Source organism: Rhea pennata, chromosome 16 (genome assembly GCF_028389875.1).
Source record: "Rhea pennata isolate bPtePen1 chromosome 16, bPtePen1.pri, whole genome shotgun sequence".
Taxonomy (NCBI): domain Eukaryota; kingdom Metazoa; phylum Chordata; class Aves; order Rheiformes; family Rheidae; genus Rhea; species Rhea pennata.
This window is the reverse complement of record NC_084678.1, coordinates 5,563,583-5,851,940: the sequence shown is the minus strand read 5'-3', so window position 1 is coordinate 5,851,940 and position 288,358 is coordinate 5,563,583. Positions and strand designations below refer to the sequence as shown.

The following is a 288,358-nucleotide window of genomic DNA, read 5'->3' as shown; positions in this document are numbered from 1 at the left end:
CAGAAAGGGAGATTTTCCCCCTCAGAATACATTGATCCCCAGTTTTATATGAGTTTATACTACTAACAGAAATATTTTATTTTCCTATACTTACTAACAAACTATCTCTTCCAATCTGCTCCCACACGCTCTGCAAATACAAATGGGAGACAAAGCTGCTGCCAAAGGTATAAGTAAAGCTTGACCTGACCAATAATAGGCAGAGGACATTTAATTATCCTTAATACTTTGCAATTCACACAAAAAGTATTTACAAGAGCATCATCAAACCCGAGATTTATCAGATAAAATTCTGAGAGTCAAGGAAGACAGATGCTGGAGTGAGCAGTGTTTTTTTTTTTTTTTTTAGTTGACAAAAGCATTGATCAAGAATTTTCAATTGGAAGTTTTCCATCAGAAAACACTGAGTTGTGAAAGTAAACTGTACTTAGGAAAACAGTTGTTTTCAGAGTAGCCATATCATTAAATTTACATGTAAACAAAACCTCTGAGATGTCCTATCAGATCTTATCCATTCCCAAAAGTTAGCACTAAATTGAGGCAATAGATGAGGAATGGAAACTCCCCGGAAATTCGAAACAGGAAATAGAGTCACATGCAAACTCTCCGTACTGAGATATATTTCACCAAAAGTTGGTTAGGCACACCAGTAACCCCAGCACACTGAAAACATCTAATAAAAAAATAAAATAAAAACACCACACCCATGGTCCTGGTGCAAAGTTTAACCAATCAAGTAGGTGCCAAAATTAGTCTCCTGTGCAACTGTACATTGGTCATCCAGTGCAAGGTGTCATTGCAAAACAGGTCCAGGTGGTGACAGGGTGGCCTTTCACCTGCAGCAAGATGTCACTTCCCTTTCTTGCATTTTTGTTTGATGCAAAAGAATCGTATATAAAAATGCAAGCAGTTTTAATCAGGCAAGCCATGCAATTATTTAAGAGAAGAATTCAGTGGAGGGGCCTGATGGCCACTTTTGCTCTGAGCATGTTTTATATATCACCTCTCATAAATGCTAACAGCTTGCAAAACCAGAATGCTTCAGCAGATAGTGTTATTTTCCCAGCCTGCTCAAGTAAAGCGGGGAATTGGAGGAAAAAAAAAAAGAAAAGAAAAAAGAAAGAAAAACAACAATCCATGAATCCATGAAACAAAATACGGCAGAGATTAACGGTAGCAAAAACACAGACACAAAACACCAGCAGCGCCGCGTGCCTGCTGCCTCCGCAAAGCCGAAGCACATCCGCCACCCCTTTATTTGCATGAAACAATTTGTATGAAGCTTTGCGCATTGCTACGCCAGTTATAGCTACCAAGAACTTGGTTTTAATTTGGGTAGTTTTTCCACTTTCTTATGAAATCTAGCTCTTTTGGACTCCTCTGCAGCAAGTACTCAATAATGAGAAATCATTAGCCTCGCCACACAATTTGTACCAAAGGGAAGCGTGTGTGCTAACGTGAGGACCAACTTGTGTAACTAGAAGAAAAAAAAATCCAAATGTAGCCCTTTTTGCTGTCTACAGGTTACTCCTGACTACCTCCCTCCTTCCTCGGCTCTTATTTTACACAGATTCACAGAGTGTTTTTGGAGCAATCACTGGCAGGTCACTTCACGTTGGAGAACAGCTTTCTTGATCTGCTCCTTATGTTGCAAGTGATGTGTGGCTCGCATTCTCCCTGCACTGCCTAGAGGTTTTTCAGCACGAGAATTACAAAATGGTGTCTGATGAATGGAAAACATTCCCGTTGCTTCATGAATAGCCATTGCTGGCATGCAAAAACAAGCCTTTGTGCATATAAGAGCCACCATGCAGATTCTCAGGCACTAAGAATCTGCATCAACAAAATTCCATTTTAGCCTATTCAAGAACAGATACCATGGCATTAAAGTAAACAATATTGGATGTTTCCATTGCTGGGGGAGGTGGAGGGGTGTCAGCCTGAGATTTCCTGAAAAGTCTGATCATCAGATACCACCAGACACCTATAGTCTATCAAAAAAATTAAAAAGAAAAAGAAAGAAATCCCTACATGTGCAAAATCAGATGCCAAAAATCACTTCTCAGTTGACTATTTGGTCTCAATTTGGTTTCTGCGGTTGGATCGCTCTTCACATAACAATATCTTGGTCCTAATTAAAAGTTCTGGATGAATCCCTAAAACAAAATTAATTTCCAAAAAGTAAACAGAGGAGAGAGTCATGGTCCAACCGCACAGAGCCTGGGAGCCTGCAAGACTGTCTGCAGAATCCCTCTTGCAGACTCTCTCAGCCAGCCATAATCATTTACTTAAAGAGAGACTAACAGAAAAGTCTGTCCTAGAGGATAAGACCATACATTAATCCCAGCACAGATTCCTTGGGGGGGGGGGGGGGGGGGCGAATTCAGTGTTGCTGTAACTCAGACCTACTCTTTCCTTTTATTTCTTTAAACAACAGCTGAAGTGCACATAAACGACCTGCCTGCACAAACAATACTCCTCACCAAATTACAGTTTTGAGTTAAGTCAAAGTCAGCTGGACAGAGAACTGTCTATATGGGCCCCATCATTTGGTGCTGGTTACAGCAGCTCTGCCCTCCTGTCCCATCTAGATACCAATGGACCTGAAAAACAAGACTGCACCAAAGCATAAAATGGGTGAGAAAACCGTCCTTTACCAATCAGCAGTTGTTTTGGGAACTCTGGGAAGGGGGCAGGTGATCTGTCAAATCTAGGGAGAGCACATCTCTAAAGTGGCTGGCCAGATGCCTTGGTTTCTCTCATGGATGAGGATGGTGGGTCACCTGTCAGTGCACATGGTCTTTTGGTGAGGCAGACATCCAGGGTGGTGCAAACCCTGGATACGAAGGACATCTGGTAGTTCATGAAAAACTGAAGTCTGGTGGATTCCTAATGCAGCCCAGAAGTGAAGACCGAATAAAAAGAAATGCCATCCTTTCCTGCTAAAGAACCACCTCTACCCTGGAAATAAATTACTTCAAAAAAGATTTACTGAACGAGCAACTCAACATAAGCTCCCAGTGCAATGTTGTGACAGAAATGGCTAACGTTGGTCTTAGAGGTATAAACAAGAGGAGTAGCAAGCAGGATTGATGAAGTGATTATACTTTTATTTATGACATTGGCGAGACCAGTAAAGGCATATAAAGCTCAGTTTTAGTGTCTTAAGACACTAACTTTTTTAAGGATGTTGAGAAAAAACAAAGATCTGAGCAACCAGAGGGGAGGAAAAAAAAAAAAAAAAACACACTGATCTCAGTGAGAGCTCAAAGAGCTCAATCTATTTGGCCTATCAACAAAGATTGAGCGACAGCTTGATTAGTGCATGAGTACCTTCATGGCAAGAAAATAAAGGTTATTAAACAGCTCATTAATCTATCAGAGAGGCATATCAAATACCAATGGCTGGAAACTGAAGCCCAGACTGATTTAAATAGAAAAAAACACAGGCATAACTTTTTCAAATTGTTGTGTTTTCTACAGCTTTTGATACACTCATATCAAGAAATAGATGCTGTTTGGAATACCTGCTTTAGGCAGACAAGTTCCACTCTTGTTAAGCACAGGAGTTTTCGGGATCAATGCGGTGGTAACCAGGCAAAAATGTAAGAGCCTATGATGTGCTGTAAGCAAGACTGACGGTCCAGTGATCCCTCCTGGCCTTAAACTCCAGGGATCTATGAACTCTGGGGGAGAAACAAGCAAGCAAAAAAAACTAAACAACTTTTTAATCCTCCTAATAAATCCAACCATTCTGATTTTTCTACCCACATTCTACCAGTGCTGAAACTCCCAGGCATTACAACAGCATTGCAAGAAAGATTGGGGAAAAATTGGAAAACAACTTAAACTATGTTAAAGCATAACCAAGAGCTTTTTTTTTTTTTTTTTCGCTTCCCTTTTAAAAGTTTAAGACTTATGAGAAGTATTAGATTGATGACACTGGTAAATTGTACGGGGGGAAGAAAATAGGAAATTAAAATGGTGCAAAGACACTTAAGTGCCTCATCCCAACAAGGTGCCTGGAGGAACAGTCTGTAAATTGAAGGATGTAGTACTCTGTCCACACTCATTCCACTCCAACCTTGCAATTCAACTCGAGAAAAAGGTATTAATAAGAAATTGTGTATTTATCCAAATAAATTCATAGAACTCAAAGATCAATTATTCAAAGCTTTTCAAAAATATAATCAACACCACTGGGGAAAATAGGGTTGTGGAATAGATGACAACTTTCAACACTTTCTAGGTACTTTGTCTTTTCTTACGCAATATGTAAAACTCACTTGAGCTAAGATTTACAAGGTTAAGGTTATTAAAAAAAAGAACTATTTTGTCTCAGCACTTTATTCTTCTCTGGTGAGGGAACCAGCACCTGTGTAATCTCTCTGAAATTCGGCCACCACACTGCAAACTCAATCGCACCACTGTGGAACCGGGATCCTCCACGCAGGATGAAGGATTGCAATGCTGGAGAAGGCGAAACCAAGTGAAAGCTTCCCCCGTGTCAAACGAGAGGAGGACAACACGGACTGTCTGCAGAGCCCATCGCATAGCACCCCCGGCCGTACAAGCCACGCAGGTGCCCTGGCTCGGCATGGGGACACGAGCAGCCTTTCCCGGCCCCCATTCCTCCGGGGCCCCCGAAGCTTTTGCTTTGCAAGCAGCGGGATTAGTTTGCCCACAACGTCAGTGGCGACTCCAGTCCCCCCTTCCCGTACGCGTATGCCCTTGTGAATGAAAATCAGCATGAATGAAGCCAGCTTTGTCTGCACTTGCGCTGTAGATATGCACAAACTCCAGGAAGCCCAGGCTTAATTTGATCTGAAAACCCCCACAGCCAATGCATTTTAAAGACAGAACCACAAAGCCAATCAATAGGGACCATTCAGATACTTGCTGTCAGCGGCTAAAAGAAAATGGATACCGAGAAAGCCATAACTATGATAAATTCAGGCGCTGCTTCTCTCTGACTAATGTAGGCACTAAAACACTCCATGAATATCCTGCTTTGAAACGTGTCATATTTCTGAGAGGCCAATCAATCTCGGGTTCTCTGTGGACCACATTAAAATACATTTGTCACTGTAAGTTTATGAAATATTGATGGTGTTTTTTAGGGGGGTGTAAGGAGGTGGAGAGGTGGATCAAAGAAGGGGGAGGGAGAGCTACTTTAATGAATTATCTTTAGGCTAGAAGAAAAAGAAGAAACAAATGTAGGTGCTTATTGTGGGCGAGGGTGAAAAACAGCAAACAGAATTGCTTACTGAAGGAAGACATTTGTTCGATTAATAGAAAAGCTCATGTGGGTGAATGCATCACAGAGGCACTTCAGTATTTCAAGCTCAATTTGACCTAGATTTATGATTTTATTAAATCTTTAATTTACTAAATTTAATAAAAACATCATAACCACGTTAATTACCAATGACGTTCCCAGAGTAAAATCTGAAAGTGTATCTGCGTTTCAGCAGGGAGCAGGGTTCCTCTGCGCTGGGCACCGATCATACCTGCACCTGAACGGGGCAACGAGCCCATACGCGCTGCTAAGCCTCGCCAGCCACGAACACACTTCCCAGGGAAAGGAAGGGGAGGAGGTGCACTGGATACATACAGGATGTATTGGGATATGCAGGCACAGACCACACTTCACATGGGTTCATCTGATGCTTCAGGTATTGAGCATGTGTAGATACTGGTCATCAAGGAAAATCCGACTTAAAAAAAATTTTGAGGGTTCAAATAGCTATAAGACCAGAAACAAGCAAAAAGGAAATGGGACTGAAGTAGAGATAGCAAGCAACTTAAGGTGAACAAAGCCTGTTGCAAACCCAATAGGCAAATCCGTAGCCAGTCCAGCGTCTTCTACGCAAGACCGTTCTGGCTTTCCATAACCCGACCTGCTAAGCACATAACTACATACCAGGCTTCCTACATGAGTAGCTCCACTGAAGTCAATAAAGCTATTCACAAGTGTAAAGTTAAGCCTGAGCCTAAATACGGTGGTACTGTGATCTATGTTTGTAAGTGAAGTGTGGAACTAAAACTAGTTTGTGTAAATAATCCGAAATTGGGTCATTTTTCACCATTTCTGTCAATGCTAAAACCAGGGTTTTTTTCAGATAAGAACAAGAGCAGCATTCAGCCAAGGAACAAAAAGTAAAATCCTCGTAAGCGTTTTTAGCACACAGATGCCGAACTTTTTGGTAAAGACATTATGCCATGTTGGTAGGAAAAACACTCTTAGGCAATAAATAGCACATTTTGCATTAGTGATGAATAGCAACAAAAATAAATTGAGGCAGAAGCATAAAACTTTTCATTTTTCAGAAATCTGGAAAACACACAAACTTTTCTATTATTTTTGGCCGGTGGCCCAAACATCTTCCCGCAGCCCTCCAAACCAACTCCATTCTTCTCATTGAGATTATCCAAACAGATACATGTGTCAATTCTCTATTTCCTTTACCATAGTTTAGGTATTTGGCTGTAAAGAGCTTGGGAATCTCCCATTAAAAAGCAATTTTTCCACTCCCCCAAAAAAGAAGGAGAGAAAGCAGTTACCACCCAGTGGAAGGCTTCCGTGTGCATGGAGGGGAGGAAGGGGGAAGGAAGTGTTGTGTTTTGTGTCAGTTGGAGGCAAGTTTAGACATTTTAGTGTGTTCCAGTGAGGCAGAATAACTGCCTGGGAGGCAGCTCAGTGTTGAATCACCCTCCACAATGCTGCCACGCTTCCTGAGCGCTATAGTTCGGGTGTCCAGATCCCCCACTTTCCTCCCCAAAGGCTGCAGGCGTGGGGGAAACTCCTTTGCTCACCATGCAGTGGGGTTTCTCCTCCTGCCAGGAGGGGCAGTATGCTTGTACTTTGACATTAGCAAGCAGATCTCCCTCCATCCTGAATCTTCTCGTCTCGAGAAGTGGCAGCATAAGGTGTCTCCCCAGACCTTGGTACCACGTGAGGACCTAGCTCACAGCAACCACGTTTGGGCATTACATGAGTGCTGGGCAAGGACAAGTCAAGGTCCAGCACTTTACCTTCCCAACATTTCATACCTGGCTGGGCTCTGGAGTCAAACCCACATCCGTGTGCTCCTCTGGAGACAGGAGCTGGTTGCTGGCCCAGCCACATTTCCACCAATGCCATTTAGATCCATAACAAACATTACTAAGTACCACTATATTTTCAAACACGTAAGATACTCCAGCTTGGGTTTGCAAGTAAACCTCCATGCACCAGTGAGAGCTGTGGACACAGAAGCAGCCCCAGGTCCATCCCAACACCCACATCCCCTGGATGCAGGAGCTCACAGCATTTCCAGGGGCGTGCGCGACAGCTTGGGCATGAAGCTCTGTACACGGAGGGGAAAGGTGCCTGAACGGGGTGACCAACAACGACTCCTCAGAGGTGATGACAGCCCAGCAGCCCTCCCCTCCCCCAGGGCTGCCCCACAGCAAGACAAGCTGTGGACAAGCTGGCCCTTTGGGCCGACATTTTCTTCTTAGGCAAGAAATCTTTACCAGGGCCTCTAACCCAGATTGTTGTTTAAGACTATTTTTAAGGTAGTTTGCCAAGAAATTGCATCTTTTGAGCACATAACACTCACCAGAAACTTAGCCAACCAAAAGGAAGAAGGTGGGTGGGAAATAAAGTGTTTTGCAGGTTTACTAGCACACACAGTATCTCACTGTTGCAACCAGATTCACCCAGTGTTTCCAGCCTTCTCCTCTTCAGTTCCTCTTTCCCTTGCTGCACCTGCAACAGCAGGAGGCGAAGTCCGCTCCCTCCAGCGGCTTCATCCCTCTTCCATCTCCTCCAGCCCTCTGCTGACAGCTCCATAACTAGGACTGCTGAAGATGCTCAGATCACATGGTAAGGGAACACCTAAACACACTTTTTATCCCCCTGCACTGCAAGGAGAGAGCTGACCAAAACCAGCAGGGACTTGTTGTGCTGTTAGATGGCCATATCACCCATGAGACCACCAGAAGAAAAGTCACCTGCATCACTGGCTCTGGACTTGGGGCAAACAAGTTGCCTTGCTCCCTCTTCCAACAGGTGAGTACTAACTGCTCTTCCCTAACAGAGCTGATAATCATCCCTTCACTGTCCCACTTGTTAGAGAGTTACAGAGCCAACACCCCTTCTTCTTGACCCCCTGATCCAGTTAGAGGAGTCACCACAACCAGCAGACAGCTCTGTGATCCCACTGCCATCAAAACAGCTTGTAAGAAGGTTCATACACCACGATTGCTTCCCCCCATGTGACCACTGAACATTTTTCATTCCAAATAAGCTCATTCAGGGTGTTTTCCTACATCTACATCATGGTTCCTGCCAGCACACTCTATCCAGTCTACCTATAAATATCTCAAGCAATGGGGACTCCATTGCTTCCTCATGGAGGCTCTTCAGCTGGCTGGTAAGTCTCAGTGCCAAGAGCTTTTTCCTGATATTCAGGCTAAGTTTCCCCTTTCATTTTTTTTTAATAAAAAGATCTATTATTTTTGTGTTACCACCCTTTTGGTATCGCCCCGAATAAAATCTCTCGCCAAATTCATCACAAGCCAACAATAGCCAAAAGAGAAACTTAATAATAAAGTGTATAATAGTACTTGACATTTTCTATACTGGGACCAAGCCAGACCCTGATCCCTCTGAACAATATGGGGAAGGGTTGGGTGATCCTCTCCAAAAGGTTTCAAACCTCTCCATCTCTCCAAAAATGAAGCAAGTTGATGGCTTTTATATGGTCAGAGTTATACAGGAAGCAGATAACATAGTCTAATGACCTCTCTGGGCCTTAATGTCAGTGATGCCTTAGGGTATGTTTCCAGATAAAATCCATTCCCATGGAAAAAAAAAAATTCCTCACCTTCAAATCTTCCTGAGCTTACATGGCAGGCTGCAGGAGCCCAGATCTGCCATGATAGCTTGGGGCAACATTACTAGTTTCTTCCCACTTGCTGGTACATTTACAGATCTATCATATGATAAAACATATTTTAAAAGTAAAGCTGCTTGCTTAGATTCATTAAGCACCAAGATTCATGTCGTCTTTGATATGTTTTATACTCAGCATTTTCATATGCCCTCTATTTACATTTCTAAGCACTCTATAAATATCTGCTGTAAGTATACACAGGGCTGGCAGGCCAGCTTCCATCTGCAGGCCTCCTGCCCCTTCGGGAGTCATTTTCCCTGGAGGACAGCCTGACATTCAGGGCAACATGCAAGACGTTTTTTATTTGATGCATCATCACTTATGTTGGTTTTGGCTTTTAATTTGTCTTATGTTGTATTTTGGCTTGTAATAGCAGCAGCAATGTTTGCATGTTGCTTAATAAATCTTTCCAGAGGGCCTGCTGCCTTTTGTCAGCACAGAGTCCCATTGAAGTCGTGCCTACAAATCCCCCCCCCCCCCAGCAATCTCAGTTTTTGGAAGGACGCTTACCTTCATCTCTAAAAGGAGCATCAGCTTCAAGACACACTGACTGCCTCTCCTTTGAACATCAGTTGGTAGTCAGAAGTAGTCACCCTAAGTCAGCAGCTACTTAAAAAGATTTGGGCTGAAGAGAAGAATTAAGGTATACTTCCAGAGTCAATGCTACAGTTCAACCATAAGAAATCCAATTCTAAAAGTTGCAGTCAGAAAAAGGAAGTTTCCATTCAGTATAGTCAGTCATAGCCAAAGAGGGAGGCTGGGGAAGAAAGAGAGAGATAGCAGTCAGTCAACGGTGTTCCCCCTAAATTTAGTTTTCCTAACTGTTGTTGCACAGGCATGCTACCTCACACAGCTGATGTGACCGCCATCAAAAACCTAGATGAACACTAGCTATTGGTCAAGCCTCATCAAAAGCCATTGAGAAAATACATATTAAAAAGACCCATTTATTAAAACTGTCAAATACATGCAAAACTGTTGGCAGGGGCGAGGGGGAAAACAAAGTCTCAATAACCACTGAATTATTCAGCTCACAACCTAGCAACTCAGAAATTACAAACGTCTGAGGTCTTAAGCACTTGGAAACATAATTTCAGGGCCAGGAGAGAAAGGAAAGGTGGGGGGAAGAAAGTTTTTCAAATTCTACTCTTATTCCCTTTTTTTCCTTCCTTCCCTCTCTAAAAGCATTGTCTTTGAAAGATCAGAAACATGAGTGGAAAAATAATTGAAGAAAAGTTGTACACAGAATATTTTTTCTCCAGATGAGAAGTAAAATTGTGATACTTATTCAGATTTGCAAAAATTTTCATTTCAGTGAAATGTATAACACACAAACTTCTATTGTTATATTCTGAACAATAAAAGTTCAGAATGAGAAGTTCTAGATCCTCCAAACATGTATGCTATTTAAAATAGCTTGAGAGAAATTAATACAATAATCTCTCAATACGTTAGAAAATTTAACATGTTTCAGATAGCTAGTTTATTATACATCTTAAAATTACAGATATTATCTGATGATAGCAAAATCAGGTCTCTATCTGTGCACTACTTACAAGCCCTACAGATATAACCCATCTCTGTGTTTCCAAATAATCTGTAGTGCAATTGTATTCCAACATCTTAATTATTTTTCTTATTTTAGAAAGGCAAAAAGAACTTTTCTGTATATGGTGATGTGCCATAATTAATACTACACAAGAAAAAAAAATGCTTCAATAAATATACCTTGAGTGCTTCAGAAGCATTAATTCAAATTATTGTTTATATATTACCATTAATTCTCACTCTTAAAGCGCAAGTAAAGCTTGATTTTGATAAACAAGTTCTGTGCAGCTATTTATGTCTTCCTCATCCCAAATTTGTATTTGTTCTAAGCTTCTTCGCAAGTGAGGAAGTTGTCCCCCCCTCCATGTCTTCAAAATTTCTCTTGCATTTCATCAGATTCTGAAGACAGTAGTTTGTATTTCAAAAGACAAAGCAGAGATTTAAAAGTCTCGGACATTTCGACCTTCTCAAACTGTTCAGTCTCTCACGAGACCAAGGCTTTACTACAAAGTATTCTAAGCAGCTTATAGTGTAAGTACACATCTGTCATGGTTTAATACTAATATTGTTAGACAAAGTAAATCTCACCTTATCCATCAAAATACGTAGGCCTCATGCATACTATGGAGGCATCTAAAAGCCATATTTAAGCGACTTAATTTTCCAGATCACTGGGTTTAAAGGGTGCTCATACTCTCGCGTGGTTTCTGTCTCCTCCCACCACCACCACACACCACCAAGCCGTTAGAGCACCCAAGTCTGACAGCTCAGATCTTGCCTTGGTTTCCTTGTTTCTGAAAGGGTGTCCTGGCTCACCTCCTGCGCAGCACTGGTTTAGACTACATCAGCTCCCGTAAGGTTTCTGGGGCAGACCTCTGAACAAAACACATTCTGAAAGATGCTCCCCATTTCTTCTTACATTTCTTTGGAACATTTATCTCTGGCCAAGATACCCATATAAATGCACACAACATCTAAGTTGTGAGATAAGCCATACACTCAGCCTAGCCATAAAAGAGAACATGGAAGAAAACTAAAAATGTTGACAAACTTGCGACTATTTAAACATTTAAATACAATTCGTACTTCAGGCAGGAAGTGCCTGTCCAACGGAAACTCTCCAGTTCAGAATTGGTGTCATCTTGAATGCCAAAAAGGGAAGAAAAAGTAATTTATGAAACAATTAGAAACAGAGTTTCAGCCTTGGGGGTCTTCCTAAGGGCATAGTGAAACTAGGACACAGCAAAACTGAACAACATCCTGTTCTTCTTTAGCCTAAGGAAGGCCCCATGGCCAAAATGCCTTCTCTAATCTAATTTTGTAGTTTTGACAAACAGGTTGACCCTTCCCCCGCTAACTGCTGTTCTGCGGCCTGCAACATATTGCACCAAGTTTGTCCCTTCATTTTTAGAGGTCACAGACACAAAGAAATGCATTTATCCAAGCCATCTTAAATTCCTAAGCCTTCATCTATGTCTGCATCCATATAACTTTGAAAAGCTCACTGTGGGTGAAGAGCGAAGCTATATAACTTGGTTCTCCATTGCCTTTCACTTCTGCCGACATTAGTTCTCCTGGGAGGGAGGATGAAATGCTACTGTTCTGATCTGGTAGCAGCTTGCATAGCTGCATAGGACCAGCTAGAGAGCAAAGTAACAGAGAATAGGACCCAGCAATTTGAGGATGTCACCTGTAAAAAGAAAGAATGGTTTCTGTCACACAAGTTTATTGCAGCCCAGAAATGTCTACAGTAACTGTGGGCATATAATATGATGTGCAAGGCTTTTACGGATGGGACCCTTGTGGCTTCTTGTCAGAACTGAATCTGAAGTGATGACAGGAGATTTGTAAGAAGTCTTTCCTGGGATGCTGAAGGACTTCTATACGGAATCATCTTGAAGATTGGGCTCTCGAGGCTTTCAGTCAAGGGGTGTCCTTCCAAAAATCGTTGAAGGTTTTTGGTAAGGAGCACCACAGGTAGGTACCCCCTGAAATACTAGAAAAGCTGAATTGCTAGGTTTAAACTCCTTGCATATCTCAGGGTTACTAAAGAGGGGTGCACAGGGTAGGCGCTGGCCACTCTGCAGGCAGCAGAGAGCAGGAGGAACTCTTCATACTGTTGCTACTACTGATATCATCACAAAAAACATGACAAGATTTTTGTCTGCTGAAGCGTTGCCTGACTCACCAGCAGTCGGCATTTCCCCTCTGTGCATCTGATCTTTCAGGAGATCACAACCAGAAACTGGGGAGGCTGGGAGGGGCCTTCTTCCAATTAGGTAGTTGAATTTCCAAGGTAGAGCTTAAATCTTTTCAGTTCCTGTTCATATGTATATACATAGAAATAAAGAGTTTTTGATAAAGCAAATTTTGGTAGAGTCTTCAGCTGTGGTTGCACTACTCACTTCTAGGTAGTCCCTTTTCCCAACCCAAGGAAACAGCTACTGCGATCAACTTCCCAGTACTGAGCTCCTGGTGTTCACACAAAATTTTGGATGCAACTGATGAGTCTCTTACAAATGTTTTCGCTTGGACAGAGATATTAAACATCTTTATGCTTTTTATTTTGTCACTTTTAAACAATGATTTCAGAGGGAGTCCATCATTAGTTCCAATATTGCAGTATTTGATGGCCCACGCTGCCCTGGACAGCTGAGAAGCCTCTGTAAAGTGTTGCTACAGGAGCAACACTTGCAAAACATGACTCTGATATTCACTGAGGCCGCAAGAAGAAATCTGCGTTCCAGTTTGCCAAAGTATTGTCATAGTTAACAACACTGCCAAGGCAAGAAGCATGAAAAAGCATTTTCTCCTCATGAGAATCCACCTTGATGTGAGACTAGAACACAAAGATTGAACCCCTCCAAAAGAGGGGGTTTATTCTGGAAAGACTTCAGCTTGAGCTGCTTCAGGCCACATCAAACAGCTGCAGCCCCACCAATTACTGTTCCTGTCTCAGACTACTAATACCTCCAAGATGCACTCCTTGCAGGTTCTTTCGTCCAACTGAAATTTAAGAGACTGAAGAGGAGAGGATCCTGCTGGAAGCCACGCAGCCTTCTGTTTTCTTAAACAAGGGTTTATCATAAAAATAAGTAAAGGGCGATTGTGTAGGAAAGGCTGTGTTAAAGAAGAAATACAGAAAATGGCATTGGTTCCACTGAGAAAATCAGCATGAGCAGTCCCCTAACTCACATACTCTTTCTCCCTTCCTGCCCCACCCCCCCCCAAATAAATGCAAGGGTTTCAGATGTGAGCACCCTGTCAAAGGTACCGGCGGGAAGGCCACACAAGCCGGGCGTCCGTCAGACCCGCTCGGCTCGATTCAAACCCGACCTGGCTCTTCCGCTGCGCCAGGCACAGCTCTCGACGGGGACCCAAGCGGCAGAGCCCTCCCTAACCAGCCTCGCAGGGGAGGCAGCCGCACGACGACCGAGAACACATGCCTGATTTGACTTTAAATGCAAAACGCGCTCCCTTTCAATTGAAACTTTGTGCATGAAAAGTTTATTAAGGTAGACAGCGACGCCGCAGAGAAGCTGTGGTAGAAATTGCCCTCAGGCTGATCTTGCCTAGCCTGCCATTAGGTGCTGTTGTGCTTAATTGTTGGTGAAGGCAACTTAGTGCTTGATCACATTACCTTCACATTAAACCTTTCCTGTGACACAGGTTCTCTGTTAAAGGCAAATCCTTCAAACATACTTACACAGAAGTGTCTTAAAACCAATAGGAGCTTCGCAAGCAGAGGAAGTTCCTAATGTTAAAAGGGGTCTGCAATGCGCAGCAGACCACGGGATTAAAGCTGGGAGAACTCAAAGTCACTGATATAGCTACTGTATCTTATATTTCTTCAACACCTTTCAGATGAAGGTCTTTAAAAAGAACTTTTCTCTACACCTAAAATGCTTGTCAGCATAACTGACAGGGAACATCAAGTTTAACATGAAAACCAGGTTGTTCAGGGACATCCTAGTGGAAGCTGAAGAAGGCATAATTCCACAAACAATAATTAAGAAAAAGATAGATGGCGGTCAAAAGATATTCTGGCTTAAAAGAAGATGAAAGCAATATTAAAAAAGAAAAACCAAAGTAGTAAGATATGCCATAAAACATGAAAATAGAGCAATTAATACAAATGGCAAATTAAAAAAAAAAAGTTAAGAGGAAGCTAATGGAATAAATAGAGTATCAACAAACAATTACAAACAAGTGATGTATTAAGAAAACCCTACATACAAGCATATATCCATTGCTAAATACATATGGTAAAACCATGACATGGAAAAGGCAGAAATATTTTACAGATACTTCTGGTCAATATCTGAAGACGACGACATATATATATGTGTGTGTGTGTGTGTGTGTGTGTGTGTGTGTATTTCCTGTATGGGATAGCCAGATTAGAGCATTTAGCAAAGCTGTGAGACAGCTTGGCTTGATTGTATTACTTACGATCAAGCAACTAAGTTGCCCCCATTACTTTTGGCTGCCTGTCAAAGGTTAAAAAATAAAAAATAAATCTCAAATCAACAGATCAAGATAACATAGACCAAAAGTTTTAAAGGAACTGGTGGACTTTTTTTTTTTTTTTAAATCACATCATGGAAAATAGCCTCGTAAATGCCAAAATTTGCAGGACTGCCAATGTACTTTAAATTAAAAAAAAAAAAAGTTACAAATAACTCCGGAGCACTGTGGACCAACTAGCCTAGGCTTAATAATTGGCAAAATAATAAAAGACTTATTCATGAACTATCAGCAAAGAATTGCAGACTAGAACTGTAATTAGTGTTTCATGGAAAACTGTTTTAAACAAACCACACTTACCACAGCTGCCTCTATCAATCAGACCTGCAACCCTGCCAGAAAGAGATAATAAAGTGGACTTGAACTTCTCCAGTATTTCTGACTCAACTGTACCTAGATTCTTACTTAAAGCCTTGTTTAATCCATTCAGCATGCAGACTACAAGTGGTTCAGTGACCAACCTCAGACTGGAGCTGTTAACGAAGAGCTACTGGGGAGTAGAGCAATTGCACCAAGACTGGGTTTTGCTCCAAGCCTGTTCACTACTTTGTGAAAGATTTGGGGATGGGGGGGGGGTAACAATTTATTTCTTAATAAATTTGACAGATGACAAAGACTAGAGCAGTGGAAAAAGAGGAGGAAGTTACTGTTTTGGAGAAACACACTTAAACTCATTGTTTAATGGTCAAATTGTACTTTAGCATACGTAAAACAAAATAATACACTTCATAACAGAGAGCGCCAGTAATACCTAGAAGGTAAGAGGTATTTTCTTTGAAAGCTGGTGTGGAAAGAGACATTGTAAATCAATTAGAAGTTTTGATGGTAAGTAACAGCACTCCTCCTCCTCTACAGCCTTAAGATATGCTTTTCAATACAAGGTTTCCAGCTCCCAGTTTTCACAGAACAGAACCACGTGAAGACTGAAGCCTTTGGCTGTGGACACCCGAAGGCACTGTGACCCTCCAGCATGTCTGATTTGGTCCAGGACCTATGCTACTGCTTCTTGAAAGGCTGCTGTAAGTAATGACTATCTAGTTGTCATCAAAGCAAAGCAGGATTTATTCAGGGAAAAACTCTTTTGGAGAAAACTACTGCTCATACAGGTCTACCTCAACAGGCAAGCAGCTCAGCCTACATCCAGGTATTCTTGTAATTAAAGCATACACCTCTTGATCCTTGATTGAGAGCCTCTCTCCAGCCAGGTCACAACTGTTGGCACTTTACAGGACCACCTGGCCCTTTTCAGCATCACTCCCACTAAACAAGAACTAGACAAGTAGACTCAAGAGAGAAGAATCCCAGTAGAGTATCCCAAACTATGAATTACCCTGCTTTTGAGAATCATTGCTTTCATTGCTTGGTTATTTAATGTATGCTCATATACCTGGTGTCCCTCCCAGTATCTCTGAACACTACTGGTAATTAGCATGATGGAGGAACACAAAATAAGATCTATGGACAGTCTCTGAAGCTTTAACATTCGATTCAAATCCTCATCTTGTAAGTTGAATGAAGTGTCAGCAAGGTTAAAAGCAGCCTGCTCAGTAAGATGTAAACAGGTGACTTACAACTGCAACTGGGTTCAGATTCAAGTTCATTTTCTAGCTTTTTCCATAACACTTCTTCCCATGCAACCAAACGAGGCTGAGTAGCCTGAACCTCCACAAGAGGTGGGTTGTAGTCCAAGTGGTATGCCCTGCCAGGTCCTTCATTTAAACATTTTCCGATAAAGTTCAGACAAGAATTAAATACAGCTGGTTTTGGTGAATCTTAGACTTGTAAAAGCATGTTGAAATCATCTAATGGAGTAGCATACTGAAGCTATACCAGCATAGGTGTCCCCGAGGCTTTGTGTGGCAGCATGCAGACACTAGCTCCTGGAAGTGAGACAGCAAGTCAGCATGCTGACACTGCTGTTATACTCCTCCTCAAAAACAGCCTGAGATGCTATCGTAAACTGTAACCCAGATACACAAGATCAACTCTTCATTCAGAGGCACCAGGCACACAACTAGGACCCTTGTTTCCTTGACCTATTATAAAAACCTGATGTTAGACATTAGGCCACTGCAGCTTTTAGTATTCAGTTATGAATGAATATAACCAAGTATTTCCAAATCTCTCCCCTCAGTTATTTTCCCCTCTAAAAAGTAAAACAGTTGCTTCTCTTACACATCCTGTCACTACTGTTGCTACAACATCTGAAAGTGTCAGTGCTGTTCTATTGTTCTACAGACACTTTAAATTCACTAAACCTCCTCATTTTTTATTGCAAATAAAGACTACTGCTCTGCTAGCTTCTTAGACTGTATTCAGTTACAATATATAGCACTGCTGTAAACAGCACCACTATCAAAAGATATTTGTATTGCCACAGCAGAACAAAGCAACAGCCTCTGGACTGCCAGGAACTGCAGTCCCCAGTTACCAGCGCGTCCACTCTCAGCTGCAGGGCTCATGCTGGGTGTTGCCCTCACCCTATTTACAACAAATGGGCCATATCTCCTGCGTTGTATCACCAGGCTTGGACCACAGACATCCCTGCTGCTTCTTTTTCCTCAGGATAGAGCTCTTCTGGGTATCAGTCTCACCTCTAACTACAGGTGGGAAGTTGGAGGGCTGGCACTAGCAGATTTGCTATGCTTTGGGCCCACAAATCCAGGTTAGCCCTAAATGCTATGTGAAAAAAAGGAAAAGCTTGCAGAGTTAGGCTGAACTGCCGCCAGAGACCAGGCTTTGGTGATTTTTTCCAGTAGAAGTGGCTTGTGGATACAGGTTTAAAGGTGACATCATCTATCAACATAAGCTTGCTTTAAGATTTCAGATTCATGTGTGCTGATTTACCTTAAACAGAATGGCAATAAGAAGCAGGTAAACTCTTATTTGCCACATATGGAAGGCATTTATACTTTATATTGGCCAATTATTAGAAGCAGATAAAATCTGCTGAGTGGAACACTCCTCCCCATCTCTGAGAGCATATTACCTTTTGTCCAAAAACCTGTGCACACACAGCTGTGATAGCTTATCCTAAAGCCTATGCAGATAAGGCTGACATCTGCTGTAACTGAACACCCACTCTTCAAGCAAGCTATTTAGCTTGAGAACATGCTGCAAGGAGTTCCACCAGTGATTATATCACACCAGTATTTCCTTGCATTTAATACAAGGACAAAACCACAGAAGAGTTGGGTTGCAGATCCCCCAGCTCCTCTTGCAAAGCTTTAAATGGTACCATTTCAACCAAACATAATTCATCTTCCACAGCCTGCCCACCTCTGACTGAAGCAGCTTTGGACTTCCTGGAGCCTACAGCTTCATGAAGGAGAGGACAGGCAGGTAAGATGACTCCAAGGAGAAGGAAGCGCTGAAGCCGTCACTAAGGTCCCCATAAATATTCCCCATGGACCTCATTACACATTTGAGCAAACATTACCTTCACTCACACAGCTAAATTTCCTGTTTGCTTGGCTGATCAATTCCTCATCAAATTTTAATGTGGGGTTCAGGCCGTCTGTGGCGTTTTAATTAGGCCTGAGATTGCACAGCATTGTAGGCAAAGCTAAGAACCATCTACATCCCCTTTACCTATATATTAGAGGGAGGGGGAAGGGGAGAGAGGAGTAAATGAAGAGGCCAAGAACTAATTAGCTCTTGTTACTAGGTTAAGTCTGCTCTCTAGTGGTCACATCACACAGAGAATACAACATGGAAAAAGCAGATGGTTTCTTAAGCCACAGCTGAATTCCCCTCCAACGAGCATGAGAAGAATATGCAAGAGCCATGCATGCTTATCCTGCAACTTCGAGCTTTTCTTCCCCCTGAAGAGACTGTTTTCTTCCTCTACTCCAGATTTTTTTAGGCTTTTACCAGTGTACTTACTTTTGGCACCAGAGGAAAGTAGAGGGAACTGAGGGCTATTTCAATTCAAAAGCACTTCGCTCCAAACAGCGCAAATACCTGCGAGCAGTGGAGCAAAACACAATCTGCACCCATTGCTGTCCATGTAAGCAAGCAACAGAACACCCATTTTCTGCCCAAAGCACTGTCCTGGAGTATTTTGACCTGCAGCTGATTGCTGGCAAGTCTGAGTAGTTTAATGTATTTTGCTTGCATTACATTTAAAGGTTTTCATTTAGCAGATTTACAATCAACCTGCATCATTCTCTTCTGCAATGACAACAAAACCTTCATACATTTTGAAGTGCAACACAAGTAAGATAGACTACTCCAGCAAAATCCCCCCCACCCTCTTAATATGAGCAAGATATACCAAAATAACATTGAAACGTGAGCTTTACATTAGTCAGCTGTCTTTGAACGAAGTAGAGCTGCTGTGTCATTACTTCTTGAAAAGAGCCCTCACCATTTCTCAAAAAAGCACCTACGCCTTGCAGTGGGGTGGGCAAAAACAGATCCACTTTCCCCACAGAACAGCTAAGGATTCTATTGACAGCTGTTTCTACATGACAACAGCCTGCTTCGTCCACAAGCCTTGGACTGTGACACCTCCCGTCACCAGGTTTGAGCCGTTCAATACCGACAGAAGGCTCTAGTCAAACTCCTCCCAAATCCACCAGTCTGGAAAAGTTTAAGGTCTATGTAGATTTTAATAGATCTCTTGAAAGACAGTGGGCTGGAAAGAGCTGGGGATTTGGAGGGACAAGAAAAAAAATAATCAAATTAATTCTTTTTTTTCTTTTGCAAGTTGGGAGTGGTTATTTTAAAGTGGTGTTTTGCATACTGCAAAGGCAATGCATGTATTTAAAAGAGCTGCGTATTTCACTCCAACAGTAAACTAGACCCAACTCCAGCTTGCTTAATTCACACATTCTTTGAGATATAACACATAATATCCTGATCTGCAAGCGCATCCATTTGCCACAAACAGGGTATGATTATTTGGCATTGCTAGGTGCTGGTACAGTAAGCAATACCCAGTCAGGATCATTTGCAAAACAGACCCTTAAAGTGGCATGGAAAGTGTGTATTTGCAGGCACAAAATTGGAATTTCAGTTTAGTTGCTTCTGTCCCTTAATAAATAGCAAAGTGTTTGGCTATATTCTGACAGATTTGCATTGCTATGATGAAGGGAGCAGGATAAGTTGTTAACCTGACTCTAACCTCCCTACTTAAAACCTAGATGTATATTAGTTTAACAAGTACAAATTAATCAGTATTATTAAAATACCACTTAGCACCAAGTACAGGCAGACACAGTATTTAAATTTTAAAAAGGGCCACATTAGTTGCTCACAATAATCACTGTCACAACACCCAGACCAGCTAACACTCTTTACCTACACCAGAAACTACATAGAAGTTTGCTAAAAACACCTCTTTTTCCAGGTAATGCCAAAGTCTTAAAAATAATAATCAGAAGATGACCCTGTATTTTAAGAGGGAAACTTCATCAGTTTGGGAGAAAGAGGGGAAAAAAAAAAGAAAAAGAAAAACACATAGAATCAAAGGAGAAATATCTCCACCCAGTCTCCCAATAACATCTCATGGCATGCTACAAGCCAGACTACATCTCTGCAGCTTTCAACCCCTGACTTCGCAGGGAAAGGCATGCCCCCCACAAGCCTCAAAGAGCAGAATTTGGCCCCTCATTTGATGCTTCATGCAATACCTCAAATGCCATCACTGCCACAGGTGTCTGCAACAGCTGCTGCACACCAACACTCAGTTATAGTTTAAGACAAGAGAATTCAAGAGAATACCATCAACATGAGCTAGGTAGAACTGGGCGTTTTCTTCTTTTTTTTTTTTTTTTCTTTTTTCTTTTTTTTTTTTTTTTTTTTTTTTTTTTTTTTAAGAGTTTGGATATGGGATAACAGCCCTTCTCTTGTGAGTAAAATGATGGGTTGCTTAATGACTTTAACCTTATGTCTCTTGCAGTAGCTCTATGTTATACATAATCAGAATTTTAATAATAACAAGCATGATACAAACTGCGTTAACTACTGCTGTCCTCTGTCACTGCAAACACTCAATGTTCAACCCCAACTAGCTCCTTCCTTCAGCTCAGGCCGCAGGAGCGGGGCAGCCTCGCGGGACGACCTGGGCTCTCCCCTCTGCGGGCCCGTCCGAAGCTCAGCCCCACGCACCCAGAGCGGGTGTCCTTTCCCACAGGCAGCTTTTATTCCCCAAGGGTTTCCACTGCCCGGAGTTCTGCCCAAATCAATGCTATCAGTCCCACTTGTAATTTTTACAAACTTCAAAGGGTTAACACAGCAAGCGCATTTATTGACTGGTGCTTCTTGGTGGGATCAGTAAAGCATGACTGATTAGAGCCCAGTTCTAAAGAGCCCAGCTTTGTGAGGCTGGAATAAATAGGAGTCTGTCAATAACACGGATCCAGGCGTATTGACATAGTTTACAGCCTCAATAGGCAATTAACACTTTACAGTGGATATTACTCAGTGGCCTCCCCATGTTTTACTGCACATTTTCTGCCATCAGCTGCAATATCAAAAGTTTGGAATAAAAATGATGTTGGGGAGAGAGTACCTTTGTTCAGCTGCACAGAAATTTCTTTAGTGTCTAGGAGAGATCACAGATTCTTTCTTTTTTGTTCACTCTCACATCCCTTGTCTCACTTTCTCTGTCATTTGCACTTTCCAGCCTGCATTGGTGAAGCCAAGAAACTCTCTTAGCTAAGTAATTAAATCTGTTACATGCCAAAACTCTCCAGGGAAAGCCCTAAAGAGTGACAACCCCAGCCTTTTCTCCTACCACGGGAGAGGCTGAATAAGTTCATAAACAAATGCCTCTTTGGCAGACAAATTACGCTGGCAAGTTACCAAAATTCAGCCAGGAACACTTAAAGCAGAAATGGTTGAAACAAGTTACACTCAGCTCACAGCCATCTCTTGTAATTGTGTCCAAGCCCACCCAGAGCAAGACCAACCTGCAGCAGTGCTTCCTGCTGGTCCCACACTCGCAGGAAAAGGGGGGAGGAGGAAAATAAAAAGAAAGAACTCTACAGCCAGGTGCATTGTTGCCTTCCTCTCTTCCTGCTTTTCAAGGCATTTAGAGCTGGTGAAACATTCCTGCCTGGCATTTCAGCACTGCTGTCAGTTCTTCGTCTCAGTCTTTTTGCACTAGCAACACCAGAGGACAAAGCACCAGAAGGCAGCCGGGAGGCTCACCCCGAGCTCACGGGCACCGGCACGCGCAGAGGCATTTGGCCCAGCGTTAGATAGCTAGGGAGGCCAAACAGGAACTCAGCACCAAAGCAGAGGTCGCAAAGACGTTTTGCCCAACATACCCACACAGAGCACTTTCCCTTTTTTGATAACGAAGAAAATATTACTTACCCCAGGACAGAGTAACCAGGAGAGAGCCTAGCCAACACACACCGCTCCACCTACAAGCCAGGAGAGCAGAGCGGGGCAGGAAGCCGTCGTTTACAAAATGGTTTCAGCTGCTCCTCGTTGCCCAGTTCAGAGGCAGCTGCGGAACAGCAGATTGAGGAAAAGCCCTTAATAAAGGGCCCTGCTTAGCAGAGACTGGGTAAACGGCAAACATGGGGGCAAGGGGAAATCGTGGGATGGTTGCTTATGCTGTAGGAAAACAGTTGTAAACACCTGTGCTGAACCAGCTGAGGTTTGAAATTAGGCAACGCGAGCTGCGAGTCTCCGTGCTTTGTTGGGTGACGTTCAGGTGGAGAAGCAATACTATTCAATGCAAACTCTTCCTGCCAGAAAGATAAAAACGGCACCAAAGTTGCTTCTGTGGTCTGTGATGATTTGGGGTTTTTTTGTTCTTTTTTTTTCCTGCGCATACTGTCAGGTGGTTACTTTCCTTTTCCTAAACGTGCTTTTGAGGAGCCTGGGAAGAGAAAGCTTCCCAGTGAGACTGCAGCATTCTTTAAGGCTTAGGTATGAAGATGAAAGTGAAGAGGTTTTTATTCTTTAAGAATACGCAAAGTTACAGGTTCTCAATGAAAGATAAACCGCCTCATCGCTGATTCGTACAGAGGCTCGAGTGAAATTACGCGAAGATCGGCAGCATCATTAAACACAAGCCAGGGAATTCCCACAGGCACCATTTTCAGCAAGAAAAGGAAATCATTTTCTCTATCTATGTCTTGCAGAGGATTCTCCCTCATGCTTTCCTTTTTCTTTTAAGGGAGGAAAACTCTGTAGATCACAGATTACAAGACTGAGAGGGGTGATAGGGAATTGATCTTCATTTATCCATTGTCCGGTAGCAAAAGACACCAGTGGACTTTTTCCAAGAACAATCAAATACAAATCCCGTATCACTGATATTTCACTGACCTGGAAAATATGAAAGACTGGCAAACTGTTTTAAAATAAGTCCTGTCTTTTGCTCCTCACTTTTTTGACTAGTGAAATATTACATTCATTTTTAATTACTTTAGATGGACTAAAAAAGTATTTCTTGAACAAGAGGAATTGATATCCATGTTCTATATTTGCAGACATCGGATAGACTTGCAAATCCATTTGCCACCAGCAGCTCCCTTTTATGTTCAGATTAGAAAATCTGGAATTATGCTCTGCTTAATGGAAACCTCAGTCAAAAATATTTAAAGTTCAAGTCACCACTTTTAAGAGGATGAAGGGTACAAATTTTGAGGGCGCCTAAAGTGCCATGAAACTGTTAGTCCCATATCAGTTGGGTCCTGAACCAAAGGGAAAGCCAGCACCAGGCTGCTGCTGGGCTGGCGAGGATACGGCGTTACACACATGCACCTGCGCTCTTCCTGGGAGCCAAAACCTCTGAACGCCACTGATTTCTTTTGGGTGGGTCGTTCCTGCTCCCTCAGCAACAACACAGGGGTCTAAACAGGCTCATAAATACAGAAGTCACTTTCAGGGGAAAAAAAAGAAAAAGAAAAGGCTGAAGTTCCTGAGTCACTTAAGTGCTTTTAAAAATTTTACCCCAAGGGTTATTTTAATGGTTATTTTACTTCTTTCATCAGAGTAGTAATCCAGATCCATAGCACTGTGGTAGAAGGGATTTTTTTTTTTTTTTTTTTTTTTTTTTTTTTGGTTCCTGCATTAATTTCATGTATGTCTTGATCATAAACCCCATTTTAATGAAGGAAAATGGATAAAAGAACAGGAGGAGAATTCAGAGACCACAGCTGGAGATGTGTAATGGCTGACTTTTCCGTTTGTATTTTGTTTGGGGGATAGGAGTAGAAATAGCATAGCAGCTTTCCATCTTCTCCCTCCCCCTACAAGGTATGAGGACAGGAACAGGTTAGAAATGTAGTGTCAGAAATACAAATTAACATGGTGTCCTTCTTGCTGGGAGAAGTCAGTGGGAACTCTTTCCTCTAGCAAAAAAAAAAAAATAAAATCTTAAGTCAGCTTTCCAAAAGAAGGGAAAAATAAGTAAGCAGAGACCCAGAAATGAAACCAACTATTTCTGGCTGCCATTTGCATGAGCACAAAAGCAAAAACATCCCTGGCAGACTGCTTGGAGAGCTGCAGCTTCCAGCTCACTGGAGTAGGCAAAGTACAACCTGGGCCTGAGCTGCTACTTGAAGAAAGCAATCGCTGTATAAACCTTGTCTTTAGTAACTTCTACTGAATGAAATACGTAAGAACAACACGACCCATACACAAACAACACTTTTTTTCCCCAAGCAGGCAGAGTCCTGGAAGTCTGGATTCTGGACTTGAAATTGCAAAGTGCACCAGGAAGCAATGGGCTTGTCACGAAATAAGATCCTGCTCAGCCTAAGTAAAGACAGGTGGTGCCGGCCATAAAGAATGGCAGCAATTAGTGCATCTACTAACAAGAAAAAAAAACCTCCAAACAAAAATAACCTCCAAATCTTACGATGTGTCTGTACTAAACTCGTTTCCCCTGTTGACCCCTTTTCTGAAGACAGGTGATGTCCCCATGGCGGCCGGCAGCCTCCACCGTGACCCCAGCGTGGTGTTCTGCCTGGCAGATACATCTGGCAGCGCTTCTGATCTGAAGTCCTGTGGTTTCCTCTGTGATGTGGCAAAGCACATGGCCCCCAGTACATCTGTATAATTAATGTGAGGGGGAAAATGTGAGCAACAACAGAAAGAAGAGAAGAAATAAAAGGAACCCTCAAAGAAGAGGAGCCGTCCAGGGTCAATGGGAGGTCTGATGCACAAAGGTCTCTGCAGCACAGAGCTGCTGTAGGGTTTTGCCTCTATGCACTGGAGTAGCTGGGAGCTGAGAGAAGCAATGTAGCTGTGTCTGCTCAGGGTAGGCAGGAGATGACTGACATCCCTCATGTGCTGTAGAAGGATATAGCCCACTGTCCCCACTGCACCAGTTCTGGGCAGGAGAAGGGGTGAGATCAGCCCCATCGGTTCTGGATTAAGGAATGATCTGGAGGAAGCTCCTCAGCCTCTTCCTCCAAATGCTCGGGAAGTCCTGCCAGGGACACCACAGGCTGCAGCGGGAGGAAAGTCAAACTTCCCGGCCCTCCCATCAGAACGAGCCAGACTTTGGTCCAGGCTCAGCGTTGCGTTACACTGGCGGCTCACAGCAGATGCAGGGAGTCCGTCAGCTGCAAATCCGCATGGAGCACTGAGTCAACGGGAACAGCTTAGCCATGGGGTATGTCTCAACAGTAAAACGGGGAACAACCTGAGCCCATGTTGGCTTGTTCAGTGAAAAGGCAAAGGAAAAAGAAATGTGGGGGTTAAGTCAGGTTAGCAGCTAAAATTCAGTTTCTGGTTTCCTGTTGGTTTTAGTGAGAACACATTTCTCCCTACCTCAAGAGAAACAAACATGGCAATGAGTTGAAGTCAGAAATGAGGTCACAGCTCTGACTATGCTGTGTGCCACCAAACAAGTTTGTTCATCTCTGGGGACCTCTTTTTTTACCAGTACCTAATTGCAAGCTCTACAGGGCAGGGACTCTGCCTGTATTTACACGTACGATCATGGTCTCAGCTGGACCCCGCAGCACTATTACAGCAAGAATAAACTAGTCTGCTTATTGCGACCAGGAGGAGTTACCACATCTGCAAAACCTTTTTGATGCTATTTGCTGTATTTTGCTATACTTTTTTTTTGAACATTTCACTTGAGTGACCAGCAGGCTGGGATAATGGGGACACGTGCCATCCGTAAAGGACAGCAAAAGGGTCAGCTGCCCCAAGAGCTGCAGCCCTTGAAGAGCAGAGCCGGCAAGACGAGTTACTGGTGACAAGGAGCAGCACAAGCGAAACTCGATCCGTGCTGCGCCAGGAGCCCCCACGCCGGGCGAGGGTCCCCCAGGGGGCTTGGATGGCATCAAGGGGCAGGACCTCCCGAAGCGCAGGCGTCCTCTCTGAATCCCGTTCTGCTCCTGTCTTGGTCCCTGGCGATGACAGTATCTGAAAAAATAGGAGAAACAGAAGAAGCCTTTTACTGTTAAAGAAGAAATCCTGAAATCCAAAGGAAACCTTTGATGTGATTCAGCATATTTATAGAAAAGACGTTAAGCAGGGAAGGGGGTGTATTAATTTCCTTCCCTCCCTCACTGCAGGTCATAGGTAGAGGGTGAATTTCCGTGGTTTATGTTATGAACTCGCTCTGGTTCAGGCCTCCCTTGCATCACTCTTCTGCACAGGGATTTCATTCGTATTTGTAAAAGTTGGAGTGTCAGTCTATTGTATTAATGGATACTTAACATGCTAACAATTATTTTTTGGTAAGCCTTTATTTTACATTTGCCATCATTATGAATTCATTTTACGTTGGAAGTAATAGTCTCACTTCTAATGAATTCGTCTGGTATTAACACGGCTCTCACAAGTGTGTCTATAGGTGCTCGAGTGCTATTTAGCATTAGTTAAGTGAGAGTTAATGGACACTAAAAGTGCCACTTATTTTCCAAGTGATCCATTAAAAAAAAAAAAAAAAAAAAAAAGAAGAAGAAGAAAATGATGATGAGAGCCAGCAGATTCCTTCTGTAGGCTAACACCGAGGTCTGTTCTCCACACGTAAAATCTGTTTTGGTACCAAGGGTGCCTTTTACAGCACTGGCTGAGCAAAGGCAAATCTCAGGTGTCGCAAGTGCAAGAAGAGGATGCAAAAAAGGGGACACGAGAAGGAAAATGTGGACTGAAGACACAGGGGAAGGGAGGAACCTCCAGGACTGAAGGAAATGGTTATCTGATGCCAAACATAAAAAGATGATGTGACCACTCTTAAGCCAGCAGTTCTGAAGGAGCCCGAAACACCAGCAGCTTCACACAGCTCGTCTTAGAGAGGCCTTACCTGTGAAAAACTGGCTTTTACTCTACACACTGTTTATTTTGGGGTGATTGAGCAAACAATAAACAAACTACACCTATATCTATGTCTTGGTTTCCTCCTTCATTAAATTATCATTAGTAATTTGAAATGTCTCTGTATTAAATAAAAATAGTTTTAAGGGTATTAGTAAAAAAAAATAATTTAAACTGGGTGAGGATGAAGAAAGGCTACCTTTCCACAGTGTGAAAGTGAAAGGCCCTGCACCTGTAGATATGCCAGTTGGATAGGGTAGTTGTGAATCATTTTAATGAGAAACAAATCACTGAAACAAAATTAATCATGGGGCATAAACAGCTATTAGTAGGCTTCAGGGTTAACATCCCCTAGGAATGAGCAAATGCTGTTGTTTAATCTCTCAGGTAGACAGCACCTCATCACTTTATGTTCCATAACTTTTCTTCAAAAACAGGGATCTGAAAATTCAAATTCTGCAGCAAGGAAGCTCTAGTTGGTACAGAACTTGCTTTAGTGAGCACCACTATCAACTCAACCAAAATAATGCCCCAGCAAGTAGCATATACCACAAATTCGTGTAAAATAGACTGTCTACTTACTAATAAACATCTTACCAAAATTACTTCATTTGTGATTTTTTTTTCTGAAATTAGCTGCTGACCTTTGCTGCCCCTTCCCCCCTGCTCCTAATTGCAACTCTAAAATTCAAGTTTGGTTCAACCCTTGCAACCACAGAGCTCCTCTAAGTTCCCAGGCCAGCACCAGGGCTGCTTGACTCAAACCAGGGCACTTGCTAGAGCTGTGGGAATTGCGCTTGAGGAGATGCTAACGGAAGGCCAGGACCATTCGCGGAGCCCCTCTTCGGAGCCTCGCTCCCTTTGCCTGCGGGATGAGGAGCGCTGCAGGCCGATATTATTTCCAAGCAGGGCAGAAGTAAAAAAACAGGCCATAGCCGCGGCGAGCGGCTGGAGGGGAGGTGCAAAGACGGCAGAGAGCTGGGTGAACCCGAGCAAAGCAGGGGCAAGGTGGGCAACACAGCTTGCTGCCTGCGTGGTCCCTCCCTCCTTGGCGCTGGCCTCCAGCATCTCCAGCAGAGAGGCCCTGTTCCCATCACCGAGGCAGGTGAGCATGCAACTCGGTGGCGCACGCTAAAATAATTCCGCAAGCAACCTGAAAAGCCCTGCAAAGAACTAAAAGCGTGTTACTTTTTAAACATCCACTTTCATCAGTTTTAGGTAATTAGTTCTGGGAGATGATGACAGAGCGGGGAAAGTTGCTGTGAGCTGACAGCAGCGAAACTCCTGACGCAGCCACGGTACAGACCGCGCGGCCAAACGACTCGTCCTCTCTTTCAGAAATCACATTGTCAACAGCGTTTCTGGACCCTGAAATTAGCTGAAGTAATCGAGAGCTGTTGGCAGTGAGCAGCAGGCAGCTTCTTGCATGGCTTTGCTTTTTCACGGCTAGTGCAAGAATCTCCGGTGGTAGCTTAAAAAAGAAAAAAAAAAAGCCCACACCTGTAATAGTTTGTGGCATTCACTTCTGAGTACCAGATCTTCTAGTTCCTACACCTGTTTCACCTGCTCCAGTCTACCAGTTATCCCTTTATATGCAAGAAGTAGCATTTTAGGGAATTTCCCCTTCAGGGCTCAGTCCTGTGTGATTTGCACACACCCCAGCACACGTCATGTATCTAACATCTCATATCTGCACCATAACAAAATGACAAAACCTGATGGATACTGCTACAAACACTGAAAATTCGGTCACCTTTCATACATCTTACGTTTGCTTAAATCCAGAATCACTTGGAGTTTGTCCCAGTGGTGGGCTTAGCTACAAGGTGGTTGCAAAGGAAAAATGCATCCTTTCTGCTTTTTAACGCATTGCTTCCAGGAGGCAAACGATCCCCGCGGCAGGCACGTGCACCCGGCTCTGCCACTGCAGCGCCACGGGCAGCTCTTCTGGCATACCCGCACTGTTGGGCCACTTCCCTGAGGCTGGATTTTTGACCTTGTAAAGCGTTTCAGAGATGGGCTTTCAAAAGCACCGCCAAGCTTCCTGCATTTGGTTCCCATGCAGGAGCGATGCAGGACCAGCGCGCTGGGAGCACGGCCTCCATTCAAGACCAGGCTCTCCAGGATGCGAGAGGCCAAGCTGAGGGTTGCTGGTGCCCGCGAGTGGTGCAGGGAAGGCAGCCTGGCCCAGGGTGCTGGGAGCAAGAGCAGCTCCTGGGGAGCTGCTCCAAACTGTCACCCGCCTCCCAGAGCCACCAGTGCAGAATCGGCTTCTTCTGGTTTATCGGGAAGGTCGGGGTGTGCTGGGGGAACAGCAGGTTTCCTCCCCCTCTGGCTCAGCACCTTGTTTTCTCCATTTACCAATTATTAAATGAGGCATAGCGATAAATCATGATCACTCCAGAGGCAAATTCACCTACAAAGAGTAATTTCCTGGTCTAATGGAAGACTAGCATGTTCCAGAGTTAAATAAGCACAGGCTCTCACGAGGGAACACCTTGTTCTCTTCCCTTCTGTTTCCCACCAGTTTGGATGTTCTTGCCTGCTACGCAGGATCTTCAGATGACCACCGCTGAAGTAATTACTAGGTGTTTTACACTCCTTAAAGCCCTCGAGGAAATACCTAAACAGGATTTTTAGATTAACTCCAACGCGCTGTTCCCGAGCCTCACTTCTTCCTCTGCAGAAGTTAAAAATAGAAAAGACAGTTTAGCAAGGCAGACAGCCCAGGAGCAACTGAGCCACAGCACCAGGGTCACTAACTGGCATGACGTGAGTGTTGCAAACAGGTTTAGTCTCCACCTGAAGTTCAGGGACAATAATGAGGAATGCCCAAGAGAGAAGCGAATGCTGAATGCCATTTGTAAGTAATCCAACCATTTTATTTAATAGCAACGTTCAATATATCGTTGCCAGCATTATCCATTCCAGTTCCACATACAGTTGCCGAAAAACAGCCCTAGGTTTGGTTCTAGTAGGCAGGAAACAACTGAACTGCAATGGAAAGAGCACTGGTATGCCCCCAGGTAACGGTGGCCGAATGCAGCCTTTACCTTCTGCCCAGAGAAAACAAACCTCACTGCAGCTCGCTGACGCCTGCTCTAGTTGATCAACGCTGGGTACAACGTTAGGGTGATGGGTCTCTGCTTAACGCACACACGGTCCTTGTTTTGTGGAACGCAGTATAAGCTCAAGCCATCTAACACAGGGTAACGTCAACCTGTGTTCTCTGTGGTAGGAAAATCATGCTGAGTAGTCGGAAAGGCACTCAGACTCCGTACGGCATTGCTTAAAATGCCATTTACTGGAGCTAACACAAGAAGGAAAAAGAGGACAGGTAATTTTATGACCCTTCAGCTGCTGAGAGCCTTGAGCTGAGCAGCATTGGACAGGCCTCCAGACAAGGCACAGCACGTGGTACAGGTCCCGGCTGTGGAGACATTCACCGGCATTTTGGTCTGCAGAGCTCTTACGGGATTTCCGTAGAAGAGGACAGTTCTGTTCTCCAGCAGAAAGATGAGCACTTGAGCACTTGCTCCTTCTCTCCAAGACAAAGACAAGGACACGCAGGCAGCGCGGTTGCCGGTCCCTGTGGGAGCTGCCCGCTGCCTCCTCCGTTGCCGTAGGACAGCACGGGCCCCAGGGCCGGGCTCGGCGTGCAGCCCAGCGCGGGCAGCACACTAGCTCCTTGATACACAACAGTCTTCCAGTTAGGATCGCTACACAGTCTGACAAAATTCAGGAAATAGAACCAGTTTCAAAGGAAAGCTTGTTCTCCTAGGATTTCCCCCCTAGTTTGTGAGAAAAGGTAGGTGAGAAAAGAGGTGGAAAAAAATCAGCACCATAAGCCGCAAGTATTCAGAGACCATGAGGGATAAGGTCTCTGAATGAATTATTATTTATTTATTAATTATCATTATCTCATTAATGACCAAATTCATTGTTTCACAGGTTGCTTTTTGACTCTTTTGGAGTGCAGTGGATCATGTTTTCAATCTTCTCTTAGGGATTATAAAGGGGGGGAAGAAGCTTACTTCATTTTACCAGAAGCTAAATTTCTCATACAATTAGAAATGAAGATTTATGAGGAAAAAAGCCCATCACATACCAAGACTCATTAATAATAAAAAAAAAGGGAAAGGAAAATAAAGCACAAATGAATGATATTGGAATCACAGCCATCAGCCTAATATTTGGCAGCAAATTTGAAAGGAATCAGAACATACGAGAAGTGAGTTCATGAAGTCATTTATAACAGCACAGGCAGAGCACAGGAGAGTCCAACACGCAGGTGGCCATTGGGATCGCTGTCTGAGGATTACTGAGGAAAGCCAAATTTTCCAGAAAGACAGAAGGCCCAGAGGTGCAGTCCTGAACCTAAAACATAACACTTCTATCATACAGATACGGTGAATAAGTACTATTCTACATACCTACACAAACAGCCTCCTGGTTAAGCACAGTAATTTTATGTTAACATGTTGCATGCAGAAACCCAGCACTGTGTCTACTTTGGCAAGGTGTTCCCAACAAACTAGGAGTTCTTGCAGACACGTACAAAGAAGGAAGGAGTGTCCTGAGCCTCATGAGGAAACCTGCCTTGGCTGGTTTGGAAGTTCAGTGGTGCAATTGCTTTGAGTTTGGATGTTTGCTTTAGGCGGTGAAAACAAACAGCCATGCCACAAAGGCAGGGAAGAGAACATTGTCATCACAGGTAAACTAAGAGGCAAGCTAGCAACCAAAGCAAAGGGGATACATCTTCACTAAGAGAGGATAATTCAACAGAAATCTTATTGCCAAAGGCCATAACTACAACTGAGCAGTTTAATCTCACACCATGTTGTGATTTAGACTCCAGCTTTGGCCTTTTGTCTGCGCCCACATTTGCCTTGTGCACACATTCAGCAGATGCGGAGACGTCTCGTGTCCTTCTAAAGGTAACAGGAAAATATAGCAGAGCCTTCGGTTCTAAACTTCCTTCTTTATGGAGGTGAAAGAAGGGTTGACTGTAAGTTCGTCCTTTTGTCTTCATCTTCATATGCCTTGTTTGTGGGTCAATTATTACGATATTCTGCCTGGGGGTAGTGATGCTTTGGGAATCTGGTAACATTTAAAAATATAAAAATAATAAAAGGATCCTGGCTGCAAAGCAGAAAGCAATTAAGGAGCCTGGAACACAGAGAGGGCAATGAAGTTATTGAAGAGAGCTGGATTCATTAAGCAAGATAAAACACAGCATGGCATGCATTGCTGGGCCTGGCCACTGTGCCCTCCACCAATATCACCTGCTGCAGGGCTAACGCCGTACCGCTGCACGCCGCCCGGCTGAAGGCTGCGAGCCGGGAGAACGCAGCACTACTGAGCGGAAGGCCCAGACTGCAATATCTCACTGCTCTTTTTTAATTTAAACCCTTGTTTAAATTAAAAGTTCGGCACTGGCTGAGCTAAGGCTGAGCAAAAAATTCACAACAAAATTTCTTAGCTTAGATTTACTGCCCGGAATTATTCTATTGCAATATTTTACAGAAATGAATTCTCGGCTGATTGAAAAATGACCCTCGGCAAGTATTTGCTCCTCTGCATTAGAAACCTGCTAAATTCTGACTAGCTATCAATGTTGCTTCTGCTTCCCGAAGGAGTAACTGCACAAAAACTTTGACATTCAAAAACAGCGTGACAAAACAGAAATAAAACATACAACAGGCACCTCAGAACTATGCATTTACAAGTCAGTGTTTACAGGCGTGTACATGGAAATCATCCAGCTGTTTTCTTTAGGCAAGCTGCAGTTAAACAAACTATCCGTAAACTCGAGGAAACATTTCCCCTGCAGCGTGAGCTCTGGGCACGCCATATCCCACCTCAGAAGCTGCTGCATTTCACTGCTGATCGGGAAGGTCTCAGGTGCATGGTAAAAATCTTCAAAATCAGCCACTTGTATCCAGAATTATTTCTTAAGTAACTATGGCTTTCACTGTAATATCTAAATGTCTTGCACTCCTGTAACGTAGGGAATTGTTATTATTCTCACATTATAGAGACAAAGAAAACTGTCCTGGTCAACGTCGCACTGAAAGTGTGTGGCAGGAATGGGAAGTGAAGTCACATCTCCCAGCCCTAGTTATACTCTAATTCCTGATCTTTTTTCATCATGACCTAGGAAATTTGGGGATTTTTTTCCTTTGTTTCATTTTCTTCCTGTCTTCAAAATATACTTAGGTTTTTAAACTTTTCTATTCAGTCCTTAATGCTAGAAGCTTAATTTGAATCACCAATACACACGACTCCAGGAGCTAACGCTATCTGACAACTCCTCTGAAGACGTGCCAACTTGTTGCAGCACTGCGTTTGCATGCTGTAACTATCTAGAAAGCTTACATGACACGTAACATGCACAGGACCAAAGCCCTAGATTAAAAACCTTGATTAAAAAAACCCTCTCTAGATTAAAACTATTTAAACATTCGAGCAGTCCCACCAAGGCCAACTCAAATATGCTACACATGCAATATTATCAGCAAGCAATTATTTTCCACAAGAATGCATGCTGATTTCCTATTTCTCAAATACATATACTTTCACAGACCTAAGCAGAGCCCCTAGGAAGACATCTGCAGACGATAACTATTTTGCTGAGCCAACTACTCACACAACATCAAGGTGTCCTTTAGTGAGGACACAACAACCCCCTCCCCAGCGCTCTCAGTGGCTCCTTACTCCCAACGGGTGCCGGATGAGTCCCAAACCTCCCACCTCGCCCAGGCTCTGCCACCGTCTGCCACTCAGCCCGACGGCGCCGGTGGGGACACAGCTGACGAGTGGCACCTTCGCGCCACCAGCCTCGTCCTGATGGCCCCGGGTGCAGGGCATGCTGCTCAGGCACGGCTGGCTTGATTTACGCCTGTTTGCAGCCTGACCACTTGCATTTAGTTCTGTTGTACACTTGCAGATTCGGACAGTTCCTGATTTTTCTCCGTCTAGTTTCGATCACTTTTCCTTCTCTCTCCCAGCTGCAGATTGAGTCACACTGTGCAGCTCAAAACCTTGCAAGGTGCTTCCTGAATTTATAAACTTTATTTATTTCATTTATTTTTTGTGTGCACAAAAGGTTTCAGCTCCTTCTGCCAATGGCAGCCTTGGGTTAGGCCTTGGGCCAGCTCACCTGGGTGGGAAGTGGTATTTTCCATCCATAAGCAAGGCCTGCACAGTTAAAGGACCACTGTGAGTGTCATGACCAATGTGGTTTACCACACGGCAGGGAGATGGAAGTATGAAGGGAAAGAGAAAAAAATCCAGTGCTTGAGAGAGCAGCACCTTTGTCTGGCTATATAAATAAAGCAGGAGTTTATCATAATTTATTTATAAAAACTATTTCTAATCTAATTCTTTGCATATTATCTAGGGGCAGGAGAGACTAGACATAAAAATGGTTCTTAATCAGGAATTGCCACATGGAGTGGTTTTGATTAATATGCAAAACATAGATTATAAATAGATTTATAAATAAATGATCAACTACGGTTGCTGCTTTATTTATCTATGGACTTGCAGAAAATTTGAAGGCTGAATTCTGATTAAATGAGAATCGCCACTAATGGTGGACTGGATGGCTCAAAGGGACTGGTAAGGGAAAGTGAGAATATATTTGCATAGCACCTTTGATTCAGAAGAACCCCCAAGTGCTTTGCGGTATTAATATTATATTTTAGGGGTCACTTCATCCATTACTGAAATATAGCCTCTGAGGAGGAGGAGAGATAACTCTCTGCATCTATTTCACCTTTTGTCAAGGATCTCAAAGCACTTTGCACACTAATTAAGCCTCATATTGTATCTGTGCAATCCATTCCTCCTGCAAATTAGTAAATTGACGCAAACTGAAGTACAGGGAATAAAACTAGGGAAAATTCACCACCGATTCCTTGGTCCAACTTGATTTCACTTCCAGACCATCAGGTTGAAGTCAGCAGGTACCTCAGAAAGATGCCCTCAGCTGAACGGGCAGTGCAGATTCCAAGTCACTGTGTTCAGACAATTTTAGGAATTAGACCCACTGTGTCCAGTAACAGACCAACCCAAACTTCCCATCTGAGAGCACTGTAGTGCTTTTGGCTACCCCGCTGTAGCCAAGACCTCGGCCGAGAAGTCTGCAGCTCTGCCCTAGGAGTTTGCATTTCTTTTCCCTGATCCACGTCAGAGGGAGGCCGAAGCCCAACGTGGTGCTAAAGGACAACTCTCTAGACAGACAAGTTTGCAGCTGCAACGGTCTGCCCAGCCCCACTAGAAAGAAATCTCCTTGCCTCAGTCAGACTTGCCTGAGTGCAGGAGACGCGCAGATCTGCTGAACGTGCTGCGAGGCGACTCAGCCTCTTCCATTTACGCTACCTTTTAAAAATAAGAGCACCGAAGCATTTTTTTTCCCACACGGCGAAGCTGTCCCACCGAGTCACTTTTCACAGCTGAACACTTCCCAAGGTGCCAGTTCTGCAGTTCAGGGCCTGGATGCGATCCCCCGAGCGTGATGGATAGCGCTAAAATGAAGCACCGCGCGACGCACCAGCTGTCCAGGTACGCACCGGATCAGCACGGCTGAGCCCTCCTCCCGCCTCCCCCCGAGGAAGAACGGGGGCGCATCCTGTGCATGAGGACAGCCTCAGCGGCAGGGAGACGGGCGATCCCCATAGGCGTGAGCGGCACGAAGCCACGCGTCGGTTGCGCCTCACCCAGACGTGAGCCTGTTTTACACCGTGACCACCGTGATTTGCTGCAATAGGGGGGAGGGCGTTTAGGTGACTCCTTTTCTAGCCTTTTTTTTTGGGGGGGGGGGGTTGCCACCCCATTTCTGCCTTCTCCATTGCAGCAACCAGCAGCTGAAAGTAGAGACAGAAAAGACGTAAAATGAACTTTTCTCCAAAAACTTCAAGCCAGCCTCAGAGGTCACCTACCCCCCCCCCCCCCCCGCCAACACACTTCTCCCAGTTCCCATTGCAGGTTTTCAGACATCCATAGCAAGAAATTCCATCTCACACAACCCTGTTAATTGACCACTGCTGTTTTGAATCCAGATTACAGAGACTGTGTTTAAACCCTCCTGCGACAGCAGCCACAGCATATGCTCATGCTGCAGGAGGCCAGCAGGCAGCGGGAGCCAGCTCAGGCAAGGGGGTCCTCTGTAGTTCCTGGTATTTGAGGACTAGAGATCTGGGCAGAAATTCATCCATCTCATGCCAGAAGGGCACCAGCGTGGCTGCTTGCACGTCACACAGCCACAGCAGAGGAGCTCTTCACAGGAGATGCATTTCTACGCAGGTTTTCTCATCTCGGTGTGTTTTTGGGGGATGATGCAGGACGTGCTGCAAGCGTTTGAGGAGCAGCTGAGTCTATAAATGGCACAGTTCAAACTCCATTTGGTAGAAACCATATGCCAGTCCAGTCCTACTTCCTCTCTCCACCCAGCAAATTAGCAAAGTGGACAGTGTATCGACTAAACACAGCAAATTTTACCACAGCAATAACAGTCCATCCGGAGGAACATTACCACTCACTGCCCAATTAGAAGAACCTTGAATGCAAGGAAATGCCTTTCGAATAAACACTTGATAACCCTCAATAAAACTGTAAGAGCACGTTACTGCAGATTTACTACCTTTGAAAGGAAAGCTCTTCACGGCGCAGCCAAGAGCTTATTGCATCTTGTTTGATGCTGATAAACATGAGAGCTGCTCAGTCTCACAGCAACCTGGAATCAAAGCAGTTTAGCAGGGAAATAACCTGATGCTCTGCCCCATGCTGAAGGAGGGATACCCCGCTGCCACAGTGACGGCAGACTGCGTACTCTTGCTCTAGGCTGCGTTGCATTTGCTCAGGGGTTCCTCACTCCTGTGCTAAACCTGCACTGCCCCGAGTAGGAGCACCCATGTAGCTCCAGCACTGCGGGCTCACATCGCAGCTCACTTGGGCCTGCAGCTGCGAAGGCAGCTAGGTGGAATTGCTGCTCTTCAGTGTCTCCACGTTCCTCAGCTGTGCCACCAAAAGCACCGCCGCTGCAAACCCTGTGATCCGTGGCTGCAGCAGGGCTACCTCCCCTCTCCCTGCTGCCCCACGTGCATGCAAGAAGCAGCGTAAGCAGTGCCAAGTGATCAACCGACTGCCTCTGCCATGGTGTTTAGACAGTATATTTAGACAGTATTTGGATTTTCAGAAAAAGCGCGATTGGAGAGGAGGAAGGAATGGGCTGGCTCTATTTACACTGCTCCAGGTTTCCCATTAAGACCGCCCAGACCCCTCGGGCAGCAGCCCTTCCTGCACGAGCACAATGGGGATTTTACAACCCCAGGGAGGATATTGCAGCACTTTTGTTCCATTAATGAACATTGACACAAAGGTCTTGCCCTTGCCTGATGAGCATTGATGTGTTGCTTTCTGTATTCGCAGTTCTTCATGATAAGGAAGAATTTACAGGGGGATTTTTTCACCCTCCTTAAGAAGCCTGCTGGGGAACAGCCCAGTGCTCCAACAGTATACACCCAATAAAGAATCGTTACCAATTCCTTTATCATCTTATTGACTCAAGCATGCGTCCTCCCTAGTAACCCTTTAGCTGGTGCCCTATCTTCTTGGGAATGCTCAGGGAGCGAAGGGGACCAAAAAGTCCTATCAGCCAAAAAGCTGTGCCCATCGTTGAGCCATCTTCTCTGGAGACACTCATGTCTGTGGTTCCCATAGAGCTGCCTGGTGCCCACCACATCCCACAACACAGGCTCCCTGCACACAGGGTGGCTGGACATCGGCTGCCACATCCAAGGCTGTGATTGCATGCACTTGGAGACAGCGTGGCACTGGGCTGAAAGGTCCCACTCTCCTGGGCAAGAGAAAGGGTTTCATGAAGATCATACAGGAAACTGGATAATGAGCTAGAACAGAAGTAATTTCCCTGAATGAAGGGTACAGATTTAGGAAGCAGCTTTCAAATGTTTTGGTGGAAAGTGGTGGGAAAGAAGAGAAAGACAACTGCCCTAATCCAAAACCTTGCTTAAAGAAAAAAACAACACTCAGTAAGTAATGAGGACTCTGATGCTGGATTGTCCAAATTTCCTAAGTAGTCAGTGTTTATCCACGGACAGGAGCCTTCTCTATTCCCAAACTCCAAAAGATTGTTAGTAATCACTGATTTTTGCAATATGAGTGAACGGCACTAGAAGCGGCCGGGGATGCTGTGATCAGTAGGCAGTCTGCTGCTTAAGTTGGCCAAGCCTAACAAGAGCCCATGATCTGACAGTCTAATTTCTGGGTGTCTAACAGTCTAATGGGGATTTCCTTTCTGGATGATTTTCAGAAGATGCAACACGGAGTATGTTGCCCCAGGTGAGAAAGCCAGAGCACGCGGGGCCCCAGGGCTCCATCCCGACCCTCGACGTGGTGCTCCCACCATCGCAGGCTAATTGCTGCGACGGGCACCCGGCCGTCTCTCTGCACACCCCGCAGGGAGCCGGGGCATCGCTCTGCTCCCCTCCCGCTCACCTGCTGAGCTTAGGAAAGCCCCTGTATTTCCTCGTGGGTTTTTTTTCTCCTTCTGAAACAAAAGGGCTAAACTTGCTTCTTTTACAGAAATGCTAGAGATCTGCTGATCAGCATCAGCGCTAGTACGCCTCTAGGCCCTTAGCCATCTATTGGAAATGGTGTCAAAATATGGGTCCGGGTGTGTGTAAAAAAATAAAAATACGTACACGTAGCCTCTTGCATGCTCCTAGCAGGCTTCTGCAGTTGTTCACACTCATTTAGTAGGAAAAGAATACATAAATTAAATATCTAGCCAGTGTGTAATCAGCCTGTGCATGTGATTACAGCAACAGTATATTCTTTTAAAATATCTGCTCAATCAATGAATAAAAAACAGTAAAAGACTAGTCTCTCTCTGCTATCAGATAACTTGTCCGTCTTGGATTTGAAAATAGGAACTATCAAGATACAAAATTGACAGGAAAGTGAAGGATGTCAGAGGAAGATCTCCTGATACTGATATTTAAGCTGTAATCGGTTAAAGAAATAGGAGTAAAACATACAGAAGATATAAACCCAATATTTATACAAAAAAACTACTCTCCAAATTATTTTCTTTTCAATGATTTCAATTAATAAAGTTTCTGACACTCATTTTTAAAATTCTTTTTCTGAATATTGAATGTGTTTCATATATTTTCTTCCACTTCATCAAATGCAATGAAGTGAATGCTGTCCTGGCTATTACTTTTTTTCCTCCATGCAGACTGATATCCAAATGTTTCTTTTTTGTTTCTTTTTTTTTTTCTTTACTGCCCATTTCTTTTTATACCAAAACATTTGAAAAAGTTGAAGAAGTTTTGAAAATATATTGATGAAGGAACAGACTGGAAAAGAACAGAAGACAAATATGAAACAATACCTGCATAACTGTCTTGTGAAAATACTGAGAAAGTAAAAAGAATTTTTTAAAACATTTACAATAGTGACTTTTGTCACTTTGTAGACAAAAGTTTGTAGAGTTCTCCCAGTAGAAGTTAAAAAAAAAAAAAAAAAAAAGCAAAATTTTGGCTCGCTGAAGTGTGAACATTTTTACTGTAGCTGAAAAATTTCATAATTTAACATTTCAATGAACCCTCAAAATTTGTTGTACTTTGACTGAAGTAGCAAAAGTCACAGGACCCCTATCTGACCCTGCACGGCAACCCCTATCATTCTGCTATCTTTTTTCATCCCTCCTAAATCTATCACTCAAACGACACCAGATCTCCACCAGCATCAATAGTTTCTTCATTCCTCAGTGTTGCAAAAGGTGTAGTTTACATTAGAACAGGACTTTATTTCTCATCCTCTTTATTTCTATAGCAAAGACTTACCTTAAAAAATTGGCAGGAAACAGGCACACAAATGCAGGACCTGCACTCAGGGCAATATGGTTCTCTAGAGCTAAGGAAGCTTTCTTCTCCCCTTGAAAAGTTGCATTAAATGCTGCCAGATTTGGAAATACACAGGCATTTGCTGTCACTGCCACTCAGTAAACACTGCAGCCATTGGGGCCAGAGTTTTTCAAGTGTGGATGTTAAGTAAATGCATTACTCAAACCAAGGGCTATCTATGCCTGCCTGAAGCAAAGTGGCCTCCTCCCTTGGAAAAGGAGGGGAAGCCAGACTACAGGAAAGTCCTGCTGGCTGTCCCTGACCAGCTGATGCCCCGTGGCTGTTAGCTGCACCTCCTGCAAACCCACGCCAAGGGACCTGCTCAGACACGTGCCATCAGCTCACTAGAATAAAGGCATAACGCAACTCTCATCTGCAACCTGTCCTGTGAATTTTGACTCTGGTGACTCACGATTCAATCCATCGTCCTAAATGTTCATTCACATAGAATTTGTGATGCGTCTGAGCAAGATAAACCAAAACAAGATCTAGATTTTATAGTTCAAATCTGTCCCTTCTGGATGCTTCTTTATTGCTTGTATTACTATGAACATAGTGACAGAATCTCATTCAGTATTTCTATCAAACAAACCAAAACACATTACAAAGCCTCTCGAGGGATGCATCTTAAGTCCGGGAATGCAGCTTCCCCACCACAGCATGAAGTTACTGGAGCTGAGAGGGATCACAGAAATTGCAGGAACACTTTCTAGAAAGTAGATTCACACACACCATCTATCTGAGGAGTGCATATTAACCCCCGTGCTTACTGGACTTGCAGGTTTCTATAAGATCTTGGACCAAAGTCAGAGAGTTCCTCCTCTGCAGGACAGAGGATTTCAGCTGCCCAGAGAGAAAGAACAGGGGAAAAGCAGTAGCTACTCTCAATTTATAGGTGGGGGCAATAAGGAAGAGATTTAGCCTCGTGCCCAAGGTCATTCAGGAAGGGTATGGCAAAGCTGGTAATGGACCTCCAATTCACAAATTATAGTGCAAGTGTTAATTGCAAAAGTATCTTTTGCATGTACAGATTTAATTTGATGAGCCAACTTCTGACAGTTTGTTCTTCATTATTGTAGTACCTGCTCTAAATTACTGGGTCCAGTGATAGGTACAACCATGGAGCAAGTATTGTTTTAAGATCCCATTTCACTATTGAAAATGCTGCCTTATTGGTTCTAGGACTAGGATTAAAAAGGCAAAAAATAGGCAAAAAAAAAAAAAAAAAAAAAAAAAAAAAAAAAAAAAAACTTCCTTAGGAGTCATTTTGAGCTGACACAGTGCAGTAAGGTGGCTTTGTGGCTTTTTCCCTTCACAGCTTGTGTACAGCAGTTCAGCTCTTTCCTTTTTCCCTACCAGCTGCTCTACAAACACTACTTCTGTCAGCAGGATGTTACAAAAAAATGAATGAAGACTGATGATTAACGAAGAAAGAGGGTGAATATTAATCATGGAGTCAACATTTGATGGGAACACTGATGGAATAGCAGTCCCATTGGAAGTTGTTAGAAGTTGATTTTTATGCCCCAAGGCAGCAGTTTTAAACCACGAGCCATGATGGAAGAGGGGGAGCTCGTAATGCTTTAAACAGGCCACACTGAGAACGCACCACGGCCCAGCTCCCTTCTTCGTTGTGCTGGGACAAGGCTGTAACCCAGATCTGCTGTGCGAGGCTGAGACCGTAACCCCGGTCTACTGTTCGCACCATGTTCCCCCAAATCACCAGAAACTGAGGATCACAGACCTTTGAGAAATAGGCCAGAACACGATTTCCACAATCCCCTTTCCAAACCGCAAACGAGCTCTCACCTCCTGGCCACTCTGGCCACTCCGGTGAAGTCAGAGCATACAGAGGCGTTGCTAGATCTGAGCAGCTTCCAGCTCGCTCAGTGCTTCCCTGCTATACTGGAAGAATGAGGAGAGTCTGGGGCAAAGCACTTCCAGAATTGGAAATCCAGGCTTGATTTTCCGCTATTTACAATCTCATCACATCTACATTAGAGAGCTGTGAATCAAAGCCCTCCAAACATTGGCTGCAATTTTCAGTATTACACAATTTAAGAAGTGCAAAAGCGTACTTGCAACCAGAACTGTATATGAAGTGAACAATCGATGCTCTTTTTCTTTGATATTATACAAAAATCATTCGCTACATACCAGATCATTCGTCTTTTTCTGCTGAACGACCTTGCAGATGCTGCCTTCAAGCAAGCTTCATCCACATACCGGACACAACCACTGAAACTCTAAAAGTAAGAAGGAGAGATGAAATACTGTAAAGATACTACAGGTTTACTGCACAGACCAATTTTAATTGGATAGTTGTAGAAAGGACTTGAGAAGTCATTCAAATACGGCTGCAGTCTGACACCGAAGTTAATGTGCGCCGGATACCCACCAACATCCAGCTCTTCCAACAGTCCCAGCAAGCAAATAGGCTATTTCATATATTTTACAATTCCTATTGCAGTTGTTTTTTTGCGGGGAATGGGATGGCAAGAAAGGAAGGCTATATTTTAAGCTGGTATCAATTGTTGTAACTTGACTGAGGTCAAAAGACTTATGATGTTTCACAGTGACAAATCTTGGGTGCTCCCATGTTGCTCACTAGCAGTGCTCCAAAAGGATGCAGAGATCACGGCACATGGTCACTTCCATGAACCTCGCTCTACAAATTAATCCACACACTCTTCTCAGGAGAACATAGCATCTCCATTTGGCCAAACACTAGCATTTCTTAGTATTAGTAGGGGCACTTTTTCTCTCAGTGAAAGGACTGTGGGAAATTTTCTGCCCTGGACCACTTTTTCATCATCTTTCCCCCTGCTGCCCTGGTCTATCTCATCCTGTCACTGGGATTTTATAATTATTTCAATTTCATTCTTATTTTTCATCACCATAGGCCAGGTTGTTTTTCTAAATGAAGTTCTGGTTTTGAAAATACCAAAAGCTTTTATAATTTCAGCAGAAGGTTAGATAGATTAATGTACTGACATGATGGATTATGCATGTGTTTTTCCAGAGATTTAGCCTGCAGTCTCTTGCCATACAGAAGATTTCCCAGAAATGAAGTGTGGCTGCTCACAAGATGCAGCTTGGCTACCATTCCTCCTGCACACCCCACAATATGAAGGTAAATATCAAATCTGTTCCTATAGTTCCAGCCATAGAGAAGACTGAAGTGGGCTGCAGTGCATCTAGTTACAAAGAATCTGGAAGTCACTTAAGAGAAAGTCTCCCGAGAGCCCTGATACCAGAAGAACTTGAACAGCAGAAATCACTTAATCCTCAGTGCTGCATTTTATCCAGAACATTAGACCTTCAACAGCACAGAAACCCTCAGGTACATTTGCACAGTTAGTTAATGCTGTGCCATAGGTGGGTGATTTGCAGACATGCAGGACATTCGCGGTGTTGGGACTCTGCTCTTTTTTTGCCATTCAGTTCACGGAGCACCTCCCACTCCCCGAGGAATGCACAGGACTTCTCTGCATGTTCTCACAGCAGCTGCTCCCATGAAGCTGGCAGTACATGAAGCCGCAGCCAGGGAGTGGATGTCTCAGGCAGCCTTTATCCCTTGTCTTGCAAAACTAGGTGCTACCTTGCAAAGGGGACAACGCACTGCAGTTCCCCCAGATAAATAACCATTTAATGCACCTGTCATTTCAGATGTCAGACCAGAGACAAGGTCAAGCTTGGAGAGAAATCAGCCTGCTCCATCCTTGACCCATCATTCATCACTGCATTTGTCCACAGCCAAACAGCCCAGCTGCTTAACAGGGAAAAAACCTTATCTGAGCTCTAAAAGGGTCCCACTTCTGTTATGGAGAACTTTATTAATAATACTCTCCGGAAAGCAGTGGAAGCTCTGACGGACAGCTTTGTGGTCACATTTTTCAATAGGGAAGCTTAAAATCCTGTACCTACGCACCGGTCAGCAAGCTAGAAGAGATGAGAGGTTAATTTTGTAGAGGGCAAAAGGCAAACATTTGTAAGTTATTAGAGAGAGGAATATGCTTTCATGGTCATGGTATATACTAGCCTTGCCTTCATCTTTCCTCATGTATTACGCTGTATGACATCACAGTTATGTCACCACATCCAAACTTCATGCTCCTCAGATCTTTGGGCAATAATTAGCATTGCCAGCTCTTTCTAGCTGTTCTTACGTAGTGGTAAGAACTAACACAATACTTACCACTGTATTAGACACTGTATTAGCCATAGCACTTAAAAAGTATAGCTCCTGAATTCATGTTAATTCACAAGAATTTCAGATGGCCTTACAGAGAAAGCTTCCTCAGAGAAAAAAAATTAAAAGGGTGAAGCTTTGTCCTTGTGAATGAGAAGGAAATGGAAAAAAGGAGAAGGGAAAAGAAAAAAAAAAAAGATTTTTTTTTTTAGTACTTAAAGGAGGATTTGCTCCTGAACAAAAGCACAGAAACAGCAACAACAATAACACTAAGGAGGCAAAGCAGCCCCCATTTGGCACAGAAAACCGCAGTGCTTTCGGCGCTTTAACTCCGAAGTTCCCACACACCAAGGACAGCACTCAGTTACTGAGAGAATTGCATCTGGATCACAGAAGAGGAGACATTACTTTCTCTCTTGCAGATATTTTTTTTCTCGTGTCCATTAAAATTAAGTTAAAAGAAGAGCATCTCTTTTTTTTTTTTTTTTTTTTTTTCCCTAATGCAGAAATACAGTGACTCTTTTGGAAGTTCTGGCCTGCTGTGCTCACTGGTTGGGCAGTCACAGCCACTCCATGAGGCCTGCAGTGCGTTAGCTTACAAAACCTTGGGATATCAGTAAATGCAGGATGTGGGGCCCATACTCACTTGGTAAAGATCCAGGCAGAATTCTCAGTCTGACTCCTTTCTGCTGAGAGATCTGCACCTGCAATATTTTCAGAACAGATAATGTTGGGACCTGCAGACCGCAGGGAACAGTTTATGGGCTCAGGCACACACGCATGTTCCCACACTCTAAAAAGTTTCCAGATTTCAACTAAGCCACGGTAAATGTCCATGTACAAAATTTTAAAGCATGGCAATGCAAGAATTTTCAACTTAGTTCAGCTTTCCTTCACTGCAAGCTGAATTAAGTTGCGCTCCTGGCAGATGTACTCTGGGAGAGTACTGCAACACGCTATCTACCACTCACAGAGCAAAACGTCACGCTAGTATCTACCTTAACGCTTTCTATTAGCTCTAATACAATTTCTGAGGAAAAAGTAACATTTTAAAGCCATGTGTCTGAGGGTCAGAAGAGAGGAAAGGCAAACATTAAGATTATACATATCACATTATCTCTGACCTAGCTCCTGGGCATGGCAGGAGACTGCCATTACCTGGTATCTTTTTTGTCCTTCTGCATGTTGTGGTCAGCTGCTCTGTTTATGGACACTGTATTGCTGCACCACATGTGAAAGCTGACTTCGAGTTAGTCCTTTAGTTCATCATATTGTTTTCTCAGACATTTTACATTCATTTATGCATAGAAGTAAAGTCATATTTTCCCAGTATTTCAAGAGACACTGTATTTTGAGAGACACCATGGCCATGTATGACTATGTAAAACACTCGTATCATAGGACAAAGTTGTGAACATTGGCATCATGCACCTGCCTGCTGCTTTGCGTACTTAAAAAATGTCTCAGGCTAGCCAATGTAATGCAGTGACTTAAATTACAGCTGAGACTTTCAGAGGCATGCACTAGATCCCAAACTCCTTGCACATGATGTTGGACAAGGTGCACATGTGAGCTGGTCGCCTTTGAAATCCAAGGCTATGCAGAGTACTGCCCTGGTTTAAGCAATGAGTTTCTCCAGGCCTCCAGCATTTGTTACCCCAAATCTTTCAGCATTTCGTGGCTAAGAACACATCACCTCTCCCTGTGCCGACTCAGCGGCTCCATTAGCACTCATTTGTTTCCTCTAAAAAGCATTCCTCTGCTTTGTTTCGTTGGACCTAACATTTTTATTTTTTTGCCTCTTTCCTCCCTCCACAGGGTGACAGCTATTTTATCACCTACAACAAGAAATGCTGATCCTGTTGTGCAGGCAAAACATTTGCAAAGGGGCAGGGGGTACACAGAAAGCAGTAGGAAATTGATAAGGGCTGTAAAGTAGCTTTATAAAAATGCCGACAAGCCTGTTCAGGGCACAGAGCACCTGCACCTCTGCCCCCGGCAGCGCTTCCTTCAGATGCTCCTATTGTTTTCATTACTATTTGTGACTCGATCATTAATAAATTACTATTTTTTTTCTTGTTGGCTCCAGCCACCAAGGGAGCCAGCAGGTGCACCACTTTTACAATTAGCCCTTCGTAATGCATGGTTGGCAAGAAAAGTTGTCCACAAGCTGCAGAGTTTACCAACTGGATTTCTGCTTCATGGCCACAGCACTTGGAGCAATTAGAGGAGAATTTGCAGGGAGGCACCTTAATGAGTCTGCTCACATGGCCAAAAACTTTGGTGAAAAGGCTGAATCCCAAACTTGGAGAACTGCTCGTGGAAGTGGGTGATCAGCAGGCAGAGAGAGAGAACATGCACAGTAACCTGCAGAGCAATGAGAGCAAGCTATCTCATTTTAAAAACATCTACTGTGCAATCTTGCTTGGGTTAGCCTCTTTAGAGACAGCCAATATTACACATTTCAGATCAAATAAAAGCCTAACTCACATGGAACTAGAAGACTGATAAAGCTGGGAAGACTTTGGGGTTGAGAAGTGGTTTAGCATCAAGATCAGAAAGTTGCTCTCTCCATCTTTCAGTAGAATCAGGTCCACTCACAGATTTGTCTAGGGATCTGAGTTTCTCTGCACTGATATTGGTAAAATTATGGATATAATCAATTCCTTTTCTCATACATTATGAATTTCTCAAATACTGTTATAACCATGTTATCCTAGGGAAGGATGTGGGGTTCAAAGAGCAGTCATGCAGCCAGGCTGAGTGTTGTGCTCTGAAGAGCCCAGGGCAGGGCCCAGAAACATCTTGAGTGGAGCGTGCAAGATCTCTCATCCCCATTGCGTAACTTTACTCCGTGAGAAAAAAAGAAACCCACCAAAAATGCAAAGCAGAGAACATAAATGACTTGGGAATAACTATACAAGATGAGCAGAAAGTAAAAAATCCAAGGAAGGGCAGTTGATCAGAAGTTGCTAGTTAGCAAACCAGAGAAGCAGCGTACCTGTTTGCCTCCTAGACAGGCCTCCTTCTGTTCCTACACACTCTGGGGTTTCACACAGCTCTGGTGAAAAAGCACAGTGGCATCTCTATTAGTGAAACTCAGCTGAAACACAGAGGTCCTAGGGGAAGAAAAGTACTATTAAAAATGACATGTCCAACTGAAAACTATCAAAATCAGAGTTTGCTTTGATCAGACCTGGCTCTATTCACACCCCTATCCTGTCTTTGATAGCAGTTGATACAGGATGCTCTGGAGGAGGAGGAACAAGGTGGCCAGCGGGCAACCCTGTGATAATTTGCCCTCCCACCAGTACAGGAGAAGGTCAGGGACTGACTGAAGCTTGGATTCACAAGATTCAAAATCCTCTCCAAAATTTTTTTCCAAGAGAACCAAACGTTAGCGTTGTATTAATGGCTTCCACATAAGCATCCCAGATGCTTGTATCTTGTTAAGTTAAACAGGGCAAGAAAACATAATTTGAATGCATTAAAAAAAAATCAGAAAAAAAAACAAGTCCCCAGCATTTTCCTCACTTTACATGAGGACAAAACCAAAGACCATTCAGAAGAATGTCCTAAGAGATCTGCAAGTCACCATGAGTTCATCATAGCGCTCACCTGAGATGCAAAAGATTCCTCTCCCACTTGCAGCAGAGGTCCAATCTCCAGTAGTAATCCCACCTGCTACATTATAGGGTCATTCTTCGCAACCCAACAAGCATTTCTGTCTAAAAAGAGTAAAATAATTCTAGCAGGAGAGACTGCAGAGTTGTGTCAATAGCTTTCATAGTTAGTTTAATGAATGGAGACAACACAAGCGCTTTGGAAGAGGAATCCCATCTGTGCCTAATCAGAAAATCCATGTCACTCATTTCACATTTGGTTCAGCTTCTGTTACCTTCCCAAGAAAAAAGCACAAAGGCAAAACTTCACATCATCTAACAGACTTTCAAGAAAAAGAATACAAAGCAGGACTAGTTCAGAAAGCGTTGTGACAGCAGATCCAATAAATGCTTGACTTAAGAGTTACAGAACGGGGATCAAACTAACACTTTCTGCATGGCTGAGACGTACCCTCAGAGCACTACATGCATCATGGCCACGTTCTGCATGTGATGCGCTCCCAAGCTTCCTGCCCCCTGGGAATCCAGGGCAAATTGCAGATGAAGGACAAATTTTCTGTGTGCACATTTTTCTGTGGGACCACGGCAGGGGTGACCAACGACGTTAAGCCTCTTCTGCACACAGCCAGGCTCCCTCCACTGAGAAGATAACAATCTAAAATCATCTGCAAAATTCTTTGCCTCGAGAGGCAGCTTATTTTTAACAATATACAGCCTCACTGAAAATAAAATAAAGTATGAAAACTCACAACAAACTTGGCCAGATTTTCTTAATACGTAATCTAAGAGAAAATAAAATCTGAAAACATTTTTGAAGGCAGGGAGGGGAAATTACAGTATGGTTGGATACAATTAAATAAGTTAAATGAATATAGTGTACAATAGTAAAAAAACCAAAAATGTGAAAACTCAAAATTAAAGCGTAGTGGGATAGTAGCAGGAAAAGTGAGTGTTCGGAGCACAGCTTAATCTCAGCTTCAGAATCAAATCTTGTTTTAGGCAAAATAGGTTACCCAGCCCTGATCCTAGGAAATTTGATACCTACATATCTACATGGGTTCGCCGAAGTATGCTGAAAGAAAGAAAAGAAACTGAAGAAAATCCATCCCCACACTATTGCCTCTCCAATACATCATTTTTCCTGTTTAGGAAACACTGATGTCTTCCACTTTTTTTTGTTCGCCTTCAGAATTAACAAGGCTTCCTTTGTGTGTTTGCTTTGCCTCGCTGTGAGCATTAGCCTAGCCCCAGAAACGCATGGTTTGTTAAAGGTGATGCACCAGAAGCGAGGGGTGCGTCTCCTCGCTCTACCCCCTGCCCCAGCACAGCAGCGCACAGCTCACTAGCGGCAGCAACCGTAATACGTCTTGTTGAGGCCACATATTGTTAAGCCATTAGACTTTCTCTTGCAACCAACACACAGAGCCCCTTAGCTCCTTCCTTTTACTTGACCTGAACTATAGGTTCTGCTAGCAGTAAACTCAATCACTGTCCTTTCCAAGTCTGCTATTAAACCTTGGCTCTAACCAGCCAAGAAATTAATCTCCAGTGCCCGACCTCTCTCAGCCCCAGTGTGCTCTACAGCAGCTATACGCAACCTTTGATCCCCATCTGCATGGCTTCATCCATAAACAAAAGTACCTCGTGGAGTCCAGTGAATCCAGCTGGTCCCTCACTAACATCGTCTGGAAAAAACGGAGTACTAAGTCTTTCCGCTTGGAAGTTTCATATTCTCCTGCCAAAGCAGAACCTTAGGTTAAAAAACTAATAAAACCAAATCCTCTTCTCTGGTCTGTATTTTCTAGGGTCCACATCCATATGCACACTGTAATGGGTGAAAAACATTGCTTTCTCCAGTTGCCATATCCTGTATATTGAATGAGGCAATGCCATACACCCCCGTTTGCTGCATGCCTGGAACACTGTCACTCGGATGGTATTGCTTGTTCCTAGAGAAGGACTAAATCATTACCCGTTTGTTAATCCATCATTCAACCTGACACTCACCAGAGCATGTTAACAGCTGCAGGGAGACAACAGCCACCAAACCCGGGCGAGTTTTACATTCAGATTTTATCTAGAGCACCAACATTTCAGACAGGTTAGGTCTACCTCTGGTAGTTTCATTAGCTTTATAGTTATAAGGATTGCCACAAAATAAACCCTTCTATAGAGCGTCGAGAAATGAACCAGACCCCGCTGCACCACGCGCAGCATCAGACGGACAGCACCCACCTTGAAAGAGATGTTCGTATAAGTAAATGGGCAGCAAAGGTGGCATTTTCCCCATTTTACAGGTGAGGAATCAAGGTAAAAAGAAATAAATCAATTTTCTTGAGAGCATGCAAGATACCTACAGGCGAAACGAGAACTGAACCTCAAATCATAATCCATTGCCAGTCCCTTTCTGCTAAGGGAACTGACAGAGGTACCAACCCCTTTCCCTGCTGTATTGCAGATTAAAACTAGTTACACTTCTCTGAAAAAACCTTACATTCACATGGGCAGAAATTCACCTGCAATACGTACTAAACTTGAATGTAAATGCAGGTGCTATTTTAGCATAGCTAATCAGTCACTTTGGGATTGAAACAAGCTAATATTTACTGCTTCTGAAACTTTTTTTTTTGTTTCTGCAAACAATAGAAGGTCTTCCTCTGCTTTATAATACCCTTTTCTTCTCCATATAAGCTGTCCAGCAGTTACTAGTTTACAATTAACAATTTTAATAATGATCAGTTTATCTTTTATAATTTTTAAGAGTTCTCTGGAGACTTCTTTTCCTTCTCACCAGGTGTGAACACACAGACAGCTGATGACAGTGGCATTTGCCACAAGCAAGGAGACAAAACCCTCCATTATGGGGAGGGGGTAGAATAAAAAGGGAATCTTGTAAATCAGTGTCTCCTTGGAGAGTCCAATCCCAACCGCTTTCCTTCCTCTGCCACCAGATTTTCTACTTCCTCAGTTGTACTGGAGGCTGAATCAACTGCAAATATGGTTGTGCTCCGACTCAGAGAGCGGAGGGGTATAGAGCAAAACAACAACCAAGTTTTACTTCTTCTCAAAACAAACATCAGTTGTGCTTACAAGGCAAAATTAACAATCCTCCTGCTCTCTTTATACTCAAAAATACCAGAAGGAGAACTCACTGCCTTTCCTCATTACTCCTTCGCTGCATGGCAGTGCTTCTCGCAGTTGGGATGCAGGTCTCCAAAAAAGATTCGACTGCAGTAATGGGCTCCCAAGCTCAAGGCATCGCAAGCCCAGAAGAGAAACAGATACAAGATCACCAGCAAAACTATTTGGGAATCGCTCCTGTTTAGCCTTCCAAAGAGCAACCCTCAGTTAATTCCTTTTAGAGGTCGTTATTCAGCTGGTCTCCCTTCTGGCAGATCCCAGCCAGCAGCACTAGGAGGCATAATCTTTCCCACTGTATAGTGCTGTCTACAGCTATTCCAGCTCAGCAAGCTTTGTCACAGACTTGAGACTATTTTTAGAAGCTTTAAAAATATCCAAGGGGCACCTTTCCTTTTTATTCAGACACAGCATCTTTTTATGTTTAATAGAGAGATTAAAAAATATATATATTTCTGCTTAGCATCAACATGCCTTTCTGTTAAAAATAAAACAGCTGAGTTGGCAAGAAGATGTGGGCAAGAGGAAATTCTATTTATAGAAACTTTTACAACAGTTATCACAAGACGATAGGGATCACTCTGAACCGTAGGCTCCACTGAGGAGTAGCGTGGCAATGAACCAGTCATGGGAAGGAGGCAATACAGAAGGGACAAACTGCTTTGAGGGTCATGCACAGACTGGGACACCAATGCATTCCTGTAGGACAGGAGAGGACTAGCCCTGAAGGAACAAACTCAGGAGCACTCCATGCTCCAAAGACAGCATCCCCAGGATCTGCAAGAGGCAGCGTAAGCACCTGCTGTCCTGAGGCATGCCCCCTCTCTTCCACTTTTTAATCAACAACTAAACAGAAGAGTAACTGTGCCTTTTTGCTTGGTGGCCTGGCTGTGGTGGAAAAGCCAAAAAGGCATGAGAGGGACCCTTGTACTGCTGTGCACAAAAGCTGTTTTCTTGGGTCCATCCTGCGTTCCTGTCTATCTCACTGAGCATTCTCCATTCTGTTCCCCAAAAACAAAACAGAAAAAAACCACAATAAAACAGCACCGAGTTATCACAGTACAGTGAAACTGTGGGCAAAAAGACAGAGAGAGAGAGAGAAAAAAAATAAGACACTTTTATCTCTCCATTATACTAGCACCAGAAATTGCAGCCTCAGAGCTGCACACTCTAGGAAGGTAGGAGCAGATTCAGCTTGAAACAATGGAGCAAATGAGTCAAAGGTAATAGTAGGAGTGAAATAGTGACAAGGTGTCAGATAAGGGGTGAGTCAGACTAACCGGATTCTGCTCCAAGGCCTGCCACCAGCTTGCTATGTGACCTTGCACGGGTCACCTTATCTGCTTGTGCCGCAAACCTCTCATCTGCAAACCTATATTTACCTTCCTTGGAAAATGCTTGCATTTATAGATAGAAAATACTGAATAAGAGCCAAGTACTGCTGCCTTCTTGCTACCCTGAGTTCAATGCAAACATTTCTCTAGAGGAATAATTAAATATCTCTGATAGAGAACAATCAGAAACCCTTCTGGGAGAGACTGGATCCAATCCCGTCTGCACAGAAATCCTCTTGACTTCAATGGGAGTGCAATTTTATCCTTTGTATCCAAAAAAGGGGCATTTCCCTATCTTTCTGCAGTTAAAATAACATAGGTAGGAGCCTTCAGAGGATCAAGGTACACTTGGTGCACTAAACTGATCATCTCTGAAATTTCACCTCTACTCTCATTTGACTACGTATTTCTGAAGAACCTTCCATTACAAGCAAGGATGTTACAAAAAGTGGCTGGTTTAAGGCTTACCATTCTTATGTACACACACGTCTTCTCTGTATCAAAAAATTACAGGACAATAGGACATCTTAAAGGGGCTTATTTGGAAGTAAAGTTGACCAAAAACTGATGTACATTTTTGTTCAAATATTGAGAGATGGAAAAAGATGCAAAAAGGGTTAGCAAAGAGGAGAGTTAACCAGAGACAAATCTCCGAAATAAATTTTCAAAAGGTTTATTTTCTTACTCTTGGACTGCTTACAAAGCTACTCTTCTTTTGACACTACTGCTTGGTGGTTTCTCAGCAGTGATAGCCTAGGGCGCCTTTTAATGATGTAAATCTTTTCTCCTCAGGTTTTTGATCAAATCTGCATAGGAGATCCCAAGGGAGCTGCAGAATCCTCTCATGAAATTTGTTATCAGAACATCCTACCAACAACAGGATAAAGTGTTTGTACATGAGGTTTGATTTAAAGCTCATCTCCTTGGTGGGGAAGAGAGTGTTTTGATCACGTGGACTTCACACCGCTAGGAGGGATCCAGTTCTTGAAGGGCAGTAAAGTTAGTGTTACAGGAGACCAAAAAAAAAAAAAAATCTCAAATCTCCTTGCCTCCCACTTTATAAAATGCTAAGCCACTCTTCACCCACTGAGCTGACTGTTCAGACAGTGAGAAGTGACCTGTTTCTACCATCGCCCTCCAGCATGGTCTGCTCAGGAGGCTTCTGCACACTGCGATACTGCTCCCTACAGAGTTCTCACAACTGTCCTCCTATATTTCTCTGAAAAATGACCATTCCTGTAAAATATGGCACATCTTCTCCTGGTACATTGTGATGTAACTCAACAGCACTGGAGCCACAGCTCATATTTCCACAGGGTGCCACTGTCTCAGCACCAAAGCGCTGCTGGCGCCGGACTATCATTTGCACTGTAATTAAATTGAATCCACTCCTTGGCTTGGCTTTATCCCTGAACAATACCTCCGTTTGAGTAATACATTCTCAGGGCACTAATACATCACCCGGGCGAACTCTGTCCATGATGTATTGGCGCAATACATCAGAGTGCACTCCCGCTATAAGGATCTATGGGCATCATACATCATCAAGGTGAGACCAAGCGGTGATGTATTACTCCGAAGATGGTACCGTGCAGGAATGGACTAGGCCAGGACCAAGAGGATAAAGGTTGGCATCAATGTTATCTGATTTCCCCGTGCAATAATACTGGCACTGAATCAGCCTCACCGAACCAGTGTCTAACTTTAGCCCCTTATTTATTTATCCCAAAGCAGCGGATCACTGAAAGCGCCTCTCCTTGGATGCATCATTCTCACCAGGTCCCGGAGGACAGCTAGTACACAATTAGCAGGAGTATGTTCTCAGCTTGATGTGAAGGGTTTTAGCCCATTAACACTAATGGCAGCTGCAGAGCTTCAGCTCCGTATATCACAGGAGACACGTACACATACACACGCGAAGCTTTGCACACATTCCACCCAATAGGCACCTGCATATTGTTGGGAATAAAACATTCACAATCCACTGAAGCAAAGAGTAATTTCTTTCTTCTTTTCCCCTCCAATATCCACCCTCTTTAAAATCAAAACTTAAGCATGGCCAGTATTTGGAAAGGATAAGGCCAAATGTGACAAAGGCAGCAACCTAAAAGGATGAATCATGACGCCGTGTGTAGGAAAGCCACCCTTCCCTAGGGCAGCCCAAGCACCACGAGCTCTCTAGCTCCGCACCAGTGAGGGAGCCTTACTGCAAAATAGCAGTGCTGCCATTCTTAGGGGTATAATAAGTGCAGAGAATCAGGCTAATATAGTTTTGAACAACTGAGGCAAAAAGGAGGCAGAGAAGCATTCGCTGCCTGAGAACCCTTCCCCCCCTACCTTTTCCAAGTAACAAATTAAAATATATAGTAATACAAATCTCAGTGGACATACTTGAGACTATTTGCTCAGGAGGAAAATATCCAAGTCCAGCAACCCTAGAACAAGCCCCAAAACAGGTCTTTGGGAAGAGCTGAATCCTTGCTACATCCTCTCTGCACCCACCGCTGTGCTGTGCATCATCAGAGCCTGAGCCTCGGGCACGTTCTCCCTGTGTTTGGGACAGAAGTGTCCTGGGGAGCAAAGGTGGCTAAAACCAATCTCTGTGCTCCTTATAGGGTCTCAGGGTCTCCCATAAAGCAGACTTATTACTACCATGAAAGAAATAACAGGTATAATAAAATACATATATCCCAGCCGACACCTCTGCCCAGCCGGCCTTTATGGGCAGTGAGCAGCACCGAGGAGGACACCAGGCCAATTCCCATCTCGTCCTCTTTGGCTCCTGGGGGCAGGATCTGACCCACAACACGCAACCACTGCCTCTCACCACCGGCACAGCATGACTGCCTGCAAGCAAGGAGGAGCCTGGCACTGCCCATACTGCCACAATTTGGGAAAGGCCAACCAGCCCCTGCCCTGACACATGCCCCCCGATACCTTCCTGAGCTGTGGCATCCACTTCTATATTACAATAGGCAAGCCTGGCTGCTCCTTAAACATAAGGATAGTCGCATTTCACAGTTATTTCCCTCCAAAAGTATCTCTAAACCAAGCAACCAATGAAAAAAAAAAAAACAAAACAAAACCAAAAAAAGACCTAAAGCATTCACTGAAATAACTTCTCAGGCTTTCAATCTAGTCTTTGAAAACAACCTAGAAATGACATTCTCATTAATTACTTACCATGTATCTGGAAAACGACAGCACTATGGAGTCAATAGCAACAATAAAACAAAACAGCGTGGGCAGGTGGATACCAAAGCACACCATCATAAGGAAATGCTTCTCTCAACACAGGCAAGAATGATCAGAGCCCAGGGAGAAATGGGAGTAACATTGATGCTAAAAGATCATTTCTACAATAGAGCCATAGCAAATGGGCCATAAGCAACGGGTAAATGCACCCTCCTGTCACACCAGGGTGACACACACAGAGGACTTCTAGCAACGTTTCCCCTTTTAAAGCCAAGACAAGCTCAACCTGGACAAGTCATTTATCTTTGCTTACACGTGGAGCTTCCATCAGTGCGGGATGATTGATTACTGGAGCTGGGAGGCTTCCCAATCAAGACACAGCCTAAGAGGAAAGTCAGGGGTCCTCCCTTTGCTGACTCCTGTGCAGTCAATATAAATGTAAACCATAAGCACTGAAATAAGTGAGAAAAATGTTTGGTGCATGCTTTCACAGTGACAGAAGACTTTGCAAATCAATATAATGGAGAACATGGAGAGCAAATCCTCTTTAAAATTGGAAGGAAACTATGTAGTGCAAGTGCCTGAGTGGGAACAGCCTGGTAGCTAACATACTAATATAGGGCTTTGAAGACCTGAGTTTACAGGTCTGCGAGAGATCCATAAACTTCTACACCCCATCAGTGAAACAGGATAGCTGTGCTTAGTCCAAAACTCAGGAATCTTTTATAGGAACACTTTAGGAGTTAGACTGAATCTCAGTGAAACTGGAAAACGCGCTCACTTCATTGGAACTAGTTGCAGAAGGCAGGAAAACTTGCAGTCACCTGAAACAACCGCATGGGCAAACCAACTTGGAATATGAGACACCCAATAGAGAGATGAAGCTGGGCAGTGCTTGAGCACAAGGTACATTTACACATCTGCCCAAGAAGCAGGGGAATGAGAGCAGACAAGAGCAGGCAGCCAGCAGCAGCCTGGAAGAGCTGGTGCTCAGCTGATGGGCCTGGAGGTCACACCTTGTGGACTGCCAGCTGGAAGAGTCAGTATACTAAGACAGAGTTTTTCTGGTTGTTCAGTCCTCCTATGTACGAGAGAGCAAGACTCTCGCTCCCTTATTAACAGCAATAGAAGTTGCATTAAGAAAACAAAGCAACTTGAGAACAGTTTCTCCTGCTCACTGGAATAATTTACAAGCAATTTTTTTGTGCCTTTAAAACTGCTCAGAGCAATACCTGACTTAAACAGAGAACCATCTTGCCCTGAAATCAGGAAAAACGCTTGCAACCTTTAGGCTCCAAAGCCTCAACAGCACCTATTCCTGCAGAGAGGGCAGAGCAGGGCTCCCACCAGCAGAGCTGTGCCTGGTCCCGGCCACCAGGCCACCAACAGCAGCAACCTGCAGGAACCACCGGGCCCTGAAAAACAGTGCAGATAGTGTTTGGTGGCCACAGCTTGGCCACGACAGAGGCCATCCAGCCAGAAAGCATGGGAGCTGGGCTGGTCCCGCCAGCCCACACCAGCAGCCAACAGCACTCAGTGGCTCTGCTGATTTTTCTTGGCAGAGATCAGTTGATTTCTATCATGCAAGGGGAATACCTAGGTTCAGTTCAGGAGTTGTTTGGTTTAGGAATGTGTACCTTTGCAGGCTGGAGCAATGCGTGCAGACTGTTTTTGCTAGACAGCAAGCAAAAACAGCAAAGTTTCAGAAGGAAAGTTTATTTTTTAAGTATTTCCTGCAGTCTGGTCAGATTATACTTTTTAAAATGTTCTATTATCTTATGATAAACTTAACAGCCAAATTAGGAAACTAAACACAATTATTAAAGCATAAGAGAACAATTTCAGATTTGCTGCAAGTGCCAATCCAAATTTAACAAGCCCACAGTTCCTGAAGAATAACTCCAAAAAGACCATTCAGCTTCAATTCAAACTAGAAGAACAGATGAGTGCCTGGGATATGACTTACATTTATTCTCATGTTTTTAATCAAAACTTACACAGTTCTTTTAGCCGGCCAAAACCAGAACTAGGATTTTATAAAAATGTATCCAATTTCTCCACGGAATTGGGGAATTTGACCAACTCCATGCTCAGCTATTGAAGTGCTGCACAAAACATATCGCCCATGAGCAACACAAAGTCTAAAACCTTGGAAAAAACTTCCATGTACTCTGCTGTTTTGCAGAACAATTTATCCAGATGCTATCCCAACAGCTAGATTTATCTCCTCAAACACGACAGTACTGAAATATTTTTTTTAAAGAAAACCTCCCTTAAACTCACTTAACTTTGGCTAAGAGTTCAGAGCATGGAACTTGCATACACATCTACAGCACAGAATTAGCAGTCCACCCACGTGCTTGCACCATGTTTTGAATGCCTATCAAGTATTGTTTAGCTCCTAAATGATCACTACCGTAACTGATTTCTGACAATAACGACACATTCATCAGAAAAGGCCCATTCAAAGCTAAAATTACGAAGGGCGGAAACATCTCGATGCAACAACGCTGCTGGTGAAACTTCGCATCAGAGATGTTCCACCTTGTGGATGTAGATTAATTATCTGTTCCTATATGCAGTGTGGGCTCCTAGAAGTCACATGTCGGAGGCATTAATTATGAGCAGTGTAATTGCTGACCACTAGTCAAAAGAGACATTAATATCTTATATGGCAAGTTAGTTCACAAGCTTGGTCTATGGATTATTAATATCATTATAATTAAAGGGCAAAACCCCAGAAGGTGCGAGCCTAGCACCGTTGGCTTTGATAGCACTATTAGGATATACCTAAAACAGCAAAGCAGGCCTTGCGTATTTAAGCTGCCTGAATTTTAGGTTTGTGTGTCCCATATCCCAAAGAACAGAAAAATCTCCAAACTAGACAACTCTTCCCCAGCAAGTTACAGGAAAGAGGTATTTAGGGGAGAATGTGAATTCCAATTCCTCATGGAAAAACACACTCTTGCAGTGACTTTTGTTGTTTTATTTTTGTTTGGGGGCTAGAAAAGGTTTGATTTTGCAGTTTAGCATGTTGAGGCCTCTTAGCGCTCACTGTCGGAGGGTGCTGATTACCCAGCTTCATTCATCAAAGTGTCACTTTTCTGACAGCCATTAATAAATATACTGCCAGAGCCCCTCACACCTGGCAGCCATGGCACACTGCAACACACCGCTAACCTAATTTGCTAATTGCTGCTTTCCCCATTAATTTCAGTCCTGTCTTGTTTGGTATTGACATGGAGGGAAAAAGAAGCAAGAGTGGGGGAAAAAAAGGCAGAAAGGAAAATATGTGATGATTTTCTATTTTTTTGTTCATTAAATCTTCACCTCTATCACAGTTTACTTGGAGATATCAACTTCTGTTAACCTCCCATTTACTTTTGCCCCTTCTTGCAGAGGACTGTGAGCAATCATTTTGGCACTGGTATGTGAAGGGTTAATAATTTGCACACAAGAGTTTATCCAGACATAAGCCCAGCACATTTTTGTGCCTCGCTGTTCTGCCAGTCAGCTGGCCCCTCCCGGACCCCCGGCACCCTCTACCGACTCCAGCCCCCAAAGCCACCCACATCCCGGTGGCTGCCCCCCAGCTAGGCCACGGGTGCTCTAACTCCCCCGGCTTAGGTCTCAGCTTTGCCAGCACTGCATACCTGCCAAAATCCCTGCTCTGTTAATTCAATTCCTGGCCACTCTCGAACAGAGACCGTTCAGTTCCATTAATCATGTGATTTTCTGATAAATATCCTCTTTAAGCCCCAAGTACAGACCAAGTCCTTTGTGACTAAGCTGGACTTAAACGCAGGTCTCCAGCCGAGGTCAATTAAGACGAGGAGTACCAGACCCATCAAACCTTCAGGCAATGATGAATTGTTGTTGCAGTGCTAGTAAAAGTCTCCCTGCAGGACACTCACCAAGCTGTTGTACTTGGACCACACATTGGGGTCCATATGGTCCAAAGCTTTTCTTTGTTTGATCAGATCTAGCAACGTCTTTCTTCACCTCACAGCTGTAGTTTGGGTGATAGGCTCTGCCTCCCCTTTTCAGAAACGGGGCACTAAAGCCCAGGAGCACTAAGGTACTCTAGGCCCTCCTGGTAGCCACTTGGCCACAGATATCTGGCTATGGAATCAGATACACATGGATTCTGCAAAGGTCTCCAGACCATCCTTCTTTTTACTTAATGCAAGAAATAGACATATTTACTCCAAAATTAAGAGCTGCACGCATGTCGCTATCCCCTCATCCTGCCTACACATGAGCACTGATAATTCAAAACACTTTAATAAAACCCCAAAACCCAATTTTCTGCCTCCAGGTACTTGCCTTCTTGACAAAGTCATAAAAGGCCTCTTTCTAAATTCAAGCTGCCAGCATGAGATTCCCCCATCCCTTTTGGAAAGCAGAGCCTCCCTCTGCTGTGCCATGCAGATCCCAAAAAGACAACCCTCATGATACAAGAAAGAGTTTGCTCTCCGTCCAAGAGCGTTTCCTTTAAGCAGACAGCCAGAACGTCTTCCACGGTCAGCCTATGCCAAATGCAAGAATCTCTAACCTTTCATTAAAGCCTGGAAGAGAAGAACATGAATGCTAAAGGTAAATTCCACCTTTAATAGAGACTTGTAATTTGTCATGTATGCACTGAATATTCCAGGATTGCATAATTTGAATATAGTACATAAAGTTTAAAAACTGTTGCAGTGAATTGCTACTAGATCTCAGCAAGAAAAGTCTTGCCTCTTCAAATTTTTCTTTGAAAGAAAGTGAAGATAGACAAAAATTGGATCATCCCACTGGAAGGCTCAAAAGCAAAAATGGTTCAGTTTGTTTCAACGTGTTGAATATGTAGGAAAACTATTATTTGAACAAGCTGTAGTAATGACTACTACTCAGGGACCAGCACAAGTCTGGAAGCAGGAGTCAACAGAACTTGCCAATTCAGGTGAAAAGCTTTTGGGCGCTGGTTGCTTTCTGTTTATGTGTCCCTTCAGCTATTCTGTCACTTAAAATGTTACCAATATTAAATTTTGCAGCGGCACAGCCTTCCACCCAGCAGGAAGACGTTCAACCCACAACTCTCTTGAACCTTCTCATGAGAGCCTTTAGTATCTCACCCTTACCCAAATAAGCTGGACTGGTTCATATTCACCTTGAAAGGTCCACTGCAGCATCTGACTGCTGTTCTGTAAGACCCCAGCTCCCAAGGAGCTGAACGAGACCTGCCACAGGCAGGGCCTTCAACTTCCAAAGGCCTTAGAGGTAAAATATATTGTCTTGTTCCAAGTGAAGTTAAAAGGGTCCAGTAAAGAGTAACAGCATTTCAGCTTCTAGCCAAAAGCTTCAATTCACGGTCCTCTAAAGTTAAATTTACTGCCTCCATTTAGCAATGTCCCTGTAAAAATCCCTCTTGGCACAGAAAAACCAGTGTGCAATTCAGCATTGCGACGGCAAACAACACATTTCATCCCAGGGATCTAGCTATGCATCTATCTGCCTTTATTTAGGTCTTTGTGTCTTTTTATTCCCTTCGGTGCTCAACAGCTCTAAGCAATAAGGCCGCGTAGGTTATCACACTCTCTGCTCCTCAAGCACAGCATCTTCTACTGTTTGCTAAAGAGCAGATCACAAGGAGGAAAACCACCACTGTGTCATTTACCCCCAGGACTGGGAAGGATACAGCTTTACACAAGTCCACTGGTTGTTTCTGCTGTCTCAGACAGATGAAGAATAAGTAGACAGGGCAGAGAATGAGTGAAATGATCAATGTCCTACCTGCTACTATGATAACTCCTATTTTTCAGAAGTCAAGGTTAGCTCAGGGTTTTAACTGCTCTGTAGTAACACCCCTGCCCTCTGAAGATCAAATTCTTTTTCTCGCACAAGCCTCGACGGGCCCTGACCCCAGGCCACTGAGTATGCCAAGCATGTTTTCTGCACACAAGCAGACTTCCACACTGAAGCCAAGAAGCCTTTCCTGGGGAAAGTTTTGTCAGAGGTACATTTGCTCTAAAGAGCTTTGGTTTAGAGTATTCTCTGATAAAAAAGAAAATAAAGGAAAACATTTTGTTGAAAAATATCTTGTTGGTTGGAGAGTGAACTCTTTCATCTTCCATTCTCTGGGATGGTTTTATTACACTGTGAAGCCATTTTACTGAATTAGGATCATAATCATAGCAATACAAAGGGGTATCGAACACCACAGCACGAGCCAGATCCCTCAGCTGGTACAAACCAGCATGGCTCCATTAACTTCAGTGGAGCCAATTTATATCAGCTGAGGATCTGCCCTTTAGTTTTTACTACAAGAAAGCCAGACTAAAATGGGAGAAACCTATATTAAAAACAAATATCTTCAATCACAGCAGCAGGAATGCTGAAAAATATTGGCTGAGTCAACTTTTATAGCAATGTTTTTTTTCTCTCCTGCGTGCTCAATTCTGAACACTCCCCTATAAAATTTTCCAAGCCTGGAGCAACTTTCCTCCTTCATCCATTTAAGACTCACCTCACCTGACGGAGGCAGCAGGGCTCTGGAGATGCTGGAGTCCTTTCAAGAGCAAACCAGGCCCTGGCTGAGGGCAACGCGGCCGCTGTGGGCTGCCTGCTGCGGGGAGCTGGCAGCCTCCCTGAGTTGAATCAGCTCAAACCTGCAGCCAGCCAACAGGACAGTTGTGAAAATGAAGATCAGGCCACAAACATCTGCTCTTCCTTAGAAGCGTGACCCTTAACGCAAGGAATAGCTTGCCCCACCAGCTCCCTTCTGAAGGCCACTGGGTCCTCTGAATGAAAACACTCTGAAGAGTTCAAGGCCCCTCAACATCCTTGCAGTAAGCACCTTTTGTTCAAAGCCCAGAGCTGTTAATTAAAGACTGGTGATTAATGATTAAATTCCACGTGGTTCCTATCTCAGGCTTAAAAAGTCCTAGGGATGCTGACTTTGCTGAAGGCTTCAGTGTGAAGTTCTGCTATTTGAGTAGCTATTTATAGAGAAGTCCATCAGAGCTCTGAAAGGAAGTGTTCCTTCTACATAATTAGGAGGAAAAAAGAAAACATTTCCAAAAAATATAAAGGTCAACTATTCAGATTAGGTAAACAAGCTCTCTGACTGTCAGAGCTGCAGCCAGAAATGAGAGAATATTTCAGTGCACCTTTCCCAAATGGAGGAGTTCAGCTCTTAGAATCAGGTTTCTATAACAAATGTTCTCATTTAGGGAGTTCAGAATTTATTGTCCGTAAAGATCATGGATCCGCATACCATATTGCGTTCATGAATAATGAATGCAACGGGCTTCTCAATACAGGATCTGACTAACTGATCAGGGTAGTGTTTACTCAGTACCAAGGGTTGCTTTTAAAAGGCTTTCCAGTTGCATTTGTTGTGTAGCACACACTTAAGATATATGATATGCATCTTACCAGTTCAGGAAAGTTATACCACTTGGAGATGCACTGTAAGACTAAAACAGAAGAATCTTTTGGTAGTATGAAGCTGGTTTAAACAGCTCTGTAGTCCCTGAGGCTGGTGCAAGACGCTTGGTTTTCCTGAATTCTGGAAAATTCTCACTATTCTATGAGTTTCCTAGACATCCTGAAAAAGTTTAAAACAAAGCAAGGCCTGTTCTTTGCCATATTACCGAATTGGGAGACCATGTAGCCAACTGGATGCATCGATCCTTCCTGAATTACAGTGTAAAAGCTTCAGTGCAGGATTCGGGCCCCCCAGCTTCAAACTGTCGTATCGGACAATGCCAGGAAAATAGCGTACGGCTTCTCCCACCCACTGGGAACAAAAACACTGCAGAGCAGCGTATAGCCACATTTAGACAGGGCTCATTCGCTCAGCACGAAAGAAGAAAGGCTCCAAACCGAGCCTGTCTGAATGACACATACTAATAAAATCAAAATTGTGATCTTTTTCAAGGTTTGCACTATTACATGGGCATTTTACAGTTTCAAAAACTGTTTAAAGCTTTAGTTCTTGTGAGATGTCCCTAGTCTCTGCACATTACTGGCCCACAGAGGAGGCCAGGGTCCTTTCCTGACTGTAAACTCTATTTCTGATCAAATTAAAAAAGATTGATGAATGCTCCAAATGTTAGGGGGTACCCTATCTTGTTATAAAAATGTATATACTAGATCTTTCCAAAAGCGAATAGTTCCTTCCATTATTGAAAAGCTGAGCATTGTACCAAGTCGTACAAGTGTTTTGACAGGTCCTTGTTTTTGCTCCCTTTGCTGATCATCAGTCACCGCCCCGAGATTACAATGATTTTTCATAGATGATAGACAACAGCCTCCCAGTCACGTCCGTTAACTCTTTCAGCACCTCTGGATGGATTCAGTCTGACCTCATTAACTCAAATATATCCAGCTTCTCTAAGTAGTCTCTAAAAAGTTGTCACTCTACTGTTGGCTGCCCCTCTCCTTCCCAAATTGATTTTGACACGACCATCATGTACCTTTTCTTTGGTTTCACTACACTGCTGTAATACATATTCCTGCTGAAACACTGTGCTTTCAAAATCTAAACTGAAACAAATGAGCATCCTATTAGATAAACTTCGCCAAAGTCCGTGTCTAACTGCCACTGTTTCACATTTTCAGGTCTCCCTGTGGAACAGAAAATCTTAATTGTGGTTTTAGGGGGTTCCTCCCCACCTCAGCCTTCAGTCACGCTTATGGGATTTTGGTTAGACATGTTTATGTTGAAAACCTTGATAGGAGTTCTCAGACCTTAATTATTCCCTGTCATAGCATAATAAATCCTATATAGCTTGCACAGGCTTCAAAATTGCAGGTTATGATTACCCCCTTCTCACTTCAACAGCTAGCCAAAAGTTCAGACACTTGCAAGTTTCTTCTAGTTTAAAGGGAAAATAACTAAACACGGAATCACTGAACAGATCCTGTTTCTTTGCAAAGGACATAAAAGCTTAAATGCTTCTTTCCATGGCATAAATTGAGACAAAAGACTATTCTATGGAACTGCTCACAGTGCTATGGCCATTTGGACAAGCACTCAACCCCAAAAGCCCTCTCTAGGTTTTCTCAAGTGCCACGCTCCCAAATGATCTTTCACAGTACATTTCACACTGCTCTCTCCCTTAGGTTTCACGGTCTTTCTACAAATATATTTTACAGAGCACTCAAAACTTTTTGCATATATTCTATGTGTCTATTTTATACACAGACACATGTTTGGGTTTTGGCTGGTGGCTGCTATCATTTAAGCTATGTGGTTTCAAAAATGTCTTCTTACAACTATCCTAGCAAAGGAGTGGCCCTTCTCCTTAGCCCATAATGTTGCACGACTGGATTTCATTATACGGTTTTCTCTGCTTTGTTTTAGACTGTGAAAGAATGCATTTGCAACACAGTGCCCCAGGCAGTTCATCAGCAACAGGGCTCAAGCCCAGCATGACAGACATTACAGAATCATGGAATATTCAGAGATTATATTAAGGTTACAAACTTTATATGTACATCCTTATCCACCCTAGTGATAGTTCTCCTGGCTCCATGAGTAAGATATAAAGTGCTTCCTGCAAAAAATAAAGCCATTAGTGGGTAATTAATGCAAGCCTTGAATGCTAAAACAGTATGAGTAATATGTCTTTTGAAGTTTGGCCACATGAAGGAGGGGGCGGGGGGAACCCACATATCAATTTGACCTGACTCGAAGCTTTAACCAACAAAAGCTCTGAAATGACATAAAATAGAGATCCTAGCCCGGAGGATATGGTCACTCATTTACAATCTAAAATCTGGCAGGCACAAAACTAATAGAGGAGGATCCCTTCTCTCTTCCCAGTCCACAGGCAGACCACAGAGTCCTCGTGGTACTGTGGAAACAGGAGAAGGACAATGCAAATAAGCTGCATGTTTTTAAAGATACGTTTTCCTTGAAGTACTCTTATTCCCAACAAACAGCTCTCTGGTGTCTGACAACCTGGTGGTCAGGGTTCAACATTTTTTATGGACCTTGTGAAAACAGATCTTCAACATTTGGTCTACGAGAGGACAGCAAATTTCAGGAGCTTGTAGAAGACAACCTGTCTCTAGACTTAGGCTTCACCTAGACAGGGTGTTCTTGAGGAAGATCAAAAAGTGTCAAAATAAAGGTAAGCTTGGGCTGACAACCCAGGAGATCACAGCTTCTTAAAGAGGAAGTCTCTAGTACTTTCTGCCAGAAAACTATTTGCCATTGGTGTACAGCTGTGAGTAGATTCATAGCTCTGCATGGTCGACAAAGCCAGAGAAAGCAAGCATGGATTATACCACAGCTTTCAAAATGAATGGAAAAAAGGAAAAAACTTCAACAGACAATCTCATGGACTGTTATTCTGAAGTAAATCCAGCAGCTCTCTGGAAACCAGTGGGCTACTCTTGGTTTAACCAAAAGAGAAATTTTGCCTGATGCTCTTAACAGTCGCAGCAGAACACAAACATCTGGGTCCTATTCGCCACTGATCCTAGCCCTTAGTTACTGCAACTGCAAACTACTTATTTCAAAAGAAACTTAGAAAGCCAGTATGAAATGCCTTTTTGTGCTGACAAATGCCATTACAGTGAAGTATCACCTAGACTTGACTCCGGCCAAGTCCCTTTGTTTCCAATTTTCACACGCACCAAAGACCTATCCTCATTTAAGCAAAACAAGTCAGTAACGTGACAATAGAAGGTAAATGTAAAAATGCATGAACACCAGAGGAAAGGAGTTAGAACACGATCGCAAGTACAACGATAGGTCCATTCCAGAGTGGGAATAATTAGCCCTTTAATTAAACTTATCTCGCTGCTAGACAAGAGCAACGCTCAGCAACACCTGGCCTGGAACGCGCCCGTCTCTGCAGGCAGCAGATGGAGTGCACAGACACTATCCACCTCCCTCCTACCGGTTCCACAGTTGCCTGTGCCAGTAATTAAGGCCTGGGACAATGTCTGAATTATTGTGAACATTGCCAGATGTTTTCCTATCTTGAGCTCTCTCGGTAGGTAAAGCAGGATTTTTCTTTTTTTCTGAATTTTCCCTCTTTCTTCCCTCTTCCTGCATCCTTGTCCGAGGAAACACAGAAATAAACTCAGATTTTGCAGTAGCCTGTATGTAGGTATTTCTTAGGGCCTTCAGCAAAGCCCAACCTTAGAGAAACATCTTCACCCAGTCACTGCAGGCTTGGAATTGTTAGCCTCCAAGTTAATCGCTTTTTAACATCTTTTTGGTACCCTAAAGGGGAAGTCATTTAGATGTCAGGCCTTCAGAAGCTTTTTCACATCCTTCCTCTGCAGAGCTCTGAGCTGCAACCGTTAGAACGTAAGAATAACAGAAATGGGGCAGTCTAAAAGTCTAGCTGTGGTCCTCCTGTATCCTCCCTCCAACAGGAGCCAGTCTGGGGAAGAACAACTGCAGGAACAAGTCAAGCACACTTAGTAATACAAAAGATGTAATATTATATTTACTATCTAGAGATTATATTTTTCCATTAATTAGCCTAGGTAAATTTTTCACCTCCCGTTATCCCACGGCAATGAGCTCCATGCTACAACTATGCGTTGTAGGAAGAAGTACCTTCTCTCGTTTATTTTAAAGCTACCACCTGATAAATTATTTTGGTGTTCTCCATTTTTTTTGTGAGAAATAGAGTAATCAGTTATTCCCTACTTACTTACTTTCTGCTGGCAGCTCAGGGTTTTTTACGCCTCAATCACGGCAGAATTTCCTTTTCTGAGCTGAAAAATCTGAAGTTAGCATCTCTATACAGAGTGACTAATTAGTTCATACATTTAACCATCTTTGCTGCCTTTTGCTGTACCTTCTCTATTTCCACCATGCACTTTGAAATGAGAGGACAAAAACTTCACAGACTGTTCGAACTATGAGCACACCAAAGATTTATACTGGCAGTATTTTATTTGCTTTTGCTGACCACATCTGAGCACTGAACTGGTAAGGTAGATAGTTCTGTGAAAATGACTCCCAGATTTCTTTCCCAAGTAGTAATACCTTGTTCATAGCCCACTGCTGAGCACAGTTAGGACTGATTTTCCCCATGTGCTTTCCTTTGCATTTAACAACACAAAATTTTATCCACCACTTTATCACCCACTCAATATCAAGAGATCCCCTAATTCTTTGTCCAATGTAATGTAACAGTTAATCTCAATTCTTGCCATCTTAATCTCTGCATTGGACAAAAGCAGGACTAACCAGTGCCAGAATAGCTTTCACAAAACAAATGCTCACCTACTCAAAACCAGAAGGTCATATGTTAGTTTAAAACCTCATTCAGTGTTCTTAAATTAAGACATGTTGGCCTTATGTTCAGTACGGATGAAGCTCAGCAAGCTGCAGAGCATACTGAAGCATGGTAATACGTGACTCTGAACCTTAAGTCAATCCCTTCAGTTCTAGGCCATGGCTTCCAGGTGCCTTGAACAAGGTATAACCAGTTCATCTTCTGTCTCTTAAGACATGCAACTAGAAAAGGCTGCCTAGTTTGTTTACAGTGAAAATTTACATGAATTATCCTGCCAGTGATGTCTATTTTGATAAGTAATGTGCTTTGTCTAAACCATTTAGTCATGAGCACATTTGGGAGCCAAATCAGAGAGATGCATCCAACACTCGTAACCCTGGTATAACAGCTTTGCCTATCATATGTCCCCAGCACCCACCCCAGTGGGACTTAGCAAGAAGCAGATAAGCTTAAACGGCACATGCAAAGCAGTATCTGTGATTTCTAAAGTGCTGTAAGCACACCGAGCACTCAAAGTCCACAGTCCTGGAAACTTGGACTTGGAAAAATAGTGAAGAAAAATGAAGAAAATATCTTATAAGGATAGAGAAACTGGGAAATACAAGGCTTACACTAAGGCATTAGAGTTGGTTGAGTAGTAATAAAACTAGACTCATTAATATGTTCACAAATAAGCATGCCAGATTTCTGGGGTGACATTAATCATGGCTTGCAATTATTCACTTGAAAAATCAGCATGAGAGAATGAAGCATGATGTTTCATCCATTTTAGTACACATTCTTTGTGTGAAAATTCATATCAGAATTTAGTGATTATTATTCTCCTGTTAGGAAAGGTTCTCTCATCCCATCGAGCTACATTGATTTGGAGCCCATTAGCACTAACCAAAAGAGAAAAATAATTTTATAAGGTGAGCTGGTCCAATTCCCAGACAAAAACAACTGACAAAACAACTCTCAGAAAATGAGTGCATGTTAATAAATTACAATATTCATGACTAAACAGAAAAGTAAGGCTGAGTTTATAACTAATGCTTTACAAGGAATATTTGACTTGGGCTAACTCATATTTTTCATCTATGATAGTGTCATTGACCATAAACAAGAGCATAATGGCTGATGAAGTGATCAGGGAGTTAGGGAGTTCTGGCTGCAAATTTTTTATAATATCTGGCTGTGTTACAGCCATGCTTTAAAAAGGGGGAAAGGATAGATAACAAGGTAAAAGACGAGAGGGGCTCTGTTGAGATTATCACATTCATTTTTCAGCTGAAGCAGAAAGTGAGACTTTATAGTACATTGCATCTAAACAAGAATTCCAGATCCAAGGAAATGGAAGGGGATAACGAGGCAAGAAGCTAAGGGTGGTTACACAGAACTAAGTTCCTGGTACCCAACAATGAGTGGAAGAGCAGTAACACAGGAGGAGTCTACAACAGCCTTGAGCAGGAGTACGACTGGCATTTTGATCCAGATTGATCTGTTTGGATGAGTGAAGGAGAAACAGTTTTTTGCTTCTCTATAGAAATGCTGAAGAATCTGGACTTCTTTTAATTAAAAGAATAGGTTGCATTTAGTCAAAAGAAATACACAGACCAGCACTTACTGGGGAGTAGATTTAGGTTCAATAGTCTGGACACAAGAGGGACAGGGCAGATGTTCCTCCTTATCTGTTTTTTTTTTGTTTGTTTGTTTGTTTGTTTGTTTTAATAAACGAATGAACAAACTCTCTTCTCTCTTTTACAGACCAGTCCCTTTCCAGTTTGCACACAGAGCAAAATGATATGTAGGCAACTCAGAAGAGGGATGATGCACCCAAAATGGACAGCTGGAGGGACAACAGGACAACAGATCTTAGTTGCATCTGAAAGTGGAATCTGAGTTGATCCTTGCAAAAATCTGACTTGAGATTTACATTACATTCCATTATGATTTTAACCAGTCACCCTTAACAGCAACCTTTTAAAGATATCTGTCCAGAGGAGCATACTGAGTCATACTGTGTGTGTGTCTCCTAACGGTGTGGAAATGGCACTGGAGCATCTCGTGTTCTGTTGCAAAAGACTGAAACTATTTGTAATGTCCCATCTTCTTAGCTGCAGATTATTTTCCTGCTAAACTAAATCTACTGGTCTGTTACTGGGATAGAAATATTTTCATTGTAGATAACATTCGAGCACAAGCAATTGTTAATATTTGTACTCAAAAGCCTATGAGCCCCAGTGTTTTCAGTTCCCCAACAATCTTGGCATCTGCAAATGCAATATTGTTGAGGTCAGAAATTATTCTTTAAAGGGGAATTTTAAAAAAAAATGATTAGTCAAAGGCAAGTTTATTCACAAAAAATGGGTGAAAATGGAAAATGCAAACCCTTCTTCAGAATATTTTTGGAAATTTTATTGAACCATCACTCCTGGCCATGGTGCATGACCAGTGTTCCTCAGGACATAAAGGGAGAACTAGATGCATATCCTAACAGTACTGTGTCCAAAAACTAGCCATGGTTCTGGAAAGTCAAGAGAATAAAAGCTAAGGCTAATCACTCAACAGTAAGGACCCCGTGGAGCAGAGGTGAGAAGACGCTTCTCTAACAATAGGCCATGTCTAGCACAGAAAGCTTTCTCCAAATATCTTTGTAACTGTTACTCTTCAGGACTCCACATACTCCCCAAAAGATGTTGTGCAAGAAACAAAGGGAACACCTCAGGGTTCAAGCACAACTGCTCAAGAAGAGGCAAGGGCCATCAGCAGAAAGAAACATGCCCCAGATACAGAGAAGTTACGATGGACCCATTCCCATTTCACACTTCAACAGTCTCCAACCATAATCTCCTTGCAATGATTCACATCCACCACAAGAACATCTGTGCATAAAAGCACAACAGAGAAGGAGCAAAAGTGTACAGGCCAGACATGGAGCTGGTGTGAATAAGCATAACAGCTCTTACTTCAGCAGACGACACCAACGAAGGGTTTCCCCCTCTCTCTGAAGGTGCAATGCAGGAATGCACCTCTCTGTGCTACATCTGAGTACCTGCAACTTTGGACTTCAGCTGCAAGGGTTCTTTGTTTCCTGCAATTTTCAGCAGAACCCAGCAGCCCAAAGAGATATTCTGCCTATAGCATCCACAATCTGGGCACAATTAGAAATACAAATTGACCATTACATCCTTTATTAATCTCCTCCAATTTTTATGCCATGAAAACACCTAATTCCACTGCTTTGGCTACTGGCCCCTAACATAACAAGTTACATGGGACTTGTCTCATCAAAATATCATCATGTCTAAATAGAAGATCTGTCTGAACCACAGTGAAAATGAGTAATGATCACAATTATGGGCCATATAACAGTCCAATAAAATCTAATTAAAATGATCCACATCCCATCTGCCAACAGCACATAAGCAACACCAGCCGTGGCGGGGGTGCACAGGGGAAGAGAGTAAATAACGCTGTCTTAATTTTTTAAAATACAAAATATTTCATGGCAAAAAAAGCTATTTGCATATTATAACCAGCTCCAAACTGTGCTGGCAGTGAACTTCTGTGATGACTGGAGATTCCTCAGCCTTAACTAAGGAGCTGTTTTGGGGCTGCTCCTTGGGAGAATATCTTACTAGCACACCAGGAAGTTTTCTTAAAGTACACTTTTCAGAAGATCCTGTGTGATTTAGGTGCCTAGGCCTATTTTTGAAATGATTTTAGCACTGAGAGTTCCATGTTCCAGTGACTTTTTCAATGACAGAAGTACATTAAAATATATATATACTTTGGGCATCACTCCGTTGGTTGCTCCTTTCTCAGCTCAGTAGACAATTAAAAAATTCATCCTAGACTTAGGCCATGAGTTCTCCTCTTAAACTTGGACACTTTGCGTGCTTTCTATAGCCAGCAGCCAATACAGTTCAGGTTATACTTCATATCCTCTTCTCAGTGACCTGTTCTCATTTTTCATTACGTTAAGCTAAATCTTTGCTTTTTGATAATATTGAATATGATGTTATCAACAGGAAGAAGTTGCCAAGAGGCAAAATGGTGCCATCTCACTCTACATGAGAGCAGAAAACATTTGGAACGGCAACATGTTCCCCTCATCTCGCTGACTGTTTAAGGGAACCAAAAATCAAAGTGCAAGAGAGGAAAGTTTAGTTTGAAGAAAGAAAGGAGACACCTGAAGATGGAAACTAGGATATTGTTTTGAGCTCACCTGAAGGTGCCATGAACTGTACTGCAAAACTGTGAATGAAAAGAAACTACGATGAAATTAGAGAGAACAAGCTGGAGACCAAGAGTAGTAGACATTTCAGTGGACACGACACTGCAATATGACTGTTGAAAAATACATCCAGGTCAACACACAGGATCTGAATAGCTTTACCTATAATGAATAGAAGTGAAGGTAGAAATAGCCCATCCTAACTTAAGGCAGCAAAGCTCATAATGAGTTTCAGCATGTTTGTACCCCTGTAAATTGAGCTTTGTTACAAGAAGCCAGCTGCGATTTCAGAGTGAGAGTTCAGCTTTGAATCCAACTTCTGGAAGCCATCCAACAAAAGACCTAGGGAACAGCAGCAGAAGTGCACTACTTTAACAGAGGCATTCAGTGATACAAAGAGCTAGGCTTGTTCTTTTAATACTCGATTAAATTGCCTCTGAGTTCTGTAGCTGACAGGGCTATTATCCTCCTTCTGAGGTAGGTAATTCTTCATGGTTGGTTCTCCAGTGCTTTGGCCTTGCAGGAGAGTGGGTTCTTGGGTGTCTGAAATACATCCTTGACCTGTTCCTGGCACTGACTTTCATCCAAGCAAGGATAACTATCTGCAGCATTGCTCATCACCTGAAATGAAAATAGTCTGAGCAGTTCTGCACTTACTCGGTCTGATTCAAAGGAACAGACGTGATTCTTCCTCCCTGTCCAGAGGCTGTGGGACCATTTCCCACAGCTGAGTGGGAACTCCGCCTTCATCCCACCTCTAGTTTTTCTATTCAGAGAAGTGCTCTTCATTACAAGTAAAGTCGGTCTAAGCATACCTTGCTACCTCAGCCTGTTGTCACCTGATTCTTAAAGTACATCCCTGAAAACTTCCATTACTGTTCACTTCCCAGGCTGTATCTTTCTCTTAAGAGGCACATATGCCTTTCCCTATGTTGTTCTTCATTTTACGTCAATGAAAAGTGCAGTTTCGCTGCCAAGTCCAAAATATTGATTTTTAATCAAAGTTTAAAGTGTTACCTCTTGAAATTTTATCCAAGGATCAATTTTAATATAAACTTGTGAACATTTTGATGTTAAGGCACCAAAGCCATCCAAAATCTTAAGTTCCTATACAGGAAGAGATCCATGATAAAAAAAAAATTTGCATTTTCTTCTAGCAGAGTACCCATGAGATGCTGTCCATTTTGGCATTGTTGCAAAGTCTCTGTTCATTTGCAAGAAGATTTGTCAGAGTTTCAGTCTCAACTGCCCTGGTATTGCAAACTTTTAATGCCTTACCGTCTATTTGTGATACGATGATATGAGAATTTTGCAGTCCATTTTCATAATGCTGAGCAAAACTAAAGCAGGGCAATCTTGCCATTAAAGGATGAAGAAGGCTTCACAATGTAGCTTTTGCTGTGATTGCTCTAAATCACTCCAACCTCTGACTGAGGAAGAAGTTCATGGATGCAGAGACACAATAACAGTCTCCAGCATAAGTGATAAAATGAGAGGGAAAATACATATTATACACATCACCTCTAGGAAACTGCAATCACAAATGTTATTAAACATTCTGTCAAAGGCTCTGTAGACTCCTTTTCTCTCCTGCCCAGTTTTGTTAGTGATAAAGGCAGGTTGCTAATACTTGCCACTTTCAAATCCATAATTTACTACTCAAAAGGCAGCAAAAAAATACATTATATTTTCATAAAAGACTATGAAGTTGTCCAATTTTCCTGAGCTACAGGAGGACTGAAACCTTGTGCTATGGCACTGGTCCCTTCATGAATTACAGATAGGGTGATTTTACAAATCAGAGCAACGATTCTCACCTTTCCCATTGCCTGGCGTCATTGGATGATGCTTCTGGAGGTGCGGAGTCCTTCAAGGCTGACAAACACACATCCTTTGTGAAGGCAAAGGAACTACGGGAGCACGGTTGAGGCACAACAAGTGCTATGGCTGTATTTCGGGCAGGGATTTAGTCCTCTTGCTGAAGAGTCACCTCCAATAGTTCAAAGGCCTAAAAACCATACACAGGGATCCAGGTGTTCATTGCTACTTTTGAGTGAGTTGCCTACAAGAGAGGCAGGTAGATTTTAGAAACTCATTCACTATAAACCAACAGTAAGGACATGCAAGAGTTTGGCTACCTTGATTTCCATCACGACCGCACCCTATCTTCAAAGCAAGTTGTTTCAGGAGTTACCATATCCTACAGATTAGCACCACAGTTTTGGATTCCTCTACTATGTACAAGTTGTACTTGAGTTTTGGTAAGAATATTCCTATTGGCTTGCTCTTGTGGATTCTCTGGAGTCTAATAAGGAGTTGTACTCATAATAGTTCTTTCTGTAACTGGAATCCTTTATCACTATGTATCCTATTTTAATGAAACGTATAGAAACTTAATTTCCTTCAGCTTACACATAATATATGCCTAAAACAAACTAAAAAGGATTGCCAACTTGCCTGCCATCTGTAACTGAGCTTCAGTCTTTTCCAGTTCTCAATATGAAATCATGCCTCTGTATACTCTCTGAAGCCAGCCTTTGTCTGACATAGAAGAGCAGAAAACAGAAATTCATTTTTTCCAAGTTTAATATAGACATAAAGCACATTTTCTTGCTATACGGTTAACTCCTACTGGCTTCAGAAAGGCTTACTTAAATTCTTCTAGGGAAATTAGAGACCGCAGACACTAAGTTTGCATATCCATATACATGCCAAGAGATATGCCAAGTCTCATCTCATCCAGCAAAAGAACTCTCATTTGAAAATTAAAGACAGATTCCAAAAGCTTTCTCTACTTAAAGATTAGATTTTGCTATTTTGTTAATTCTGCAAGATACAAATTTTTTCTCTCTGCTTTATTTCCCTCCTCTTTCTGATTCATTTTAAATGCCCATTTACAACAAATTCTTTGATGGCCCCTTTCACTTTAAATTGAATCTTATTCGCCCTCTCTTTTCCCTCCCCCTTAAATATTCAGACTATCTCCAAAATTACAGTTTATACACTGGCGGACACAGAAATAGTTCCAGATTTTCAGTCTGCTCAAAGTAAATATTTCCTCATTACCAGGTTCACGCTAAGTAGGTTCACCTATAGAGAATAACCACAAGCAACGAGAATATGCATAGAAGGGGCTGCATGACATGCATTCCTAGAGGGAGAGAAAGAGGAAGGGGGCTGTGTGTGCAAGACAAGAATCTGCCTGTCCAGCGAAGGATGATGGTCTCCATATTGCTGTATTAAGAGGGCAATACATTATGCATCCCCTTCTGGCTGAAAATAGGGGAGAGCTACGACTGCCTGAAAAAGCCTGGAAAGACTGAGCAGGCAAGGGAATAGGAAGGTTTATTATTAAATCAAATGAGATTCAATATGAGCATAGCTCACTGCTATAGATCCTGAATCCAATACCCGACATGAGACAGATAATGATATAGTCAGTGGGAAGTCCTTCAAAGGAGGGAAAAGACTCTAGGGTGGTTTTTTATTATTATTTATTTATTCTTTTTTTTTGTCCCTTTTCCTTCTTGAACCTTTGGAGAGGGGAGGGGATGTTTGTCTTGTTTCTACTTTTTCCCTGCTTAGAAAAAAGAAAACCAATTTCACTGCATATGCACAGAAGAGACCAAAGCCAGAAAGTCACAGGAAAGTGGCATTCTATCAGCAGTTTCCAAATTCGGCTGGGTAGGGTAGGATAGGAAGCGTCTTGGGTTGTCGAGGCTTCTGAATTCATTCCCTGAAAAGGGCCAAGTTCCCAGCCTGTGTAAATCAAATCAAAATAACCAAAGTCAAGGTAACTCCGCTGATTTGTCCCTAAGCCACAGGTCCTGCTCATTCTCCACCAGCATTACTGACTACATTCACTCTGAGCACATGCCTTGAGGTAGGAATAACAAATTCCCACCTTGTAAGGATCCTGAGAGCAGAAAGATGATTTTCCTTGGTTTCTAATGAGCAGCGTTAAGATTAAACTGATTTTAACAGGCATTAAACTAGGGTCTCTCATAGACAACCCCCCAGGTGCAGCATCCAGACTTTCTTTTTATGCATAAAGCAAAGGACAGAAAGATTGCACATCATCAGTGTGAGCTTAGCAACAGAAAGACTCAGTCACCTTGCAGCAAGGATCCAGTAATACAGTAAACATCAACATACGGTATAAATCACACAGCTACTTCCTCGATTTACCCAAGCATGCTAAACACTGAACTGATACCAGAACAAAGCAGAAGATAGTATTGAAGTCCTAACGCTACTGATCTCAGATGTGTAACACAAAAGGACTATTGCAGATGTACAAAGCTCACAGAAGCCTGTAGAAATCTTCTGAACACCAAAAATATAGTAAACATGTATTTGGAGGAGAAGAAATTTAGCCATATAGATAATATTTGACCCTGCTATAAGAGGATCTTATATCCAGCAGATTGTCAGATACTCCAGCCAAAATGCAAGATTTATATACAATGGCCAAGTCACACTGTGAGTATCTGAAGGCAGGATGGTGATATTTAACTCAGAAGAAAGCAACTTTTCAAAGACATTTCACAGAAATATTCCAGGTGAAGACAGTAAAGATTTCTGCAAACTATACCAAATGTTTTTCACCACCTTGCAATCAAGGGGTAAATATTCTGAAAGTTATTTTTAGAGTTAGATTTTAGCTTTAGGCAGGCACAAGATCTCTGGCCAGCATAACTAATAGGAGCTCCTAAATCTTTTAAAGAGTAGGAGCACGTGCCAAAAGTGCCAGGTTACTTTTGCTGACTTTTACAGAGAAGTTTTTGCTTTTTGATCTGCCCTTCTTAATCTTTTCCCCAGTCCTGCAGAGATTCTCAAGCTACGGCTAGCTTTGGAGCCCCTGCTAACTTGCTGCGGTCCCCATGCTTTAAAACTACCGACAAACTCGCAAAATTTCTGCAACAACCAGAGGCGGAATAAACAGTCTGCCTTTGCTACGCGAGAACGTAACCAGGGTGATCATGTAAAGTGATTCTGTTGTGAGCTGACCAAACAAAATCATTTAACTTATTTAATGAGTCGTTTCTCTATACAGTCATCTCTGTAAATTAACTAAAACAGTGATTAAGTCGTTGGCAGGACATGTGCCATATATATATATGTATATCTATATGTGAATATTTATATATCAGGAGCTAACTTAGCTGTGTTCTTTTTACTAAGTAAAAATAGCAAGCTCTCATAGCTGAGTCTTACAGTACAATGAATTACTCATTTTTTTAAAAAAGCTCAGTAAGATAAACTATGTCATATTAAAGAAGAATGTCCATTTTACATGACCTGTAGCCAGATGCACGCCAACCCCCCCTCACATTGCATTACTGCAGGCTTGTTTTTAATATAACATACTCAATGTTTCTATTGAAGTTGTCTGTTTACATTTTGTATTCCCAAAAAGCTGTATTAGGATTGATATTGCTGTAGGTTATATCAGCACAAACATGTCTGTCCAATGTCACATCAATACTAATAGGACTTTTAATGCTGGCTGCTGTTTTATGGGAGTTTTCATATTGTGTATAAATATTTATGTATGACGTGTGTTTGTGAATACATGTAAGTACACAGGAACAGCCAGACCTAGTTAATCAGGCAGTTTGAAAACTTCATTGCTTTTAGATGAAAAAGAAAATTATATTAACATATCAATAGCATATACATGCTGAGAGAGTGATTACCCTTTACATCTTCAGGATATCCAAGCACCCTGGCAGGCCCAGCTACATTAACACCCTATCTTAAATATTCTGTCTTGGTATCTCTCATTTCTCTCCTACTCTTTCTTCAGACTTTCTTCTCTCTTATCTGCCTTTCCTCTTTACCCTCTTCCATCCATCTCATTTCTCTCTTCCTATTCCCCTTGTTCATCCATCTTTCTCCTCTCTTTCTTCATTCATCACTCCCCTTGTCCTTTTTCTCCCTTCCCCCTTTTCGTTTTTCCCTCTTCCCCTCCTTTTCTCCTTCTCCCACCCCCCGCTCCGTTCAGCCTGTTTTGCTTGAAGTTTCCACCTTGTGGTTGCGTACTGCTGACTTCACATTTGCTGTGGTGTGAACTTCACATCTGTGAATGGATGACAGGAAAGATTAATAACCCCGCGTTCCCCTTCTCCTTGACTGTGGGCCTATCTAATGAATAAATATATAAATAAATAACGGAGCTTAAAATCACCTAAATAGAGACCCAGAGCCTGGGAGAAAACAACATTCTGCTGAATCTAGTCTTTAAAAAAGAACAACAACAACAAAAAAACCCACAACCTCTAATGATCTCTAGTTTACATACTCGGCAATTTTTTTCCTAAATACTTTATAGGGAAAAAAGTTAGAGGCAAAGGAATGTGTCCTTTCTCCTGAGCCAATTAAAAGAAGAATGATTTAAAAGCAGTAATACAGAAGATATAAGAAACATGTGGAAAAGAAATTTAGAAACCTTACAAAAGGCAGAGCTGTCAGGCAACGGTATCAACGCCACAGCCCTCTCAGCAACAGCCGAACACACGGCTGTAGCTGCCTTCCCATTTCCAGTTAGAAATTACGCTGCAGAGCCCTAACGTTAAAAGCAGGAAGGCATTTCTGCCCAGTGCCAGCTCCTCCACGCAAGTTCAGATCTCCACTTGGCTCCTGATTACACCACCCACAGCAACTTAGCCAGATATTGCTTCCCATCATGATCTACAGCTTTAGATTCAACCCCTCTTTGACCAATTCCTCCCTTGCAGGTTGACCATTGGACTTAACTAAGGCCAGAACTAAGGTCAGAAATAGTCTGAGCAAGGAGCCAGGATTCTTTGTTCAGTTTTTTTTTTTTTTTTTTTTTAATCTAAGAGAAGAAAAAAATACAGCCAAAAATAAATCAAAAATATTATTTAACTATTATCCAATGTTCAAGTCTGCTTCTCATAAATTAATAAGAAAAAATATAGGAAGTGTTATTAGCATTTTTATTGAACATTTTTTGTTTAATGCTAGATAAGCTGTCTGAGAGCAAACCTCCTTGCCTGTCATCATCTACTGCTCCTCACCTCCAAAAGCATGCCAGGGAAATCCCCATATGGTCATCCAGGGACCACAGTTTATTCCAGAGTCATTTTCCGAGTGGCAAGGGGAAAGGAGAGGAGATACAGGAATCACTAAGTTGATAGACAGTCCCAAGAACCAAATTATCTTGCCGTAACACAAAAATCATTGCACACCTAGGTCAACTTTTAGGTACTTCTTCCAATTAATGCCAAATTCACTGCTTTAGAGGAAGAAGATCTCATGTCACATTTTCTTCAAGCTGGACAGAGATCTGCAGACTGCACAGGTGAGGTCGTTCTCCCGTAACACACGTGGTAGCGCATGACACGCAGCCCCCAGCTCGGCACAGCGAAACGAGGGGCTGTGCAAACCCAAACACAAGAGGACTACTGCAGCAGAGACCCTGAAATGTGACCCTTCTTTGCCCTCAAATGCCTGATTATTCTGCTGGGATCTGAGGACAGGAGCAGCAGCCTGGAATTCAGCATTCACAGCAGACCGCTTCCAGGCCCGCATAGTGGTAAAACACCCCTTGCACACCAAGGCGAAGATTAGCCGTCATTTGTGTCTGCATCATCTGCCACTACCAACTTACCTGCTCTTTTCTGAGCCTCAGCAGGGCCTCCCGGATCTCCATCAGCAGCACGTTTTACAAGACAGTTACACTTGCTCAGAGGAGCGTTTCCTTAGAGCTGCTCTCGTGTTACACTGCTGCAATGCTGCTTTTGCCCGTAGGCACCGAGCAAGAAGAAAAGAAAGCAGCAGCATTAACTTGCTCCCCAGCTGCCCTTCCAGCTCTTGCAGCCCCTGTCCCTTCACCGGTGTGGATCACTGATGGGGGAACGTCTAACCTGCAAGAGGGCAATGAAATATCAGGCAAATGCAGAAACACAATTTCTCCCGGCTCTCCCCAAAATCCTGACATTAATTGTAGCAGCAAGATCCTGGTCTCAGCAAACCTGTTCAGGAGGCTCGGTGCTTCCCAAGAGGAGAAAGCCTGCGTGACCCAAACTGCTCGCTATTTGTAAGGTCTTCCATGCATCTAGCTGGTTTATTGCAATGGAGAATATTTTTTAAGCTTTCTCTAAAAACATCTTTTTAAAAAATCCTCAGTCAAACAAACACAAGCCGCCCTAAATTGGTTTATAAGGTTAAGTAAGTCCACAGCTGCATATAACATCTGGGCTTTAAAAAAACGAAACAAAGGAATACGGACACAAAGCGTATTCCTACTAACACTTGTACATGTGAATAATTTTACTCATGTGCATTTACCAGATAAGACCCATAAAATCATGTGGGAAAACCCTTAGGAAAAAAGATAGATATCCTGTCATATTTTCATAAATATGTATGTGACTCACACACACGCACACTTTGTTTAAATGGTACTTTTTAAATAATTGCTTTCAATGAAGAAACATATTGGGCCCAATTCTGCAGCTTTTATTTGCAAAACAGCTATAAAGTACCGCAGGATCAGGCCCAGTGCATTCAATTTTATAATTCTTTTCTTACATTCCAATTTTAAAATAAAGCAATTTTTCTCTCTGGAAATTTTGCAATATCTATGAATATTAAACTACTCTAAAATTATAGTGACCTTCAGGTTTTAAATTTGAAAAGAATTCTAGATGGAAGAAATAAATGCAGTGTAAATAACCACTGGATAATTAAATTTATTTTTAAATAGCATCAAAGTTCAGAAGAAAGAGAATAACAAAGAATGTCTCATATAGACATGCACAAAGACTGTGTCTGTATAATTAGTTATCTAGCAGTAACCAAAGTCTTTTTTATATGGATTGATTATTTTTGAGATTGCATCTTGCAAATCTGAACTAGAAATGCTTTTTGTGCAGTGTTCAAACATGAAGATGCCTTTGGTAACACTGCAGGCTGAGGATCCCAAATAGATATTTAATTTAGATTGAACAGGACACTTATGCCATGGTAAATAAATCAGTTTATTAATGAAAGCCTTTTCATTGATGTTTAATGGCTATTCTTTCTATAGAATTGCTGCTAATCCAAAATAAATGTCTTTAATAATCAATTGATATTTGTTTATCATGCAATAATGGTCTTATTAAATCAGAATTAAATGCCTATTAGGAAATGTTAACTTAAAGCTTTAGTATGACTTATGAATAAGGGTACAATTAATAATTCTCTTACTTCTTGAGAACGAGTAACAAGTTAATTGTTAAAATATTGTAATGTGTGTTACGAAACCTCACAAATGAGAATTTTGAACTATTAAGTACAAAGAAGAGATAAATGTTTCTAAGAGGAGATTAAAATTTCTACATTATAATTATTACATTTAGTAGGATTTCTTATACTGGGTTTAAATAAATCCAAAGTCTTTTTGAAAAAAAAAAAAATGTTTGATGACTGGGAAGAAAAAGTGTGTATAGGGGGAATATTTTATCTTCCTTACAGCTACTTGCAGAATAGCTGATCTTTGTTCAATAGATTTTTTCTCCAAAAGCAATGCTGTACTATTAAATACTCCAAAGTTTTTCTTTTTGACTCTTTTCAAATGCATGTTTTCTTTTTTAAAAGACAAGGAAGAGGAAAAAAAAAAAGATTACAGTTAACTCATTTGCTTTAACTGCAAACATATCCCTTCCCATCAGTGTGGCACCTGATTAAAATTCCAGAAATAAATATATTAAGAATCAACCAGTTTCAAAGGAGCTGGTCGTTTTTAAAGAAGACAAGTTTTTTGCAAAATGTCTATTATTACCATTCTAAGGGCTGGGCTGAGTCTTGCCTGTTTTCCTCCGCTTTTCAGAGACTGAAGGATGATTTTTTCAGCGAGAGGAGCGCTGGCGTCAGCCCTACGAGCCGCAGATGCAACCGAGTCACCGACGACTCCAGCCCTGGCTGGTTCCCGCCACCTGCAGCAGCCGGGGAACATCTCGCCGGGGGAAAGCGGTTCCCGAAGGCACCACAGGGCCGCAGAAGAGAAAAGAGGGAATCTCCGGCCCTACGAGTAAAAGCTGAACGACAGACGTTTGTAGGGCTGATGCACGTGGAGGACCCCGGTGCAGGCTTGACGGTGCTCGGTGAAGGACCTTGTGCGTAATCGGGGTGCAAGACGCCCCGGGCAACGCGGGAACCGCTTGCGTTTCACTCGGGGTATTTAGCCACACTGAAGTTCCTTAAAGCAGGCTGCAGGGGAGGGAGAGGATGGTGTGAGAGCAGGTCATTTCTATCCAAAAAATAGCTGTGTTTTATAAAGGAGCTTAAAAGGTTTGATCAAAGCGACACCTCTTTTTCTCTTTTGGGCACCACGCAGAAAACTAGCCTCAAACGCTTCTAACACGTATCTCTATTAACCACCCCAAACACAATCCGACCTTACATTTGTTCTTTTATTTTTTAATGTTGCAAAAAGAAAAGAAAAGGAAAGAAAAAGGAAACTGGGGTCTACAAGTCCTTTCAAACAGCTAGCTGAATTACAAAAGAAATAATACCTGTAAGTAAGCAAAGTACCCCAATAAAACCAGTATTTCCTTGAATCAAAAACCAAAATGAACCCGAACAGAGCTCTTGGTGTCTGTGTTTGCTCATTTGTGACAACTCTTAGCATAGGAGTCTCTTGGCATGCATACCTATAAGAATTACCAGTTAGAGGAATTCTGAATTTAGAACACAAAAATTCAAGTTTCATCTGTGTTTTCAAGAAAGAAAAGCAGAAACTGGGAAACCTATGCCTCAGTCAGACTAAATGAGTAAGTCTAAAATTTGCAGAACAAGGATTAGTCACAAAGTATTCAGCAAGCAATGACCAGAGGAACATACACTCCCCCCCCCCCCAAAAAAAAAAAAAAAAAAAAAAAAAAAAGTTCAGACAGCTTGCAGATAGAAAGAGGATAAATTCTGTTAATGAATTATTCAATATGTGGTCAGCTCTACCTTGGTCCAAATTTATCTTCCACATGAGCAAATACAACTCCCCATAAAGTTCATGGCACTTTTAACAGAAGGTTTACTACAGTGCACACCAGCACGCTCTTACACTAGAGAATGATTTCTCTGGAAGCCTCTATCAAGTGGTTCAAATTTCTAATAAAAATGTTAACTTCCATAAATGCAGAAAGAACTTTTTCGGTAACCAATATTGCACATTCCAGCCCAGAAGTGTTTCATAAACCTTTCAGAAAATGTTTGCTTGTCCCAGTTAAAGTAATTAACAAGCGATATTCCAGACCATCAGCTCCTAGAATCTCGTTGTCCTCTCTGTATGTGAGCTATAGTGTATAAATATATATAAAAAGAATATTTTCTTGTCATTTGAAGCTGCGTGTGTGCAGAGCTATTACAACCAAGCTCCAGTGAGTCAAAAGAATCTCCTCGTCTCTGTAACACGGTCATAATTAAACATTCAAGCCCTGTCCTAACAGCAGTCCAAGCTGGAAAGATCTGACGTACTTAGCACCAGTTCACTCGGAAAAGCAAAGCTTTGCAGAAGCAAGTTTACTCCCTCCGAAGAAAAAGAAAGAAAGAGGGAAAGCAGAGGGGGAAAGGGAAAGCAGAGGGCGAAAGGGAAAGCAGAGGGCGAAGGGAAGGCTATTATTTTTCACAGCAGAATGTTGAATTCTTTCCTTTTATTACAGAGAAATAATTTAGGATCTAAAATGCCTTTGTTTTAATTGAAGAATCCACTTCCTCTAATTCACTGCGCTGGTTTAAATTTTACCAGCTAAGTGTTCATTGATTATGAGGAAAGAGGAGCACTTCAAAACATCATTTATTCTCTTACACATGCAGGAAGGCCAGCGCTTAATATTTGCAGATAGACCTGGTTAGGTTTGAGAGCTTCCTCAACATAGTCAGAGTGTCATATAGAAGAATTATTTGGTCTAACACTGTCTCTGGAATTCAGCCTCCCAGAAGATTTAAAAATGCTACTCTGTTACAATTGTAAATATAAAAATAAAAGTTCAGGTCTTAAAAAACAAAAGCAAATACCAAACAGCAACAATAAATTATGTTTTACAATTATAACGTCCAGAACGTTTACCATTTCAAAATGAATGTAAAAATTAAACTGAGTGAAAAATTAATAAAAAACATAATTTCAAGGTCTCCAAATGGCTTTTTACCCGTGAAGCACAAAAAGCTCCAGTGGAAAGCCCCAGAGCTCCATCTTGTGGCCTTTCTGTTTTTGAGAAGGGAAGCAAATTAAAAATAAAAATAATATTTTGTTATTAAATCACTCAAAAATGCAACTGCTTTTGCTCATATCACATGTAGAAGCAAGGCAGGGAAGAGAAAAAAAAAACTTTTTTCTCTGTTTTTCCTGTGCAATGTCATCTCCTTCTTGCTTAAGGAAACATTCTCTACTTTTTCCTAACCCACAGCCCATTGCAAAACCATTGCCGACAGTAGGATCGAAATTAAATAAATATGTGGTCTGAAAGAGAAAGTTAGTGGACTGCAGAAAGGCTTTTCATAGAGCCAGGAGGACACACAGTCCCCAGCTGAAACCAGTTGGTAGCTGTTAGTTGGGATTACTTCTTTCTCCCCCAACAGTTCCAAGCACCTTCCTTAATTCTGAAAGAAAATGAACATTTGGGCCAGAGCTACTGCATCCCAGGCTCTAAGGTTATTTTCTATTTTTTAAATTTACTATTTGACAATCTTTGCAGTACAACTCCTAAGAATTTCCAAATCAAACATTTCTTGCCTTGCACAGGATTAAAACGCTGCACCAAGTGCAAAGATGACTCCAGCTCCCCTTGCTTTTCTTCCTACAACTTGCTACTTTTGCAGGACTGGCAGTCATGCTCAGCAGTCAGTGGAAAGCTCAAGGCTTTGGCTTTTGGCTTTTCCTAAAAATAAATACCAAGGAAAAAGGCACAACTAGTTTATCTAAATTAGAGAAGAACTTCTAGCTCTGTCATGATAAAATTAGACTGTTTCATGACTGCAACATGCAGTTTTGCTGTATTTGAAGAGGCAAAAGTCTTCTTTGACTTTACTCAGACATTGGATAATGCAGGCAAGTCTACTCCTGTAGGCTTTTGCAATGTGATTTTTTTTTTTTTTTGGTTACCCTGAATCAGTAACAGATTGATTAATCCCAACTTAATTGTTGTTCGCCCACTCTGAAACAGGATCCTCCTTATCAGGCTATTCATCTGTTTCCCACAGCAAATCATGCCCCAAACCCAAATCTCTACTCTGTGCTCGGTACAATCAAGGGGCATCCCTGAAGATATTTTAGGAAGGTAGAGAAGTTCATAAATCTTTGAGTCTCATTAATTTAAGACCAAGCCATGAAAAAGAAATGCAAGTTCTTTTAGAAACATCTTCATTATGTGATAAAAAGGTCTGGCACCAGACCTACAATGCAACGTGCATCTTATCAAAATACCCCCGCGGTGAAGCAAATGGATCCATGAATTTGCAATGAAGTAAGAGGTCTTTTACCTCCAGGTGACTAGTTCGAAACTGCTCCAATCGTCACCTAGGGTCACTGTCATCAGGCAAGCTATTCTATGGCCCGTGCAAAATGAGTCCTGCCCAGACGTGACTGTGGCAGGCTTAGATAGACCAAGTGCTACTTTTAATCTAGTTAACTGGGGAACTAACCGCAGTGAAACTAAAGAAGCAAAGGTGGTACAGAACCTCAAGGACTCACTCATTGGAGACGCCTCTTCCTCTAATACTATTTTACCTGGACTGGTTATACTGAAATGAGAAAAGAGACCTTGAAAGTTAGCTAGATTTTATATACAAGTCTACTAAATGAAATAAAGGTGTTAGAAATAAGCCATAACTGCAAGGTTTGATGCAGAGTAGCAGGCACAGAAGAGACACATTTTCTCAGCCAGCAGGTGCAAAGGGAGCTTATTCCCTCCTCAGCTTCATCAGGATCCCACCATCACACAACCTCCAAGAGGGACCTGGGCTCTGGTGCCTTTCCAAGAGAGAGCAGAGCAGAAACAGCAGGATTCTCTGCTAGCCTTTGCACAGTTGAAGGTTGGCCTAGAAACAGCTGGCTCAACCACAGCTAAAAATAATCAGCATCCTCCTATATATGATAGGAATCTTAGGAAACACATTGTTAAGTTCAGGAAAGGTCTAGTGGCCATTTCCCCAAATCCATTCATCTTCTAGCACTAGGTCATGCAACCCTTACTCAATCTGGGACAGGGCTTTGCTCCTTCAATACTTCCACTGGGAATAACACCACTATCTCGGGCAACAAACATGTATGAAAAGGAGCAGGGGAGAAGCAGAAGGATGAAGTGCAGCTCCAGAGAAGAGAAAGGACCTCTGCAGAACTAGCCTAGGCCACATCACCTGCAACCTGAAGACCACAACCAAGCAGAGTAAAGCAAAGCAGAGGAAAGGGAGACTCAAGGAGACATCTAGAAGAGAAAGAAAGCAGCACTCAGAGTTTTTTTGTTTGTTTGTTTGTTTGTTTTTTAAGAGGAAACATTTCAAAGCTCCAAGGCAGAGGAGCTGAAGCAAGGGATGAGCAGGCAGCCACATGTCACCGGGATGACATTCATGAACATTTTGGAGGATTACACGAAGGGCTTGATCAGGAGGGGAGAGGAAGCCCACAGAGGGGTTCAAGATCAGAGCGGCAGAAGGAGCCATTAGTCAGCTAAGCACATTACATGCCACAGCAGGACAGCACGAGCAAGGCCCTGACTGCAGGTGGATTTTATAGTGCTTGTCTGATTTCTCAAGCCAAACTCACTCATTGCATATAAGGGACAAGTTCAGCTATAGGTATATTACTAAATAAATCAGAACTTTCTAACTATCTTTGTGGATTATGAAAAGAGAAGAAAGAATCATACATTGTACAGACGCGAATTTTTGGTAAAGAAGCAAACAGGATAACAAGGCGATGTATGTATTTGCATCTCTTTTTCACGGACTCATTTATACAACAAACTGCATTTATTTATATTTCAAAATTACTTTCCATCAAAAAAAGAAAAAAGCCCAGAGAAGATACAAGAGTTGACTGACATCTTATTTCTCTGTGTTTGCATTTTTTTGCCATGCAGGGCATAATCTGGTTCTTAGGGAGTTAATGCACCTGCCATTCCGGTGCTGACAAGCACTTTTTCAGAGGAACATGGAATTTTTTTATTTATTTATTTATCTAAGGAGCCTTGAAGATTGTACTCGGGAGACTTCTTGAGTAGTGCCAATAACTAGCAGGTACCAACACATGTACATTTTTGACTGCACTATGATTGATGGTGCTTATTTGTGGCTTGCTGCCTAAATCTCTCCTTTTCCTTTGCCTTGTGTCTGTCTTTCTCACTAGGGTTTGTTGTTGTTGTTGTTGTTGTTTTAAATAATAAAGACACTTTAGCCATTTGGACTGGTGGGGAGGGGGAAGGCACACAGAAGGAATGATTTATCTATTGCCTCTGTTTTCTTTAAGCTGCTCTATTCCACAGAGAACTTCAAAGTAGTCAGTGATCAGAGGAGGGAAATCAAGACCTACTGGTAGAGAGGACTTTTGTCTGAAGAACAGGGTTGGAAGGAAACCCACCTTCCAGCTTTGTTCCTCCCTCGCTTGCCTTCCCATACCTCCACCACATTGGAGGGGGTGTGCAGAGTCCCTCTCCCTTGTACTCCTGCCCCCTCAAGTCACAAGATCTCACAAATTCACATAGAAAAAAATCAGTCTCGGTTTCCCCACTCCTTCCTTCTCTTCCCCTCCTTGCAGTTGGGGATTAGGGGGGGAACAAGTCCACACAGAAGACACAAGGCTCTAGCAGTTAGGGACTGACAAAACAGCAGAAGGGTGTAAATCCAGCCATCACAAACACCTGACTGCCTGTCCGCCCTTCACAGGCATTCATCCAACGATGAAGATGGTTTTGGTATTTCAAAGGCTTACAGTGAATACAGACAAAGCTTTAAACTGGATTCTGTTTCTCCTCAAATTCCACAGATGACTAATTGCTTTTATTGCTTTTTTAAACCTTCCACACCTGCACGACACACTGGGGAGAAGCAGAGGAGCGCTTTCCGTTTCTCTCGCACGCAGGTTAACATGCTACTTTTCTTTCAAAGGAAGAAAATTGAGCTGCTGAAAGCTTAAGCATCAAGTGCCTGGCAACGAGACAGATAGAGCAGTAGATCTACTAGGAGATCACTTGGACTTTGCTGAATCCAAGCAGAAGTAACTGCTTTGCTCCGGGTCACCATACGGGAGGTGTTTGTGCCAGACCGGTCACTCAGTGCGAGCTGAGTCGCACGGCCCTTCGCTGCTTCTGCTCGGCACCCTGACAGCACCGCGCACGAACACCCGGCAGACGAGACAGGGCGCAGCGCTGAGCCGCAAACAAAGCCCCAGCCTCCAGCTTCGCAAAGTTCAAAGCTACCGACACTTCGTCCCAAAGGAAAGCCTGGAAGGAAATCAAAAGCCAAATGAGTTTCGGCCAGCTACAGGGGCACCTATTTCCGGTGCTTTTTACGAAGACATCTACACGTAGATGTGCACATGCAATACACATGTATTACACACCATTCAGGCAACACTTGCCGCAGCATTGTGGAAATCCAAGGCAAAACAGCTGTACTTGATGCTGCACTGCTGTTTGCAGCTGGTTTTGTTTTTCCCTGAGCAGCACATGCCAACCTGGCGGAGCTGAGCTCCCTGCTTGGAGTGAAGATGCACAAGTGTGTGTCAACTGAGATGAAAGCCGGTTGCCGGCCGGGGATGCCCACTGCACACGAGGAAGAGAGGAGACAAATACCTGCTTGTCTGATTACAGCCAAATTCAGCCTTGCGTAACTGCCCTCTCTATAGGGATTAAAGCAATATTACAGACCAGGTCCAACGGGAAAAGACAAAGGAGAGATGATTTCCCACTTCATTGATTTTAAAGGGACACTGTCACTTTAGGACTGAAATGTATATAGATGCAGAGAAAAGGGAAGACAGCACTGAGTATCTCCTGGCAATGAGCTGAACACCTGTAACTCTGGATAGCATCGTTCCCAAGGTAGAGGAAACTACACTGCTGAGGGCTGCATAATAATTAACACTCGCATTTAACGACGGTCAGTTAAGCATCGTTTCCACGCACGGTCGCTGCGACCCACGCGCAGCGGCAGGCAGAGGCCCGCAGAAAGCCCGTGCTGGAGAACAGCCCAGAAGCGCCCGAGAGCCGCTCCGGGCCGGGCCGCTCTCCGCGGCGGCCGCCGCTGCTGCGGCCCGGCCCGGCCCGGCCCGGCGCGGCCCGGCGCGGCGCGGCGCGCTGCCCCCGCCCCTGCAGCGCTCCCGGCTCCCGGCCGCGTTAGCTAACGCTGCAAAGCGGTCGAACACTACCACCTGCAGGGACGAGGAGAAGTTGCAACGAGTGCCCGGTGGCTGGAAAAGCTGCTCGCCCAGCTAGGGTGGGCCTGGTGCACCGGCTGAACCAGGTTTTGCTCCGCTGAGGGCTGGTTAATGAGGGCGCTGCTTTGAATACGAGCCCCAAAGCAACCTGCGAACAGCCCCAAACCGTCCCCAGCACGCGCAGCCCCGACCGCGCAAGGAGGCACCTGCGGCCGGAGACGCTCGAGCCGCGGCGGCCCGCGCGGCACCCCGGGTGCTCCGCGGAGACGACGGGCGCGCCGGTGAGGGCAACGCTGCACAGAGACCCCGCGAAACCAGCTCAGAGCCAGCAAGAATAACTGAGCACGAACGCAGGCTCGAGAGTCTAGTTTCCTGGCTAGCTTCAAGAGAGGGAAGATTTTAGAAATAAATCGGGGGGTAACACTCAGAGGAGCATTGTGACCAGTTCAGCTGGGCTACAGACGTGTAGCAAAGGAGCCCTCGATGTGGTGGCTACCTACGTATATATTTCTTGGTAAAAGATTTTTCTCTATAATGTGGGAAATGCAGTAGCAAGCTACTTCATCACCAAGGATGAGATTTATTCCATTCACAAAACACTTTCAGAACCACGACTGAAAGGCATTTATAAGATGCATATTTTAGGCCATTGCACTATCTCTTCAAACTGGAGTGTGGCAGGGTGCTCACAGGTCTCCCCCAGAAGACATATCCACTTCTCAACCAGTTTATTTTCTCTCACTAATACCTAAGCAGCAGCAGCAGCAAGCAAGCCCAACTAATCCTGTCTGCAATCTGCAATAATGTCAGCTCCCCTTCCTACTGAGATGCCTAACGAGACAAGATGAGACTCACCAAGAGTTGCCAGTAACTTCATGAGACCATCAGCAACCCTGAAATTGGAAAAAAGCAGACCAGGAAACAGTCCCACATCACAGCTTGTCTAGTCTTTTCACATTTCCATTCCCTATCAGAAAAATAAAACAAACCCTTATTTCCTTTTGCCCTGCTGATCTGAACCATACAGTTCGTCTAGTAGGGACACTGTCCCTCGCAGTCCTTAGTAACATTGAGACCTGATCTCAGGTGGGGTCTGTGGTGCAGGCTCTGGTAGTTAGATGGCAATCGGGGGCAGTAATCATAACTGCAGGAAGAGTTATATTTTCACCTTCTTTTCGCTAGAAAATATCATCAGGCTAACGGGAGACTCAGATCAACACTGCTGTTCTTCCTGGTAAACCCTGCAAAAGTGGAAAAGGACACACATACTTAATTTTAAAAGGTGGAAAAAAATAGCCACAGCTACTTTAGTGATAGCTTGCAGCAAGTGAAGTGTTGTTTAGGGACAGGACAGTTCCAGAAAAAGGGCCATGCTTCTTTAGCTGTTAATTTGTGGTGCTTCCCCTAAAACCGCCACCACACTGATCCTAAATAGCTGCAGCCACAGCATTTACTGCGCATTATGGCATCTGAGAAAGTGCTGACAGGGACAGCTGACAACCGCTCTGCAATGTAATTCACACCATAACATCATCTCCCAGGCGCTTGGGTTTCTCATTGAAAAATTATGCGATGCTTTTTTGGAAATCCAATGTCAATTTATTGGTACATAGCCTGCAATAAATAATGAGGCTTCCAGCAAATTAGCTTTAGCTTAATTCTTTTTCAAACTTTTTATTAAGTAAGGTCTGTCTCAACTCCTCCACTCTCCAAGTTAAAACTGAATGAATTCTTCAGGTTTAAGAAGTATGTTTATTTTATGATCTACCTCTGTCGTCTCCCGCATCGGAGTGACTCACTCACTATGTAACATTGCTCTGACACCAGTCTGCTCAATTCTGACACCCCAAAAAAATGTTTTTAGTTTCTTTCACAATATAAAATGCATCTGTAGGTCAGAACCTATCAGGAATTTACCTCTTTGTTGAATAGATTGACCTGAGACATTCCTTACATCAAATATTTTACTTTCTCTAGACTGTAGTTTCTTTGAGGACTGTTCAATAGCAGAATACAGCCCCGCTTCCTGGCTTAAGCTCCTAAGCACTGATTTACCAGTATCAAGCCCTATACAGTATTTGTCATGTTGAGTCAGAGTTTCGTCTCACTACATTTTAAATCCACTAGCAATGACATGATGCTGTAGACAAAGAAAAAAAAATCCTCAATGCACGTAGATAGCTTCAAGGAGGACTGCTAAGGTCTGCAACCAGCTAACCGAGACTAGATTAATGCCAGCTGCATCTGCCACCTAGCATCAAGGAGGCAGAGTGAACCCTGAGTGCTATAAAGCTCCCAACAGTGCAAAAACCCAGTGCTACAGGAGCCAGGGCCCTCCTCGTCCAACAGCAAATCCAGTCCTGGGATCAACCCTACTTCAGCACATCAAGCTGCAAACGTTGTGGTGGTTGTAAAGTTACCTAGCTTCATTTAAAAATAAATAAATGGAATTAATTACTGCATTTGAACCCCAAGGTACATTTCTCTACATATGTTGTTTGGATTAAGTGGCACAGGAAAGGAAGGAGCACTTGCCTAGACCACACATTGAGTTACAACATGCAATAAGCATCAGAAACTTTGAGGATGGATAGATCTTTGGTTGATGCTTTGGCCCTGCCATGGGTCCTCTTCTCCAGGGATTTCTCTTAAGTCTGTAAAATTAATAAGAACAACACAGAGATGTTATAGTCTAGCCTGGTGGGAAAGCAACTGTGGGGATGTGTTTGCATGGGATGGTACAAAATCAATCCAGTGGAGTCAGAGGCTCAGACTGAATAACACATGGAAACAAAGACCAGAAAAGGAAGGGGAAAAAAAAGGCTAATCCTGTGATTTAGTAAAATTTGTCCAAATACAAGCCAAAATGTCCAAATATAGACCCAATCTTAGTATTTTATCTATGCATTTACAAAAATACCAGGAAATCGAACAAGGGAATCCCTACTAGACCCAGACTTGTTCACGGTTCCTTTTACTGAACCTAATATAAACAGCAAAGGACATTCCTCAAGCAGCGCCTTGCCAGAGTCTATAAAGAGATCTCCCCTTTTATTTGTCACAGGAACCATCTCCCTGGGCCCTCTGGGAAATCATGCAACCAGAGGCAGGAAACAAAGAAAAAAGGATATTTAATTCATCCAGAGATTAAAAGACTTCTCCACCTTCTGCAGCTTTGCACAACGTCTTCAGTGTCAAACTGCTGGTAGAGTGTTCATGTAGTAAAGCTCAGTCATTCCTAGTAAACATACATTTTTAATATCCTAGGAAATGAGTTATCTTTAATATTAGACACTATACATTCAACTGAAGCTTCAGATTTTGTCCAAAATAAAGTTTTGCAAGAGTAGACGGATGCATAATTTGAAGCTGAAAATCAAATCTGAGTGTACTTTCTAGGAGTGCCTTTAAAAAAGTAAGTGGGAATTATCATGCTCACTTGAAGCAAACCATAAACCCATGTTCTATTGAAGAAGGCATCTCCATCCTCTTCTTGCCTCTGCACTCCCCTCACCTCCAGCCCTACAACAGTGAGTCAGATCAGCTTAAGGCAAGGAAAAACATCTCTTTTGTTTTGGTCAGGCCGGTTTCCAGCAGTATTCAAATCTCAGCAGAGTCGCTAGAGCTAGTGGGAATACACAGACAGTGGCAGGAGGAGCAGGCAGCACCACCTGGGACTTTCCTTACCCAATTATGGAGCCACACTTTTAGGAGGTTTTAGGTTTTAGAGGACAGAAAACTTGCCTGTGCTAACTTTAAAAAATGACATATTATACAACAACTTTGTAAAGCAGATGAAAATGCTGATTTAAAACAAAGATTGTTTTAATATTCTAGATAAGAAAGCTGAGGCACAAGTATTTCTTTACAAAAAAGCCAGAGCAGAATCTGTGCTCTGCAATCCATGCAGCATCCAGCAAAACATGCTACCGGGGAATCTGGTGTTCCTTCAAGCCCTTGCTCCCGAATTATCAAACTGTACACCAAGAAAGTCTCTGTAAGCACCAACATCTCTGCAGCCTGCAGCCCACCAAGAGCTGTTCTAAGGATGGAGCACATGCTCAGCTCTGGCTTTTGGGGGTTTTCTCCAATCCATCAATCCATTTCTACTATTTTGACACTTTTTTTTTTTTTTTTTTTTTTTTTTTTTGCTGCTGAACATGACAGCCTTGTACATTGACGTTGTATAATACATTTAGTGTAGTTTAGCGCAATTGCTGGTCCACAGCATTTAAAGCTACAGTGCTCGTTCAGTCTGTATCAGTTTAACATGCCAGCACCATATGGCATTCTATAATCAGCTGCAGCATTGTACTTCAAACCCAGTGCTGCATTTATAATATTATTGTATGCTGCACAAACACCAATATTTAGAAAGAAAAATGTCCTTTTTATTGGACTCCTGCTGATATCCCAGCTGTTAGCCAACACATGCAAAGAGTTTCTCTCTTTTTGCATTCAAAAAAAAGAGCCTGAAGCATTTTTAAAAAATCTTACATCTGAAAGGTACATTTTGTGCTGCCCCAGTAGGTCTGTATGACTGAGTTAAAATGCGTTTTTTTATTAGATGAATTGCATCATTAAATTGCATTATAAAAACTAAAAATGCACCATTAATTTTCAAAAACAATAGTAAATACATCTCATTTCTGATACATGATTCTGCATTTAATTTTTGCCCTGGGCCACATTTTTCTAACAGGCTCACTGTCTTCCATTATGCAGACTACACAAATGGAGCTAAATTGCTGAAGTTGGGGGGGATTGGTTTGTTGCGGGGAGGGAGGTACTGGCCAAACGTCTAATGTGAAAATAAATGAATTTCTAATCGGCTGTTGCAAAAAGAAAAATTACTTTTTGATCTCGGTTCAGCCAAGCAAGAATCTACCTAGCTCAAGTAATAAGATACAATGGCATTGTATAGGATGCAGAGAGAGACAAAAGGCGAGACAGAGAGACAGACAGACATGGCAGTAAATTAGGTTAGTGCATTCAGTTCTGTATGAGTAGCATTTCTTAATTAAATGGACAGAAGTTCCACTGAACTCGAGCCTCATTGCTGCAGGGTCTTCACCATTAATGTATCTTCAGTTCTGCGCATCCATAGATCACTATTGTTTGGAAGGGAAAGCGAGAATTAGATGCAGCATATCTTGCCTGTATGCCAGCAGCTGAACAAGGGATAGAAGAAGAAGACAAACAATAATCTTAAAACTTTTAAATGTGTCATGAACAGGGAAGTCAACCCTTGCAAAAAGTCTCAAAAACCTGGTAGAGGCTCAGGACATGCCTACGTGTCTGAGCACGTGCCTGTTTGCTGAGAGGCCTCCTGTCCAACTAGTGCTCGTGCTTTCCAAACCAGCCCACATCACAACACTGCAACTGTCTTCTGTTCAAAAATGTCCTTCAGACTCGAGGTCAGCTCCCCAAAATACTCCAAATCAGGATACGGGCAACTCCCAAAGTCAAGATTGGAACTGCATGTCTAACTGAAGCCACAATTTTTCTTTTTTCTTTTTTCTTTTTTTTTTGGGGGGGGGCAGGTCAAACTGCAGTGGTTTTTCTGCCTCGGTCTTGTCACTCTCCCACTGCCTCCTTTACCTCCCTGCAGCTCCCTGAAAATGTCCTCCGTACTCCATCATTCCCCCAGCTACTGTGCTCTGGGCCATGCCACAGGCTGGTCCAACTGCACGATCAGTTTTCACAACACCTCCTTCACCCCAGCTTCTGTGCTCCAGGTTCCACCTCCTTCTGGCCAGAAAGACTCTACTGCCTAACCCTGTGTAGATGAGGAGCCAGCACCTTCCTGCTCATCATCGCTAACGTAGGCTCTCCTCATGAGCCAAGGTGACCCTCACTGCATGGGAACCGGACAGCCCCATCGGGTCTTGGATCCAAATTTGGCAGAATGGTATCTCCCAGCCCAGAGGCTAAGTCTACGTTACCAGGTAAAGCAGATCAATACGAGAGGATCTGTAGAGCCAAACAGTTGTTATTGGGGACCTAATAACCACATTAGAAACAAGTTAGGGCTTTTTTGCTCCAGATCACTTCTAGCATGGTCCCATGGACTAAATGCTCCTTGATAGCTGCAGTCATTAGCCAGACTCTTAAAGTGCATTTTCCATTTCAGTCAGTTTTAAAGGAATTTAGTTCAGACACTCTGAGACGTGAAGTGAGCCAAAATGCAGTAAGTGGAGACAACCAAGAGATTTGCTTCAAAAGTGCTTTCCTGATCCAAACTAAATCCCAACTATAGATGCACCCAGAAAACCCCTGGCTGCCCACCTCTCTGAGTCAGCTAAACACAGAGGAGAGATTGGCAAGAGTACCAATAAATGAGAATTTAATGTTCTTCAGAGGACAAGAATGAAGAATCAAGCCCTAGGCTTGAAGTGCTTTACTAGTCATTTTCTTCTGCCATCACCCTATCAAAAATTATTCTTTTTTTTAAATGGAAGCAATGAAACCTACCTAGTAAAATTGACAGAAGCTCTGCTGTTCAGGACTATAACTGTAGAATAATGTAGCAATATTATGAGGTAGCTAAGGTTCAGTATCATTTTGCACATAAAGAGGTTGTATCCTGCTTTATGTAGGAAAAGCACAGACTAACTGTATAGAATTATAGCATCCTCTATTTAACACTATAGTAAATATCTTACAATTTAAATTACTCATCATCTTTATTTTGGGGCCAATGCACAATAAAGTCCTATACAGTGAAAGGTCCTTTTCACTCTCAAGAGACAGGTCAGACTGTGGGAGACAGGGAGAGGGCACACAAACCTCGCGCTCAGGCAGTCAGAGGTACGTCAAAAAGTTTGCGCTGCGTTTTGTTGAGGTTAGTAGAAATTTAAGGGAAAACCTCAGAAAGAGAGGGTGGGAAAAGGAAACAAACAGGAAAGGAAACAGAAAAGAAAAGAAAAGAGGCAATATGGAAGCAAATGGAAAATCTGAAGTGATCTGCTGTTTCTTTTGAACTGACTAGTTAGTTTTAATATAGACACACACACAACGCACACAAGTCAGGTGTTACTCCATCCCTGCCTGCTGAAGCAGCCAGATGACTGACGGTGCTTTACTGCTTATGTTAACGACCATGCTCCCACCCTCCGTCCCCGTTATATGCTGAGCGGTCTGAGGCATCTTTTTTACACTCCCCATGGACAAAAAATATTGACCACATTAGCCTCTGATAGCCTTGCCATACTTGCAAGGGAGCCACTCTGCTCTACGCATTCCCCATTTGAAAACTTCTGTGTCGGAATAATTAACACACAACAATTTTATGCTACAAGTCAACGATACGAGTAGAATCACATAGAAAAGTCTATGCTCACCCCGTGAAAGTATTCAAGATTAAAAGACGACAATCTTTTCTGCGCTGGGATGCGACATCTTAAAAAAAAACAAAAAACAAACAAACAAACAAAAAAAAACCAGCACTTCACAACTTTTAGTCTCAATAGACATGCCAGGCTTCAGAGAGGGAAGGACCTGTTGCTATTCTGTATGCACAGAGTCAGTTAAGACCCCTCTTTGGTTTGAGCCCTTCTCACTACTGCAATAAACAAGCTCAAGGTTTTAAATCATGAATACTCTCCATAAAATTCAGAGAGAAGTAAAAACCAATTCCATTGCCTCAGAATGGTAGGCAGCCTCAGATGGTAGGACACTGGATGCAGCCTTCCCGGATCCCACTTCAACATCTTCCATAATTAGACCTCCTGGCCTGAAGCAGATTATAAAGTGCCTCTCTGGATCAAAGCAGAAATCTAATTCAATACAATCTAAGAAACCTTCCAAATGAAGGTATTACTCAAATTGATACATTCTGGGGAGAAATTCATGTTTCAAATTATCAGCATTTTCCCCAAACTAGTTTTTACTAAAATATTTCTGACTAGCTCTGGATATGAGGGACACTGATGGACTGTCAAAGTTGGCAGTGAGCAATCAAACAGCAGCACCAATTGGGACAAATAAAAGAGAGAGATCCGTATGTGTCTTGGAAATTAGTGGCCAAGGTCTTGTCTTTCCACTGCCCTGACACTCCCATGCATTACAGCAGCAAGGCTGGGACCAAAGGTAAATTAATGCTTGTGCAAACCTAATTACTCAGCTCTCTGTAGATTGGTCCACATTAAACACAATATCTAAGTCAAATGCAGATGAAAAGCAAGTTCCCTGCTTTGGAGAGCGACTGTAAAGCAGCTCAACCACCCTGTGTGTACTAGCTGCTGCAGTCCCCAAAATACATGATTTAAAGTCAATGGCATGTATGCACAACTTATTAGTTACTAGCCCTCCTATTTAGCATGTGTAGAAGAATATTTTAAAGAAAAATAATTCCTAGACAGAAAAACCCTATCCTGGAATTCAGGCAAAACAAATATGACAAAGTTAATCATAAATTATTCTTAAAGGTAGAGGGATCATTCTTTTTCATAACACACCTCAATCCCATGCCCTGCCAGCCCCGATCTGATGATGTGTTGCATATCTCTGATGAAGCAAAAATTAACAAAGACATCAGACAAAAGTCCTTGTGAGCTCCTCCCTCCAGTCACTAAATAAATCATTCTTTCAGGCAGCAGCAGATTCTTGCAAATCTTGTGGGCACTTGTGAAATGAGAGATTTTGCCCAGATAAAAACCTTCATAGCTGGTCTGAGCACCTCACTCAAGCAGAGGGTGCTTCTGGACACAGCTTTGTAAACTGAGAGGAAACCAGGAGCTAAGAGCTGGGTATGAGAGAACTTGGCAGGGAGCACTGCAACCATCCATGGTATTACAAACCTCTTCCTAGTCCCACAGCCTGAGCCATGGCTGGCTTCAAGATTATGCTGCACATACAGACAACTCACATGGACAGGGTGCAATAAGCACAGCTTCTCTAACAGGACATGTTCAACTTGGTAAGCTATTCAGCCCCTTTCTCAGAAGCTCTGTCAAACGGAAAAGTTAGAAGTTGCCTTAGATAACAGGTAGGACTTTAAACAGTGACCTCGTAATGCTCTACTGCCCAAGGCCCCATGATCAAGAAAAGCACCATAAGCAGATGTGACTGGTTGCAGCACTGTAACGAACTTGCAAGCTGTGGGGCAGCTGGGCTTTGCTAAAATCCCTCCCATCATTCTACTAGGAATAATTCTGCGGTAATAATGAAACACTCTCCTCCAAAATGTCAAGTCTAATATTCACTAGATCATTTACGTTGTTTTACTAGCTTATAGCAAACAAACTGGGTAGCAGCAGAACAAAATTGGGTAGTAAAAGCACTGGCAAAAAGTTATAATCTGCACATTCAAGCTAAACAATCATGAAGAAATGACTTAAAGTAGATTTCAGTATGCAACAGCAATGTGAAAGATAGCAGAAGTGTGAGCTGAATTTTTGGGAGGGCTAGTGCTTTAGGACCTAGAGCATACAAGAATCTCTCTTTCCTTTCAAGAGATCTTTTTCTATTCAGTGATCAGTTCCAGCTGCCTCTGTACAGAGGAACATGGGTGTCTGCACTCTCCCACAGCTTACTCTTGCTGTTCACTATGGAAGGGGAGTGACTTATTCCTCATGTTGAGCCTCGAGAAAAGCGTGTGGGTAGCCATTGGCTTTAATGAGATCTGTGGCTTGCTTTGAACAAAAAGAAACATCTTTAGGTATAGAAATATTAATGTTGTTTGTGTAAATTATCAAAGTTTCTCCATGCCAAAATGATCTTCTAAATCAAAAATCGAAAGAGAAAAAAAAAAAAAGACGACTCACCATCGAAAGGCAAAATATCCTGCTGATACGTTTCTTAACAACACAGTACGTTCAGTCAAGGAATCTGTTCTTATCTCTTCAGAACCGCAACATTTAGAAAACAACAGGAAAGAAGGGCAAGGAGGTAATTTGGATACACTGGGAAGACATACAACAGCCCAGTCTGAGTCCTACCAAAAAGGGTCCACAAAGCATCTACTCCACTCTCCACTGGCCACAAAATTCTCACCCGCACCCTCTAATGATCTTAAAGAGCTCTCACACAAATCTCAAAAGCCACAAAATAGCATACCGCAAAAGAAAGAAGGCTGATCAGCAGCCTCTAGATCACTGAATGGATTTTTTTTTTAAGCAGGCACTCTATTTTTAGAATGCATATTAATTACCCTTAAGCAGGTACAAAATCAACCTGTTTACTTCTTTGAATCCTTAATGGTAGTTGCAAGCAAATAAATCCAGTTAATGCAATAAAAGGATTTATTGTCACCCAAATTTACACCAACAGTTTAATCATAACACCTTTTCATCTGACAGACTTTCTCGAGAACAATTTGCCCCACAATTTGTCAGCAAGAAAATGGCCTTATATAAATGCTGGGAGAAAATAAATGCTAATACGTGGAACAGTCTTTCATTCTTCTAATTGCCCAGGGAGCTGAAGGGAGACAGACTTATTTACTCACAGTAGGAAGTGCGCTGTAATAAATTATCACCATTATGGGCCTAAATAAGTCCCTGACAGTGACAGAACCGAAGGTGGACGGGAAGCGAGGGAAGGCAATGGTGTCCTGAAAATTTACATGCCAGTAAGTGGGTGTGTGAGGACGTGTATATCCACGTTAGCAATAACAGCACCAAGGTATTAATATTCAGTATCCATATGGGAGCCCTGTAAGACATTGCCTGCATTTTAAAGAGCCTCCCAGCATTAAGTCTTTTCTGAAGGGATAAATGGCAGAGGCTATAATACGAGCATCCCTCTCGCTGCATTGCATGCTTGCTGGAGGAGTGTCTAACGCTGGGTGACCGTGCTGTCCACCAGCCCACGCTGGCTGCTCTCACCACCTCCTCATTCAGCTGCAGTCATCCCAGCCCTGTGCAAAACCCCAGCTCAGACCTGCTCTTCCCTTTCAGACCCAAGATGATCATCCCCTTCTATCCAAGACAGCTTGCATCCATCCTCTGTTCATAACATCTTTTGCCAACTGGTGGTAGCTGGGATGGACGGGAGGAAGCCTTGGAGGCAGGAGCAAGCAGGCTGGGATGCACTAACTTGGCAATGGTGGGGCCCAAAAGGAGCCACTCATGCCAAAGGCAGATCCTCCATGCTCGACTCCAGCCCCTGGCTGTCACAGGCCTTTAAAGATGAGCAGGCTTGTGTTGGGAATCCAGGTGCACATAGAGACTTCTCAAATATCCAGTTTAAATGACTGGAAAACTTTCTCTGCCTCCCAGTATTCCAGATACACATTCGTTAACTCTTTCAAAAAATATCTAGCTACAATAAGTAACTGGAGGTGCTACTGGCCGGTCAGCAGCCAGATGAGCGAAGCAGAAGAAAGGAGCAAACACAAACTCAGTATTCCCAGCCCCAGACACACCCTCCTCCCTCAACTCCACCTTCTGGGGACCCTCATTTTTTGTAAAGCTCAGATACGAGCCAAGGATCCCGAAGTCTGTCCTTAAAAGGTGATTTTGCCTACTGCCATAACAGCTGGCTAGTGTTGCTGCAATGAAGACAAGTGTTGGGTATTTTTGTCCCCCTATTATTACTATTTCTTTATTTTCTTTCTTTCTTTTTTGTTTTCTTCTTTCCCTTGTGTCCCTCTCCACAAAAAAAAAAAAAAAAAAAAAAAAAAAAGTCCCTCATTTCTCTGAAACAAATTGCCCACAGCTTGCTTTCCCATACATCACAGAGTGAGGACCAGGCCTTATCAACGTTGCTCTGCTTTTCCCATCTATTACCCGGTTTGTTTGCACTTTTATCCCATCGTCCTTGCACAAGGGAGAAAACATCCATCATCTGTACATCTGCCCGCTGTCACAGGGCTGTCAGCACTGTGACAGCCAACATGACAAAACTGTTGTAACACTGCACCAGCTCTGGGGCTCTAAGTTGAGATTAAACAGCACGGGAAAAAAGAAAAAAAAAAAAGGAGAAGCAGATTTAGCTATGGACAGTAAAAATAAAAAAATTAAGAACAGCACTGTGTGCAAAGAGAAGAGGGGAGGAAGGGGAAAGTGGAAAACAGCAAATAATCAAGTGAGGGGACAGGAGTATGAGCTTTATTTTCAAATGGGAGGTGTCAGAGAGCTGAGAGAAACTGCGATGTGAATTTGTTATCCATCTCGGCTGAACATCACCGAAGCAAACAGGGTGCCACGGAGATTTACCCGTATGTCACCAGCAGCCACTGGATCTCCCAAAGGAGAATGGCATCTTTCAGCAGCAGCACAACCTGACCCATACTGACGACCAGACACGCACTGGCTGGGTCACAGCACCTCTGGTTATGCCAGCTACAGTAAAGGATTTGGTTTTCTTTCCTGCTTCTTCCTTTTCTCTCCAAAGCACTGCCACAAGCCGTTCTTTCGTGACCCCTTCTTCCTTCAAAATCCTTCCTTACAGTCCACTTGCTAGTGTTCGGTCCAATGCACAGCCCTTCTCAAGAGGTCAGAAACCTAGACTGCAGACAGGCTACACGTCAAGCCCCACAACCGCTTTTCAGCAAAGTGTTTGATGCCACAAGCATGGCTACAACTCTAGTGACATGAAGTTACTTTAAACGGCTAGAGTTAACTCTCTTTCCTTTAAAAGGCAAGTCATCCTGATGTACAGCCCTTAGTCCCCGACCAGCAGCATCCCAAATGTCACAACTGCTTTTCAGCCAAATCCTAAACAAGCTCCCTTGAAGGTGCGAGACACGCTGAACGAGACAGTCATTCACTTCCTCATACCTTGTCCTCCTGCCTGCACTTGTTCATAACCATTTAAACTAATATGAGCTTTGTGCCTCTCTTATCCATTTGGTCACTATTAGCATAGAAACCTATTATAAATCCTCAGGATACAAGATGCTGCCAGGGCCAAGTCAGGAGAAAAATCACCATCCAATCCTCCGGTGGGTTTTGATGCTCAAGTTATTAAACATATCCTCCTCCGAGGCACCCAAACATTAGTAAGTGGCAGAGACGAGGCAGCAACATCACCCCATGCTAAATTGGCAAAATGCCCAGTGTCTCTTAAAACTAGGGCTACAAATATCAGAAGTCAAGTAGAGAGGCAGGCATTCAGAGCTAATTTGCTTTCAAAACTATACGCTTTTCCATTCGGATAATGTAAAACCAGGGCTTGAAAGTGAGCGCTATGTCTATTTACTGAGCCATCTATTCAGAATTCATATACACAGCACGGAGGTTTTAATCTGGTAGTATGAACTTAATAAATAGAGATTTTAGACTGTATTCATCAGAAAGCTGCATTTTGCAACCAAAAGAGCATTAACTCAGAAAAGTATCTTTACAGGTTTCATTTCTTTAGGACTTCTAAGAGGAAGGGGTTGAATAGCTAGTTCAAGACACAGGCCTCAGCCCAGTCTTGATTTTTAGCCAACATACCAGAGTTACTGTTACTGCCTCCCAAACCCACAGCACGTAAATCAAAGCCCGCTTTGGGAGCAGCACCCACATCCCCTCAGGAAGTAATTTATCCAAAAATTACAAACAGAACAGGACTTCTCAAAGGAAGGATAGGGTAGAAATCTTTAAGATCACGGGCATCCCAGAGAAGGTAAATGGGTGGTGACTGTTCACAGTCTCTCGCAGTGTAAAAGGTAAGGCATCAAGTAAAAGCCAGCAAGGTAGTAAGTCTAAAAGAAGAAAAACAGAGGCATTTTTTCCATCACACAACACGTGAAACAGTGGAAGTCATTCCCACGTTATACTGTGCAAGTCATGAGCATACGTGTGTTCAACTCAATAAATTCACAGAGGAAAAATCCATCAAGGGCCATTAACAAATGTGCTCCCTTTGGCTCATAAGTTTCTACATAATGGATTGCTGGAAGTATATACCAAGAGAAATATTATATGCATATACTCGTATACCGTTCTCCTTCTGGCCACAGTGGACCATAGGTCCGAAACAAAGCAGCCATTTTTACATTATTCTTAAGATTTCTTATTTCCATTTTCTTTTCTTAAAATTGCCTAAAAACAAAAGCAATTCAACCTGGTCTAAAAATAATATTTTATTCAATTCACAAAAAAAAAATTAAGTATGTTCAGAGAATTTAAAAATTCTAAGATGCTGTTAAAAATTAGAAAAAACAAAGAGTAGCAGCTTATTAAGGCTGCAAAATCCATGTCGGAATTAGGAATAGATTTTGTCCATCTACCCGTGTCTCAGTTACAATTAGGAAAGAATTCCTTAGATTTTTCTGCCTTAGCAAGATCTTATCTACTTCTACTTTCTTGTTTCGAGACACACCCAAAGTGCATCAATTATCCTTCTAGATCAAGGACTTTTTTTTAAATACAAAAAATAACCAGATTTTATCATATCATGATTCAGTTTTGATTTAAGCTTTGGAAATCAAATCAGAAAAGCTGAAGCCAGGTAGCTTCTTTTGTAAGGCCAGAAACGCCTAACAACGTGAGGTAGACTCGTTTTGGCAGTGGATGAATAGATGAGTATGGCAGGCTGCCTTGGTTTCTCCCTACGTTCCTAGGGCTGGGGGTTCAAAACTAAGCCAACTGCAAGCAGGGTAGATCTGCAGATCTCAGCTTCCTGTTTGCTGGTGCAAGTTTTGTGCAACTGGCAAATCCTTCTCAGAAAAAAGCCTGGAAGAATTAGCAATGAAAAGCATCAACAAAGGTTACAGGCAAGAGAGAAGCAGAACTTGGCTGATACCTGTCTGCCTTGCCCACATGCCACCAGTTCCTTGGTGTCTTGAGGACCAAACTCAGCCAGCTGTTGCTTGGCTTCAGATTAGAATTAGGGGTCTTTCCAACAGGTTTCCACCATTTGGGGATTACAACTAACGGAATTTAGCCAAAGTGGTGCCTGACACAGTGGCTCTGTAGGAAATAAGGATTGTTATGGTTAAGAAAGCACGGAAATGCTTGTGTGTTCCTTTCCCCAACTACTTTAGTGTTTCTGCTAAATAAAAATCTATTTTTATTCTTAAGGGAGCTGAGCAGAGAGATGTTGTTTTACGTCCCAGTTTTTGCCACTGATGATGTATGTGCCTTTTACAAACTTATCTCTGGGTTTTTGCTCAGTTTATAAGCTAGGAGCAATCTTTCTTTCCTAAAGCTTCCTTCTCTCACAGTCTGGAGGAACCTTGAGATTTCCTGCTGGTGATTTAAAGGGCTATAATACTCGCAGGCTAGATTTGTTTTAGTGTCCATAAAACTCAAAAATTTCATAAAACAATTGGTGAAAATAAAATTACCAAAAAATGATGTACTGCCAGCAGACTGTATAATAGTTACGGGGGAAATGGAGAATATGATTCACTGGGGTATAAAAATGACAATGTATTTATTGCAGCGCAGTGACAAGAAACTAATTTGTCCCTTTTACTTTTCAGACAGGGCTAGAATTCCGATTTTTCTCTTTTGCCTCCACTGTGACAAGGTAGCAAAAAGCACACTACAACCATTCAGCTGGAGGGGTAGCTGTGTCTGCACTGCAAGTTACTGTATCATTGCAAGACGACATACCAATAATATTTGCCACTCAGTAGAGTGTAAATGCTGTAGAAATATTAACTCCAAACAAATAACATTGCCTAAAGTAAGAAGGCATTCAAATATTACTCCAGAAATCAAAGCAGTTTATTCGGGTAGCTGAAAAAGAGTTCAGTTAATTCTCCTAAGCCCATTTTCCTTTCCTCTTGGAGTCAAACCCTATACTTCCATGACCCAGATGTTTTCCTTCTTTGGCTTCTCCAGATGCTCTCAGAAAGACAAAACAGCCTTCAAGGACACCAAATATCCAGAATACCCAGACAAGTGGTGAGTGAAGGAACTAGCTTGATGAGAAATGGTTTTCACTAGCCTTCAAGTGTGAAATACTCAGCACAGTCCCACCCTCCAGCCTTCGGACAAGCTAGCCCTCTGTTCTGACTGCACTCTAGGCAGGAGGAGCTGGAAACCAAAGTTAAAAGACGGACTGAAAATTAGATCTGGGAATTGGGTATGTATTTTTGGAGGAACACATTCACTGAGAAAGGTTATGATGTGTTTGAAACTATTGCAACTATAAAGCAACAAAAAGATCCATTTTGATATTTCCACATAAAATATTTTGATTTTTTTGAAATAGATACACGATAAAATTCAAATACTATTAAAAAAATCTCAACAGTGGAGAGCAGTGGTCTTTTGCATAATGAAGTCAACTGTACAGGGCACACCGAGTTGAAATTCCTTCTTTGGGAGTGTTTTTGGGTGCCTCTCTTGTTCAAGTTGTGCTATCAACGGTAAATAAGTTCAATGGCAGAGGCACTGGAAAACAGACAAGTGCCTTCATACATCGGACTGAACAGAAAGGTTCTCTATGGCCCACAATGAGCGTTATTTATGTCTAAATATCTGCTTCCTACTGAACATATAGGTAAATGCAATAGTTCTGTTTTGTGTCCCTTTGACACATTGAGTCCATGTCGTAAAAGGCTTTCCCTGGCAGCCTCTGCTCTGGAAAGCCCCAGAACAGAACAGGATTGATTCCAGGACTGTATAAACTGGGTTTTATGAGGCAAGTGAAGTGGCTAAACAGATTGCCCAGGTCATTGTCCTAAAAAGCAACCATAAAAGTGCTCTAAATTCTCTGTGTTTGGGGGATGGAATGAAAAGCTTACTTTTTTTCCAGCTTATACAGGTCTCTGAAGTTAATAAGTTTCTACAGATTATAAAACCTCAGACCTGGATTTCAGCACAATTTCAATTTGTTGTTTCATTTTGTGGTATTAAATATATTTACTTTTATGATCTGCCTCCCCCCCTTACTCTCCTGAGTCTCCAGAAATATAGGAGACACGCTGCTATTTGGTCCTAGCCCAAAATACTGTAACTCCTTCTGGGCCCCACCAAAATCTCCTAAGAGTTCCTATATAATTTAAGAGGTGGTGGACCAGCTATATGTGGGGTGACTTACAGGATGATGTTATGGAGGTAACTCTAAATGTGTGATCGTAATGAAGAACCATAACTGTCCTACAACAGCACTGCATTTGCAGAAAGCCCTGCACACCAGTCTATATACACATTATTCTTAAAGTTTAAGTAGAATTGAATGCGTTTTAATATTATTCCATTTCTCCATTTATAAATTTTGAGGACAGCTAAGGTGCTCCTTCTAGGATCAGAGCTCACTGCTGTATTCACTCACCACATTTTAAGCTATGTGGTTTTGGCTCGGATCAGTAATTTGAATGTTGCCATTGGCAGTACAGCGTTATAGCAAACTCCACTGAAGTCAGTCGAACTGCATTGCAGAGACAGATGGATCAGTTATATTGGCTTGAGAAAATACATTCTGTGAGGGTTTTTGACTTACATCAAGAACCTGGTGGTTGACATTACAGACCAGCTCTCTGCTTGCTCGGGCTCAGCGGTTAAAGCCTGCGCACATGCTTTCCTTCTCAGTATTTCTTCTTAAACGAGAGATGCCAGATTTTCCTGTTAGAAAACTGCTTAGCAACATACATAATCGGTTATTGTCCTTGAGATTCATTCATCTGCTAATTTTGATTACGTTTTGCACCACAGTCATATGGGAGAGAAACTTAATTCATGTTCCTTCATGTTCTCCTTCAGAGAACAATTCACATCTGACGTAGGTTGCTAATGCCAAACTTATAAACTGCGGGGAAAAGGCCAACAGTATTACTGGAACTATACATACATTGCGTATTATCTACCACATATATTGACAATTTACACTTGACCTAAAATCTTGGCAGGAAAAGACCCATATTTTTAAATTAGTTAGTTTAGCTACAAAACGCAGAAGCCAGGAGTCAAGGTGCAAATGTGTCCAGGTGAAGCTAACATCCTCTCAGACACTGTGCAAACACTCTACAGAAATCACTAAAAGCATCTGTTCTGTCTTTAATAAATTGAGCTTCTAGTACTTCTAGATTTTCAGTACCATTGAGGCAATATCCTTATGCAGGATATCCTGCATAACATATCCTAACAGATGTGTGAACAATTTTAGGACTACTCCTTGGAAAAGGAGATCTTTGCATAAATTGCTTTGCTTTTTCCTAAAATGTTGTTGAGATGGTTTTGATTTTGAATTGAGATGTTTATTATTTTTTACAGGTACTAAATTACAGCTGTACCACAATAAATCTCCTTGTAGAGGAGCATTAAGCATTCAAACAATAAACATTTTCCTCAGAGAATCTGAATTTCTGTCATTTAAAAGGTAAATTCACTATTTTTAACCACTAAAAATAATTGGTCCAAACACTGGTACCCATGCTAGCAGTGCATGCAGTTCTCTCTCTGGCACTGTCTTAACTAAAGTCTAAAGACATTTTCACAAATCTCAGCAAACTCAGGAGAGCTGGCTTCAAACCTACAGTTAAAGCGATAAGCTGCAAAGGACCACTGGGAGCTTTCTCAGAGGAGGTGGTTTTGGTTGCTGTTGCTTCGTTCGATGTTCCCTGCTGAGCCCACTCACAATTCTGTCCACTCCTCTGCCATTTCAGGCAGATGTGTTATGCGGCACTTAGAGGACGAAAGACCTTAAAAAGCCTGCTTCCAAACTCCGTTCCAAGATGAAGGCTGGTGGAGAGTCACAAATTATCCGACCGGTATACCAGGCAGACACATGCTACTCCTACACCTAACAGAGGAGCCGATAAACAGTAACGCAGCAAGGAAAAGGAGCCGCACTGCCAAAAATCACAAGCAGACCCTGACACAGTGACAACAAAGCAACCTGCTGGCCACATTCATGACGATGACTACGGAGGCAGATCTGAGCACTGTCGGTATTACAGCCACCTAACTCCATTAGGGCTGACATCTCAGGCAAGGTCAGGCTTAGGATCTACAAAGGAAGGAATATGTTTTATGCCTTGAATATTCCTCAGTCTTCCAGAGCCCTTTTTATTCCAAGGAAAAGTCAGTGATCGAAAGACTTGAATGCATCATACTGCCCTTTGCTAGTTACATTCATTCAGTTAGGCAACATCATGGGATAGCAGGCATACAATGCAGTAACATGCAATGAATGTACACCGCTTACAAGCGACCCACAGCAGCTGAAGCTTCCTTATGGTCATAAAAGTACAGAGAAAGGAGAGTGGAAGAGCAGGGCAGGGATCAACGGTTTGTGAACTCACCCGTGAGGTCCAGAATACCTCAGGTTTACAGCTATTCTGAGGCGGTCAGCATTTCTCTACGCAGATTTTTAGAGAAATATTTTTCTACTGCAATGGGATTTGGGATCTGTTCCCACAACCTAAAGCAATCAAGTACCCCAGCTATACAATTTTCTAATTAGGAAGTGAGCCATGCTGTCTGAACACATGTGTACAGGTAGCTCATCTCAACTGCAAAGTAAATCACGATAGTGAGACATACACAGGTGGAATAACCAAGTGCATACATCCACATATGGTCACTGAGGCTCATCTGACAGGGAGCAATCACTAAGCCCTGGTAATTTGATAGCTCTGACTGATGTGACCAGACAAACAGGTTCAGGCAGCTCCACTCCGGTAAAGTACCTATTCCTTATCTCCTAGCTAGTACACACTCTTCGCAGTGTTACTTCAAAGGGCTGACACAGAAAATACAAGCAGTGTTTTGCAAGTAGGTGGTGGATATGCTATCTGCACAGAGGGTTGTGATGATGTTCACCGCTGTTCTCTCACACTTGGCTGGCTCTTTGTTCCTCCTCCCTTTCCCCTCCAAAAATTTTCCTTTTTCAAATGTTACTGTATTTGCATCATTAATGCCACTGTCTGAATTCTTCAAATTCATTACAATAGCCCCTAGATCATGGATTTATTATCCAAATGCCAAGAGTCTCACTATCACTAATGAACTTTGGGAAGAAGGAAAACTCATCCATGATGGTCTGGCTTACTTACTTAGCAGGCATCTTTTAACTACTGTAAAATGTTACCACATTAAATCATGTAGCTCAGAGATACGGATCAGCCTAAAACCTGGTAACTCTTGCTGAAGAAAAATGTGGTGATCCTTTCTCAATGCAACTGATGATCTCCAAACATTAAATTGGATCCATTTCCTTATGCTTTGTCCAAAATTGCTTTAGTGTCCCAAAATTTCAGTTATCACAGTCTAAAGAAAGGAAATTTGTGAATTTTTAGGCTGGAGATGAACTATCTAAAAGACTAGATACCTGCATGTGGACTTCGAGATGAGAAAGCTGTCCATCCTCCTGTCAGTTACTTTTGCTCAAAAAAGAAACAATATGTTTTGCTGACCTAATAATTTATCATAGGCAAACTACTTCATTAATTCCACCTCTTTCCTGCAAGAAGTCTCTCTATTCAGCAAACACTAGTTCTATGACATATGAAGCAAGTTTGTGATTAAACAGATTAGCAACATGCTGATTGCATCAAGTAACGAACATTGATTTTGGTCAAAAAACTGTGAACTTAATACTTCTATTCACACCAGCAAACTATTAATTTGGGATATGGAATATTGGTGCACACAGCTTTAAACTTCATTAAAAAAAAACGCTTTCGTATCAGCAGGATTTTACAGTCCAAATTTTCATAGGAAGCACTTGACAAAAAGGTGTGAACACAGCTGAAAAATTCATTTAAGATATTATACACTTCCTTCAAATTCTACGTGTGTTTAAGAGTTCTGCTGGGCTAAAACCCAAGAAAAAAGTCACAGAGGTACTTGTTATGCACTCTTAAATTTTGTTTAGTACTTCTGCTCCATTCACACGCAGGCTGAGGTTTCTAACAGATCTGCAACAATAGAGCTAATGTTCATTGCTAAACTCTCATGTTCCACTTACATGGTCAAACAAGCCCAGCTGCTGTCAAACAAACATCTCAAGGGTAGTGTGAAGTATCCCATTTCAACAGTACCTTGTGGATTAAGCCTATGACTCTTTAGAAATCAAAAGCTATTTTCAACATACAGTTTTGAAGACAGGACTCAAATGGGCAGACTGTTCATTTTTCTGACCACTTTTTAGTCCAATAGCAAAGGTGAAAGTCACCAGCTAAAAAGCAGGAGAACAAACACTACAGCTTTCTCACTGAGTGAAAAGGACACAGTCATCAAGTGACATTTCTGTGACCAGCTAACTATACCTATCCCCTTTTCCTTCACCAGCACATATACTCCAGAGGCTACTCTGCCACCCAATAAATCTTCGTATAGACAGTCAGAGCTAGTTCAAGTGTAACGTGTTGGCTTGACTTCCCCTCCCCCCCCCCAAAAAAAAAATTTTTAATGGCATTTTCATGCTTTTTTTTAAAAAAAAAAAAATTCTCGGTCAGGACTGTTCAGGTAACAATAGTCATTTCCCCTTCTTTATTTGACCAGCGGCCTTTGGAATTGGGATACTGATAAATAAATACCTTCATCTAAACCACATGTGTCACATCAACAGTTGTCTGTCCTGAATTCTAACTGCAGAAGTCCCTACAGCCACTTCCAGATTTTCAAAGGGGAAATAAATTCACTATGAAATGCTGTTTCTGCTATTTTGGCTTGCACTGGATTTGCAGCAGGTGGAGCAACACAAGAGGTGGAGAGTAGAGTTTCTGCTGCTGTAGCTGATAGCACCTGTTGGTCACTTCATTACTTAGCCCTGAGCATCCAAATGGTAAAAAAATACAAATGAACATCTCCAGATAGCTAGATAGATATATAGGCATTTATCATGAGTCCAACTTCACCCTCAAAACCACAAGTAGCTCAAAAAAAAACTTAAAGTTTTTTTCTAAACTTAAGCTTTTATTTGCCTTGCAGTTCCTGAGTCTTTACAGTGGAGCCAGATCACATTTTAAAGCTACTCTCACAAACCACAATTACTAGAAACACTTTAAAACAAAAGCCCAAATTCTCATGCAGTCATTTGCCTCCAGGAGCTGGGGCTATAAAAACACGACCAAACATCTCAAGAATCAGCAAAAGCACAAAGCAGGCAACACTGTCTCCAGTCCAAAGCATTAAAAGGTAGTAAAATCTCTGGTCGTTAGCAGATATAAGCCAAATACTAAAGGATCTGTGACACGAGATCTTATTACACAAATTGATTTGTATAGTTCTAATTTTACAGATAAAGCTCAAAAAATAAATACGCCACGTAAAAGGTTATTGACCAGGTCTTTGAGGAAAGTAACCCTCGCGCTGATGGATGAAGGTGTAAGTAGTGCAAGAGCCTCGTGCCAACTCCAAACAGCTCCAGTGCTCGGCTTGGCTTTGGAGTTGCAAGACAGGCAGATCCTTTGCCTGATGTTAATGGCCAGCTTCAGCAGATCTGTCTATTTTTCCTGTAACTACTGAACTTCTGGAAAACAAAAAAAGAGGGGGAAGAGGGGAGGGAAGAGAAGAGAGAGGGAGATTTAGGGCAACGTGGGTATTTGAGAACGGTTTAAAAGCTTCAAGTTAAATAGAAGGGGAGTAGGCACACTCAGGTTTTATTGTCGATTTTACATTCACATAAAATTTTACAGCCGCAGATGACCCCGCACGCTTCGTGAGCCTCGCTGCGACTCGCGCTCCAGCGTGTTCACGGTGACCCACCGGCTGCCCTCGTTCTGCTCGTTCATCTCCTTGCCTCTCCCTTTAATTGATTATTTATCTAATGCAAGACTGAAATTAAATCCTCATGTCAGTTTACTGTAAGAGCAGAAAAAGGGGGTGGCGGAGACTGGAACATATCTAATGAAGGATGGATTTCCCCATTTGGCGCGTGCTATCAGCCTCATCAGTCACTTCAGGGTTCAGCGAGAGCGGCCCTGACGCGTCGCTCAGCGACTCGAGGCCGGCCAGCGGAGGCGGCTGCGGGCGCCAGCACTAAGGCCGCGCGCAGCGGGCCGGCCCGGCCCACAGCACCTCGGCACCTCTCGTTGCGTCCGATCGGCCCTTCAAAGCCCGAGAGGGGGTCACGAGAAAGCAGAGGCTTCTGAGGTGCTGCAGGCCACAGCACCCACCCAAGTCCTGTTTGCTAGCAGCAATTACCTCCTTGTGAAAGACAGCAACGCCGCATCAAGGGAGAAGGCCAAGAAGAGATGTTGCATGAGAGAACTGAGGGCAAAGCACTGGAGGAGTGCGCATACACAGAAACAACCAAACGAAAACTAATCAAAATATGTTTTTTTCTCTCTTTTTTTTCTTTTGTTAATAAACAGAGTCCAGTCAAGCAAAGCATTGCTTTCTCTTAATTGTCTCAATCAAAAATCATTCTAATAAATTCAGGAATGAAAAGCTTAGTTTCATCTCGATGCTTTCAGAATAAAATATTTTCAAGCCAAATGAGAAACTATTTTGAAGTTTACTTACTTACGGAATCTAAGCTGTAACTTCGTCATTCCTAGTTCTAAAGGAGAAATGGAAGCTGCAGACAAACAGTTCTTCCCAAAACATCATTAAGCTAAATTTGAGATGGAAAAGACTGAGTCATGTCGTTAACTGACTAGCTGCTGCATCTAACAGGGATGAGAGACATCACTTGTGTAGTGGCTGCCGTAAGCAGGCAAATTTGTCCACGTAACTGAGATAGGGCTATGGTTTCAAATCAACTAATTGTGGAAGTTTGGGAAATAGCTAATACCTCCAGTATACCAGTATTGCTATTCTGGCTAGTTGTGCTGAGAATTAGAGCGGAGTGAAGTCATTGTCTAGTAAAATCTTAATCGGCTTTTTTTTTTTTTTAATGCTGATGGTATACTCAGTAGAATTAATCACATCCTGATTAATGATTGACTTCAAAGCAGTACAAATACTTCACTAGAGGACCTCCAAAAGCTCTGCCACCATTAATGGATTTTACATGATTCTCAACTCCATTTTACAAAGGGCAAAGACAAGTTAGGGAGACGCTAGCACTGTAGCACAGTACAAGCCGAGAGGAAAACGTAAGAGCCCCGACTCCCAGACTCGTGCTGTACACCAAGATTTCTACAGCTCAGCTAAGGGGCAGTGGGAATAAAAAGCCAACCATCCAGCTCGGGTTACCCCTTGTATATAGTCAAAATGCTAAAAATAAATCTGCAAAATAAAAGCTCCCGCCTGGTGCACCAAAACACAATGGGCATCAAATTGCATTAGAATGTTTATATTGAGGAAAATTGCATCCTGCAAACTTAAATTATCTCTCTCCTCCCTCTCCCCTCCCACCTGCCACGGCCCATTTCCTATTATATTTTTCTAACAAACCAATAGATGCTTGAAATCACGGAAAGCCATAAAGAATTGGAATCAAATTAAGTCTACATTCTAACTGCATTAGGTGCTGTCAAGCATAGTTTACTCACTTTTCACAGTTCTATCTAGAGGCTAAACAATTTTGTACCCTTTCTCTACTAATCAAAACTGATTACTCTGATAATGGACCCCTGACGCTGAACACTTTATGAAGGTAAATTATGCCATATCGAACAGGAAGGGGAATGGAAAAATCACCCAGAGATAAATAGGCCTAAAGATGCATATATTGATCTCACACTCATTCTTTCTCTCTCTTTCAATGCCTGCAATGGCTAAAGATTCAATCGATACTTTCAGTGCTGTAATGCCATCTTTTATAATACCATCATAATTGGCCGTTACCACAGTTTGCCCTCTCATTGGCTTGTGCTGGGGGCCTTTTAGAGCTGAGGTCTTTTGTTTCTCCCCTTCTCAGGTCACGTAACTGAAGGGGTAGGTTAAACATGACCCTGGAGCTCTGAACGTCAGGCCCTCCCTGGGTACCCAGGCAAAGGGAGAACGAAGATGGTCGGCCACGGGCTGAAAGTGCTGGGAAATTCATACAAGCATATTCCAATTCACCTCCCAATAAACATTCAAGTACCAGCAGATCTTCAGGTCAAGTGTATTGATTTTTGATTGCAAGAGCCGGTACAGTTTTATTGTTCTGAAGCTTTAAAACCCTTCCCATCCCTGAAAGGATAGCTTCAGTTTACAAGACCTTTAGCAGTCAATGGAATAGACTGCACAAGGCAACAAAATCCTGATTAGGAAATTCAGCTAGGATGAATTTCAAGAATTCTGGATTATTCTGTCAAAGGACAAGTTAAAAGTAATAATAATAAAAAAAGCCTGCTTCCTTCCCCCATCTTTATCAAATCCAGTCTTAGGTTCCCAGCCTGGTGCTTCAGTGGCCTTCCCTAGTAAGGATCTGGGGTCCAGAGAGATCAGGGTGTTCCTGAGAATATGGTGCACACCTCCAAAAAAAGAGTAGGCAGGAAAAGGGGACAGGCCTGTAAGGAGCTTTGTAAAAACTATATTGGCTCTCTGATTTAGTTGCACATAATGTTAGGTTTTGATTATATTACTGTGTTGGTTCCAAAGATCCTCAAAGCATATGCACGAGTGTCATCAGTGCAAGCAGAAAGTTCATGAGATCTTTCTAGGTATCCATGTCAGGCAGGACACAGTATGCAGCTATTCTCCACCATCAGGTCATGGAGAGATCACTCAGCTCTTGCTTCAATATAGAAACAGAGTGAATGTTTGCATCCGAATGAGAGGGCACTAACTGCACAGCTTCATGAGAAAAATTCACTGATAACTGAATATTGATCAAAATTGCTTTGCATATGACCCAAAAGTTGGTATTTACATTAAACAATACAACACTGAATCCTAAATGAGCACCATTTTACATCTTTTTGTATCCTGCATGTGTGCATGTAGTTGCTCAGTGACAGATTCTGGAGCAATCAAGCCAAGTAATTTTCCAGAGGCCAAGACACTAAGACCTGCCTCAACTTTGTCAGGAAATCATGTGCAGTCCAGCATGGAGCTGGGAGGTATCCACATCCATGTCAGGGGTCTCCACAAATCTACATACATGCAGAGCAAAAGAAAGATCCTCTTTAACAATCTCTCTTCCATCTCTCCTATCCTAAATACTGCAAATCTGTTTTCTTATAGATTACAGCCAAAACATTGTTCTACAGAAATCCTCTTTTTCAGTCCAGGTCCAGTATCTTCCCTTTGATACAGTCTTTAGCTATGAAAAGGAGCTACTTGCTGCTTTTTCACAGAAACTGTGAGCATACCGAATGCTACCACATCAGCTGTTATTTCTATCCACTGTCCTCTATGGAACAGAGTAAGAAATGTGTGATTGTGTTTGCAAAGGCCTCACCTTACTAAACAAGGCTCTGCTGTAACAGTGGAAAACCTCTGCTATTAGAACAGTCCAAAGACTCATAAAGCCATAAAGAGCAATATAAACATTAAATTCTCTATAATCACAGGTTAGGGCATAAGATGAGCTTGTGTAGTTTTCAAGAACCCTCCTCTAGAGAATCAACTGGCAAAAAAATAGCAGCAAAACAAGCAAGCAAAAAAAAAAAAAAAAAAAAAAAAAAAAAAAAAAAAAAAGGGAGAGAGATCAAAGCCCTCCACATAACTGCATAAAAGCATATCCTACACGGAATAAGCTACAGTGACCCCTGATAAAATTTGTTTGTGGCATCTATAAATATTGCATGTTTAACTTCCACCTGTGAAATAACATGAGGTATACAATACACACTTGAGGGTTTTTTTTGTCAGCTTGGTTTTAAAGACACCTAAATATAGTTCAAAACAGAGGAGATCTGTTGCATCAAATACGAGTTCTACAGAAGATACAAGCTGTTCTTTGCTAAATGGATGTGGCCAGGGAAATTTAAATCACCATATCGATATGGTGATCTAGACTTCTTGTGCAAGTGTGCAGCATTCGGTGACACCACAGACGACTTGTGTGGAAGAGGAATATAAATGCTCAATTAACAAAAATGTAGTAGAGTTGGTATCAGACTGTAGCTTCTATTCTGACACATTCAAATTTCTCACTATGTATCACTTATGTAGTGGGAACTACTGCCCCTTCCTCAACTCTCATAAAACATTCAGGCCCCTCCCGCCATTAACCTCCAAGAGACCAAAATGCTTTGTAGTCCACTAAAACATAGTATCTAGTTCCAAACTAGACCTCAGGAAGCAGAGAAAGGATCCCCTCTCAGAGACTGGCCACACTATCCTGGGAACTTTTAGATGAAGGGAAAAAAGCAAGCAAGACAATCTGGAGGCAGGTAAGCACATAAAAACAAGACACATCAGTAGTCTGTTTCCCACCTATCACCACGCATGAGCCACACAAGGATAATCATAACGTCCTAACAAAACCGCTGTGCCCCAAGGAGCAACTGTGCTTTACTGTGATCTCCACCATGCTTGACTGAAGGAAGACTAGTTATAAGGCTACCTCTGCTGTCCCAATAAGGACAAGAATTTCTGCCCTGAATAATATAGTACTACCCTTGGCTCTAAGAACAGAAGATGGCTGTTTAATCTAGTTGAGTTAATTAAACCAGCTCTTATGGAAAGTGAGAAATTTTAGTTATCAAGCATGAGTGCAACAGTTTGGATCAAGATCTGAGAAGTCTTCAGAGTTTACAACTGTTTAGGTCTCATCAGGAGACAGCTTGCTTTCAAAACAACTAGCTTGTTAGTGAACATTTAAAAATCCAAACACAAAAGTGGCATTCATGGATCAAAAACAGCTTAAATAAAACAACAGTCCTCACCCAAGCACTGTCAGTCACCACAGGGCTGACACCTCCACAGACACCTGCGTACAAATGCACACATGCTGGTGATCCTGGACTGCCTGGCTTCTCGTGGAAGTTCAACAAGATAAATGTTCTCCTCTCAAAGATGAGATACCTATCCCACAAATCACTGCTCTCTTCCCCCTGCACCTTCCCTTCCCTCTAACCCTCTTCCATTACTCATCCACTGGAAGAAAATGCAAAAAGTAATAATAATTAGACAAGTACAAATAGCCAGACGGTGATATGGATGGCGCGTTCCACTAAATAAAGGGCCGTTACCATACCAACAGGCGGGCAGAGTGCTGATCTAACAGAGCTCAAAGGCGCTCCGGCAGTGGCACATCATCCTTTATCCGACAACTTGGTCTGGCCTCTCCAAGGCACGAGGAGCTGTCCAGGTCCTTGTGCCCCATCGGTTTAAGTCCGGAGGAACTACTTACTGTTCCTTATTAGGGAGCACTCTGTAAGCCTCCGTGTTAGCAGCAAATTAGGCAGAGGTTCAGCTTCGCTTTGGGAGGGAGGACAGGAACAGAATAAGTGGCTTGAGCTACTCCTAAATTATTCATGGTGAAAAACTCTTTTTAAATGGAAGACCAACACAGTGAAAGCTAGCCATGGTTCAGGCGTGAAATCAGGCTACACGGTAGGAGTGCTGAGCTCCACTATGAAAAGGGTCAGCACTTTTCATTTAACCACCTCTCCTTTCGCAACGGCTTGATGGGGCTTCATTGCGACAAACATGTCTGGACCATGGTAATGGCCTACAATCACAGTGAGCGATAGGGATTTATTAAAGAAAAAATCTTCAATAGAAACAAAGCCTTCAGAGAGGTCAGTCAGGCTGTTGCATCATGGGGAGGAAATGGACTTCAAATCTGAAGAGGCTTTCCAACATCCACACTCCCACCTACACTTCTCAGTACCTACATAAAAACTGGGAAATGGGAATCTTCAATATAAAAAGCCAGAAGTTAAAGGACATCAATGAACCAAAAGGGAGAAAGCAAGAGAGAGATCAGTGGCCTCGGTCCTTGCGACAGCAAGAAATCTGTGCAGTTACTCAGGCTTCAAGTGACGCAAGTCCAGCAAGGTGATCAGGCTGAAAAAACAAATGATTAGGTATGTTACAGGACATATATAAGAGAGATCAGTTAAAACTGACTAGGAAAGCTCTAGGCCTTATTATAACTTTCTAAATACAGTTTTCTGATGTGATAGTGCTTATAGTATCAACACAACTGCACAAAGATTCAGATTCTTTAAAGGAAAGGAACCCCCCTTTGATTTAAGGGTAGACATAAACTCTGTGTTCCTGCTAGCAAAGTTAACAACAAATCAAGTTTAGTCATTTTTGGAAAAGGCCTATTGCAAATGCGCTTTGAAGGTCAGCAGGAGGCTACCTTCCCACACACGTGCTGCTGCAGGGTGATCATGGTGGCTATTCAATCCCCCCCCTTCCCCTTCATAATTTTTCCTGTCTGCCCAAGCATCTCAGATCATGACTTCCTAAGAAGTAAGAGCATAAATGGGCCTCAAACAAGCTCTAAAAAAAAAAAAAAAAAAAAAAAAAAAAAAAAAAAAAGTGCACTCAGTAGCTGCACTTTCAAGATCACTGGTCTTCTAAAGACCTGGATCATTGCTTGTAGTTTAGGCAGGCGGACGTGGAAGAAACAACAGGCCTGGGATCCTCATCAAGAAGGCACAACTGGCCCTCTCTGAAGCATGCTTATCTCTGGGAACTGATCATAAAATACCCTATACACAGCCCTGCCCTTGATTTACCAGGAAAGGAAGTAGAAACTTGGTTATCTTTACTCCATCTCTCCTCTTCCACTCTGCAATATCTCATCACAAGAAAGGCCACAATCCACCCAAGTTATTCACTCAAGCTGTGTTTACTAGCCACTTTGCCTTGCTAGAGCACTGCACATCAGGAGATGTATGGCAATTAATCCGCCCTGTAATTTGCAGTGGATTTAATGGCTTAGTTATCTCAGATGGAGAGTAATTTTTTTTTTCATTTCATTACTTTAAATATACAGTAAACTTTCAAGACATGAAACTGGAATTCATTGGTCATAGATGAAAGGAAATGGATATTCCTTTCAGTGGAAGAGCTATAAAAGCCTGGCAAAATGCCGCACAGCACTGAGGCATATGGATAGAGAGAAGGCAAAGGCTTTGGTAAGGGATGCAGAGGGGTGAGAGGATGTGAGAGCATGTGAGGATGGTGAGGGGCAGGATGTGGCAGAGCCCAGCAACCACAGCTCTCCATTGACCAACAGCCATGCTTTGGTCACACATCTGCCCCAACAAACCTCACAGACCACAGTGCATGTAATGACAATTATAATCTTTAAAATATGCTATTGCATACACTCGCCCAAGAAACATCTCAAGTCTCCTGGTTCCTGCAGCAGTCCTGTGAATTTCTGTGTGAGAGGCAGGAGACCAGAGGAGAGACTGGCCCAGAGAGGAGGAGATGGAAGAGTCCAGTGGGTGGGGGAAGGTGGAGAGGGAAGTGCTGGGGACACAGAGGCAGTGGGAGATGGCAGGTCTCTATGGCCTGGCAGTGAGAAAGAACAACCTAGGCCAAGTGCAGCCTCAGCTCACCTCACCTCTGCAAATTGCACCCATCACGACTCAGGGATGGTCTTTAACATGCTTAGTCCAACTCAGGCTTTCTCTCATGTTTCCAAGGGACTGAAGTAGTTTTCAGTTCCTAGTCACTTAGTGTCCAAGAGCCACCCAGTTCTAATCCTCTGCCTCCAGAGTCCACAGGGTGCCCAACTAGTCTGGAAAAGGGAGTTTATAGCCTCGCTGGACAAAAGTACAGAGCAATCATCTCAGAGGTAGAGATGCCAACAGAAATTGAGGAAAAACACTTTGAGCAAAGCGAGGCTGTTGTCACTTAAATACATTTTGATAGCAGTCGAGGCTGCAGTGGAGGTGAAGCATCCCTCCTTTGCCACTAGTACCTTCAACTCTGGAAGAGCTAATAGCAAAAGAAAAACTTCCGAAATGCCGGACACCAATTCTTCTGTAATGCGAAATGGATGGGGAAACGAGGAGACTCAACTACCTTTTAAATTATTGCAAAAATATTTCATGAGCAAACAGCTGTTTCATCACGTATTTTGCAAGGGTAATCAATTTTTCTCCCAAAGTTTTTATATAAGATTTTATTATGAGGTGTAGTGATCACATATTGATTTAATTAAATTAATCTGTCTTTGCTCTTTGATCTGTCCCTGCTGTGTGTAAAATAGTCAATGTCCCAGGTGAAATCTGCAATACATATCCAATGGTAACCTTATCCATCACTATAAACACTGTCTTCTGGTTTTAGGGTCTTCAAACATTAAAGGTGCAGCCATTTCTAGTATCATATAGAAATCTGATGAAGACAGCAATTACTTTAACATCTCTTCTCTACTGCTAAATGATATGAATTCCCTTCTTTGTTAGCTTCCTTTTGGTTCTCTCCTTTTCCCCAACAGAATCTTCTCAAGAGGACCTGAGGTAGTTCTTGTGCTACAATTATTGATGGTACACACAGGCTTTTCCAATACCACTTCATTAATACAACAGGGATCTCATGCATACCTTAAATTAGTATTTTTTTCATCATCTTTTCCTTCTTTACTTCACAAAAGAGTTGGGCAAAAGCTCCAGGAAAAGCAGGCTGCTGGTGCCAGTGGAAGCAATCTCCAACAAAAATCAACAGAAGGGTGAGGTTTTTTTTTCTCTCTGAGCAAAAAAACAAGTCCCATGCAACTATACTTTGTCCAGTATTCAGAATCTTGACCACCACAATAAAGGCAAGTAGAATAAAGTGCATAAAGACAACAACTTGTGTGAACAGTTAATGGTTTAAGTGCTACAATAACAATACAACAGCACAATAAAATAGCCTAAAGAGAATCTCTGTGCTATTTCTGGCTAGTTCTAGGAAACTCCTGTTCCTCAGTGCATTAAGAATAGGAATAAAAGGGCATTTTAGCAATAAAGAGGTCAAGTAGATCATTTAGTTCCTGCCTTACACAGTGACTTCTAAAGTATGTGAAATGACAAAGATTTTACTAGATGACATGAATCTAAGAACACAAGGAGTTATCCTAATTTGCTACTTTTTCCACAATACAAAAGGAAACCATCCAGGACCTATTCACTTAAAATCCAAATATCTGCCTGGAACTAGCTTGACTTGGATACCCAACCATTTCAGTCACTTGACTTGTATCCTGCATCCCCTCCTCGCCCCTTACTGTTTCCACTGTTTCAAGTTGAACAAAAGATTTCCCCCTAGCAATTTTTCCTTCCCTCCACATTCTGGAGCAAGTTCAGTACCAACCCACTTTAGATGCTACTGAAATTCAAGCTATTACTGAAATACAAGCAGTGAATGAACCTAATGCTCTAGCTGACTCTGCTTTGAGCAGAGGTGTTGGCCTAGATCTCTGGAGGTTGCATCCAACCTCAACCCTTCTGTGATGCTGTGACTGCAGAAATATACACACGTATGGGTGGTTACAAACGCAACACTCTCGCTCTGCTAAGGTGCAGGACACCGTGGCTCTAAGGTGCAGCTTATGACAGTGGAGAATCCAGACAGCCACCAGTTTGTGTAGTTTAAACACTCTTCAGTCCTGTAGGGAAGACACTGTGCTTTAGAGCATCCTGGATCATCAGAATTTAACTTTCCTGGTAGATTTTGCACTAGCATTTCTAAGAACTCTGCTCTGGAAGAACCTATAATTTCAAGTGAAGCTGCACTTAGGTCAAATATGCCATTATCTAGCATAGCTATTCCCAAATAATTGCTCCAAATTACTTCTTTACTTTCATGATTCTAGAAAGAAAAAATACAATCATGTGTCCCATTTTAAACTGGAACATAGGAGCAAATGCAGTGAATAAAAAACACTCCTAGGATATAGCAATTGCACAATACCTTGTTCTAAAATAACTAAGTTGATTTCTGATCTCAGACAAGGTCCTTTTTTTTTTTTTTTTTTTTTTTTTTAGCAACTACACATGTTGACAGACAGCAGTTTTTGGCATTTATTCAAATTGCAAATCCCTGACATCTTTCTGATGGAGGCATGCTGTGGTGTACCAATGCTCACCTTCCGCAACAAGCTTGTTACAACAATTTGCCTTTCCTTAGTTACCTTAATGGGTCATATAGCAACACTGGTGAAACTCCAGGAGTCTGCTGCCCACCGGCTAGAAATTAATCCTAGAAAGATATGATGGATTTTCCTTTTCAGTTGAGATTAGCCATTTATTAGTACACAACAATCATCCAGGGGATTCTCCCACAATGACAGAGGATATGAAAGCCTCTCCTGACTCAAATTCAAATAAAAGGAGTACTTCTATATGTATGTGTGTGTATGTATGTATATATTTTAAACACATATGCATCATCAAGGACCAGACATAAAGCCATTTAATTTTCTTCTATAGCCTATCATATAGTCATATTCCTCTCTTTACTTACGTCTTTTCCAGGCCATCCTCCAAGATGCTTTTACTTTCTTTGCAGTGATTTCCCTCTCTGTTTTCATACTGTTTCACAATTACAGGCATTTAAGGAAGAGAGAGCAGGGGAATAAATATATACTAACTGAATTATTGCTCCAATTTGAAATGTCTGTGTTCTGTGACAGACCAGCCATTACATGCATTCCTCAGCCATACACAATTTGAGGAAACTAAGAAATACAAAAAGCCACATCTTCCTTATGCAAACTGATTCAAGGCTTGATGTAAGGCTCCAGCTCTGCGGGGCACTGCCAGCTGAAGATGCGCAACGGTATCGCTGCAGGCGCCCAACAGAAAGGCTAAGGCAGGAGCGCCCGTTTCATTCGGCAGCCGACCTTCGGGATGCAACTCCAGGCTGAAATTTCCGAACAGAGCTAGGCAAGCTCGGCAGCTGTCCTGGTAGACATTTCGGAGGAAACCTGCAGAACTGCTGGCTCTCCCCAGCATTACCAGCTCCTCTTTTCTCTCCAGCACAAGATCCACTGAATTTTCAAAAGCTTTTGTTAACATAACAAACCTTCATGTGTTTCAGTTCCCTGGCTGTGCCTCTCTGCACTTTGTCGTCTTTGCACTTAACAAGACAAAGAAGATGGTTAACAAGAACTTTTGCAGATACATTTTATTTTTATTTTTAAGACCTTCGTAAGCCAACTCATCTGCTCTCACGGGCTTCTTGCTGAAATGTCTCACTTTATTAGTGTCTTTGGCCTTGAGTGTCTCAGCTGTTTGATCAATACTGCAGGGGGTCAGTGATATTTTCTCACTTTTAGTGTCTCACTGCCTTTAACTTTGTCACCTGATGAACAGCGCTACCCCTGGAACGCTTATCTCGTATCGATTTTCTCCAGGCTCCTACTGCATTTCCAGCTGTCCCACCATTTCCCCCCCTGTCACCACATGCTCATTTAATGTTAACTTATCCCCTTTCTCCTAGGCTCCTCATTCTTACTTTTTTCCCCCATCCCCTCCCAAACAGCAGATTGTCAAAAAAACAATTTCCTTTTTTTTCACCTGACTCATTGTTATTCTTCAGCCATTTACTGTTTGTCAGCCAGGCACCCGCTGGCCTCCGCTCCCGCAGCTCCGCGCTGGGACAGGCCAAACAAAGGTGCTAAGTTGAAGCAGACACTCAAAAGCTCCCTGCGCTCCCTCACCCAAACCTCCACTCGAGCCTCAGCTCCCTGGGCTGGTGCCCAGCCACCTCCTGTCTCCGAGCTCAGGCCAACGAACATCCTTCCCAGTCCCTTCTTTGAACGCTGTTATCGGCTCTGGAGGGTGCAAGTGCACTCGCTGTGCCCGCAAGCTCAGGATCCCCGAGCGGCAGCTGAGGCCAGCATCATCATCCCGCACCTTTCCAGCAGAGCACCATGACAACATTACGGCCAGCAACCTCTGCAGCAGTAAATGGGATGTTTGCTGCTGTTACGACACTACCTGGCATGAATATGCTCAGATCAGCTATGAATTTCAGCGTGGTAAGACCAGATAACAGTGACTCTTACCCCTCCACTGCCATGCCTTCAGCCCGACCTGGATTTGAAACAAGTGACAGCTGCCTGTTGTAAGCTCTGGAAAGCAGCTTTTCATATATTGTACCACCTTATACCTGATAGTAGAGAAATAACTAACAGCTACCAAAAGCTCTATCATGGAGTGATGCCTTTAATAATGCTAATTATAACTCTCTCATACCTGATACAGACACTTTTGCTAGTTCTGCAGTGAATAGAGGTACCAATCTCAGAAAATCTCATCCCTGGACTTAGGCTAAACTAGGGTGAACAGCAGAGAAGCATTTGCTGCAGGTTTTGAACTATTAAGAGAGACTATATATAGAAAAAAAAAGGTACCTTTCATGATTATTCCAGCAACTAAAACCTTTTCAAAAGGCCACTATGTGACAACCTAACATGCTCTGTCCTCTAACACCTGAGAATGGCATTTGTCCCCTAAAACTAAACACCTTCCCACTAGATGAGCAAAGAGGCTCACAAGCAGAAAGTCCATCTTCCTCACCACAAGCAAAACCCTCTCCCTCCCAGCTCAGTAGCTCAGCAAAACCTTAGGCAAAATGAAGTGCATTTCATGTGGCATAGAAAACTGAAGAGCCTTGTCAACGATTTCCAAATGCACGTCTGTCTGGCCATTTCTCTAATGATGTAGATTTAATGCCAAGTCCAAAGGGTTTCTTGGAGAACCCTGCATAGACCTCAAGGTACAGGGTGTTTAATCACACTATAAATTGCTTTGAAACAGCAAGAGTATGAAAAAGCCTTTCACATTCAGCTCTATCACTGGCAGTAGGTAGCTGGGTTTAAAAATAGCAAAGTGCTGCCCCAAAGAGAGTCAGCTCATTCCATGCTCAATATCTGAGAAACTTCCCCAGATACAGAAACAGCTGCTACTCCAACCAGTCTCATTTCCAGAGCTTTGGGATTTCTACTCTGTCCGCTTTACCCAGCAGCTGGTAACTCCCACTCACATCCTTAGCTCAAATCTGAACAGACACATCTGTGTACGAGAGTGCATATATACACGTCCTGTGATTAAGCAATTTTAAAAAGCCTTTGGAAACGGACCATTTGGGCCAATTATTTCCATTTTTTTTTTCAGTGCATTGCAAGTACCGTGAGATCAGTAGAACAGTATATCAGTATAATTCCTCTACTGTGCCCTGTCCTTCCCTGAGGATGGTCCTTGTGTGGCCAAGTCATGAACAAAGAGAGGGAAAAAAAATAATTAAAAAAAAAATCAGACTGGGAAAGGGGAGCAAATCCACCAGGCACAGATGCTGAGTCAGCACAGGAAAAAGAGGCAGAAACCAGTAGTTAGGGATTGCTTTAAGCCAGTGCTACCACCAAATACATTATAACCAAAGTCAGAGCTTGTAAATTCATTAAGCTAATTTTTCCAGAATGGTTTCAATTTCTACTGTTAAGCCATTTCCATTTCAGCATTTTAAATATACTACAGTAGTTTTCCCCTTTAGAACAATAGTTTCACTTGCAAGTATACCTCAGTTTAAAACTAGGAGCAAAACAAAATAATTAAAATAGAACAGTCCATAATAGGATTTCTGATTTTGCACTCCAAAAGGAAAATGCAAAATAAAAATATGTTTCACCTGATATTTAAATTTCAGCTCATGTAGCAAAACAACAAAAAATCCAAATTCAAAAGATCAATAATTTGCACAGTTCTATTTTCATTCCTGTTAGAGCCACACAGATGGGGGAAGTCCATTGATTTCAGTGGACCAAATCTAATAGGTTTCCATATTTCTTTCCTATGAATCTATTACAGACCCATGATTTTTAGCCTTTAAAAATCCTGAGCTCAGGGATGCAGAAAGCGTGAAAAGTGATTGCTTACCTTGTTGTACTTCTACTATAGGTTGTTGGCGTGAGATACTAAGTTGGGATTTCTCCATTTTTAGGCAAATAGTATGCTGAACTTCAGGGGAAACCACTGCACTATCTATATTAATATATGGGCATTCCTCTGCAAGACTTAAGCTTAACATTTTCTTGATTTTTGTCTTTCAATTTGTTTTCTCAATTAAAAAATAACTTTTCAGTGGTTGAATGTCTTCCTATGTAATCTAATACAGTAGTTTCACTCTTGCAACTACTTACTACAAGGTATGTGCTCTATCTAACAAGTACTACAGATCATTTGTAAACATTCAGAGATTGGTCCTTATGTCTAATAGATTAAACTGTAGAAAAAAAAAGATACACTTTCAGAAGAAAAAAACACCCACAATCTCCTTTTACCATGCCTCAAGTCCTGCTTGTTCTAAGAAATTCTTTCTACCTTGGGGTTCAGAATAGATTGATTCTTTTGGGTTGACTTCCTCATTGTATTTTTCTTTTGGTATCATAAGCACTAATGCCTTCATATAAGTGCTTATTTGGGAAAATACTGCTATATTGCTGTGTACAGTGAAGGGAATCAAAGCTTGTTCAAACACTGCAATAGGAAGATGGTGCACTGATCAGTGTCTGTGGCCAGATTACCTCCCATATCCAGGGGAAATCAGAGAGGAGGATTTATTTGCAGACTATCTAGCTGAACTCTCACCAAGGAGGTTGCAGAAGGGTGAAGGTGGTATTCATCACTCTGTACACAAAACAGCAGGACTTCCCCAGAATAGCAGATGTGGAAGAGGACCAGGAAACACTTTAGCAGCAAAGGGTTTCACAGATGCTTTGGTTTCCCACTGGGACTAGTAGGAAAGGAATCAAAGGCAAACACCACTTCCTCACTAGCAGTAAAGCGAGTCCCAGGAAGCTAGTCAGGGTGGGAAGACAAGTGTAACAGCAAGTGCTGCAGAGATGGCACCTCTCCCCAGTGCAAGGATGCTACGCAGGTCCTGGCCTCCCAACTTGCTTATACTGATGCTGCTCAGTCCAAATGAAGTTACAAACAGGTCTCACCCACCTCTTTGCTCCTATGAGAATACACATTTCTAGGGATGCTGGGGCAGCTTATTCCTCCCCTGTCTGTAAGGAGCTTTGAATCCCTCTAGGTCTTACTGCTTCCAAGCATTCCTGGAGGCTGCAGCACAAGGGTGAAGTGCCACCAGCCGCTCTCGCATCCTGCACATCTCTGATGAACGCTCGGCATGCAGCAGGAACGTTACAGCGCCTGCACTGTACAGCCCTCTCAGTCGCATGGCATTAGACTCTCTGATTTAATGTATATGTGCTCCTTTATTCATCTAACAAGTTTATTCCTTTGTCAGGTGTAGCCTCATATCAGAGGGCTATGCTGAGATGGGTATGTAGGGAATTTATTGCGATAACAGGTTTATTCTTACAACAGCTATTCATTTATGCACACTCCTCTTTATTTGGCATCTTTGTGCATAAGTGGACTGAGGCTGGCAGTCGCCTGCACAGCAACCTACAAAGCAAGCCTGCATTGCCCTCATGTGGCCAGCTGCTGGATCTGAGACCCTGTACATTAATCATAGCAGCAGGAGTGTAAAATTCAATTTTACCTCTCCATTCATTCTGAGATGAGTTGAAGGCCGGCCTTGTACATATAAACCACACTTTACTTCATCAGAGCCCTGGTAACAAATGGAGTGTCTTCTTCGGGGAGTTTAACCATCAAAAAACACTGCGCCATTTAATTCCACGCGTGCCTAGGGTCAGAGAAGGAGCTCTTGGCATCAGCAAATGCTTCAGCCCTCAGCTGCACAGTAAACTATGTTTTAGAGATTGTTCCTCAATACGAAATGATCAGTCCATTTATCTGCTAAAGCAGCCTGTCTCTTTGTTCAGTCTCCCAATATTTTTTCCGCTGACCTGATCTGGACAATAAACCAGAGTCATCTTAAGATATTCACCGTTCAATTTGTTACTTGAGTGCCTCCGAGCCAGGCTGTCCCTGATGTCAACGTTGCAGACTCCCCAGTTTTCACCATCAACCCGGCTGCCCGTGCCGGACTCCCCCAGACCGAGGGCTCGGAGCCAGTGCAACGACGTCCGCTGTGCCTGGCTCACAGGGAGAGGCTCCCCAGGGGCACTGACCATACAGCCACAGCTACTGTCGTGTCCCAAAACTCCCACGAGGCGTTCTTTTGTCCAATGTGCCTCTCGCACCAAATGGGCAAACAGTACCCTGTGCAAGGACCCAGGCCCCTCTGCTCCCTGCGTGGCAGACACACTCCTTCCTTCAGCCAATGCAATGTTGGTTAGCTTTTACAAGGAAACTGAGCTGTACTCAGAGGGTGCACCATGCCTCCATTTCATCCTCAAACGCTTTTCTGGAGGTGGGGATTTTTAACACCTTTAGCTGAAGGGGGCTTAGAAGCTCCACTGTAGCCTATTAAGTGAACGCATCAAATGCCAGGCCATCATACAGAGCAGTAATTTACCTTTAATCTATTTAATCCTATAGATAGGATGATGACTTCTGTACAGTCATGCATGGTGCTGAGGTTCCAAGAGCTAAAGCCAGTACATTTCCTAGGTCCTTGCAGCTCTCTGCACACTTACTAGCACAGGTCAAGAAACAGTATAACCATATTCATCTCTCTCAGAAGGACTTTATAAACTCAGCAGCGTAGCTGTATCACTGCTGGACATCACCATGCCCCTGATGTCTCTGTTCTGGGTTTCCAGTTTTGGAAACCCTTTTTTTTTTTCTCTCCAGTTCACATGTATCTACACCACCTTACAGAGAGGCTTTTAGAAACTCAGTTCGGGGAGAGATCTTGCAGCACCACAAAGATCTGATCTCCCAAATGGACTATCCTCTCAAACTCACTTCTTTCTGGCTATCTTACATGGATCGCCACTCAGCAACCTGGCTGTCATGAACTTAGTCCTTAGGCATCAACAGCCTCTTTACGTTGCATGGAAGATTAGACACCTGTACAAGGCTGTAGTGTCCACTCCAGGAGCCAGACATCCAGGAGATAGACCTTGCAGATCCCTGAATCATGCCCAGAGTTTTCTTGCCTTTAGTTGTACATAACTTCTGCAAAGAGGTCCAGATCAGGTTCACTGGCCTCCATCAGGGCAGACTTGATGATGTTTAAAATCCACACTGACAACAGCTGAATAGTCCAGTGGATCAGATACATGCATCTGCTCACGCTAATTGCCAGCAATGGCACAGCTGTTTTCAGATCCTAGCTGGTTGTACATTTCATAGAAAAGCCTTCAATCCCTAGGACTGATAGTAGTTGTAAAAAAGTTTTCCACTAGAAAACTTTTCATTAAAAAAGTTCTGATATTTTTTTCCAAGTATGATTCTAAAACCTCATCCATGTTTTGAGGCATCTCCATACTTCTACTCCCTCCCCCCAATAGAAAGGATAGCGGGGTAACACTCACAATTCTACATCTTTTCTATTGCAGGAAAACATGGGGAAGAAAGATACACAGCAAACTACTTTCTCCCACTTGACTATGTTAGGAGAAGGGAGCGATGGAAGACTTGCTTTCTCTCCTACTTTTCCTCCTGTGACTGCAAAGGAGGGATTAAATGGAGACAAGCGACATAAACCTCAAAATCTAGAGGTGAAATTGAAGTGAGGGAGAAAGTGCAACTCAAATCAAGCACAATGTTTAAAGATCAGTCAGCACTGAAAATTATCAGATGTCAGCAGTCTGCTTATTCCAATTTTAGAGTTTTCTCTCAGAACGTTTCAACTAGCTTTGGTTAGAAAACTCAAAACATGCTGCCTGTAATGCAAAAATATTTTTGGCAAGTCAGTTTGCATAGTGTTTGTGGGTGTCTGACAGACATTACAGTGTCATAATACCACAAGATACAATTGCACCCTCATTTACACTTCACTGAAATGAACCACAAATGGATTTACCCAGTGAGAGACAAACTAACACCAAAATTCAGATGTTCTATTTTTTCCCATCTCCAGCCAAAAATTCATTCCAGAATAAAATTCTAGAGAGAGGAGGCTGATACAAGACGTTCATCTGAATTAGGGCCTTTAATTTTTGTAAAAATACACATAATTGCCCATTCCAAAGCAGTCTGTCATACTGGACTCTTCAAATGTATTTTTTCCTTCAAAACTAGGTTTTGGAAAACTTGTGAGGATGAAAGGCGCTTGCACGTTGACTGGCTCCATGTGCTCCATCAAGTGCAACTGACTACATTTTGTCCTGGTCAAAGCTTGGTTATACTCACTTTAACGTTTCTTTTATTGCACCTGGCACACGAATCCTCACAAAAATCTAAAATAACCATCTTTCCCGAAATGATTGCTTTTTCAACACAAGGTCCGCTGACCTTGTGTGACAAGGTCAGCTTCCAAACCTGAACGGAAGCTACACTCAAGATGACTGAGCAGTTGACTCCCCTATATTTCAGCTTTCCTCATCCTGGGATCTCCTGCTACAATACACTTCCTCTCCATATACCACTCCTTATACTGACAAGGAGACCCCTAAAAGACTTATAAGGACATGATGACAAAGGGAAAGAAATCAGGAGTCATCTACAAAAGGCTTTCAGATGGAAAATAGGAGGAGGATATAGAGTAGATCCAGGACTTACCGCAGCAGAAACCATTTTTTCGAATAGAGTATCCCCCGTCCTCCTCTGACCATTGCTTCCTTCCTTGTTCAATTAATGATGCTTATTTTCCAAATAGACCTTCTCCCTCATCTTCACAGATCTTCCTTGCAGTACAGCACATTCTCAGGTCCCTAAATTGAAAGGTGCATATGCAAAGATGAACGCTAGTGGCAGATGTTCCTGTCCAAATGGTAACCTGCATGGTGTGCATAACAAATGCTCGTGTGCCACAAGCTTGGTTAAAAAACACCACTGGGAACATTTTGAACGGTAATAACTTCAGTCTTCCAGAGATACCTAACTGGTGCAATTCACCATTTCAAGAATTAAATGAAAAGTAGCTTTTCCATAGATATTTTTTTTTTTTTGACAGGATAGGAGTCTGAATGCAGTATGTGTCTGTATAGCCTGAAAATCATCCCCTAACTTATCTGTGCTCTTGAGGCTCAGAGATGTGAACGCCTTACCGCTTAGCCATGATCACATGGGCACCTTTAGCCAAATGCACAGGGAAGGACTGCCCCTTCACTCTCATCTCAGTGAACGTGATTTGCACTGCTGTAAATGAGAAGCACATCCACAAGCTGTAATTATAGGCTCAATTGCTCTACTGACTTCAGCGAGGCCCGTTACCTAGATTGTCTTCCCGAATCCTGAGTTGACTCCCTATCATGTAAATGCTCAGACTGACCACAAGCCTGCTATGAAGGTATATTTTGTGACAAGGCCAAAAATGACAATCTCTGGAGACGCTTCAGTGCTGCAGGCTTTAAGCACACAGCGGCAGCCCATGGAGGAATTGCCTTCCACTTCACCCACCATCCAAAGCAAGAGGGCCCCATGGTTTCTCTGACCTGTCCTTCACCACTGTAACCCATGCTTTCTCACCAGCTAATCCCTCTGGAGTGCAAAGGGTTAAAGCAGCATCAGATGCAACTTCCAAGAAACCAAAGGGATTTCAAGCAAGGCAGGGCCCTCCCGTGCACACTGCCTAGCTCTGTGTACTTGTGATGCAGCTCTGAAGCCCCCTAGATGCACCTTCTCGCCCAGCACCCTCCCTGGGGAGCCACAAAGAGCCTTTTTCTGGTATTCTGACCGGTCTGACAGCTCGTAATGGCCATCAGTATTTCATACTGTCCCAGCCTGTATTTACATGTCAGAGTGGCTGCTGTGATCAATGCCTCACACAAACACTAACCCCAGTCTGTGTCCACATGGTAACAGCAGAGAGACTTAATGTCTGCTCACTGCCTATCTCCCCTGCTAATGGCAATCTCCGAGATGTCAGCTAGCATCTAGTCTTTGGAAGAGGCAGGACATTTCCTTTGGAAAAAAAAGCACATTGGGGGCAGTTTAGCTCATTTTTTAATCCTTCTAGATAAAGCACATGGCTTACTTCTCTATTCTTCTAAATCCTCTATGCTCCCACTCCTGAAGACAAATGCAAAGATGCATCCTGTTGTAACATATCCTGAACACATGCACATACCCTCCCACACTTGGCAACAGCCTTCAGCCCTCCCAGAACTTTGGCTTTCTTTAAATAGATGAGACAAAGAACACGGAGGAGAGCTTAATTCCACCTTACAAAGGGATCATGTTATTAGCAGAACGTTAGCCCAGCTCCTTCTGGTCCTAACCCCAGGCCTTATATCTGAAATTGTTCATTCGTGGCTCTCTAAACTAAGCAAGGTTTTCGGACTAATCGCAGGTCTTTCAATAATTTCTGGTATCTTATTAGGTACTGAGGGGAGAAAGAGTAGGAGTTCCTTAACACTTGGCTCATAAAAGATATTTCCTGGCATCCAAACACTCCTTGTCTGATGGGATTTCTTTCTGTCAATAAGTTTTTACAATAAACAACCTGATTCTTGGCCTGCAGAGAGGCAAGCAGTTCTTGCAACTTTTTGTTCTCCTCCTTCCCTCTCCCGCACATTTCGACAATACCTTTCATCTCCACTGCCCAGCAAAGTGGTACAGGATGAAAAGTCCAGAGAGAATTTTTTGTACTTGGTACAAAATTCTTTGTACTGGATAAGACACTGTTGCTCTGAAAAGTGGACAATTTGGGAATGAGATAAAAGCCAAATGGGAAGGTAGACTGGGTTCACTCAACATCAGCAAAGCACATACATAAGGACAAGCATGACAGGTCATCCCAAGTAGTTCATCCTGCCTCCAAACAAAGCCAGCAGTGGATACTTATGAAAAAACATAAGGTGTTCCTACAGGGCTTCTACCCCATACATGCACACCTTCAAACTCTCTACTGAGATAGCAACATTTTGGACATAGACTGATACTTTCAAAATAAAAGGCCACAGATTCCGGCCTCATTATACTGCTCTGAACCTTGTTCACGTGTCCAGAGCTCAGAGCAAGCTTTCTGTAAGTAGAATTAGCACAGACACTTGGATGGCACCTTTCCAGAGACGTCGATTTTGCTAAAACAATATTCACCATGAGGAGGTACTTTGCTATTTTACTAGCATTTCATAGAGGAAAACCAATCAAGTTAACGCAAAGTCTTAACCAAGATAACTTAACTAATTTGATATTGGAAGAGCAATTCAACACACCTAACTTAGTTACAAAGGAAGATATGAAAAGAACAACAGCATGAGGAAAGAAAAAAAGGTCTAAGTAACACAAGATTTGCAGCCTTATGTTGAGACTTGAGTAAAATACTAGGGCATACCTTGTTAACAAGGTCCATCTGCTCCAGCCTTAGGCTTCAATTCTACAGGAGGACCTTTGCAGATGTGCAGAGCTTCTGTGCAAAAATTTTGAACTTGAGGGATTCTGTTAATTCTCAGCTTCCTTATTATAAAAATATTTCTACTAGCCAAGAAGGCTGCAAAATTTAGTTCATTGAAAATCAAAATGTTCCAGCTGGAAGTAGTTGCAGAAGAGTGAAGGTGCCTTTTAGTTTCAGCTGTGGTTGGTCACTTGGATAAGCCAAGTGTAAGAGCCACTAACAAATACTGTCAGTCTCCCTGAAGTATTAATACTCTTCCAGCCAGCATGCTCTTCCATACTCAGCCGTGGCTTACAGTAAAGGTGCCATTTTTACGATTTGAGGTGTGACCAAAAGAGCTGCTACAGAATTTACTGACTTACAGGTTGGTTGGGTTTTAAACCAGCAGGGCTCAGAGCACTCCACACTTTTCATTAATCTGTACATGTGAAATGCTGACTTTATCGCACACCCACCAAGCGCTTTTTTGCTTACGTCCTCCTCATTTCCATTTATCACTTAACTGATGTTCATGTTAAAACAAAAGAACACGAAAACAATCTAAAACCCAGCCAATTATTAGTCCCTTATGTACTACTGCTCAAAACTGATGCCTGCATTCTGCTGGCACTCTTCTGAAAGTTCAGTCAGGCTTAAGTGAAACTGCACATTTCTCTGAGAAAGCTTGGTAAAGTTGTTAACTGACAGAAAAAAAATGGACAAGCTGTCAAGGACAAAAGCTCTGCAAGTCTTAGAAGGGACTAAAAACTGGATACAAGGACAGGTTTCCCCATATGCCACTTACATGCTGCTTGCAACTTGCTTTTTTTTCTAAATCCCAGGAGGAGGTACTCATCTTAAATGTTGAGTCATATTGTTTTGTTTTCTTTGCCAATTTTTGCTAATACGGCCACCTTAAGAATTAAGACAAAATTATGAAATTACACTAATAAATACTGGTTCCAAGTTGCCATCATAGAGTTGCTCAAGTGATGATCTAGTCTAGTAAATGCTACTTGCTAGAATGATGGGACGAGAAAAGTTACAGATGCAAATTCATGCTCCTAGATGAGTGTGTTCTGAAGGGCTAACAGGAAAAAAGACAACCAACTCCAGTTTTTAAAGAAAGCAGTTAAAACATACGGAATGATTTCGATAACTACATTTCACCCTTCCAAATCCAAAGCTGGCGTATTGTTCAAGTGCTTTTCACCTCCAGCAATGTGATGTGAACGACTGAGCCCAGCTTCGCCCAATAATCACAGTGCTGAAGTTACCGTGTCTATGTTTGTCCGTCAGCAGCTGGCCTTCCTCTCAAACAAGTAGTCCAGTCCTCAGCTCCAAAACTGCTGGTCAATGATTCTTATTACCACAAGATCCAGAAACCACACAGAAAATGAGTGCAGTGAGACTGCTCAGCCGATTCATTCCCGAGCAGCTTCTGGAAGTCCAGTTTCTCACCAAACAGGCCAGCAGTTCAGCAGCAGTCAGAAGAGTAAACAAGCAAGGCACTTGTGTGAGTCACTATGTGACCTGATACTGAAGAAACTCCTGCACCTGTGTGCATCCGCCCTCCCTTCAGATCTCTCCCTGCTTCTCCGTTCTTTTTCTCCCTCCTCCTCTTCCATGACTTACTCTCCTGACAGAAGATGCTGGCCCAGCTCTCCCTTGTAATCAGAAGTGTCCTTCCAGAATGTGGCTGGAGTTACCTAAAGCAATTTTAGTGTGTTGTTACCCTGTCTTCTCCCATGCAGAAATGCTGCTCCATACTCTCCCGTTAGCATCTCTGTCCTGTTTTTCCACTTGTTGGACCAAGACATATGCAGTTTGCACTGGGCCACAAGCCAGAGCAGATCTGAACCACATGAATCTAGAATGAGTCACAGAGAAACACAGATAACTGATTATAACTGATTCTGATAAACTACTTTTTTGGTTTAAATGTAGTCTGACTTAACACTTTTTTTTCCAATGCCTGTCTCTAACGTGCTTATTTTAACACACATATAAATAAACTAGTGATAACAAAAAAAAATTACAGCACATTATCCTGAAGTTTAGGAAACACTGCTATATACATGGCTCAATTACATATCCTATTCAATCTTCAGGCATACGGATCACAAATAGGGTATTTTTAATCATAAGGCAAAAAGAAAATACAGCAGTTTCATCTCCCTAAACGCTTACTTTCTTCAGTTTTTTGAATTTCAATCTTTTAACTACTGGTCTCTTTCTTCATATTAACCACAGAAAGAACTGTGATTGCTTTTCCATCAGCTTATCACAATTATTTTTAATTAGATGAGAAATACATGTCAATTAATACTCTCTTTGTTGAATTTTCACTCCAATTTACTTTCAGCTTATTCTGCAACTGACCGTACTGACGGTCATGAACAGAAACACTGACAGCCGTTTCTGACAGGCTTCAGGTCTAGCGTTTCTCTTTTTTCCATAGTAATTAAACATCAATAGGTTATAGATTTATTTTTTTAAAAAATATAAATCTTCCTGCCAGTGGGGGCATAACTTCAATTTCTGTTTCAAATAGTATTTTAATGCAAGAGCCTAATGTTTTACTATCTTTCTCTGAAAACGAGATTTAAACTGCTTCATAATCTCCTTTACAACCATCTTCAGGTGGCTACAGCCTCCCCCGCAAAGGCACACAGCGCATACCCAGCAGAGAGCCAACAGCAAGGCAGAGTTTCCCATTTCCTTATTCAAAGTTATTTAAAGCACAGCGCAACACACAAACATAGCAGAGAGCATTAGACCAACGTTCAACAAAGTAAAGAGATTTTCAGACCTTCTAAGTTTTAGGGCTCTGGCTTCAAACACCTTCAAAGGGTTCGCAATGCTGAAGAAAGCAGCGCTCTCTCTCTAAAGCTGGCTTAATTTGTGTACTAGCAAAATCATTCTTAGCCCACACCTTCAGTCAAAAGGCTGCCTATACTAACTGTGTGCACACCTCTGGCAATACTTCAGTAGCCTGTAAAAACTAACTACCCTGCCACAATGACATGTCTCAGTTTCTTTTTGTTTACACTGACCTACTACATTCATACTGACACAGGAACAACTGCTTGCAGTGCATTACAAAGCTTTTATATCCCCAGGTTCTTAGCTTTGCAGGAGTTACAATCATTCAAAGAGAAAAGTTTGCTGATTCACAGTCAGGTAGCAACACATCTGGAGAACAGGATTCAAGCACAGCTGAAGTTCTCAGAAATAGCAAATTAAGTGGCTATCCACTGAAAGCACATCAAGATTCAGACACACACAACAACCACCCAGCGTTTGCTGGGAAATCACCTATTACTCAGCTGAAGTGATACATTCTCAAGCTTCCTTGGTTCAATAGTTTATTTTTTTAAAGAATATTTCTAGAAGACAGAAATACAGACATTTTACAAGTCTTTATATTCAGTTCTTCCTCTGATTCTTTAGGGAAAAAAAAAAAAAAAAAAGCATGCTGAATCTTTTTAGCAAGTGCCAATGATGCTCTTGGCTCTGGCTAGGAAACAATCCCTGCCCCAAAGAGCTTCCATTCTAAGAGAGTAGGAAAGAGAAGATGAAGCTCACAGGGAAAACAAAGGAGGTGACATGGTTTGTCATGCTGCTGGTGCCGTATATTGAGACTGGAACATCTTTCTGTGCTGGTAAGCAGTACATAGAGCATACATTGCATGTGACAGAACATGTTCTCTCTGCAGGTGTTTGAAAGGGAAAAGGTAAAGAAGATCGAGAATATTTTCAAAGGTAATCCAGAGAAAAGGAAGACATTCATTCTATGTAGAAATTTTCAATATTTACAAATTTTTAAAAAATGAAAATAAAATTGTGGTTAACATGCCAGAAATGCATCCACTAAGTCAACTGCCTTACAAAAATAAAACTTCCAGACAACATGTTTCTAAATTAAATATCAAAAAAGTAGGAAAAAATAAATAAATACATATATGCCAGCTACCTCATTTATACACAAAAAAGTTAAAAGTCCTTATGGAAAAGTAGCAACAGTTTGGAGCATCCTTCTCTTGCAGTAAAATGACAAGTCCCAAGCAGCAAAGAACAGATACTTAAAGAAAATATGTAAGACTGTGTTCCTTATTAGGAAAGTGCAGAACATTTTCATCTTTCCTGAATGACATATGCTAAAAACAATGTTCCATGATATACCTCCGCTGCAATTCTCTGGGATTTCCAGGTGGTGACAGGCTAACATCCTTTCTCTTATTAGAGGGGGGGAAAAAAATAAAGCCTCACCTGTGAACTTGAATAACTATGAACATATATATATTAGTCTCCAGATTGAGAAAAAGGTAAAGATCTTCTCAAAAAGGCTGAGCTATTCCTTCTCCCCAAGCAGCAAAATTCATGCATGGAAACCACATTTTTAAATACAGTGCTACTTACACAGAACGACTGTTTAGCATAGGCAACTGGGGGCAGCTCTGATACAAACAGGAGACTGTCACTGCTTGGAAGCACAAGTTGCAACCAGTTTGGGACAGTCAAACACGTGAAAGCAGTGTTTCCATGGCAGCTCTTTGCATTTCAAGGGCTAGTTCATTGCCCTGAGCAACCTCCTCTCAGGAGTCAATCTCAGTTTGGCCAGTAGTAGTCACAGTGCTCCAGGTAATAGAAGGCAGGGCACCCTACTCTCTGCTCTCCTAAGGCAATCTTACCACTCCAGGAACTCAGTTTCTCTCTTCAAGGTTTTAGTTCTTTGCAGTCCTGTGTGTTCTCAGGACTTTTTTTAAATCATCTGTCTTCTTATTTAAAAGGTGCAACATGCCCAGATTAACAATGGTGGTCAATCAGGCAAGGAACAGAGTATCCACAGTGCGAGCTCTGCACTGGTTTACAGGTTTACAATGTACTGGTCACGCATAAACCTCCATAGATCCTGACAGGCATTTAAACATTTAAGTCGATTTAAGGTCAAATTGCTACGTACTGACTGCTGAACAGACTGTAGCCGGCTTCGAATCAGGTAGATTCTGCATCTGATGTCACAAGACTGAAGTCATGTCAAATCAGTGATCATCTACTTTGACCCTTTTTGCTTTCAAGGAGAGATGCTGCAAGAAGAAAAGAAAAACGACTTAGCACATGGCACCACAATTTTAAAAAGGTCCATTAGAATGTACTCAATCTTTAACCCTGAATTAAATTAACCCTCATACAGACAGCAAAGATCACCTGTCCCAAGTCCTGCTTGTTTTTGATAAAGCTAAAATAAATCTATAAAGTCTAAAAACTATATATATATCCTAAAGTGATTTTTCAGGTTGGTATAAAATATCATCTTGTAATACTTTTGTAATAATTGCAAGTATATGCACAATTTCCGACTGGAAACAATTTATCCATGTGTAAAAATGCATAGAGACACCTCCTCCTAACAATACATCTGCACGTACAGAAACTAGGAAAATATACATGAAGTATAAAATTTCAACTAATATCCTAACATTGCAGCTGTAGTTTCACTGGACCTTTGAATCTCTATGCTGTTAAGAAAGTAAGTGTGCAAAAAAAACATGGAATGAAAACAAGAGAGAAATCCTTCCAAACCACTGCAAAAGTTGAAATGAAGTATAACTGGCTGAGACTGTGATCAAATTACAGAAGAAAATCTGTTAATATAGAGTATCATTCGGTTTTAATCCATTTTTAACTTGAAAAAGGAATAAAAATTGTATTTCAAGAATCTCTTCTTAGCACAAAGATATATCTTCCAGCATAAAAGGAGTATGAAGGACTATACAAAACACACAGATGCATATCAAATTAATTGTCTGCTTAATAAAAATGTGTGTATAATCCAAGTCTTCAAACAACAGGTGTATTTCTTATTTTTAAGCATTCTATAAATACACCTAAACTCTTTGGCTGATGAGGATAATAACTGGCCAAACTGAAACAGATGATTTCCATCAAAAGCAGCACTAGCCTCCATATCTTCTATTTATTTTAGGATGAAAATGATGCTTAGGGCCTGCTGCAGACTTAACAGTTTGTCTCTATCAAAAAGGGTGACAATGGTAAGAACGAGCTCCTGATGTAATTTTACAGAGTATCTACAATAGCAGCAGTACTGCCTTGAAAAAAGATGTTAGCTCAGTAATGTAGGTAATACAAATCAAGTCAACTCTTCTTCACTTACAGAAAGCAACTGGAAGTTTTACCTAAGCGAGTCATTGAATCACACTTCCCAACAAAGCCTATCTAAAGGAAAACCCCACTCCCAAGTTTCAGCCTGGGGAGAGGTCATATCATGAAGTATGTTATGCATGGGACGTTACAACATGCAAATATGTGAGTCAGAAGTATGAATTATTCCAGGAGTAAATTTGATAAAATTGAAATATTGGCTCATTTCCTTTTTTACACCATGCTTGCAGAATTTATGTCAAACAGCAGCTAAAGACTCAAGGGTCTTCCCTGTGGGGTCATTACTACCTTTGTCAAATGCATTATAGAATAAAAGGCAAATAATATTCAACTACTTAGAAAACTCATTTACGGATGGTAAGTGTCTGGGTAACTGAGATGAACTAGCCAAGCTGAACATAAAAAAAACCTCTCAAGTCAGTTACATGGACAGACGCCACAGCTGTTTTTGGCTGTAATCATACAGCTATGTCCTGAGTTGCTCTAGGCAGCACAGTGTCATTCTTTCTTCCCCCAAAAAACTCAGGAAATGAAAAGAAACAAGCATATGGGTCTCAAAAATGTCAAATTAAGTAGCAGATGTATAAACTAGAAACATCCACTTTTGCAACATAGCTGCTCATAGACATAAAATCTTCTATTTTGCATATGTTTGCTCTATCTGTGCATTTTTTCACTCAATATCCACATCGTACACAAGCTTGTTACTGCAACAATCTGCTTAGGGATAACCTTACAGAGAATTCAGAAAGTTTAGTAAGAAGAAAAGGAAGCAAGACGCAGAAGTCTGCAGTCTCACTTACTATGAGAATACAGAAACAGTATTTCATGTTTTGTTATTTGCTACGGGTTCACTTTTGCATATATTACACAATGCTGTTTAGAAATCCATGAGCAGCACAAGATTTTGCTGCCCTTCCAGTCACCTCTCTCCCTATGTCTCATGTAAGCACTTTTTAAAAGCTGGATGCTTCGGCTGCTCCTGTTCAGGACTAGCAGCAATGTTATCTCTGGTGAAGGTGGCAGATTATATGGACAACATCTTTCAAGGGGCTAAGACCACCATGTGCCATTCAGCTCGATAATATCAAAGCCTAATCTCCTTTCAAATCAGCCATTCAGCTAGAAATTGGTGACTGGGAGATAGAAGGGCAAAAGTAAAAATCAAATACTATATCTGTCTGAAAATACGTTGCTGGCAACTATCAGGAATACAAGTCAACGGATAGTTCTGCAAACACCATCACATTCAAGGTAGGGTTGAAATGAAGCATAATGCTTGTCAGGAGGTTCCAAATATAAGGGTTCTTTGATGTTGTTGTTTTAATAAATAATTTCAACCAAGGCTTGATTTTGAGTGCCACAGCCCTAACCAATGTCCAACCTGGCTTCCTCAAAAGCTTAGACAATTCAGACACATACGGTCTGGACACAAAGGCAATAAAAAGATTTGAGGCCCAAAACAATCAAGAATCTGGAACAGAAGTTTACAGTTATAGCAACCATTCTCTGCCATTTCAAGTTTTAAGCTATCAGTACTAATATTTTATGGTAAATATAATTAACGCTCAGAAAAAGAGCTTAGGATTTGCATTAACATTTGCAACTCATGTAAAGACTTCTCTAAAATCACCGTGCAAAATACAACTACTGACTAGTCGTAGTGCTGCTGCTGGAAGTGCCACCAAGTACCGATATTCAAGGATAAAATACTTCAAGGCTTCATTTACTTGAACGATACAGTAATTTGTGAAGGATAGAGTAATTTGTTACTTTAAGATCATGCTTGGTGGCAGGATAATAGGGCAAAAAATTTTCACATGCCAGTTTACTGCCCCCTTTCTTCACATCAAAACCACTATTAAGAACCAAATCCAAATTCAATTTTTATACCATTAAGCAGAAACACAAACACTTAAAAGTTTATATACAAGATCTGCTAATACAAATAGAACAGTTTGGGCTCTATGTCGACTCCGTACCGTTCCTTGCTGATAAAAATGAGGTGCCAATTCCAAGAGCCATGCAGACTCAATGGCAGTCACGTCTCTCATGTAGTATTTGGCTGTCTGTATCACTTCATTGTAGACTACCCTAGGAGAAAAAAAGACAAATGTGTTACAAAGCAATCAAGGAGATAGGTAACTAACAACATATTCAGACAGTTTCAGATAGCAAGTGCCAATGGTACTATTCACAGCATGAGAAGAGAGTCTGTAGCTTATAATATAGACTCTTTATCTAATTTCCTTTGTATGTCTGTACTCAACATTACATTGTCTGTACAATATCACATTGTGTGCTCAGCATTACACTGAAAGTACTCTACATTAAGACAACTTTTAAACTGCCATTAAAACATCTTCACACACTACCAGGAGGTATGGATACAAGATATGAAAAGAAAGACCATCTCTAATAATAGGGTCAAGAAGATTCATAACAACACTTCCAAAAAGAGAATGCGAGTAACTCTGTGACAGCACAAGAGGGATGTCAAAGGCAACACAACCTTAGACCCGTAACAAGTTAGGTACAAACCATAACGTGACTATCCCCAGTGCCCGTCTGCATACAACCAGCATAAAACTGATTTCTTCCTGTAATCTTTAACTAATGCTGGAATCTATGCTGGTTAGAGATTTAGAAACAGTCAGACACGTGGACTCGGTTCTGGCAGCCAGCATGAACAGAATAGGTAACCTATCTCTGAAGTCACCTTTCTGGAGGGAAAGCCGTCTTTAACAAGAAAGCACAAACCCACACTCTGAACATTAAACGCATCATTATCTGCCTTCTATATGCAAAATTGCAAATACACAAGTCTCTCATTAGTTATTATTTTGCTTCAAAAGCAACGAGGAAAGAGTGCAAAACTCTCTTCTCTGCCAAATCAGCCAGATACATACTAACGTTAGCAATATAACTAAAGAGAAACCTGAGGAAAACAAACAAGAATGAAAACGCTTTTTACATACACCTGTTGTAGGTGGAGAACTGAAACATACACCCTAGTGTAGGAGGGGCTCCCAAGCCATAGCAGTACTGAAGCTGGGGTTGCTGAGCAAGTCACTCATGGAAATGCCCAGATGCTCCAGAATGACTTATTTAGATCACAAAACAAGCAAAAGCAGTTCTAGCTCACCAGCGTGGAGGTTTCTCTGCATACAACACTGAAGTGGGATGAATATGAAGTTCATGGTCATCACGTATAGTCCTTGAAAGCAAGATACTATTTCAGACTATGTGCAGATTTATTATTCAACATTTGCTTCCTTTCATCCCCAGCCAGAATATTAATAAAAGGCAACAGCGATGGAGCTGGAGCAAAAGTATAAGTGCACAGATTTTAATGAACAGGCTTTCAGACAAAACCAGGCTGAAAACCTGGCCAAAGGAATGATTGAGAATTTAATATTCTAAAAGATCCGCACCTACATTAAATTAAAAAGTAGTGTTTCAGGCCTGTATTTAGTGCACTGGAAGCCTTACAGAAGAAACATAGTTCTTGCTTGTATTAACACAAGCTAATTACTATTGGTAACAGCTACTTAAAAACAAAAAAAACCCCACCATTGAAATAGTGCGAACAAAACTTCAAGGATTAACTAAGGCAATTGCCATGTATTTCTTGTTGCAAGTACCTGGAGAAGCATTCATTTGTTGATTACATTTAATCAAGCCAAAGGAGTGTGTTAAACTAAACAATCGTTCCAACGAAACTATATATTCTTACTTGTAAGCTCCAGTAGAGTGGAATTTAGCTGCGTTAGCAAAGAATCCAGAAACTATACACTTCAAAACTGGATCTGGATCACCTGAAAAGATTTTTTTTCTGTAAAATGAGTCAATACAATGGAAAAAAAAAAAAAGCCCTTAAATCCACTTAATCATCTCAAAGAAATTTCACACTGAATCAGGCTTTGACTTAAAGGCAGATAAACCTTGTAATTTTTTACTTCAATTTAACAGCAAATCAGAATTACTATGTAAAAGTCTACTGTTGCTACTGGTGCCTCCATGAAGATAGTTTTACAGTCCTTAAAGCAATCATGTGTGACAGTTAAGCACTGAAGACTGATTTTTCAGAGCAGTTAGAGTCAAGTGCTGAGAACTATTCATGATAACCATACACTCTCAACACAGCTGAAAATAGATCTTTTTGAAAAGGCAAAAAAAAAGAAACTGAGTGACTTACCTGACTCTTCCTAAAACTGACCATTAAATATATAATACATGGTGATAATCTCGTGGTAATCTCTATATAACTGTGCTGGAAATTTTAACTTTCCAAAAACTGGAATAAATGTTAATTGTCAAAATGATCTAAGTTGCTCTTTTACAGTCATCATTAGGGAAGAAAAAATGTTTTGATTTAATACTATTTTTAGGCCAGGCAAAAAAATATTTCAGAAGTTACACGAAAAGCAGGAAGCAGACTGAAAATCTGGAGACTACCTTCAATATATATTATGCAATACTTGTTTTTATTAAAAACAACCCCCCCCCCCCCCAAGTCTTCACCTTCACTGGACGAGTTTGGTACTTTAAAGCGGGCAAGAAGCTTTTTCAGTTGTTCTCTTACAACAGAAGCTCTAACAAGGCCTTTGTAGTTCAGGAAGTGTTCCTGACACCACTGAGAGCTCTTGCTGTGCTAAATAGTAAGAAAAGAAAAAGTTACAATCAAATACCACCAATAAAACAAACAAACAAAAAAATAATTTTCAGGTCACATTTTTATTCTTCTTATTCTGTTTTTTTTCTTTTTTTTTTGTATCCTATATTTACTGTCATTTTCCCTAAAAATTACCTATTTACAGAGCAACTAGCAAGACTGCATACTGCCAGTAACTGCAAAACGTATTTCAAATAACTTCTAAATAGGAGCAGAATAAATGTCATGGGATATTTTCTGAAAGTGTACCTCATTTCTTCATACACAGTGAAGGAAAATAGCATCAGTCATTCCATTCTCACACACAAATGCTTCATATCATATATTAGTCTCAGTTTTCAGTCTCAAATGTAAACAAGACTTTTCTGTACGCTGTTTTCACTTGTCTTCTCTACGCAAAGAGTTACTTCTCCAGAAGCCAATACTTATTCCAAGAGTCTCGGCATGCAGATATTTTAAGAGAATTATGCAGATTTAAAACTTTACAGGCAAAATTTCAATTAATACCTGATTGTTTGGGGTGAAAGGCTTTTTTTGTTGGGTTTCTGTTTAGTTTTAAAACTAAACTAAACTAAACAGTTTAAAACAGTTAGTTAAAAAAAAACAACACTAAAGTGGATATACCGATACAACTCAGTTTGCTGCAAAAACATAATCATAGAAGTGCTTTATACCAGCAAGGTACACTTAACCCAGATAAGTACATTGGTTCAAAGCTGTTAAGCAAAACCTCAGCTAACAGAGAAATATTAAGATTACTATTAAATATATATAAAGTGAATATACAAGGTTACTGGCAAGGACAGTATGATAATTGATGAGGCAATTAAAAAAAAAAAAAGGGCTACCAGATTTGGATACAGTTTATCAGATACATCCACAGAAAACAAATGAGAGCATGAATTTCAATTGGAATCTGAATACTTATTTTCCCAAAGCCCTTTCAAGTTCCCAGTCTCACTGAAAATATGTACGTCTAGAGATAGGACTTCTGTGCTGTACCCAAACCACAGAACTCTCTTCCCTTTTCAGAGGGACTACAGGAGGGTTTGTGGCATATTTATTTAGTAACAGTTATCTTTTAAAGCTGCAGTATCATTTTATAGCCTTGGTAAGTCCTCAGCATTGAGGATGCTGTTATCAAGAGCTTCCAGATTCAGAATTAGGGACTCTTGCCATTCCTGCAAATCCACATGCACTCAAACAGACTTACTTTGACAAAGGCTTCATAAACATTAAGCATAGTGAGATGATCACCTTCTTCCACAGCAAACTTTCTGTGCTGCCTGGCCTGGAGGAGGAGAAATATATTTTTATAAGCAGATTGATTTTTGCAACTATAATTTCCAGTACCTTCAGTTCCCATCAGCCTCAGTATTTCTTGGTGACTACCCTAACTCTTACCAAGAAGTACAGCACCTTTAGGCAATATCAATCTTTTACTAGCCAATATATACCTAGGAGGAGTCCCAAAATTGAAATTAGAAAAATGAACTGAAAATAGACCCCCAAAAATCCGTTGAGAGAGAGATGTGCATTAAAATCAGGCTCTTGCTGCCTGCTAAAGTATCCTAATGCCTTCTTTTTGTTCCTCTCAGAAGAATTTTTTTTCTGGTGGGTGAGGAGGCCTCTTTAACAAGTCCTGATTCTGACAAATACTCGTTTATAACCTTTCATGTTTCTGGTCCTCAGAAGGAGGCTTTGACACTAGCAAAGAACTGCAAGTCTCCTCCTGTTACTCAGCTTCTCGTTTTATCTATAACTGATAGTTAGAAACTACGTTTCATTTTGAAACAAATTTGCAAAGACTAACAGGTACTTGGCAGAAATTTAGATATACTGAATTAAACAAAAAAATGTGATATGACTGAACTTACAGCTTGCAATTTTTGATTTGGGGGAATCAAAAAGATGTTTTGAATCTGCATCATGGCAGCAATGGTCAAAATCTCCTGGGAGCAGCCAAAATTTCCTGCAGAGTTAAGTGGAAAAATTCAGTAATGGAAACCTTCTTTTCATCAATTTATCAGAATACAGGATAATACAGAGGAAAAGCAGAATATTTTTAACATATATAAAACTAAAAAACATTATGCTATTAGATTTTTTTAGTATAATAAAAATATTCCTTAATAAGAAGTTTCAAAGACAAACTGATTAGACTTTAGTTAACTTTATTAGAGAGGTCCATGATTTGAATCAAGTCTTTTTTTTTTTTCACTAAATATCACACCATACAGTTTGTTCCAAGTTTAGCAAATGTCCAATAGTACACTACACTTTCTAGAAGCAGTATCTTCTAGTCAGCACAAGACTGTGAAGAAAATCTGGGGGTTTTTGTCCTACCTGATTCCAGAAGCATCTTTGCAAACATAGGATTCAATGGAAATTCTGCTATTCTCATTCCAAGAGGCTCTGTTAAACGACAGTGTATATCCAGACCTGTAGTACATTAACAAATACAGCTGTAATACAGGCAAAAGTAGCACAGAAAGTCTTCTATAAGAATTTATTGCAGATAAAAGAGCAGAATTAGGTGCTAAAATACAGCAAATGCACCTAACAATTGCCGAGTTAGTATTAAACTAAGCTAAAGACTGTCCTTAATACCCATTTAATCTCATGAGTCCTTGGTATTTCTTTTTAAAAAACACATACTTAGACTATACAAGTTCCTTTGTTTCTGACAAACTTCTATTGCTCCTACAAATGATTCAGAAAACGTGCAGTCAAAGTCAATGCAGCAGGCTAAGTGCTTGACTCTTCAGTGAATCAGGAGGCACATGGATACTGTCTAGCCTAGAAAGTTAGGTGTTAGACCCATGCATCTCCTTTTCAAGTACTTCGCAGTATCTTTGTTCAGGGTGAAGGGAAGCAGGAGTCCTGACAAGGAAAATAAAAAAGGAGCATAATTATAGAAAGAGGCCTAATTGTAGAAATAGAAAGCAGTACTATAGGGTGACAGGGTGTCATTTTTCTGAGTCACATTTGATGAGGTCCCAGTGAAAAATGTTTTAACATCATCTAAGCTAAAGATGTACAGCAGATAAGGAAGACTCCTCTGCAGTTTATTCTGCTTCATGCATCATTAACTAAATTGTCAGCCACATTCCAGCTGTAGCCTTTCTATTGGAGGTGAGGTGGTACAAGAGAGAGGCATGACAGCTTGATTTTCAGTTCCCAATTATTAGCGAGTAATCCTGCTTGTTTACCATTTCAGATGAACAGCTTCCTATGATTAAACATCTGCAGTAAGTGTTACCCATGCGAGCCACTGGATGATATTTTAACTTAGCGCACTACGTTGAAATTTCAAGGAAGAATTAAAATGGCAAAGTGTTGCCCATGTAAGAGGACATGGTAAATAGACACAGGAAATAATCAGAAGAGCAACCAGAAGGCAGAACACAAGAGAAAAGCTACATAAGGAGGGACTAACAAGAGCACAGTAACAGGATTTTGAAGCACTTTAGACTGCATAAATAACCATAGCAGAGTATACTGAGGAAACAACTGTGGCCCACATGTTATATAAACATGCTATACATCCAACTGCTGTGGAAAAAAAACCACAGCTGTACTTTAGTCACGTTTCACAGAGAAAACCAAAAACCATAAATCAAGTCAAAGAATGAGATCTCCTATAACTCATGTCAGCATTTCTAAAGCTGCAACTACCACCATCAAGTGCTTACTTCCCTTTAGTATTTGAGATACTATAATGTTTTACGATAATGTAGCAAAACATTCACAACACCCTTACACTGTAAAACGAGACCCAATAGGCATTTCATATATTGCCAAAATACTTTTCTCAGAAACAGGTACAAAAAGCGGTTTATGTGAAATGATGAAGTGATATATGTAAACACAAAGTCAGAGAAACCTCAAAAATTAAGGTAAGATTAACTATCATTTGATCAGCACAACACAAGATGCTTAAGCGCTACCCACCATTAGTACCTCAGACTACTTAGTCTTTCATTTACAGAAATATAATTGGTTTCCTCAGTAGGAAAAAAGAGAAATTTAGATCTTTTTAAATTCCTACAGGTACATCAAGCCATAACCATCTGGCTTCTGCTGAAGCTACAAGTCTCAACACAATTTTGCAAGGGTATTGCTTTGTGCACAGATGTCTCTGTAGCAGTACACCGGAATACACACTAACTGCCTGCAATGGATACAAGTTGGGCATAGGCAAAAGTTTCCTTAGAAGCAACCACTATACCTAAGTATATATGAAATTAGAGCTCTTCAGCTCTTCCCTAAGCTCGGTTTAGGAAAAGGTCTTGAGAAGGTTTTACTGAGCACGCTCAGGAGAGATTGTTCTTTGCCATTAAGGAGTTTCAAGAAACAATCACAAGTATATGACAGGCTTACGGAAAAAGAAGCTTTAAACTTAACTGGAGTGGTTGTTTTTAAACAGGCCACAACTTAAGATAATATTGAAGATTTGTTTGTATCTGAAATAAAGCTAAAGCTAAAACTAAACTCATTTTTTATCTGCTTATCTCTATGCTCCTAAATCATGCCTAGAATAGTGAACTCTGACAACTGAGACTTTCAAAAGCACATCAAAGGAGAAAAGACACTCCTGGTGTAATCATTTATCAGCCCGAAAATAGCACTGTTTATTCAACAAAACTATCTCAACCACAAGAGTGTCTGCTCTGCACAGATTTCCCAGTCAGCACCGCTTGGCACGATAGGGTCCTGACTGTAAACTGCACATTTGCACATTATTACAATGCAAATGATAAAATACATGTGCATACTTGCGTAAGAAAAACTGAATCCTTACCACAGCTGCAAACTCTTGAGTAGCTTCACGTCTGCAACTTATATAAAAGCTCCTTAAGAAGCCACCTAAAAACTCTAAACTTGAACAAAAAATTGAGAATAAATCTGTACCTCACATATACTCCTTTCTGAGTTAAACACCACCACTCGCACTTCTCTGCTTGCTGCAAACACCGAGCAGCCAAAAGAGAACAGCTCTGTACTTGTGTGCGAATCTACCACGAGCGTAATACTTCTGCCAAAACATCAAAGAGCTAATCAAGGAGTTTATTGATCTTTCCTCTCCATTTCTCTAAGATGGTTTTGGCTGTGAATCCATCCTTGCAACACACTTCTGAGTCTGTGTGAAAGCTGTTGTTGCAAGCTTGAAACAGCTGCCAAGAACCAAGTGCCTTAAGCGAAACCCTCCTTTGCCAGATGGAATCAGCATGGAAAATAATCATGGTCAAGAGAGATACAGCTCCACAAGAAGTGTGTAGACTACCACAGGTTACAACACAGCATTTGTAAGTGATGTAAAAACAACCACAAAACTCTTGAAGCTTCCAAAACTTACAATCTCTTTCACACAACCTTTTTCCTCATGTTTATATTATGAAGCAAATATTGTTAGTTTTGAATTAATTACAACACTGAGTTAAAGTAGAGCAGAGCTTCGTTTCAATCACGTGTTCTCCTGTCTGGATTTTGTTTTGCTTTAAGTTTGGGTGGGGGGTATATATATGAAAATATATATAAATATAAAATTGTTCTTCCTATAAATGAAAGCATATATCATACATTACAGTAACCACAACAGAAAGGAACGGCATATTGTGTACAAAAATATTACTCAGTGTGATTTGAAGAATATAAACCAAATGAACTCATTTAATATCTACCGAATTTGAGACCTAGATGTGATTAGTAGTTCAGAGAAGATTATGAAAATATTGTTAAGTTTATAAATAGTAAAAAAAGCTACTTTGATATGCTCTCAGGGTCTTTTAGACTAGCTTTTTCTTTGACATTCATGCTTATCTATTTGTTTGTCCGTAACAAAAATCTTCAATTCTAGAACTAGAGCAAACTTACTTTGGGAGGTGCGTACACATACGCATCTAAGAGCATGAAAAGCCAGTATGCTGTGCAATGAAACACAGACACTGACTGTGGGAAATGCAGTTCCAATCCACCCAGGTGGAAATTTGCTACTTTGGGGAACAAATAGTGCATTTATAGCTTGCAGAATTAGGACAGTTTAACTGATTGTCCTGTAACAAGTCTTTAGTCTTCAGCAGGCAAACTTTGACATGTTCATAAAATCAGGTTCATTGAGTTGACATTCAAAATTCATGTCAGAATTCTGACCTAGTTGCAGGATCAATAACAACATTGACAAGAGTACTCCGTGTAAGATGCAGCCTTTCGGCCATGGTACTTTCAGAGTAGAGATACAGGCTGGAACTCTTTTTTTTTAAATATAACGAGATGTGCTGTTGATAACTCTTGGCAGTGGTATCTCCTATATTATATTAGTGAGAATGTCTGAAGAACTCACATGTGACTCTTCCTTTGCTAACAGATTGGGAAGCAAACTATTAAACTTTGAATCTAGTCTCCAGTGAACTGCATCTCTCAAATTCAAGTATCAGATTTTACTTACAATCTTTACGCAGAATTCTTGCACTTTTCAATATATGGATAGATATGTGCAAACACATCAAAATCAGATAATGAATGCTACATGCTAACAGAAACAATTTAAATGTTAACAATGCGCTTTTTTAAAACCTGACCATGGAACAAAGTGATAACATGGAAATTGGACAGCTTAAAATAATTATTACAGTCAATCTGATGATGGAGTTGAGAAACCCACACTTCCAAAAGTTTTTGTTTATCCTTGGAAAGACTACAAGTTTCCATTACTGGCACAGTAACACAAAATGAAAGTTCACCACCAGACTAAGAACTTGAATATCTAACAACTTATCTAATGAGATACAAATAAATTTAGTATTGTTCAGCTCAGTGTCTTATCTCTACACCATTCCATAAAAATTAAAGAAAAATGAACAAAGGGACTGCCTGCGAACTCCAAACTAAAACTCTAACCAACTCGGAGCCCTGTTCCTAGCAACAACAAGGAGTTGGCACCTCTCAGAGTGCAAGGAAATACACAGTAGAGAGCTACGAAATAAGTTTTGTCCAACCCAAACAGTTAGATGCTAGTTCATTCTCCATGCAACAGATTTTCAGTTCCTCCCAGAAAATGACTGCTGCCTTCTGCTTGCCTACCTTTCTGAAATAATCTAAAGGGAATAGAAAGTGACCTCAGAAAAAAAAAAACTTAGGCACACTTTACAAAATACCACCAAAAAGCTTCCACTGGCCAAGGCTGTATTTTCCTCAAAGAGCTGTGCTCAAAAGCAAGTTTGATTAATGTCTATCCCAACACCAAATCCAAATTAACAAATTTTTTCTTCCATATCTCCCATAGCATAAGTAAAGCAAAGCATAATATTCTCACCTCCTAAAGCATACAGCAATTCTAAAGCTTGCACCATGGACTGGGCAGGAGGCGGCTGTGAAGAAAAATGTGCATTGTTTAAATCATTATCATCAGAACACAATTTAAAAAAAAAATCTTAGATCTTTTCCTCTCTCAAAATCCTCAACTCTAATTATCTACCTTTCTACCTACCCAGAAGGCAGAAAGAGCTCTCAGACTCTTCCTATCACCACTCCATTTACATTAGTGCTACAAGTCAAAACCCTCTCAATGGGCTCAGCATCATCACTATGATGCTCTCACTATCCTGTCAGTATGCAGAATTATACCAAGCTAGAAAACATAAACCTTCTTTCTTCAACAGTTACACCACAGGTGATCAGAACAGTTACTTCTTAAGTTTCTCTCCTCATGCTGTTTTTCTGCATCAATGCAGTAGTAGCTAAAACCTGTACGGAAAGCAGTTTAAAAGCTGGTATTGTTATTCTTATGATGAAGACAAGCACCAATTTGGTCCTGCATATATCTCCTTTTCCACAAATTCTGTGCAAAGGAGCTACAATTACAGTCCTGCAGAATCTCAAATATTTTTTTCTTTCTAGACTGTTCCTCACAAAATTCATTCTTGACATTTCCAACAGAGACTCTGGAATACAAATTGTCACTATTTCTAAGTTGTGACACACATTATTTGTGCTAAGCGATTCACAGATAGCTACTTCACTTCCCGATAGTGGGCCATGAGGTACACTTTCCAAAGTAATAGGGCAATTGTTGCTTGGCTAACTGCTCTGAGGATCACAGACAAGACCTCTGGCGATCCTCCGCCTCGCTGAAGAAGGACAACAGTCTTTATCGTCTAAGACTAACCGAAAGAAAGGAGAACCTGAGCACATTGTCAATTCCCAAAGCCTTCAGCTGCAAGATGACAGGAGCGAGGTTACTGCGTTGCATCTCCGGAACAGTGGACTGCTGCAACTTCTCAAAGTCTTCTTCTGTTGTGGGGGAAAAAAAAAAAAGGGGGGGGGGGGGGAGAAAGAAAAAGCTATTTGGGATTGGGTTTCAGCTTCCTTTACAGGTAGGCAACATGACAGTACTGTTCTTATTTCAATTTAGAATTACTAAGTACAAATACTTAAGATGTTAAAAACACTAATTCAAAGATATGTTTCTCCAATTACTATATTTTAAGTTATTTGAACCTTAACACATGATTTCAATAGTAAATATTCTTCTACATTAACTCTGCAGTTGATCCACATTTCAATTTGAAATCTTGTAAATTCTTCACAAAATCTGAAAATGCTTTTTCTTCTAAGAGTTTAGTATTTTTATCATGAAAAGGAAGGGGTTTTTAAGAGGAGACCAAACTTGAAACTGAGCATGTTTTCACTTTAAGAATACTATTTGTTCGTAATTATTCACAGAAAACGAGGTTTTAAAAAGCCTATCTCAACTAACAGCTAAGCATTGAAACAAAGCACGTGACAATGCTCTTCTGTGTTCACTATAAAGTTTAAGTCTTTAAAAATACTTTGTCCAAGGTCAAAAATCTTGCACCTTCTATTAATCAAGTAATCTTCAGATCACTCTAAACATTAAAGAACAGGACAGACATAAATGCACCCCCAAATTGTGTACCAACAACTCTCTTCCACCTTTGGGCACTGACTTTCAGTAATAGATATTGTACCTTTTCTTTATTACAGTTTATTCAGCATCCCCTACCCTCCTTAAACCTCTTCTTGGACACAGAAATAACATCTGTGCAATCACTTTTTCTCAGTAAATTACTTGAAAGCCATGTAAATTTGCTGTACTATGAAATATATGATGAAATCTGGTATTAACGTTCTGAAAGGATAGATACCTATTATAAATGCATAGCTCATTAAAAAAGAATTTACGTACAGTATTGACACATACTTGAAGACACTTGCTTTACAAGTTTATTTATTTATAGCAGTTATTTTTGTACAGTGCCAGTCCTATCAGTTCAAGAGAAGTATTTGGAGTTGGCACCTATTACTAAGAAAGAGGGACCACAGGAAGAGGAATTTTTCATCAATAATTTGAAGAATTTTCAAGAGTTTTTTGTTAGACATGCAATTTAAAGGAGACTTTAATCATGCTACAGTGTATCATAGGTGGGTATAGCAAACTGAAGTAAGTGCTCAGAAATCAAAAGCATTATGGAGACAAATGTACTTAGTAGACTTATCACTAAGAGTTGCATCAACATTACAGGCTTGCAATTGTTGCCAGTCTCATAGCACCTCTCCTACTCAGTTTGTATTTATGTTTCATAAAAAGTTTCTAATGCTTAGCACATGTGAGCAATTCTAAACAAACCAGGGGAATACTGACGGGAAATTTAATCTCCTGCTCAAAAAAAAAAAAATGCAGTTATATTCTCCTTAATCTCGTGTTAAAAATACTGTAAAACAAAATCACAAGTCACACAACAGCAAGTTCACCTACCCTGCACATCAGATTACTGACCTGTATAAAGTCTGTAACATTTTCCAGAACGGTTCCGGCCTGCACGCCCTGCTCTCTGATTAGCCGAAGCTTTAGATACTGGTACTACCACAAGGCACTCAATGGCTGTTTTTGGATTATAGGCCCGAAGCTTCACAAAACCACAGTCAATTACAAATGTAATTCCATGAATTGTGATAGAGGTCTCAGCAATGTTGGTAGCTACGATCACCTGCAGATATGGACACAAAAAAGACCCTGTGAACTCTCCAATCTCTGTAACACTCTCAAGTCCTAACATCAGTGCACCAGGATCCAAATACAAACCACTTGGAAGACCCTGGTTACGACAGCTCCAAGCAAAAACACTATAGAGTACAAAAAGATACAGAACATGCAGCAGATGTCAACTTGAAATAAGCCCAGTTTTTACAGTTTAACCATCACTTTTTTATTCAAATTTATTCCATCTTTATAAAAGTGGAAGAACTTGGCTGCCTTTGCAGAGAAACCATAAGCTGACTGCATATCAAGTGTTCTCATGCAGCAAACAAAATCTAAGAATAGTTTCTTTCCACTTCCATTAAGTGTTATTTGTAACACTGGAGCGGGGCAGTGGGAAAGGAACAGTCAGTCAGTTGTAAAGTGACCAACATTCCTGCAAATACTTCTATATATGCCTTAAAACATTTTTTTTTAATTGTTGCAAGAAAACAGGGAAAAATTTAATCTCTACTTCACTTGAAATTTACATCCTCAAAATTAATTGATTAATGCCATACCCCAGAGAGAAAAGTAGTATTTTCTTTATCACTTAACATCCTCCAGCACCAGATGAACAGTTTTACTACTCAGAGCCCAGTAGGTGCAAGAACGCTAACAAATCACCCCTGAAAAGTTCTATCAGTATGTCTCAGCCTCAACACAGGCTTTGTCTAAGCAGAAAGCATTAGTCATGCCCCATTATATGACAGTTCTGACATATTAAACATCCAAACAAGACTTGCAGAAGCCAAAACAAACCTTTCTTCAAAGCCAAGCAAGTTTTAACTTGTGTCTTAGGTAAAAATGCAGCATTTACCCATTCTGTCACTATTTTTCCATTACTAGTGGAAAACTCCATCAGACACTTGGACCACAAAAAGAAACAAAAACAGGTGAAAGCAGAGGACTTCTGAGCATAAGAAGCTGCAGCTGGACACAGAAAAATACAAGAAAATGCAAAGATATTTAAATTTTAAAAAGTTTATGATGTAGACAGGAGTGTTTTAACTGACATACAGAACTGAACAAAATTAAAAGTGAAGCCAGAAAAACATGTTGCTGGAGAACTAGTTTCACATTCTAAAAACTGACAGGCAGTATCAAAATAACCAGAAAATCCACCTATATCCAAAATGGAGTTTGCAATGTTTTCATGATATAAGCATCACATACACATATACACACACACATATATATGTACGTATATATGTATATACACACACAATCTGTGAAAAGCAGATACTCTTCTGGGTGGTAGAAACCAAGAAAGATGATACAGAGCAGCCTTACCTTTCTAACACTGCGAGAAACTCTCTCAAATACTTTCATTTGCTCAGAAGAAGGCAGCCCAGCGTACATAGGGAGAACACGGAGGTGTTTTTTCATTCCAGTGCGAGAAAGGGCCCGAGCCTGTTCTATTAGCATAGAAACAACTGCTTCCACTTCCTCCTAGAACCATATCAAGAGAAGACAGAACATGAGAGAGATTATCTACAGCACCTAGCACCTACATACAAAAAAAAAAATCCACAAAATAATCTTGATACAATTTTAGTGGTTTGAAACTCTAGGATCTTTTGAGCAGCTCCCTCAATTTTGTAATATTCTTATATAAACAGTTATATGAATACATACTTATATAAATACTTATATTCATTGTTATTTGACACAGCATCACACTTCACTAATGCATGAGAAAAATCACATCTGAACATAAAGTCCAGTAAGAGGGAAGTAGGGGTATGTTCCCTGCACATCTCTAAGTTGTGACAGCAAAATGAGAGGCCAATCTATTTTGATTGTGCAGAGTGTTGTGCATCTAGATCAAGAACGACACAGTAACAGCATTGAACAGCTGATGTTAAATTCATATTTAATCTTAGAGATCACTTGAGATATTTTACCCTTAAACTCAGACAACAAAACTTTCAGACATCATCCCATCAGTTACTCAATTCACTCTTTCGAAGTCAAATCAATAAAAAGGGATGGGGAGTTTCTCTTGGAAATATACAGGATTTAACACAAGATACTAGTTAAGCAATTTAAGGAAGCTTGCTTCCTGCTGGAAGAACGATAAGCTATTCTTGTGCACTGCAAAGTGAGTAGACAAGCACCAACAGTGCAGAAAACCTAGTAAATTTCTCTCTAATTTCTTTTCCTGTCAAAAACTTAAGATTTTAAGCCTAACAAATATAAATTCCATTTGCTCTGTCTATTAATGATAACTCTCTGTCAATTTAGCAACTCTGCAGGTCTGACTAATATCAAAAACATGCATTGTTCTGCTAATTCACGAGGCTAAAAGCATACAGCACAAAATGAGAAAACCATTACTAGCCATCAAACATTAGCTCTGAGAAATCCAGACTATTCCATAATTAGTTTTTCTAGAAATCATTGGGACTCTCCCAGTTCTACTCACATTGATCATTGCCTTTACTGGGAGTAAAGCAGGCAGAGCTAAGAAAAACAGGAGGCCAAGAAGGCTTCAAAAAGGCCACAATAAAATACTGTAAAGCAAAAACTATGCATCAATTTTGTCTACCTGGCCAGTTAAAAATGCCAGTATGTCACCATCATTTTCTGTCTGGTGAATTTTCATTGCAGTTTCCACAGTTGATTTTATGTAATCTGGAACAGGGCTGTGGGGGAGGGAAAAAAAATTAAAGACATTAGTGGAAAAATAAGTACAGACTCTTCATTCAGTAAGGAAAGAACAGACAATTTTTGGATGTTATAAATCAATCATTAAATACATTTAATTCCCGGTGCATCCTTGGGAGTCAGCTTTCAGCAAGTCATTCGTTTCCTTCACACCACTGTAAGCTTGAAAAATGTTTTCTTTACATATGTTCTGCTGCTACAAGCAATACCCTACACTGTTTTTTTTAATAAAATGCTATCTTTTAAAGCAAATATTCGAAGTGTTTACTACAAACGCATAACCCAGCTACAACCATCAGCTTGATCTAAGAAAAAACAAAACCGTAAGGATTTATCTATCTTACTATTTTATCCTTTCATATGATCAATTTACTGGTTTCTGGACATGCTCCCAAATAAGTACACGAAGCATGGCATCTCTCCACATAAAGTGAACTGACATAACCAGAGCTCTTTATTCAAATGTGAACTCACGGGCCCATAAATTAGAAGGCTCTTCTGAGCATCCTGCTCTAATGATTTCCACCTGTGAAATTGCAGTAATCTTAAAGAATGAAGAAAGACACTTTAAAAATCCTCCCTCTGCCCTCTCTCAGAAAACTACAAATCACCCGCAGAATGTAAATTTAAAAAGAAAAAAAAAAAGGCATTTTGAGGGATTCTGAGAGGCTACATGCATTTCTTTCAAAATGAAAGTGAAGGAAGTCTGTCCCATAACTGGTCATGTTTGTTTGACCGAGGCAGCCACCCTACTGTTGCCAATCCTGACCAAGCTTGGTGCTGAACACGACGATGTTGAACGTCATGAGGGCTGCATCAGGCTTGGTCAGGAATTGAAGGAAACTGTTAGAGAAAATTCGTATGTTAGATAAATGGTGATGTTGACTTAGAAGATGGAGAGCTCAAGTCCTAAGATCACGTATTTCTGTACTGTAACTTAGAGTTTGAACAACTGTTTCCTTAAACTGTAGCTTGTCTTGTAGTTCTTTCTTAGTTCTTAACTACAGTTATGTCCTTGTACCCTCTAAGGGAAACAGGTGAATGATCATCAATTATTAGATTATGTACCCATTAACTTACTACTATCTCATCACCCATGTTTCTCTACTGAGCAAGAGCACAAACTGAGCACTACAGCAAAGGAAAAAAAAAGAAAGAAAAGGACCTCTAAGGCCACATCTAGTCAAAATGATACCACTGACACACACTCTTCTAATTACCACTTACAAGATCAAACAGACCTCTGTACGTAAAAGATATCCACTGGAAACGTTCTCCCTTCCACAGTAAGGATCACACTGGTATCTTTGCTGGGATCATTGGTCTCATTTTGATTAAAGAAATCTCTGAATTTCTAAATTAAAATCAAACATAAATACTTTCAGTTTAATATATAGAATATATTAAACTGTTCTCTTGTCTTAAACTAGTCTAAAAGTTCTAAAAATTCTAAATATATAGAAAGAAATATAAAAACATGAAGCAGTCAATCAGTATTACTTGAACAACTTTGTAAATTTAACAGTATTTTGATAAAGTTCTGATTTTAAAGTTTTGTAGCAGGATTCAAGCATTTAACAAAATTATGCTGTCTTGCATATTTATTATCTGGAGAAGCAAAGATTGAAAAGAGGTAATTAGATCAGCTGATACAGTTGGAAAAAGCAGATATGTAATCTTTTCATTGGGTCTTCTACAGCAGTAGCAAACTCAAAGCTAATCAGAGCTTAGAAAAGATTGTTCTTTAAGGCTCTGGGGAAGGATTTCCATATTCTTTTACAGTTTTAGGTGAATAAGTAAATTTTACAGCTCTTACTAAACAGAGACCTCACTTCATAAAAGTCAGTTAAGCTGACTCTAGACCTGATTTTTGTTGTGACACCTTCACACATTTAAATTTATTGCCATGAAGTATTTTAAATATTCTACAGCAATAGAACAAGAAATAAGAACTCAAGTAGCGGATTTCTATTTTTATGCACATTAAAGAGGTATTGTAAACTTACTACATTTAAACAGATGTGTATACAGAGCCATAAGTTAGTATGAGTAAAATTATTAGTATTTCTTCATGTTAAGTGTAAGATTTTCAAAATATAAAACTTCTGCCAGTCTACAACAGCAGACTGCTGTAATGCTAGCTTACACTACTATGTATTCTGTTTGTTGTAGAAACACCACCAAGTTTAGCACTCATCAACATTTATGGCACATTCATATTTGCTGCTAAATGTAACCTCAGTACACGTACATTGCCAGCGCTACAAGTGCCACATCTCATTAAGGATATTTAGGTAGGAAAAGTACAGATGAAGTATGCACAAGATCAAGGGGACAGAGCAGCTACCTTATAAGGAGAGACTGAAAAGGCTGGGACTCTGCTTGAAGAGCAGGAGATGGAGAAGGTACACAGATGGAGGTTTACACAAGCAAAGATGACAGAAAACATAAACGCAAATCAGTTTTGCTTTGGTGGGGTTTGGGTTTTTCCTTTTTCTCTCTCTCTCTCTCTTTTTTTTTTTTTTTTTTTTTTTTTTTTTTTTTTTTTTTTTGTAAAACCAAATCCCACAGCACTAGAACTAGGAGGCACTTGATGAAACTATAAGTTTAAGACAGATAAAAGAAAATACCTCATTATATAACAGGTAGCAAACTTCTAGAAATTGCTTACAGCCTCAACAAGCAGATTCAAAGCTAAACTAACAGACAACAGGCACAGAAACACATACTAAAAGGGAATGGTACAAATACACCCTCTAATATCCCTATTACAACCATTATGGATGCTGGGGTAGTCTAAAAAGAGGGGATCCACAGAAAGCAAAGACACTTTTGTGCTCTCCCTGAACAGCACCTCCTATTGCCACTGCTATAGACAGAATATTGGGCTGGATGAACCACTAGTTTAACACAGGAGGGCATTTCTTTTGTTCTTATTTAAAGCTACATTAATTGTTAAATGAACCCTGTATATTTTTCTAATGAGTAATTCTTGCTTTCTTATGTTTACTTATGATTCACTACATTATGTAACTTTTCACAGCCTGCAAGTCAATTGTGGACTAGAAAGATCTCACTGCAATGAAAATGAACTCAATCACCTTTTACTTGTCAATAGCTCTCTCTAGTTACTACCATCTCAAAACAGCTAAACCGTTTTTAGACTTTTGGCTTTTTTTAGACTAGTTTAAGACAAGAGAACAGCTTTGTATACAATACTAGTAAGACGAAAAAAGCTATAAATACATGAAAAGCAGATTCATATTTAAATATACCTTCAAAGTATACTAACATAAAATAAAAAGCAAACAACAATTTAACAACGGATTCTTTTTCTGCATCACTCCCTCTCTTCATCACCACTCAAACAGTAGTAATGTTTCACAAGAAGCAGACAACAAGTAGAGGACAAGTTGTACATAAATAGAAGTGGAGCTGCCACTTCATTTCAAACCAAACCTTTGAGCTATACCTCTGCATCCAAAGTGGCTGAAGCCACAATCAGTCGAAGATCCCCACGCTTCTTTTGAATCTAAGATAGAGAACAAGAACATAGAGTAAAAATTGTTTTTGAGATACAAGTCCAACAACGAAGTTCTAAAGCATCCAGACTACCAATGACTCCCCTTTAGAAACACTTCAGTTGCCACAGAACAGTCAATGAACCCGTATCATCCCAGACCTATCAACCTGAAGACTCTGTGTGGAGCTTTATGTATTTATTTATTTTAAGGCCACGAAAAAATGAGATCTATTTAACTGTAATCATTGCAGTTTACTACTAATTTCTGGTGGGAGTCAGATTGTTAATCAGCTCAAAGTTGACAATGAATGTCTATCAGACTATCAGATCACTTCACAGGATCAGCAGACTGAAGGTTGCCTTTTTGCTAATATCATCCTGCTACAGCAGAAATTACTACGGCAGGGCAGGGAAAGGGGTTAGAGGAACCTGAGTGTCAGATGTAGAAAATAAATAGTAGAGTACATCCAATAGGCTGTAGGATAAATGCAGAACTAGAAATACATCTCAAATCGGTTCACTAATCAGCCATGTGGACTAGAAGTTTAGTGGAAAGGAAGGAAACGTAAAAGACGACAGAAGACATTAAAAAATAACCTTTTTTAATAAGCCAATGGCAATATCTGTATAAAGAGTCCTTTCATGGGCTTCATCCAGCATGAGGACACTGCGAATAAAGCAAAAAAGAATTTAGGAATGGCTTGGCTGACACTGAAATCATTGTCTTGTCTGCTATGAAATATAATGCTGGACTATTAATGCATACATTCATCTAGAAAACTGTGGAGACTAAAGACAAAACAGGCATAGAGGCAAAGTGTACCATATCCAAAGTGAGGTGGGAAAAAAGTAAATAATAGTATCTGTGGTACATACTTATTCTTTATTTCAACCTAGCTTTTGGAAAGCAGTGGAAGAAGGAAGACCTACATATTACACTGTAAAGGTTTTCCAGATGCCAGAAATAAAATTGCTTTTTCTTGTTGCTTTTGTTTTTGATTAGCATGACAAAAAAAATGTAAACTAATAGATGAAAAGATTCGGACTCCACGAGGCCTGTTTATCTCTTGTTCTAAAACCATAGCACCAAATCCTGCTGAGTTTGGTGTTAAAATGACTAAATGATTTACTAACAGTCTTTGAAACATAAAATGTCAAGCTTCTAAATAATTTTCAGAACTTTGTGTTTCAACTTACACCAACCATACCTCAGTCTTAAAAAAAAAAAAAAAAAAAAAGTTTGTCATTTACTAATAACATTCTTCAGCAAGCATTTATTCCATGTTTCCTTACCTGTATCTTGTTAATAATGGATCAGCCATCATCTCCCTCACCAGCATACCATCAGTTAAAAACTAGAAGTGAATGCAAACAAAAATGCAAAATAACTCCAAAAATATTAAAAAAAAAACCTAACAGGTAGTTTTGATTATCCATGTTATTTTTTAGGCTTTTTCCTAATTTCTTCTTGCTTTTCATTTTATAATAATCTATTGAACTGATCTACTTGCAGCATAGAAGCCAAATAGATACTTTGAGTGCTAGTCCTGAAGATAAGCAGAGCAACTTCTTAAATCAGTTTTGAATTTTTGAGAATGAGTTATTTTCCTATTGAAAAAAAGTAACAGACTGGTACCACTGGAACAGGACAATTAAAGTTTCTTTCTTCACTCGTCTGTAACATGAGTAAATCTGCTCTACAAATGCCATTCTCTGCATTAATCCAGTCCTGACTCTCTCAAGAAAGGGTACTTAATAAATATCATATGACTCCAATATACACGAAAAATAGTATTTTAACAAAATACAGCATTTTGATTTGATACTTTATTCTTACTAGCCAGTAAAAAGACACCAGCTTTACGTAGCCATCAAACAACAGTTACTGTTGATCTGGGATTCAGGTTGTGGCCTTGAATAGGGCAAGAACTGGCGATCAAGATCAAAACCTCCAAATTTCCAAGTCCAAATGTTAAATCGTCATACTCAAAAAAAAAAAGAAAACAAAAAACAAAAAGATTACAGCTGCACTTAAACATCTATTTCCTTCACTTTAAAAGCTGCTACTAGCTTCAGAAAAAAAGAAAATTATGTAAATCTCAGTCATTTTCATCGCTATACCGAAGCAACTAAAGCTAGCTCTCGTCCGTGCACAACACAAACATGAATACTGCTCACTGTGCTAAAGAACAGCTGCAAAGCTTGCTATTTAATCCACATCAGATCACTTTCAGCTAGTCTGTTAATTATCTATCTGCATTTTTAATCAAAATCTATTTTTAGGGTGGTGAGGATACTTTAGCTTTGATCCGCTGCAGCCTTTCACTATTACTTTGAGAGGCGTATCAGGTCACATTAGCGCTGTAGCAACATCTGACCGTGACAACCTTGAACATCTCCTTTAGGCTTCAAATGGTGGCTGCCAGATTAGCAGGACAGAACACATTCATTTTATTAAGGTCTGAATAGCCACAACCATTTTAAGCACACTTTTGGTGCACCCACCTGGAGAAGGAAATGCTATCTATCCTCTCTACCGGGCATCACAGAATTCTCATTCATTTTACAGACATGCTTTAAGAGTTTCAGCTAACTACTTCAGACTACCCACATATTGTTCAAGTTTCACCTTAATTCGTGTAGCCTGTGGATCTGTGCAGTCATCAAACCGAATACAGTAACCAACTTCATGACCCAACACTGCACCTCTTTCATCAGCAACTCGGCCTGCAACCTAAGAAGAGATTCTTATAAGAGATGAGACAGCTCACAGCAAACTTCTTCATTACATCATTATTTTGGTCTGTGGAGAAACAGCATGGAAACAAGAACACAACTACTGATTCCAAAGAACTATTCGTGCTCAATCCACAATAACATTCTGCTCCACACAACAGTGCATACTGAATGTACAATTGGTAATTATTTTTAAAAAACTTCAGTATAATTTAATACATCTGTTTCACACTGCTTCTACTTGAGGAACCTATAGAAGTACCTTTCTGCAGTAAGTATTCTTACAGACCTAAAAGGTCTCAAGTACTCACACAGCTGGGGAAGGACAGACTGCCCTTCACCTACCCCTACCCAAAACAGGCTTCACAGTAGAGAAGATATATGAAAGATGTTCTAATAGAGCACTTTTATTTGGGTAACTTTGCATTTTTAATGCTTAAAGCAGGAAAATTTCTCGGTTTAATTCTGAGACATATGCATTGGCTTGTAATTGTACCTACCAGCTAAGCTTTTTTTCCTGCAATAGTCCTAAAACTTTGAGTGTCATTACCAAAGCTCAAAATAAGGTCACTGAATAATTGGGGGAAGGAGGGGAAGGCCACTACCACATAAACAACGCTAACTTCTAAAGTCATCTGTAAACTGTATTTTATCAGACTAAACAGGAATCCAAGTTCATCTGGCCATGAAACATTAATAAAATTATCTTTCACAAAGTTCACTGATTCTATGATTCATATGAATGAAGAACGTCCTATTGTGGTTTTCTAAAAACAGAAGGTCAGCGCAAACTTAATGAAGCCTTCCTAGGGTAAAATTGAGTTTCTTGGTGAAAGAGCCTGCAAGTTATTGTTTATAGCAATAATTGTGTCTGTTTGAACAGATATTCTCAGAATAATCATGAAGGACAAAGGAAAAAGGTTTGTCAATGGTGGATTTTTTTGCAGCAAATATAAAACCATCTTCACACACTTACTGAGTGAAGGAAAGGAACTCCTGTATATAGGTTGTGAAAAGTAGTTAATTAAAAGGCTACTGCTTTATTTAAATCTTAGGTTCAGGTATTAATCTTCAAGTAAAATAGACTAAAGACCAACTTAAACCCCCATTGGCATTGCAATGGTATTTTTCAGCACAGATGTGTTATCAACACTTAAAGCTCTACTCTGAGTATTTTACATAACCAAGTTCCTCCATTTCTATAGGAAATGGATGTCAGGAACTACACACAAGATTAAAAAAAACAAGTTATATTTAATAAAATGTTCAACCTTTGTTGGCTTTTGTAATTTAAAGCAAATTTTGTGCTTATAAAAATGCAAAAAAAAAGACTAGTCTGGAGACTGAGAGAAAAAATGTTTAAAAAGCCTGTATCCATTTAACATGCACATTAATAAAATGGCATGATGAAAACAAGTATTTCATTATTCAGGTTGCTAAGAGAGATACAGTTAAATCAAAAACACGTTACAAAGTATTTTAAGATACACTCACGGATCTACTCTACAAAAACATATTTGAGGGAAGGCTATGTTTTTCACTGACATTAATACTCTTTCCAATTATAGTCAGAATTCATCCTGAAATTCCTTGTGTTGTAAAGTTTCCAAACTCTGAAAAACTTTATAAATGTAACAATCCTCATCAAAGTTTTATTCAATTGTGAACATTTCTCTTCTTACAGAAGTCTTTCAAAAAAGACATTTCAAATTCAGCAAAAAGATCCTTCTGCTAAGACCTGTACAAAGCTAATAAGAAAATAGCTTCTCCTTAAACAGTTACCTGTCTCGCAGCTCATAACACACAAGCAAACTGCCATTTCCCTAAAGCTCCTTATTGCCACTAATGAGGTGCTATATCAGTATATAGTAGTTGACTCATATAGCAGCAATTGTGAGACTGCAATCTAGGAACACAGCATGCAAAACAAGGAAAGAGTACATGTACATGGCACGCAGGGAAAAGGAAAAAAGCCATCAGTTAAGCTGATCTGGCTCTAAACATAATCAGACTGACTACTATTTTTCAAAGATCCTACTGTCCTTTAAAGGATACAGAATTTATTTGAAAAAACAGACGAAGACCAGCAGAATAATTAAAAGAAACAGCAATTTAGGAACAGCACCACCCTGAGTCAGTTGTGATCAAATAACTCATTAGGAAAAAGCTAAAATAGCAAGTTATTCAGGCATTTAAAGGCATTTGAAAACAGTTAAACACACACACACAAATTAGCCCTGTTAAAATTACCAATAGCAACCTATCTTCAGTCATCTGAATAATGTGCTACATTATACTGAAAGGCTATGAATCACTATTTTACTTGGAAACTTATCACTCCCTTGCTTTCAGTCAAACTAGTCAAGAAAATTTTCAGCCTGGATAATTTGAACAGAAGTGCAGGAATCTCAAAACTACCCTTTATGCCTCTGTAACTCCTTCTGTTCCTTTCTGACAACCGCCATACTCTAGCTGGGAAAGCCAATGAGCACACAGATTTAAGAGAAAAAAAATCAGTTTTGATTCAAGTCAAAATAATAAATCATCAGCTCTCTCTGATTTCTCTGCAAGAGCCAAAGAGTCCAGGCAGTCTGCAGTATTCTCAGAAAAGAATTGAATCGTGGCTATATACTAAGCCTTAACTGAGCAATCATCGTCTTTTAGACTTAAAAGTAATATTTTAAAGGCAAAGAGAAATAAGTTTATCATGATAATTCACTGCAGTACATAAAATATCTCCAGCAGACCAGTGCACTGTCAGCTGGATGTGCTATGAAGGAGAGAAGGGAGGACACTGCAGGCAGTCTGCCCAAAGCACAAGATGCAAATCACTGCTAGAGAGTGTTTCCTATCATGTCTGCTCCAGTCAAAAAATATCAGATGAGCAATAATATACTTTGCTGATTGATCTCAAACTACTTCATTTTTACCAAAGGTGTAAGTTGATTTGGTACAGGTACAGTTTAATATTGTCATAAAGAACAGGCTATATACAAAATGAGGGTTAACAAATATGACCTTAATTTGGTGTGGAAAAAGAATGCTGCAGCAGATAAACTTAAGCTTACTGGTTCAGTGTTTGGTAATAGTTATGAAAGCAAAAAGCACTGGGTGGTCTCTGTGCACAGTATTATCAAAGAGATAAAGCTGTTACCCCAGCATTCCTTCTCTCTCTCATAGTACACCTAGCTGATCATCTAGCAGAACCAAGCACTTACTACGTATAGCACAAAGATTTACCACGATAAACTTACCATTTCTTCTTTTCTGTTCTTTTGTAAGGGGAAATCAAAACAAATACTATACATATTTTAAATGGAAATTAGATACTAATTGTTAGAAAAATGCAGGCTTCTTCCACTCGTTATATCCCTGTGCTTATATTTACATTACTGCTTCACTTTATGGAGGAAATCAAGGATCACACAAGCAGAATTCTAGTCCAGATTCAATCTTAGCTCAATCTTGCACAGCCCTAACTTCCTATACACAGTTCTGCTGATGCAATTTAATTTTATTTCAAAGCTTTTACATCTGCTATTCTAGATTTAGCATCTTTGACAAGACCTACTAATCAGGCTGAATTCAGTGTTTAGTACCAGTAGCCTGCAAAGAAGATAAACAGAAAAGTCTGTTCATTCCAGAGCTCATATAGTTGTTATTCTTGTCATTCAAGAAGAATTTTAATAAACTAACCCTTTAACAACCAAGTTCATTAACATAATAAACTACAATCTGATATTGCACAAATTTATTAAAATTGCAAAAAAAAAAAAGAATACATATATATATAGAGAGAGAGAGAATCAACAGAAAAGTAATTTGAACCAGACTTTATAATGACTTTTTTCCACTCTGTCAAAAAAAAAAAAAAAGAACATTGAGAAACTCACTGAAACAGCAGCAACTCGACGAGGCTGTGTCACCCCAACAACTCTTCCTTCAGCTGTCCAGCCAGCTTCAGCTAGATACTGAAAACAAGTAGGGATGAAAAATGAAACAGTCATCCTGTGATTACAGCTAGGTGTTGGTTCTCTAGACTCCATGCTTTTTCCTGGTTCTGACACTTACTAATGGATGACTTTAGGCAAATCACTTAGTTTATGAATTATTTGTTCTTCATAAAATAATTCATAGAATTCTTCATAAAATAAATGTGTAATTCTACAATATCTACTTCCCAAGAACATTAGAGGTCCGAAAGCCTGCTAAAAGCAGCTCTTTGGGTCTCAAGCACGTATTCAAAATACTTCCCTTTTTCCCTTCTTTCCCTATTTTGTAGTCTCTTAAAGAAAAAACTAAGCAGTACCAGTGATCACACTGAAGCAGGTGACTTTCATCATTAGTTTGCAAGTATTTAAATTGATATCAAAAATATCTTTTAAATATTCTTGGACTTTTTTTTCATTCCTATCACAAAAGAGAAATTTACAAAAAAATACAAAAAAAAATACATACACTGCTCTAAAAATTTTCAAGTGAAAAGCATTTTAGAAATACGTACCTGGAAAGTTTTTTCCTTCTTAAAAACATATTCTCAACAAAAATTTAAACACAGTCCTGACAGAGTACTAAAAATCAAAACACTACTCTAGCAGAGTAACTACCAGGCATACCAACACAAATTTATAGGTTGCGTGTGGTCCTTTACTGTAGTGGAATAAGGCTTTACATTAAAGATACACCTGCTCCTGCTATCTAACACGAAGCCTTATATTTCTCTTCTCCTGTTCACACACTTAAGTAAAGGTAAATTCCAATCATTCAGTGCAGTTCTGGGATGATGGTTTAACATTTCATGTGAAATACCTTCAGGAAGTATCTGATTTTACCAAATTATAAACACACCTGCGGAATTTGGGTTGATTTCCCACATCCTGTTTCCCCAACGATCACCAGAGTTTGATAGTTTTCTACTAGGTAAAGTATGTGATTTCTTAGCTGAAAGAGATAACATTTATGTATAAAAACAGATTTGCACAAAAATAAGAAAATGAATTAGAAGTATAATGTCTACATAGGCAACAGACATGGTAAATTCATTTCACATGGTTTGCTATCAAAAGTTAAACAGTTCCTTAAAAATCTAGAAATTCTATGTGCACAACACATAGTAATTAACATAAATCTACAAAGCTTATTAAAAAAAATCTCCTGATAACAGTTATCAAACTGGACAACCAATTCAAACAGATAGAGAGAACAAAGTCACAAAATTATTATTTTGTCTTGTAAAGTGATTCTATACTGCTTTTTCAGAAACATCTACAAAAGCCAGATATCATGCAAGAAATTCAACATATCAAGAACTTCTCTACCTTAAAAACAGGCAGCTTTTGTCTTTGTTGCTCAATAGAAAGGGAAGCATAAGGATTATAAACGACGGTTACACCACTACTCTCAGCAGGACTCTGCCTCTCCTCTGAGATACTGACACCAGGACCTTCTGTGCCTAGATGACATAAGTTAATTTTAACAAGAATAGCCTTTCACCTAGTATATCACAGATATACAAGATGAACCCAAACAAATACATTATTTACAAGAAAGAATCACAAACAGCGGCATATATTAAAAGACTAACATTTTTAGCAAAAATACAAAAAACAAAAGCAGATATTTAATAATAACAAAGAAATTCTTTTTCATTAAGGATTTAGATTTATTAGGTAGATTTAGGGAAAAGGTTTAAGAAAAAATCTACTGTGAATATCTAAATTTTTAAAGGAAAATTGAGTGGGAAAATAAGCATGTAGAAGAAATATAGAGCAAGGCCTTTGAATCTTTCTTGTTTTTCTCCATGGCAGTTCAGATATATTTTTAACATCTTTCTCAGAAGCATGCTAACAGGCTTTAAGCTACTTTAAGCTAGCCAGTAAAACATACAGCAGAACTTTCTTTGACTGACAAGAATTGTATAAATATTCAACTGCTTGAGATATGCTGCTCACTCCAGATCTGAATTTTCCTCAGTAACTGAAATGTGATTTGCTCCTGCTGCAGCTTACCATAAAACCACTGACAACTGAAGTTGCTGAATCATGTAAGTGAACTTGAAGGAAAAAACAGCCTTAATATAGAAGGTTAGAATTTGAAGAATTCATTATAGAAGTCATTTGCAGCTGCCTCTTAAATTACTCAACTGGGAAATAACAGACAGATTCCCTTGCCTGTTCATGCTGCTTCCATTTTATCAGCTGAATACTGTTTAAAAAGTTAGGCCCTACTCAGAACAGCCAAGCAAATTTTATGGCAAGCTGCACCGATTTTAAGAAGGATTACTAAGGGTTCCAATAACTACCTGCTCCCCGACACAAACAGGAATTTAAGAAGCAGGGATCTGGATATTCAGCTCTTGACAAATCAAGATACTGCTTCCCATCACCCATTCATTTTATTTCATGGCAGTTTCTATGCTTTCTTTACGCAAGTTAATGTCAGCAACATTTGACTATATAAACATCCTTACTACACAAACATACTCTGTACGTACTATATACTGTACATACACCTACTATAACACGTTACTATGCCATATACATGATTAAGACGCTGTTTGCTAAGCTACGCTTGATAACGGAATAGCTTCACCACAGAGCAGCGATCAATTCAGAAAAAAACTACCCAGCTGAGGCACCAAGCTCCCCCACGGGAGCCGCCGCACGGAAGGGCACAGTGCCCGACTGATCACACAAGCGCGGAGCAGCTGAGGCTGGAAGGGAGCTCCGCAGATGGCCTGCTCCAGCGCCCTGCCCAGGGCAGGGCCAGCTACAGCAGGCTGCTCACAGCCCCTGCGGGCAGCCTGTGCCCGTGTCCGACGACCCCCACAGCACTAGAACTTAGTTTCTTGTCTTTAAGAGGAACGTGCCGTGTTTCAGCCGGTGCCCGTTACTCCCCCACCCCGCGAGCCCTCACCCGGCCTCCAAAACTTCACCGGCCCCACGGGCGCCGCCATCTTGGGCTGAGAAGGCGGGAGGCAGAGGCGCCACGTGACCGTCACGTGACCGTCACGTGCCGCAAGGCGCCGGCCGTTGCCGCGGCGCCGCGCGCGGGCGGTGCCGTGTCGCGCTGCCGCCCGTGAGGAGACACGTCGAAGGCGGCGCCGAGCCGCGCTCCGCCCTCCCGCCGCCGCGGCCGCCTCTGCTTCCTCTCGCAGCAGCTGAATTACCACTTAACCGTGGTTTTACTTGATTACGAGTTAATCACGATCTTTTCAGATACGCTCCTTTTGAGTACTGTATCCAGAAGCTAAATTTTATAGAATTGAACGGTCTCTGTCTCCAAAAATTCTCATTTTGTTAGTTGAGTAAACCCGGTATCTTCCTAAGTTAAAAGATCAGACTTAGTCCTGCCAGAGAGTGATTACAGCCAACGGCAATTATTGCTGAATCAAATTTATTCTGCACACCGGGTTAATTAAATACAAGCAAGAATATTAAAAAATAAAAAGCAATAAGGAGCTTCTAATAAATTTCGTAATGCTGGCAAAAATTATCACTCCAGGAAAATCTAATCGTGCTTCCTGTGCTTCCTGCTCTTTCCCATCTTAATTCGTCACAACATTGCACCTCCATGACCATTTGTCATGCTGAATCTCTACATAGGACCTTGTTAAAATTCTAGATTTTTCCAAGTATTTTTCAGGTGAAATCTATCAAAAACAGATTACCACAATTCTCACCACAGTATTTTGCCTCATTAGCATCTTCAACTACAGCTGGCACATGGAAAGAGTTGCTTATTAGAAGAATGAGTTGAATAATAAAGTTTAAAATTATATCTGAGGAAACAAGGATATGCAGATAATTTGTGAAAATAAAACACCACAGACATTTTATCATAGAGCACAAAATTACCAATGAGATTATTTTTATTCTTATTTTTAACGATATTGTCCATAAACACAAAAAATCGTATTTCAAAATCATTTACATAAGGATAAAAGTTAGACTGTTGAAGTGTACACTGTTGAACACTCACGGTCTCAAGAACGGCTTGGGAAAGTGGCAACCTTCACACGTGCCACAGCTGCTGTGCTTGGACCAGCAGGTAGTTTCTGCCATGGTAGACCATTGGAGTATTTGGAGAGGATGTTTTAATCATTGCATTTTTTTTTCCTCCAGACAAGGAAAAACTTGAACAAAAACAAAAACAAAATTGAACTTGCATGAAACCTTTTTTTTTTTGTACTACATAATGTCACCCTCAAGATTAAGTTACTCGTACCTGCGGATTCCCTCCTTTCCCACCACTTCTAGGGTGGTCCCAATACTGACCTAAGCAGAGGGAGACTTGACAGCTCCCCAAAAAACAGTGAGCTGTTAGAGAAAGCATTTGGTCAGAGTCAGAAAAAGTATTTAGAGTCAGAAAAAGACAGGCGTTTTGTCATCAGTCTTTAACTACATCAGTAACTTTTGGCATACAGGACTATGCTGATCATAGATGTTTCGATGGTGGGAATACCTCATACAAATCAGAACCCTTACAAACTAATTGCATTGCTTCCTCACACTGAGATATGCTAAAATAGGGATTGGTGTAAAACAGTAATGAACCAATTAGGTGTCCATTTCCTAAGCAAGAGGTTTGGTGTGTCTGCCCCCCCCCCCCCAACAGAAACAGGAAATGTTTTCCTCAAAAGCATTGCCCAAAGAGAAAGATGTACAAATTTCCAAAACTTAAACTATCCAGAATCCCTCTAGCTTTTCAAATATGAAAAGGTAAAACCTCATTGGTGTCTGGCCCCTCTTTAAATTTCACCTCTCTACTCAAGATAAAACCGAGATTTCTCTCCAACTTATCCAGATTCTTGAGCTATTCCAAGCAAGGATCTGAAAATGAGCCAGGCTCCCTGAGCAAAGCCTCCCATGAGAGCGAGCTCCTGTCCTCCCAGTCCTTTCCTGCAGACTGATTCCCTGAATTTCGGCATATATTTAAGTGCAAGGACTGCATAAAGGGCTGTTGCAGCGTGCGTTTAGGACACACTACTGGCGGGGTGAGGCACAAGCACTTCCAGCCAGGCTGCAGCAAGCACCACTGCAGCTGCAAGGAGGTGGCACGGCAGCAGGTCCGCTCTGCCCACAAGGTGGGTGCACGCCCGCAGGGCACTGCGCTGCCCTCTTCACCCAGATTTAGCACCCACTTCCAGATGGAGCTCTTGAATTATTTGTGTTTTTAATAGGTGCATTTTTATACAAGCAATGCAACATGTCTGTTAAAACTCAGCAGGGGCTCTGTGGGGTTGCCCAGGGTACCAAAACAACTGTATGATACAATAAAGTTTAAAAAGCTCATAAAAAAAAAAAAAAAAAAAAAAAAAAAAAACACAAGTGTTTCCATGTTGATTTTGGACATGTTTGGGCATTGCTGAACATGACATCTCCAAAGCTAATCTTGAAAATTTTTACTTTTAAGCTGTACCGTGGCGCTCTCTCTACAGCTCCCTTTGCCCTAGGTGTTACAGCTCTAGGCGCCTTCTTGCAAGAAGGTATCTTACCTGTTTAAACAAGTGCAGACAGAGCTTTTATCTCACCTGCACCACTCTGTACTCTGCCTTGCAGCTTTAGGAAAGCTTCGAATCCAGGCTATAGAAGTAGCTAAGACTCTTTATCACAAATAGATTTTGGATAGAAATGCTAAAGTTTGCAGAATAAAAAGTGTTGCTGCCTACACTTACATTGCAGCCACGCCAAAATTTTGGTATTTTTTGTCCATTGGCATATTCATTGCTGTTTATAGGACTCACCAGGAAGACAGCTAAAATGTGCCACCTGCTGGACACAAATACTGAGTGGAGTGTTCACTGCCCAGGCTCTGATCTGATTTGGCAGCTTCAAGGGCTTGTCAGCCACTACGACACTGGACTGTAGGTCTACGGAGTATCAGCACAGGCTAGATCTCAGAGGACTCACATACAGCTCAAGAAAGCAATCCATCAAGCGCGCGCGCACACACACACACGAATGGCTAACTAGAGAGCTGGTTAGCTCAGTGCTATTTAGAACATTTCAGAAGGCTTAAGCAATGGAAAAGGATATACTTGAGCATAACAGCCTCCAATTGTTCAAACAGAGCCTGCACTTGGTGGAAGAGTAATGCATTTAATTTTTCTCTGAAATCAGACAAAGATTTGCAAAGCCAATTTTATTCTAATAAGGTTATTTCCCCTCATGCCAAAGATAAAGTAGAAATAAAATCCAGTAATAAAAAGAAATGAGTACACATTGATATAAATCAAATATCCAAAACCACTCTGAGCAAGATCCGTCTCAGATTTTTCTGTGTTTAGAAAACTTAAAGCCAGAGCATTAGCAATCCTATAAACCATTAATAAGTCTACTTTTTGGGTTAAATATCCAGAATTAAAATTAATGCCTACCACATCATGCATACAAGAGGAACATGTAAGCACTTATGGTACAGAAAAAAAAACAACTTTTTTAGTGCTTAAATTGCATAGTATAAAACGGAAGTGCTGAAAAGTGATACTCATGTATATATATATCAATGAAAGTAAAAATACTAGAAGAATTAAGAAGCAGCAGGTATAAAGTGACTGCACTAAAAAGACCACAGTTTTTGTGCTCCACATTCAGCTGAGCAATTGTCATTTATTCAGAGAGAAGAGTGAAACATCTCGGAGGCTACGTAGGCTGGCACTGAGGTCACGCCTCTGTTTTAGAGTGCATCTACCAGTGTATTGACTCATGTAGTTTTCAGGCACTCGTCCCCTCCGGGACAGGATATCCACCATGTGGCTAAGCTTCGATCTGATAGTAGAGTAGTGAAATTGCCTCTCTTTATGTAGTTTTTGGAAATATTCTGCCCTGTGACTGGTAGAATACTCAATGGACCGAAGAGAAGATAGTGAACCGGTAGAGCTTGCTAGAGAGCACTGGGATGATGATGAAGACAGTGATCGCAGACTAGAATTTGATACGGACTTCCCAAGTACAGAGTATCCTTCTTTTGACTGCTGTCTGTGAAGCAGGGGTGTTTCTGCACACTCACCTTCCTTTGTCTGCGTTACCGCAGTCTTCAACAGAACTGAAGTTTGCGTGCCTGTTATTTTAGCAGCAACAGAAGCCTGAACGCCGGTTTCTACCGTTGCAACATTGGTCTGTGTGACAGCATCACACACAGTCACAGGCTTCTCTTCCCATGGACCAGTTTGAGTTGATATGCTCTTCTGTTCCACTACGGCTTCTTGATCACTGAACCATTCCTCTTCAGCAATGCAGGAATGTCCGAGGTTATAAGGTTTGCCTCCAGGAGTGCCTTCAGCCAGATCTATTTCTCTCAACAGTTTCTTTGGAGTACTAGACAGTCTGGCAAATTCTGCTCTCAGACTGCTTTCCATACTGTACTCTTTTGCCAACTCTGTTTTGTTCACTAGGTGATCAAATATTCCACTGTTCCTGCAGCTTGACGGCCACTTAGGGCTGATAGGCTTCGACTGGGCATAAAGAATTCTAAACTGAAGATCAAAATGTTCAACCACTTGACCTGACAGTAGCAGCAAGTTACTGCTGTTCAGTTTCCCATCAGTCCATGTGAAACTGTTGAAAACAAGCCAAGATTCACAGTTAATCTCTAATGCACTTCAACACTTATGATTACAGATTAAATAGCAAGTTCAGCTTAGAAGGGTTTCGCATATAACCAGCAGAATATTCTCTCTTTTGCAGAGAGACCCTTCTTTAGTTATTGTCAAATTCTTTGCTAGTTACACAGTAGCATGTCTGTAGGAAAGATAACTAACTTCTCTGACACTCTGCTCACAGCTGAGCTGAGAGCTTTCTGCAAAGTAAGTTTATATAGTTCCAAGGGAAGCAGAAAGCTCAACCTCCAGCCACAAGCTCTCCTATTACCAGTTCAATCTCACAACCAAAAGGCATCCAGGAATCTGCCAATTTTCTGTCCTTTCAGATATTTGTGTACAGATACTTGCCTGAAGATATGCAAGCTTGCCTCTGCTCAACTAGGTCAGAAGTGTTTAAGCATAAGAGTAGTCACAGAAAATTCTAAGTCAGACCAGAAGCAAATGAAACATAAGGGTTCACTATCTACCTGGATAGGAGTAGACTGTTTTCCATTCTTTGATTTAGTTTTCAATTGAAATATAACCCTTCTAAGAAACCAACCCTTTTGCTTCTCCAAGCCCAGGTAACCAAACTATTAGGAGATAGAAAGGGATTACTACAGAGATACTGGGCAGCTTATGCAAGACACCTCGCTACACTGTTAGCTGAAACTTTTTTGTTGATTAATTGGAATGCCAGATAGTCATGTACCACTGTGTGCAAACATACAAGTTGTGTATGGATTTCCACAGCTATTCCTGTCTTTGTGTTAGTCCCACTTAGACTCAGCTGGTCCACTTGACATCTGGTATTAATAAAGACCAGAAAAGCAGCAAAGTTAATCTACTCATCTTTCAGAAATTCCCCCTTTCCAAAACTTCATCTGGCACTAATGGACACCAATACTTGCCTGTAGGAGCCTGTTGTCACTCTAATGCCATCGATTAACATGAACTTCTCATGGACTTTCCCAATAATTTTGGCACCTGACCTCGTGTAGTATGTGTTCCCAGTGAGAGTTCGAACTCTCAGCATCTGTTTCAGGAAAGAGGGGAAGATAAAACATCACATTTAAGCTGGCTTCCAAAAGTTTTGATTAGCAACTCCACACAGAAACAACTAGGCATACCACTGAAGAGAGGAATGCCATGAGCTTCCTTACATTGGTCTGCAATTGAGTGTTATATTGGTTACACAGTGCTATCTTTCTGTTAGATTAGGAATCTGGAGAATCAGCCTGGAGGGAGCAGCCAATTCCAATCAATTGCTGCCTGTGAGTTTGGGTGCAAAACTAGGAGTGCTTCCTAGTCTTGAGAAACTCTCACTGGGACAAACACAAGCTTGCCCAAGCCAAGAAAGAACAGTCATGTCCATTCATAATCAGAGGAACTAAGTGTGCCACGTCATTCACACCCAATGGTTGCCAATCCCATTTAAAATAAAACTGCTATGTATTAGGAAAGAAGAGATGCTACCAAAGCTAAACTAGCCTTGAACTTAACATCTCTTCTGTTTTTCTTAGAGGGCTGTTTCCTTCTATAAGCTATTCCTTGAGCCAAAGAAGGTCTTGCAAATTTAAATGTTTGAAAAATGCCACCTCTTCAGGACAGGTGCACACTGATCACAGACTCACACTTCACCCAGCACACTGGAGAGCTGCACAGCAGGGCTGTAGCTCCTACATGCAGAGAGTGTAAGGAAAAGGAAGATGTGCCTTTTTTGCATGGTTTTTGACAAGTTTCTGAGCAGTTTCATGCATTAGATTAGAGACTATGCTGAAAACATGCAATATTCAGCCTTGATCTTCAGGAGCACACAGAAACCTTTCAAACAACTTTTATTTCAGATCTCATCAGCAGACAGGATGCTTCAGCCTTTCAAAAAAGTCTCTTATTTATAAAAAGGTATCTATCTTTGATGTCCGTAAGAGTAACCCATACCAAAAAAGCAAAACTAAAATACTTCACACATACACCACACTGTATGTAACACTTACACTTTCCTGCTCAGGACAAACTCCTAAATTCTTACACATTTCCAAGAAATGGGGTAGAAACTCTTGGTCAAGAAGGATATAGACTGGGACTTTACGGTTGTTATAGGCTTCCTGGAGGTCACCAAAGATATCAATATCTGTGAAGGAATCCATCACAAGTGCAATTACCTGCAAAAAAGAAAACACTTGATCAAGAGCTTTATAACATACTACACAAGATTAGATCACTGCCTCCCTCCAGCCATTTTCTCCTGCTGACAGCAAAACCTGAAGAGTTTTTCCTCACATTTGTTGTGCACTTTCACAGTCTGCTTTCCTACATAGTCTCCCATAAGCAGACCTTTTTGTAGTATCTGGGGAGCTAGCCTAGCAGAATCACCAACCCAGACAAGTCATCTCCATTCCTGTGCTCCCAGATGTGTTGAATAGTGTCATACGCGCTGAGGATTATGGTGTATGCAAAATGGCTATACCCACAGGATCAGCTCACAGTTGCTTTTACAGAAGAACAAAGCGGGAGTTTCTAACCTGAAACTCACTGAAGACATAAGGCCAGAGGTCAGGAATCTTTCAGGTACAGTGTACCAGATATATTATCTCATTCCCCTAATAAGTGCACTCACAAGATCTTAGCAGAGGCAGCAGCTTCCTGAAGAGAGGACTTGCTATCACAGGACCATTCTACGTGGAGCATGGGCCTTCAGCTCCCACCACATCATGGTACAAAAGACCTTGCCTCTCACCAAGGCATGTATTATTCTGCTCAAGTACTCTGGTGCTTATACGAGTAATGAAAAATTGTCTCATCCAACAGTCTACACTGTTCTCTTCTCAGGACATTCTTCTGTGGCATACATCCTAAAGCTAGCTTCCCCCTCTGTCACAGATAAATATCTCACTAACATTGACTATTTCCTCTTCAAATCCTACGGTAGGAATACAACACTCTCCCTATATATATTATCAAGAGAGAAACTACTAAGAGAAAGCGTCTGTGACAATGTATAAACTGAATAGATCTAGTAAGATCCTGGAAAGAGTATCTTCTGAGTTTCTTTCCAATACCTTCACAAGAAAATCATCCATCCACTCACCTGCAGAAATACCACTGGAAGCTTGTAATAAGGAGTCTTCTAAAATAGGTAGGTCCTAAGACGGAACTTTGGCCTTTCAACAGGCCAAACATGGGACGATCATACATTTACCAACAACCTTTCCAGTTAACTCAGAACAACACTGCACCCCACCTCAGCACTAGAACTCCAGCCCGTCAGAGCTGGGCAACCCCGACGGTGCGGAGACAGACTTGCACAGGATTTGGCCTCATGGCTTATTTTATCATTGTTTGATCAGAAGAGCTTCAAGGCAAGTGATTATGCAACTGCTGTAGGTACCTGGGATCTGCCCTTATCAGATAGCAAGACACATGTGCTCTGCTGCAGCCCACCCCAGAGTGTATACGTATTGCAACACAGCAAGGTGTGCGGTATTGCCTGTGCCTCAGAGCAAACACTTCCCACAAGAACAGGCTAAGCTTTGCATTCCCACCTGGGCCCTGCTCCTTAGGGAGCTGGCTCTAGAGCAGATGAGTTCTTAGTTATAAAACCGATGTGCTGACATTTCTAGATAAAGTTAGTTTATGCTTTTGTTTCTCACACATCTGCGTCTCTCCACCCTGTCACCTGGCTGAGTGTCAAAGGAAGGCAAAAGCAAGGTACACCTGACGAGACCAGCCACGGAAAACCAAATAGGTGCACAACTCACATCAAACCCCCTTGGAAAAAAACTTTTGCTTTCAAAAGACCATTCAATTATCAGGGTATTCGAGTTCAGATCCCAGAGTCAGCAGCTGAAAAGGAAATAAAAGTTTTACTTAAGATTTAAAAAAGCACACAGATCACACAGATCCACTTAGAAGAAGTAGGGAAAACCCTTCTTTATAGGTTTGGTTATCTAGGCCAGTGGAGGCAAGACAGGGATATGATCCACTCCAGTCTCTCAGCAAGCTGTGAAGAGACGAAACAGCATCCAGAGTTTTAATTTTCCTCACACTAAGGACTGGGAACTGACTGAGCAACATCGCAGAACACCTCATACTCGATAACAGACAGAGGGGTCGATTTTTCTCTCGACTTTGTGTCCACAAAAAGCTTTCTGGATCAGGGATGCACTCCGCAGTGACAGGAACAGCTTGCCTGCTTGTTGGCTTGGGGCAAGAGACGGAATTTTGGCAGGATGGTACAAGAAGAGCTTTTTTGAGAAAAAACAGGTATTTTGCATGGCGTTTACTTGAATCACCAGACTGGTGTCATCCAGCTAATAACCAACGCGTGAGAACAGACTTTCCGCCGTGGCAGTCCCTGGCAAGAAGCCCCTCGCTCGTGTCGCCCTCAGGAGCGCCCGAAGCTGCTCCTGCAGAACCGCCAGCTCGGGGCGAGCGCGGGCGGCGAGCGGAGCCGGGGCGGTACTCCGCCCCGGCGGGAAGTTATGCTTTAAATTTTAAGCTAAGCCAATCTAAGGGCTGCTAAAGAAAAGGTGGTTCCCGCCCAGGCGCTGCAGTCAGAGGCTGCAAACGCGCTAAAGGGCTACGGAGAACAGCTGGAAGTTACTAACTCGACCTGATTTTTAGGCCATTCGCTGCGACCACCCAAATCCGCGGCCGCGGAAGGGAGCCCCGCACGCCGCTCCGGGCACCCGCGGAAGGGAGCCCCGCACGCCGCTCCGGGCACCCGCGGAAGGGAGCCCCGCGGCGCGCACTCACCTCGCGGGCGGAGCGGATCTGCCGCCGCACCGCCTCCTTGCAGCCGTAGCGGCGCTCGCCGCAGCCCGGCTGGAAGTGCGCCTCGACCCGCGTGAGCCCGCGGAAGGCGCCGCTGGCGAAGCCCGGCCAGCCCAGCTCCAGCGCCGGCGGCTCCGCGTCCGAGCGCTCGGGGAAGTAGGTGAGCGATGAGGCGTCCAGCGACGCCTCGCCCGCGCCCTCCTCGGCGGCGGCGGGCGGCACGGCGCCGCGCGCGATCGCCTGCACCTCGGGCTCCGACAGGAACGGCGGCAGCCGCTCCCGCCGCAGGAAGGCGCGCAGCGCCGCGGGGCCGCCCGCCACCAGCTCCTCCAGCGCCAGCCGCTGCGCCTCGCTGTACGGCTCGGGCGAGCGCGGCGGCCGCCGCCCGGCGCCCTCCTCCAGGCACTGCGACGCGCTGGCCATGGCGCCGCCGGGGCCGCGCCGCGCCGCCCGCGCCGCCTTTATCGGCGCGTCGAGCCCGAGCGGCGGCCGCGGCGGCGCCGCCAGTGGGGGAGCCGCGCTCCGCCCCCCGCCCTCGTTGGCTGCGTTTGAACGCGGCCCGCCCCGGCGCGGCCCGGCCCGGCCCAGCCCGGCCCGCGGCGCTTCGAACGGCGCGGCCGCGCTCGCCTCAGGGCCGCGCCCGGGCCTGCCGCGCCCACAGCCGCAGCCGCGGCTCCGGCCTCCGCGGAGAACCACTGCGATGAGCGATAAATACCTAAAACTGCCTGCCCGGAGCCTGGATTTACTCCTCCAGGCTTCTCCTGGCGATACTTAGGCTTGCGTGGGAGGCAAAGGCATTTAGGCAGAGCCCACGGAGTGGGAGGATGCGCGTATTGCCCCATGTAAACAAATCAAATAGGAACCAGGGGCATTTTTGGTATTATTAAAAGAAATTTAATATATTTTTTAAATTAAAAAAATTGAATCTATTAAAGACACTGAAGTCAAGTGCTAATACTGTCAGACATACCCTTTTGGCATGAGATTTACATACAGTTTTAAGATTTTACGCATTGCTCCAACATGTTAAGAAACCATCTTTTCATACATACAGTAGCAATAAAGTCAGCTCCATACAATATCAAATATCCTTTTTTAAAAAAAGTTTTAAATATATTAGACTCTGATTGCCAAAATGCCATTTTATACACAAAGCTGCTAATACAATATACAGTTCTTACATTATTTTTTTCACATAAAATACATTTCATCAAGTTTTATTTGTACATCATTTACTACCGATCGATGGAATTATGAATTATTGCAGAGGGCTTGCCACCATTTTTAAATATCCTGGCTATGCAGCAGTCTAACATAGCTGTACAAGGGCTACAAACACTGTAATTCATTCTCCCCCCTCTCACAGGGAAGCAAGCACTGCAATCTGTGGGCTGAGGAGTCAGAAGTGGCTATGCTAAGGCTGCATTTACCCCCCAAACCTATGTTTTTTCCCCCAGTTGCAGGTAGAGATAATTGTATTGGTGTAGACTTGGGAACTGGTGTCTTGAGCACTGTCTCCTCTACGAGAGCTTCCACACTTGAAATGCAGCAAAATATTCCAAGTTCTTGTTTTGCTGTGGTGGATGTTGACAAAAGATCTCAGTACTACTTGAATCATGTAAGAGGCCCAACAAGTCCATCTTAAGTCTGACCAATATGTAAAGCTGAAGAAAGCCAGGAACTACCATCATATGGCCACAGACAACCCCCCCTCCCCCCCGCAAAAAAAATCTAAATATTAACCACGTTCTGCAGCAACAAGCTAGCTCTTGCTACTGCTAGTGTGCTCTGGACCCTGCCAGCAGAGAACTGCTGCAACAACGTTGGTCAATGCGGTTTGTTAAATTAGGATGAAGTCTTTTGCATTGGGAGTGTCTGTAGCATAGGAAGAGAGAAACGGTGATCATGAGAGAAATGAAAGAGCAAATCAAATTTGCAAAATACAACATGCTGTGAACAGTTTTCCCTTTGCAAAATAATAGTAAAATTCAAAACAGCATTGTATAGTCACCACAAAAATTTCAGAGACTAGCCACTGAGCTATTTTTAGCAAATACAGTAAGGCACAGCTATATCCAGACAGAGGGAGCACACCTTGCAGTAAATAGACAACAGCTGATCTACTGTGGCTCACTAGAAACCAGTCCCATTGCTTTCTCCGGTAAGATATTCTTATTTCGTGGTATTGCTGATTTTGTTTCAGCTTAGAAGAAAGAGGGGAAACAGAGATCCAACATTAGATCAAAAAAGGACAGTGCACAGAAATCAATCTGCCAAATGGAAATTTGGGACATAAGTGCTCGCATCTGCAACCCCATGAAATAACCCCTTGCTTGGTATACTAAAGAATTCACTGCATCTACTGGGTATTGCCCTGATTTGTTATTGCTATTTCCTGCTATGCTCTTCTCCTCCTTCTATAGCAGGAGTTTCCCAACCATGTGTCATCACATCTACAAGTCACATCAGCTAGAGACAATTCTTTCCAAAATGCAGAGGGTTTTCAGGTCCTGGAGCACCACAGAAGTGAGACAAACTAAAATTGCATCACTTGGTATGTGAAATACAGACATAGGTCTGAAGCCAAACAGATCCCAGCAACCGTACTTAAGCCCCTGTCTAACGATTTACTGCTGGGACTTCCTTGGTGGAGCTCAGTAAAGCAGAGACGCTAGTTTGAGAGACACTGTTCTGCATCTGAATAAAGTTTTTCAACATGGAAAGTAAAGCTGCTCTCATCAACCAGTTAGTTTGCTAGAAACACTATGACTTCAGCATATAAGAAGATTTTTCAAGCAGTAGGGTTGTTCCTGTGTGCAGATCTGCCTACAGTGCTTAATAGGGCAACTGTCACAACATCCAAATGTGCTATATAAAAGTGCTATATATGGCAATCACATCTTTTCTAGCTTCCACAACTTTTTAACAATTTTAAGAGCTCCAGTAAACTAGCTGACTGTCTTCTGCTATGTACCTCAGAACTTTCCACCAGGATGGCCTTGTTTAAAATGCATGGATATGAAAGCATTGTAGTTATAGTAGTAGTGCTAAATTTTGTAATAAGAAGCCCTGTTCCTACAGGTGGGCTCCTACAATGCACATATAAGAGCATCTGCGCATTTATCATGCCCCCCAAAAGCTTGTTTGTCTCTATAAGATAGTTAACCAGAGGCAAGTTAAATTTTTTTTTACAGAATTGCTCATCCCTGACCTACTACCAACAACTTCATGCACCATAAATTGTCAGTTCTTTCCCTGACCATTATCTGCCAGTATCCCACAGGCAGTGACCATTATATTCAGAATGTCACCCACACATAAGGAGGAAAAGCATCAGTCCATTTTGGGTGGCCTTCAGCAATCTTTGGAAATCCCACTTGGATGCAACTTCCAAACCAAAGCCAATGGTAAATAATCAGTTGTCTTTGCTATGAAACATATCCTGGAATATTTATCAGTTACTGACCTTTCTGAGTAAGAATCATTTGCATTTGATCAGACACCACTACAGCATGTTAGCTTATAGAGATAAAGCTAGAAGAGATATATTACTGCCAATTTACAGTCACAATATAACAGTCCAATTACAGGGACATTTTATAACCTAGAACCTGTAGCATCCTTCCTCTGACTGTAAATCAATTGTTACTTCACTCAAGATCACAGCTAGAATAATGAATTCCTTTTACATATAAATAAAGTGAAATACTGATAAAAATAAAAGCTATTTGCCTAAAACAGACTGGCTTCATGCATTTTTAACATATTAGCTACTTGCAGGGAATGCAAGCCTCAAACTACCTCACACGATTGCATTCGACTCCCTGCTTTTCATCGGCTTGGAGATATGTAAGATTCATCATATTTAATAGCACAAAATTGCTCTGAGAAGGAAAAGGGTCTGACTCCTCCTATCCCTAGTAGGGAAGGCATCAGCTGGGCCCAAATTTTGCACCACTTAAAACCTAGTGGACGGCAGCACCAAAGGTTGTTATGCTGACTCCCAAATTCTCATTAGGATGGAACCTGGAAAGACTACCTCCAACACCATGGGAAAAGGGAGGCATACAAAAGATCATCTTCGCTTATTCAGCAGCACCTAGGCTACACCTGGTATTATTCCAGAAGAATTTTCTTTAAGACAATCACAAGACCCACTCTTAACTACACACAGACCACCTTAGATGCTGTAAAGTCTCCAGCTACCAAATCAACTTATTTCAACTAGAGAGTGACTGTAATTCCACCGAGGTTCAGTAAAGCACAGGAAGTATTTTCAAGTTTAATATATGGGTTTGAATAATGGAACGACAGAGTGGCAACTTGTACAGATCAGCAGAAACCAAGAGATTAGTCAGATGGGACAAAGGTGTTAAGCAAGCTACCTAAGTATGTGTCAGAGAAGGCTCACTTTCTCTGAATGTTTCAAAAGATGTAAAGGAACCTCCTGCCTTTAACTAAACTGAGGATTTAAAAATCAGACAAGATGCTACCACTTTTCTAATTTGTTCCAAAAACAGATAAGGGAAGGGAATTGTAGCCTTAGAACTTGAAACAATAAACTATCAGCTTGGTAATAACCTCAAAGACCCCAAAGTATTTGGTTTTTGTGGTGACTTATCTCTGCTGCCTGAAGGATCTGCTTTAAAGGAGGGGCCCAGATCCCTGCCTGAGAGCCAGCTTCAGAGCCAGGCTCGATCTCACAGCCAAGCTCAGCTGTAATGTAAGCTAAGGAGTGGGTATTCCTCTGCAGACACCTGCCCAAAACACTTTTCAGAGAGAATGGTCTCCCTGCTCCTTCACTTCCTTTTCCTCATAGGATTGCAGACTGGTTCCTATCTCTCTTACACATTGCTTATACCCTTGACTAGACCTTTACCGATGGAACAATGTTTCTAGTTGATGGGGAGTGGAGGGTGGCAATTAACAGTTCCTTTTAGCCTAAAAAAAATTTTATGGCCTAGAAAGAAAAGGAAATGATGTAAGGATTCCTAGAAAGAGAATATATGTGTGAATTCTTTTCAAAGGAACAGGTAATACTGATGTCTAGCTGCCAGCTAACAGGAAGATGAGTGGAAGCTGCATTTTTCTGTTCCTTAGCTGAAGCACAACTACACCTCTGTGAGCAGAACTTGGCTTACACAGACACAAAACAGGCTTATGTTTCCCAACTTTGGGATTTAAACTGCCCAAGACAACACATATTCATGCAAGCAAATAGTTATGTGTGCAAAAGCTCCTCTGTGCAGAAAAAGGTTTGAAGAATTACAAATACTTCTGTAGATACAACTGGTTAAATCAACTGTGGCCAGTTCCTCTGAGCTGCCTCCCAAGGGGACTCTCCGTTTACCTCCCTCTTGTATGCAGACTTAACTTCCTGAAGAGCCAGCGCCAAGACCCCATGCTACACCGCACGAGCGTTTCTCAGGTAGGCTGTCAGGGTTCACGCAGGCTGTGTTAAAACACTGGTGTTCGCATGTCAACCTCTCTCCCGCAGTAGCCTTGTGACTACTGCATTGTGCTTGGCTTTCACTCAGAAAGGGAGTTCGACTCTCTTATGTACGCAATATACGGAGGCCTTTAAGCCTTGTTCTGACACTGCTGATGAATTCAGCATGAAAACTGGAAAAACAAACAAAAAAATCCAATCTCTGCCCTGCTGCAATGTTCAACCATCAACGTGATGATTTAAGTTACCTGTCTATCAGCCAAAGAATGCAGGTTAACACAGGAGTGCCATTAAATCTAGGGAGATTAGAAACGCTTTCATGACATTTCTAGATTAGTGTAGGCAAGTCTTTTTTCCTCATCCCTCCCAAGCCCTGTGGTTCTGGAAATCCAGAAAAATCAGAACACAAAGCATACTGTTCCAGGTGTCTGTGCTGAGCCTACAGAGTAAACAAACAGAATCAATAGGAAAATGAGATCAGCAAAAGTCTGTCCAGTTTTAACAAATTAAGAGTTTAAATAGTACAAATAAAATTTTTAAATTACTTATCCCAATATAGACCTTTGTCAGTATTTTATTGCAGTAAAATTCTATTGCCAGGCCCCCTTATTGCAACATCAGTTTTAAAGCCTGTTCAGTGATGCCTGTTCCATGAAGGATTCTGCTTAAAAACTTGATGACAGTCTTCAGTGACCGATTTACATGAGCGGAACAGGACCTAGCCAGTGCACAGTTTTTAAAGGTGAGCTGTCACTGCGAGGAGACACCACCTTGCGGACTTCCTAAAGCAAACGCAGTATCTACACTTGCTCATTGCTCAGCCCCTGGTAAGTTTTGGATCCAGCTGCACAGACAACAGCTCAGTCCTTTCTTGCAAACCCTGCATGGGGGCTGACCTCCATTCCAGGGATATCTGCATTGCACCCAAGAGTGAAAATGAGGTCTGAACTGTCACCTTCCAGAAGCTTGTTGGCTTACAGCAAGAGGCTCAGATGCAAAGATTTTAATTCAAGCCATTTCTTCTTTTCAAGCCATCTCACGACTTTCCAAGGATGGGGAGGCAGTGTACCGTACCTTCTTCCCCAGGAAGCATGATGAGGGTGGCTCTTCTTGCATTGTACTGATGTGCATCCATTCCTCTCCTATGAGCCTTGTTCCACCTGCAATACTCATTCAACCGCAATGGAAGTAATTGGCAGGGTAAAGTACAATTCAAAATGAACAAGGCTGCTGCAGTTGTGATGTCCGTAACCAAATTCTGCCCTTGGAATGCAAACAACCCGGCCTCTGCAACAGACCCAACCAGCCCACCCACGTCGGGTTTCCTCTAGGATGAGTAACAGGTGAGACTAGGAAATTCTGCAGCACCCATGCACCTTCTCTTCCATTTCCTCCATGGGAGCTTTGAATTTCAAAAGGGGGGGATCACCACTGGCCACTGTGTAATACACTGAGGTCCCATTGGTGCTGTAGGGAGAAGTCCTGGATCCGATCAGGTGTGACTTGGCCTCACTCCCATTCTCGGCTACACCTCCCATGCCACTGCCAAAGTGGGTGCTGAGGAAAGGGTGATTGAGGAGCTTGGCTGCAGCCCGCTGCCGCTTGAGTTCAGAGAGCGTTTGATGGCTGTGCTCCTTGTAGGCACCCCACAGCTGCTGTGTGTCAGGGAGCCCCGGGTTGCCATAGGGCAGCATGTGGCCTGGATTACTGTCGGGGTCAGCATGCATATTCCAAATGTCCCCATTGGAAAAGGTGTACTGGTAAGCACTGGCAGACGCCCTGAGTCCGTTCTGGAGGGGGATTTCCGAGTCACACTGGGTGCTTTTGTTTGCTAACTCAGGAAGAAGGGAAGAGTTCTCCAGCACTGAATTCTGCAACAAGAAAACATTAAAGAAAAGCATCTTCCTGCACCCTTCAGCACTGTTCATCCCTGCAACAAACTCCTAAATCAACTCATACACAGAGTCTTCCAACTGGACAGGAACTGGAGGAAAAACATTGAATTCACCTGTCACCAGGACCCTTATAATGCTATGACCCCCAACCAGGAATCTGGAAACTTTAACTCAGAAGAAGTCACTTGAGGAAAAAAAAAAACATATATATGTGTGTTTGTATTAATATAAAAAGCATGTTAATATAGCTTGACAATAACTGAATTAAAAATAAGTAACTGCAAAGCAAGATTACAGTAATTTCATGATTGCCATTTTTGTTAACTGTAAGGAGAAACACAGATATCAGAACAGACAACCGGTTTTCCTGGCTTATTAGGGCTGTATCTCAAACCTGTTTATGCAGCTGTAAATCCAAAACAGCCTTTCCACTTCAGTGGGATATTCCAGTTTATAGTAAATGAGAATTCGCTCTTTTGCTTAAATCTAACAGATGAGGTTTAAGAACATTTTCACCCACTTCCCGTCCCAGAGCACCCACTGCTATGCAGCCTGGTTTCCAGCCTGCCCTGCCAGCCCCACTCAGTGACTCCCATGGGATACAAGAGGTTCCTTACGGGGTCTGTATTCTCCTGGTCGGACCGAGTCTCCCCAATTTCTCCAATGAGGCCTGAGTTCCTTTGTTCTTCTGCTGCCCCCATCTGCTGCCAGACGATGGCTTCTTTCTCGCACTCCTTCCTGTATAGGTTTGTTCGGTCCGAAAGACTGGCCCTCCTCACCACCTTCCTGTCGGAGACAGGGAAGGAGCATCAGAGCTGTAAGCACGACACAGGCTTTCCTCTTACCCCAAAGCTCTTCTCACATCCTCCTTGCGCTCCATAAGGTCTCCCATTGGAATGGGACAGGAAAATAGTTTCCTGCACCCAGGCGAAGCAGATAAAGGCACTAGCATGTGCATTAAAGGTGAGAGGAATTTTAAAGAGTTATGAAAGACATACTTCAAGTCTGGGTTAGATTGCATGCAGCTCACCTGATGGATCTACTCTGTAACAGTGAAGTGAACGTAATGGCAAAGGGCCCATGGGTTGTTTAGGGAGCTCTGCAGAGCACAGCTTAAGACCTGCTGCTTTGATGTCTAGCAAACGTCTTATAAAGACTTGCAAAGATTGTCCTAATACAGTATCATGGTTGTGAGCCTCATTATGTATTACTATTCATTCACCTTTCCCTGTACGTTCTTCATGAAAGCTGCCAAGAAGCTCAGGTTTGAAGCACTGATTCTCAGACACAAGTATCCCTGGTTTAACAGGTAAACTCATCACTTGGTACTCTGTCCACATTAAATCACTGTGGTGCAGTCATTTTCCTCCAAGAATCAGAACCTCTTCCTAGAGAAAGGACCACTACTTCCTAGGGAGCTCTGCTTTCAACAGCTAAAAGTCAGCCTGTCTGCCTTTCAGGGATTTCATTCCCGAAGGATGGACAGGCTCGTTCTCACCACACTGACCTCAAGCTGCTCCACAGTCATATCTGGAAAGCCAACGTGCAGGGAAAAATGCACTTACCCCCGGCTGCCAGTGCTAGAGGTCCTTCGGCTCAGGGAGGATTTATGCCTCATCTGAGATTTCATGATCACATCATGCTTATGTTTCAGCTCCAGAAGTAAGACTTTGAACTCCTCTTCTTCACATAGATCTAAGGCACACACACACCAAGCCTCTAGTCAGGCCGTTCTCACGTGGTACTGTTACTGCCATGTAACTAACTGAGGCCTGGTAAATATGCTTCCAATGGATAAATAGAAAGGGAATTTAAACAGAGTGGGCATAGACACATTTATCTTCAAAAGGATTAGAGGAGGCAGATTGGTTTGGACACCTAAACAGCATTGGAAAACAGGAGCTGTTGATTGCGACGGGGATGAACTGTGCAGTGCCCCAGCTATTCAGCCAGGTTTTGTCCTGTCTCTAGCAGTAAGCTGTGCCTTTACCCATGAAAGGGTAAGAGATACAATGACCACTATCTTAATGCTTCAAGATGGGAGGAAAAACATTTCAGTAACAGACTGCAGCTCTCTGAATAAAATGTCTTTCCTTAAGCCTCCAAAACAATAAAGAGTAGATAAAAGTAGAGCAGGTTAGGAAGGAAGACAAGAACTTTCATTTTTCAAAATGAAGATGCACAGATTTTCAGTTGAGGTTCAGAAAACCTTTTGCCAATAGGAAACACAGCACAAGATTATAATACACATGGTCAGTTGCTAGTGCTTTGGCATTTTCGCTTCCAAGCTGTTCCAAAACTTCTGTGTGTTTTCTCTTTCCTCTCCAACCCCAAATAGCTTATTACATTTTGTTTTATCAAAGCAGAGTTAAAGACACCCAAATTTTAGGGCTGCAGGTGTAGAGGGATGACATGAATGGGTCAAACACACAGGACAAAAACCTTATCCTTTCTTTTCTATGGACAAGAAGCACTTTCAGAAGTACCCAGAACAAATCAAGCACTTTAAAAACTTTAATCCAGTTAAAGTCACTGCAACTTTGATTCTAAAGACAGCTGAAAAATGAAGTGTTAAACACTTTTGAAAGCACCATTCTAGCAGGCATAGGAGGAAAAAGTCTCTAAAAGCTTTGTTTCTTAGTGGCTTTGATCTCTATGAGCTTAGCAAACTCACCTATTGGCATCTCATCCAAAGATGTCCTGGCACTCAAACTGGCTCCATGGGATACAAGCAACTCAGCCATTTGCATCTAAAGGAAGGGAAAGAAGGCAAATTGATGGTGATATTTTGGCAGTTGTTTTCTGCCTCAAAGCTGAAAAGTTAGAGTAAGTTAAGAAGCAATTGCATGCATGATCAACTGGCCTAAAATTATTCAGGTACATGTGTGATGTTAAACACAGCTCCTACCATTCAGCTCCACAGACATGTTCTCCCTGAGCTTTCTCAACAGAAAATTATTTTTTGGTACCATAAAGATCTCATGTTACACCACCCAGCAAGTTCAGCCCTACTACAGATTTCTTCTGTTTGTAAGGAACTCCACAATTCACCCAGGCAGAAAGACCTTTACAGCACCCTCACATGTGACACTTGCAACAAAATGATTACCTGGCCCCAAAAAGCAGCAGCATGGAGAGGTTCCCAGCCATCCCAGTCCTTAACATCCAGGCTTGCGCCCTGGTCAAGGAGGACTTCAGCTGCATGAAGGTAACCATTGGCTGCAGCTATATGGAGCTAGGAGACAAGGAATAGAGCATGAACCACCTGCAAGGACCATAACTGCTTTTTTCCACATTAAGTTTCAATGGAATTTCTTGGATAATGCCTGAATTTAGATTTGGACTCATGGTACATTTTATGTTGGGCAGATGCATTTCCATCAAGTCAAAGACAGATTGTTCCTGTATGCTAAATCTCAGTATTACCTACATGTAATTCTACCTGGAGAGGAAACTGCTGAACAGTTCCTAAAATAACCTATGTATACGTATTAGAAAAAGAATAGTTTCAATTTTTAAATCAAGGCTTTCTAAGTGCTTTCAAATCTGTAAGCAAACAGCACCATCAAAATGAAAGCCTGCAATGGAGAACACCTCCTCTTGTAAACTCTGTGTTCTTCATCACAGAAGAATGTCTCTTCTTCCTCTACTAAGTGCCGTGGATATGATTTTTTGATCAAATTTTCAGGCTGCCTTAGTCAGGACTCCTTTCATACAAGTGCACTTCCATTCATGCTATGCTTGTTTTCAGCATTTTTAAAAAATCAGAGACCTCTAAATCCTTGGCTACTTGCAGTTAAGGGGATCTGATTTCTCAGATACTGGCCTCCAGCTGCATCCATCGCTTCTGAAACATTAGTAATACTCTCCTGTACTCCACTAAGGCACTTCATATCTCTGGAGATTTTTTTAATACTTGGTTGCTGTTACATCCCTGAGCAAAACATTGATCTGTGAGCTATTCTTGAAGTATGAACACCGCTCAGAGCTTCCCTCTTTTCAGCTGTGCTGAAGAGGAGAACAAAAGCTTCTTTATTTACTTTTTCCATAGAGATGCCACCCCACAAAATTCAACTATCTAGGAACAAATGCTGATGCTTTCTGGCAGTTCAGCTAATTTCTATATAGATTTTTATGGTAATGGGTCATACCTTCTGGAGGTCATATGAATTAATAAGGAATCGCTTAACTTTCAGTAATAATCTGAAAATCAAATGCAAGCTTGAGTATGATACTGAGAGTTAGTAAAATCATTAACAGTTCTCCAGGGCTAGAAGGTGGTGTCACCGCTAGAATCTCTACAAGCAAGGCAGGGGTCATACAAAAACAAAAGTCAAGAGGTGTGCTTAAAATTATATAAAATATAATTTCTCCCTGCTAAAGGGAGAAAACATTAAAAAAATAAGCTGCAATAAAGACTTCAGTCACCCAAGTCTATCTGGGAGGGAGCTGACCCTCTCTTTGACTCTACACAGGTGATAGTTTAGAGAAGAAACTTGAAACTGCGGTAGTTTGGTCAAAAACTGCACCAAATGGCTTGGATATGAATTATCTCATGAACTAAGCATCAGACAACCCAGGTATCACGCAGGTCCCAACACGTACGACAATGTTACTGAACCTCTGGTAAGTCCGGAGCACTGTAAGTGAAGGGTTACGAGACCTGTTGCAAGGAGCAAAAAAGTGAAGAAGGCTAGGACTGTCCAGTCGAACCAGATGCCCAGTTGCCTTGTGCTGTAGACTGGCCCTGAATGCTCTCCTCTGCCCAGAGTTAAGTGCCATCCCGTGTAAACAAACAGGATGTTTGCTTCACTCTGCACTAGCCAGACACTAGGCAAAGCAGAAAGACAACAGGAGGCAAAGTCTCCAGAGGGCCCAGCACCCGATTCTGCTCCCATTACAATCTGAGCAATCTCCTGTGCTCCCACATGGAAGTCAAGTCAGACAACAGCATTAGCCAGAAGTGAAACACTCCTGGGAGGCCTTTCAACCCCGTTTGCCTGAGCTCAGTGTTCATGTTCTGCACCTCCTCATCACAGGATTTCTTGTGCCGTTCTTACGAAGCAGCTGCTACATAACGGACAGAGTCTGTTCCTATGTGACACTGAACAGGGAAAAAATCCAACCAGCTTCCTCTCTCCTCCTACTGAACTTGCACCTTGTGATTTTGTATCACCTTCTGCTGTAGGGCAGGGTTTGTAACACAGAGGCTGAAGGAGGACAAAGGTGGAACCACAGCATTTTCACTCACCAGTGTAGCACCTTGGGCATCAGTCCTGTTCAGGTCCTCTCCAGTTGCCAGTATGTCATGGATGTCGCAGATCATGACCTGCTCTGGAGCGGCCCGCATCTCATTGATTTTTTCTTGTGTAATTCCTGTTAAAATTCCAGTTAGAAAGAAGAGTAAGAAATGGTTTCTGTCTCCATTGGGTGAGTAAAGTTATACTTAATTCCTGGTTAATGTGATTCTCCATCCTTCCCAGAGAGGGCTGTAGGGCTAAGAGGACTGACAGCTGTCCTTCACCCCTCACCACAACTCAGGAATCAGAGAAACTTGACAGAGTTAGGTTGCAGGAAACTGTGCCAGGCAGTTTAGCCTGGATTTCTGCTTTTCTCCAGAGGCTAATCAAGGCAATTTTTAGTACTACATTGGCCCATTTACGCAGTTTACATGTACTCAGTGTTCTTACCTTGATATGCCATGCAAGTCTCAATGACATCCAGGGTTGGCTCATCTTCACAGAGGTCATATGGCATGTTGCCATCTGCGTTTACTGCCAATAAGTCTGCTCCACTGCAAGAAGAAAATTGCATTGATATACAAATAAAGGACCCCAGATATCAGAGAGCAGGCAACACCAATCATTGGGACAGCAAAAAAAAAAATTAGGTTTTACAGCTGCCCAAACGTCACTGAGATTTGTGTGAGATGAGACAAATTTGGAGAGAAGCCATGCAGCTATGAAGAAGAAAGATAACTTCCAGAAGTAGATGCCAGCTGCCTCCTTCATGGAATGCAGGGAACCCACAGCAACTGAACAGGAGACACTAAGCCTTCCCTGCTCTCCCCAGTGCTGGACAGACCAGTGGCTTCTCAGTGCCAGAGGTGATTTATTCACTGAATTTCTGGAAAAAAATGCCAAACAACTCCCAGGTGCTTGCTATCTGGGGATCTGGCAGTCCTTCAATGAAAAGTTTGCAAGGACCAGGACAGTTCGGAAGCCTTCAATCTAGCCAAGGACACACTGACCAAAAAAAAAAAAAAAAAAAAAAAGCAACCAGTATTTTTTTTTTAATTTCTGATTATTCAAAAGTATTTCTTTTATCTTATATCTGTATCAACTCCAAGAGGTCACCTTTTGGAAGCAGAATAGCTAGCTAAATTGATCACTTCCTCTGTATTCCCACAACATGGTAGAAAATTTGCAGCACCTCCTGAGCTATGCCATTTTAGCTATGTACTAGGCAGCCCCACTGAGCTGAGCTCTGATCTGCCTCCAAAGTTAGCAACCTTTGAAGGACAGCAGATAGGATTCAGTTGCATTTAGATTCTCTTCCCTTTTTCTTCCTCTCCTTCTGCCTGAGCAGAACAACCCACATTGAAATTCACATTTGCAAAGTACCAGGGTCAGCTTAACCAGCAGATAAGAAAGCAAGGAACTGGACACCTCTTGCAGGCTACTTCCTCTGGTAGTCTCCAAGGGATCCAGGTCCCCCCACCAATAAGACTGCTTTCAGTGTAAGGGCTTAACAAGGCATTTGATACAAAGGACTGTTACAAAGCACAGCTTCAATCACAGCAGCCCCACACTATGCTGTATACCACAAAAAGGTGAGTAACTGCAACCCTCAGCAGTCCGAAGACGACTGTTTCTGAGCACAGGATGATGATGTTAGGTTACTAGAGTCTGAATTTGCTGGCAACCAGTCAATACAGGACAGGCTATGGTATCTAGGGGCCCAAACATAAGCTCCAGTTCCTCAGCCTGCCACATATACCCATGATGCTCCCTTATTCTTGGTTTTCAGTCAGAAATGAACTATATTGTTCCACATTTTAATTGTTTATTCCATTTTTCTCCCCTCATTCAAAAATTTCGTACTCTAAGTGGATCGACTTTCAAAGGTTTATCATTTGCATTCTCTGCCTCACTTCCTTCATTAAAAGGCCAAGAAGAAAGGACCAAAATTTCAGTGCTAGTCTCCCAAATGACAGCACCCCAGGGACAAGGGACATCCCTGGGATACAAGCTATAGGCACTGCTTGTGCAAGGCAGCATGTTAATACCCCCAAAGCACGCTCTGCTCACTACATGGGCACTGAGCAAATGAAGGAGGAGGCTCCTTACAGAGCCAAGACTATCTGCTCCAGACAGGGTTCACAGAAGTTGCTCGCTAAATGCTGCTCGTAGTATACCTCAAAATATATCCACCTTCCTCCTCACCAGCAAATATAGGAGAGAGTTAAGCTTTAAGGCCTTTGTAGAGGCAAGTGGAAGGTCCAGTATGAGCATCCTGTGTCACAGCTGGGCAACAAACACATTACAATAAGCCAGCTGGTTCCTAATTAAGACCCATTAAGAGAGCCCACAAAGTTCATCCTAGTATTTGAGCTGTATGAACATCTTGTCCTCCTGCATCAGTGAGTCTTTGTGACTGGGAGACTTGAAGTAGTATTTAAAAGTTTGAGAGTGGGTCCTACTGTCTGTTCCTGTTTCTACTCCTTACTGTAAGCACAGTTCAACAGGCACAAACACAAACACCTACACAACAGAACAGCAGCTGCAGGTGGAAATTTTTGCCTGGTCCCCAGAAGCTTCACAAAACTTAGTCAAGTCACCTGGGAGTTTTACTGCTTCTCAGCCTTTCTCCTCTTCCTCCTCCACCCTCTCACCCCCCGCAGTGAGGAGTCCTCTGTATAGCCCAAAAGTAGGGAATGGCCCCAACTGCTCCAGTCTTGCAGGGTACCAAGCAGTCTAAGGTTCCACCAGCATCAGCAGAAGCTATGTGTAGAATCAGACTTGCAAGAAGGAATACACACAAAAAGCCACCTACTGCTGGATTAGGATCTTCACCAGGTTGATATGACCACAAGTAGCTGCTGCATGCAATGGAGTCCATAGCTCGTTGTCCTTGGCGTTGACATTGGCCCCATGGTTGAGGAGAATCTTGACTATCTCTTCATAGTTGTCTATGCAGCACTGATAAGCAAGAGATGCAGGTGATTCGTGGTTTTAAATTTAGGGCTCATGCCCTCTTGGTATTGCCCAGGTAACTGGAAGAGGGGACCTACTTCTTCCTGCAGTGTTTGACAACCAGCATCTCCAGTGGAGTCAAATACCAAATTCAGCACAACCAGGACAGAAAACCATCATGTTGAACATCTACACTGGATGTACTGAAGGTTACTGGTGTTTTATGGAGTCTTGTGTTTTGATGGCAGAATCAGTGAGGAAGCAACAGTAAGAGATGCACAAAGCTTCTGTGCCACTGAGTCTTTCATATTCAAGAGCAGACATAGCAGAAATTCAGGTTAACCAGTGTTAACATCATACTAAGGGATGGGGCTGAAATTTACTTTTCCTTGGGAAAATCCCCCACATTGGCATGTGATGAGTAGAAGTCTCAGCAACTCAAGTTACTACCACAGTTATTTGAAGAGATTTAAGTTGGATTCCCAAAATAACAAGGCCATTTTTCATTTCCTGAAAAAATCAGACCCCTTCAAAGTACATTAAATTGGGCATTTTGACTGCATTTAGATACCCTCTTCAAAGTACATTAAATTGGGCATTTTGACTGCATTTAGATACAGTCTGGTGTTCATTCCTTCTCCTCATAGCCTCAAATACATTTACATCTCTTTTGCAAGGGAAGCACACAAATTCTCCCAATGAGCCTTCATTGCACATCTAAAGAACATAATGAAAAAGGGGCTTTTCTGTTTGCTTAACTGCCTCCTTGTGGTGACTCTGCTCCTAAGCACAGGATCCTGGATGCACATACAGCACCATCACCAAGCAGCCTCGAAGAGAGCTTGGACTGCTCCTCTTCGAGGAAGACTAAATATGCTCTTTAATCCACCTCATTCTCACTTCCTGACATGAGAGGGTGTGTGATAAAGACACTAAAATAAGATTCAGCCTTGTGTAGGAAGCCTGTTCATGGTCTATGCATTACTGAAGACCCAAATTGGAGCCTTAAATAGCTCAACATTGCAGTACAGGCTTTTAGTGGAGCTAGAATTACTCTCAGAACAAACATTTTGGCATGTGAGTGACACAGACCCCTTTGCACATCGCTGTTTCTGTTTACTATTTATATATGGAAGTGAGGTTAAAATCCTGCCTGTCACAGAGCCAAGTCATCATAGAACCATAAGCTGCATCCTTCACAGGAAGCCACCACTAATGGGCAACACTATTCATTTGGCAAGTCCTCTCTGTTCATGGATTCAGTTCATTCCAGCAAAGGCTAAGTCCCTGCATCACCCCCTGCAAATGCACCTGCACCTTTACAATAACTGGTCCTTTTGTGGGCTAGCTGGGATTCTCCAGGGCTCAGGAGCTGGTGGTGAAAGCACTGGGGCTGCCAGTGTCGCGGGCTGCCTGTGTTTCCCTTTGTGTGCAGGATAACGTCTCGGTGGCAGGGAGCTTTTATTCTTCCAGGAGCCAGTTTGCATTTTTAAGCAAACATCCATCCAGCTCTGAAGAGAGAAAGTGACTTGCAGAAGCTTCCAAAATCCCAAGTCAATGGGAGCATTTACAGAAGGGACTAACAGAGAAAACTTCAGAGTCCCCGTGCCACTCGCAGAGTGGATCCAACAACCGCTCTACTGTTCCTCTTGGCAACAGAGGCAGCAGCTGTTGGTCACTGCGCAGCCCACAGGCTTTGGGAACTCCAACTCGTCTGCTGCTTTTGCACTGAAAATCAGGACTCAGGAGGAGGAGCGGGCACAGAGACCTGAGCAAGATGATCAGAAACCCTCACGGCATCACCAGCGTGAATGCTACTGGGAGGGATGCAGACATACAGACTAGTACAACAGCTCTGTTTTTTAATGGACATCGGTAGTTGCTGTCTCAAACTGACCTTTGGAAGTCACCAAACCTCTCAAAAGCAGATAAGAGAGCTCAGCAGATCATGTGCAGGCTCTCTGAACATCTTTTGTGCCATTTAACTAAACCACTTTCAAGACTGGTGGGTTGCAGTAGTCGCTTAAAGCAATCTGAGTTTACCTACTTTAAGAGTCTGCAGCCCAGCCCTACAAAGATTAAAGGGTGGGAGAAATGTTATTGCTTATGTCTGAAAACAAGCTCCACCTCCTGAGCTCTTTCCCTCACTGACTAAAGTCGAGGATAGAGCAAGAAAAGGGTTTGATCCCAGTTTGCTCTCCAGGAAACAGCATCCCCCAGGACAACATGGTAAAAAACTGCATTAGCTGATGAACAAAATGAAATACCACAGCATCCTCCATTCTGCATGGGCGGTCAGCCCCAGGCAGGTCTGCTCTGAGGGTCCCGATCCTCAGGCAGCTGAGAAGACGTGACACCAAGAAGCAGCAGGGAGCAGGGACCTCTCCCCAAAGCCTCACCTGATGCAGTGCAGTTAATCCATCTTCATTGCACAGGTCCGGGCTAATATTGCTCTTCAGTAGGTAACACACTGGAAGGGAGGAAGATAGGAAGAAAGGAGAATCAAGTCAATAATCCTAGTGCACCTCCGGTCCTCAGAGAGCCCTGACCATTAGCAAGCAAGAGGCTCCTGCACTATCAGGGTGTCCTGTCACTGGCAGGCAGCAGGAGCTGCTCTAACCTCGTGGCCAAGAGCCCCAACATGGCATCTGCCACGCTGGGGAGTACAGGCCTTCCCAATTTTATCCAGTAGAGAGCAGCAGCATACAATTTTCCCACTACGTTCCGAATGGAGACTTTGTTCCTATGCCTATCATTTTCATACCACTGTGCTGGAACAATGGAAATTTTTATCTTCTCTTTTGCAACATCTTTGAGTACAACCTATCCACACTATAGCACAGTAGAGCTCAAAAGCAGTCAGTGATCTTTAGGTCCAAGCTACCACTGTAATAGGAAGTCTTGCTTCAAGAAGTGATCAGTCTGAGACACAGATCCCAAACAATCCCAAACGGATAATATGATCAGAGGCCTGGCACATCTAAAATACGCAGAGGTTGTTTTGGACACTTCACATCGATTGTCGGGAATTTGAAGAAAGCCGTCTGCCCCTAGGTAAAACACAGAATTTGCTGCAAGGTACAGATTTTGCACAGGGTAATAGCAATAAGGCTGGCAGAGAAAGTAATCTAATAGCAATACATGAATGCTTGAAATTCAACATTACAGGCAGGTTTTGATTATTTATACCTGTCTTCTATTGTTTACATTCTCATTCTCTGTTTTTTTCTCTAGAGATTTCACTACCTAAAGTTCTTCCCAGCTCAAACGTCATTCAGTGCAGGCATAAGCCAGAGGTCCCTATGTGTTTCCATAGGGCAAGCATAGCAACAGATATTCAAGTCCCATCTTATTTGTTGGCAAGGATGTAAATTAAGAGAAACCAGAGCAGCAAAATAAGGAACACTAATGAGGCTAAAAGGGCAATAAACACTTTTAGAGTTTGCAATCAAAGACTGCAATGCTGGTCATCTTCAAAGCACCCTACAGCCTCTCCTTGGGCTGCTTTTTTTCACATCACTTTGCCCACTGTTCAAGGGAGCTCCTTCAACAACAAGTCAGGGAAAACAGTCTGCAGGGCTGTCCTGAGGACAACAGCACTCATTTTAGCACCCAGAGTAGAACGGGAGAAACTTCCTCAGTGGAAAACGTGTCTGTGGTGACATTAAGTTATCTACAAAACCTTGTCTAGAGATCTGGAAAATATACTTGCAAGAAGTAAAATTGAAACCAAAGTAAAATTTGGAAACTGATATAAGAAAAGCAGAATAGGACAAGAACAAAACTCATCCCTCCCCACAGCAAAACCCCCTCACCACAAGTCAGTCTGAAGAAGCTAAGTTTTTTTTTCAGCTAAGAAGGCCAGTGCAGGAAGCTCACACCTACACTCAGCTCACGCACCTCCTGACACTTGCATGCTTGCTGTAGGAAGTGCTGAACCCCAGCCAGTATATCCAGCTTAATGACTGTGCTTCTGCGACTGTTGCTGGCTAGCCCCAAGTTCCTGCCTTCCTAATAGGAGCTGACTGATGGGCACGTCATTCACCAGTGGTTCTGTTCTTCTGTTATTTGCTTTGGATGCTATGCCATTAGGGGTTTAATTCAATCTCAGTCATTTAAGAACCATTGTGTACTAGTAACATGCAGCTCCATAATAGTGTTTTGCCCGATTATGGAGATTTGGACAAGTAGATGCTGGCAGATTAACCTTACAATTGCTATCCTTCCATAAGACAGAGGCAAAAGCATAAATCTCAGCTTGTTATGGACTATCCACACCTCCTCCCAGTCTCACCTTACATCAGCCAGGCTGCTGTCTTCCAAGACACTGACCCTTTGAGGCAATAACTGCTCAGTACCCTTTATCCTTCGGCTCCAGAATAAAGGGTGGTATTTCCATACACATATTCCTGCCAGTTTTGGAGATCATACAAGGATGTAGACCAAGGCAATGAAGCTATTTATGGCTTGGGTACCTAGGAAGCCCTTAAACAACCACTTAAAGAAGAGATCATATTCTTTCTCATCAGTCCTAAGCTTAAGTTTGCATCTAGAGGTTCTAAAACAGGAGCAAAGAGCTGGACAGCAATGATTCTGGCCTTTATCTCCAAAATCAGAAGGACACTGTCTTAAGTATTCACTTGTTCCCTATGCTCCAGACAGCAAATTCTGACAGGTAGGCAGAACTTTCCAAGAACTGCAAATTTCTACTATATATACACATCTCATTTTATAGGTGAGGCAATTTACCCGGCATCCCAGCAAGCCCATAGCAAGCCAGGGCCCAGATCCTGCCCAGTTCCACCGCCCCCAGCACCCCAAGAAGCTGGGCATAGCCACTGTAGGGACAGCTGCACATGGTGGCCGCTCTTCAGCACTCACCCTGCGGCATGGTCCATGAGGCCATCTCATTTGCCTTTAGGATCACCTTATCCAATGTAACTGCTTTAGAGGGGACCTGCTGTGATGCAGCCACGTGTCAGTACAGAAGCCCACACTGCTGTCCCATGGCCGATGCAAGATGAGATACTCTGGACTTACAGCTGCCTCCTTACTCCTCGTTCGTCCTGCTTGCCCATCCTGCGTTATTCCCCTCCTTTCCTCTCCGCACAAGCTCTCTTGTTTCTGCTGGGCACTGAGCCTGTGGCTTGTCTCGTCCCTGTTAAACTGGCAGCACAGAAAGCAGGCAAGGGCACACTCCACATACCCACAGATGCCCTGGATGCTGCTGAAGGAGTTCACCCAACTGGTGGTGAGTTAGAGCATGGAGATGGGGAGCCAAGTCCCAGCAGCGGGAGAGGACTGAGGATCCTGCATCACCCACAGTGTCCTGCAAGCTATCAGAGGGTCGTGAAGGATTCTCCATGCCCACCACCTGGCTTAAAACCTACTGTCTGCCCTTGGAAGCCAAACAGAATAAGCCCTCCTTCCTGATGGAATTCAAGAGAAATACACATTTGTGAATTTGCCAGCATCTGAGAACAGAAAAAGAGGGACACAGGTGCAACGTTTTGCGGCGCTGAAAGACAGCGCTTAAACAACAATTAAAATGCTGCAGCATTGCCAACAGCTCTGCTGGTCTGCTTAAAAGTGTAATGCAAGAAACCTGGACCTGACCAAGCATACTGCTTCTCCTTGAGAATGCCCAGGGCCACATGCAAGAGGTGCAAGAGTACCTTCTCCTTCCTCTTCCATGGACTAAAGAAGCCACACCAGTAGGCTGGTGGAAACAAGCACTTTAGCTACCAAGGAAGCAGATTAATTAATCAATACCAGCTGGTCAAGTTCTGTTCCAAATATACGTGTTGTCTAAAGCCTCTACACATCACTCACAAGAGAAAGATCAACCTAAATTACACCCACGGTGTAGCAATGAAAAAGGTGCTTTGAAAGCTCGTATCTTTGTTCAGGTGGTCAGTAGACAAGGTTCACTCATAACCAAGGTTTCCACCAGCTTTGTGAAAATGGAGAACCCAAGGGGTGTCCAGTTAGTACACTAATATGGGCCTAATCACTGCTAGCGTCAACAGAGCCGAGGGCACTCTGAATCCTACAGAATGGGCTTTTATGGGTCATATTTGAGTGTTCATCAGCAGTAGCCTTCAGTTTAACACTTCTGATTAACTTCTTAGAGAGCTCAGTGCCTAAAACGCTGAGCTCTTTGAAATTGGTCCTTTTTCATGTGTAGGTGGGGGGAGGAGGCAGGAGGGGCTGGATGCATGGATATACTTTATTACATATCAAGCACAAGTTGTGGGAAGCACTTTCAAATGCATAGCAAATGAAGGAATGAAAATGATTACAATAAGAGCTGGGTGAACAAATTGTTGTGAATAATTCATTGCAAATTATATTAACCGAACAATCATTCAAATGTATTTTCCATTATTCTGCTTGCTCTGCCTATAATTGAACCACTCACATACCAAGATGGTGTACATTAATCTTCAATTTATATTTTATCATTTACATCTGGGTTGTGTTAAAATGGAAAAGCTCCCATGACAGCTATGAAAATAAATCCTAAAATGACCAAGTTTTAAATCATCCTCAATCACATATCCTTGGGCAGCCCCAAACAGACTCTCCTGCCTGTATACCAACAAACCCACTCTACAGAAGATCCCTTCCCTCCTAGTCACGTTCAAGCATCACTTATTCTCCCTAAAACCTATGAATTAGGGAAGACAAAGAAGCCACCACAAAGGTCCTAAGGAAGATTCAGAGTGGGGTAATCAGTTCTCTCACTTAATGAGAAATTACAGCATGATCATTTTTCACCTATGTTACCTCCCACCAGAGTTATACTAGAAACAGCTGTTCCAGAAAACCTCCTAAACCAGACAATGACTTTTTTTTCCCATGGAAAAAAATGCCTCTGCCAGTGTATTTCCCCCATACAAAAAAAGCTACACCATAAAATTCTGGACACTATTACATTCCCATCTATACCCAAATTCTGCATACCTTAAATATTACTAAATCATAAGACAGAAATAAATCAACAAACGAATAAAAAGCCAAGTGACATTGAGGAGGGGAGACAGGACTTCTTCTGATAGAACGGGCTGATTCTTCTGAAAAACATGCAATGCAAGCTGTCCAAATTGAGTAAGCAGGTTTACCAATGTGCTCAGCGTTACACACGCACATCCAGACCACGAGGTTTTTTTAATCCAGGTTTATTTTGATCCTTTGCACTCAACAATTTAGTTTGGAAAATGGTATTTAAACTCCTCTATTTTGGTTGCTGGTTCTCAAGCCACCTTTAAAAGCTACCATTGTATTGAGGTTTCCAAAGCAGTGGAAAAATTCTTGTACATTTAGACCCGATTTCATCGAATGAAATCAACAGAAATTGCATTTGCGCTTTTATCCCTCAAGTGTAAGTCCTTTCCTCCCAGACACAGCTTTAATTAAAAACCCAGTTTACTACAAGAAACTCTTCCCAGCATTACTTCTTGTGATATGCTGGTGGTGCCTACGCCACCTACATACGCTGGCAAAGACCTCAAAAGATATGATCCTCAACCTGCCAGTCGCCGTCCTCTGCACGGTTTCAGTTACTTGCAAAGCTGCATTTTTGCTGGTATGCTCCCGCAGGAATGCTTATTACATGGCAGAAATTTTGCCAGTAAAAGCTACACTGAAGCTAGGAGCGCTTTGCCAGCGTAGCATCCAGGTTCCCAACGCAGCATGTTCATATTCGCGAGCATGTCTACACTCTGAGCTGTAACGGGGTGAATATACTCAGCCTTGTCCTCCGTTCCCTGCAATACACAACTGAGAGCCCATCTCGGTCCATTGATAAACTCTGAACTCCCTGAAGCTTTTTGAAAGATGAAAAACGCCGCAAATAACAAACCCACACTCAGACAGCTTCAAACATTTGGAATATCTAAAAATAAATATGGCCCAGTTTGCCTGCTGAGCTAGCAACGGAGACATCCCATCATGACTGATCACAGCGCTTTCTCGCGAAGTTTCAAAGCCTGTTAAGATACTTCCCACCTAGTTTATAGCTAGGCATACACATTCCTGCTAATATACTCATGCACACAAAATATGGGAAGTTTGGAGAGAGGCCAGCAGAATCCCATCTGTTTTGCGCCATACTCACACGGGCAAGAACATTTCATGCAGTTATATTCAGCCCAGGTGCTGCTTCTCTCAAGGAAAAACTATTTCTGATATTAATGCGCGTTGCTTAACAGCATGCACCCTTCTTGGGCCCAAAGAATATGCTTCTGATGGGAGGCTCTTTCTGCAGAGCTTCGAAGCAGGTATCGGGGCATGGTTTGTATGCAGGTTTTATTTCAACAGCAAAGTGAGAGTTGGCAACATCTGCTTTATTTATCATTTGCATAGAACTCAACTCTTTTGCCCCCTTAATGTCTATTACAATCATTTTTGGCTTCCGTGCTGTGACTCCTAACCACCACCGCTGTACCAGAGCACAAAGCAGAATACTCTAAGGGAGCTCCTGTCTACAGGCAAGACGCTCTCTTTGATCGATGGGCCACAGCCAGGCACCCAAACCCTGGGCATCTCACATTTTTCTTGCTCTGTCTCTACAGACTTTAGGCTCCAATAATCCACTTAGCATTAGTGATGCTAAAGCATCTTTCTTGTCTGGATGCCATCCACCTGGGATTACTCAGGTAAGTAACAGCATGCAAGTCACCCATCTGCAACTAGCAGTGCTCACAGGACACAGGAGAAACAAAACCAAATTATTTCAATACAGAAAATAAACATTACAGGATGCCAGCACCTGACAAGCCCTTTTAAGAATTTAGCTTCATGTTAAAAAAAAGCATCCGCATACTCTCTTCCTGCGAAAAGACTAACAGTGAAACTGGCCCACGCAGAGCTACTGAATACATAAAGGAAACTAAAGTCAGAGATTATTTTCTCAGTTTCCTGGTCCTCATCTGTTACTGGAAAAATGCATAAATCATTTTGGTATGGTTTTTAAACAGATGATGGGCTTGAAGGGATAAGTGTTTTATATAACCTTCGGGCTCAGCTGCCTTCAGCAGGATTTTTGTGGGCAGGGAGCCAGGAAAGCAGATCTCCCAGTATCACTGTGACAGTGACACCTGGGCTGCGAAAGGGCCCTCTCCATTCTTTAAGAGTCACTTTGGAGTAGATGTTTTCTATGAATTGTGCTTGTTTAAAGAGTGCTAAAAGAAATTAAGTCAAACTTAAGGAATTATGGATTGAGGAGACCATGGCCAAGTTTCACAAGGACAATACAGCAGTTGCAGTAATAAGCAGAGCAGTGCTGGGTTTTTTAGGAACCTTGCTGCTCTGCAGAATTCACCACCTGAAAAGTTAGATGCCAGCTCTCCCCAGGCAGCAGAATTAGCCTGCTAGCTGTCACAGCTGGCTGATCAGGAAGCACCAACAGAAAACGGGGAATGAAGGAGAGCAATGTCTTCCAACAGTGGTCAGATAGGAACCTGCTTCCTCCGTGTTCTGAGTCAGCACCTCAAACATTGGGTTTGAAGCAAGGAGAAAAAAAAAAAAAAAAAAAAAAAAACACACACACCAACACATCTCACTTTCCTTTGTGTTCCAGAGTTCGATGAAGGACCTCCTGGACTAGGCAGGACCAGGACGTCCTGTTCTCCTATTGCTGCAGTTAGTTCTAGCTCTCTTCCCACAAAAAACTCTGCTCAGCAGCCATGAAAACACATGCAAATCCATTCAGACAACACAACATCAAAGCCTTTTATCTGAATAGCACAGAAGAGCCCACATAACTACCTGTTCAAAGACTACTTTTGATGTATTGAACCAAAACCTATCTACTAAGACATGCAGCAGTCATCATCTGCAAAGTCTATACTAAGCCTATTAGAATAAATCTTTCAGGGCACCAAAAAGGAATTGCAGTAAAAAAAAAAAAATTTAATTGGCTTTAATAGAAATTACAGCTTAAGAAATGTTTAGATAAAAGGGAGTAGTGGCGTCAGGAAGTAAAATGTGTCAGCTGTCAGAATTTTGAGTATATGAAGACCTTCCCTATTAACATTAACCCAGTAACATAACAGGTGATCACTGCCTGCGAAGCAGAACTGCAATATCACCCCACAGAGCCAGTCTGCCAATATTCGCAGTTTGATACTCCAACATGTTCTGTATAGCAGAAACAGTCCATGTTGCCACTTAAAAGCATTATTAGGTTCCAGAGTCAACAGCCTACATGCAGGCCATTCTATGAGCTCAGCTATGCAGCTGCACACTGACCGAACAGAGCCCTCTAAAAACTCGCTTGCTGGGGAAGGTGACAGCAGGAGCCAGCAGCGCCTGGCTGCCTCCTCCGGCGCAGAAGCGCCGCACGCAAGGCTGCAGGGGGCACTTCACCAGTTAAAGCGTAATCTGCTAAAATAACATCACCCCCTGCTCAACTGCACGATTTCTTCTAGCTGTTGGAAGGGAAACGTCTATGAAGTAGAAAGTTCCTCCTTCCTCCCCCTCCTTCTTTAAAAGATATTGCGGTTTCCTTTTAAAAAGCAAATGCTGCAGGGCAAGAAAAAAAAACACAAAAAAAAACCCAACAAAAATTCCAACTTTCATGCAAGTTGAGAAGCAACTTGAACTTCACCAGTGAAACACCCACTGATCCACAGCAGCCCGTCTGCTTTTGTGACATGCAATTATTCAGCAGCACATTTCAAATTTTCTGAGGTTTGAATTTCAACAGTACGTGTCATCCGGAGACGTCCGCCTGCCCTGCCGCCGTTAGCAGAGCGCACTGCAGACCATCTCCGGGGGCTTTGCAATCGGTATTCGCCTCACTTCACAGGTGTGACGTCTCAGACTGAGTTAGCCCCAGACTCTGGAGGCTCCGGTTTCTTTGCCGAGGTCACGGAGCCAGTCCCTGGCCCAGCTGCGACAGCGCCCCGTGGTCCCGAGCCCCAGCCGAGGCCCTTGAGCACGGGAAAACTCTCCTCCCCTGCTCTCCTCTTGCTTGTTCAGCTCCTTAGCTTAACTCCTCTGAGCTGAAATCTTAATGCTAACAGCTTCTAAGGCAAACAGACCGCACGGTGAACCTCTTATGCGACAGAATTAGGTAATTGTGTACACGGATATTTTCAAAAGAAAAACTGAACCCATCGCTCAATAGCGGCTCTTGGCCAGTGTCGCTCCCTTGGGAAGGTCCCGCCTCTCAACACAAGCCAGGGACTATTTGCACACCGCGTTAGGGAACTGGGCTGGGAAAAGAGGACTAATAGAAAGCCAAAGAGGGAGGGAAGCAAGGTCATTTGAAGGGCTCAAAGCAGGAAGGCTGGCTTCATTTAATTAAGAATCAGGAATAACGCCATGACCAAGGTGCAGAATGAAGCACATCTGGTAGTCAAGCCTACGTTTTATAACCAACCTTCCCTCATCTTTAGCAATGAGGACCTCTGTTTTCTCCTTTCCCTTCTTGCAAGCCCATCCCAGATGCTTGGTCTGCTTTCAGGGTAGACCAAATCCCACTTCTCCTCCGGAGCTGCAAACCTTTCAATCCCTTTCAATCTTCATTTGAACGCTTCTCTCACAAAAAGAAATCGCACAAGTCAAGAACTTATTTTGCATTAACAACAGAAGTGCATTTAATTTGCTTTTCAGGCTAAATCCAGAAGAAATGCCGTGATCTTCAGCCTTCACGGTGCAGCTGCTGCCCCGCGGCAGCCTCCGAGGCAGCCCGACGCCGAGCTGCGCAGGGCCACGGGCGGCTGTCACTGGCAGCCAACAACTGCGCCACGGCACGCGGTCGAAGGCAAACTGTCCATGCACAGGGCAAGCCCTGAGCAAGGGATAACCTCTGTGCAGGGTATTGCATACCAAGCAGCAGGATTTCCACAAAATACCTGCGTACCTGGACTCTTCGTGCCGCAAGTCCGTTTTCAGCATAACCAAACCCGTTACTAACTCAGTGGCGGTTTTGCCTGCAACAGCAACACGTCGCTGCTGGAGACGAGAGGGGGGAGAAAAGCAAATAGGATATTAGAGCGCCACAGGGACTTTTCTCCCAGCCTTTGGCAACCAACACACCCAGCTCAGAAAACTCAGCATAGCTCATCCATGAGCAACACGTCAACACTCAGCGCTGCATGAGAACAGCTTTGTACGTTTGAGAGCAGAGTCAGGAGCGAGCACCTGAGCCGCGCAGAAATACCGTCTCTTCTAACAAATGAGACGGGACCGAGACAAGATATATGAAGAAATTTGTGTGACTGCTGCTGCACAGGATATCAGTGCCCCCTCAGCCGAGATGCTGAGGCCCCAAACCCTCAGCTTGCAGGCCTCCTGCCCGCTGGAGATCCCAGCATAAACGCGATGTAGGCTGCAGGCCAAATGTGAGTTTGGTTTGAGTAGTCAAGGGGGAAAAAAAAAAAGGCCCATTATTGAGAAAGACAGAAGTCTTCCAAATTCGGCTGGACGAGTGGACAGGCAACCATACGACGGCTCTGCCGCCTACGACAGCGCGCTGTGTACAGCCCCCCTTTAATATTTGCTTCACCTGCCTCATCGTACAGAGTTGACCATTCTCTCGCGTTTCTCCCGTCCCGAGTTTGACGCGGATTCTGCTCCCCGCGAGCTGAGCGCGTGGGAAGAGCGTGCCGCGCCGGGGCGGCACAGCGCAGCTCCACGACTGCCGGCAGCCTGGCCCACCCGGGGGCGGCCGCGGCGCTCCACGCGTCACTTCGATCCTTCCGCACGCACAAAAGGGCTCAGCCTCCCGCCTCGGCGCGTCCCTGCCGCGGCCTCCCGCCGCGGAGGCCAGGCCCACGCGGCAGCGCGACCCGGGGCAGGCTTTGCCGCCGGCGCGCCTCCGCCGAGCTCCGCGCCCTTCCCTCTCCACCGGGGAGCTCATTCGCTTTCAAATGCCATTTCAGTCAGCTTAAACCTTTCGTCTGCAAAACGTGACGATTCAGCACAAGCGTTCGGCTCAGAGCCGAGAGGAGGAAGAGACCGGCGCTCCCGTGCCCCGAGCGCGGCGAGGCGCAGCAGCGCGCACGCGCCCTCGGCGGAGCGGGAGCGCCCGCGGCCGCGAGCCGGCGGCCCGCTCCAGGGCGCGGATTTAAACTCAGGTCCCCGGACGCTCGCAGCAGCGCTCTAACAGGCTTCAGAGTGGATCTGGGTGCCTCCGGGCTCATTAGCGAGTACCTAACGTACAGCGGAAGGGAGACGGCTGAAATTCTCCTCTGATACCCTCCAGCTCGCGGCTTCGCGCCAGATCGCTTAGGCCCGCAGCGCAGGGCGGCAGGTCCTTCCGTGTTTAAAGCGTCCCGTGCGCCAAGCGGCACCGCTGACCGCCCGGAGGACGCGGCGCGCCGGGCCGGCGGCGCAGACGGGGCCCTGCGGGACGCCCGCACTCCCTGCCCGGGACGAAGGACGCTGCCCAGCGCCCTGCGCCGGCGCTGCAAGTGCCAAATGCCTCCCGGGCAGCGGTGAGCTCGGAGGAATTAAAGTTTTCCTTTCTGCATCAGTGGAGGAAAGCTCCAGTTTGCCAAGGTACATTGCATTTCCTCAGAAGCGACGGTTTCCAAAATCATTAAAAGTCATTAACATTCGCCATTAAGTTTTGCCGCGAGCAGCGGCAGGACCGTTCTCCTCGCCACGGTGGTGGAAGAATTCCTGACTTCCGTGTTAAGACCAGCACTGCTAACGAGCCGTTTCATTCCGCCCTTTCTGCCTCCGCGAAGGCTCACTCGTCCCCAGCGGACTCCCCGCGACCGGGACCCTTTCCCACGGCCCCTTCACGCCAGCAGAAGGCGAGCGCCGCGGGCCACGGCCGCGGGCCACGCGTCTCCCGAGCCTCGGCGGCAGGTCGCCCGTGCTCCGACAGCGTCGGCACGCCGCGGGAGCGCCGGCTCGGCCACGCTCGCCGGCGACGCAACGCGACGGTCCTGGCTAGCCCCGCGCAACGGAGGAGAAAAACCGGGACGATCGGGTCACCCGAGGACGAACGCGGAGATAAAAGGGAAGCCGCTCGTGCTGCAGATCCGATTGCTAGGTCTGTCCTCAGTTACGAGGCCCCTCCTCAGACGGTTTTGGCCCTACCTTTATGCAGAAAAACACAGTGAAACTGCTTAAAACGAGTGGTTTCTTTCCAAGCAGTTGTTTGTAACAAACAATTCAGGAATTCCCCATTTCAAAAAGAGCAAAGCAAATCCCCCCCCAAGCCTCAACCACCACCTCGGTTAGTGCAAAGAAATTTCATTTCTTTCTATATATCTTATAGTAAAGAGTAATTCCTGCGGAAAGGCGTCAATCTGACCAAAAACATCCCACGAGGGCTGTATCCCACATGAGAAGCTGAAACCACTATAGCTGTATAACCAAGACCTGCCCTACAAACCTCAAACCAAATTCCAGCTCTCAGCCCTCGAGACGCGAGTGCGTGAACGCCGACCCCAGGCCGCAGGGCTCGCCAGCCCTGACTGCGGGCCACCGGCTCCAGCTCCGAGCGCTGAGCTGGGGCATTGCCACCCCTCCGTCCTGTACACCCAAGGCAGCTCCAAAAAGAAATGGATGGCCAGCAAAAAAGGCCCTGAAAGTACAAGTGAAACGTGTGCAACCCCCCAAGCAGTCACCGTTATTACTAGGGGACCGAGTACATAATGCTGGCTGGGTCTCCTTGCACCTCCGCTGGGTTTTGAAGAAAGGACCTAAGGAGGAAATGCAGCCTCTGGCACTACCTCTTCTACCAAGTCAGGGCACTAGGGAGCACCGAAGTAAGTGGCAATTTCCAAAGAAATATGCACCCAGTCCTCCTCGATCAAACGGCCACACGCAGTGCTCCGGGGACAGAACAACTGCAGGGGCTAAAAGGAGCAAGATGACAATCAGGGTTGGTATGAAGCACGGATAGTTTTCTGAAGAGATAAAATTAACTTCTTCGCTGCTGAAGCCTGCTCTCCAGGCTGTTCCTCGAGAGAGTTGTTTCTCTAGACAGACCCAATCAAAACAAAATTTGGCTTGAGGTGTTTTGTACCTTTTATGTGCAACAGCATCAAAGGAATTAAAAAGGAGAACATACACACCAGGGATTTCCAGCGAATAAAACACCGATAGAAGAGGAGATGAATGTTGAGCGTATTCGGCCAAGGCTGGTGCAAGGCTATCACCGTTGCAGGCAGAGAGGAACAAATCACTGCTGCTGGTACCTGCCGGAGCACCGCTGCACGATGAGGAAGGGGAGCAGACCCAAGACAAGCCCACCTCCACCAGCCTTCATGCAATGGCCAGCCACAAGCACCCTGGTCCCAAGGGTATTCAAACAGACCTGATCTTCCCTCACTTCCTGACCCATCTCCTACCTGCTCACCCACACTGGCCCTTTCTGCACCAAATTTTTCACACACAGCTCACTGTCCTGATTCGGGCTCTGCCCTGCTGGGCCCCACCAGGGAGCTGGAGAGAAACTCCCCAATGCCTACAGGAGGGGATCTGCTGCTCCATCACCCCCCACCCACAGAAGCCTCCTGGAGTGTGAGATCCTGAGGTCACCACCTTCCTTGAGGATGTCCCTTCTCACTTACTCCCAGTGCTGGGAGACCTGTGCGGGTTAAACAGTCCCTCTTAATGCAGAAGTAAAGACTGCAGTGGTGGCTCTTGATGGAAAGTCAGAACTGGACCCACATACATAGCTGCATTTAGCTTTTTGACTTGGATTCCCATCTCAAAAATAAAAATCCAAGACCACTAGAAAAGTTCTCCAAGGAACTATGGAGATGCCAGGAGCTTTTATAAAGAAGTCCTCACTTTGTCAGCTGTTCGGGGATGTTTTACAACCATTTTGTCCCCTTTCCGTCTCCCCCAGAATATTTTAACCCAAGAACTTCTTCAGACTGCTGACTAAACTCTCAAATTACAAAGATCCCCCAGCTTTTTGACTCACAACCTTTCCTAATACTGCCTTTGCTATTTTGCTATATGCTTTCTTGATGTTCTTGCTGGAAATAAGGAGAAATTTGCTGTTGATGATGCACATCAACAGCTAACAAGAGTTAGGCTGCTCTCATCCACTGATTGGTCCTACTGGGCCACGTTTCTGGATCAGTCACTGTGTGTTAATGTCACACGGGGTAATGCATCTTCCCTCACCAACAACACTTTCCTTCCACAAGGAAAATAGTTTGATAAAAATTGCTCATCCGCATTCAACTTATCACGAGAGAAAAATGAAACCAATTTGGAGCCAGGAAATGGCTACGTGAACCTCTGTGCAGGGCCCTCTCCGCTTTATCCGGCTCTCCCGTCAGTCACTCGAAGGGAACGGGAGCACCGCAAAACCCGTTTCAGTCGTCGCCCATCGCCACAGCGAGGAACAGCTCGTTCCACATCGGATTTACTTAATGAGCATCCCCACAACTTTTGCAAAGCGGAGTCATTTCACAGGAAGCCGGCGCCTCGCCTGAGTCACAGGAACGGGCAGAGCCCCGAGCCAGGCAGGGACCTTCCCGTTTCCTTAGCTGCTCTCACAGTAGCTCGAGGCTCGTACGTGGATCACACGGACAAGCCGCCGCATTCACAACCCCCTGCTGTGCCGGGAAAACCAGCGTAGGTCCCAGGCACGGACAGGATTTGCACGCAGAAGTGACAACTGTCCCAACACCGCACACCCGCAATAACTTCACGGCGGCACAGCTAATGAAGTTGTGGTCTGAAAAACCTGATGACTGGAATTCCAGGGGATCCCAGGCTTGGCTCCTGAGCCATTTCTCTCTTTTTTTTTCTATGCTCTAACATATATCACCATTACAGAGGCAACGGAACTTGCGAGAATCAGGTTTCCTGAAGATAGTTACAATGCAGGAAAACGAGGTTTTCTGCAGCAAATCAGTTGAATAGAGGCTCAACAAAACATGACTGATAATTAGTGTTTTCCTTTGGCCAGCTAGCAGCAATTGTCTTCTTAAAACCTAGTGCATTTGCCAACTTGAAAGTAATCTATTCAAAAAAGAAACAAAACAGCTGGCAAAATTTCCCAGGGAATATTAGCTGAGATTTAAAAAGTTATACACCAAAGCATCACCTACTCCAGCGTTAGATGACTCAATAGCAATTAAAGTAGAGCTGAGATGGCCTTGTGGCAAGAGCCAGGGGGACAGCAAAAGCATGAGAATAAAGCTCAATCATTTGGGGTTTCTCCTTACAGGGAGGAAGATCAAAAGAGAATTAAACCGATTAGGAAGGAGAGAGAGATTGATCCAGATTCATCTGGTAACACAAGCCCAGCTATAACATTACATTTATGGTTGCTTTCCTTGCCAGGGTTGTACAAAGCCGGTGGCAACGGATCTGGCCCAGATCCATAAGTTAAGAGTAGACCCTTTTTAACAAGGGCAGCTTCCCCCCTCCCAGCTTACTTTCCCATTTAACGGCTGCCCAGAAAATAGGCCATAAAAGAACGCCAGAAAATTTTAATTAAATAAAATAGACTAAGTGATGTTTAGCCCCTATCCACGTTGCCCTCCTCCCTTCACGGGGCAGCCTCTGTCCCCGATACAGACGGGCGCAAGGCACGTTGCCGGAGCCCGTTTCGGAGCGCGGGAAGGGCCGCGCAGCCAGGACGGACCCCGCTCCCGCGCCGAGGCCCCGAGCTGGCGCTGTCGCGCTGTCCCCACCGCTCTCCCAAGCCAGGGGCTGCCTCTGGGGCAGAGAAGCATCAGCGCAACCGAAGCCCCCTCCCGGGGGTGCTTCCCAGTGCAAAACTCAAAGGCAGGTGCCGGCGCGCCGGAGGGGCGCTCCGCAGCCCTGCCGAGGCAGGGTCCCCGCGGCTGCAGCACGCATCCCGCCGAGCCCCACCTGGGAGCCACTACCTCCTCCAGCAAATCCTCTCAGCCGGCGGGATGAGCTCCCTGCAGCCGCCAACACCGCTTGCAAAGGGCTAATTTTAGTTAAAGTCGGTAGATTTGCCGGGTGCCCGGGCTCCCGCTCCAGCGGTCAATTGTTAACCGCTGCCCGAAACCCTCTCCCACCCGCAGCGCGGCGCGGGGCTTATGATTAACGGCGCGGCCATCTGGTGCCGGCCGCCCTCGCGGCGGAGGCCAGCAGGGCAATGAGCCCGCGGCCGCCAGGAGCCCCTTGCTCTCCTGGACGGCAGCCTACCGCTCTTCCCCATGTTACAGGCTCATGGAGAAGGTTGCTCTGGCCGCTTCTCCGCAGGCCACTGCCACAACCGCTGGTTTGCAGAGTCACATGCACCCTGGGGATGCACAAGTGTAGGTAGAAACGGCTCAAATCGGCTCGGAGGAAGAAGAGGAACTGCATAGCTCCTGTGAAAACACAAGCAGGCTTCGCCCCTCTCCCAGCAGATCAATGCCTGGTACCATCCAGTTACCCAGCATCAGTACATTAACGCACCGGAGGAAATTTGAGGCAGTCCTACTAGTCTTTGCCTAAGTTGCTGTTTTCTCTAACAACTGCATACCCTTCACACCTCTCTAAGGACGAGGGTGCTCCCGCGCGGGAGCGAGGGAGCCCGTTACCCCGGCCAGCACATCAACGCAAAGCGCTCCCAGGCCCTGCGCGCAGGAGATGCTCCCAGTTCTCCTGCTTCGAGGCCACCCTCCATCCAACACCACCACAAGGCACTCTGCACCTTAGGCAAGCTTCCTTTTAAGCAGAAGTCTGCAACATGGCAAATTTAACAGAACTGCAGAAAATTCAGGCTTCCAAACAAAAACAAAGGGATAGTCGCAACAAAGCAGCCCAGTCTGAACACGGGTCCTCTTTCATTTTAGTGAGAGAGAATAACCATAGCCAAGGTTTTGCAGGCTGACTTAAGTCCCACCAAACTGCCATGCTCATGAAGTGATCTAGATACTATCCCACAGCTTCCAAGGAGTCGACATTGACCAGGATGTTATTAGTCTATAAGACAGTAAGAACCTGGCTTGTGATTAGCTTTTTTCATTTCATTTAATATTAAAAACACACATGCCACCTTGCAAAAGATCTCTGGCCCTCTCTGCTCCAAGCTTAGGCAAGAGCAAACTGCAAGACCAGCTTTGCCCACTGCAGCATGAAGAAATGTCTTTCCCTAGCCCCACTGGCCCCAAGACCTTGTGGTGTCCGTGCGACAGCTAGCTGTTACTCTCATCTCCCCGTTATGCAGTAACAGCCACGTGGGCTCTCTAGCCCGGCATGCTGGGCCAGGAAGCACCCTCTTAGGCCCCCACCACAGCATTTCAGGACTTCCACTGATGAAGATCTTCCCAGTGACCACGACCAGACAGCTGGCTAGTGAAGGGCTGCAGCAACGAGCAGCATGCAGCAAAGTGGAGTTTTAAATACACGAGAGTAGCTCAGTGGGTAAGTAAACAGGATCCCCTGCTTCTTCCTGTTGCATGGCTGGAAAAGCCATTGCCACTTCCTGGGGAAAGGGAAGGAGAAGGGTGGGGAGCCCGCAGTGCCGAACGCGCTCTCCCGAGCAGGGTGACTGCTGCCTAGGAATTGCTTGCCCCACAGCAAACGGGTGAGACATTTCCACAGCTGCTGGGAATCCCAGGAGATCCTCAGGGCAACCCCTGACAAGGACAAAACACCCCTTCAACATTTTGGACTCCCATGGGCCAGCAGTGCTTAACCAAGTGGTCTTTACACCAATGCTCAGTAGACAAGAGCTGAATGGTTTTCAGACAGACTCCAGAGAGGCACTAGCTGGCCAACCCCAAAGGACTTCAGTGGAAGTTAGAAATCCAAATACCTTTATGGATGTGGGTCATAATGCTTGGGGAAGCACACCAGAAGCCCCTAGTTAACTGTAGCTGACTGAGCTCCTACAGGAACTTGTCCCGTAAGACCAGACCAGCAACATGTTTCAGGAAGCTTTCAAAACCAAGAGACTAATAATACAAGCATCAATCAAAGCTGGACAGCTATGCCTCCTTCTCTTTCGCATTGCGCTGCTCCAGGCACATATCCTTCCACCTCTAGTGGCAATTCAAGCTATCAATCTTGCTTCACAATAGGAAATTAGTCAACAAATATCATCCTTTGGCTAGAAAACATGTCTCCAAATATAAGCGAAACAAGAAATATTTCCTGTTCTCTTGCTCCCCTTAGAATAACTGAAGAGATCAACACCGCAAATATTTCCAGTTATTAAACACAGGGGAAATCTTCTTAGACCACTGAGTGACATGATGCAATGATGATCCAAATATTGATTTCACTCTGCAGACACTGACCGGTACTCAAAATGACACTCTCCTGGCTCTGAAGAGTGATGGAAAATCATCACAGATGAGAACAATTTGGGTCACTGAGCACAGCAGCAGGTTGTTCATAGCTATTTCACAATGGCATGATTAAAGTTGTTGAAGAACAAATTTACTGCCCAGATGGGGAGGGAATCCCTTTTAGTTGCCCTTTAACATGAGATTGTAAAATCATTCTAACAAATATAAGGCAGACTGCAAGTATCTCTCTATAACCCAGAATCACCTACCAACCCAGGCACAATTCATTTTTGGCACAGCATCCACCAGGGAGGCTAGGACTTGACTGGTTTCAGCCTGCACTGAAGCTTCATATCACAGTCAGGACATGTACTGGTATTTCACAGCATCAAATTCAGAAAAAAAAATATGATAAACTGCTTGAAAGTTAGTCCCCATCTATATATAGCCCCCATCTATAGATCTGCTGGGACTGTCCTCCCTCAATGGAGCTCTGGCCCTTCCTAAGCAGCATTATATCAGCTACCCAAAGTTTTTAATTAAAAAAAGAGTCCTATTTAGTTCTCGAGGAGTCTTGCTCTGGCCTGACAACTTGCTAATTAAAGGCAAACTGACAGAATTGGAAGTTAAAAAAAATAAATAAATAAACCAGGTCTGAAAAGTTCTAAAGTCACAGAAAGAGTCCGAGCTTCTAAGTAGGTTAAAACGCATTCTCCAAGGGAGCTGCATGTGCCATCTAACTTAGGGCTGCTAAGTTAGGAAGCTGGTCTCCGCAGGGTCAACAGCCTCTCCGGGGGCCTAATCCAGGCACCTCAGTTTGGATCATACCCAATGACAACACATGAAACTCAAATCTAGCTTTGGTATCCAAGGCAGATAGAGGAAGTACTCTGTCGACATCCTCACGTGAGTGAAACAGCTGTCCTTCAGTACAGGGTCATTCCTCCTCTGCCTCCTCCAAGAGCACGTGGGTTGCCATGGGTTTCCAGGTGATTTCTTTATCCCAAATCATTGTATAGACTGCAGATTTCCTGCAGCAATGAAGTCTTCACACAGGAGAGTTGCTATACTCCTTCACACATCCAGGACTTCATATCTTAACTCGGGAATATTTTCTTCGTAAAATTTTATTAGATTAGGCATTTTTGACATAGAAGATACTTCAGCCATCTCATTTCACTCTACGTTCAAGTCTTGCACTTCAACTGGAACCAAGCTAATACCACTGCCTGGTCTTCAACTTTGGCTACTTTGAATCAGACCGGAAAGGAAAGAATCTGAAAGTATTCAAAATGTGTATTTTTCCTGGCAGAGGTAGGTTTAACACAGCTAGGACAAGACACAAATAGAGTGCAGCTAGCCACCTCTCTACTGCCAAAAGCATAGGCTGCCGATCTAAAACTAGATGCGCAGGACTGGCGAAACCAATGAGAACTGCACGCAAGAGCAGTTTTCAGTTTCATTCCTGCTCTACACTCCCCTTCACAGATGTAAGAGCATCAGTCCTTAGGAGGAAAAAAAATTTTTTTTTTTTTTTAAACTAGTATGATCGCTCTCATTAGCCCCCACGTAAAGGCACACAAAGAGACTTTTGGAAGTTTCCCATAGCAATTCAGAAACTGGTACTCTTAACTCAAGACAGGGGGAAAAAAAAATCAAGCCTCCTTGGGCAAACGCACAGATGCTGCAGTAACGTCGTAAAGTGTATGTTGACCACAAGAAACACAAGAGCCCATTTCCAATACGAGTAACATTTAAAGCTAGTCCACTTCATGCCACCTAGGGAACTAGGAGGCCAAATTCAGCAATAAGCAGTTGCAAATTGCACAGACCTCCGTAGAAACCACATCTGCTCGCTAGTAACTGCACATAGGCTCTTGTTCCCCAAATTAAAGGGAGCGCTGGGTGCTTGATTGCATCTTGGCTCTTGATTACAAAGGCATCAGCAGACAGAATTAAACAGAATTTGCTTCCTGGCCTATTTAGCATCCTTTGGGTGATGGGTTAGAGAGTAATCAAGGCTTAGGACACTTAACATTTGTGCCAAAATCTGGGGGAGGTGGCGCAGGGTGCTGTGTGTTTGTTTGCTTTTTAAATCAAGGTATTTGCAACCAGTGATAAGGTTTCCCAAAGATCTGGCCAGGCTCCAGATGAAAAAACAAGCAGCGAAAGCGTATGTAAAAGCAGCTCTGCGCTAGGTTATAAGGCACTGCCTGAACCGGCTGCCATAGCAACTGCTATTAAAGAAAGAATTAGAGCGTTCTTCACGGAAGTAGGAAAACTCACAACCGATAGGCGTAAGGATGGGATGCAAAGCAAAATAAGAGAGCATAAATATAAGCAAGTGGAAAAAACGCAAAGGAACCAGAACCAAGGCCACTTACACAGGTATATGTGCTCTTATGTTGTGGAGATGCCTATAAATACTTAGGATACCTAACTCCAACTTAATTAGCAAGCATTTTAGATGCAGTTGATCCTGCCTTGAGGCAGGAGGTGGATTACATGACCTCTTGAGGCCCTTTCAACCTCTATTTTCCATGATTCTAGGAGGAAGAAATCTATACCAGCTGAGCAGAGCTGGCCTGAATCCAGAACAACAGGAATTTAAATCTGAGGGGAAAAAAATAGATTTAATCCACTTTTTAAAGTTCTCCTCGACCAGAACCAGCAGAAAGTAGAGCCAGCAGCCATGCTAAGCCACAGCCAAGTTCTTCCTGCTCGGAGTCTGCATTCAAGCACAGTGCTCTCCAGTGCATTGAGATAAAGCAGGCACGCAAAGTTCAGCGCTGCCAAGACATGTCCACCTCCAAAAATGAAATACCACCAGTATTAATTTGCAAAGAGCTGCATATTTGCCTCTGCGACTGTGCTGTTCTTGCACACCAAGCAGATGCAACGATGCTGCGTAATGCAGGGGAACGTAGCACAGTGAGCTCTGATGGGTGATCAGGCTACTGCATTACGTACTTGGGGTAAAACTGGATTAGATATCACAACACAGCACTGCAGCAAGGCAAAGCCTGGATATCGGAGATCACAGCCAGCACAGGAGGATAGCTGAGACTTCATCCCAGGTTGCTGCTGCTTATTATGGAGAAGATACCGGAGGTCCCTGACTGAGCTGTTATTTATGTTCTCTTGTTTCTCTTTATTAGAGTGGGACAAAACATACAGTTATCTGAGTGCAGGGAACAGCACACACTGGGAAGGCAGCCAGGCAGGCAAGAAACACGTCGACTGCAAGAAACCCTGTGTCACAGCCCCCGGAGCGAAGAGGCGGCCGTGCGAGAGTACCAGCTTTCCATGGCGCTGTCCCACCAAACGGGTGCTGCTGTCCGCATTTGATGCGACCGACATCAGTGACCATCGCCTCACTTCAAGGCCTTGGTGTCTCTCACCTGTGTGGCAGGACAATAATGCCCCCTTCGAGGGAAATCACAAGGAAAAACAAGCTGGGAGGTTACTGGCTAGAAAAGCCACCAATATATCAACAAATGTTACCAGGCTCAGATGCGGAGGTTCTGGCTTTGCCATTTGGCAGCCTGTAGATAGCAACAAGTAAGCTGCAATCCCAGTTTGCCGTGGTGTCATCAGAACCAGCGTAGCCAGGACAGAGGACTGAAAGGTTAAACGTGAGGGATTTGGCGCCTTGTTGTACGCGTGAACATACCCCAAGCACCTAGCTGAACTAAGGTACCACCAGTAATCTGCCTTCAGCTGACAAAAGCCAGGCCGTTCCCAGCTACATCCCGGGCTCTCCCCGCTGTGACTTGGCTGGGTAGGGCTCGCAGAGCAGATGGTGACCTTACATATCCCACCTGCTGCACCTTGCGAGCACGGCCGTAAGACTATCAGCCTTCACTCCACAGCGCCTCGATTTCCTTTGGAAAGGGAATATTCCCTACTTACAGATGCATTAATAAGCGACCACCAACGATACCAATAATCCAGAGAAACTCCTAGTTTGCACCGAGGGATGGATAAAAACTCTCATGGCCATCTCTCAGATGAGCAAGGACCTGCAGGACAGCAGCTACACTAGCACCAACACTGCCTATAGCGATGGCAACCTCACATCGGCACCCCGTCTGACTGGCACGTACAGTCAGACAGCGGTACAGTTAGTGGCTACACAGGGGTGTACTTGGCCAAGCGCTCCAGGGAATACTGCACACTGGTAGTGCCAATTTTAAACACACGAGCAGTCTTCCTCCTCCCAGTGCACTGGACAATTGCTTTTCTTGGCTGAAGAACTGAAAATGTCCCCTTGAATGTATTCTATCCTCGCAAAGAAACAGTGGTATAGGGATCCTAGCTAGATTTTTTTTTAAAAAAAGAAAGGATTTGAATTGCCTCTAAACTTTCAGGAGGGGAGGTTTTCCCTTAGGAAAAACTGATTGACTTTTACCATTAGTTCCCCCCCCCCCCCCAAAAAAAAAATGTTTACCTTTCAAGCTCTTCTGGAAATAGAAATAAATAAAATTCCAGGAAACCAAAAAAAATTTTTAACTTGTTATGACAACAGAGTAAGTTGTATATTCAATATTGCTTGTGTTCCCAGATGCCATCTAGTTATTTGCCATATGTGAGCTACCCACGTTGGTATCAGAGGCAGACTGCGTGAAAGAAGTCAAGCTAAATGTGGCCAAGTATGTGAATCCAGTTTTGGAATACATATCAACCACTATTAAAAAAATTAACAAAATTCATCATTGCCAAGAGCTCCCACTCGCAGCTTCTTGAAGAGAATGGATTTCATTTCCACACCTTTGGCGCGTAAAACTCAAAACTCATGTTTGTTATTGAACAGAAACCTTTCATTTATGACTTGAGTCATTCCCCAAATACACAGATATACACTCAGACTGCTGGAAACAAAATAGATTTTTTTCAGGGCCCTTCAAAGGCCACAAAACCCAGGAGAAAAAGCTTCTCAGACAGATAAACGCACTTGCTCACAGAGTTGGACAGCGCACAGGAACTCCATGTAAAAAGCTTCGGGAGACTAATAATGTGGGTGGAAAATTAAGGCACCTCATAAAAGGTTTTTAGTAACAAGGGAACAGATCACATCAACTTGGAAAGGTTAACGAAAGCAATTTATAGACACTAATTAGGGCCTCTTTTAAAGTGCCTTTGCAAAGGGCAAGGTTGGTTTTATTCTGAAATGGTGCAGAGAGCACACGCAAGGAGCTGCCTGGGGAGGGCTGTGCACCTTGCTCACGAGGGTTCACCACACCTGCTCTTACCATACGCTTACGGGGAGATTCAAGAGTCATAGCGAAGGCGAATATGGGGGATGCATTTATATAAATAAGTGTTGCAATATTTGCACGCTCCCCAGGCAAATCTCCACCAGGTGAAATCCTGCTTCAGCTCCCCCTGGATGGGATCAGTGAGTGGTGGAAAAGCACTGGGGGAGTTGAAGGAACCGGCACAACCAAAGCGATAGTTTGCTGTTCTGCGACCTGGAGCTGCTTCGCTGGATGCCAAGTCTAACGCGATCAGTGCAAGCGCTCGTTATCAAGGGGTTTCAAAGGAGCACACTTGAGTTTCTGTTTGCCTTCTGGCTCACACAGGCCATTAGGACTCACATGCTTAAAAGTCTCCAGAACACTGTCTTACTTAACTTTCTGGCTCTGACAAAGTTTTACTTACAGCATAAAGCACCAGAATGTGGAAACTGAAGTAGTTAAGAGCTGAAAAGCACCGCGTGGCGATGCCTGCCAGGAGTCTCGGCTGGGGAAGGCAGGGCAGGCCTCCGGGAGCGCTGCTCTCGTTGGAGAGCTGGAGAAACCAGGGCACTTTCAGCACTGTTCGAAGGTGAATTTACCCTTAGGAGGCTTTATTTCTCAGCTGGTTTACTTAAAGCAACTCAGCTTGCCCCATAACTAACTTGAACATCTCCAATTTTTGTCATTCAAGTGGAAAAACTCTGTGCAAAGAGGCCAAAGGAGCAAAGCACAGTTCCAGGCAGCAAATGCCTCACATCTTTACAGGGAGCCATTTTACCCACCCTGGGGACTTCTTTTTTTCAATTTACAAAATGTCATCTTCTCTCTCGGCTCCTCGGGCCTGGTTTTACGGGAGTTCAGCGATGTAGAAAGAGCTGGACCTGACAGCCCTGCCGCGCACCGTTCCCAGGCAAGGTGCAGCGGTGGGAGCGGCGAGCCACGCTCCCCTCCCGCTGCCCATCTCCGCCTGGGACCTCGCAGGACTGCCTCAAAGGGTCTGAGCCTTCAACAGCCCTTTCAATTTCTTTGCAGTTAGCAGAGTAGGTTACAAAGCACTGCAGTTCCCCTCCGCGGCCATTAAAACAGCCCACGCGACACTGCCACTCGCTAGAAGCTCTTCAGCAGCTGCTGTCAGAACACACCATCCTCCACTTCGTAGCTCTGCTCTCATCTTTTCCTTCCCAAACCTCACAGCTGCAGAGGTATTAGCAGTTTTCTATCTTGCACCACTGCCAAACTTGCCCAAAATAATCTGCTAAGAGGGAAAAGGTTCAGCAAAACCACAGCGGGGCCGGCTGCTCTGCCCGGCTCACACCACCCGGCCGCCTCAACACCGCTCGGGAACAGGGCTGGGTTTTGCAGGTCGGCTCAGCGGCAGAGGAATAGCCCAGGCTCCGAGGAGCATCCTGCCCCCTCTCACCTGCTGGATGTTCCTTATAGGCTACTTTTTCCCAAGCATCCAGCCAGCTCTTATCATGCAACGGACACGTCTTGTGACAAGTGCAGCACTGCCAACCTTCATTTTCCTCCTCCCGTCTGCTGCAACTGCTTTCCCCCATCCCACGTCTCAGCGCTCGAAGAGTTCCAACCCCAAATGTCCCAGCCGTCTTCTCGCCCACCCAACGCCTCCACCGTCGCCCCGCGAGCAGGGCGCACCGCGACCAGGGGCTGAACGCATCGGAAGCGATCCGAGCGAGGCTTCAGGAGCAGCCTGCTTTTCGAACGCGAGCTGTTTGGACAGCTCTGCAGGCAGAAGAGGCGCGCGAGGAGCAGTGCAGGGGTCGCAAGCGCTTCGGCAGCGCCCCTGCCCATCGCACCTCGCTCGGGAATTCCCCAGCGTGCATCCCGATTTCCAATTCGGGACGTTTCTCCGAGGCGTCGGCGCCTCGCCCGGCCGCAGCTCCAGGCCGGGGGCGACGCACGGCCCCGTCCAACCCCGTGGTGGTGACAGCGAGCGGCCGCCTCGCCCCGAGCCAGCCGCTGCACCCTCGCGGGCGGGCTGCCAGCGCGGTTGCTCGCTGCGGCTCGTGCCTGGCGCAGCGCGGGCTGGGCCTGAAGACACCGCCAGGGCCGCGCTGGCTGCCCCAAACCTGCTCCTCACCCGCTCTTTTCCAGCATTTCCAATTTCCAAATGAACGCCTTTCAGGCTGACATTTGGTTTTGAGAGCTGAGCAGAACAAGTGCTGCTATTTCAATCACACCTGGGAAAGACGCCGGGGTGGGGAGCAGCCTGCTTGGTCAACAAGCCCATGCCCTCAGGCACCCTGGGTCATTCTCCAAAGGACAGAGCAGGATTTTGGTTCAGTCGCTCCATCCTACAGGGCTCTACCCACCCCTTCCATGGGGAGGTCACACCACAGCACAATACATCTTCCTGCCAAAAGGCTAACTCAATATACAACTTTGCTTGCTCTTCCTTAATTTCATTCCACAGCGCCTACTGCCATCCTCTTCGTTCCAATTCAGGAATGACAACGTCAAAAAAAATAGTAATAATACAAAAAAAAGAAGCAATTAAACACCCGCTCAAAAGAAACTTGGAGATAACCAGTGCTAACTGCACAACCAGGTCTTCAACTTCCTCACACTAACTTCTCAAGTTTTTAATCATTTTTGTTTCTCCCCCCTCTCCACTTCCCACATGGAAACAAAGGATGACTCAGAAGCTAAAATAAGCACCTGAAGCCTCCAAAAGGCCATGCATTTGCTTATTTTGGCCTAGGGCATTTGGCAAGGAATTTTACTGATCTGACATCTTGGTTTGATTCTGACCCTCCTTCCCTCTATACTGGTCAGATAGCACAGAGGGACCCCAGCAGCGCCAGAACCTGGCCATACACTACTTTTAGGACTTAAATTAATTGAGTACAAATCCATCAAGTGTAAATATTTGCGGCATCTGAACAATTCAGCAACACAGGGGAAGCAACTGTTGCACCGGGGATATGATCCCTCTTTAGCCCTCCCTCTGCCTTCGCTAGCTAGTTGAGAGACTGCACAGACCACGGCCATTTTTCCACCAAGCAGTGGAGCGCCCTTATCGCATTTGGTTTAGCTAATACTGCATCAGGAAAAGGAACTGATTATTAGAACCTAAAACCTGCTACACGGGCTCAGCCAAAGGCAACAGCTACAGATTAAAAAGGCCAAAAGAGATCTGCAGCCATGGATTTCCCAGCCAAGAGAAGGGACAAGGCTCCAGCGGCAAGCTCACTTCCTGCCTGCCAAACAGCGCAGTATCAACGGTGGCACGTGGTGCGAGGCTTGTCCACAGCACCACTGAAGCTACCACGCTAAAACCCATCCAGTGTGCTCCAACTGCGTCTGCACGCAGCTGTCAGGGTGCCCAGCTGCCTCTGCAGGTACAGTGCCTGCAAACACCTTTGCCACTTGTGTCCCCTCCAAAATAAAAAAGCATTTTTCACGAGACAGACAGCAAATGAGTTTCCTTCCGAACTGACCACCTGGCACAAATCCAAGGACAGCAAACGTGAAAAGCAAAAGCGGGAAGCCGAGCCTCGAACAGAAGAGTTGGCCTCATCGCGCCCCTGCGCGTGAGCACCAAGCACAAGTACCCACACCGCATGCAGAGGTGTGTAATGAAATATTCATTACCCGCCCCGGCGTTCTGACGTGTCACCTGCAGGTGGGCACAGTTTAAACCTCACCCAAAAGCTGCGCACCCCAAGCCTTACCCCACGCCAGGTATCTGTCAGCACAGACACAGGCGACACAAGTCAATCTGTCATCTCAGCTGGTTCTAACAGATACAATTTCACAGCACAGTTCTAGCTGGCTTCTCTGTTAGGGCTTTCCAAGAAGACTAGAACAGTTAAGAGTGAGAAATGTAAGTTCAGTAGAGCAGAGAGTTGGAAGCCAACTGTTAAAACTTTAAAGCAAAGAAAATACAAATAAAAGCTCCGTCTCCAGAGCGCTATCACAATTCTGCTCTCCCAGAGTGAGGCTATAAACGCACGTAAAAGCATAGACACAAAGCATGGCTTGGCAAAACATAGCACAGCTGCACGAAATGCACCACCTCGACGGGGACAATCCATCACAGGAGTACTCTGTTTCCATACAGATGGAAAACATGCCCTGGTGGGAGGTGAGGGCAAGTTTTGGTGGGTAAGGGGCTTAGAGACAGCGACACAACTCAAGGGAGATTTCCTACAAGGACAAAGAGGTCCTTTCCTTCCACCCAGCTTTCTTCAACTAAAGGCCAAGGAACCTGGCTATACCCCAGCCCACACCTACCAAGTGCAAGTCGTGTTTGACACCTGTTGCTGAAGGGCCAGTAATGCAGGAGGACACAGTTCAACAAGGTGGCAACCTGGCCTCTCTCTCCCCCCATATCAGCCTAGTACGTAATGCATCTTGCAAAAGAGATGCTAGAAAGGACAACAGGAACCCTCATTAGCAGAGATACAACCAAATTGGCCAGGTTTCCTAAGTATCTTCAGTTCTTTGTGCTACACCAAGGGATCAGACAGACCACACTGATTTTGCTACCTGTCAGAACAGCAACCCCAAAGACTGTTCCAGGTCTGCCCTAAAAAATGGAGGATGTTGTTATCTCTCTGCGAATGTTTGTCCTAGTTTCCTGGCAGGGGTAAGACACTATCTTGACAGGGACTTTACGAGCAGTAGTGCACAGTGACTGGGTTAGTGGAAACCAGGCAAATATGCTGTTAAATCACGAAGCATTTAGGGAGAGGTAAGGCGTGTGGATTTCCATCACTTGTGGATATCCCCAGAAATGGGAAAGCACATGGTCACCCAGGGCTTATAACAGCGGACTGGGAAAAACGGCCACCAACGTTCTCTTCCCAGCCCTATTGCTGATTTGCTTTACGGTCTTGGGAAAGGCAGCTCAGGGCTGCCTGCCCCGTTCCAGGAGACGCACAGACCTGAACTGCTCAGCAATGTTTAGAGAAGGCGTCTTACTAAAAAAATGTTACTATGTTGCAATTTAAGTGTTCTTCCTGTATTTCATTCATAAAAATCATAAGGAGAATTCCAGCGGCTGTTGTAGGAACAAAACCCCAATTATCTCATTTGGAAGATGAACAAAGGCCAATTTCAAGGGTACTTTCCACAAGGCTGAGAAGCCTTCCAGGCCTGCCAGAAGTGCTGCTGGGAGCCCTGGCACCAGAGCTCAATTTGGCTATTTCCAAGCCATTATTTGAGTCCCGGCTCCCTAGAGCTTATTGGTTTTCCCCAGTGTTTTGCTGAGGCTAATGGGCATTGACTTTTAGACATTTTTTTACCCTTCAGTTTCTTAACCAAAAGCAAAGCATTTTGATCCACTTGAAAATGATGCAATTAAACCAATTTCTAAACAATCTGAGGTTTTCTCTTCTGTGGAAATCATTAAACGAAGCCACGATTTTCAGATTTTTCCATGGGGAAATAAACTCATATACCCAAGTAGCTCTAACTCCATCCTCCAAACAGGGAAACTGTAAGGATTTACCCTGACATGTAAATTCCTGTGACGGACTTCTAGAATACCATCGAAATAGGCACACTCAGAAGGCGAGGAAGTGTTTCACGCCTTTTGCAAGTGGTAAGTGTGAAAAGAGAAAAAAGAGCTTGCTTTTCCCAGACCTTGGTCATAATTCCTGTCCTGTTTCCCCACCATTGGTGTGCCCACTTTTGATGTTAGTCTAGACAGTAATGGTGTGCAGGCTTTCAGCACCGCAGCCCAATGGCTGTGCTGGAGACGGCAACACGTTAGAGGCCAACACCATGCTATGCATAGTGCAGCCAGTATGGTTGTCAGCACAGGTGCCTCTGCACTACCAAAGAGCCACACGGACCTTATGAATAGCCAAAACAGTAAGGAACTGCCAGATACAAGTACCCTACCTTCCTCTAAGTCATTCCTCAGAGAAGCCTCCAGTAGAGCAACACTGGCTTCAAAAGATACTTTCTTCCTGTTAACAGCACTTCTTCTCTTCTCATGCTTCCGCTTCTTGTGCTGCATCTCTTTCTCATACTGTGCCCACTTCTTCAGCTGTTGAGCCCTCCGTTTTTGGGCTGCCCGCAGCCTCTCCAAGGTGGGCACCTTATCCAGCAGCTGAAGCTCTGTCAGGAGATCCACGTGGGCATCCATCATTTTAGCTGAGAGAGGAGAGATGCTAGAAATGATGTCCTATGGCAGGCCCTCTGGATTGCAGCTGCCTGGCACTATACCAGTATCTTGGGGCCAAGCTCTGAATGGTCCATTGCAGCGTCTGCTGAGAATACAGTGGAACCCTGCAATGAGAAGCAAAGTGTGAGAAACCAAGTCTTACCCTTCCATGCAGAGAAGCAGCTAATATCAGCCCACTGGAAAACTCAACAGGCAACACCCACCATCTCAAAAGAAGGCTCATTTGATTGCATTTTAATTGCTTTGTTCTTCTCACTGGCCTTTGTAATTCCACCTCTCATCCATTCTAAACACCCACTTCTTCAAGTGAAATCCTCTTGATTAAGTCATAGTTTTATCACACATTTTATTCACCGCTACAGTTCAAGGTAGATGTCTCATTTATGGTCAGGAGAATGCCCTTGTGAGCTATTAAATAGAGATCTATGTAGTATTTGAGATCATTCCACAGACCGCTTCAGAGAGATTCATGTACTGAGACATGCATCCTATTCCTCAGCTGACCCCCTCTAGCATAACTCTTGCCCCCTCCTCTAATGGGATTCCCAATACCTAATCAGAGCTGCACTGCACCGATGTATGTTGGGAGTCCTCTCCACGAAGCACTTTAGTCCAAACAGCAAAGCCCAGGGCAGAGGGGAAAATCAGGTATAAGACACAGCAGTGGCTGAGCTAGGAGAAGAACCATGGGTGCTGAATCAGCCCAGTGCCATACACATCGTGCAAGGCTGTCCCAGCTAAATGAATGACAAGCTGGAGGGCTATGAGGTTACCCAGCCCATATCTGAGGTCCACGTGGGGTTGTTATTGCTCACCGGTGAAGCTCCAAAGAAGAGCTCTACCTAACGGGGGCATCATCTGCTCTCAACCCCTTCCCGCATCAGCTCCTTCTTACCACCGCTCACATTGAGTGCTTTTGCCACAGAGCCAGAGTAACAGGATGTGGTTCTTACGGAAGCATTATTAACTACCTCAGCCGCTTCAGGATACTGGGGTTTGTGTTCATTTCTCTTTTGCCCTTAGATTTTCTCTTCGCTACACGTTACCTCATTCTGGTCCAGCTATACAGCGCTGTAAAGTCTCAAATGAGCGCAGAAATGAGCACAGTTAAACCGTGGGACTAGACTCCTGGTGGGACTGACACATTAATGACCACTGAACAGCACTACCCACAGCCACTTGGGAGACTTGCACGCAGCCACTTAATCACTTGCCCTCCATATTTAGGGAACAGTCCAACAGAAGAGATTAATCTGAAATAATGTCAGTGTTGCCAGCAAGTTGAACAAATATGTTCCAAACACCACCATATAGCACATTCAGTGGCAAGGTCACCATGCCTATCAAATCAAGCTAAGTTACACATAAACACATAAAATAAGAGAGCTCTTAAGGTTCAGCCAGTTTGAAAAATAAAAAGTTGATGGGGACAGGAGGCAATAAGGAGCTTAATTATCTGCAGATACCTGAAAACCCTCAATGTGATGGCTAAAGCAGATGACTGAAGTCACTCCTTCCTCAACTCTCCCACCCCAAAAGAGCAAGAGTAACAGTCTTGTAAGTGAAAGGATGCAAAGCGTCTACAGGAAAAAGAGCTGAAAAACAGAGGTAGCTAGAGAGAAGTGAAGAGATCTGGTCAGATACACAAGCTCCACCTACTTAACCCCAGTTAGATAAGCCAGGAGAAGCCACAGTCCCAGGCCTTTTCAGAAAGTAAAGCGCTGTGAGCAGCAGCAGAGCCCACCACATCCCAGCGAGTTTTGCAAGACTGACACATCCAGTCCATTCCAACGTGGCTGCAGACCTTCCACAGGGCTTTGACCTTTCCTATAAATACCTCGGCAGACTGACAGCAAGACATGCTGTTTCCTCTGCAAGATAATTGATCTGAAAACTGCAAACAAACAAACTCAGCCAAAGCACACAGGTACATCCTAGCCAACGCTTGCAGGTGCTTTCCTCAGTAAAGGTGCTAACAGAGGGCCAAGGGTAGCTTTAATGGCACCTGCAAATCTTATTTAGAGAGTTTCAGAATAGACATGAACAAAAAAATTTAGAAATAGAAAGCCAAAATAATGTTTCCATCCCATAAGAACTTAAGATTTCAAACAAAACGTTTCAGTTTCACATAGGGACAAATCCAAATCCTTACAAAGTTTTTCATAAGACAGAGACTTGCCCCCAAATCACCAGCTGCCTAGTAATTCAAATACTTGGCTGAGATGGAAAATATCAATTCAAGATCGTAGTCTAACAGGAAAAATGAGACACTGGTGTGCTATGGTTCCTCCACAGCATGAAAGACTGTCCTATACAGCTCTCCTGGGTAGTTGCCCATCACCCTCCCCATCTTTGATGAACCAGGATTCCTCTTGGACCTCAGAAATCGTTGCATAAAAACAGCTCTCTTCCAAAAAGCTTTTTTTCGGTACAGGTGCATTTTCCAAGCACACGCATTTTTTGCTGAAAAACTCCTTACCAGCTCTAGTGAACTCTGCTCTGTACAATATGAAATCTGCCCCTTGCAAACATTCTTTAGAAGGTATCTTTTTTGGCGATCTTTGTTCCAGTAACACACACTGCAGCCCCATTTACAATACCTCAAATGGCTGGAGATAAGGGCAGGAAATGCCTCTCGGCATTCCACAAACAAGCTCCCACCCAGCTCCCTTTCCAGGCACTTTTACCATTGTTTGCTGAAAGATGAACAAATATTTTCCAAAATATACCTGAAGTAGAAACAAGGGCCAAATTCTGCATCCTTATTAAAGCAAATAAATCTTACTTCAGTGCTTCTCTGTTTACCCAAGAAAAGCAATAAGCTTTCTTCATGGAATTAGGACTGCATCTTGGAAAGCACCACAGGACACCATGAATCACAAGAGAAAGGGAAGAAGCATGATTTGCTCTACGTGTCCATGTTTTACCCTTTCCACATACATCTTGTTATCCAAGAGGGGATAGCTGGAGGGGAAGCTCCATGAACACAGACACCTTCTGCTCCCGAATACGCCAGGCCATTTTTGACCACCTAAGAACCAGAGTATCCTCAAAACAACCAATAAACAAAGGTCCAAAAGATCAAAAGGGTCTCCCAGAAGAATCCAGGTCAACTTCTCCCTCGCTTGGGTATAACTCTCCTAGCATACTCCCCAGATCCCAAAGCCTCATGAAGATTTTGGCTCCGCCACTCCAGCTGCTTGTTTTCAGATGACCTAGTTTCCTCACTGTAACAAAAATGGCACATCTACTTGTCATTGCACAAACTGGTCATACTAATTATAGCACAGTTACAGGCCCAAGCATTTGTTTACCTGTAGAGCAACACAGAAGTTGGCTGTGTGAGTGTCTGTGGTTTGCAAGGCATCGCATTTTGGTTTCCGCTCTATTTAAAGAAAAAAAAAAGTGCTGTTTCTCATGTTTGATTCAGTTCAGTTTCCATGAGCTCAGCAGTTCTGTTTCGAGAGGTGCAGAGCACATCCTGTGAGCAGCATGAAAACACAATGGGGACAATAACGGGTCTATTTTGGGGCCAAAAGGAAGGAGAGACGCTCACTATTGTGTTGCATTCGGGTGATCTCCGCTTTCACGGTGTTCCAGCAGGAGAGGGTCCACTCCAACAGTGTCAGAGATCACTCCCTACAAAGGGCATTCAAATGTTGGCAAGCACAATCATTACAAAAAAGAAAAAAGTTGGCATTTCCTGTATGCTTTACCACACCTTAAGACAAGATTTGCCATATCAAGTTCAAAAAGATTATTTTGGGGTGCTGGTTACTCACTTGCATTACAAGAAGAGATCCTGAATCTGTGAAGTTACAGTTTACCAAATCACTGAAGGGAACAAATTGACTAAACTGTGCGCCATACCACCAGCCCTGCCTGCTGGTGCCAGGGACTAGCAGAGCCCTTGGATTCACATAACACACACTTTTTCTTATCACACAATTTAGAAGCTGGTTCTTACATTCCTCAAAGAGGAAAACCAAGTGCATTCATTTTCCTGTTCCAACGAGCACTCAGAGCCTCCCTAGTCCTTCATACAAAGCATTCAGCTTGCAGACACTTTGCTATAACATTGCTGAGGATGGAGTTTCATCCACGAAAACAGGCACGTTGCCAAGCAATGATGGAAAGCTGCCTCATCTCCCTGTCAGGCAGTTAAGCAACAACTAAGATCCCCAACCCTCCATCACATCTCCTCAAGGCACTACTTAAAGCACAGCACGAAACCAAAGCAGAACATAGACACTTGCAAGAGTCCTTCATTTAAGTGTTATCAACTAACTTATTTTTTATTCCACTTAAAAAAATAAACAGAAACACTGACAGAGTAACCCTTGAATGGGACACCTTGAAATGAAATCATAAGGTAACTAAAGAATTTTTCCAAGACGTTCAAGCAAAGGTAAAACTGAATGCCTACATATGGGAGTAGCCTCTTGTGAAGTCAAGCAGATCATTCTCATGCACTGGATTGCTTGTGGGAAGGTAAGTTTGCAGGATCGGCCCCAGCTGATTAGGTGAAATGTCTGCATTTACAGAATAAAGTCAAGTCATTGGTATAAAGAGTGACAGAAATAGCCCTCATCTCCCTACTCCAAGTTAATCTTCTCTCCAATGGACTTGGAAATCAAACAAGAAAGCCTACAGTAGGGACCTGAGCTCATAAGCAGCCTATGGAGGAGGTGACTGCCGGATTTATTTCATTACCATAAATTCCTAGACCATGTCAAAGTGAGGAATTTCCAAATTTATCCCCTTCCTTCACATCAGGGCCCAGGCCACTCTATGCTATTCCTACCCTCACAGAGTGCTGGTTGACTAGCTGATTACAGCTCTTGTGCCAAACTGACCGTCCAAAGATGAGAACTGGGATCATGAATTCACAGGCTCCTCTTTCAGGCATCGCCCTTAGGATCTTTACTGGTCATCAGTATGAACTGCCAAGGATCCAAATTCTGCATCAAGGTTAGGCTACTGGCCAGTACCTCACCAAGCTCTGGTGAGTAGCAGAACAGCTTTCATTGCTCATTACTTGAAAAGTGAAGAGCTCATTGACAGCACAGCAGAAGTAACATGATGCAAAGACAGCCCAAGAATAGCACCAGAAAACCACCAAGAGTAGGAGCTGACAGACTGAGGGAGAGGCAGCAGCAGAGAAAGAAACGTGCAGAAGTTAAACTGCCCCGGAGAGAACAAGGTAGGGGACTCGCAGAGGGCCACCCATGGGACAGGCGACCATGGCAGCACTGCTACAGTGCCTAGGCACAAACTATGGTCTGCTCTTGTCCTCCCTGCAGCTCAGATTTAGCATGTTAAGGGTTATACAATGTCGTACCAAGAGGAGAGGAGCAGCCACAGTGTCCCACCTAACGCTCTCCCCAGAGAAGCAAGCTCTCAGTCATTCCCTAAACTGTGTCACTGCCGAGCACATAAGCGCTGTCAGGTTTGCCAAGACAGTCACTGCCTTGCCAAGGTCTAGTAGGCTGTTCTCTGCACTAATCTGCAATGCCTTCAGGAAAACAGGAAATCAAAGCTCTCTGCTGTCTTAACCATGGGAACAGTAAACACTGACCCCTGCTCTGAAGCAAGTGTGCCCTTATCAGCACAGGGCGCATCAAGACAAAAGGTCTCCTTAGGAAGATCAGAACTTGGAGTCAGCGCTTCTTTCCATATCACCACATTGCTTCCCTAGCCTCCTGCCTCTTGGGCAAGTATTTCATTAGAGCCTCTTTAACACAGACAGCATGTCAAGTTTTACCACCTAACAGCCTGAACTGTTACAATCTTACACACCTGTAACAGAGGATCCAGCCATCAGCTCTTCCAAATGACAAAACAAAAGAGGATCAGCTACCAATAAAGACCACGTGGCAGAGCAGATCACAGATTGGGGAGAGGAACGCAAGGCATCCAGGGCTCCCCCAGAGACATGCCTGCCCCTCCAAGCAATCCTGGCTTCAAAGCATTGATGTTTCCCCTGAAAGGCTATAGATGTCTTACAAATTCCAGGAGAGGGGGAAAAAAGAAAAGAAAAAAGAAAGAAAGAAAGAAAAAGACAACCCTTCAGTGAAAGGTTGCAATGGTAGGCACTTCAAAATGCAGCATTTCCTAGACCCATGAAGGGTTTGCTTTGGTTTATTGAAATTGAAATTTATTTCTCTAATATCATGGCTGGACAGGTTGTACTACAATCCTTACCCAGATCTCTGTGCAATGACTGCAGCGCAACTGGGCACCAACTTCTGTCTGCTCCAAGACATCAGGGACAAAAGCAATGCTGCAGTCAGAAAATTGCATCTGGGGACAGGCACATCTTGCGTACAGCTCGAGGCAGCACATTAAACAACGGCTCGACAAACATCTAGCCAGTACTTTCAAGATAACAATACAGCCAACCCCTGTCAAGGGGTCAGGAGGATCCATAACCAGGCAAATGGAAGCAGAACAAGGTCACCCGCCTGAGTTCAGGGAGCAAAGGCATTGCAAGAGCTACAACAGCCATCTCAGGCTGATGACCTCGCCTTCTGTGCTCCAGCATGAGATCGTGGTGAATGCCTGCTCATCTCACAGTGCCACTCTGACTGCTCCGGCTATTACTTCTGGGAACAAATTCTTCTTGCACCAAGCTGCAAAGCCCCAGAACATCCCTACTTAACCACACTGATGAAAGAAAATTACAAAAATTGTTGCTGCATGATTTAATTTAACTGGCGTTTTAGAATCAAACAGCTCCTGTCCTAACTCACGGCTTCTACAGCCTTTTAGGTAGCACTCATTCATCACCACTGAAACAGAGGTTCCTCATGAAAGTGCAAAGGGCAGGACATATTATTTGGAAAGGAAAAAAAAAAATATATCCAAGACCCCTTAGAAAGCACAACTCCTACACGCTGCGCCTTGTTGCAAAGAAGCAAGGGTATGGAAGTCTTCTGGGTAAGAGATCTGCTCAGAACTTGGGAGTTTCACGAGAGATTCTTGGCTTTCCCATAGGTTTCTTGTATGCAAAGTAAGTAACTTAATCTGTGCCCCAATTATCTTCTTAAAGTGAAGATACTATTTTACCAGTCTGCAGCAAAGGAAGCTACTTTGCCACGTGATGCAAAAGTAAATTTGGTGGTGAAGGTGCATCAATGCAAATTATTTCCCTAGCTTAATGGAAGCCTGAAAATTTAAAGCTAAATTCTTCCCCAGAGGATCCAAAACATTTTGATTTGGCCGTTTTATCTCTAGTTCCAGATAATCTCTCTCTGCTCACTGAGCTCTTTCCCAGCAGTGGAAATGAAATACAAGCAAGAAGAAAAAAAGTGAATACAGCAAGTCAAAAAATCTCTTCTGAGCTGATGCTGGTAATAGAAAAATTTAAGTGCCTCATTCTTTTCTCCTCCCAATGGTTTCACTCTTAACAATATTGGCAGCTGCTTGAAGGAAGCCCCTTAGTATTTTCACTTTATATTTCCTGTAAACACTTAACACAGCACAATATGCATTCTTTTTCCTATCGATATTTCAGCCGGGCCTTACTTACTTTGCTTCTTTAGAAAAAGCTTTCCATGCCAAGTAGTCCTCCCCCTCACTAGTGCAGTTGTAAACACACTGCTCTTTCCTGTGGCACCTCGGTGACAACAAATCTGGGGGCGGTTTCCAGACAAATACATGCAGGCCATTAAGCTGGGTGCTAGCACGAGCTGGGGAGCTGCACATCTGGGTCCAGCCTGCACTGAATGCCACCGCCACCGCGCTCACGGAGGGCTTCGCGCTGTAGCAGGATGCACGTCCAAGCGCAGCTTGCGTGTACGACTAGGAGCAAGACTGAGTACTACAGCTAGTGCAATTCCCATCAAATACTAGCGCTCTTAATACACAGCACTCGTCCCCTCCACGTGGTTCTCCTCCAAAGCTGCTCTTTACGCCCAAGTGCCACTGCAAGGCAGCAGGAGTAAGGGGCATTTTAGAAAATCTCAGTCTAGAAACTCAGTGGGATAAAAGCTCTCTTTTTGCCATTGTTCACTATATCTCTCAAGGCTGCTACTTTTCTACATTAAGCTATCCTTGCCTGGACAGTTGGTTTTTTTAAATTCAGGACTTCTATGTGTATATTTTTAATGTTCATTAGATGTTTGGGGGAGGAGGGTCCCCCTCTCTAGTGAGCTGCAACAGCTCATTTTTATTCAATAGCATCCTATATAGACAGTCAGGTTTCTAAGGACAGAGCTGAGATCCATTCCCGCATGTCCCCCTTCCATTTCCACAATCAGAGTGGGCTGTTTCAGCCGTGAGATTTTATATGAGAATTAGTTCCAAATCAGTATCCAGCTACACCTTAACGAGCGCATTGGCAGCTGTAGAAACCATTCCTCCAAAAACACAGGGCCAGATGCTCAGTATCCTTTTGCTTTTGGAGCACGCAATCTCAGTTTCTCTTTTGCCTTCAAGTCAGCAACCAGTGGAAAGCAAACAAGCTGTGCTCTTGGTCACCAGCTTGCCATCTTGCTGTCCAGCGAAAGGAGGAGGACACTTTGATGAGCGTCAAGCCTGAAAGCCTAATCATGATTCTGAATTGAGTGAATCGGAAACCAAATTTGGGGCTCTGTTTTAAACTATGCACCAAAACAAGTCATCCCCTTTCAGTGAAAAAGAGAAAAACTATTTAACAGCCTGTAAAACTGCAGAGACCACGTACTAATCGCACTGCTTCCTTTTTTTCTTATATTAGGACTTTACTTTCAAACTATGAGCAAAATTTTCCCCTCTGGCCCCTTTGGCTGTCCTAAGCGATGGGCACTTACCCACGACAGCTAAATACAGGAGCTCAAGGGCAGCACGGTAAGACTCTAGAGAAAGCAATGCTGAAGACCAGGAAATTTTATTCCTTCAAAGACTCATTACATACCACTCCCTTCTCCCCTTCGCTTTCCCAAAGAAAAGTATCTGCTATCAAAATTTATCTCTAGCATCAGGTGAGCAGCAGGATCCCTGCCCTTAGGCAAAATGGAAAGAGCAGAACTGGATTTCTGTGCAAACACGAACTGAGTATCTGACTTCCCCTCACCCACTCATGTGCAGGCCCATCTCCTGAGCCAAGCAGTTAAATATTGAAGGAAAAGCATGTAGCAGCTCCGATTATGTGGAACAAAAATTAATTGAGGGCATAAGTCTCCGATTCAGCTCTCCATTTATTTTTCCACAGCACATTATATCTGAGCACGGGTTGCAATGCAGACTCCTGCAGGGAAAGCAACCCGCCCCATCTGTGACAGCGATATTACCTCCTTTTATTTGTCGTTCTGGATAAAGTTTCCATTTTCGTTTTGGGGGGGGTTGGGTTTTTGTTTTTTTCAAAATCAGCACTACCAACAGCCAGATCTGTGCACTGTTCCAAACCTGGATCCCCCTTCCTGACACTTTAAACTACAAACTTGGAGATCTGCAATTTGAAAAAACACCAACACATTCTCCCACACTAGACTTTAAATAAGACCTGAAAACAACAAAATTAATTTCCCGCAGAATCTCAGAACATCACTGCAAAAGCCCACACCCTTCCCTTAGGACATGAGTTACTGCCCCATTTGCCTGGGCTCCAGCCTTTCTGACAGAAATCCTTCCATTGTCTAAAACCATTTGCACACATTTTAGCCCATGGAAAAAATAATGGGAACAGCCCTTCTCTGGCGCAGAAGCAAGCTAGATAAGTGAATGGTTTTTCCACTTACAGTTTCTAGTGTACCTCAAGCCATGCCAGCGCTGGGACACTTCAGTGGCTGAGTTTGTGCAGGCTGCCAGCTATCGACATGAACGTGTCGGAGCACACCGCTTTCCCAGGCGGAATATCTACACCGCAAAGAGGAGGCGCTGAACCCCACAGGCCTATGCAAACACCACAGAGCTACGCAGCTCCAAGGCATGCTTGGGGACACCAGCATTGCCTCAGGGAATTACAGTTCAGCGGGACTAAGCTCCCCCTTTTTAAAATTTCCCAGCTCCTTATAACAGCAGAGAGGAGTCCTGCCTCGCTCTCCTCTTTTAAGGACAAAGGTATCATTCTTCCAAGTTGAGGACAACTTCAGCCACGACAGCAGCAGCCAATAAAGCCCCCGGAAGGACCATGAAAGGGGAGGAAGGAGCAGTGCACATTCTACACCCACTGCAAGATGATGCAGGCGCACATGAACCTGCTGGCGTCCCACACAGCCCCTCTGGGCTCACCCTCAAGAACACATGTTCACATTGGAGTTTGCTACACCAGCACTAACGCTGGGAGATAATAATTGCTTCAAAGTTAGATCATAGCACAAAATGATTCAACTACCACCTCCAAAGGTCCACAAAGGACAGTGGGATGCATCAGCATGGAGAAGAGGAGGCACCTTGATGAGGCAAGACAGCGGGAGCCAACTTCACGGAGCACCGCACACTTCGTGCCCCAAGCAATGAGACCAATGTCACCAAGGGGGCAAAACCACCTCTTCATTCTGAGCATCCAGACACACGGGTAGTTATACACACCAATCAGCGTGCCATGAGAAGAGAGAGTTAGAGACACTGGTAAGAAGATGTGCTGTTAATGTGATGTGGAGCTTTTAGTTACCTCTGTGGTTGGCCTGCATACAACTGAAACGATTTAGAAGCGTCCGTAACACCCCTGACGGGAGGAATATTGATTCTGTGGGAGATTTAAGAGAGGCTGCTCTACTCAATCATTCGAGTCATTATTTTTAAAGAGCAATTGTATTTAATTATTGCAAACAAAATTCTTTCAACTTGAAGGCTTAAAGACACTGTTGAACATGCCTATAAGCATTTCGATAAACCTCAAAGATCTTAAACAAAGAACATGAAAAGGGGCCTACTGACCCATCCTGAACTTGTCACAGAGCCCATATGTCTGCTCAGGGCAGTTTTATTCACCTGCCACTGATGTGCAGAGGTAGGACAGTCAGCAGGGTGTCCTGAGGCTTTGTTGGAAGATTAAAGAGGTGAGACTTTGAGAAAAATGATTTATCCACGCTACAGTGCCAAGAGTTTTGCTCCATCAGGCTTCAATGTCTGGATTTGTTATCTGAAGAGTCACTCTTATGTCCTGGTGAACTCTTATTCAGTCCAGCGCGAAAGCACACACATACTGCCCCTCCATTTCCTACCATCCGAGGGGTTATCAACCAGCTTCAGGAGACAGAGAAAGAAGCTCTGAAAAATTCATCCGCTTGTCCACCTACCTTTTCCAGGTCAAGGTCACTCACCAGCAGGTAGGAAGGGGGCTCTTCTTATCCTGAGGATGCTGATCAGACAGTAACAGACCTAGAGCACAGATGGTCAGACTTCCCTCCAGTGTGCTGACAAGCAGCATCATATGTTACTAGAGGGTCTGGGCACGGGGTCAGGGCAGTGACGTGGCTGAGCTGACAACACGCTGCAGTGGGTTCGACTGAACTGCTTCTGAGGATGGCAAAGGTTTCAAAAGGCAACTGGTGGAAGAGGCTTTGAGCCACATAGCATCAGGCTGTTTGCAACAACGGCAGCAAAGATAAGTATCCCTACGCACTGTGACTGCTGTGAAATGATCTGGACTGTCCTCCCTTGAAGCTTGCAGGAACAGTTTCAAGCGCACCTTCTAGAAAGTTTAATCGTAATACTTTGAGAGGACAAAGGGTCCTTAAAGTGCAGATCGGCAGCTGCCTGATGGACTTTGCTGAGGAAAGGCATCTCCGCTGACCTAACAGTGCCACCACAGCCTATCTTCTACCTCTGTCCAAGCACAGCTTCAAAGTAACTTATCTTCAATGAACACCATCAGACTTGAGAAAAACACATTTTTTTGCAGCTAACATCACCAATTTCAGCCTTAAATCAAACACTCAGAGCAGTCTGTCACTGCCTTGCTTGCAAGGCAGATTTTATGTTTCTAAAGTACCTTATTTTTAGGCGCAGCTATCAACCATACGTCACTACACATGCCCTACTTTCTGTGTTTTCTGCATCTACTCCGGGTCACATTCAGAGATGGGATGTTGGTTTGACTCACTGGTCTAACAATATAGTTGCCCTTATACTCAATTTCAAATATCTATAGTTCATTATTTTGAAAATATGGCTTAGGATACTTCACCTTAACTTGATTACCAACACAACACTAGAATTGCTGGTATTGCTTTTCCTCCTTATCTGTCTCTAGTTCTTACATTGCCTTTGCCACTTCTGCGATCACAAACGTTAGGGCTTCCTTGTCACCGGCCAAGGAGAGACAAGGTCTCTCTCCTAGTCCACCCATGAGTATGAGGCTTAGGTAGCCTTGTGCTCTGCCTTCTGTGTGTGCAGCCATGCTAGGATGTGCAAAGAGGTAGACTTGCCCAAAGAAGAGACTCTTCCAAAGGTATTGAAATTTAAGGGCCCAAACTCCAACTGAGAGGAACAGATGTTCTTAAGGGAGAGGGCACTGGGGGACTCCTTCAGGACTCTCGGGCACAAGTAATCTACCCTGCCATTCTGTAAGCTCCTCAATGGAATACTTTTGCTCTAAGAAGCAGTTTTACTTGGATAACGGAAAAATCAGTGTTTTGATAGTGAAAGTCAAATTCAGGTAGCAGGGCCAGCTTAAAGCTAGAAAGAAATCTAAGTGGGCACAGGTGGAGATGGTCCTTCTGTACCGCTCTCACCAGCAGCTTCAGTGGGCTAAACAAGTCAGTAAGCAGAGCCCATCCAGTACAAAGACCCTCTTAATTTCACACAACATGAACCCTTACCCAAGATACCAGTAATGAAAAAACAAGATCCATATGAATAATCATAGAGTCATAGATAGGGAAGCGGCATATCATAGAATTGGTAAGGCTGGAAGGGACCTCTGGAGATCATCTAGTCCAACCCTCAAGCGAGTGGCCCACACGAGGATCGAACACGCAACCTTGGCATTATCAGCACCACACTCCAACCAACTGAGCTAAACCATGCAAACTCCTAAACCTCAGCTTATCATCATGAAGTACAGAAGATGATGGTGGATATTATTACACTCCTCATGGTAGTCAAGTTATGCTTGCTCTTTCCCCTTTACTTGGTATTTGACCTATGAGGTACTTCGCAAGTAACTAAATAGAATTTGTGCCAGCGTAGCAGTGTCAACATCCAATATTGCTGTGTGGAGCCACCACAGAGCGATGCCTGATGCATGGGGTTTTACCCTGCAGGTCATTAGAGGCTGCCATGACTATTCCATAACATCATATAGAGCAGATGGGACCAAATTAAGGCAACAGGCACAGAAGAGCAAAGCCGTGCATCTCCAGCCATCCCTCCTAGGCTGATCCCCTATTCTCTTCCAGAAATACCGAACCCGTAACTTCTGCCTCTTTCAGCTCAAGGACAAAGTGTCAAGACATAGGGTGCCAAGCGGACCCCTCCTCAACAGAGTAGGGGCAAGAGCTAATGAGCAAATTCATATGGAAGGTCTCTTGGAAACACAGGGTGAAAGAAAAGGAGGGGGAAATTGCTGCTTGCTTGTTTGTGTGTACTTAGGGTGGCATTTCCAGCCCTGTAATTGTTACATAATGAATTTAGCAACGGAGTTCAAGAGCTATGATTCATTCAGGCCAAAACCCATGAGTCAGCCCCCAAAGAATCATGAGATGTTAAAATTACATACATCTAATTTGAGCTTGACAAATACGAAAGAGCAATATAACAGCACAGTGTTTCTGCACAGCTCCAAACATCATGCAAACATCCCCACTCCTCCTCCAAGCAGACACAAGACGAGCGCAGCATGAGAGCAAGCGAGTCAGTCTGCCGTTGCAAATAATTTACACCTGCCACCTATGCACAGCTCAGGTTATCAGCCCAGCTTCGATGGAGGCACCTGATGCTCGCTCTCACCTAGTGCTCAAACTGACTCACCAGGGAAAGGTGGTAAGGTCTCATCCAGCCCAATAAAAGATTCTGGCACAATCTTTTTGTGGACCTCTGGGGAGGTGAGCACTCAAGGCTCTCGTTTCTTTGTGTGCCACCAACACAAAGGCTGGACCGATGACAGGGGAGGGGAATACAGATTGTTACAGGGAGCTGGCATTCAAGGTTTCAAAAACAAACCACAGAGCCAGGGGTGGAAAGGGAGTGCAGATCTCTGCAGGGGTAGAGCAAGAAGCAGGGCCGAGTTATTATGGAAAAGGATGCCCAAGCTACAGAATTGTGCTGATCGGCAGGAGGCAGCGCAGAGGAGACCTTAGGAAAAATAAGATATTTTCCGACATCTGTTGGGTGATCAGGCTTACACCATGCCCTGTATTCTGTGCTTATAGAGATTGTATATATGGAAAGAAAAGTTATTTTGAAACGAGATAGGGTGTGAATTCAAAGCAGAACAACTATTCTGGGTTAACTCCCCAGGTGGCTTCTTAGTCTAGAGCGACAGTACCTTTTCTAGTTTAATTCACTTCAAAAATAGATTAGGCCAATGGTTCTGATCTGCAAGGCCATGGTAGCTGGCCCACCACTTTTAGCACATCCTTAATTAGAACCTGGATATGGGGACATGGTGGTCTCTAAGATACAGATTTGGCAGTCCAAATCTGGAAACACTGTTTTAACCTAAACTAGGAAAAAAAAACAAAAAAAAAAACAAAAAAAAAAAAAACAATTGATTCCAGGAGGGTCTGCACTAAGACCTATTCTACAGGAGCTGCCGTACAACAGCTACTCCTACTACCAACACACATAGACAAACTTCAGCTTCTCCTCCCTCTTTGTAAAATGGAGGAATAGTCCATGCAACGTGCTCCGAGAGCTGTAAAACAAACAGCAATACATTACACCTACAATCTGTACTTTGCACAGAAGCAAAAGCCTTCCTGTTAAAGCCATTTTTGTTTGAGGTTTATTTGAATATGCTGTTTATTAAACTTCTATTTGGCCTCATTAATCACAGCCTATCAAGTGGTTTCAAACACAAACAGAAAAACGCACCTGACAACTGCACTTCGTGTTTTGTCCTGCTGCTACTGGAACCATGGAAAGCTATAAAACAGTAATGCCAAGCCACCATTCTGGTGCTTTTCAATCTGCTCCCATGAGATGAAGTCAGCTATCTATTCTGCAAAAAGAAAAAAAATCACTTTCTCTGTCAACTAGCAATACTCAAGTGAAAGCACATAACATGGAGCAGTGCAAGAGGAAGAGCATTCCAGCAAAAGCAGAGGGGAAGGCACATATTCCTCACCCAGCTCGCAGCATCACTGGTACCTGCATCATTACTTGGATGCTGCCCCTAGAAGCAGGGATGGCCAAGCCACCTTTGCCAAAGGCTTTGCATGCCAGACTCCTACCTGTGCTCCTATCGCGCAGCTCACCTGATTCACATCAAACCATGTCACGTTTGTTTGCTTCATAGGAGCATCACTGCTTAGTGTTCCTAGAGCTATTCCTTTTTTCTAGGTGCTCCTGTGGACCACAAAAATCTATGTGCTTTTGCAAGACTTGTAAGCAGAAGGTCCATCAGGAAGAAATGCATTACTCTGAAAGCAATATTTGCCCCAGCTAGCAGTGGTGTTGAGCGGCACTGTTGAGTTTAGACTCCTGGTTCCGGCTTCCACTTCCACCTCCCACAGTGAGAGACCTGCCATGAACGTCACGGTGCCTGCCAGCAGTCACACGGCGACAGGATGGGAAGGAAATGGGCCACCACCATTTGCCAGCAGTGCCAGTTCTCTGCTGAAAACGGACAAAGTTGGCAATTCACATGCACAAACTGTTACCTGCCCCTTCCTGCTGCTCCCAGAGGTAAGGCGAGTTGTGCTCGTACTCCGAGCGAAGATGCGAACCACAGCCGTACACGCACCCCAGCAGGGCCTGCAGCAAGAGCGGGCTTTTTCTTACTCAGAGTTGGAGTCTGATTTCCACCCAGGCACCACGGCTCATCCCACACCTCTAACCCAGCCAGCAAAGTGCACCAGTTCTGCTCTCATTTCAGGAGTGTTATTTTGTAAAAACATATATTTATATATTTATATAAATACATTTTGAAATGAAAAAAAAAGTATTGGACAACAAAAAGCAACAGTCTACAAATGAATGTGCCATAAACAGAAGGCACATTTCCGTGAGCGGCACAGCTGGTGCCGATCGGTAACGGTGCATGCAGAATGGCGCTGTCTAGATGACTGAGCAAGGGAGCACGTGGAACGGAGATGAAGACAGACAAGGAGATTAATAGAAGACGACAGATTTCTAGTAAGATTGCGATAAGCCTCTTTAAACATCCCTAAAGGATGAGCCAGCTGGCAAGACCATCCTAGGAGGTGGTATAACTTGACTAACAGCCTTGCAAAAAGCTAACAGCTGACCCCTTTCACACATCCCCGTTCACTCCTGCAGCTCTTTAAGCAGTGAGAGATGCATGTGCGATGCCTGGATGCTTCTACACCTGCATTTGCTTGCAGCCCATAATTACAGTCTTCCTATTTTCAATAAGCAAACAAGAACTGAGGTCGGGCTGACCATTTGTACCGGCAGAACAACCTGTCCTCCAGTTCCTCCTCCAGAGCAGCCACCAGCCTGGTCCAGCTGTTTGGCACATCCTGCCTTGCAGGCACGCCTGGCTGATCCAGACATCCCCAGCCCAGGCCACCACCCTGCCCTGCGTGTGCTGGCAAACGTACCCGACAGAGGCAGCTGGGGAAGGCTCGGGCAGGCTCCGCTGGGCTTCCCTGGACCGATCCCTGCACCTCCTGCCCCAGCAGGCTTCAGGCAAGGTCTGCGTCCTCCCAAACCGTCCCACCAAACTGCGCCGTTTCACTCTGCGGTGAGGAAGAGGAGGGGAGGGCTGGCCACAGGGCAAAGCGAGCTTGAAATGCTAAGATGTTCAAGCTTTGTTAAGAGGCAATACCTGCCAAGCAGGGAAACCCCTGAAGATGAGCAGGACAAGATTAGTAAGAATGATTAATGGAGAGAATTTACTACATCCAGTTTCCAGTGCTATGATAAAAATCTGGAAGTATTTGAAACAAAGCAAATATCACCTGGGGCAGTAAAGGGTTTTCAAGTGACGAATGACAGCAGTAAGTTTGCCTGATACCAAGCAAAATTTTCTTTCTGAGTGCTTAGGGCAATTAGCTGGTGATATAATTTGCCAACTTAGGTCACTGAGTCATCATTTAGCTGTTCCAAATGAGACAAGATGAACTATAGGCCAATTTTCATCCTCCAGCTGAATGAGTGATTCAGAATAGTGGTTCTGAAGTATCTGACAGAGAATTTGGCCTGTTGGATTTGAGAGCATAATTTTTTTCTCCAAAAAGAGATTGATCTCTTCCAAGCCCACGAAACTAATTCTGTGAAGATACAAGACTTGATTTTATTATTTTAACCTTGTTTTACAAGCGTTAAAAACCAGACAGCTGCCAAACTCAAGTCAGGCACAGGCAGATAAAAGCAAAAAGGAGAATCAGACCCAAAATCAGTTTATGGAAGGTCACAGCCCAAACCCCACTTTGTCGCAGAAGGACAAGCTATGTTTATAAGGACCCCCAGAAGACCTTGAGCAAAACCCTACATTTTCATGGGTTTATGTAAGATAAAAATGAGACACCACCTCATTCCCAAAGGCTTCATTGTTTGTTAACCTCAGACTATGTAACCAGTATTCCAGTAAACACCGGTTGATGTTTTTCTTCCTACTAGATGCAACGTGCCTAGAGGCAACAGGCACTTTATAAATTATTAAACCAAGTAAAAATAAGGTTTCAACAAAGTGGCCACAGAAATGATGCAACGTGACACAGACACCAAGGAGCTGGTACAGCTGGTACCAGCACAGTCACACAGAGTCATTTATCCAACATCCAAGGACTGGACAACAAGACACTGTTAGTAATGAGCAATCTGGACAGGCAGTCTTGATGGAGGGAAGCAGTATCTCAGTATTTCATCATATCCATCATACATATATGAAGTTCAACACTTTAAGCCTTATTTTTGTTAGGAAATACTCATTTATATCTTTCAATCAGAAGGAAAACATTTTTTTTTTCAAAGGAGATCTCAGGACCTCATACAAAACCCATAAAAATAAACTAGTAGGAGTATTTGCAACATCATCCACAGTTTTTGATGAAACTCTTACTCTAGAGATTAAACAAGGAAGGGAAAAGCATAAATAAAAGGTATTCTTTGTATTCAGGATTTAATAAGTTAAGCCTTTTACAATGAACATGATCTCTCTCCAGATTAAATTCAGCTCCAGATTGAAAAAGCCATGCAGTTTTCTGCAATAATAACACTTGGCCCTTCCATCTGTGAAAAAGCACTTAGCATTAATAGCAAGGCTCAAGACACCCATGTCCAAGAAGGCTGGGTCAAGGTGACAGCTAGGGCAATCAAGCCAGTCACTTCACTGGAGGTTCCCCAAGCATTTGTGAGGGAACGCAGGAGGGCTCCAACTGAAAGAGATTCATTTTTCACATTTGTAAACTTTGTGTTTTCCTTGGCAGTTTGTGAAAAAACAGTTTCAGTCCTATTCCGTTATAGTTTGAAACATCCTCCTCCTTGTGCAAAGTTACCACAGTGGAGAAGAGACCTTTCCACATAGGTAAGCGATGATAAAAGCACAAACTTGTTTTCCCACCAACAGTCAACTGAAAGCATCTCTCAAACACCCCCAACACCGCACACCCAAGCGCTGGAAGGGCCGAAGTTACGGCTGAAGGTAGCCTTCTCTGGCTGCATCTGAAGGAGACTCTCTCCATGAAAGACCTTCACCATCTCACAAAGAAAGCCCGCAGTTGCAATCCTGGTGTCATTCCAGGAACTATGGTTACATATGCTTATATTAGCTCATGTATTTTTTTTCCCACACCTGAATTATGCCAAAAGGGAGAAAATTTCTAAATGCAATAAGCAAAACTCATCTGAGAACAAACGCGAGAAATTCAGGTCTTCGCTTTCTTGCGGTTTGTATGACTATCCACTGCAGAAATCAGATGATGTGCCCTTAAACGCTGAAGCCAATCTTTCAATGAAGTAAACTGCCTTGAAGGAGTAATTACATCCCTGTTATTAGATGCGTTCCAGACGAGGTTAGACAAATTTATTGAGGGATTAGCCTGGTGCCTTATCCTGCTTGAGGAAGGAACCTGACTACGTTATTTAAGTGATCCTTACCAGCCTGCTCTAGCGTTGCACAGGGCTGGAGTTACCGAAACTCTGCGTCGTGATTGCGGTCGGTGCTGACACGCGAAACGCCCCCCCGGGCCCCTCCGCCGCGGCCCCCGGGCGCGCTGAGCTGCGGCGGGGCGAGCCGGGGCCGGGGCCGCCCGCGGGCAGAGGGCTGCCGCCGCCTCGGCCGGGCTGCAGCCGGGGCTGCGCCGCGGTCGCCCCCGGAAAAAACCCGCGCGGGCCCGGGGGCCGCCAGCCCCACGGCCACCCGCCCCGCCGCGCCCCGCCGCGCCGCCGCGGCCCCGCACTCACCCCGGCAGCTCCCGCCGCGCCGCGGGCCCGGCAGCAGCCCCGGCTCCCGCTCCGGCCCCGGCCCCGGCCCCGGCTCCGGCGGCGGCTCCGCCCCGCGGTGGGCGCGGCCGCGGAGGGGGCGCGGAACCGCCGCGCTGCAGCCCGCCCCTGCGCGGCGCGGCAGGTGCCGCGGTCCCGCCGCGCCGCTCCGCGCTGCCCCGGTGCGAGCCCCGGGGCACTGAGGTCCCTTCGGAAAAGAGCCCTTCTGGCTCGCGTGTGGGCGGCGGTGAAAATACATAAATAAATAAATAAATAAATAGTCCTCCAAGTTTTGGTAGCCTTGTCCTGCTGAGGCTGCCGAGCATGACTCCGGATAAGATTCGCCCTTTATTCTGGCTCTGTGCAGGATGCTGCTGCCTTTGCTGGACTTTACAGGCCTGAAGAGGATAGCCGGGTTAGAAACCACTTGCCCTTTTTTTTCGGCTTGGCTAGATGAGTCCGGTAGCAGGTTCCTGTTTGCCGCGAAGCGAGGGCCGGGGCAAGAGTCCTAGCAATTCTTTCAAGAGGAATTCAGATCAACCCTCAACACAGTGCAATACTAATTTCAAGCTTTTAAAACCCAGTGGCTGATAAATACCATTCCTGAAGTATGCCTCATGCCCGTTTCATAGATGGACAAAGAGAGGCAGATAAGGGTCTCTGCCTGGAGTAGGATCCAGGCACTGGAGCTGGGACAGAAGCCAAGAGCCCGTCTGAGCCAGCGAGCAGTAGTCGGTAGCCCTGCTCCACCTCTGAAAGAGGCTAATGTGGTTTGGGAATGGAGAGGATTCCTTGTGCTGCCTTCAGATACTGCCTCAGCGTCTGGGATCGGTTGCCTTTTGCAGCATGAAATAGCTTTCAGAAAGTTTGGAGGACTAATCGTTACTAGCCCTATTTCCCTTTAGAAAAAGAGCTCTTCTCAGCCTCCAGGCTTAAGATAACAAATCTGCAGCCCTAAAATTAGGAGCAGTACTAATTCTAGCCCTCCAACTCACCTTTATCCCACTTTGCAACTGGGAATGATCCTTCAAGTCCCTTGTCTTCCAAATACCCGTCCAGTCCCACCTGCTCTTGCCAGTTCTTCCTGCAGGTAGACATCTTTAGCTTTTTTGCTGATTTGTCCTGTCTCGCTCACTCAGATGGCTCAGTTCCTCGAGCATTCAGCCTTACACAGGTAAGTCAGAAAGGAAATATTTCAAAGAGCGTGCCCAAGTGGCAGGTAGGAAATGGGAAACCCATCCTCAGGTTGTCCCTTCACTGTAATTCAGAGAAAGGACTTGCGCTCAGCTCTTCCTTTGCACCAGGGAGATTGCTCTAACCATCAAGCTGTGGAATTTTGTTGAAATGTTCTAGCTCAACAAATACTTTTTGGTTTGAAACGTGACTCACTGCTTTGAACAGGATGCATCTTAATGTGTGGGGGTTTATGGGTGATGAATCTGGATTTTTGCTATATTACGGAAGTGTGACATAGTATCCAGAGCGTGAAAGTCTATTTAGGGCAGGAGTTTCCTCTGGTGGGTGTCTCTGGTGCTCTATCCAGATTTCCCAAATTGCTGCTGCAACATGGCAAAACTACATTTACAGAACCACCAAACGTATTGGTTAGAAATAGCTCCATCAGGAGCAAACAAAAAAGCAGACGATTGAGGAGTCTCATACAAAAGGCAACTGGACTGTGGTGGTGCAGAGCAGGGCACCCTGTGGATGCCGTGCTGTGCTCTCCATGCTCTCCCCTGGTCTACTAAGTGACATGTGGTTCTCCCTAGCTGTACCAGTTGGTCTTATCTGATACGTTTATAAATACAAAAATCTGGAAAAGAAAGCTGATGGGAAGAAAATATATTAATGTCTTTCTTCTCACTGGATATACTATTGCTACATAGAAGCAATCTACTTGAGAAACTTTTTAACCAAGTTAAATGTTAGTTACAAATCTGGGTCTAGAACTTAGTCCTTGCCCATCTGGTGACTTTGACAACCTTAGGCTTAGCAGGGCAGTGAAACTTTTATAAAGTGCGAGTCTGGCAGGTGGAGTCAGAGTACAGGGCTCTGGAGAGCCAAGTGACTTTGGGTGAGACACTGAAGTCCGTAATTCAGTTGTCTGTTAAAGTGTGTTGTAAGCAGAGCTGCTTTCTGAGGCATGTATGGTAATTATGGGGGAGCCATATAAATAAACTGTTTCTATGCCAGACCGGTGAGCGTGAGTCAGCATGAAGAGCTGAAATGCATCTTAACAGTTAGAGGATCAAAAGGAAAAAGGAAAAAAAAGGGGGGGGGACTCATTTTTCTGCTCAGAGTGGGGTATGAATGTTGCAACTGGAAAGATAAAGCTGGCTAATGTAGCAGGAGACTCTGGCGGTGCAAAAAAACCACAGCTTCAGCTAGACTACGCCTGTACCTAAAGAACTACCATGGGTGCGCGTGAACGTTTATGAAGCCCGAGAGCACCCTCAATAGCTTGTGCAAAGCAACACCGGGCAGAGCTCCTGGGTGACATCTGGCAGCACAGCAAGGGTTGGGGAGCCCAAACCAGCCACAGGGTGAGCAGCAAGGACAGAAGGTGTTCGCAGGCAGTGACACCGGCTGTTTCACACACGGGGGCTAGCAGAGCAGTGAAGGCAATGCCAGCTAGGGCATGGGGCTACAGGAAGGATGGAGATGAGGACATGAGATGAGGATAGGAAACCAGGAGGAAATAGGCAGAAACCACATCTCAGTCTTAACGATGAGGACAAGGCACTTTGAACAAAGACAGCAGGAGGAAATCAGTAAAGCGGCTTGAGGGGAACTGTGCTGTGGAGAAAGGGGAAGAGCCCTTCAGCTGCAGGGTTTGGGGTTGTCTACAAGGAAGCAGCGAGGGATGAGAAAAGGAAACAGTGACAGTGATCAAACTAGGAGGCTGCCAGCAGTTAAACACAATCTTAGAGGAGAATAACTGAGCTGACAGTTATTTACTGTAAAAAACAGATTCAAGGCCTTAGGAAGTCTTGAAGTTGATGGGAAGAATATTGAAAGTCTTATAGATGGACACATGGAACTACCAGAAGCTGGCTGAAAAAGGAAAATTAGAGGAAGGGAATTGGTATGAGAAAGGACACAGGAGGACACATGAAAATCTGAAAGCAATAGCAGAAATGCAGAATTTGTAGAGATACAGAAGTGCATTTGGGATATGCATGGAGAGTTCAGTAAAGGGCATGGGAGGAAAAGACTAGATGATAGGTCATACAAATCTACCTCCAAGGAGGTGCTGCAAGGTCAGCAGCAGCAGAAAGAGAACATACATAGTAACAAGAGAAGTCAGAAAAGACAACCGATCTCTCATACTTGAAGCATCAAACCAGTAGAAATTAGCTTTGCAGTGGCTTACAGGAGTGGCCCTGACCTTGGAGGTGAGTGTTTCATCAGCACTAAGAAAAAATAAGCAAATTGCAGCATGAGGCAGTAAACTGGCATAATGAGTTCCCAACAGTCCAGCAATTTACTCAAGCGTATCCTCACCAATATAGGAAAAAATAAAACTTGGGATGGAGCCAACGGCAGCTCCATCCCAATGGAGCTTGCAAAAAAATGCCCGAAGAAGAAAAGATTAATTGATCAACCCCCAATATTTGTAAGAGTCATCCTTAATCAAAGGCTGACATTCCTTTCTCCTTTTTACTTTTCTGTGGACACAAAGGCCAACTCTCTCCCTCTGCAAAAGAAATGTTTTATAGCAGCTCCAGCAATGACACTAACACACACACACACACACACACACACACACAAAAGAAAAAAGAAAAAGAAAAACAGTAGTAAGATCCAGGACTTTAACAGAAGAAGGATCATCCACAGACACAGAGGCCAAGAATTGGTTTGGAGAATAAACCTCTATGCAAAGAGTCAGACCCAGGTAGACCTATGGATGTACTGCAAGATTTCATGACTTGACAAGAAAGAAATATTACAGACCGATGTGCAAAGATCCACAGCTTGCAAGGTTACTTGTTAAAATCCCTGTGGTTAGGAGCTGGCCATCTGCCCAGCATTGAGTGTGAAACTGTATTCACATTATTATCAGTACATTCTTCTTCATCCTCGACCTTCTGTTGTGCTCGGTTCACCTGCCTATGACATCTCACCTCTGGGACTGGCAGCCCTCTGGGGAAGGGGGGATTTTTCTGTAGTCAAATCTTGGTGAACAACTGCAGTATGCCTAAAGCGGCTCCAGTGCCGTGGATATTGGATTATTCAATAAGCCGGAGGAAGAAATAAGAACATCTCCTGGGGCCTTGTCAGTGACATCTGTGTCGAGTACTTCGTTTGGAAGCTACTTCCAGTCCCCTCGCACCAGGGAGCACATCCACAGGGAGCTACGTACCCGAAAACAGGATCACTTGGGTGCTTGGCATGAAATCCAACGGGGGTTCGGTTTTCGGGGGTTAGAGGGAAGATTTGGTTTGGTTCCGGTTTCCTCCTCCCGGTGCTGCACTTCGGCTCCAGCGACAAGCACAAATTATGCTCCCACCACACTGGAGCGCTGCCCACCAGGAGCAGCAGACCTTCAGTAACAGTGTCGTTAATCTCAAGATTAATCCCCACATCTTTTCCTAATGCTTAAAGTGCCCCTGCTGCGGCCTCTTTCATGCTATAGAGAAACAGAGAAGAGGGGGGAAGTCACTGCTTAAGTGCCTCTTGGCCATTTTCCTGGGCAAGGAGAAAGACCTGGGCAATGCAGCATTTCTTTCTGCCTACAGTTATGTTTGAGGGCCAAAAACCTTTTACATATCATAGCTCTGCATCTCGTTTCATTCCTTCAATCCGTAGACTGCAGTTAATGCCTATTACTTACTGTCTTCACAGCAGGTTGGGAAGATTAATTATAAAGATTGTTTCAAGGTAGGAACTTTGCATCTGGATGGAAAATTTGAAGGTCAGAAATAAGCTTGTTTAACCCAGTATCTTTGTATCTGCGAGAAGCTTTGAGGGAAAGACACTTTAAATGCTAGCTACAATTCAGAGAGTCATGACGTAGCACAAACTTAGTGCATTAATGTATTAGAATAGATGCTGTCCTTAGGGAGAACGGATAGCAGCAACTCCTTCAAAGGGGAACCCTCAGAGATACCCTCATGTTCCAAAAGGGCTTTGAATCAGAAGTAAGCCCCTCTAGCTATCTTTAAACAGGTATTTCTGGACTGCCTTAGGATCAGTGTTGAAGAATTTTAGAAATAAAAAAGATTCAAGACACTTCCAAAATATCTCGGTGCGGGACTTTACTAAGTGACGGTTTTGCTTTTAGATAAAATGATGCTGTTTTATTTGCAGTCCTGACTACTCGCTTCCTTCGACAGAAATAAGCAATCACCCCAGATAACAACCTTGAATTTCTGGAAAAAAAAAATCATTCGTGCCATAATTCACTTGTGGAACCAGGGTAGTCCTTACCCTGCATCATCTCTGTCACATCCAAAGTGGAGCTGCACCCCAGGCTGCCCACGTGGAAACAGGAGCTGCAGAGCCACGGAGTCCGATCACTGCCAGAGGGACGGCAGGGCTCCCAAAGCCCATCCCTTTCTTCAGAGGTTTATGGCATCTGTCTGCGGCTCGTGGCACGTCCAAGTCTTTTCCGCTGTCCGTAGAGGCAGGCAGGCTGGCCAGCCCAATTTGGTTTCTGTCTTACTTGTAGAATTTTTTTTTTTTTTTTTTTTTGGCCCCTAGTAAGTTTAGTACAATAGCAAAATGGGGTCTCCACCACCCGCAGAGACAGCTGCAGCAGCAGGACATGCTTCTCGCTTCTTTAATCCATTAAAAAGTAAATGGCATGGAAATAGTCTGGAGCCAAAGATACACCTTTAGATCACAGGAACTGAAGAGACCTGTTGTCTCATGGTAAATACTGAAAGCAACACTGATTTTGAGAGCAAATGGCAGCTTTACAGAGGGCAGAAGATGGTACTGCTTGTAAGGGAGGTCTGAGCACTACCAGAGGAGAGAGATGGCGTTTCCTTCCCAGCGATCACATACCCTTCCCACTAAAGAGCCTTCCATCTTGCACTGGGTGCCTGCTTGTTGGTAGTTTGTTAAAATATCTCTGTGCTCTGAGCTTGAAGTTCATCAGTGGTTTATTGTCACTTGTAAGCTTTCTCCTTCGAGCAAATTTTGTACAATAATCTGATTTACACTATGTGCACAGAATGTTTAGCCATAAAATCCTCTGTGGCATTCAGGAATTTGACAGGTTGAAATATTTAAGGGTGTGTCTAACATCTCTGATTAGAAATACAATTGCTGAATGTATTTTGGATTTCAGTCTCAGAGAAAAACTTGGCCTCGGAGCCTTTTAGCACAGAAGAACCGCAAACACGTTGCCTGAATCATAACTAAGCCCTTAGTTTTTGCAGGTGTTTGCATCCTGTAAGCTCTTAGACGAACCTGTTTGGCTACATCTCAAAGCCAGTTCGATCCCCCAGCTCTGGGCGGCTGTTCAGACGAGTTTCCCCTTCTCGTGTCCAGCCGAGGTTCATTCTTAGGGCATTTCTACCCCTCTGTTCCCACGGCTCTCGTCCTTTCCCTCGGAGCAGTCCCTCTCCTCTCTCACTGGTCCCAGCCTCTCCCGCGCATCATCAGGCACCTTTGCTTTTCCGGACTAGCCCCCAAAGACCAGCCACTTTTTTTTAAACTCATACTTCAGCTGATATTTGGGCTGTGTTTGGCATGGCAGCCAGACAAGAGACTTCTTCCTAGACCTTAAGGAAGTCTTTATAACAGTGTATTACATGACTGTACCCAACCTGAAGGCTAAACTGTTCTAACACCCAATATCTCGCCTTCCTACTGCAGGAACTTGAAGTGACATAGAAAGCTGGATTAATTTTCCAGGAACAGAACAGCATTAGCCACGTTACACTGATGTGGAAACCGAGGCCACAAGAAGTTACGTAACTGCACAAATGTCAGGCAGAAAATGGAGACCCCTCCAAGTCTTTTATGGCTTCTTTCCTTAGGACTCCAAGCCATCACCACCTGTGATGCTCCATGGGGACATCACTTGCCCAGCAGAGAAGAGCAGCTCTTCCCCACAACAGCAAGAAGGGCCTGCGCTCCTGTTTGAGCCCGAGGGTGTCTGTGTCCATGTGCCCATCTGCCCCCAAACAGGAGCGTGTTGCGAGAGCTGGGTTGACACAGCTGTTGCCCCCTTGCCTGACGTTAAGGACCATTCTCGGTTTATCTGTTGACCACATGAGAAGACAAAAAAAAAAAAAAAAAAAAAAAAAAAAAGAGCCCAAAGGCTCCCCTAATCCTGGAGCTGTGGTGGAGCTGCCCCGTTAGGAAATGGAGATCCTCACAGTTTATGTATCTTTAATGACGCTGCTCCGCAGAGTCACATTTGATAGCTAATGGCATAACAACCTCCCTAGGATCAGGAGTCTTAGAAGTCTTTGTCCGTCTTTCAAGGCCAGATCTAGTTTCTCGAGTTAACAAAAGAGCCCCCATTAGTTTTAGCAGGATTTGAATCCGGGCCTTGGCAGCAACACACGCAACACACGGGGACATAAAACTGCAAGAAAGGGAGACCACAAAGAAGGGATTTAAATACAGATGGTCCCTGGGTATGACCCTTCCCGCTCGGCAGGCAGGGCGGCTTCGCCAGTCAGGCGTAGCGTTAGCGACGTTCCCGCGCAGCCGTAACCGGGTATCGCGGCGGGACTCGGAGAGCCAGGGCCACGTTCTCGGCGGTGCCGGCGAGCCCAGCCCGCCACACGCGACAGCGTCTCCGGAGGAGGGCACGATGCCTTTGTTCTTAAAATCCGTAGCTGAGCATTTTTACGTAATCGACAATTAAAACCAGCGAGAGCTGGGGCCGACCCACGGGCTCGTCAGGAGACGCCAGAAGCGCAGCCCTGTCCCAAAGCTACTTACCCTTGAATCCCTATTTCTAATGGTCGGATCTAGCCCCAATGGCGTTTACCCTATCGCACAGCTCGCACTTGACGCTAAAAGTAACAGCAGTGATTTCTTATTTTCCAGGCTTTTGAACCCGGCTTTGATGCTGCACTGCGACGCTCTCCCACGGGCAGGAGAGCGTCAGCAGAGCACGCAGCGCCCAGACGGTTGTTGGGACGCGGGAGTCGCTCCCCCACCACGAGTCTCAGGTTTCAGTTTGCAGCATCCCAGACTTTTCCCGCTTGTGCTGCACTTTGTTAAAAGCGGGTGAAAGTTATCTCCTTTCCTAACACATTCAGCGGTCCGCCTGGGCATGGCTCTGCATCCGTATGTGCCTACATTTTTCCTAATTGCTTTCACATGTATGCCAGTTAATTAGGTTTGTTAATGTTGGAAGCAAAAGGCATTTTGACCATCTTTTGACTGAGATCCTAATAAATAAACAAAATCAAGAAAATAGCCTGAACAAGAAAAGCACTAATGACAACATACTCTGTGCTACAGCAGTTGCAGGGAGAAAAACTGTTTCTAATCAATATTAATTTGAAGTTTCCTGCTTTGAGAGCTTGAGTGCTTATTAAGTGTTTCTGCTTCCCAGTTGTATCAGCTAGTCTGATAACAGACATTACTCTCCTACAGAGTTTGTCTTTCCAGTATGTTTTGACACAAAGAGGAACATATAAGGAAAATAAATACTAAGAAAAAAGCAACATTAAGAGCAAGATCATGGCTGTTTCACAGCTGAGTACAGCATTGCTCACTTACACCTTGATTCACTAAGAAATAAAACTATTACCTCCATTTACTGGGAAATAAAACTATTACCTTCTAGCCCTAAATAGCAGATTTGTTGTATGATCTAGGAGACAGCCTAAGGGCTTCATTTCGGGTGTTTACTGACATACACTGTCCCGTCTTCCCTGCAGGGAACGGCTGCTGGCTGCTTAGAAATAGACTTTAATCATACAGTTACTTAACTGCTATAAAGGTGAGGATATAGAGGAAAACTCACAGCACTAGGGATGAATTTATCAGAAACGAGTCTTTGCCACCTATCCTGTGTAAACGTCTGCAATATATACCCGTTCATTTGATTCTGCGAACATGAGCCGTGTGGACTCATTAGCACAGAGAAACCAAGTGTTACCATACTGCTCCAGTTCCCAGGAAAATATAAGGGGAGGAGGGAAACCGGCATTATACAAATTTTAAAAGGGACTTCAGGTAAAGTTCTTGCAAAGCACAGAAGGAGCTTGTGAATTTTGATAGCTGTTTGGCATTTAATTGTCCCTCCCCTCCTTTTTTTTTTCTTTAATTCCACCCACAGGCAAAGGAATAAAAGCCTCAATTTCTGAAACAAACGAGCCTCAAACTCCACGTGCCGAGTCCCAGCGGAGTTAATAACACAGTGACTCAAGCGCTGATTACCGGCAGAACTCGAATTCAAGCCCAGCCGCAGCAGGAACTGGGTCAGGCGGTGGCGGCCGGCTGCCCGCCGGGGCTCCGCGAGCCTGCCTGGACCACCCTCACCCAAAACCACTCGCTTTCCGAGGGGCTTTCGGCAGGGGGATCCTTTGGGTGGAGAGGGAAAGGAGGGGGGATTTGCAGTGCAGACAGAGACGTTTCTCCCCCTTTGCTAAGACGCTGAGAAGTCCGCGCCCAGCCGCTCCGGGAGGTGCCTGCCGCGGTAGGAGCGGAAGATCCGCCGTGCGCGCGAGACCTCGGCATCCTGCCTCGCCAGCCCGGGACGAAGGCTCGCAACGAGGAAGAGCCACCAACGCTTCCCAAACACGGTGGGTCAACCGACCTAGCTCTTCCTTAGAGGCCCCTGCTCAGCATTTCAGGACGACAATAAGGCCTTAAATTTTGGTGCTTCAGAGGTATAAGGAAGGGGCATAAAGCATCTGTGATGTCATCAGAAATACGGATTTATTTCCAGTAAGTGTCTCAGCTTACACAGATTTTCCTTGCGGACTACAACTGGATGCTAAAATATTTGTACCCTGTTGCAAGGACACATTCCTACCCCTGACCATGAACAGGTAACACAATTAAATCTCGGCAGTGTTGACCCCTCAAGAACTCAACCAACACCTCTCCACCTCTTTCCTGCTGGAAGAATTATTTACTTTTCCTTCTTCCAAAGTCTGACCAACTGATGCCTTTTATGATGTGCTTAGGACATCTAATTTGGATTTGTCATTTAAAACGTTAGCACTTTTTGTGTCTTTTCATCTTGGGTCAAGACATACGCCATGTCCTAAGTCCAGAACGCGCAAGATATCTTAAGTCTCAGAACCGTGAGAAGATTTTTCTCTCTTGACTGCCACCAAGAATACCCGCAGTCAGACAAGTCAACGCAGATCGAGCCAGCATCCACAGCGCAGGCCAGCTCCCGGAGGAAAAGGAAAAGCAACTTCAATAGCTCATCTGTTCGCTCCGCAGTGTCGCCCCTTCCCACGCGTTCGCGCCAGAAAAGGGGCCCTTTCATTCAGCAGCAGCACCTGCACCCGCCGCGCTCTTAGGTGGTCGCTCGCCGGGCAGGACGCGCCGAGCCCGTCCCAGCGCGAGCGGCAGCGTCGGAGAGGAAAGCGCTCGCGGGAGACGCGGCGCTCGGGGCTCGGCTTGCTGGCGTGGCTTCCCCGCTAACTAAACTTGCTCAACCTGAACGCTCTTTTTCAGCCCCAGTCTTACTATAACAACCACCCCGTTAAGGGAAAGGTCTCTGCTCCCCCAGCGCTATTTGACACACATCCCTGGGGGGAAAAAAATAAAATAAAAATAAAATAAAGCAGTGGCTTCATTGATGCAATGGCTTGAGCAGCACTAATAGATGTAGCAGAGGTGTTAATTTTATACGTGTCCACCAGGCCTCAGAGCTGCTGTCCATGCTCTGTCAAAACATAGAGGTGAAAGCAACACTATAGCAGCTTTCTAGTTTTTCTTTCTTCCATATACTACCCTTAACCACTTCCAGCATTCAGCCTGCCTGCAAACATCTGCAGCAACAGCAAGGGTGAGTTCTCAGGGGTAAAAATTAACAACTTGCAAAAGCAGAGGAAAGAGGTAGGAGAGACTCTGTTATATGTTATTTTCAGCTAGTTGAGACTTCAAGAAAGGGAGCCAGTAGCTCTGACTCCCTAACAGCCTAGAGGCAGTAGTGGGTTATGCCGGGGGGTAGTGTTAGGCCAGTAAGTAGAGTTACCCCAGTAGGGAGCAAAAAACAGCGCACAACAAATAGGACGAAAACTTCTTTCAGGTAAGGTAGCCCATTTCCTATGGCCACCTTTCAAACACAGCAGGTTTCAGCCAATACAAGTGAAAAGTCAGTAAGTCTAGAGTTTCTAGAACTATGTTGTTGAGGCTAAAACACCTACAAAGGTTGCACTGCCTAGGTGCACAAACACACACTAATTTTTCCTCTGTTGAAATTCACCTCTCTGAGCTCACTTTCTACTTACTTAAATTAAGCCAGTCACCTAGTGACTAAACACCACAACTCGGTTACCAGAACCCCTCAGACTAGCAGAAAGCCCGAACACAACCACAGCTGTGCAGTCACTTTTATCCTGCAAGGATTAGAAATGCTCCAACCCAACGTGACATATAATTAACTGCATGTTATAAAGCAAAGCAGAGGTGCTGAAGAACTCTTGCTGCGCTCGCTCAAAAGCAGGTGATTAGTTAAGTTTCAGGTATTGCTTTTTCCTGCCTCCCCTCCCTTGAAAAATGCAGGTTGCCTCAAGGCAGCATCCCAAGCTGATACCGACCTAATCCCTCAGCAGCTCAGACCTGACCTGCTGCAAATTTCCACGTCTGTCAAGAGCACAAAACCACATTCTGTTCCTGAACAATACAATAGCACATGGATCCACTTTCCTTCAGGGCCTTCTTAAATCTATGCTGCAAAACACGTTATGTAATCATGAATCAGAAGTCAAATCCGTGTGAACCAGCAGGTGAAAATGCTATAATGCACTTTGCTTGTTTGGCAAGCCCTGAAAAGCATTGTTAACTATTTTCTATAGTTCTTTTTTCAAAAGCTCACATTTTTTCCTTCTCCTCCCTTCCCTGCTAGGGTCTTAAATCTTTTCTACTCAGCAAACATTAATTTTCTTTTGTCCCACTGGTACTAAAATTGACATCTCTGTTAGTCCCTCTTCTTCACTTCCTGGTACACCTAATCGACCATTATTGCTAATAATGGCAGCAGAGTTCTGGGCGGAATATTTAATGCTGAAGTGCTACTACAGAACCAGCTAAAGGAGCATCTGAAAGCAAAAATAAGTGCTTATTTCTCCTTTCAACTCCATGGAAGCTGATAGCTTGAAGTACACTCTCTTCCCCCCACATTTAGAAGTTTAAGGAAATAATTTGAAGGTCAAATTCTAGGTCACAAGTTATTATTTCAACATCCTCTTGATGACTCCCTGTTAGACTGTATTCTTTCAAGGATGAAATGTTAGCGTAGTACTGGCCTTTTCACCTGGCTGACAAGTGGGTATCACTGTGCAGCTATGCAGAGGGTGGAAGAGAGAACAAGCATACTTATAGTGCACCCCCAAAAAGAGGATTTTGGCTAAGAGCTCTGAAGCAAACCAGCATTCTGCGGACAGGGCTACAGAATATCAGACACACAGCAGAAACACGTCAGAGTTACCTAACTCTGTTCCTACTGAAGTTGTCGGAATTGCATTTCCATCAGGAGAAGACAAAAGCTCCCAGGCTCAAGGACTTGACAGCAGGCATTCTGCTACATGGAAGATAGAAGGATAGAGGGATGGGTTGCTATTGCTGGGATTTTGAATCTCTTGGGAGCTGTCAGGGCATTGCAGGAACTGGCCCTGAAGTGCTCCGTGTGGTGCATGTATCTGCTTCCTCCTCAGACAGGGCAGCTAGCAGGGAGCATCTCCCTAGTATGCACAAGCACAAATGGTAAAGACGCCCCAGGGCGCTTCTCCAGGGTAACCCTGATTTAGAGGTCCACAGTGATATGCTAGACATTGACATGCATGTCCTCGGCCGCTGGTGAAAACGTTGCCATGCACTAAGGCCCCCATGTTTTGCAAGCAGTCATTGAAATGGTGCGAGCGCACCAGCTACGAGCTACTCTAACAATAAACCTCTGATCCTGCATGCTGATTCAAAGCATTGCAGAGCAAGGTTAAACTCAAGCAAGGGTGCTGCAGTCATACTAGGAAACATGGCCTGGACAGCACGAGCCCACGAGCTTCTTGACCCTCCTCCAGTCCCAGCTGCCAGACTCCATCCGTAGAGGCTAGCTATGACAGCAGGATGATTTTTACTTCTCTATAAATTTTCTGCTTTCAGAAAGGTTGCAAACACAAGTTATGAAAGAAATGAAAACTGAGCAGGTCTTCTGGAGAGCTTTGACTTCATTCTGTAACTTCCATGATACTGTACTAGGAGCAGGAACAGGGATGACTCTGGGGAAAATTATGCTGCTTTCCTTATACCTCGTCTGCAGCTAGGAAAGGTGAATATTGAAAACAAAACAAGGTTCATTGAAAATGAGGCATTTTACATTTTAAATTCTGTTTCAATCCTATCTAACAGCTTACACTACTTTTTCCACAAGCTAAATTGTTGAAAAATCTTTCAACTTAATCATTTGAGAAAACATTCTTATCTCTGGAGAAATTAAGTTTGGCAAGGAAGAGACTTAAGCATGATCATGTTAATTATTGTTCCTTGTTTAATATAAAACTAACATAAAACTATAATCAAATGACCTATATGACTAAACAGCTGTGGCAGTGGTATTAAGAAATTATGACATTAAAGGCTTGCACTTAAGTTCAAAATGTTTAAATTATACATCTCAGAAGAAGCTGAGGCCACATTTAGAGAATAATAAGCTTTTCTTTCAAGTAGAAACATGAATTAGAAGGAGCAAAACACTTTCAAAATATACATGCTTATGATTTAATTTCAAAAATGTCCTTAGGATGCCTATACAAAAAAAAAAAAAAAAAATGCCCAGATATAAACCATGATGTCTTATTTAAAAAGCAAGGGTGACCCTAGCTGATCACCTTCTGGCAAAACCTATGAAGCAAAAATATGCCAAGGACACGAAGTCCTTGGGAGCTACTGAAATAGTCACTTTTGGCAGAACCCTGCTTGCCTACTAGTAGACTAGCTTGATGGAGGGCTTCTGGTGTCAGTGGCTCCAGAGAAGTCTGCCTCTGATCTGCAGAGTGATTTGTTACAGTATTCCTTCTAACTGACTTCATTTTAGAAAAAGACTTCCTTTGATTCAGAAGCTGGAGCAGCTCAAACACCCTTCTAGAAAGAGGAAAAGGAAAACCGGCAGTATATCTCTTTCAGAACAAGTTAGGAAGAGAAAATTCTTTCTGTGGGAAATACTAAATTGCTATTTTTGATTCTAAAGCAGAATGGTGAGCTTTGGGGGTTATTTGTTTGTCTTCTTAATACTCATTTCTTGTAGAATAGGAACCAGTTCTACTTATTAGGTGGCTCTGAGGAGCTCAGTGTGTCTGCTCCAGCGCCACGCAGAAGGGTGTATTTGAAAGCTAAAGATCTTGTAATTGTGACAACGTACCTAGACATTCCCATAAAGTCCATGGCTTGAGATCAAACCGCTATGATAATTACTTCTCAGATCATAAAGGTGTGCTTTGGAACTTGAAAAAAGCAATTGTTCTTAACTGCTAGCTCTCACCACCAAAATGAGGACTGGTTGTAAAAGCTGCCATTTACAGCTCACTAAACTTGCAATTAAAGACTCTCCGTATAAGGCACACATCGCAACCAGTGCTTATTTCAAATCCCAGTATGTGAAATAGTGCAGTAAATTGAAGGGTGATAAAATATTATAAAGTGCATTTTGAGTTGTGTAAACACACCTGAAGGTTTTATGGCTCCAGGGAATTGTTGTCTTTGAAGCCTAGGGAATCTGCTGTGTTGTCAAAAACCAGTATTCATTAGAATTCTTAAAATTAAATCAAGAGATATGCTAAGTGGTAATAACTTGATCATAAATATGAATTGTATTCTCCATTTTGCATCATTGTGAAAGTTGTTTTCACTCGATATCCAGATGTGGATGTAGAGTGTGAGGGGCAGAAACAAAACCTGTTGTGAACAGAACTGCAAAATGTATGCAGATGCAAGTTTTATATTATGTTGTAAAGCCAAGCTTTCAGAAGTTGTGGAATTATTCATTTCCCACTGCAGTCTCAACCCAGCATCTCAGCTAAGGATAAAATGCAACAGGAGTGCACTGGAGTGGCTGATATTCCATCAGGTAATCAAGGATTGCAGGATACACTGGCCAGGAGGCTTAAACAAAGCTTGCACGGATCAGGGGTGTTTGACATTTCTCAACTCTTCCAGGCTTAAACTTTCTTTTTTTTTTTTTTTTTTTTTTTTTTTTTTTTTTTTTTTTTAAATCTGAACACAGTATAAAAGCTCTGTAACTTACTAGTTCTTTTCTTCACCACAAATTCACATAGATGACACTTAGATGGATCTCACTTCTTTTCCAGCTGTCAGTGTAGCATCAGGGTCTGGCTGCTCCAACTTCAGCATCAACTATCAGCTGCATCTGCTCCTAGTGTGGGACACTGATACTGCAGGGATGCTGCAGGAGGGCACAATGCTGGATGCAAATCATCAACTTACGGACAGCAATAAATAAATAAATAAAATAAAAGGCAAGAAAACCCCATAAGACTCATCAGTTGTCTTCCCCAGGAGACTGAGAGCTCTGTCTCTGTGTGGTGCCACCACGGAAGGGCACGAGCCGCTCTTTCAGGGCTCCAGCAGGGCTGTAGGCAATCAGTCTCAACTCTCTTCCTGTTCCCAGGCCAGAGGACACTCCCGTTGCTGAATATCAAAGGCCTACTGCAAACAATGTCAGCCAAAGTGCATAAACAAAACCCAAAGAGAGGTCACAGCAGTTCCCACAACAAAAAGCCACCAGCATTTAACAAAGGATAAAAGCAAAAAAGAACCCTCAGCCCCCAAGTTCCTTCCATCTGCGCCCGCCCTTCTACACGAAGGTGTCCATCACGAGCAAAATCAAAGCTTCCATCTCCATTGTTTCTTCAGCAGTGAAAACAACCCATGGCCCTCTGCCATGGTGGAGCTGCATTAAAGCAGCCCTGGGGCCCTCACAGAACAGGACCCATAGCTCTCTGTGCCTGCACTGCAGTTTTCTGCAGTGTGAAGTGGCTGCATGGCCCCTCTCCCGAAGAGGGGAGTACAGCAGGGCTGGCCGCTCAGACGGTATCCTGTCTCAGTGCCTCCACCACATGAGCGAAGTTCTGGGCTATTTGCAACAGCTTCTCTGCAGGCTCAGAACATGTTCACAGTTCTGACTCCAAGCTCTGGGTGTAACGCCTCTGAAGTGGACATTCACAGTCCAACATTTTGATGTTATTCCAAAATCCATGTCCTTGCACAGCTCTAGTTTGTATACTTTAATCTGTCCTTTCCAACATACGTAAGAGGGCTGCGATGGTAATGAATCCACCATAAGGACAGATTCTGAGAGCGCTGTATTTATATTTCTTGATGGTTACACAGAATTAACTAGCTGTAATTATTTGCTATCTCTTCTTCTTGTTGCTGTTACTGTTTCATATCATTACTATTTCATGTTTTCTACTGGAAAATGTGGATGAGTACCTCAGTGCAGGGATCAATTGGCCTGAAACCACTACACAACTTTCCTTACCTCCTCTGGCCAATTGACACTAGTTTGACATGACATGCATCACACAGTAAATAGTCATTTTTGTGTGTGTTAAGTCTTTACTCCTTCTCAGCAAGGAGGATTCACCAGAGACTGTAACTTTTTCAGCTAATTGTGATATGGCAAACCAATGTCCCTTCTTAGCAAAACCATCAGCCACAAACATCTAGACAGTAGGTGAGTGCTGTGGAGAGACTACACTGCGTGCTTAGCCTACTCTTACACTCCTATAGGTCACCATCAGAAGCAGACTAGAGGGATCTTTGATCCAATGCAGCTGAATGTTTATTTAAGGTAAAGTCTGGAACACAACACTTCTACCTTGACAACCTTTACGTTGCTTTGTCCATATGGAGAGTTTGTTCTGACTGTAGCTGCTCGAAGTGCCAAGTACCAACAGCCTAGGAGTTGCAACTGGTGTCACTAACACTACTTCCACAAAGATGCAAATCCCCTCTACTTCTACTAGTCATGACACCAAAAGCTTACTTCCACACAGTCTCCATCAATGGTAGTAATGAGAACAAGGCCCAAGTAGAAAGTAGTAACTGAATAAAGAACTAAAACTCTGTTCACCACTACCAGCAAAAGTCAGGTTTACTGTGTAAGGACCATCTTCCAAAGAGCCTTTGTACACTAAATGGGGCTTTTCAGAAGAAATCCACTTATTATTCCTCTAAAATTCCAGGAGGGTGAAATCCCCCACTCCTCCATCTCATTAAAAAATGAAAGAATGCCAGGTATGTGGCAGGAATCGGGGGTGAGAGCAGGAGTAGGGTATATTTTAACCAAGCTGTAGTATGAAAAAAAAAAAAAAAAATCTAGTGACCTAAGGATCAGTGTTTTAAATACATTTCCCAGTGCTGAGAAACAGTACCAGGAGGAACATCATGATGATGCACGTTTCACCCAAGAGATAAAAAAACAAAGTTTAAAAGATGACAAAAACCCCTAACCACGCTACATTCAGAAATCGGAGCCATTTTACCTAAAACTAAACTAGCTACCACAGATGCTATGCAAGAAATTACTACTGTCTACAATTCATGTGCTAGCAGATGGCATCTACCTTGTAATAACCTTCCCAATGCTCCGTAATAATCTGTAGCAGAATCCCAAAGGCATCCTTACAGTGAATACATCCAAGAAACCAATTCAAACCCTTTCAAAGGCATTTTGCCTATGGAGTACTGACAAGATGTTAGCTGAAGTCCTTTAGAACACATGGATATAGCTAAATGCAATAGACGAAACACCAGAAGGCGCTTGATGCCCAAGGTGAAAGGAACAGTGGAAGCAGAAATAGGTAATGATTTGCACAGCCTGAAGACTGGCTGGAGGAAACCATCCCTGAGGAATCCAGGCTGATGCCTCAGGCAACACTGTGCCCGACTCCAAAACTGTTATTTCCCTAGTATTTGCAGTGGAAGTTAGGAATTGTTTTATACGCGTTTTTGTACCAGACTATCACGTATATAAAGCAATTTAAAGAGATGCAATAGCAACATCTACTTAGGCACCATTCCAAAGTTTAGCAACAACTGGAATTATTTCTAAAGCTGCCTAGAGCAGTACTGTGAAAATGACTACTACACCTCAAAGCAGCGCGGAAAGATTAAACCAACAGGACTGTTTCTTATTTGGACATGGTTGGTCTGCCATCCAAATTGCAGAAACAAGTGTCAATGAGTCAGGCTTTTTTTTTTTTTTTTTTTTTTTAATTATTTCTGTTCTCCTTTGAAAACAGCGAGAACACCCTGAAGAACAGAATCTCCACATCAAAATCTCTAGTGGAAAGATGAGACTTTCAAAAAACTGTTTTTACAGACTCGAACTTGCCTCCCAGCAAGCCTCAGAAAACATAATGAATCCTCAACTTCTCACGCTCTTACGAGACAATTCTCCTACTAGATGTGCGGAGTGGTTTAGCAGTGTGGAGGTTTCAGCAGGAAGAGGTACTGAAATAGCATGATAGTTTAGACAAAGAAAATCAGCAGGCCTCAGCTGCAATAAACAGCCTCCCATCCTTCCCGAGCTGCTCGGGCACTTGGGAAACAACCTGTCATCTGTACAATGTACGCTAGGTACTAGTTTTTGGGGGATCACAGGTGACCATCACCCCTTGAGCTTCTCCCACACAGAGAGGTCCACCTTGGTTCTCACACAACAGAAGGCACCCAATGCAACATGATCTTCAAGATGGAAGCTGGACAAGCAGGACTTCACTGTCCATCGTGTTCCTCAGTAGGCTACAGCATTTTGAATCTAAAACTCGAGTGACAAGACCACAGTTTAAAAGCTGCATATTCTGTTCCGACAGCCCTACCTCAGTTCAGGTATCCTACCTCATTTCCTCTGAATGCTAGTAGCTTAGACACTTTCTGAACGTCTCTCTCCTCTGGAATTCATTTGAATTTTAGCCTGAATAAAGCTAAACTTTTTTCCTTGTATGCTGTAAACCTCATTTTCCCAGCCAGATCTGCTGAGCGCACTGCACTGAGCTTCCACTGGGGATTAGGTTCCTCTTGATTTAATAATCTGACTATAGCTTACCAGAAATGTGGAAACCTGCGTGCTTTCACAGAATCTCCTTGGCAACACAGAAGATGCTTTCCCCCCATCAGCAAAGGGGATTTATTTCCTAACAGACAAAGGAAGAAGCTGCTTGGTACTTCACCTAAGTCCCGAAACAAACAAAAAGCTGAAGAAATCCTGTTCTGTTTGAAAATAGGAATATTAAAAGAAAAAAAAAAGAAGTCCAAGTTACGCCATAAATCCGGCTTGCCCCATATTCTGACAGTGATCAGTAGCATTCAATTCAAGTGAAAGAAAGGATACATGTATAAAAAGTTCTTACCATATTATGTTATTCTTTCAGCTTCAGGAAATGCATGATTTAAAGATCTTCCAGTTGCTTATGACTACTTGTGCATTAACCATAAATGCACTTCATACCTGTGATTTTGTCCGACACCCTCCCCCGAATCCCTTTTCAGCCTTCCTACTGAGCCTTCTGTAGTAACTGCACACTCTTCTATTAGCATGAAGACTCATCACTTCATTCTTAGGTGAACTTTGCTGTTACAGATGCTCAGGCACAGAACCAGGTCTAAGCAAACAGCTACGGTTTGCCATGAGTAGATAGAGATGAAAAATTCAGGTGTCTCAATTCTTTGTAGAGTACTCATTATGGTCTCTGTTGCATTACAAAATGGAAACAAACTCAACTGCTCAAAAAGAGAGAAAAAGAGCTCCTTATGGGCATAAAAATAATAAAATAATTTTAAAAAATAACCTTGAAATATGGCACTTTGCTGTCTTAAGAGCTAGGGCTGGGCTTATGTGAAGAACAAGGAAGACAAAAGCTGTACATCAACTAAACATAGAAAACCGAGCAGCTGAGAAAGGGGAGCAAGAAATAGCATAACGAACATCCAGCAAAACCCACTGGATAAGCAGAGGTTTGAGCCATTTAGGACTGAGACGTTTCATTGAAGTCCATGTTTAGGAACTGGCTCAGTATCTGCAAAATAACATCGAGGATGAATAATGGAAATCAGAACAGCTGCTCTGTGCCTGATACATTGAACTGGGGTGGAAATCCCACCATATGACTTTGGGGATAATGTTAAATCCATCACAACATTCTCCTCTTCCCTGCTCATCTCACACAAGCTTCAAAATTTCTGGTTTATGACTGGCTGCTTCAGGATCACTGCAGGCTCTCTCTGAAGGGATAATCCTAAATTTTAAGTGACAGGTCATGGGCATCTTCTCTTTCTTCTGAAATGCTGTCTTACACAGCACATTAAGTATTTCAGAGATTAATAACTGGAGCAAAGAGTTCTAATCTTGGTGTCCTAGTGGAGAGCAAAGAGCTGTTAGTGTTTGAAGTAGCTATGGCACAGGAAATGTAAGAAGCCTTGAAGACCAGAAGTCAACCTAGTATGCAGCTCGAACGGAAATCTGGGACATTAAACACATGGTCTATGTTTAGTCTCCAGGGCTTCTCACTGACGTGATGTTTCCACTGAGAACAGATCTTAGGGACCCTGTGAAAGGTGGAACCCAGTTAGAGCTCTCTTTTAGATTAAATAGACTGAGCTCACTAAGTCTGTTAAATTACAACCTGTACTTTTGTATTCTTTGACCTGAATTAGGTGATAAGTGAATTGTATAATAAGGTTACAGGTTGCTTTGAACTTAATATATTGAGGACCAAATGCAAGTCACTTGCCCATTTCTGAACTGACAAATGTATTTTGTCAGCTTGCAGGATACAGCTCATGAGGATAAACACATTAAAGATTAAGGCTGCTAACATAGCAACTTAATCAATAGCAGTCCTGTGATCATTTGGCAAAAGCCCTCAGAGCCATCAGTTAAAATTTTCCCATCCACAGATTTTTCCTTTTCTTCCCAGTAAAGTTTTTTGTTGTTACAATTGCTCCAGCTGCTCCTCACATAACCAATAACTCCAATAGGGAAAAAAAAAAAAAAAAAAAAAAAAAGCCTTATTGGCTTCTTATCTCGGGTGGTACAAGCCAACTCTCAGAAGGAAATATTCTAAACTCCCTAAAGCTTTTGTATGCCCTATTGCAATTATAAGTAACAGAAAACAGGCATTCAAATTCTTCTCATGGCTATGAGAAAACCTTACAAGTGTCTCAACATCGGAGTTTCATGAGACTTTCAACCAGCTCTACTGCCAGAAGTAATACCACTGCTTCCTCCTGCCCTTCTACCTAGCACTCTTTTTAATTAATTAATCCCATTCTGCAACATTCACACTTTTCATGCTGCTAGGCCAAGTAATTAAGTGATGACCAGCATATTTAGAACAGCCTGTGACTGTGATCGTATTGTCCAAGTTCATTAGTTGCTCCAGTTACTGTGAAGATAAAGTGACGAATCAACAGCTAATATTTGGGAGATTAAGACTCTCCTTCCTTGAAGCTGTTTAAGCACCTCAGCTGGCATCTCTGTACTGCACTAGACAGCTCTGCTTGGAATTAATATAAGTAAAACAGCTGTAACGGTTTGACCAAATATTTAGAAGTAGTGTAACTACCCACCACAGATACCCTTTAAATTCTCTTTCCAGAATGGTTTCGTGGACAATACACTCTTATTTATCTACTTAACTCCAAAAAAATTAAAACAATTTATGTATCTTGAATATTCCGTCTATCACAATAGCCTAAGTTGTCAAAAAGGGCTTGAACAGCAATGGGATATCAAATATTCTCCTCCAGTTTACAGATCAGAAAGGATGCTTAGTTTGGGTATAACACGATTGCACTCCAGTATGGTATGTTCTTTCCACGTTCTTTAAGGTCCATAAAATTACATTACCAGTCTTGAAAACTGGTATGCCTTAAGGAATCCAGAGATAGGATTAACAGTCCAAATTTGAGGTTACCTCCTATATTACCCAAATAGCTGATCAGGACCACGCCAGAGCTCCATTTAGGCCTGCATCCTATCTCAGAGTCACCAGTGCCAGACACTTTAGGAACCATAGAAGAGAGCAGGTATGTACCAATACTTTCCCTCAAACTCTTTGAAGAATGTGACCACAGGACTTTTTATGCACAGGTGATATCCTAATGAGTAATAGCCCTTAGCATATTCTTCTAATAGTTGGATTCAAAATATTACCCAAACCTAAAATATGTATATCATATCCTGTGGGGACAAACCCCTCACTTCAAGTCTCCCATATTTTGTTTTGAACCTGCAGCATAACATATCTTGATGGCTGTAGCTTTTAGCAGACAGTAAGCCACCACTTGTTCACCATCTTTGTATCAATTAGGATATGGATATTTTCCCATAATCTCATCTTCTCCAGCCTGATGGAATCTGCTTAACTTTCAATTCAGTATTGATCATTCCTTTGTGAAAGCAAAAGCGTGTTGTTTACTGCGAGAACTGCAATCCCAATTAAATTTAAGCTGGAGTACATTGCATAGCAGGAGAAGGGCCCAGCTGCCAACCTGCACGTCGAAGCAACCTGAAGTTATTCAACTAAATACATACTTACTGCTGTCCTGTTTAAAGGAGTCAAATGAAATATAAGTCAGTGAGAAAACACAAAGAGAGAGAGTTTGTTTTACTGTTAAAATAACTTATGATGATGATAGTCTATTCCACTTTTAGTCAGACTGCAAACTCAATTTAAATATTAAGTCAAAAGGCAGATTTGCTGATCTCTTTAAACCCTCTGTAGCTTCCTTTTACCCTGAGCGCATTGGTGTTGACACTCATCACAACGTTGCAATACCACACTGGGGTCATCAAGGGTCTTCTAGTAAGGGAGCATCGGTCTCCTCTCATTCCCAAGCCTCGCTAAAATAAAGCTGACGCTAATGGTTTCAAGGGAACAAGCAAAGTTGTTTGCAATAGAGGAAGCCAACTGATTGTGCATTACAAGATACTAATTACAGATTATCCCTAAAAAGCCCACTAACATGGAGATGCCCTCAGCCGACTCTTTCAAACGGCAATATAGAAGAGTCCCACCGGTCAAGAGCTCCTCTCTCCAGCCACTGCTCTCACAGAACTTAAGGACTGTATAGGAACTGGAAACCCTTCCAGACTGTGTTTTATGAAGAGGGTTTTTTTATACATTATATATATACACACATACTTGAACAATGCTTTGTGTGAGCAGGTCTCCACTTTGAAACAGAAGAACTGTTTCACTGTCAGAAAGTATCTTAAATGCCACCAGATTCTGCAGCGGTTTAGCAGGAAGTGCATAGCAGGGAGGAAATCAAACAAGATGTGAGTCAAAGAAGCCTCAGAAGGAAACCCACAGATCAGCCCCTCTCCGGTCTCTAGCCACACGACACGTTCTGATGAATGCTCGCAGTAACGAGCAAGGGAGACACCTGCTGGACTGATTGGCTCGATACAAGCCTAGCTTTTGGATCATGCAATAAGAACAATTTCATCCTACATAAAAGCCACTAAGTTTTAATTAAAAGAAAATATTGTAAAACATACGCTCAAAAAACCTGAGTGGAAGTTTACAAAAACTGCATTCAGTGGAATGTACTTCTGGTGTGTTCCTTCTCGCTGATACGTACCCTCGTGCTGTGCATAGGCGACAAGTGCTACGACCATGCCAGCTGATGCCTCAAAGCCTTTGGACACTTTTGCTTCAAGTGACCAGATGAGATACTTTACGCTCTCTGACTAGCCAGCAAGGCTAGGCTGAGACCTATATTCTATGCATAGCTTATTCTGCAGAACAGCAGTTCTTTCCTTCTTGCACTGTTATCTTCTCAGGAGAGTATGCGACCAAGGCTCTGTGCTATGCTTGCTCACAGGGATTGCCTGCGCTGGATGCCAGCGCTCTGCTGGGTGCTAATGCCTCAGTTGTCCGTGGGGCCTGCTTTGGAAGGCGAATGGGAACATAGACATTTGAAGCACAGTGTTCCTTGAGGTACTCTCCCCCCTTTTCTTCATAGTCTTTCCTGGTTATCCAGCCTTCCTCGCGGGTCATGTATTCCACTGCCCAATCCCTAGCCCCATACCAGGCATCTAAAATGGGACTGGAAGCGAGATGAACCTGGACGGAAGAAAGATACAAGGGGATCTCTGTCAATGTAGGAGAATGCCAATTTGTTTCAGAACTAAACACAAGAGACAAAAAGCCCCCCCCCCTTTTTTTTAATCCTGATTAGAATATTCTGTGGTACAAATCACTAACTTCAAAAGTTTGAGCTCATCATTCACTGCCTTTGAAATAACCTGAGGAGAAGGGTTACGACAGGGTTTGAAGTTCATTCACCTAGAGACCAAATTTCTGTGAGCCTGCTCTATTTCTGTGGATTGACAAAACATGTGGGTGTATCATATTCACAACCAAGAGTGCTCACAGCTGGAAGTCAAGGCTGGAAAAGCTACTGGTGTTGCAAAACAAATTTCAAACACACTAGCAAAACCGCTTAGAACTGGAGTAGCAGGGAGGAACACTGGGGGCTAAAAAACAGCAGTAGGAAAAGATCATGCATGCTCTCCTTCCACTGTGAGATTCATATTTGCATTTAAAATGTTCCCTGTGCTGCAGCATGAAGTGTTTTCCTGGTCCAGCTCTAGGATTACTATGCTAGGCACCACACAAGTGCCATATGTGATATCTGAAGTGACAGATTGCCAATGGGAGCACACTATGGGCCATATTTAATGAAAAAGCAGCTCTTACTCAGTTACAAGCAACATCAGAAGAAAATGAGAAGCCCACAAACATACGCTCAAAAATAGGAAGCGACATACTTAAAACTACCAATGATATGGTTGTAACTTCCTATCATTTTCTATCAGTCACATGGGGCCCAAAGGCTACATGCACTCACTTTGGAAAGAAACAGCTGTGGAATCACAAGATTCTATTCACACTCATCTTTTCCATGGTCTGTAAACTATTTTTCTATTCAAGAGGGTAGCAGATTTAGGGAGAAAAATCTGCAAGCTGGTTTCAGAACAGCAAGGAAGGTTCTTAGAAGTCTCATTACAAACGCATTGCAAGCTCTTCCTTCATTGCTGTTTTTTTTTTTTTTTTTTACTAGCAAGTATAATATAAAGGAACACATTTGGAAGATTCACTGGGCATCTCTTTTGCTACCATCCCAGGTAATCATTACATGTAATGATGTTACATAAGTCCTATATGTAACCTTTTTTTTTTTTTTTTTTTTTAAGTGAGTTCAGTTTCACCTAGCAACTACTCCTACCAAAGACTGCTTGTTCCAAATAGTAACTGTCCTAATTATAAGAAATTAATCTGCAAATTTCCAGCCGAATATACTTGCTTACGCTTCCATGGTCCTTTAGCTGAAGCAGCTTCTCCTCTTGTAAGAAGTTCACTGTACTTTTGCTAATGTATTTAGAGAGAGTAACTATATCCTTGCCTACCCTTCGTTTTGTCAGGTCAAAAAAAGTCATTTTGTCTCCTGTCACTCCTATGCTCTAAGTACACCCACTCTGTATCTCATCCAATCTGAAATACTTTTGAATATGGATGAACAGATTGATGAGTCTTCCACAAGAGCAATGCACCTACCCGAAAAGATGACTGGAATGGCCTCATTTCAAGCAGTTCTTTCTCGACTCTGGCTTTCAGTCCAGGGTACATTGCATTTCCACCAGTGAGAAAAACATTCTGGACAAGAACAGCCTGTTGCTCCTTTGGATACCTGCAAAGGACAAAAAACTCCATTATTTTAGTTTTTTCAAGTGCCTCACTCCTACGAATTAAGTAGCTATGGAGAATACTGACACCTATCTTCAAGAACTACTTTGTGAAATTTCTTTCACTTCTCTAACATCAAACCCTTCATTAATTTGTTTTCTTAAAATTCAGTGGGGTAGAAGAAAAAAAAATCCTTAAAGCCCTTTGAATTGTGCCCCATAAATTAATAATTCTCTAGAGCTCACTCATATTTTCTGAAAAGAAGCATTCCATCTCATATGTTCACACAATTTGGTGGTTGCCTATATTCTAATGTTAAGTTTGCTGGAAGTAATTATCCAGTGAGTGTGCCTATATAAGTCACAAAAGTCACTGCTAATTTTGGTCTCGGACACTGTCAACTTATTGATTCAAGAGATTCAAGAGTTTGTTGCTCCTATCTGCAACAACTTAAACAAGCAGAGATTTACATATGGTTTCCAGAACACACAGACATCTAACCTGCAGTGCTCAAGCCCACCAAAAGTGATTGTTCAAATATATTTTCAGAAGTTGCTGCTAAACAAGCAGTACTGCAAAAATAAAATCAAAATATAACGATCTTGTTTGAAGTAAACAAGTGCCAAGCAGCTTTGGAAACTCACCTTTCAAGGACATATTGCATGGTTTCTGCTATTCCTGCCTGGTCTTCTCCTATCAGGGAAGGCTGGAAGACAATCTCTGGAGCCCTGATTCTCTCCGTACCCAGAAAAAGCTGGTGATACTCTGCCAGGTTAAACACTGGCTTTAAAAGTATGAGATTGAAAAGCAATAGAAAATTCAGTTAAAGAATAGCAGTATTCTAGAAAACACTCTCCTCATTCTCCTCCCAAGCATTGTTATTTACTCAATGAACTTTATTCTAGCAAGCTGCTGATAGCATTGTGTACAAGGGTATCATCTATGCAAGGCATGTAGAAGCTTTAAATCAGCCTTAAGCTAAGTTCCCAAACAGTACAAAAGAGATCATAACGTACTCTCAGAGGGCTGTGTTGTAAAAGGTTTTTAAGATAAGGTTTCAAAAGACTAAGGAAGCCAGACTTATGTTGCGCTTTATTGCATCTGCTGCCACTCAGTTCTAAGGCTCTACTTCGCAAGTTCAAAGTTTTGTTCACTGGGGCTTCTTGGTGGGATACGGGGCTACGGATCAGATACAAAGACATCTGAGCTGAACTACTGCTCCAAACATCAGCTAAGCTTCTCTCCTTATAATGCTCTGTTCAGAGATCTCTTCCAAGAGTACGTTTGGAGACATGTTCACAGACTAGCTGGACAACCAAAAGGTAACTTCTCTGAAGTAAGGTGTAGATACAGAAATCAAACCTGCACTGTAGCAACAGGCTTCTCAACTTCAGGCTGTTCTTCAGCAAACAAAGGCTCAAACTCATTAATGCTTTCCACATCCTCCAGTGATTGTTCACTGCCTAATGGATCCAAATCCGGGGTCTGGAAACAGAAGCAGAGAAAACATTAGCTCTGATGGGCTAGGCACACATGTGACTGCAATTCTGGTGATGCATGTGGAAATTTCATCCTGATCCCTTAACCTTCTGTTCTTCTGCAAGCTTGAACCAGGACATATGCTTTTCTCCAGCACTGAAGAAAGCAGTGAACAATCTAGAAAACAGAAATTAATAAATACATATACTCAAAGCAACCTTCTACCTGCTCCCCTGCCCCCCCCCCCAAAAAAAAAGACTCCCCAAACCTGCCTCCAATAACTTATCATGATGCTTACTCAGAAATTCAAGCCCTAGTTAAAAAGCTGCCAGGATCCTAAGCCAGACATGTCCTAAATATAACAACATATTAAAACATATTAAAATAGCTTTTTAAGTTGGTTAAAACTTGGTGCATTTCCAGCACTGACTGCTCTATAATTACCATTTAATTCCCTACCTTGCTTGCATGGGTCTGGAAAACAAATATTTGCTAGCTACAAAGCCGCCACACAGCGCTTGCCAGTTGCCTAGTTTCAGCTTCCTGGTATTACTACGTGGGATGTACCAAATGAAACCTTACATTTTACAGACATAAAGGTGCCTCAAAGCTCCTTCACAGAATCATAGAATGGTAAGGTTGGAAGGGACCTCTGGAGATCATCTAGTCTGGCCCTCAGCATAGCCCATATAGGGATTGAACCCTCGACCTTGGCATTAGCAGCACCACACTCTAACCAACTGAGCTAAAAAGAAAAGTATTATTCAAGATCTCAGAGTATTATTGTGAAATGAGAACAATTCTTAAGTTACCTCATTTATTTCAGCATTACAATAAAACAGCCTTAGTAAGAAAAACCCATTTTTAATAATTTAAAAATAAAACATTTGTAGTAATATTTGGCAAGTAACATGGGTAGGAGACAAAACTACATTTCAAGAAAAAAAAAAAAAAAAAAAAACACGAGTCTAGCACATGCCCAGTTAGAACAAGCAAACAAGCTACTCAAAAATCAGATTCTAAGGAGTGGTCATTGTTAGAGCAAACAGCAGTTATCTGAAGTTTTCTCCAGCATTTATGTTTTATTCCCCTTCTTTTTATACCTTAAAAAAACCCTAGCAACAGAAAGATACATAGAACTTTGTCGAAGAATTGGCACAAAATCCTTTTTTTTATCCCCCCCCCCCCTTTTACTGAGCCACAACGAGACAGACTATCTTCATGTGTGAATTATATGATAATTGTAGGCTTTCTCACAGAGCATAAACAAAACAGAAAGGCTTGCTGATTCATTCCAAGGACTGAGACAATACCTAGCAAACAAAAGGAGTATGGGATCCAAAATGGACATGTCTGAACTTAGGCACAACCATTGGGCAAAATTATAAGAAACTGTCTTTCAATTACTTATTTCTGGAATATTTTCTTTTAACACAAGGTAAGAAAATGCCTTGCCACAATGATAAATCCAGGGTCTACCCCAACCTTGCCAAAACCCCATTGCCCTCGTTCTTACACAAGCTGTCCTGATAAGTGTAGGCACAACAGAACTCAGAAGATATCAGCACACCTGCTGGTTTTGGCTGCATCTCAAGTCTCTCAAAAACCATGAGAATTTCTTCATCTTGCATCACTTTCCTCTATGCTTCATTTTCCTGTTTTGTTCCCTACCTTTCCCTGAAGAGAGGTTGACTTAACTAGCAAAAGTTTCATCCTACATGCCTTGTAACAGAGTCTAGCAATTAAATTCTGTTATAAAAAGGAAAAAAACGTGTTGCTTAACTGCACCTAAAAGATAGCTGAAATGAGGCAAAGCGTGAGGCGATCCCCATAAAATTCTCTCCATGCAAATGGGAAGAACAGAGAGAAAGACATTGTTGGGGAAGGAAGGGAGCTTAATAGATTCTCCAATACCTTTAACAAGAGGCTACAGATTTTTAAAGGACTGTTGTCTGTCCTAGGACTGTGACAACTTGAGGTTTAAGTATTTAAAACTCAGTATCATTTAACTGTCAGATGACTGAAGAAAATTTTTTGACATACTAGGCCTACTTATTTCACCAAAACTAACACAGAAGCAAAGTCAGAGGCTGGTTTGAGTTACGAAGGAATAGGTGTCCCATTTGATTTAATTAAGGTTAGATATCACATTTAAAATCGTCTAAGCAAGTCAATCCTAAGTAAGGATTCTAGCCAGCATACATTGTTAGGAATAATCACAAAGGGAAGCAGCATATCTTCTGACTGGTCTTGCCCATTAGGCTAATTTCCTTTTTCCCAACTTCTTAAAGACATGCAAGGAATTTATTAGGAAACTTAATCTCATAATTATCCACTTTAACAAACATCCAGAAGCCTTGAGATTAGGCTCAGATTTATACAAAATACAAAATGGAATCAAACTAGAAGAAACGTCCCAGAGCACGGCGCAAGCAGCACAGAAGGGGTTGCTGATTTCAGGCACATGCTACAAGATTAACACAATAACTTTCTGTAACTGCATAAAAAGCAGGGAACAGAAGGAGTAAGAGTCAAACTAACAAGGAGCTGCAGCGTGTTAAAACTAACAAGGAGTTGCAGTGTGTTAAAGGAAAACATAAACCCTAAAGGGGCACATTTTCATGCATAGAAACTTAACTCCCTCAGAGATAATAACAACCGGATTAATTTGGTGATAACATTATACCTCTGGTTTGCTGTCCACAACATCCACTTCAATATTGACTTCTGCCTGTAGGATTTTCTGCTTTGTTTGTTCAATTGCCAGGCTCAGTTTGTTGATGTAAGACTGAAGTTCTTCTGCAGAGTCCATGTTCAGCTCCACCAAAGCTTTGTGGAATTGATCCATTTGACCATCTTCCAGAAGTTCCTACAGACAGGTCACAACTAGTTGTGATGAACAGTACAGGATAATTAGCTCTGTGTGAAACATTAAAGACACCCTGCCTTCACTGTTAATATTACATTATAAATATTAAATATTACAGATGTGCACACTTCAGCAGCATTTAAAATGCTTCACAAGAGAAGTACTATTCAGAACCTAGAAGCATTCTCTGCATGAATAACCTCTCTGTTTTATGTTGCAAGTAATCTTAAAAAGCCCATATGACCTCAGAAAACAGCTAAGACAGTCAACACTTATTTACAATGACACTTACACAGCTGTGACATCAGAAGACAGCTGGGACAGTCAGTTTCTTTACAGTAAGATATGACCTCTTAGAAAAGTCTGAGGGCAGCGTGACCCTCTCCCAAAAGATAACACCGAGAACTTCACTGTCATGATTACCTGTACATAGAGCAGTCTGTCAAGCCTCTCTTGGTCAAGTTGCAGCTTCTCTTCTCGACGACGCGCGTTTAGTTCTTGAAGACGACGTAACTGCTGCTGCCGTCTCTCCTGCTTTTCCTCCGAAGTCAGAGTGCTGCCCAGGAGTTTGTTTGAAAAAGGCAGCTGCATCTTGTGCATGTTGTTCTCATAATACTCAGGGGACCGCCATTTTTGCAGTTCTGAATGTTTTGAAAATAAAATAACCGTATTGCCAGGCTGAAAATGGTGACTTTTTTTTTTTTTAACCCTGTAAGCATTCAATACTGAAAGTTCAGACTACAAAGAAAGAAGGGAACAGCCTAGTTTAGGATTCTGCCCACCTCTTGGCAACTATCCCCCACGTTTAGCTTCCTCCTCAGAGCTAAATGCACAGTGCAAAAGATTTAGTGTCCTGAACTCCAAAACAAAGGAAACACAAAGGACCAAGAAGTTGGAAGTGCACACTAATGTCTCTTCTCCCTACAGTAAGGTAGACTCCTCATACATTTAAGGACTTCCACACACACTCAGAGCAAAGTATTTTCTTCTTTAAATACGATCTCATGTGTGTCAGGCTTCACAAAAATAATAAAAAAATAATAATAAAAAAAAAGCTCTTCGGCAACCACGTTGAATGATATTTACCACAAAAGTTTTAAAACTTAATTCACACAAAGAAAAAAAAGAAAAAAAGATGATTAGAAATGTTCTCTGCAGTTTTGAAAAAAATCTTACAACCAGTATGTTAGGGATACAGAAAAGCAGAGAGAAAAACAAAATAAAACACACATTGTCAGATACAGAAGTCATCCTGACCAATGTTTTGCTGGAAGTATAAAATAAAACAATGAATAAAATAAATTTGATTTAAAAAATATTTTCCTTCAAAATAATCTCAGTCATCGTTCACAGAAGTACCTGAAGTAATACAGAACGGATTTTCAAAGTTACATTTCATTTCTAGCTTAATGCTATACTCTTCGTTTTATGACTTCTTGTAGAACTCTGAAGTTGTTGTCAAGCTTTTCTTGTGAAGTATATTATTGGAAAGAAAGCTATAAAGCAAGCAGTACGTTAGCAGTCAGAACTACATGTTATCTACACACACACACACACACTAGCAGCCAGTATATTTCAGCCAGAATGCAGCTAATCTGAAAACAAGGAATGTAGAGGACAGAACTGAGTTTGGATTAGCATTACCTAGTGACTTATTACAGCTGTTTTTACCTTCTATATAGTCCTCTGCAATGTAGCTATGCTCATGCAGTATTTCTTCCATGCGGCTGAGAGTGATGGCAGCAAAATGTCCTGGGTATTTCAGCTGAAGGAGACGTTGTAGATATACGGCAGCTTGACATCCTCCAAGATTAATACGCTTGCAGTTTTTAGCATCCAACCTGAAAACCCAAGAGAGAGAACTGAGACTGGAAAGATTTACAAGTTCAGGGTAAAACAGACCTCCTACTTTACTCAGTATTATTTAATTTCTGATATGATCAAGTGGAGAGATGAATATTCCCAGATAAATATTTCAAAGGCATTTACAACAAGTTCTAACATCCCTGCTTCTCTCAGGCAAAAACCATACGCACTGCTTTGCCTTTTGCAGATACTTCTTGAAAGGCTCTGTCTGAGGAAAAGAAAATGAAAATGACAAACAAAACAAGGGGGAAGGGGAGGATAGGAGGAGGAAAAAAAAATGAAGGATTTTACTTCCTCTGAAAACCAGTAAAAATTTAGCCAGAATTTCTATTTCCCCTTTCCTCTGGAAATGCTATCAGATGACAAGACTTTTAATTAAGACTTAAAATAGACCAAGCCTATCAGTTTAGTTTCATTAAAACTTTAATAAGGATGAAGTTTAGAGAAACTTGAGACTAAATCTCAAAGAACTTTTCAGCGGAAAATGGAACACAAAACTAACACCATAAAAAAGTGTTGCATGCCACTGAACTATTCTATGCTAAATTTATGACCAGCTTGCAACTCCATGGCCACAGAGATGAAGTAATTCTGGCTATGGCAAGGAAAATGCTTTGTTCTATTTCAAAAAGTAAAGTGATGGTTAGCAGAGTTAAAAAAACAGTCCCTCTGACCTACGTGATGTTGTACAATGCTAGAAAAGTTGAAGCGACTCCAGATAACACAAAGCCATTTCCTGCAGTAAGGATTTCAGAAAGGGCAGACCAATGTAGCAGCCTAATCACAATGACAAAAGCCTTATAAGGACTGCACGGATTTCATTTGCTTTTGTCCCCAAAGCTGCATTAAAGTGTAATACATGTTTTTCATGTCTGATCTTTGTTGGGGCACGTAGCCTCTTTTATTTTTGGAAATTTGGATCTACGAATAGTAACTTAAAGAGCAATGTGCACAAGCACAACACTACTTCAATTCAAAATTCAGCAGGAGTTAGCAAGAGCTGCACACCTTGTTCTTCTCCTCAGTATAAATATATAAAAAGACCTGCTAAGAGCTCACACCGCAGAAGCCAGAACACCAAATGCTAGAGAAACAGGTATTTTTATCACTAAAAAGTCAGTAATAGAGTTAAAAAAACCCTCCGCTTGAGACACCAAGAACTCACCTGCCTTCTAAGACTGGCAAAATATGCGTACACTGGTAACCTGAAGATATTACTAAACCACTGCAGGGCCAGTTCTGCCTTGTGTTGTGGTAGAAGCTGTACAAGCTGTCCACGCCGTAGGACACTCTTGGAACTTGGTAACATTCAAAGAGGAGCTCTGACATCATTTGCCTCGAATACAGCGGATTGCACACGGCTTCTGTCAAAACGACCGGATGATCAACACAACCCTGCAAGAGACACAAGGGCGGGGAGCGAAGGGAGCGTATGAAGAGAAAAACCCAGCCGTACCCATCCTCGTCACTGACGCTTAAAAGCAAACACAACTCCCCCAAAACACCAGCGAGAAAGCGCTTTATACGCAGGCTACTTTGCAAGAAAGTTAAACGACATCTTGTGTTTTAGTGGGAAAAAGAAGCCTCGCCTACAGCAGGATTTCCAATATGAATTTGATCAGGAAAGAGACTCCTACGGGGAGAGGAAAACGGGTTTTCAAAAGCGCTTGCAGATCGTAAAAGCCCTAAGTGACGGACCTCCGCCACGAGGAGCCCGAGCGCCGCTGAAACTGCTGGGAGCGCAGCCCGCTCCGGGCAGAGCCTTCGGACCGACTCGGCCAGCCGCACAAACCGCTCCGGAGCCCGAAGAGCGACTCGCCGCGCCCCTCCCGCGCCGCCGCGCTGCGCGCCCCCTCCGCCCGCCGCGGGGCTCCCTGCGCGCCCCCTCCGCCCGCCGCCGCGCTGCGCGCCCCCTCCGCGGGGCTCCCGCCGCGCCCCTCCCGCGCCCCCTCCGCCCGCCGCCGCGCTGCGCGCCCCCTCCCGCGCCGCGGGGCTCCCTGCGCGCCGCCGCCGCGGGGCTCCCGCCGCGCCCCTCCCGCGCCGCCGCCGCGGGGCTCCCTGCGCGCCCCCTCCGCGGGGCTCCCGCCGCCGCGGGGCTCCCGCCGCGCCCCTCCCGCGCCGCCGCCGCGGGGCTCCCGCCGCGCCCCTCCCGCGCCGCCGCGCTACCTGGGAGGCGACGCCGAGGCGCTGGAAGACGTGGTCGAGGAGCAGCTCCTGCAGCTCCAGCTGGACGGGCACGTTGCGGTCGAAGGGCGAGCGCAGCAGCCAGCGCAGCGGCTCCGGGCTGCCCAGGTCGTTGCCCACCTGCGTTTCGGCGCCGGCGCCGCCGCGGGCCCCGCGGCTCCGCGCCGCCAGCGAGCGGAAGCGCAGCAGCGGCTCGGCGGGCACCGCGGGGTCGGGGCTGGCCCAGCCCGCCCGCGTCTGGAAGGAGCCGTTGTCGATCACCAGCGGCACCGGCTGCGGCGTCCGCACGGCCGCGCCGGGCTCCAGCACCGGGTCCGGGGCCCAGCGGGCGTCGCGGAAGGCGAACACCCGCCCGGCCACCGGCGCCGCCATCTTGGGCGCCGCCACCTTGAGCACCGCGCGGCCCCTCCGGCCGGCAGCACGAGCCCGGAACGGACGTTCCGCGGGGCGCGGCGGGGCCCGGGGCCGGGCGGGGCCGCAACACCCGCTCCTCCGCCGGAGCGAGCGGCTTTCGGTACTTAAATAAGCGCCGCCCGGGACTGTGACAGTCGCTGTTGTAGCGGGAGCTTGAAACGGAGGCTCCTGCTGTGGGGCTTCAGCTGCTAGGGACGAGGAGGTTTCCGAGCCTGGGGGGCAGCAGCGGTAGATGAGGTGAAAGCCCTGACGGGCCGCTACGCAGTTAAGCGTCCTACTAATGAAACAACTAATAGCAACAGTTGTTAATAACAGCGTTGAACAGAGGCAGTAAGTCAGTGATGGGCAGCCTGTGACAGCTGTAACCGCGCTAATTACTTCCAACCTACCGGTCTGTCCGCACGCAGCTTACGACAGCCCCGGCCTGCGCGGGCCCCTGCGGCGCCTCGGGGCTGCGCGGGGGTGACCCACGCGCTCGAAGTCATCTTTTCCTCGGGGACTCGCGCTTCCCCTGCCCCTTGAAGCCGCTACCACCACGCAACTAGGGACTTGCTGGCACCATCCTACCCCCCAGGGTCCGTAACAGGCTGAGAAACGTAACTGTCGTCTAGTAGCAACAAACCTCCCGGAGCGGTGTTACTGCCCTTACTTGCGTGCTCAGCGCTGGCGGGGCAGGTCAAGCTTTTCGCATAGCTCCATGAGGAGCAGGTAGAGCACCGCAGCCCATCTGACCTGTGCGACAGTAAACCCACTGCTCTGTGCTACCCGGTGTCAACTGCCTCTGGAAAATCACAGCAACAGCTAGTAAGGTGTTTTCTCTGGGCTTAGTTTGCATTCAGCTTTTGTATCTCTGCCAGGAAGGGATGCCACCTTCAGAGGACTGCAAGCTGTTGTTGAACTGTCCTCTACTTTTCTGTTGACCTCTGCTGGATCTGTGCCCCTGCAGCTGCACGGAACAGACGTGTATGCAGGATGGAAAACGTTCCGCTTTGGTGGCAACCTAACAACACTGCCACAAAAAGGCTAGGGAAGGATAAGCCCATTCTCGCAAAACATAGCAGAAACCGGTCAACATGGTGGAGACTTGGAATACACCCTGAAAGGTGCTAGCGCCTCACTTAGGTGATAAAGCACCACGCAGGGTATGACAAGATGGGCAGGAGACATCTGTAGCTCTGTTTAATCTCGGTACTGTATCAAATGTCCGGGGCTGAGTTAAACTCTCTGACCTTGTTTCCTCTTCAGCCTTTCTAATTTAAAATTGTGCCTCAAAACCTTTTCAAGCTCTAAGCCTGAATTCTTGTTTTTACAGCAGAGTGTTATGTTTGGAGGTTTGATGCCCTTATGACTAAGAGAAGGATTTTAATGTTAAAACTGTACAGTTAGGTCAAAACTCCTGGATGCTGTTCCCTTCTGCCATTCTTGTTATATTAGTAGACAAACCACTAATGGCCTGATTTTCAGAAATGCCAAGTACCTACAACTTCCACTGTGGGAAATGGGGACTGCAAATATTTAGTGTCCTTGAAACTCAGGTCATTAATGGCTTTTTTCATTTGTTTACCCAATGCACAAAGCAGGTATAATAGCTTGCTTTTATCACACAAGGGTGTTGTTAATGTAAATTAATAAGAATTTGCAAAGTTCATTTAGATCTTGGGATTAAACAGCTCATTTCAAGGGGCTGTTACTACATAAAAACAAATATAAGCACCTAACAAGAACATTAAATGCATGCAATCGTTCATAATGTGCACTCATATAGACCCTCTCACCTAAGATTTTCTAAGAGTTATTAATTTAGCTAAACAACTCCCTTTGTGAGGTAAGTGGTACATAATGGTTTTATTTCACTGACGGAGAAACATATGCACAGGTTAACTGGTTTGTCCACTATTGCAAAAATGATCGATACCAAATTACCAAGTCATATCTGTTCCTACTTTGATTACTATCAAACTCCCTTATTATTAAGGAAAATCTTTACAGATACACTTCCTGTGAAATGTGCTTGCATGCCTTTCTTGGAGGGAAGGGAAATAGGGAATAAACATGTGAAAGCTTATTTTCCTAATGGATTTGTTAATAGATTCAAGTTTCCAGAGAAGGTTAAAAGCAGAGTAAATGTTAGTGTGAGGCATACCTATGATCCATGTCAAAGGAGAGAGCCTTACAGAAGTAATTTTTAACTAGCTAGAAGTCATCCTCTTTAAACATCTCTGCAGGGATGATTCTGTTTTATTGGTTTCTCAGAAGTTACCTTAGCTACTTAGTTTCAGGCAATGACAAAAGCACTTGGTTGTCTCTCCTGTATCTTAGGATAAAAAAGTACCTTTTACTGCTATTTCAACATAAGGCTTGAGGGCTTCCTATCCTTTAATTTCCAGCTGAAGGAGGGACAATCAAATCAGATGTTCTCTCAGTTCTCCTTCTTATCCTGTACTTAATCCTTCTTGCTCCCTCCCTGCGTAGCATAGGGCTGTCCCTTTTGCTAACTATGCCGAGAATGTCAACAGTCTTCTTGTGACAAACGCAGTGATGCAATAAGAGTTATTAAAAGGTAGTTAGTAAAGCAGAACAAGCAAGCTGTTTTAACTCAGTGTAACCTGAAACAAGCAATGAAGTATCCTCTGGTCCCTTTGGTGAATGATTTGACCTTTCCTCTTCTTTTCTTCTGGCTTTGTTTGCCATTTGCACTGCTGCTGATCTTAATGATTATCTGGCTACAGCTTTTACTTAATGAAGGTAAGTTCTGCAGTTGATTGGATAAATGCTTTTGCATAAAGGCTTTGTGTATTAGCATTCTACCAGCTATTTTTAGCCTGATGCCATTTGTTGTAGATGGAGACTAAAGGGTGTTTTTTAGTACTGTTGGTAGCATATGGAAAATCAAACTCAAATTATTACGTCTTTCTGTTAAAAATACTTATAAGGAGATAGATTGTTGCTAGCTTTTCTTCCTTATCCTCTGCCTTTTTCTCAGAGGAAATTTAATGTAAAAAAGGCAAAAGACAAATCATTTTTGTAACTTTCCTTCCCCCTCAAATGCCCCAGAAAACAAACATAACTCTCTGATGTTGTGAATCTTCAAACTCTGGCATTATAGTTCATCTGTATTTCTCCCTTGTGGGGGGTCACCTGTGAAACTGTTAAGGAATTCTGGTATCAATATTGCAGCTGATAGAAAACCTCTGAGGGGAGCAGGACATGTGTTTTCATTTATTTGTATTCTCCATCTCTTTTGATCCACCACTGATAGTTGTTTCTAACATGTCAGTAACTAATAACAGGCTTTGGTTTAGGCTAATAATAGGCTTGTTGATGTACTCACAGGAATAAAGCATTGCTAGTTTGCTGTAATCCTGGAGCATAAGCAACCACAGCTGAGGAATCGATCGTAAGTTCAAAAGCAGTGTTTCGGCCTTTGCAGAACAGCTGCAGGAAATAAGAACAAAATTCAACATCAATAAGCTTTTAGTTCTATTTGGTATAATCTGTTTTTACTTAATATTGTGGTATCCAGTCCTATAATAGATACCATAGAAGTAGTGACAACAGATGATTCCTTTGGACAGAGAGACAGACAACAGTGGAACATAAGGTACTCGCCAAGACAGAGGCTTGCACTCCTTCCTCCTTTCAGTCCTGCATGTATGTGCACATTACATTTTGACTTTTAGCTCCCATTTTCCAGCCTTAACAAACAACTGATACTCGAAATGACTTCTGCTTACTGCACTAGTGAAGTATTCTGTACCCCGCATGCTCGAGTGCACTCTTGTGGATAACTGATCAAAGGAATTAAACAGAATGGTTTTTAAGAGTGGCAGTGGTACAAACTACGCTGAGTAGCATAGGAATGGCTTCCTCCTGATGTGTGGAGAGCAGAATAAATGATACATATGTTTTGTACAAGTATAAGATAGCCAAAGTAACTCTAGCATACGTTGATGCCTTGAATGAGATTTTCATGTTGTTTGAACTGCATTTTCTAGCCCTAGGATGACCATTATTATCACTAGGCCTCCAAGGATTTACACAAATGCTCTAAATTCTATTTTAATCAATAGGGCTAGGTACATTCACGAATTTTGATATACTAGTGTGTTTGTAGGGCAAGGCATTAGAGTGTTTCTCAGTCAGTCTCCAGAGCAAAATTAAAATGTTCATTTTTTTAATTTCTTCCTGACTAATTCACTCATATCTGCTTATTTTATGCTACCTTATAGGAGGCACAAGTAAAAAAGCTGGTATTTTTTTCAACTCTTCCTGTACAAAATTGCTGATTAAACTGTAATTGGTTGCAATCAAACATTTTTACAGACCTTTTATTCTGAATATTTAGTTGGGCTTGGGAAATCTTTTATCCCAGGTGAAAAAGATTTTGAAGAACCTTGTCCAGCTCCTAGATCCTAGGTGGAACACTCAAGGCTTGCAACTAGATTGAGAAAGTAGTATCTAACTTGTGATGTGAACAAGTCTGAAATAGAAATCTCTGATACGATGTGTATGGCATAGAGATGCATGTTTCTCTGGCTCACTTTTCCTATCAGAGCAATACTTTAAATGCAGCTTCTTTATGCTAATATTCTTATGGCTTTTAATTTTTGCTTCAGTCACATACAGATATTTTACACATTCTTTTTAAAATTATTTCCAGCACAGCTGCCTCGTGCAAATGAAACAAAGAAACAGTCTGATGAGTCTGATTCAGACACTAAATTTGAGGATGAACCAACAGAGGAAGAAAACCAGAATGAGACATCCAATACAGAAATTCAAGAGGAGATGCAACCGAGTGGATCTGTAGGAAAACTGAGGCCCAAACCTGCTTATCTGAGTTCAAAACCAAAAAGTCAAAAGCGAAGTCTTTTTGCAGCAATCTCAGACAGCTGGTCTCAGAGCCAGAAGATAAGATCCTCCCGCTTTGAGAAAAATGTCTTCTATAACACCATGATGGTGAGTAGCATGACCAGACTACCTCTTCACATATCTCCTGCTTTTGTGCCTCAGTTTGTACTTTTTCTCACCTCTGCCTGACTCTCCTGCTCCAGATGAGGTCTTGGGATAAGGGAAATCTGCAAGATTGGTTTCTGTTTGGTTAATGATTAATAGAGTTTATTTCTGTCTTCCTTATAGGAATGACTGCTGTTGTGGGCGAGTTAGAGGTATTACCTAAATATACAGAATAACTACCATATATGTACATATGTATATGTACTTGTGTATGTGTTAGTGATATGTCAGTGATAAACCTGTATGCATACCTGTTGAAAAATCCTTGAGAACTGCATTTGAAACAATGCAGATAAAATTATTTCCCACTTCTCTAAGATAAGGGGCTTAACTCAGCTGTGTATGGAAACCCTCCTTTGATACATATGGTTTGATTATATTGATATTTTAAAAAACTGTTTTGGATATTTTACAGTAGAGTATGCAAGTAAAATTTCTTCACTTCCTTGATAAGACCTTAAGCTAGAAGTCTCTGCAAACATTCTAGTCCCAATCCTTTTAGGCTTCATACAAATCCCAAAAGATATATTTGAAGCAGTGGAGGAGATTAGTGTCTCATGTGTCTTCTCCTCCCCTGTGCCTTAACTGTATGTTCTTTTGCAATTAGCAGTCAGAAGGGAAAGTTAGGTACCTCCACTGTCACGGTTCACTGTCCTGTCTACTCGTTTACATTGCTCACATTTTTGAACTGCAGCAACTGAAGCACTCACCCACATTTACTTCCACCAGCTTTGATGGAGTGATAACCTTTGTTAGGCTAGAATAGTTAAGGATTGGCAACATAAATCGCTGCAGTTGTTTAACTAGCACACCCTGAAGCTGGACTGGAGCATAGAATCGGTAATATCTTCAGTTCATGTATTTTTGACGTCACTAACAACACCAAGGCAATATCAAATCAGTGCAGTAAGGTTTTTTGTTTTGTTTTGTTTTTTGTTCACATACTAGAGAAATAATACTCAGAATGAACTTGGCCTTGGCTAGGGTACCAGCTGATTTCTATGGAGCTCTTCAAAAATGTAAGTGTTGACTTGAACAAAGCAGCCTGAAAAACTGGAGCTTAAACTTGTCCCTGGTATGATATATCACTTTATACTGAACGGATTGTTAGTGGTGCTGGGTAGATGAGGGAAGGGAACCGGAAAATTATGGTCTTGCATTGTTTGTATCCTACTGAAAAACTATCTTCTTTTGAAAACATCATTGCCGTGACAATTCTCTTCCCTGTTTCTTCACCAGCTATTGTGCACCATGCTTCCTTCCCTCATCTGGAATTTTGTCTGCCAGTTGTTCCAGATCTCTAATGTCCTGAGGGTTCAACTGCTGCCAATCTCTCTGATTTTCTACGTGGCTCAGCTTTTCATTTTTCTGGCTGAAAAAGTGGTGAAAATCCTGGGCTCCTTGAAGCTAGAAACGAGAGGGCTGTCAGCTTCAACCTAGGGGAGGAGATGGAAGAAAACTGGAGCAGAACAATGAAGCTCAAACAGAAAACCACATCAAGGCAGAAATAAAGCAGGTAGTTCATGACCATTAGCAATAATCCCATTCCGTGACAGTTATTACGACATGATAGAGGGAGGCTAAGAATTCTCTGAAGAGGAAGTGTAGTCAAGACTGAGCTGATGCACACTCAGGTCACAGCAGCTACTTTCCTTGTGAACAACATTGGCTAAGTGTTAAATGGACCACAGTAACTAGCCTCTTGTCTGGTTTTTGGTTGTGCACTCAGCTACTCTCCCAAGAAAGGGATGAGTCACTTCTAAAAGGACCAAACATTACACTAGTGCTTGTCATGCTCTCTCTCTGTTCACTATTACCAATTTTTGATTTCAAACAAATAAAATCAAGGCACTACTATCTGAAATGTTTTTAACTGGGACTTAAAAGAAAAAAACATTCCAGTGATAGTTTGCTCCACACTGCAATTAACACTTTTCTGCTCTCCAACTTGTAATGTCTCAAAGTAGACAGAGGTTTCCCCCCCTCAGTGCTCAGGTTTAACAAATGAAACAATTCTACCTCACATTAACAAGAATAATTAAACTTTTAGCAGATTTTGAGAATGAAAATTCCTCATTTCTGTGCAGATTACACCTTTTCAGCACACCTGACAAGCTGGTACAAGGCCGGACTACATCCCAGAAAGGCAGTCAGCAGCAACTTGATTTGTCAGTGGGACCACAGGAAAGATGGGGGGACTGGGATAAGCCAAGGTTTTGTGCTGTAAGTGTTTATCCAATAGTCAGGCTATAAAACAGAACAGCCATTTGCTCCTTGCATTGATGCACACAATCAACAAACTTCTTTTGAAAGAAGAGGAGCTAACAATAGCAAGTCACATCCCAAAAAGCACGTTGCTGCTTGAGAAAATCTTTGTCTCTGCTTCTGATGTGAAGTATGTCTCTGCATAGGCTTAC

At 43.0% G+C, this 288,358-nt stretch overlaps 4 protein-coding genes and 1 long non-coding RNA gene across 12 annotated transcripts; all 5 read right to left on the bottom strand.

Annotated features, from left to right (window-relative positions):
• Positions 1-25,960: 25,960 nt before the first annotated feature.
• Positions 25,961-48,103, bottom strand: LOC134147893 (uncharacterized). Of its 2 annotated transcripts, XR_009960097.1 has the most exons (5): positions 48,012-48,103; positions 47,395-47,454; positions 45,040-45,097; positions 42,359-42,447; positions 25,961-26,369 (listed from the first exon to the last, which is right to left on the bottom strand). It is a non-coding gene; the product is annotated as an uncharacterized LOC134147893 (long non-coding RNA). The 2 variants fall into 2 exon arrangements; XR_009960096.1 differs by lacking the exon at positions 48,012-48,103 and having other exon boundaries at positions 47,395-47,480.
• Positions 48,104-80,017: 31,914 nt separating this feature from the next.
• On the bottom strand, positions 80,018-170,249 carry DHX35 (DEAH-box helicase 35). 3 transcript variants are annotated; one of them, XR_009960049.1, is made up of 23 exons: positions 170,200-170,249; positions 168,603-168,736; positions 168,133-168,225; positions 167,178-167,255; positions 163,178-163,282; positions 161,842-161,903; positions 161,146-161,215; positions 160,498-160,557; positions 158,267-158,379; positions 156,907-157,003; positions 155,649-155,807; positions 154,116-154,326; positions 152,484-152,608; positions 151,632-151,686; positions 146,663-146,758; positions 146,194-146,288; positions 145,530-145,607; positions 144,166-144,295; positions 143,378-143,459; positions 142,787-142,858; positions 141,624-141,735; positions 138,422-138,545; positions 80,018-80,048 (listed from the first exon to the last, which is right to left on the bottom strand). XR_009960049.1 is itself a non-coding variant. In XM_062589119.1 (22 exons), the coding sequence occupies exons 1-22, from the start codon at positions 170,237-170,239 to the stop codon at positions 138,501-138,503; spliced, it is 2,112 nt and encodes a 703-aa protein (XP_062445103.1). In that variant the 5' UTR covers positions 170,240-170,249; the 3' UTR covers positions 136,820-138,500. The 3 variants fall into 3 exon arrangements, 2 of the variants coding, with proteins under 2 accessions (XP_062445103.1, XP_062445104.1); XM_062589119.1 differs by lacking the exon at positions 80,018-80,048 and having other exon boundaries at positions 136,820-138,545; XM_062589120.1 differs by lacking the exons at positions 80,018-80,048; positions 142,787-142,858 and having other exon boundaries at positions 136,820-138,545.
• Positions 170,250-173,083: 2,834 nt separating this feature from the next.
• Positions 173,084-180,064, bottom strand: FAM83D (family with sequence similarity 83 member D). The gene is made up of 4 exons (XM_062589268.1): positions 179,624-180,064; positions 176,863-177,030; positions 175,777-175,901; positions 173,084-174,842 (listed from the first exon to the last, which is right to left on the bottom strand). The coding sequence occupies exons 1-4, from the start codon at positions 180,062-180,064 to the stop codon at positions 173,891-173,893; spliced, it is 1,686 nt and encodes a 561-aa protein (XP_062445252.1). The 3' UTR covers positions 173,084-173,890.
• Positions 180,065-180,528: 464 nt separating this feature from the next.
• On the bottom strand, positions 180,529-246,293 carry PPP1R16B (protein phosphatase 1 regulatory subunit 16B). Of its 5 annotated transcripts, none has more exons than XR_009960051.1 (12): positions 245,916-246,002; positions 226,478-226,867; positions 197,580-197,650; positions 195,041-195,186; positions 192,676-192,779; positions 192,237-192,361; positions 190,095-190,220; positions 189,660-189,735; positions 188,551-188,680; positions 187,603-187,771; positions 185,652-186,961; positions 180,529-185,529 (listed from the first exon to the last, which is right to left on the bottom strand). XR_009960051.1 is itself a non-coding variant. In XM_062589157.1 (12 exons), the coding sequence occupies exons 3-12, from the start codon at positions 226,725-226,727 to the stop codon at positions 186,440-186,442; spliced, it is 1,719 nt and encodes a 572-aa protein (XP_062445141.1). In that variant the 5' UTR covers positions 226,728-226,867; positions 230,078-230,148; positions 230,320-230,395; the 3' UTR covers positions 185,649-186,439. The 5 variants fall into 5 exon arrangements, 4 of the variants coding, with proteins under 4 accessions (XP_062445141.1, XP_062445142.1, XP_062445140.1 ...); XM_062589157.1 differs by lacking the exons at positions 180,529-185,529; positions 245,916-246,002 and adding exons at positions 230,078-230,148; positions 230,320-230,395 and having other exon boundaries at positions 185,649-186,961; XM_062589158.1 differs by lacking the exons at positions 180,529-185,529; positions 245,916-246,002 and adding an exon at positions 246,222-246,293 and having other exon boundaries at positions 185,649-186,961.
• A 23,583-nt stretch (positions 246,294-269,876) lies between these two features.
• ACTR5 (actin related protein 5) lies at positions 269,877-280,901 on the bottom strand. Its single transcript, XM_062589439.1, has 9 exons — positions 280,494-280,901; positions 279,493-279,722; positions 278,133-278,302; positions 276,885-277,102; positions 276,279-276,461; positions 273,476-273,598; positions 272,758-272,897; positions 271,985-272,117; positions 269,877-270,490 (listed from the first exon to the last, which is right to left on the bottom strand). Exons 1-9 carry the CDS (start codon positions 280,881-280,883, stop codon positions 270,233-270,235), a joined length of 1,845 nt encoding a protein of 614 aa, XP_062445423.1. The 5' UTR covers positions 280,884-280,901; the 3' UTR covers positions 269,877-270,232.
• Between the last annotated feature and the right edge of the window lie 7,457 nt (positions 280,902-288,358).

What these genes read in the sequence shown, in the direction of transcription:
- DHX35 (XM_062589119.1), bottom strand. Translation starts at nt 170,239, where the DNA reads ATGGCGGCGCCCGTGGGGCCGGTGAAGTTTTGGAGGCCGG. An exon ending in GGTGAAGTTTTGGAGGCCGG is followed by an intron (nt 168,737 to 170,199) that starts GTGAGGGCTCGC and finishes TATGTCATCTAG; the next exon opens with GCACAGAAGGTCCTGGTGTC. An exon ending in CCATTATTAACAAGATACAG is followed by an intron (nt 161,216 to 161,841) that starts GTAAGGAAACAT and finishes CTTTATTCGCAG; the next exon opens with TGTCCTCATGCTGGATGAAG.
- FAM83D (XM_062589268.1), bottom strand. Translation starts at nt 180,064, where the DNA reads ATGGCCAGCGCGTCGCAGTGCCTGGAGGAGGGCGCCGGGCGGCGGCCG. An exon ending in AGATCCGCTCCGCCCGCGAG is followed by an intron (nt 177,031 to 179,623) that starts GTGAGTGCGCGC and finishes TCTTTTTTGCAG; the next exon opens with GTAATTGCACTTGTGATGGA. An exon ending in TTTGTCCTGAGCAGGAAAGT is followed by an intron (nt 175,902 to 176,862) that starts GTAAGTGTTACA and finishes TTCCTGAAACAG; the next exon opens with ATGCTGAGAGTTCGAACTCT.
- PPP1R16B (XM_062589158.1), bottom strand. Translation starts at nt 226,727, where the DNA reads ATGATGGATGCCCACGTGGATCTCCTGACAGAGCTTCAGCTGCTGGAT. An exon ending in GTGAAGATCCTAATCCAGCA is followed by an intron (nt 192,780 to 195,040) that starts GTAGGTGGCTTT and finishes TTCTTCTTGCAG; the next exon opens with TGGAGCAGACTTATTGGCAG. An exon ending in ATGCCCAAGGTGCTACACTG is followed by an intron (nt 190,221 to 192,236) that starts GTGAGTGAAAAT and finishes CTTGTCTCCTAG; the next exon opens with CTCCATATAGCTGCAGCCAA.
- ACTR5 (XM_062589439.1), bottom strand. Translation starts at nt 280,883, where the DNA reads ATGGCGGCGCCGGTGGCCGGGCGGGTGTTCGCCTTCCGCGACGCCCGC. An exon ending in GCCTCGGCGTCGCCTCCCAG is followed by an intron (nt 279,723 to 280,493) that starts GTAGCGCGGCGG and finishes TGTCTCTTGCAG; the next exon opens with GGTTGTGTTGATCATCCGGT. An exon ending in TTGTGGACAGCAAACCAGAG is followed by an intron (nt 273,599 to 276,278) that starts GTATAATGTTAT and finishes TTCTGTTTCCAG; the next exon opens with ACCCCGGATTTGGATCCATT.